Below are 277,735 nucleotides of genomic sequence, written 5' to 3'. Positions count from 1 at the left end.
TTTGAGACCTGATTTGTGACCCAGGATGTGATCTATTCTGGAGAATGTTCCATGTGCACTAGAGAAAAATGTGTATTCTGTTGCTTTGGGATGGAATGTTCTAAATATATCTGTGATGTCCATCTGGTCCAGTGTGTCATTTAAGGCCTTTATTTCCTTGTTGATCTTTTGCTTGAATGATCTGTCCATTTCAGTGAGGGGAATGGTAAAGTCCCCTACTATTATTGTATTATTGTCCATGTGTTTCTTGAATTTTGTTATTAATTTGTTTATATAGTTGGATGCTCCCATGTTGGGGCACAGATATTTAAAATTGTTAGATCTTCTTGTTGGACAGACCCTATCAGCATGATATAGTGTCCTTCCTCCTCTCTTATTATAGTCTTTGGCTTAAAATCTAATTAATCTGATATAAGGATTGCACCCAAGCTTTCTTTTGATGTCCATTAGCATGGTAAATTGTTTTCCACCCCCTTACTTTAAATCTGGAGGTGTCTTTGGTTCTAAAGTGAGTTTCTTGTAGACAGCATATTGATGGGTTTTGTTTTTTTATCCACTCTGATACCCTGTGTCTTTTGATTGGGGCATTTAGCCCATTTACATTCAGGGTAACTACTGAAAGAGATATGATACTTGAAAGATTTTGAAAGATACTGATTACTGTATACTGTATATTGTCTCTGTTCCTTTCTGGTCTACTACTTTTAGGCTCTCTCTTTGCTTAGAGGACACCTTTCAATATTTCCTGTAGGGCTGGTTTGGTGTGTACAAATTCTTTTAGTTTTTGTTTGTCCTGGAAGCTTTTTATCTCTCCTTCTACTTTCAATGATAGCCTAGCTGGATATAGTATCCTTGGCTGCATGTTTTTCTCATTTAGTGCTCTGAATATATCTTGCCAGTTCTTTCTGGCCTGCCAGGTCTCTGTGGATAAGTCTGATGCCAGTCTAATATTTTTACCATTGTATGTTACAGACTTCTTTTCCCTGGCTGCTTTCAGGATTTTCTCTTTGTCACTAAGACTTGTAAGTTTTACTATTAGACGATGGGGTGTGGACTTATTTTTATTGATTTTGAGGGGGGTTCTCTGTGTCTCTTGGATTTTGATGCTTGTTCCCTTTGCCATATCAGGGAAATTCCCTATAATAATTTGCTCCTGTATACCTTCTGCCCCCCTCTCTCTTTCTTCTTCTTCTGGAATTCCAATTATTCTAATATTGCTTTGTCTTATGGTATCACTTATCTTTTGAATTCTCCCCTCATGGTCCAGTAGCTGTTTATCTCTCTTTGGCTCAGCTTCTTTATTCTCCATCATTTGGTCTTCTCTATCACTAATTCTCTCTTCTGCTTCATTTATCCTAGCAGTAAGAGCCTTCATTTTTTATTGCAACTCATTAATAGCTTTTTTATTTCAGCTTGGTTAGATTTTAGTTCTTTTATTTCTCCAGAAAGGGCTTTTATTTCTCCAGGCAGGGTTTCTCTAACATCTTCCACGCCTTTTTCAAGCCCAGCTAGTGCCTTAAGAATCATCATTCTGAACTCTAGATCTAACATATTACCAATGTCTGTATTGATTAGGTCCCTAGCCTTCAGTTCTGCCTCTTGTTTGTGTGTGTGTGTGTGTGTGTGTGTGTGTGTGTGTGGTGAGTTTTTCTGCCTTGTCATTTTATCCAGATAAAAATATATAAATGAGAGAATAAAATACTAAAAGGGTGGCAAAGATCCCAGAAAAATGTACACTACCCAAATCAGAAGAGACCCCAAATCAGGGGAAGAAGAAAGGGGCATAAAAAGAATTTTTTTAAAAAAATTTTTAATTAAAAAAATATATATATATTAGACTGGTGAATAGAATAGAGCTACCCTCTTGATTTTGGGTGTATTTTGGTCTCTTAGAAGAAACTACATCCCAACATTTTAAAGAAAGAAAAACTTTTATATATACAAAAATAAGGGTAAATATGATGAAGGGATGGAATATGACTAAAGATGAGAATTTTTAAAAAAAAATCCTAAAAAAGGAATTGATATGATAAGTTGGTTGGAAAAAGAAAGAAAACGAAAGTGGAGAGAATTTACTCAGGCTGGAGACTAGAACAAAGCCCTGTGCTAGATTTAGGGTATATTTTGATCTGTTAGAAGAAATTGTATCCCAAAAATTTTTAGAAGAAAAAACCCTATATGTATACAAAAAATAAAGTTAGACACAGTGAAGAATAAAATACGACTATAATAATGAAGGTTTAAAAATTTTTTAAAAATTTTAATTTTTTAAAAATATTTTATTTATTCATTTGACAGAGAGAGAGAGAGATCACAAGTAGGCAGAGAGGCAAGAAGAGAGAGAGGGAGAAGCAGGCTCCCTGCCTGCTGAGCAGAGAGCCTGATGCGGGGCTTGATCCCGGGACCCCAAGACCATGACCAGAGCCGAAGGCAGAGGCTTAACTCACCAAGCCACCCAGGGGCCCCTAAAAAGATTTTTTAAAGAAAGGTATTGTTAAAATAAACTAGTTAAAAAGCTTTAAAATAGGAAAGAGGAAAAGTTTAAAAATTAGAATAAGAAAAAAATAAAATTTTAAAAATTTAATTAACTTAGTGAGACTAAAGAATCATGGGGAGAAAGCCATGAATTCCATGCTTTGCTTTCCCCTCCTCTGGAATTTCTCTCTTCCCTTGATCAATGAGCTTGGTCTTGGCTGGATGTTCTTGCTGATCTTCTGGGGGAGGGGCCTGTTGTAGTGATTCTCAAATGTCTTTGCCCAAGGTGTAATTGTAAGGCCCTTGCCAGGGGCTGGGCTAAGTAATCTGCTCGGGTTTGCTCTCAGGAGCTTTTTTTCCCTGAAGCTTTTGGTACTGCTTTGGAGGACGGGAATGAAAATGTCAACCTCCCAATCTCCAGCCTAGAGGAGCCAAGAGTTCAGGGCCCCACTCCTCAGTCCACCCTTGGAGAAAAGTGCTCAATTCCTCCTGTCTCCCTGGTCTCCTGCTGCGCTCTGAGCTCACCTGGCACACAGCCCTGTTTGGAGTCTCCAAACCCAGCAGATCCTGCATCCACAGGAGGAAGGTGAGTCTCCCTGGATTTGCCACTTGTGGGGTCCCTGTTCATAGAGCAGTGGTCTGAATGTGCCATGGATCACAGTTTAAGGTAACCCCAAGATGAGAGCTCACTCCTCATCTCTGTCTCTGTAGCTGGGTTCCCCACTCTGATACCTGTGAGCTCTGGTACACCCAGACACCCCTGATCCTCCTGTGACCCTATGGGACCTGATAACATACTGTCTGCATGAGGGCTCCACCCTCACTTAGCCTCTGGAGCAATGTCCCTCAGTGGAGCAGACTTTTAAAAGTTTGAATTTTGTGCTCCACCGCTTGATGGGAGTCGGCCCCTCCCCCCCGGTCTATCTTCCCATCTCTTTGGACTCACTTCTCCGCTCGTCCTACCTTTCAGAAAGTAGTAGATTTTCTGTTTCTAGAATTGCTGCTCTCCTTCTCTTCGATCATCTTTTGGAGTTGTAGGTGTTCAGAATGGCTTGATAACTATCTACATGAACTCCGGCGACCTGAAGTCATTTCAGTCTGCTATTCCTCCGCCATCTTGGCTCCTCCCCTGGTTCCCATTATTTCTGATGAGAAATCAGATTTATATCATTGTTCTCCTGTCACATGTACCTTTACTGTGGCTGCTAAGATTTTATCTTTGGATTCACCGATTTATGATGCATTTAGGTGTGGTTTTCTTTGTATTTATCCTTTTTGTGTCTTTAAGGCTTTTGGATCCATACATCAGTATAATTCATAAAATTTGGTAAGTTTGCAGCCACTATTTTTCTCCCCCATTCTCACTTATTCCAGGACTCCAATTTCACCTTTTTTTTTTTTTTTTGAAATTTGGAATTTTTTTTTGGAGAATTGGAATTTGACACTTTATTTTTCTTCATTTTTTTTCTCTGTTCCTCAGATTGTCAATTTCTATTAACTTATATTCAAGTTCAGTGACTCTTTTCCCCCCACTGCTTCCAATTTGCTATTAAGTCCAAACAGTGAATTTTTTATTTTATGTATTGTATTTTCAGTTCCAGAATTTCCATTTAGTTTTTTAAAGTGTTTTCTCTATCTTTGTTGAGATCCCATATCTGCTCATTGATTATGCATTTATCTGCTTTTCAGTCCTTATAAAAATTTATAATGGCTGTTTTAAAGTCCTTTTCTGATCATTACAACATCTGATATTTTGAGGTCAGTTTCTGTTGACTGCCTTTTTCTTTAATACAGAATATATTTTCCTATTTCTTCACATGTTCAGGTTTTTTTTGGTTGACTGTTGGACATTATGTTTGATACATTGTAGCAACTGTGGTCTCTGTTACATTCATCTGAAGAATGATTTTCAGGTCTGTCATCCATTTTTAAATCAGGTTGTTTGTTTTCTTATTTTTTAGTTGTAAGACTTTTTAAAAAAAAAGATTTATTTATTTTAGCGATCAAGAGAGAGAGTGCACAGGCAGGGAGAGGGGCAAAGAGAGAGGAAGAGAGAGAGAATCCTCAAGCAGACTCCCCAGAGTGAAGTGTTCCAAGCAGTGCTCAATCCCAGGATCCTGCGATCATGACCTGAGCAGAAACCAAGAACTGGCTGCTCAACCAGCTGAGACACCACACACTCCTTGTTGTAAGGCTTCTTTGTAAATTTTGGGTAACAGTCCTTTATCAGAAGTGTCATATGCAGATATTTCCTCCCCGTCTGTGGTTGTCTTCACTTTTTTTTTTAACGATGTCTTTGCAGAACAGAAGCTTTTCATTGTATTGAAGTATAGTTTATGAATTATTTCTTTCATGGATTGTGTTTTAGGTGTTGTATTGGAAAGTCATTGTCATACTTCAGTGGCACTTATTTTCTCCTGTTTTCTTCTATGAGTTTTATAGTTTTATGTTCTGCTCTTAGGTCTATATGACCTATTTTGAGTTAACTTTTGGGAATGGTGAAAGGTTTGTGTCTAGATTCACTTTTTTGGGGTGTGGATGTCCAGTTGTTCCAACATCATTTGTTGAAAAAACTATCTTTTTGCCATCGTGTTGCCTTTGTCCTATATCAAAGACCAGAAGACTCTATTTATGTGGGTCCATTTCTGGGCTCTCTGTTCTGTTCTGTTAATCTATTTCTCTCTGCTTTCACCAGTGCCAACTGTCTTGATTACTATATCTATATAGAAAGTCTTAAAGTTGGGTAGTGTCAGTCTTCTAACTTTGTTCTTCTCTTTCAATATTGTGCTGGCTATTCCAAAGTTTTTACCTCTTTATATAAACATTAAGATAAGTTTTTTGGTATCCACAAAATAACTTGCTGGGATTTTTTTAAAGATTTAATTAATTAATTTATTTGAAAGACAGAGAGAGAGCATGAATGTTGGGGGAGGGAGAGAGAGACAAGCAGACTCCCTGCTAGAATGGGGAGTCTGATGCAGAGCTTGATCCCAGACACTAAGATCATGACCTGAGCTTAAGTCAGATGCTTAACCAACTGAGCAGCCCAGGGACCCCAATTTGCTGGTATTTTAATTGGAATAGTGTTGAATCTATAGATCAGGCTGGGAAGAACTGACATTTTGACAATATTGAGACTTGCTACCACGAACATGTAATATCTTACCATTTATTTATTTATTTATTCATTTACTTATTTATCTATCTTATTTTATTTAAATTCAATTGGTTAACATAAGTGTATAATTAGTTTTAACATAGAGTTCAGTTATTCATCCAATTGGGTGTTATAACACCCAATGCTCATTAAATCACATGCCCTTCTTAATGCCCATAACCCAGTTACCTCATCCCCCTTCCACACCACTTGAAACCCTCAGTTTTTTTCCTATAGTTAAGAGTCTCTTATGGTTTGTCTCCTTTTCTAATTTTGTCTTATTTTCTTTTTCTCTCCCTTCCCTTACAGTCCTCCATTTTGTTTCTTAAATTCCACATATGAGTGAAACCATATGATAATTGTCCTCCTCTGATTGACTTATTTCTCTTAGCATAATACCCCCCAGTTCCACCCATGTCAATGTAAATGATAAGATTTCATCTTTTTTGATGGCTAAGTAATAGTCATATATATATATATATATATATGTGTATATATATATATATGACTATTACTATATATACTATATATATATATATATATAGTCCTATAGTAATAGGACTGAGTAATAGTCCTATAATATAGGATAGTATAGCATAGTATAGTATAGTCCTGAGTAATAGTTATATATGTGTGTGTGTGTGTGTGTGTGTGTGTGTGTGTGTGTATATATATATATATATATGCCACATCTTCTTTATCCATTCATCTATTGATGGACATCTGATCCGGGCTCTTTCTATAGTTTGGCTATTGTAGACATTATTGCTATAAACATTGGGGTGCAGGTGCCCCTTGGGATCACAACATTTGTGTCCTTTGGGTAAATACCTAGTCATGCAATTGCTGGGTCTTAGGGTAGCTCTATTTTTAACTTCTTGAGGAACCTCCATACTGTTTTCCAGAATGGCTACACCAACTGGCATTCCTACCAACAGTGTAGAAGTGTTCCCCTTTCTCTGTATCCTTGCCAACATTTGTTGTTTCCTGAATTGCTAATTTTAGCCATTCTTACCAGTGTGAGCAGGTATCTCATTGTGGTTTTGATTTGTATTTCCCTGATGCCAAGTGAAGTAGAGCATTTTTTCATGTCTCTTTTGGCCATTTGGATGTCTTCTTTGGAGAAATGTCTGTTCATATCTTCTTCCCATTTCTTGACTGGCTTTGAGGTGTTGAGTTTGGTAAGTTCTTTACAGATCTTGGATACTAGCCCTTTATCTGATAAGACATTTGCAGATGACTTCTCCCATTCTGTAGGTTGTCTTTTGTTTTTTTTTTTTTTTTTGACTTGTTTCCTTTGCTGCGCAGAAGCTTTTTATTTTGGTGAAGTCCCACTAGTTCATTTTTGCTTTTGTTTCCTTGTCTTTGGAGATGTGTCTAGCAAGAAGTTACTGTGGCTGAGGTCTAAGAGTTTGCTGCTTCTCTTCTCTAGGATCTTGAGGGACTCCTGTTTCACATTAAGGTATTTCATCCATTTTGAGTTTATCTTTGTGTATGGTAGTAGGAAAATGGTCCAGTTTCATTCTTCTGCATGTGGCTGTCCAATTTTCCCAATGCCATTTGTTGAAGAGACCTTTTTCCATTGGATATTATTGACTGCTTTGTCAAAGATTAGTTGACCATAGAGTTGAGGGTCCATTTCTGTGTTCTCTATTCTGTTCCATTGATCCATGGGTCTGTTTCTGTGCTGGTACCATACTGTCTTGATGATTATAGCTTTTTAATAGAGCTTGAAGTCCATAATTGTGATTCCTCCAGTTTTGGTTTTCTTTTTCAACATTCCTCTGGCTACTTAGGGTCTTTTCTGGTTCCATATAAATTTTAGAATTATTTATTACAGCTCTGTGGGAAAAATGTTTATGATATTTTGATAGGGATTGCATTGAAATTATAGATTGCTCTGGACAGCACAGACATTTTAACAATATTTGTTCTTCCAATACATGAGTATGGAACATTTTTCCATGTCTTTGTGGGTTCCTTAATTTCTTTCATAGGTGTTCTATGGTTTTCAGAGTACAGATCCTTTACCTCTTTGTTTAGGTTTATTCCTAGGTATCTTAGGGGTTTTGGTGCAATTGTAAATTATTTTTTCTGTCTCACTGTTAGTGTATAGAAATGCAACTCACTTCTACACATTGATTTTATATTCTGCCACTTGGCTGAATTCCTGAATGAGGTGTAGCAATTTTGGGGTGGAGTCTTTCAGGATTTCCACAAAAAGTATCACATCCTCTGCAAAGACTGAAAGTTTGACTTCTTTGCCAATTTGGCTGCCTTTTGTTTCTTTTTGTTGTCTGATTGCTGAGGCTAGGACTCCTAGCACTATGTTGAACAACAGTGGTAAGAATGGGCATCCCTGTCATGTTCCTGACCTTAGGAGAAAAGCTCTCAGTTTTTCTGCATTGAGAATGACATTCACTGTGGGCTTTTCATAGATGGCTTTTATGGTATTGAGGTATGTTCCCTCTATCCCTACACTGTGGAGGGTTTTAATCAAAAAAGGATGATGCATTTTGTCAAATGCTTTTTCTGCATCAGTTGAGAGAATCATGTGGTTCTTGTCCTTTATTTTATTAATGTAATGTATCAGATTGATTCATTTGCAGATGTTGAACCACCCTTGCAGCTCAGGAATAAATCTCACTTGGTCATGGAGAATAATCCTTTTAATGTGCTTTTGGATCCTATTGGCTAGTATTTTTCCATCCATGTTCATCAGAGTTATTGGTCTGTAATTCTCCTTTTTGGTGGGGTCTTTGGTTTTGGGCTCAAGGTAATGCTAGCCTCATAGAATGAGTTTGGATGTTTTCCTTCCATTTCTATTTTTTGAAACAGCTTCAGAAGAATAGGTATTAATTTTTCTTTAAATGGTTGGTAGACTTCCCCTGGGAAGCCATCTGGCCCTAGACTGTTGTTTGTTGGGAGTTTTTTGATTACTGCTTCAATTTCTTCACCAGCTATGGGACTGTTCAGGTTTTTTATTTCTTCCTGTTTCAGTTTTAGTGGTTTATAAATTTCTGGAAATGCATCCATTTCTTCCAGATTGCCTAATTTGTTGGCATAAAGTTGCTCATAATATGTTCTTATAGTTCATATTTCTTCCTATTGTTTGTGATCTTTCTTCTTTCATTTGTGATTTTATGTATTTGGGTCCTTTCTCTTTTCTTTTTGATACATCTGGCTTGGGGTTTATCAATTATCTAAGCAGAAGATCAGTAAAGAAACAAAGACTTTGAATGACACACTAGACTAGATGGACTTCACAGATATATTCAGAGTATGATATTGAAAATGAGTGGTGAGAGGGGACACCCTTTCCCTGTTCCTGATCTTTGTGGGAAAGCTTCTGTGAAATTCACAAGTGCTTCTCAATTCCCCTTCCTTAGGAGGGACAGGATGGCAGAGTGGGCTGGATTTGGCTATTTCTCTCCCCACAGGAAAGGTTGAACAGGCTGGAATTGAGTATTTTCTTTTCCCCAGATTGGTTAAGCTCCAATAAAACTCTAATAGTTTAGGTGTTGGTAAGATAGTTTCTCTTTAGGGAAGGCCTTGTTAAGAACAGAATTCTCTGGTGTGTTTCAAAATGGTTCCTTTTCTCCTCCTGCCAGAAGTGTAAGGGGACTTTTCTCTGATATTCACTGTGAAAACCTGGTCGACCTGCTGGAGGTAGAATTGACTAAAGTGTACGAACTTCCTAAGATTAGATACCCCCAGAGTTTGTAATCTCTTAGGCTTGTCCACACTGAACCTGCAACAATTCATCAATTACAACTCAGATTTACCTATGCTTATACTGGTTCCTGCAGGGATTTGTGCTCTAGTAGTTGTGATTCTTTGTATTTATCTTTCCATCTCTCCAGTTTTGGGAGCCACTGTTTGCCTTGTGATCTCATTTCTCTGATGAACCTAAAAAGAATTGTTGATTTTTCAGTTTGTTTAGCTTTCTACTTATTTTATAATGGAGTGACCACCTCTGAGCTCCTTACATGCCAGACTAGGATTAGAAGTCCACTCTTTCTTTAAGATTTTATTATTTACTTGACAGACAGAGATCACAAGCAGGCAAAGAGAGAGGAGGAAGCAGGCTCCCTGCTGAGCAGAGAGCCTGACATGGGGCTCAATCCCAGGACCCTGGGATCATGACCTGAGCAGAAGGCAGAGGCTTTAAGCCACTGAGCCACCAAGGTGCCCCACTCTTTCTTGTATTACCTGTCTTATTTTCAATCAATAAGCATTTCCTGAATCATTATTATATTCCAAGCACTGTGCTAGATATCGAGTATTACACAGCTGAATAAGATACGTCCTCACTCCTGAAGTTCACAGGCAAATTACAAAAGGAAATATAGACAGACAAATTATAATACTATGGATAAAGGTTATGAAAGAAGTAAGCACAAGGTGCTGCAGGAGCACAAAGTCTGGGACTGAGGGTTGAATTCAGAGAAGGCTTCCCCAAAAGTGTTAAATTAAAATGAATCTTGACTAATGTTAACTCAGATAAAGATAAATGGGAAGTGTGCTAGATACCATATGCAAGGTAGATACCATTTGCACCATGTGCAAAGGAAGGAATAAGGTAGGTTTAAGCAACTGCAAGAAAAATAAAGCTGTTTGGAATACAAGAGAACATGGAGGGAGAGAGTGAGCCTAAATGTCACTAGGCTTTCTACTTCATGAAAATAAGGACCATGTTCAGCAGGAAACAGATGGCTTGCTCAAACATGTTAATCTGGGGGAGTTAAGGGACTATTTATAAAGTCCTCTTTGAACTGAAAAGGATTTGGGGAAACTATCAGTGAAAAGTTACTACTACTCTTAAGCTTGATCATATAAGTGAAAGGAGCAGAATGGAAAAAGGTGGTTCTATGGAAAAGCCTGCCTGCAAGTAACTCTATTTTAGGTAAGAGAACACAGACAACCCTCAGTAATCTGGTAAGGACAGATCCAGTAAATAAACATACAGATCTCTGGACCTCTGATTTTCTGCCCATGATTGCCATTGGTTAAACCTAATCAGAAACTGGATGGCAAGGGAACCCATTGATATAGTCCATCATATCAGTCAGCCTCTGAACAAAGATGGGGAGTAGATCCAAAGGGACATATGAAAGATACCCAACACATCAATACACCCTCAGTACCTAAAATAACACCTGGCACAGAGGAGGTATTGAATGATTGAATGAAGCTGGATAGCAAACATAAACCTGACTTGCTGGGTTTAACTAATTCATGCTAACAAGTTAGGACCTTACCTCATAACAGTGGGGTCCAATCAAAGCATTTTAAGCACAGGAGAGACACACCAGAGTTGCATTTTAGAGACAACTTTGTCAAGAATAAACTGAAGTCTTGTAGCAGAGGTACCAGGTAAAAAGCTGTTATAGACAAGATGTTCTAAGGAAGAGGAAACAAATAAAAGATGGGCTTTAGAACATTAAAGGGTTGAAGTTGTCAGGAGATGCAGGACATATGGTGATTGAGTGACTGGTGGGAAATAAAGGGCACAAAAAGGGGGTGTAGGATGAAGAGTAAAGATATCTGCATTTCTCAATGACCTCTTGGGTGTGGTGTGTTTGTGAGAAACCTGGGTTTGGCACGCAGTTTGCTATAGGTGTCTGGAGCTCAAGAGACACCTGGATGGGAAAAATGGATTGAACCGGATCTGGCAAATGAGACAAAGACACTGTATACTTCCTGTTAGTTGTGTTTCCTGGGGTGGGGGAGGGGCAGGAAAATGTGTTAGGTCAGAGTGGGTTAGGTTCTATGGCAGTTGAGAAGAGCAGTGAGCCAGAGACTAGGATGGAAAGAAGGAAAGGACATACCATGGCCTTCCACAGTATTTACAGTTCCAGCATCCTGGGTTACCCAACATACAGGGTGAGGAAGCCTTTTGTAGTCTAGGTAGTGGTGGGGTCCTTTGGCATGAAGCAGTTTGTGTATGGCATAGGGGAAATGTTAGGGAGAAGAGGCAAAGGTCACTCCATCTTTTTTTTTTTTTAACTGGGAACAGGTTAAAAAGGAATATATTTTAAAGGTTGTGGGAGGCTCTGGGACGAGAGGAGAAAAAGACCCTGAAGTGTGGGGTGGGGAGGAGTTCCTGCTCAGTAGAGTACATATGGCTTGTCTTTTCTGTGAGTGGAGATGGAGATGCTTGAGATGACATTCCTTTCATGATGTCCTCCTCCCTTCCCCATCACAGCCAATTCTCCCCTACTGCATGCACCGCTTCTCTTCTCTGTCACCATACCAGCGACAGCTTCTGGAGAAGACCCAAAGCTACATTCGCATGTTCTGTGCTGGCCTCTTGGGCTTCATCTTTGTCCTGCTGCTGTCCTTGTCCTCTTTACATTGGGTGAAGTTCATGGTATTGAAAGACAAGAAGACACTCTATGCAGGGCTCTGGACGGTGTGTCACCATGATCTCTGCTGGAGCCATGTGCCAAAGGCACCCTGTGAGTGCCTTCCAAATCCTAGAGCCCCCTTCTTTGGTAGATTTGCTCAGATCCTCCATAGCTCCCCTTTCTGCCTTTCTCCTTCCCACAACCCTGCTCCTTCTTTTCTCTCCTCATTCACAAGCATGTGAGGACAACTCCTCCAAACAGGGCAAATTTACCCAGGTTTGTTTGGACTAGACTTCCCCAATGACTTAAAAACTACAACTCCTTAATTATTGGAAGCTAATGCCTAGCGACCTTGTGCTTTTTATTACCTTTGTACTCACAACTTCCTAGGAAAAAGAAAATTAGTTATTTGCACCTTAATATGAAAGTTACCTCATAATATGCCTCTCAAGGGTAGAGTTATAATTTCAACTTGTCACTCATTGTGGAATACATTTCTTTCCTTGTTAAAGGAATTCCACATGTCAATGAGGAGATGGAAAGAGGGTCCTTACTGGTGCCTGTGAAGCCACCCACTTGGGTGGCTCCTTGCTCTGACTACATTACATGTAAGACATACCCTAATTTTGTCCTCCTCTGTCCCTCAGTTCCTTTTCTAGAACCTATCTACCCTTATTTAAGGGCAGGTCACCTCTGCTCCAGCCAAACCTCTCCTTTTCCACTTTTTCTGGCAGACTACCTCCAATTCTCCAGGGCCTTCTTCCTCATCTCTGCCCTCATCATCCTCACTATTATTATATGGCTCAGCATCTCTCTCATCGAAGGGCCAGGAGACAAAACCTACATAGATCTGGGCATATCCATCTTCTCTTTCATCTCAGGTACACGGTGATGTTGGAAAAGTTTGTCCCCGGAGTCCTTGTATTTCTTCCCATTCTGTGCCATTTCCCCTTATTTTACAAAGTCTTTCCCTCCCTCAAATGAACACTGCTATCATAGGACAGTGTCTCTTCTCAAAGGGAAGAAAGCTTTCAATAAGCTTTTACTCCCCATGGGGCTATTACCTTTTAAGGAGGGGACCCTGAGGAGATTCTGTTTAACCCAATGGAAACATCTCTAGGAGTTGTTATCTGATGGACTAGTAGAGGGGATATCATAGGCTGGAGGCCTTTCTGGCACCCAGAAAATTACTAAGCAGCTAACTAGCTATCTGTTCTATTGGTCTTATCTACAGGCTCCACCTTGACAACCTTATTCTAGTCAAAGAAGAAGCCTTTGCTCTCCTATCTTGGTTAATTGCCAACTGGGTCTTCCCATAACCACTGCCATGGGTAATAGGCCTCCAACACATAACTGAGATGGTTTGGGTGACAAGGAAGTACAAAGAGAGGGAAGAGGGTGAAATGGGTGGGAGAGCAGAAGGAGAGTTATGATGGGTAGTGATAGCTTTCATTCTGATCCCAGGCACCTGCCTACTCCTCTGTCTCATTTTGTTCCTGATGCAAGTGAAATTGTACAGTAGGAATGTCTTGAAGCCCCATTTCCTATTAGTCTACCGCCTCAACTGGTGGAGCAGTATCTTCTACATGATAGCTGGTGAGTTAATGCTCCTGTAAACAGAGAAGACACCGAGAAGACATTTCTACATGGTTAGTCCCATCTCTCTCTCTTTTGCTTTCTTTTGGTTTGACACATTAGAATCTCATAATTTGGAAGGGCTCTAAAAGAGTTATTTCCATGTCAATGAATAATTCTTAAGAGCGAGTCCTTCCAATTTATCTAAAACATTTTTTTTTCTATAATGATGCCTGTCCCTACACAGATAGGAGCAAGATTCAGGAAGTAGAGAAAGAAGGCATAGACATTAACAGAGTTATTCATAGTTCTTCTGTCCTTCCAGAAGACGGTTCTAAAATCCTCCTCTCCTTTTATCATATCAAATAACCTCTCCACCTTTATGAATCTCCAAAATAAAGCTTCAACATATGACATATGTTCCTCTGTCATATTACCAATATAAAGCAGAGTGATAACATAGGAGTTTTGCCTTTATAACACTTCTCCTTTCATCCTTCTAAGCCATATACTTGTTTTTATTCATTCTTTAACAGTGGTCTCCAAACCATTGCATCACACACCCTATTAGTCAAACACTTCTCAGCAAGCATTCCAAAAGACATATGGTTATTTATAAAATATGTACATGTATTATATCATTAATATATCCATTACATTATAAAATACAATTTTAAATTCAAAAATAAAATTTAAAAATTTTTGAATTTAAATTATGTAAAAAATAAAATTTTTACAAAAATTTTAGAACTAAAAACAAAATTTGCTAAAAATACAAAAAGACACTACTATTTTCTTCCCATGCCCCAATGAACTGGCTTGTATACCCTTGGGAAATATTGTACTACAGAAAAGCTGGGATCAATGCTTTGAATCCCAGGTCCCTAAAGATAATGAAAAGGATATTCAGAAATGGATTGTAAGTCAAATTCTATTATAATTAAGCCATTGTATCAAGGATGTTTCATGACTTAAGATTTTATCTATTACTAATCCACAGTGCTGACCCTGACTTTTCTTTTTCTCTAGGGTTCCTCTCTGGACTCAATTATATAAGTTCCCGAGTTACCCCTCCAGATCAAAATCTCCTTGTTATCCCTATTTCAAGAACAAGGATAGGAAGTGTAGCCACAGAACAGCTGGGGCTGACTGAAACAAATGTAGGTGCTTCTACACAGATCAGTCAGGTACTAGAAAGACAGTCAGGTTCTGTGATACAATCAAAGGTCCATAGAACAGGGACTCAAACAGAGGTAGGGACCCAGACAGAGCCAGTGACAGAGACAAAGACAGTAGCCCAAAAAGTGCTAGGAACTCAGACCGAATCAGAGGTTCAGGCTGAGTCAAGGACCCAGACAGAGCCAGAGATAGGAAATGAATCAGTAATAAGAGATGCGTTGACAGAGTTCACTACTGAGATAGAATCAGTTGACGTAGTAGGGCCAAGGCCTAAGGTGGAGATATTTGGGAGTGTGACTGGTGATATGCTAAGCCATAGCCTTGAGGGTAATGAAAGCAGAATGACCCAAGTCAAGGATTGTGAGGACAGAGAGTCAGCTGAGAAAAATGAGGATAAGACAAAAAATTAATCTTCAATATAAGGTGGTGAGAGCAGAGATATTAAAAACAAAAAGTCTTCCCTTTAGGCTTAATGATATATTTGTTGGATCTGTAAGAAGTGTGGTAGGAGTATCAGAAGTAATTTTGGGTAAAAATAGAACCCTCTGTGAACCCCCCCCCCCCCCCCGGATTACACCTCCTTCACTGAGCAAGTTGATACTAGGGGTGGTTTAGGGAAAAGCCACCAATAATTTAAGGATCATAAGGACAGCAATGCAAAGCTTATTAAAGGAAGTTTCCATGTTAGTGTTGTTTGCTGTGACTGGGAGAGGCTGGCAAGAGATGACATGCCCAGGCCAACAAGCCTTTCCCGATTTCCATGACCCCACGATGGAACCTCTCAGCAGGTTTGAAAGCGCTTCCAACTTGGAAATTCAAACTCTTTTTTGGTCCTTATTTCCCTAACTCATTAGGCTGACTTTTGGCAAACATTTAACTTTCTTGGGCCCAACATTCTTCAGTAACCAGGTAGGCTCTGAGATTTCCTCTAGTGCTATCTATGGCCACGAATGATAAGCAGTGGAGAAGTTACTCCTGTTGGCTCAGACAACCCTGGATTATTTTATCAGGTAACTCTGTGTAGTCAGAGGAACTAAATTCAGTTATCTACCTCCAAGTCTACTTTTGGCAACTCACTTCTTATTTTTTTTTTTAGACATCTCATTTAAAAATACAGGTGAATCTCACTGTTTTCAATTGTTTAGAAGAAGTAGAAAGGAAGAGAAAAAATAAAGGCAAAAAAGCCCGACTCTCTGACAGGGAGTGTACCATATAGGCTGAAGGAATTTCATTGAGGCCTTAAACAGTTTCGCAGAAGGGACTGTGGCCTTTGAAACCGGAAGCTAGTTTTTGATTGGAAATATTAATAGTTCACCATGAGAACCCACTCTTAACTCCCTAAACAGTTCACTATTTTACTATTGCTGGCTGCCTGTGCCTCTAGCTTGTTAATCAAATTTTCTGACCCTTAACTTTGTCACCTTTAAAAGTGACTTCAATAAATGATATCATCTCCATTCCACATATTTGACTTTCTGGAACGTTAGATAAGGAACCAGAAGAGAGAAGATGATGGTCAGGGCAGGAAGCATTAAAAGATATTCCTCCCAGCAAATATGAATTAACAGATGTCTGCCTTAAAGTACAAATTCTTGAATGGGATAGTTAAGATTTTGGTCACACTTCAATTTGTATTACCTGCATCAGTCAGATAATTACATAACCAAATACAACTAAGCAGATGCTTTGATAAGTGAGAGAAGAGAAAGAAGAAACTTTGCAAAGTGAAGGTCTAACAGGAGGGAGAATTTTGAGATCTTTCAGTGAGGACAAAGGGGCTGACTACCTGGGAGGGCAGGTGTACTGAAAAAGTAAGAAGAAATGTGGGAGATTGATAAAGACAAACGTCACCTCCATTACAATTTTGTCTCAAACAATAAAAGTATCCGAAGTTTGGCTGCTCTGGAAAACCGTATCCTCCATTTTCTTGTATGTATACTTGTCTTCCTGTGCGTCATCCATCAAAAAATTGTGGAAGATTTATTGAACATTAACAGGGAGTTCCTTGCATAGAGGGGGATAGAGATAATAAGAGTAAAAGGTAAAAAAGAGATTTCAGGAATTCTAGTAGTCCACGAAAGAGACAGCCCAATTCAGTCTAGGGGCTTAATGGAAAGCTACTTGAATTGGTAAAACATGAATGAGCTCAGTCTTGAAAAAGAAAAATGATAATATAGGATTTCATCTAGGAGAAGAATCACTGAACCAATGCTTTAGTATGAGGCTGACTTTCTCAAAGATTCTGGAAACAGAATAACATTACAGCAACACAACAACTTTAAATTATATTTCAGTAAACTTGTTTTTTCAAATTTACATAAAAAGCAAAAACAACATTTAGCCATTTTTGCTCCTTGGACTGTAGCTTTTTGTCATAAATCCTTGGCTTTCCTTCCTCTCTTTCCTTTGTCCCCTTTCACTTTTTGCTGCCCTATTCTTTTTTGGAGCAATATCCATTTCTCCCCCCCCCCCATTTTCTTACACAGAAATTTCACCGCTCTTCAAACCTTATACCCAATATCACCTCTGGGTTTCATGATGGAGACCCAAGGGCTCAGCGAATTATTTGAAAGCACTGTGTTTAAAACTCTAGGTTTTAGAAAAGGCCCATCCCTTGTCCCCTCGTATTAGAGGAAGCGTTTATTTCATTCCCTCAGTTACAATTAAAAGAACTGCGTGTTTCAGATTGGACCACAAAACAAAATCTGACTGTTAAATACAAAATGCATCCCCCAAACAAAGGGATTCAGAGGATTTTAAAATAGGAGGATTGAACAATGAACATCTTGAAACCAAAATTCAGAAAATAATACCATTTATAGTTGCTCAAAGAAAAATGAAGTACTTTGGCATAAACCTAACAAAACAGATCTGTATGCTGAAAATTACAAGACACTGATAAAAAGAAATCAGTCAGAATCTAAACAAATGGGGAGACATACCACATTTGTAGATTAGGAAACAACATAGTAACTGTTCATTCTCCCCAGATTATTTGTAGATTTAAGGTAATTCCTATCAGAACCCAGGAGGGATTTTTGGTGACATAGATAAGCTTAGTCTAAAATTTATACAGAAAGTCACAGGGTTTAGAAAACCTAAAACCAGTAAAAAGAAAAAGTAGGAGGAATCACTGTATTAAGGTTTGTTTATAGACTGTGTAATAAAGACAATGTAGTATTCGTGGAGTAATAGATACAGAGATCAATGAAACAGAATAGAGATCACATAAATATACCCAACTGAAGCACAAAGACAATTCAATGGACAAAAGATAGCCTTTTCAAGAAATGGTGCTGGAGTAATTAGACATCCCATAGCTAAAAATATGAATGTCAACTTAAACCACAGACATTATCCAAAAATGAACTCAAAATAGATCAGGGACTTAAATGCAAACTGTAGAGTTCTTAGATATGATACCAAAAGCATCAGTAAAAGGGAAAAGTTGATAAATTGGATCCCAAGAAAGTTGAAAACTTTGGCTCTGTGAAAGACCCCATTAAGAAGAAAAACATGCAAGAAAAAAGAAAAACATGCTACAGAGGACTGGGAGAACATAGTTGCAAGCCATGTATCTGACAAAGGATCAGTATCTAGAATATAGAACTCTCAAAACTTGGGGTGCCTGGGTGGGTCAGTGGGTTAGGCCTCTGCCTTCTGCTCGGGTCATTATCTCAGGGTCCTGGAATCGAGCCCCGCATGGGGCTCTCTGCTCAGCAGGGAGCCTGCTTCCCCCATCTCTCTCTGCCTGCCTCTCTGCCTACTTGTGATTTCTCTCTGTCAAATAAACAAATAAAATCTTAAAAAAAAAAAACCAAACCTTTAAAACTCAACAACCAAAAAAGAAACCGCACAAATGAAACAATGCCATTAACAAATGGACAAGATATATGAACAGGCATTTTACCATACAGGATATGCAGGCAGCAAATAAACACATGAAAAGATTTTCAGCATTGGGGCACCTGGGTGGCTCAGACAGTTAAGCGTCCGCCTTCAGCTCAGGTCATGATCGCAGGGTCCTAGGATCCAGCCCTGCATCGGGCTCTCTGTTCAGTGGGGAGCCTGCTTCTCCCTCTCCCACTCCCCCTCCTTATGTTCCCTCTCCGAGTGTGTCTCTCTCTGTCAAATAAATAAGATCTTTAAAATAGAAAGATATTCAGCATCATTAGACATTAGAAAAAAGTTTAAAACCACAGTAATATATCACTGCACACCTGTGTAACATGGCTAAAATAAAACAGTAATATTCCCAAATGCTACTGAGAATGAAAGAAACCAGATCCCATATATATTGCTGGTGAGTAGGTAAAGTGGTACCACCATTCTGGAAAATAGTTTGGTAATTTCTTATAAAAATAAACATACAATTACCATATGATCTAGCAATTGTGATCTAAGACTCTTATCCTAAAGAAATGAAATCTTATATTCACACAAAAAACATGCACATGAGTGGTTGTAGCAGCTTTTGTTCATAATAGCCCCAAACTGGGAGAAATGCAAATGTAAACAGTTAAGCTGTAGTCTATAAATACCATGGACTATTACTCAGCAGTAAAAAGGAAAAAAAAACTATTGATTTGGATGGCTCTCAAGTGAATTATGAAAAAAAAAAAAAAACCTCGGAGGTAACATACTGCATGATTTCACTTACATAAAATTCTTGAAATGACAATGTTTTAGAGATGGGAAAAAAATTGGTGGTTGCCGCAGGTTAGGGATGAGTGGGGGGAGCAGGGTGAAAAGGTGTTGTGGTTGTTAGAAGACACAGAGGGGATCATTATGTTGATGGCACTGTTTTGTAAACTGACTGTGGTAATGAATACATGAACTAACCCCATGATAAAATTGAATAGAACTAAATACAATAAAGTTTCTGGAAGAAAACATAAAATAACATCCCTATGACATCAGAATAGGCAAAGATTTCTTAAACAGGAAACACACAAAAATATCACTAATCGTAAAAGAGAAGTGGATACACTGGATTTCTTTAAAATTAAGGACTCTGATTCATCAAAAAATATCCCTAAGAAGGTAAAAAGCCAAGGCAATTCAGGAATCATTTGGATTTCATTTTATGTGAGCCATCTGTAATTATATAGATTGTATTTTCACTTTCTTGGTGGTACTGTTTGCAGCACAAAAGTTGTTAATCTTGATTAATCCAACTTATTTTTCTCTTTTTAAAGATTATTTCTTTGAGAGAAAGAGAGTGCACACGTGAGTGGGGGGAGGGGCAGAGGGAGAGAGAGAGAATCCCAAGCAGACCCCACACCGAGTGTGGAGCCCAACGAGGGGCTCAATCCCATAACTCATGAGATCACGACCTGAGCCCAAACCAAGAGTCTCATGCCCAATTGCTTGAGCCACCCAGGCACCCCCAAGTTTATTTTCCCTCATATCACTTGTGGCTTTGGTGTCATATTAGAGAAACCATTACCTAACTCAAGATCTCAAAGAGTTACTCCTATGTTTTCTTATCAGTGGTTTATATGTTTATGTCTTACATTTAGGTCTATGATCCATTTTGAGTTAATTTTTTTGTATGGTATAAAGGTACAAGTTTATTTCTGATGAAACCCTGATAGTTTTTTTTAAGATTTTATTTATTTGACAGACAGAGATCACAAGCAGGCAGAGAGTCAGACTGGGGGCGGGGCGGGGGAAGCAGGCGCCCCGCTGAGCAGAAAGCCTGATGTGGGGCCTGGTCCCAGGACCCTGGGATCATGACCTGAGTCAAAGTCAGAGGCTTTAACCCACTGAGCCACCCAGGTACCCCGAAACCCTGATAGACTGACAGATATGTCTATCCTTCTGCCAATGTCACACTGTCTTGATTACTATAGCTTTGGAGTAAGATTTGAAATTCGAAACTGTGGGACTTTCATTTTGTTCTTCTTTTTCAAGGTGGTGTTGGCTGTTCTAGATACCCTATTTCTATATGAGTTTTAGAATTAATTTGTACATTTCTGCAAAAAAAGAAAACTGGCGTTTTTTTTGTCGTTGTTAAAGATTGCATTGAATCTGTAGATCAATTTGGCATAATTGCCATCTAAACCCATGAGTCTGGGATGTCCTTCCATTTACTTAGATTTTCTTAATTTCTTTCTTTTTATAGTTTTCAGCTTACAAGCATTGCACTTCTTTTGTTAAATTTAGACCTAAGTATTTTATTCTTTTTAATGCTATTTTAAATGGAATTATGTCCATTAATTTCATTTTGGAGCCCAAGATATATTGCTAAGAAGAACGAATAATTTGTTGCAGCGAATCTAGCACAAGTTTCTGGATGCATATTTAGTTATCTCTGGATCAGATTTTGTTTTTATAGATCAGTTTAAAAATACAAGTTAATATTCCATTACAGTGAAAAGGGCATTGCCCTTTAAGTTAGGCAATTGCAATTCTTGTGCCAACTCTGCTGTTGGTTACTTAGAGAAGAAGCAAGTCAATTTACTCTGTGGAGCTGCAGTTTCTCCTTTTATAAAATGAGGGACCGAGGGGCGCCTGGGTGGCTCAGTCGTTAGGTGTCTGCCTTCAGCTCAGTCATGATCCTAGGGTCCTAGGATTGAGCCCCCGCATCAGGCTCTCTGCTCAATGGGAAGCCTGCTTCTCCCTCTCCCACCCTCCCCCCGCTTGTGTTCCCTCTCTTGCTGTGTCTCTCTCTGTCAAAGAAATAAACAAAATCTTAAAAAAAAAATGAAATGAGGGACTGGGGTGCCTGGATGTCTTTGTTGGTTAAGTGTCTGCCTTCAGCTCAGGTCATGGTCCCAGGCTCCCTGCTCAGCGAGGAGTCTTTTTATCCCTCTCTCTCTGCCCCTCCCCCATTCGTGCTCACTCTTGCTCTCTCTCTGTCGCAGATAAATAAAATCTTTCTAAAAATTTTTACAATAACTAAAATGAGGGACTTCTTAAGTCCCTGGCAGTTCTAAACCTGGTCAGTTCTACTTGTTTGACCATTCCGGGGAGCCACGCACGTATTACAAAGATTCTAATTCCCAATTCTACCTCCTATTTAAGAGAGATTATGCATGTGACGCCTGTCATCTCAGAAGAAAAGTTCTAGAGAGGGTCCATAGAACTGGTGGGAGTGGTATCACTGTAATGGTAACTTTGACAAATTTCTCTGGAAAAAGTGGTGACAAAAGCCATAAACATATGGACAAAATCCCCTTTGTTTACCAAAGGTAAATGGGTGTGCCAACAGCTACCCCCAAAACTGCTTGGCTCTGACTCTACATTGGGTAGGATATTGCAAACCACATCACACTTAGGCCAGCTTTTTTTTCTTTTTCAAGATTTTATTTATTTGACAGACAGAGATCACAAGTAGGCAGAGAGGCAGGCAGGGGTTGGGGGGTGGGGGAAGCAGGCCCCCTGCTGAGCAGAGAGTTAGGCCAGCTTTTTAAGAGTATTAGGAATTACCTTTTTATAACTAATGGTTATGGACAATTCATCTTAGAGTGTTTCTTAGTTCTGTGGATTTACTGTCCAATATCTTGACCTCATTCCTTCCATGCAACGGCCAATCTCTCCTGTGCCTCAGTTTCCCAAAAGAAACCTAATACATCTTCCTAAACCCTTGCTATTTCTACTGACTTCCACTCAGCTATTTCCTTCAGTTATTCTGGGCAGACAAACATCTAACACTGGATTTTTCTCTCACTTGGCTCGGGCAACATGGTCTTGGAAGTTTACTCCTACCAATACCCAAAGGCTCACAATTCCACCACAGTCCAGATTTTCACAGAGATTTTGGTCCATTATTGGTTTAAAATTCCTGTACAATCCAGTTTTCTTCTGGTTATCTTTTTCTAATTAAGTCAGTCCTAGTGTATTTCCTAATCTGTAGTTTCTCTCTCCACCCCATACCTTTTTCTCTCCCGTCTCCACGCATACATAACAACTTCTTTGACCTCCTGTTCTACAATGTTTTAGTCACATTTCTGCCTATCATGTCACCATTTAAAAACTTTATTTACACTGAATAATAAACATCTACTGCTTATCAAGTGCTTACTATATGCCATTTTATAATAATAGATGTTATTAAGCATTTTGCGTATAATATCTCGATTTTAACACACCCTTCTGAAGAAAGTTCTATTAGTTCCTTCACTTTTTTTTAATTTAGATTCAATTAGCCAACATAGTATGACATTCGTTTTCTTTGTAGTGTTCAATGATTCATTTGTTGCGTGTAACAGCCAGTGCTCATTACATCACATGCTCTCCTCAATACCCATCGACCAGTTACCCCATCCCCCCACCCACCTCCCTTTCCACAACCCTGTTTGTTTCTGGAGTCCAGAGTCTCTCATGGTTTGTCTCCCTCTCTGATTTCTTCTCATTCAGTTTTCCCTCCCTTCCCCTATGATCCTCTGCTCTATTTCTTATATTGCCCATATGAGTGAAACCATATGACACTTGTCTTTCTCTGCTTGGCTTATTTCACTCAGTATAATCCCTTCCAGTTCCAGCAGTGTTGATGCAAATGCTGGGTATTCATCCTTTCTGATGGCTGAGTAATACTCCATTGTATATATGAACCACATCTTCTTTATCCATTCGTCTGTTGAAGAGCCTCTAGGCTCCTTCCACAGTTTGGCTATTGTGGACATCGCAGTCGATAGGTGAGAGTCAAAAAGATGAACCGGCTTACCAAAGATTACATAGCTAGTTAGGTGGTGATCCAGGATTTGAAACCACTTTTTAAAGAAATTTTAATTCCATATAATTAACATACAGTGTCATATTAGTTTCAGGTGTACAACATAGTGATTCAACACTCCATAGAGTACCCGGTGCTCATCATGACAAGTGCCCTCCTTAATCTGCATCACCTATGTCACCCATCCCTCCACCCACCTCCCCTCTGGGAACCATCAGTTTGTTCTCCAAACTGATTTGTTTGTTTGGTTTCTTTTTTCCTTTGTGAAACCAAGCGACTGATTCCAGAACCTTTACTATATTGCTTCCCATAAAAACAAAGCTTAAAATCAGAAGCAGTAGATTAAGAAGGGAGAGATGAGAGTTTTAAGTTTTTTTGATACTAAGCTAATAAGAACACTGCGGACAGATCATGATCTTTCTGATTTTCTCATTCGTAAAATAAAGAGATTGGAGTAGAGATAATTAGTATCTCATTTCATAAGAGTCTGTGATCCTGTTTTGTGAAAAAAGCATTTTTGGATTTTATTTTTTCCCTATGTTGCATTGAAAGGTTTTGGGATTTTACCCTGCTCTTTCGTATTTTCATATTTATTCCGGAAGTAATTTACATACTAACAGTGAAACACAGGTATGTGTTTTATTTCTGTAAAACAAAATGTCTTTGGGTAGGATAAAACTTCAGAAAATTTCAAATCTCATCCCTATTTATTTGGCATTTTAAGATCTGATCTCTCCATGGTGGCATTAGATGTTTAAAGGTAGAAAATTATTGTGGCTTTACCCATGAAATGAGTGTTTCTTTGGTATATATCATATAGTTTCCACAGCTATAAGAATTGGTTATTACATGTTGATTCTTGAAACATCAATCTATTCTGTTATCATTTTTTTCTGATTCCATATTCTTCCATGTTCCTATATATTTCTTGAATTCATTTTCCCTTATATTTATCAAGTTTAAGTCCAATTTACTTTTGAGAATTAAGATTGAATTAGGGGCTCCTGGGTGGCTCAGTCAGTAAAGCATGTGACTCTTGATATCCAGGTTGTGAGTTCAAGCCCCATGTAGGGCGTAGAGCTTACTTTAAAAAAAAAAGAAAGAAGGAAAAATCAGAAGAATTAAGATTGAATTAGAAATTTTAATGGCTCCAGACCAAAACGCCTTATTCCTTTAAGCTGAAATATGCTGAGAGGATCAGCAAGCTCAAGGAGAGAGGGCAGGTGGGGATAAAAGAGTAAAGCCCTTTTGCAAATAGGCACACTTACACAAACTGAAAGCAGGTCATCTTTCAATCTCCATGTGTCTTCAATCCCTCTATAAGAATTAAAGTGTATTTGCTCGCTTCCTTCTTCATTCTTTTGAAAATATTTTAACTACTATTATAATTATTTTGACATTTCGTATTTTGCCTCCTCTTTTTCCGGAGAAGTCAGTAGTAAAGTAGGAATTTAACTTTTAAAATGACCAGCTATATACACTAATTGCAGAAGTATTTTTAAAAAAAGGTAAATAAGAAAAATTCCTTTAACTGAAATGTGATGATTGCAAAACTCTGTAAACCTATTAAAAATAATTGAGCCAGGGTGCCTGGGTGGCTCAGTGGGTTAAAGCCTCTGCCTTCGGCTCAGGTCATGGTCCCAGGGTCCTAGGATCCAGCCCTGCATTGGGCTCTCTGCTCAGCGGGGAAGCCTGCTTCCTTCTCCCTCTCTGCCTGCCTCTCTGCCTACTTGTGATCTCTGTCTGTTAAATAAGTAAATAAAATTTTTTAAAAAAATTGAGTCATACACTTAAAATGGGTAAATTTTACGATATGTAAATGAAATTTTACAATATGTAAATTAAAAATCCTCTTAACTTGCTTTCTTTCTGCCCATCTATGCACCATGAGACCATCCTCTAATACTGTTTTTTTTTGAAGATTTTTAAATGGTTCATATTTATAATATAAATATATATATTGGTTTCTATTTATAATATAAATACAGTATTTGACAGAGAGACACAGCAAGAGGGAACACCAGCAAGGGGAGTGGGAGAGGGAGAAGCAGGCTTCCCACTGAGCAGGGAGCCAGAGGCCAAAGGCAAACGCTTAACAACTGAGCCACCCAGGCAACCCTCTTTAGCTTCCTTCCCCCCCCCCCCTTCATTTATCCAGATATCACCATCTTTACAGCTCAAATATTTTTCTATGGTATCATTTTAAATGGTTTTTTATTTTATATTATAATTTGTTTAACCAATTCATTCTCTGAACATTTTTGCAGCTAGATTTTTGTACAAATTGCCTTAGGTTAAGTTACCAGAAGAAAATGTTACTGGATCAAAAGATATGATCATTTTAAGGTTTTTCTTGTTAATAAACTGCCCTTTGGAAAAACTGTACTAATTTGTATTCTTACAAGTCATCATTCTGCTCCTATTTCTCTCCCATCAAAGCTCAGTATTAGAATTTTATAAAACTTTTACCATTTTGACAGATGAAAATTATGTATTGTTATTTCTATTTCATTTGCTAATAAAGTTGACCTTTTTTGGTTATTTATTGGACATTTTTATTTTAGTTTATGTCTCTGTCCATCCCCCCAAATGCACTAAGTAGGTATATATATATACCTTATTAATTCATGAGATTTTCATACTTTAAAGGTAAATAGCTCTCTGTCATACATGTGAAGATTTCCCCCATTTTGTCTGTCTTTTATTTATGATTTTTTTTTTACAGAAGCAAGCATCAAATTATGTAGTGGTATCTATTAATCTTTTGGTTTGTAGATTTGCCATTGGTACTATTGTTGATGAGTGATTTTCCTACTCCCCAGGTGATTAAATATTCACCAATGTTTCTTGTACTGATTTTATATTTCCTTTTCTTGTACTTTTCATATTTATCTGGATTTTATTTTGATATATGGCATAGGATTAGGATCTAACTTGGTAGAAGGAACAAATGGGAAAACAAGTTAGATCATTACCTTTTTTTTTTTTTAAGATTTTTAAAATTTATTTGACAGAGATCACAAGTAGGCAGAGAGGCAGGCAGAGAGAGAGGAGGAAGCAGGCTACCCACTGAGCAGAGAGACAGATGCAGGGCTCGATCCCAGGACCCTGGGATCATGAGCTGAGCCGAAGGCAGAGGCTTAACCAACCCACTGAGCCACCCAGGCACCCCAGATAATTACCTTCTTTATTATATGTCTTCTAAGTATGGAAAACTGTGTTGTGTATGTAGTCTCTAGTCATCAACATGGCAGGAATAGTCTCTGCCCTTACGTAACTAACCAATGTGGAGAAGACAGACATTATACAAGTTCGGTGAGTGCTACGAAGAAGCTAAATTCTATGGTTGTGTATAGTAGGTGGAATCTAATCAGTTATTCTCACACCTATTGAACAATTAAAAGGAGATCTTTTGGGGTTAAAGGAGAATTCAGTGAAAAAACACAGTCACAACAAATACTTATTATCTCAGAGTATCTGTAGGTCAGAATCTGGGTGTGGTTTAGCTGTCCTCTGTCTCAGGATCTCTCACGAGGATGAACCAAGGTGTTAGCCAGGCCTCCAGCTTCTCTGGAATGCTTGACTGCAGAAAGAATCACGTCCAAGCGTGCTTACGTGGTTGTTGGCAGAATTTAGCTCCTCGCCAGTACTTGTGAACCAAGGCTTTCAGTTCTTTGCTGAGGATTCAGGTCCTCACAGGCTGTTGGCTGAAGACCTCCCTCAGTTCCTTGACTTTTAAGGCCTGGAGAATTCAGTTTTGTCCTGGGGTAGGCACTTGAGCTTTGATGAACTGCTTTGTAAGGAGGTATCTACATAGGGTAAAAATTATTGGCATAGCATTTGTATTTCTAGTTCGGGACTGAGAGCTGAAATCACGGTGTGCACACTGGGAATTTTCTAGTTGGTATGCATTTGTGGTCTGTATATAAATTAATACGTGAGTGAATGAAGCATTCATCAAGAATGAATTACGTATTGAAGAGGACAAACACAGAATTCTGTACAGGATAGGAATATCAGGAAAAGTTTAAGATGATTAGAGCAGGGAGAAGTTGAAATGATTTATGAACTTGAGTTCCTCTTTCAACCACATCATGCTTAGAGCTTCAAATTATTTTTCATTCTCTCCCTCCATTCCCATCACACAGATCATATGGTGAATCTACTCCCCTAGAGTTGCAGGGTGGCAGCCCTGAACTCAGCCACACAGGCATGAATATATCCAATTATTTTTTTTATCTAATGCTGTGGGGTTTTTTTTTTAAAGATTTTATTTGTTTATTTGAGAGAGAGAAAGAGAGAACACGGAGGAAGAGGAAGAGAGAGAAGCAGACGCCCCTCTGAGCGTGGAGCCCGACGTGGAGCTCAATCCCAGGATCCCAAGATCATGACCTGAGCTGAAGACAGATGCTTAACCGACTGAGCCACCCAGGCGTCCCCGTGGGTTTTATTTTTAACTCGGGAAATTTAATTTTTAATTATATTTAATCTTAGTAGATATTTAAAGAATTTCTGAAACTGGAATTTGCCAGTCTTAGAGTTTGAAAGTGTTAGTGTTAGCCAAGTGCATACATCCTCAACACGGCCAATATTGACCCTAAGGGGGCAAAAATTGGTTCTGGGTGTGTTTGTGAAAAAAAAGTAATCTTTTTACGTATAAAGCACTGATATACATACAGTACACAGATATACAATCTATTTGTGGTAGTAAAATTTCATTGGGGGTAAGTTGAGAAATATTGCTCTTATGCTAAGTTTAAAAGACAGCTGGTAGATGAGCTGTTTTGCAATAGATTATTTCCTGTATCACTTCCTGTATTAGATTGTAAGTTTCTTAAGGATAGGAAGTGTAACCTGTTTTGTACTTTAAATAACACCTACAACAATGGTTTATGTTCAATTGCATTCAGCAAATGTATATTTAATTGAATTAATATGGAACCTATCTTATCCTCCTTGTACCTAATCTACTGCCCCACAGAACATAAAAACATAAATGTAATGATCAAAACTAGTTTAGTAAAAGCAAGCAACCTGACACAGTCTCCCTCACAAAAATCCCAGGAAAATAATGACAAACTTTATTAGAAGAGTGAAAAATCTTAGCATAGCAGGAGCAGCACAGACTATGGAAACAGAAACAGGATCAGGGCTTGATTTCTAGCTCTGCCATGAATGTTGTGAAATCTTTAGCCAAGATACCTGAGGAGGAAGGAGGAAGGAGGAAGGGGAAAGGAGGGAAAAGAAAGAGGATCAAAAAGCATGGGAGAAAGGAAAGAAATAGAGAAAGAATACAGAGAAGAGACAAGGATATTACTAAAAGTCTTCTATACACCCTAAATTTCAGGTACGTTGACCTACTAGCAGTTCCCCCAAACAGGTCATGACTCCAATATGTCATATTCTTTCACACTGATACATATTCCCTATTTACAGAACATTATTTTTCCACCAATATTCAGATCAAGCCACACCCTCCCTGAAGGGCCTCCATGACACCCTTATCTGCCTCCCACACTGAGATGCCTATCTTCTTGCTCGCCTAATATTCAGATCATACTTTATTATAGTGCTTATAATATTGTAATCTAAATAATGGTTTACATGTATGTTTCCCTCACTCGTCTGTGAGCATCTTGATAACTGAAATGGCTTTATCTTCTTATTCTCAACCTCTAGTGGAGCTTAACATACTTGGTGACTGAACAATGGGTTTGTTGAATCAACTAGTAAAAATACAGACATGCAAGAAGAGCACAGCCACATTTTTCAACAATTTGATAAATAAGGGCTTGTACTCTTCAAGGAACCATTGCTTTAAAATTGACTGAATAAATTCTACTTCTGAAACTAATATTGTATCCTTTGTTCACTAAAATTTAAATAAAAAAATAAAATTGGCTGAATAGTCATCTTTGTATACATCCTCAGGTCTAAAACAAAACATTGGGGGTGCCTGGGTGGCTCAGTGGGTTAAGCCTCTACCTTCGGCTCAGGTCATGATCTCAGAGTCCTGGGATCGAGCCCTGCATCAGGCTCTCTGCTCAGTGGGGAGCCTGCTTCCCCCTCTCTCTCTGCCTGCCTCTCGGCTTACATGTGATCTCTCTCCGTGTCAAATAATAAAATCTTTAAAAAAAAAAAACCCCAAACATTGTACATTTTCTCTGTCCAATAATGATAAGTGTAATGAGTCTTTCACACTGTCAGTTGTTACAATCCAGTGAAGAAAATCTATTGTTCTTCCTATTTTTTTTAGATGGGAAGACAGGCTCTTAAGTGGTTATGTAACTTGGCTAAGGTCATCTACTTAATAAGTGAGGCTTCTTGTTTTTGGACCCTATGGTGTGGTCACCCTATAGCGCCTCCCATGGTTAGCTAGGTGAGGCTATTAACTTGAATACAACATTCCTCTGTCTGACCCTCTCCACCTGCAGCCTCCTACACACACTCACCTAGAAGAAAACAAAGGTTCAAGATCATACTTGCAGTTCATTGTTGTTCAGCAAAAAAATGTGTCTGCATATACCCAGCTTTGCTTTATGTAAAAAAAATACCAATCAGTAACTATGAAATAACCCTTTGGGACTATTCCATTTTACTAACATTTAAGTAGAATGTAATGATTTTCATTATTTTATTGACCTTCCAAATTCTTTAAAATGGGAATTCTGCTCAGTGATTCAGCATTCTAGTGTGTTAAACCACACACGCAACATGTGAAATTACCTTTTCATGAAAGCAAAATGTGAAGCAGCTTATAAAGACTTCTGGATGAGCAGTCATGTACCACAGGCCCTCCATTACTACCTTACTGATGGTGTCTGTGAGGGTATAGTTGGAAAGACAGAATTGAAAAACCGGTTCCTGTCACATTGCAAAATAACCATAAGGAGTGGCGTCTGGTTCCTGGAGCTAGAAGAAGTGACTATGCCTTTTAAATCACAGTTATTGTCTCAAACAAAAGAGATGGAAAAAAAAAAAAAAAAACAACAAACCCCCTGGGCGCCTGGGTGGCTCAGTGGGTTAAAGCCTCTGCCTTCGGCTCAGGTCATGATCCCAGGGTCCTGGGATCGAGCCCCACATCGGGCTCTCTGCTCGGCGGGGAGCCTGCTTCCTCCTCTCTCTCTGCCTGCCTCTCTGCCTAGTTGTTATTTCTCTCTGTCAAATAAAAAAAAAAAAATTAAAAAAAAAAAAAAACCCAAACCAAGAGAGAAACCTCCCAAAAAGGAAATTTCTGAAAGCTTTGGGGCCAGGTGGGCCTGTCAGGTGCCGTTGTTCTGGGGTCCCCCCTCCAATCTTCAGGTCCTTGAGGCATTTCCCTTTGGCTACCTACTGTAGTCCTTTACCCATTCAGAACCTGGCTGCCTTGTATTAGTTACGTCCAGTCAAGCCTCTCTTGCTGTGAAGTGTGAGAAGCTGAGGTACCTCCGGGGGTGGTATTTGCCCTACAAAAAACCTAGATCGGGAGAGCTGTGGAGGACATGCACATCAGGCCCTCTCCTCCTCCTCCACACAATCTTCATGTTTTCATAGAGACCTAAGATTAACAGGTAAGAATACCAACAATGATATAATGTCGACAAGATTCAACACATTCGAGGTAAGAAGGCAATAAATGTCTATTGGCCTATAGCTTTTGGTTTATATTAATTTATTCCGACATTATAAAAAACTTGGAAGTTTGTTAGGAATGGGAGATACATAGACTACTCATGTTCTAGTCCTCAAGGTTCAGGTTTAGAATGGCTTGGAAAAACAGTAGTCTCTACGCCTGTGGGTTAGGTGCTCCTGGGAAGGAGGTCAGGAAGAGGGAACAGCAGATGCAAAGGCATAAAGGTATGAGAAATTCTGGCATACAATGCTTTCTTAGAACACCCCAGTCTAGTGACTTCTGCCTTCTTTAAACTCCTTTAGCATTCACCACCTGTAACATTATTCTGGGTTTGTGATCTCTCTCTGATGCACGGTTACCATTTTTATAGCTAACCTGTTCATTTAAGTCTCTCCCCCTTAAGTAATTTGATTTCTTAGGTGGCAGCCTTCTTTTTTTTTAATCTTTCCAGAATGCCATGGAAAGGTACTTTGCACTTGATAAATACTAATAAGTAACTATTGATTCATTGACCAAAAATATCATGACTTACATATTTTAAGTTTTCATTAAAAATGCTGATTGTATCTATAAGAATAAAGCAGAATTATGTAAATAGAGGATAACACATCTACTTATCTACTATTCTATTTTTATGACCTATTTCCAAGTAGGAACAAACATTGCATACAGTCAATGTTTACACTGCCAATCTGGACAACTGTAGGCTTGACAGCAATTACTCCATTACAACAAACACAAAAGCACGTTTTAGAACAGGAATAAGATCTTACTACAATTACTGAGAATTCCATGGTAAAAACAGTGGACATGAACTCTGAAAACGTGGATGTGAATCAAAGCCCTGTAACTGTTATGAATTTTATTTTTATTTTTTTCCATCTTTGAGTCTTTTTCCTTATCTATTAAATAAAGTTAAGAATTTCAACTTCACAAGATTGTAAGGACCAAATTAAAAACATACACACACCTGTGTGGCATAGAGACTCAATTATATATTTGTTCACTTCATGCCCATTATTTGTCCATTCATTCAAATATATCCATAAGGTGACACAACAAACTAGAAACACTGTATACCACAGAGAACATTCCTTTTGAAAACTTTTGTTATAAACCCACTTTTTGGGGGGCATCTGGGTGGCTCAGTTGGTTAAGCAACTGCCTTCGACTCAGATCCATGATTCCAGGATCCTGGGATTAAGTCTCGTAGGGCTCTGTACTCCATAGGGAGTCTGCTTCTCCCTTTTGCCCCTCCTCCCACTTTCTCTCAATCTCCCTCTCTCTCTCAAATAATATATAAATAAAATCTTTAAAATAAAAACCCACCTTTTCCTTCAAGTGGTTAAGTCATTAGGACAAACCTGTTTCCTTTTGGGGGGATGATCATTTGCTATTTTTTGCTGGAGTATAAGCACACATTAAGGCCAAATTAACGTGTCTTGAAATTACAGGGAACACAGATACTATGGTACATTTTGTACATTTGCCTAATTGCACGAGGGCATGTACTCTCCTTCTAGTTCCAGCATTATCTTACCACCTGTTGTAGATGACTACTTTCATAAAATCTTAAGTTCAATAATAGAGTCCTTAGACCCTATATTCCGGAAGAAAGATAAATTAGAATCATGACCTGAGCCTAAGGCAGGGCTTTAACCCACTGAGCCACCCAGGTGCCCCCAGACAGATGTTTTTAAAGAAATTTAAAGTACTCAATTAGTTTATCAGTATCTGTCTGCACTTTTGCTAAAATTTAATCTTAAATTTATATTAAAATTAAAATTTATTTTTTTACCTCCTGCCCAGTAAAGCACAAGAACTAAAACGTTTTTTAAGAAGGCAAAAAATGCTGCATTAAAACAAACTTTATAAACAACATGATAAAAAGTAATTTCTTGGGGCGCCTGGGTGGCTCAGTGGGTTAAAGCCTTGTCCTGTTGTTTACAGATTACTGTACTTCTAGCTGGTAAACACCACAGCTAGAAAGCAGTATACCGACAATACCTTTAAGATCAAGTCACTTAAAAAAACATTGTATGTGGGTCATCCCTTGGACAATTTGGGGCCACAGAGAAGTTGTTATACTGGTTTCCTTAAATAGCACTATAACATAACCTGATTCCAAGATAATTTCCAAAATATCAATGGAATGAGTGTTGCTGAAATTCTGGTTATGAAGGTTTATCCCTGAATAAGAGGCCCCAAGATTCAGAAGCCCTATGATGTTTCCCATGATACTGACCAAAGAAAAAGTTATGAGACTATGGAAAAGATTTCTGAGAAAAAAAGCAGATCAATATTCTTCCTCAGAAAATAAGGATGATTGAGGCCATGTGCATACTTGCATAATTCAAAAAAATATCAATTAAGAGATTATAAATCCAACTGGCTATAGTTTTTCCCAAAGGTGCAAGGTGACTTATGACACTTTTTAAGTTCTAATTTTGTGAGCACTTCTGCGTCGGGCACTATGTCAAGTGTTTTAAATATATTTTCATTTGATGCTCACAAATAATCTTATGAGAATAGGAATTATAATCCTCCAAAGTCAAGCTCAGAGAGGTTCAGTAATTTGGTCAAGGTTATAGATAGCAACTGGAGGAGCACAGGCAAATTCAGGTCTGTTTCCTCCAAAGCCTAAGCTCTTAACCTTTATCCTACGCTTCTCATCAACATTTTTTTTTACGATTTTATTTATTTGACAGAGAGAGATCACAAGTAGGCAGAGAGGCAGGCAGAGAGAGAGGAGGAAGCAGGCTCCGCACCGGACAGAGAGCCCAATGTGGGGCTTGATCCCAGGACTCTGGGATCATGACCTGAGCAGAAGGCAGAGGCTTTATCCCACTCAGGTACCCAGGTGCCCCTCATCAACATTTTTGAAATAAATTCAGAAACTTCTATCTTCAGCCCTACCTCCCCTGATCTTCTGTCTTGTACACTAGTAGATATAACTGTCTACTCAATATTCTACCTGGATGTCTAATAAGCACTTCAAATTTAACATGTTTCAGTAAATGGTACCTCCATTCACCCAGTTCCTCAAGCTCCAAATCTAATACCCATCCTTGATTCTTCCAGCAATCCCACAGTTAAGCCATCGGGAAAGCTACTGGCTTTACTTTCAAATTATACCTGAACAACTTCTCATCATCTCTACTATGACAACTCTGGCCCAAGCCATTATCATTATTCACCCAGACAGCTGAGAGCGCCTCATAATTGGTCTCTGCTTTCATAGCCCATTCTTCACAAAGCAGCCATAGTTCTTATTTATTTTTAGCCATAGTTTTTTTAAAAATGCATATTATATTATTTCATTCTTCTGCTTAAAACCTGTTAATGACTCCCTTTGCAATAATGTAAACTTCTTAAGATAGCCTATAAAGCTCTGCTGCCCCCCCTGCCTTGATAGGCCTTCTCTGACTTTATCCCTTAACACTCTCTTCTTTGCTCAGCAAGCTTGTCACATTGGACCTTATGATTTCAGATTTCTCTGTGATGTGAAGTTATCTACTCTGAGAGGATTTGGAAAGATGGCAGTGGGGGTTTGAGAAAACTGGTGAAGGTTTGTCTAGAGAGGGAGGACAATTCGAAAATTTTAACAGGATTGCTGGATGGTGTTGATGGTTCAGTTGTGCTTGATGACTGGAATTTAACAATAAAATGCATGCGATTATGCAAATTTCTCCAAATTGCTCTAGTACCAAAGGGGACAATAAGGATGGTAGGAATTATTCAAGGTAGGGGTAGGATGAAAAAAATGGGGCAAAGGAGTTATGGGTACTCCCAAGTGTAACTGAATTCCCCCCCACCCCCAAATGTATGTTACGATGGGGTAGAGAGAAAGGTTGCTAGTCTCCTCAGCTTACCTCAGCTGTGGCAACAACCTAGAATTGCTAAGTAGAAATAGAATCAAAGGACCAAGACCTACCAGCATTTCTGTTAAAAGCTTTAAATTACAAATCCAGATTATTTTGGGAAATTCTGATTATTTAAACATTTACAGAATTGACAAATGGGTAGAAGCTTGTTTACATTTTAAAGGCCTTTTTCAATTTTAAAAATCCATTTCCAAAGGGAATCTGTCATTTTAACAGTAAGATTTATCAGTAAATTAGGGATTCAGATTTTTAAAAATGTCTAATCTGGTCAATCCTTCAGGGTATCCGAAGAGGGTGCTTTCTTAGACCTCTTCCTCCTTCAGGACACTTCTCTGGTTCTCCTGTCTTACTTAGAAAGATTTAAGTCCATTCTTAGAATGGCATAAAATACTCTTACTGTCCTGACCCTTAACTTGCCCAATATTTTCCCATTTACCTTCTTTGCGCTATAAGCTGCTGAGACGTAAACTACTTTGCACCTACTGTGCTTTTGTTTCTGTTATTCTCAGGCTTGATCATCTTCCCTACCTTCTGTTACTCTCCCAGCCATCAATCAACACGTAGCACACAGTGAGCTCTAGGTAAGAGACAAGCACTGTCTTTCTGCTGTATTTGGTCCTTGTAGATATTCCTATAACTGCTTGTCTTGGGTTATATTACAATGCATTTTATATACTCTGTAGTACCTAATCCGTATTATGCATTATAAAGCATTTTTATGATTGATGTTTTAGGTGACCCAGCTGCTGAAACAGGGAGTGTTCTGTGTTCTTGATCAAGTCCCTTTCCCTTCGAGCCTCAGATACGCAATGGGTACTGTGGTTCCGTGAAGACGAGAGAACTTATGTAGAGCCCTTACACGGTGCCCCATTAATGAAAGCCGAGACCGTTTACATTGTTTAGGGCCCTGAATAGGTAGGTTCCTGCTGAGCTGAGTTCAGGAAACGCTTCTCTCTATGACGTCACTATAAGCGACTTAAAAACCACTGCACGTCTGTCCCGGAGTACAGAATCGGAACTAAAAACGAGGTTCACCTGTCCCTCAGTTCACAGGTTCCGCCTGAAAAGATTTCCATTTAGTAATTCGGGCAGTAGGAATGTGAGCTCAACAGCCAAGGACTTCCCCAAATTACTCCAGGGTGGGCAGGAAGTGTCTCCACCACCCGGTGGGAAGGCCACCTTCGCTGGATTCGGGGGGTAGGGGGTGCATCCCTATGGCCTGCGGCAAAAACCAGCGCCGGGTCCAGGAGCGCTTCTCTCGGTAACAAGGAGGCTGCACCCTCCTCACGAGCAGGATTCACTGGGGTCGGTCCACAGACGAACAGCAGCCGGAACCCAGAAGGCGATTCCCGCGGTGCCGCGCTCCCAGGGCCAGGCCAGGCCGTGGGGTCTCCCCGCTCTCCACGCAGGGGCGGCGGGGCGGGGCGCAGTGACGCCAAGAGGAGTGACGCGACGACGCAGCGCGACGCGGTGACGCACGCCCCTTTGTTGGCTCAGTAGCGGTAGCAGCGGCCGTGGAGGTGGCGCTGGGGACTGGTTTCTCTCGGAGGCCGGAGCGGAGCCGCGTCTGACTGAGGCGGGCGGCAAGCGGCCCCCTCGCTCCCTCCCTCCCTCCTCCGCGCCCTCCCCGCCGCCGCCGCCAGCCGCCAACCGCCAACCGCCGCGCCCGGGGAGGAGCCGCGGCCCGCGGGGCCGGAGCCAGGCCTGCGTCCGGACATCAGCCGGAGCCGGAGCGAGAGCCGGGGCCTCGGCGTCCCCGCCCTCTCCCCGCCTCAGGGCCAGCGTCCGCCGGGCCCTCGCGTGTCGCGCCATGGACTCGGACGAGGGCTACAACTACGAGTTCGACGAGGACGAAGAGTGCAGCGAGGAGGACAGCGGCGCCGAGGAGGAGGAAGACGAGGACGACGATGAGCCGGACGATGATAACCTCGATCTGGGCGAGGTGGAGCTGGTGGAGCCCGGGCTGGGCGTCGGCGGGGAGCGGGACGGACTGCTGTGCGGGGAGACGGGCGGCGGCGGCGGCAGCGCTCTGGGGCCCGGCGGTGGCGGTGGCGGTGGCGGCGGCGGCGGCGGGCCAGGGCACGAGCAGGAGGAGGATTACCGCTACGAGGTGCTCACGGCGGAGCAGATTCTGCAACACATGGTGGAATGTATCCGGGAGGTCAACGAGGTCATCCAGGTGAGGGTGGCCGCCGCGCTTGCTTGACCTGGCCGGACTGGGGAGCAGATTCGGCGGCCCGAGGGGCGGGCCTAGGCCTGGTACGCAACCCAGCCCGGTACCTCCCGGCCCTGTCTCTCCTCCGCTGCCTCTGCTGGGGATAGAGGGTGTCGAAAGCAGACATTCGCCGGTTAGCCGGGTGTGGGGAGGTGCGCTGGGGGCGGTGCTTTCCAGGTCCTGCTATGGCGGAGGCCTCCGGCCGCCGAACACTTCTCTTGCGGGCAATTCCTGCCTGTCCCTGGGCCCGGTGTCCTTCCTCTGGCCGGAGGAGCGCCTACAGGGGCGGGGCGGGGGGGGGGGGTGGAGAAGAGCAGGACGAACGCGGACCCTGAGTGGGTTACTCCGGCGTTCTTTCTCGCTTGAGCACTTTTGGAAGGGGTTGGAGTAGGCCTAAGAGCAGCTTGGTGTACGGTTGCCCCAAGTGGGCACCGGTTAATAAAGAAATGGATCTGCTTGGCAGTCTTAAGTGCCTTACTTAAAGGTGGGGGAAGGGAACTGTTTCTCGGAAGAGGTGCTGATGTGCCTTCTTTTCCGATGGTGAAGCTTCTGCTCTCATCTTTTTATGTCGTTGCTGGCTGTTTGGGACCTAATGCTACTTTTCATTGGTAGCCAATGACTGACTTCAAGCTGTAGGAATGGCTACTGCATATTGCATACCCAGCCTTGCAGCTAAAACAACAAAACGCAGTGTTACTGTCTAATATTAGACAAGACTCTATTTTGAGTTAGAAAGTAGGGGCTTTCTGTTTCTGGACCCTTTTCTCTGGTAATTTTTATTTCTTGGTGAGTTAGGCTTGGTTTAAATTGATAACTCTTTTGATCTTGTGGGTCAGATTTTGCATTTTTGAGCTTTAGGAAGTCCAAAGTTTACATTTGTTTGGAAAAAAAATTATGATGAGGGTCAGGGATACGATTGAAGAAGAAAAATGAAGTTTTGATTTAGTGTAACTTTTAGAAAACACTAGTTACGTATGAGGAGACTATATACAGGAGCAAATTACTATTGCTGCCTTCTACGTCAGTCATTACTCGCCCCCCCACCAAAATTAATTGGTTAACATTCACTGGGAAATTGGCAGTAGTACGTCATTGCTACTTGTTCAGTTTGCGTGAATAGCAGATTTTTACAATATTGTCTAGTAAGGAATACTTTCAATTGAACTGTCTATTTTGGCTCATTTGGAGACCCTGTTTTGAGTAATAGTAAAAAAAATCTGATATATAGTGGGACTACTAAACAGTGGACATCTCAAACTTCATAGGGATACTGCAGTCTGAGGAGGAAATTGAAGGTATATAGAAGGAAGATAAGTACTATTGCTCTTTTTCTGCTTCTAAAAATATGACAGTTCTTAGGCCACTAAGTTGAGACTTTTTTCTTTTTTTGAAAAAACTTTATTAAAAGAAGTTAGAGTGAAACCTTGAATTCAGTTTTCATTTATTTACCACTACAGTACATAAAATCCAATGTTTTCAAACTTACCTGTTTATTGACATGTTAGGCCTTTAAAAACTCATGAATAATGGATATTTATTATTTAACTTCTTTGTTTTCATGTAGTAAATCTCATCCAGCTTTTCTTAGCTCTTAGGTGTGTCTTAAGCACTGAGGCCAAACCTTAGAACTTCTTCATGTCACTTCTGGAACAGGGATGTAGCTAATGCATATGACATCATTCTTTCTTTGTTAGTTTAGGGGAGAGAGAATAAACAGATGAACTGAGCTAATAAGGACCACAAAATACTAGGTTTTTTTTGTTTGTTTTTAAGAGGTGTCCATGCCTGATTTTTGAAAACTGTCTTTTTCCTAGTTGACTTCATGGTAAGGTTGCTCTTAAATGGATGGCATTCCTGAATATATAAATATCAATTCCTTGTTAAGTTTATATTTCGAACTACCAGTAAAGGAAAGAATAGGGTTTATCCCAGGCCATCTTTTCTCCAAATGGTGTGCTTCCTAGATCTAAACTAGGCTTTGGTTGTCGTAATTGTTCTTTTATGTTAGATTTAAACTTAAAAAGTTACACTGGTCATACATGCACACTTTAAGAAAAAACTGGCTAGGCAAGGAAAAAAAAGACGAGATCTACACCAAGAGAGATACATAAAATTTGAGGTTAGTTATCTTTTCAGACCTCTGAGTGAGCTATACATATATTTAATAATGTCAGAGTCATATTATATATTCTCATTTTCAGTAGAAAAGAGCAGGTTATGGAAACAGAAGGAATCTCAACAGTTTTCTTAGTAACTGTTTACATTTTCAGTGTTTATATGATTATAAATCTAGACTAGTTTATTTAATCAGTCCATTATTATTGGCCTTCCTTTTTATTTTCTAGTCTGGCTCTTATTAACTTCATTGGGAATATCCTCATAGATAAATCTTTGAATGTTTTATTTTCTAGGATAGATTGAATTGCTGAGTCAAGTGATGTGATTATTTTCAAGGCATTTGATACATACTACCTACCACATTGCTTTAAGAAAGGTTATGTTAGGGCGCCTGGGTGGCTCAGTGGGTTAAGCCGCTGCCTTCGGCTCAGGTCATGATCTCAGGGTCCTGGGATCGAGTCCTGCATCGGGCTCTCTGCTCAGTGGCGAGCCTGCTTCCCTCTCTCTCTCTCTGCCTGCCTCTCTGTCTACTTGTGATCTCTCTCTGTCAAATAAATAAATAAAATCTTTAAAAAAAGAAAAAAAAAAAAAAAGGTTATGTTAGTTTCCCCCCACCAGTCCCTGCTTGATTAGGTTAAAATAGTCATCATTTTAAAAATTTGCTTTAAAAAAAAAAGGCGGAGAGAACTTTTAATATGTATCTTAGGACATTGGTATTTCTTTTGTAAATTGCCCTTTGCTTTTGCTCATTTTGAGCCTGTTTTGGGATTTTTATCTTTTATTGTTTTATAAAACCTCTTTATATTCATTGAGGTTTTTAAAGATCATTTGTCTAGGTTTTTCAGTTGAAAAAATTGTCTAATGTGGCAATAAGTTTTAAGTTTATCAAATTAAAACCCCTTGTTTTACTTCACATTAGAGAGCTTACTGTTAATTCTAAAAAATTTTAAATCCCCTGCTCCCCAGTGCTACTCTTCAGTATGAAATCAGGTATGTTATCAGTGAATTTGAAAATAAATTTGCAGGAGATAAAGATTGAAATGTGAAAAGATTGCCAGATTAATTTTTCCTTGGGAATCTTATTACTACTTTGGGGAGAATAGTTCTGGGCAACAATAGATAATAGTGTAATTTGTAGATATCTGCGGGTTACTTTTAGCTTTCATATGAGTTAACACTTTTTGTTTTAGAAGACTCTTGGTTTTCTAGCTTTCGTAACCCTCTTGTTATAATTCGTTTAGTTTGGCTTTGTTATATTTAAATCTTTGTGGCTACCTAGATTACCTTGTGAACTTTCAAGACTAGATCAGGGGTTTTGTTTAACCTATACCAATATTAAAGAAGTACTAAAGCCCCTTAATTTACCCAGCTATATTTACTTAACTAGTATTATTGAACAGTGGATTTCTAATGTAATTGCTTTAGCAGCTTGGTAATTTATTAAACACCACACAGTTCTGCGATTGAGAGGCCTTTAAACTTGCTATTTTGTGTTTCCACAACATTATTCAGCAAATGTTGGTTGTGCTTGTGTGTGTATACCAGTCACTGTGTTAACTAGATTAGAGGGCATGGTTCTTGCCTAAGGAGCGTATAAAGGTGGGGAACATAGAGGTCCTTGGGCTTCATTCCCAGAGATTGTTATTCATCAGTTAAGTCTGAGTTGGAGCCTAAGCATTTATATATTTTTAGCCACTCCAATGATAGTTCTTAACCACTGGGATAGTCATAGTTCATCTACTGTTATGATTTTGACTCAGGAAGAATGAGTAGAGTGAGAAGGTGGTAACCCTTAGGCATACCCCTTTTTAAAATTAATTAATTAATTTTTAAAAGATTTTATTCATTTATTTGAAAGAGAAGCGAGCACAGCAGGGAGAGCTGTGTAGGGAGAGGGAGAAGCAGGCTTCTCACTGAGTAGGAAGCCCCATGCGGGGCTCAATCCCAGGACCCAGAGATCATGACGCGAGCTTGAAGGCAGATGCTTAATTTACTGAGCTCCGGGAATACTACTTTTAAAGGATGTGCTGCAGAGGAGGAGCATGGACTGATGGCTATGAGTGGTCACAGAGGAGGCATAAAAAAATGGGTGAGTGTCTTGCTATTATAAGATTTATTATGCTAAATAGCCTATTTTAAAGACAACAGATATCTTTACAGGGGAAATTTTCTGGTGGCTGTTGAAGTTTTTAATTTTATTTCAGTTATTTATTTAATTAAAAGACTTAAAGAACTTCTAAGGTGAGGTTTCAAGCATAAATTGAGAGGCAGTGTATACCAGCATTATTGACTCAGAGTCAGTTCTAGCCCTGGCTTTTTCCTCCAAATGGCAAGTTTTGTTTACATCTCAGAACCTTCAGTTTTTGTTTTTGTTTTAATATGGGAAGTAGTTAAGAGAGTAGAACTACTAGATTGGCCTTTTTTTTCTTTTTACATTGATGTTTTGTTTATCTAACATCCTTTTATAACCTTGGTTAATTGGAGATGCTCATTGTTTCAAAGAAGTGAATTCAAGTGTGCAAATCAGGATGAACTTAAATTGGCTAACTTATTTGGGTGGGGAGTGGAAGAGGGAGAGGAAGGGGAAGAGAGTGTGTATCTTGAAGCTGTTAATTAAAAGTGTTCGGTATAGTTTATTCCTCTTGAATTTCTATCTTTTCCCACCTGACCTTGAACTTATTTGAGCCATAAGTTTTAAATTCTATTAATTCTTATTAAATCGCTTATGGCAGTAGTCCTGTGAATCAAACTCTGGGGGTCGTGTCCAGCCGTCTGTTTGTGAGCGTTCCAGGTGATGCTGATGCAAGCTCAAGTTTGAGAACCACTGATGCAGTTGAAATTTAACAGCGTTTCTCAGTGTGATAAATTATAACAGAGGTGAGTTAATGGTGGAAGACAAGTTGTTTAAGAAACTAATAAAAGGAAAATTTCAAAAGCTTGGACAGCGCTTGCTGGGCTAATAGAGTTGGAGGGGATTTGTCATTATTACTGTTATACTTCAGATAAAGTGGTCTTTAATTCAGTTATTTCAAACATGCAAACCAAACTAGTGGCACCTTACATTCTAGGTTGGAGCACTTGGTTTTCTTTCCACTTCTTTTTTTTTTTTTTTTTAAACACAAAAATATTTGAGTTTCTTTATTTAATATGTTGGAAAAAAATAAAAGGTTTTGGATACCGTAACTGCTCCAGCTCAGTACTGTAGTAAATAGTGAAGAGACTATGAGAAGACATTCTCAAGGAGTTGATGATCTCTTTGAATTTAGACACTCAGAGCTGTTGGATCAGAAAGTCTTTTCATCAGGTGCTAAGTGGATAGTAATAGGTATTCATGGAAGAGAAATCTGTGGGTTTTTTTTTTTTTAAAGATTTTATTTATTTATTTGGCAGACAGAGATCACAAGTAGGCAGAGAGACAGGCAGAGAGAGAGGAGGAAGCAGGCTCCCTGCTGAGCAGAGAGCCGGATGTGGGGCTGGATCCCAGGACCCTGAGATCATGACCTGAGACAAAGGCAGAGAGACAGGCAGAGAGAGAGGAGGAAGCAGGCTCCCTGCTGAGCAGAGAGCTGGATGTGGGGCTGGATCCCAGGACCCTGAGATCATGACCTGAGCCAAAGGCAGAGGCTTTAACCCCCTGAGCCACCCAGGTGCCCCAGAAATCTGTGGGTGTTAATCTGGCTAGGATTGGATGGCTAGGGTTTGGATAGATAGGAAAAATGGATAGAAAGCCATTTTAAGAAATTGAATGAAGTGAGAACAAGGAAAGTGTCTGAATAATGGTGAGGTTCACTAAGAACAGAGTTTGTAAATTGTGGGTGATAAGGTTGCAGAAACTGGAAGGTTTGATACTCTGAAGAAAGGCAGAAGCCATCAGATTAGATTCCTTTATTTTGGGTTTGACATGTGGTAGCTGTATGTATTATCTTCAACCCTACATTTCCTCAAAACTCAGTGGCTTAAAAACACTATCTTACAGTTTCTATGGGTCATGATTCTGGGTGCAGCTGAGTTAGGTTAGGTGCCTCTGGCTCAAGGTCTCATGTTAACTCCGTTAAGGTTGCAAGCAAGGTATCAGCTAAATTGCAGTTCTCAAGGCTTGAGGAGGGGAGATTCCCTTTCCATTGTCAGGCGTCAGATTTTCACTGGCTGGTTGTTGGCCAGAGACGCAAGTACCTTGCCATGTGGGCTTCTCCAGAAAGTGGCTTTCCCTCAGAAACAGTTTCTTTCCCTCAGAATGAAGAGTCTGAGAGCCCCCAAGATAGAAGACAGTCTTTTTATAATTTCATTTCAATTGACATCCCATCACTTTGTCTTGTTCTACTTGTTATAAGTGATTAACTGTATCCACACACTCAAGGGAAGGAGGTTACACAAGTGTGAAGAAGAGGTGGGGATCCTTGGGGCCATCTCAGAGGCTCTTCCATCATCTACATACCGTTTGGCTTTGTCAGGAGGTGAAGGACAACCATTGTATAATGCTTGTATCCATTTAATTTATATACAAATGAGAGGCATAGTAGTTTGGATTTTTTTACTTAGGATTAACTATAAATTATTTGTATCTGGCTTTAAATGATAAGCATTCTTAATTACTTTCCAATGGCTAAGATTAAAAGAATAGCTTGCAGTCTCTTAGTTAGAATTGGAAGACATTTGAGATTCTTCAGTCCACTAATTTTTTTCTTTTTTAACTGTAGCTACGTAGTGGAATCACCTGGGGATTTTTTTCACACTTTTAATTGCAGTTGTAAGAAACAGCAATAGCATAGCGATCCCACATACCCTTTGCTGATTTTTCTACGGTGATACCACCTTGCAGAAATATAGTATAATGTCACAACCAGTGAGTGTTTTGACATTAATGTGGTCTTGCTCAGATTTTTTTCCCTGAGATTTTTCTTTTAAAGGCAGGCAGTCAGACCCCACAGCAGACTAGGCAGTGGGTCTCTGGGAGTTTGGACCACGCATTGTCATTAAACAGAAATTTTCCCTGGATTATTTTAATACACACCCAGGGCTGAGAGCCCTTGTTACTGTTTGTTGTCTCTAAGAATCCTCTCAGTAACATTCCAATCTCTGCTTAACTACAGATAAATGACAGTGAACTATTTTGTGATGTAGCTCATTTCAAATTTAACTCTTGATTTTTTTAAATGTAATTAAAATCTGCTATTGTAACTTTCACCTATTGTTCCTAGGGTCACCCTTTTGATAAAGTTGTTTTTTAACATAATTGTTGTGTTGGAAGCTTTTCTTTCTGAAGTTGAGACCCTCTTCTTTCTTCATACAACAATGAACCTGTATTTTTGATAAAATGAATATTGACTGCTTTTCTATTTTCTACTAGACACTTTTCTCTTAATAGGCATAATATCACAGGCCATAACTTGGATAAGACTTCAACAATATACAGGTCATCTTTTGTATGTTATCATACTATTACTATGTAGCTTTGTTAAATAGCTTAATTATTCCTATTAAATGATGGGATAAATGTAAGAATGAGGATTTATTTGGCTGACATTTGATGATCACTTGTGAAAGAATGAACTATAATCAGAGGCTTCTGACCTGGGATGGTTATATCCTTTGGGGCCTATGGAGATAGTAGTGGCAGTTTTTACCCTTTTTCCCCCCAGCGTTAAAAAAAAACACTATTTAAAACAGAGCAAAACAGGGGCACCTGGGTGGCTCATTGGGTTAAAGCCTCTGCCTTTGGCTCGGGTCGTGATCTCAGGGTCCTGGCATCCAGCCCCGCGTTGGGTTCTCTGCTTGGCGGGGAGCCTGCTTTCCCCTCTCTATTTGCCTGCCTCTCTGCCGCCTTGTGATCTCTCTCTCGTCTCTCTCTCTCAAATAAATAAATAAAATCTTAAAAAAAAAAAAACAGAGCAAAACAAAACTGCCCAAGTGAGTTAAAATGTGGGCCATTGTTGGGTCTTCAGTTCTAAAAGAATAGCACGTTTTATAGAGTCATTAGATTTCCATAATCATGTAAGAATCCAAATTTTTGCTTTTTTCCTAAATTTTCATTTTAACAGTGATTGGAAGTCATCTGGGATTATCTTGAATAATGTCTCATTTCTTGATGTATCTTGGTGAATAGTTGATGTCCAGTTGGTATTTGGGTTAAACTGATGGGTAGTTAGTATCTCGGAAGGCAGTTTAAGAAGTTCTTACTGAAATAGCAGTGTTCTGGCAGATTAACTTTTTAGAGCTCTACTTTTTTCATTTTTAAAAATGAGAATGCTAGTATTAGGGTCGAAAGGGTGTGAGGATTTGAGTGAGAAATGCCAAATACTATACTGGAAGTTTTTCCATGTAATTTTTTTCTTAATGTAAATAACATTTTCAATAGCATTTTTCATTTTTGCTATGTTCCATTTAAAGGAAGTGTCAGAAGTGACCTGACACTTAATACATTTTGGCAAAAAGTACAGCAGATAATGAAGTATTAGGTAACATTTCCTTATTACTAAGACATTTGTTTGGACAAAGCTAAGAATAGCTATAATCCCAGACACTTCTCCCCAGGCTTACTTTGCAGTCTCCTTTGAAACTGTCATACTTCTAATTCAAATATTAACAGACTGCCGTTGCTTGGTAATATATCCTTTCTCTTAATCACAGTTGTACATTTTTAAGGGATTAAGTAGAAGCTAGAGACTAAGAAGTATTTTCTGATTCTTAGCAAGTATTTACAGGTAAAAACCTGTAAAGTGTGACATTTTGGACAGGTATTTCTCTGAAACCCACTTGAAACCCAGATTTACTGCACTGTCTCCTCAAGGCTCTTTTTTCTTTAAATTACCAGTTAACTGTTCATGGAATTTGAGAGTCACCCTTAATTTTTCCCCCCTGCATTTCCCATATCCAATTAGCCCTGATCAAGTTACCTCTGAAATTCGTTATTCCTGTTCTTTTTACAAACTAATCCTAATCTAAGGCCTCTTTTTATTTTACCTCATTGTCTCCAGGCTTCCAGTCTATGTCATACTACCAAATACAAATGTAGTAGTCATTTTCCTGCTAAAAAAAACTTCATTGTCCGCCCCTTCCCCCGCCCCTTACTATTATAAGTCTTGTCCAGATTCCTTTATATGGCATTCATGGCTTCCTCATCTTAGTGTCAGCGCATTTTTTTCAGTGTCAGCTGCTGCTGTTCCTGATTCTCCCATCTCCCCCAACTGCACCACTTATAATTTCTTTCCTTCTTTTTATTGCTCTATGTTGGGGTTATAATTTTCTAATATATAAAACACATTTGTGTTTTTTTAAATTTGCTCAAGCTCCTCCCTCTTGTGTTACTCTTTCTCCGCTCAACTGCCTGATGTACTTCTATTCAGACCCTGCTCAGATACTACCGTATCTCTTGCCAGGTCCCTCTTACCTTTTTCGTGCTTCCTTATCTTTGTTTGCATGGTGCTTCATGTAGATACTGGTATAGCCTGCATGAAGTTGAAATACAGCCATCCCAGTACCTAAGTCTCCACAGCCAGATGTGAGGGACTTGAGTATGAGAGCTGAATCTTCCTCATCCATAGCATATGGCACACTAACAGTCTTTGCCACAGTAGAAACTCAGTAAATACTTGAAGTTTGTCCTTGCCTAGTAAATGCTTACTTCCTCAGTTTCCTTATCATATACCAAGGGGAGCTAGGTAAGATTTTCTTCTGGTGATAATAAGTTATTTTATGATTTGTAGGTAATGCCACAGTCATAGTGTAAGAAACAAGAAAAAAAAAGTGTTTAAATTCCAAGAGGACAGTTTTTTTTTTTTTTTAATATTTTATTTATTTATTTCACAGACAGAGATTTCAAGTAGGTAAAGAGGCAGGCAGAGAGAGGAGGAAGCAGGCTCCCCGCCAAGCAGACAGGACCCTGGGATCATGACCTGAGCTGAAGGCAGAGGCCCTAACCCACTGAGCCACCCAGGCGCCCCGAGGACAAGCTTTTCAAGTGCTCGGAATATATAGTGACACTTTTTTTTTTTTTTTTTTAAAGATTTTATTTATTTGACAGCGAGAGAGAGAGAGATCACAAGTAGGCAGAGAGGCAGGCAGAGAGAAAGAGTAAGGGAAGCAGGCTCCTGCCAAGTAGAGAGCAGAGAGCCTGATGTGGGACTCGATCCCAGGACCCTGAGATCATGACCTGAGCCGAAGGCAGCGGCTTAACCCACTGAGCCACCCAGGCGCCCAATATAGTGACACTTTTAAAGCTTATCGTTTGCATGTAGTTCCCTGGCACTTATATGAATTGACAGTGATGTAAAAACAATTGAGTCACTAATGCTGTAGTTCTCAAAGTATGGTCTATGAAAGCACAACTATTGTATGATAATACTAAGACTTTTGCCTTTTTTAATGTGCTGATCTTTGTTCTAATGGTGCAGAATGCAGTGGGTAGGTAAAACAACAGGAATCCTAGCATGAATCACATCAGTGGCACCCAACTATACAAGTAGTCATCGTATTCTTCACCTCTACAGTACAGACAGTAACAAAATAACATTTTTCACTTGGTCTGGTTGAAGTAAAAGTTAACTAGTTTTATTATATCTTATCCCTTAAGTACACACCTAAAGTAGGTTTAGGTGGAGCTGTGTATGAAGCACTTGGGCATGCTAAAGTTACAGAGGTTGTCTTGAAGACAAACATCTGTGCAGTTTGATTTGTGAGCGGAACAAGCCACTTGTTTGATGGAATACCCATTTTTTCTTGAATGACTGACTGGCTGATTTTTTTTTTTTTAGACAAATGGCAAACATATGGTGAATGTTTCTCCAAATAAATGAAATACACCTGTTATTTCAAGGAAAAGTGCTAACACTATGTTGTTAATGATAATGTTTTTTAAGTTTTTGAGTGAAAATTAGAATTTTGGAAAACTTATGTTTGCTGCTGTGAGACTGCTTCCTAATATTTAAAAACTTCTGATGAAATATTGTGTAATAAAATATATCAATATTTGGAAGACCAGTTTAACTTAATGAACCCATATTTTCCAGATGACCAATTTTCCATTGACCAGTTTTGATACTTCACAGTCATGCATTGGTAAATGAACCATTCAGAGTACAAGATAGACCACCAAGAATATGAAAAGTTCTTTGACATGGTTTCAAATTCTACTTTGCAAACAGCCTTTAAGAAACAACCACTTTTTGCATTTTGGTGTAATTTCAAGAAGAATATTCATAATTAAGTGAAAAGCCTATGAAAGTGTTCCTCTTTGGGACGCCTGGGTGGCTCAGTTGGTTAAGCATCTGCCTTTGGCACAGGTCATGCTCCCAGGGTCCTGGGATGGAGTCCCACATATGGCTCCTTGTCAGCAGGGTGCCTGCTTCTCCCTCTGCCAGCTCTGCCTCTTCTGCCTGCAGCTCTCCATGCTTCTGCTCTCTCTGACAAATAAATAAATAAAATTTTTTTAAAAAGTGCTCATCTTCAAAAAAATATATATATTTAGATATATAATTTATACTAAATTAAGTTTATTAAATTTATATTAAATTAAAAATATATGTGTGTGTGTGTGTGTGTGTTTTAATGTAATCTCTATACCCAATGTGGGGCTTGAACTTAAAACCCTAAAATCAGGAGTTGCAGATTCTGTCCACTAAACCAGCCAGGAGCCCCAAGTGCTCCTCTTTTTTTCAAACTACTTATTTTTATGAAGCCACATGTCCTTTATTCTTCAGATAAAACAACATATCCAAGAGGGCGCCTGGGTGGTGCAGTGAGTTGACTCTTGGTTTCAGCTCAGGTCGTGAACTCCGGGTCTGCCTTGGGCTCAGCTCTTAGGACAGAGTTGGCTTGGGATTCTCCCTCCCTCCCTCTGCTCCTCCCGGTCATGCTCTCCAAAATAAAAAAAATAAAATAAAATAAATAAATTTAAAAAACCCCACAACACATCCAAGAGACTGAATCCAGAAGCAGCTATGAGAATCTAGCTATTCTCTACTTAGCCAGGTATTAAAGAGACTCTTCTTACCAGCTTTTTTGTTAGGATATAGTTTTTTTCATTAAAGTGTTTTTTTGTATTAATCTATAATGGGATCTATTACTGTTATCTTAATGAGGTAATATTTTAAAATTCTATTTTAGCAGCTAACATGATAAATATTGATAGTTATAACTCATGTAAACAAAGCTCTTTGGTGTCCTTAAATTTTAAGGTGGAAAGGAGGTCTGAGACCAAAAAGGTTGAATTGCTGCTCTGATATTCTGAAATATTTCTGAATCATTAAGAAAATGTCATGTAGGCTGGCAAAAAGAAGATAGGACTAACCACACTATTTGGATTTATTATAAATTAGCAATAGTTTACAAATTAAGTATTACTGATTAATCAGAAACTTCTTATTTATAAGCTATGTTAGATGCTCTGGGGGTTATTAACAGAAATACTAACCTCTATTGTTTAATAAAATCTAGGAAATGTGAATAATAAGGTATGACTAGTAGGGAAAAGATGTTGGGAATGGGATGGGAGGCTTAATTTTTTTTAAGGAGGAACTAGTAGAGATACCACTCAACATACTCTATTTGTTAATTTGTCTGTATTTTGATTTCTTACATTAGAATGAAGGCTGTGTGAGAGCAGGGCTTTATTTTATTCATTGCTGCAGTCCCAGTTCCCAGAACAGTACCTGGTACATACTGGATATTTAGTAAATCAATCTTTCTTTCTTTCTTTCTTTTTTTTTTTTTTTTTTAAGATTTTGTTTATTTATTTGACAGAGAGACAGAGAAAGAAGGAACACAAGCAGGGGGAGTGGGAGAGGAAGAAGCAGGCTTTCCACTGAGCAGGGATCCTGATGAGGGCCTCCATCCAGCACCCTCTGATCATGACCTGAGCCGAAGGCAGATGATTAACAAGTGAACCACCCAGGAGTTCTTAGTAAATATTTCTTATGTACTTTTATTTCAGTTCCATTTTTGAAGAATATGTTGCTGTGTTTATAATTTTAGGTTGTAGTTACTTTCTTTCAGTAACTTAAAGATTCTGCTGTTTTCTGGCTTCTGTTTGTGGTGAGAGGAAGCTTAATGAAGTCTTTAATCTGGATGTTTGTGAGATTTTTTTTACTGTGTGGTTTTTTTGTTTTTTTTTTTAATCTTTCAGTTTTCGGATCCTTTTGAGGCTGTGAGGGTGATGTCTTTTTATCAATTCTGGAAATTCTCAGGTCTGCCTTCATCCTCTTTTCCTTCTGAGACTCCAGTTACATACATAGTAGAGCTTTTTGTTATGTGCCAGATGTGTTCAGTGCTCTGTTTGTCTTACATTCTCTTCTGCTGCTTCAAATTGGATGATTTCTTTTGATTTATCTTCTGGGTCTCTAAATCTGTCTTTTTCCTTTGATCTGCTATTAAACACCTAATTAGTTCTTAATTTCCAATATTGTATTTTTTAATTCTAGAGTTTCCATTTGATGCTTTTTTGTAGATACTGGTTTTCAGGTGACTTCTTTTTCATCTGTTTTCTCCAGTGCAATAATCATTTATTCTTACAAGGTTTGTCACCTAATTCCAGTAATAACTGTTAGTCTCTTCATATATTTTTTCCCTTCCGGTTTTCAGTCATGTGTTCCTGTCATTTGACATACTTTTGATTGCATGCCGTATGTTGGTTATAAAGTATTTTAGAGATTCTGGATGATGATATATTTCTGTAGAGAGGATTTTCATTCTTCCTTCTGTTTGGTGGTTAGAGTGGTGAATGATGATCTTAATCCAGTCAGGCTGAGTTCTAGCTCTGTTTAAAGATTTTATTTATTTTACAGACAGATCACAAGTAGGCAGAGAGGCAGGCAGAGAGAGAGAGGGAGGAAGCAGTCTCCCGGCTGAGCAGAGAGCCTGATGCGGGGCTCGATCCCAGGACCCTGGGATCATGACCTGAGCCAAAGGGAGAGGCTTTAACCCATTGAGCCACCCAGGCACCCCTCTAGCTCTGTTTAGCTTCAGTCTCTGATCTGCCTCTGGACCTTTAGAATCTTCAACTTAGGGGGCGCCTGGGTGGCTCAGTGGGTTAAAGCTTCTGCCTTCAGCTCAAGTCATGATCTCAGGGTCCTGGGATCGAGCCCCGCATCGGGCTCTCTGCTCAACAGGAAGCCTGCTTCCCTTTCTCTCTCTGCCTACTTGTGATCTCCCTCTGTCAAATAAATAAAATCTTAAAAAAAAAAAAATCTTCAACTAAGAACCTGCTGTATTCTTAGCAGTTCCTTCCCTAGGGATCTCAAACTTTAATCATTGACTCCCAAGACTGCTGGAAGCACTACTTCTTATTTCAGAGACTTTTACCTTTAGATTTTTAGTTTTGCCCTGTTTTTAGCCCAGGGATTAAGCAGATATTCTGAGGAAAAGACCAACCATTCCCCCATTCTTGAGACACCCCTCAAATCTCAGTGTTAGTTTCCCTTTGGGGCTGTAATAACTTCCCACAAACTTAGTGACTTAACACATAAATTCATTATTTTATAGTTCTGAAAGTCAGAAATCCAAATTGATGGATCCAAATGAATCTTAGTGGGCTCTCACCCACTTTTTCACTTCTGCAGAGACTACCTGCATTCATCAGCTTGTGGCTCCTTTTGGCATCTTCAGAGCCAGCAGCATAGCATCTTTAAATCTCTCTCTGACTCTTCTGCTTTTGTCCCCTTCTTCCACTTTTAAAAATCTCACATGTGCTTCTTTCACTTTATCTTTTTATTTTATTTTTAAATTTTTATTTATTTTTAAGTAAGCTCTACTCCCAACATGGGGCTTGAACTCAGGACCGTAAGATCAAGAGTTGCATGCTCTACCAACTGAGCCAGTCAGGCACCCTGTACTTCTTTCTCTTTGAATGTGATTCTCTGATTTTACTGGGTTGACCTGGATAACCTAGGATAATCTCTTTAAGGTCAGCTGATCACCAGTTTTAGTTCCCATCTGCAGCATTAGTTAATTTCCCCTCACCATGCAATTTTAACATTCATAGGTTGCACGTATTAGGATGTGAACATCTTAGGGGGAAACACTACTCTTAGGGGGAAACACTACTCTCCTTGCTTCGAGAATTTATAAGCACTCTCAGGTAAAATCCCACCAAATTTGTAAAATCACTAGTTTTTTTTAGCTGTCTACTGCCTTCAGACAAATAGTCTCTCAACATTGTCTGGCTTTTCCAGTCCTGGATAGGAATGCTGGTTTACCTCCTAGCTACTCTATCCTACCTGGAAAGGAACAATAAATATACAAAAACTCAATGAATATATTCTTAGTCAATGAGATTTGTCTCGGGGATTTTTGAAGCCTGCATTCCATGGGAGCAAGCAACTACTTTGTGGACTGTGGAATGCACTTTTGAACTTGGATTCCAGCCAGAAAGTATGACATTTTAAAGATTAGAGTAAGGCCTCTGCCTAAAATGTGGGGAAATAATGGTATGGAGGGAAAAAAAGAACTGACTCATTAATTTTTATGTAAGGGGAGACTCACATGACAAAAGTGTTAATAGCTGACATTTGTGAATGTGTCAGGTATTTTCACATGTATTAATTTGTTATAAATTCCAGGGAAATAGCATTATTTCCATTATACAGATGAGTAATTGGAAGTTAGAGAAGCTGAGAAATGGCATTTCTCTCTCAGAGACTGGTGGAGGTCCTTGAAACTGGGTCTTCTTGACTTTTAAACTCTTTCTTTCTTAAGAACTTTTTGAAAGATTTTATTTATTTATTTGAGAGAGAGAGGGCAAGCATGTGTAAGTGGGAGGGCAGAGGGAGAGAGTGAGAGAATCCCAAGCTGACTCTGTGCTGAGCACAGAGCCCAGTGAAGGGCTCAACCTGGAGTTCTGAGGTCATGACGTGAGAGGAAACCAAGAGTCAGTCGCTCGCCCGATGGCACCATGCAGGCGCCCCACCTTTTAAGCTTTTCCTGCTATAGTAAACTTTTCAGATTTTAGTTGGACTATTTGAGCCAAATTCTTGTACTGTTTTCTTTGTATTTGTGTACAGGAACTTTTCAATACTAAAACGATTTTTCATTGTAGGTAATTTACTCTGATTTTAGATGAGTCACTTATATTAGTTACCTCTTGCTACACATCAAATTGCCCCAATGCTTAGTGGCTTAAAACAACAAACATTTATTGTTTGTTGTTTTGGTGATTGGTGGTGATTGTGATTGTGGTGATTGTGGCTCAGGGTCTCTAATGAGGTTGTAATTATCTTGTCAGCTGAGGTTGCAGACTTGGTTTGTGCTGAAGAAGTGCTTTCAGGATGGCTCACTCACTATCTGTTGGTACATGGGCCTCTCTGTAAGGATATTTTAATGTCCTCCCTCCTCCAGAACAAGTAATCAAAGAAAGCAAGACAGATGCTGTAATGTCTTCTGTGACCTAGCATTGGAACCCACTGTGGGAGGAGGGGTCTAAAACAAATACCAGGAGGGAAGGATCATACGGGGCATCTTGGAGGCTAGTTACACAGATACCATGTGGAAGGGAAGGGTAAAATACAGGGATATGGCTGTAAGGCTAGAGTTTAGTTCTGGGGATTATGAGATTTAAAAAGTAGATGCTATTCTTTTTTTTTTTTTAAGCTACATTTAATGAGTAACAAAAAGGGAACTTGAAAGCCCTCCAAACCTGGGTATAGAGCAGCCGGCCTCCTTGTGTATGATACATATTTTCCAAAATCAGTATCTAAAAACTTCTTCCGCATGTGAGACAAGTATTTCTAAAACTCTTAAGTACATAATAATCATTTTTAAAATTTATTTACTACAAATTTTAAAAAAGATTTTATTTACTTATTTCAGAGAGAGAGAGTGAGAGAGAGAGCGAGCGAGCATGAGAGGGTAGAAGGTCAGAGGGAGAAGCAGATTCTCCCCATGGAGCCGGGAGCCCAATGTGGGACTCGGTCCCAGGACCCCAGGATCATGACCCAAGCCGAAGGCAGTCGCTCAACCAGCTGAGCTACCCAAGGCGCCCCATTTTATCTATTTAATTCACCTTTTGTAAAACTCTTGAACCTTACAGTCTAGGACTAGAGTTTAGTCCTTCTATCTATATTACTGTGTGACCTTAGACTAAATCAGGTTCTGGTCTGAATCTGCCCTTACAATAGAAAAGATTTGGATTTGATGATTTCTGAAGTTCTTACCCGGTTATGAAATTCAAAAAGATAATTAGTGTGGATGCTTTCAAGGTAGGAAGCTAAAAAAAACCAAACCTCCTTTCTATCTGCTCTAATGCCACTATCTATCTTGAACTTGTTCCTTTTAGATTTTACTATTCCTGAGAGTACTATACATTTCCCAGTCAACATGTTCTGCCAAATTAGTACTTAACTTTTACATCTATATGCCTCTCCACAGTACCTATGCTTGGCTGTAGGTGGATAAAGATGAGCAGAGAACATTCCTTTCCAGGGCTCCTGATCTAGGAAGGGCAGACACGTAAATAAGTACTTGGTTATAGAGGCAATAACTCAGAACCCTTCATTCTCATTTTTATCCATCCGTATTCTGATCTCAATTATTTTCTGTTTCTGGACTTGCACTGGCCTGGTTTTCAAAGTTGAGGTTCTTAGTGTATTGCCATTACCCAGAAGTCCCACAACTTACCAGTTTGTCTTTTGAAGTATTATTTTTATACCTATGAACCCTGCTGTGTTTCACTGTGTTGTGAGTTGACCCACCTTTGCTGCTTGGTTAAGGAAAGCCCTGCCTTCCAAAGAGATATGTTGGTTTTTGGGAAAGAAGCAAAGTATTGACTTTTGTGTGGACAAGTAGAGTCTTCTTACAACTGTTAGAGGTTATTAGAAGCCTCTCTCAATGGCAAAATTAGAAAAAGCCAAAGAACATGAAAAGGGTGGGTTTTTTTCCTTTTCACTAAATGTGATGCTTTTATTTATTACTATTTTTTATTTTTATTTTTTTAAAGATTTTTATTTTATTTATTTGACAGAGATCACAGGTAGGCAGAGAGGCATGCAGAGAGAGAGGAGGAAGCAGGCTCTCTGCTGAGCAGAGAGCCCGATGCAGGGCTTGATCCCAGGACCCTGGGATCATGACCTGAGCCACCCAGCCGCCCCTATTTTTTATTATTTTTAATTAACGTATGTATTATTTGTTTCAGGGATGCAGGTCTGTGATTCATCAGTCTTAAACAATTCATAGCATTCGCCATAGCACATACTCTCCCCAATATCCATAACCCAATCACCCTCCCTCTCACCCCCCTCCCCTCCAGCCCCCCTCCCCTCCAGCAACCCTCAGTTTGTTTTCTGAGATTAAGAGTCTGTTATGGTTTGTCTCCCTCTCTGGTTTCATCTTTTTCATTTTTCCCTCCCTTCCCCTATGATCCTCTGTTGAAAAGGGGGATACTGATAGAAAGTGGGGCCTTGTGACAATATTAGGGTCACCACAGATTTGTCAGGAAATGCTGCATGTCCCCCCCCCCCCCCTTTTTTTTTACAGGTTGGTCATCCTTTTCAGTTTATGACAGTGTCAAAAAATTCATACTTGGCCTTAGTTTATAATCTGAGAAAATATACCAAATCTTTTCCGTTTATGATAAGCAGTGGGGTGGAAATGGGATAGGAAATCATGCTTAAGAGAAACCTTCTTAAGCTGAGGGGTTGCAATGACTAGGTTGCAAGAGGACACATAATACAGTGAGAGATTCCTTACCATGACAGATCCGGCTTTTCGTAGTTCCACCCCTGTGTGCCTTATCTGACATTTGTTCATACTTACGCTGGCATAACAAAGTAATGATGTGAAGCTTTTCCTTTTCGCCTTTGTAAGTCTTTTCCTTTGCTTTTGATGCTTCCCCCTGATAGATAAACTCTTTCATACTTTAAGACTCACCTTAAACATCATTTCTTCTTTGAATCCTTACCTGAGAGTGAGTCTCAAAATTTTGTACACACTTTTATTTAAAAATCTCTTATCTCTATTATTTATTCTTCTGCAAAATAGATTCTGCAGTCCTTAAGGGTAGGATCAGTGGATTAATTTTGGCATTCCCATTGACTGGCACAATTCCTGGAATGTAGATGTTAAACAAACATTGATTGAGTAGTCAAAATTAAATATGAATGAATTTCTTACTGATTTTATTATTGATAAAACTTAAAAAATTAGTCTTGATACTTCTCCTTTTTTTTTTTTTGGTCAGTTCACTTTCCTCTTGACTTCACCAAATTAACTCTTCACTCATTCTCTGATACGCTTTCCATTCTTTGTTCTTAACTGATTATTTAAGAGATTGTTAGTCATCACAACTGTTCTCTAAAGTAGATGATATTTTTACTATTTTATGGGTAAGGAAATTGAGACTTTAGAGGAATTGAGTAACTTAGCAAGGTTTTCATAGCTGGGGTTGGAACTTAGTATTTTATATGGTTAAATATAAAACATGTAAATGTAAAACATGTGAATGTTATTGTCTTGTGTGCTGGGTATTTTCTGTTTGTCTCTCTAGATCCACTGTGCTTTTCTCCATCCAGCTCTATGCTCCAGGAGACTGACTTGCATAGATTGAGTCCAATAGGCTCTGACTTGTGACATCATTGCTATGGCCTGTGAATCCAAATAAATAATAAACAAGAATGGAATAGAGTCAGAAGTCTACCACATGCCCTATTTAACTTTACAACCTGCATGGGTACCTCAGAATTTCAAGCCAAAATTGCTGTTACAACATTTACTATTTTATAGTTCAGTATAAGCATTTAAAAACACAGTTTTAACATTAAATAATTCAGCAACTTGACCTGTGTTACAGAATGCGTTTATACTATGCAAAATGTATCCATGATTTCATACGAAATTATAGACTAAGACCAGTGGTCTGCAAAGCCCAATAACATTCTTCTTGTGATAGAAGCACCAACAGATTTTGAAAGAATAACATTGTGAAATTGACACAGATGCACAAGGTAACAAGTGCTTGATATGTTTAAAGGGAGATTAGCTGACTTGACTCAAATTTTGCTCACTAATAAGATAGTTCCTTTTTGAAGTTCTCAGAGGCGCTTATTACTGATACTGTTTAAACTCATGTAGGGAAATGTCTGTCTTTTAATATGCTGTTCATCACTTCAGTTCTTACCTAGTGAAAACTTGAGTGGGCATCAGATTGTTACTTAATGTAGAAAGGAAGGTATGTATATAATTCTATTCACCAGTTTAACTGACTTTTTAAAAAAGTTTAGTTATTTTAGTGATCTCTACACCCATTGTGGGGCTCAATCCCACCACCCCGAGATTCAGTCATACGCTTCTCCCAGCTGAGCCAGCAGGTGCCCCTTAACTGATTTTTTAAAATGTAATAATTTCATTTCACTAGACCTAAATGTTTTACCTGTTTTTTGTTGTAGTCATCTCAAAGTATATTACATTACTGTAGTTAATAGCTGGGTCCTTGGAATATTTGGCAGTATCTCAAGATTGATTTATAATGTTACATTCCACCCTACTATAAAGCCTTAAGGGAGAAAGTAGGACTTTAAAATTCATGGAGATTTTCCAGTCATCCTTAGGAATGAAAGTATAACGAATAAACAATAGCTAAAGAATTCAGGGGGTCTCTGGGTGGCTCAGATGGTTAAGCATCCCAACTCATTTTTTTTTTTTAATTTTTTTAAAGACCCTATTTATGTATTTGACAGAGAGAGGCATAGTGAGAGAGGGAACACAGGCAGGGAGAGCAGGAGAGGGAGAAGCAGGCTCCCCGCTCAGCAGGGAGCCCGATGCTGGGCTCCATCCCAGGACCCTGGGACCGTGACCTGAGCCGAAGGCAGATGCTTAACGACTGAGCCACCCAGGCACCCAAAGCATCCCAACTCTTATTCTCATCTCAGGTCTTGATCTCAGGGTCGTGAGTTCAAGCCCTGCATTGGGGTCCATGTGTGGAGCTTATTTGAAACAAATAAAAAGAATTAAGGATGGCAGTAAACTTATCTCATCTTTGTCTTACAGAGTCAGCCCTGTTTTTGATTCACACAGAGTCAGATTAACAAGGATGAAAAGGGATCTTAAAGGTTGTTCTGACCATCCACTTACTAAGCACTAGCTTCCTGTTAAGTGGTCCCTCAGCCTATTCTTAGAGTGACTTAAACCCTCACAGCCACTTCTAGAAGTGAGTGCATTTCATATTTGAACACCTGTGATTTCAGTTTTCTCCATATGTTAATTGTCTCTCTGTTGCCTTTTTTTAAAAAATTAATTAATTTATTTTTTTCAGCGTAACAGTATTCATTATTTTTGCACAACACCCAGTGCTCCATGCAATACGTGCCCTCCCTATTACCCACCACCTGGTTCCCCCAACCTCCCACCCCGCCCCTTCAAAACCCTCAGGTTGTTTTTCAGAGTCCATAGTCTCTTATGGTTCACCTCCCCTTCCAATTTCCCTCAACTTCCTTCTCCTCTCCATCTCCCAGTGTCCTCCATGTCATTTGTTATACTCCACAAATAAGTGAAACCATATTGTTGCCTTTTTTTTTTTTTTTAAACTTGAACCTACCTGTTTCTAACCCTTCCTCCTGATAGCTTTTCTGTTATTTTAAAGGTTTATTTGACGTATCGGAGACTACCCGTGCATTAAAATATATCCAGACTAATATTTTTTTTTTTAAGATTTTATTTATTTATTTGACAGAGAGAAAGAGAGACCACATGTAGGCAGAGAAGCAGGCAGAGGGGGAGGGGGCCAGCGGAGCAGAGAGCCTGATGTGGGACTCAGTCCCAGGACTCTGGGATCATGAACTACTGAGCCACTCAGGTGCCCTCCTCACATGTACTTAAAAAAATTTTTTTTTGGTTAAGTTTCTTTTAATTTCAGTAGAGTTAACATACAGTGTTATATAACTTTTAGGTATACAGTATAGTGATTCAGCAGTTCTATACAGTAGTCAGTGCTCATCATGATAAGTGTACTCTTTAACCCCCTCACCTTTTTTTTTTTTTTTTTAAGATTTTATTTATTTATTTGACAAAGGGAGAGAGATCACAAGTAGGCAGACAGGCAGGCAGAGAGAGAGGGGGAAGCAGGCTCCCCACTGAGCAGAATGCCTGATGTGGGGCTCAATCCCAGGACCCTGAGATCATGACCTGAGCTGAAGGCAGAGGCTTAACCCACTGAGCCACTCAGGTGCCCCAGCCCCCTCACCTATTTTACCCAGTCCTCAACCCACCTGTTTTCTGGAACCATCAGTTTGCTCTCTGTAGTTCAGAGTCTCTTTCTTTCCTCTTTTTTTTCCTTTGCTTTTCCTTTTTTGTTTTGTTTCTTAAATTCCATACATGAGTGAAATCGTATGGTATTTGTCTTTCTCTGACTGGCTGTTTCACTTAACATAATACTCTTTAGCTCCATCCATGTTGCAGATGGCAAGAGTTCCTGCTTTGTTATGGCTGAATAACGTTCGTGTGCATGCATATGTGTGTGTGACATCTTCCTTATCCTTTCCGTGGACACTTGGCCTGTTTCCATAACTTGGCTATTGTAAATAATGCTGCAATAAACATAGGGGTGCATGTATCCCTTTGAGTGAGTGTTTTTGTATTTTGGGGGTATATATCCAGCAGTGTGACTACTGGATCGCAAGGTAGTTCTATTTTTAACTTTTTGAGGAAATTCCGTAGTGTTTTCCAGAGTGGCTGCACTAGTTTGCACTCCGCCAGTAGTGCCTCAGGGTTTCTGTTTCTCCACATCCTGTCCGGCACCTGTTGTTTCTTGTGTTTTTGATTTTAGCCACTCTGATAGGTGTGAGGTGATACGTTATTGTATTTTGATTTGTATTTCCCTGATCATGAGTGATGTTGAGCATCTTTTGTGTGTTTGTTGGCCATCTGTATTTCTTCCTTGGAGAAATGTCTGTTCATGTCTTCTGCCCATTTTTAATAGGATTTAATAGGGTAGTTTTGGGGTGTTGACTTATACAAGTTCTGTATATATTTTGGATATTAATCCTTCATAGGGTATGTCGTTTGCTGCTATCTTCTCCCATCTTTTAGTTTTGTTGTTTCCTTTGCTGTACAGCAGCTTTCTGTTTTGATGTAGTCCCAGTAGTTCAATTTTACTTTTGTTTCTCTTGCCTCAGGAGACATATCTAGAAAAAAGTTGCCAAGTGCAGTTTCAGAGAAATTACTGGCTGTGTTTCTTTTCTAGGATTTTTATGGTTTCAGGTCTCACATTTAGGGCTTTAATCCATTTTAAATTTATCTTTGTTGTGTATGGTGTAAGCCAGTGGTCATTATTTTGCATGTAGCCATCCAGTCTCCTAACCCCATTTGTTGAAGAGACTGTCTTTTTCTCATTGCATATTCTCTGAGGCTAATGGGATCTTAAACATAATACTTCACTTTAATTGGAAATATTAAATAAGTTGAGTACTTAATTTTTTGCCAACTAATATTTCTTTAGCTGCTACGCTATGCTGGGGGAATACAAATACTGGATAACTGTTTAAAAAGGCATGCATAAATAAGTTACAGTACAGTGATACGTACAACATATTGCTGACATACAAGGTCAGAGAAGGAATGTTTAATGGTTTTCTGGGAAGGACTGACAATTCCTGTGGAAATGGATCTCAAGCTAGGTTTTGAAAAATGAATAATCATAGCTCACTAGGCAGGTGGGATAGTAGAAGCCATCTAGCCAGAGGAAGAGAAGGAATAGAATGTACAAAGGCAGAAGCTGTTAATGGTCTGGTATGGGAAGTAGTGAGGTAGGAGTTGAGGCTAGACAGGCAGTTTATGAATGGTTTTAGGCAGTTTATGAATGGTTTTAATGTGGTACTAAATGAGATGCATTTATCCCCTAGGACATAGTGAAACAAATTATTGTGGAATTAGTGTTCAGAAAGACCACTCTGATAGCTATATGGGGAATAAATGAGAATAGGATGAAATTAGGAAGCAAAGAGAGTAGCGAGAAGTCTCCTACAATAATTTGAGCAAGAAATATTTGATGAGGTTAACAAGACTGGAATAGAGAGAAGGGAGAGGCATTCAGGCAATTAGGAGGTAGAATCAGTGAGAATTGGTGAATTTTATTGAGACAAAATAGCTTAGTGGTTAAGTCTTTGGCATCATAATATAGAACTAAATTCAGGTCCAGCTTTGCTTTTTATCAATTTTATGACTTTGGTCAGTTATTTAATTCTCTTATTAATAAATTCTCTCCTCATCTGTAAAATGAGTTGAAAAATAGTTGAAACTTTTTAGCAGCCCTCATTTAACTGACTTCCAGATTAATTGTTCCTCTCCATTCCCTCAGTAAAACAGATTTATTTGATGTCTGTCGCAAGCCCTCAGCTTGTTGACCTTCCTAGATAAGCAAAGTGGACAACAAAAGTAACCAGTCTCAGTAGGCCCCATACTTTATGATGCCCCCCTTTTTTCTTTTAAAGATTTTATTCATTTATTTGACAGAGAGAGATCACAAGTAGGCAGAGAGGCAGGCAGAGAGAGTGAGAGGGAAGCAGACTCCCCGCTGAGCAGAGAGCCCGATGCGGGACTCGATCCCAAGACCCTGAGACCACAACCCGAGCTGAAGGCAGCGGCCCAAACCACTGAGCCACCCAGGAGAGAGCGCTTGAGTAAGTAGGGGGAGAGGCAGAGAGAGAGAGAATCTCCAGCAGACTGCCCTAAGGGCAGAGCCCAACATGGGGCTCAACTACACGACCCTGAGATAATGACCTGAGCCCAAATCAAGAGTTGGTTGCTGGGGCGCCTGGGTGGATCAGTGGGTTAAAGCCTCTGCCTTCAGCTCAGGTCGTGATTTCGGGATCCTGGGATCAAGCTCCACATTGGGCTCTCTGCTCAGCAGGGAGCCTGCTTCCCTCCTCTCTTTGCCTGCCTCTCTGCCTACCTGTGCTCTCTGTCTGTCAAATAAATAAATAAATAATAAAAAATAAAAATCTTAAAAAAAAATAAAAATAAAAAAGAGTTGGTTGCTTAACTGACTGAGCCACCCAGCATCCCTGGGTTACTTTTATGAAATGTCCCAAATAGGTAAATCCACAGAGACAAAAAGAGTTTGTCAGAAACTGACTGGGGAAAGGGCTAATGGGTATAAGGTTCCTTTTGGGGCTGATGAAATGTTCTAAAATTAATGGTTGACAAAACTGTGTGTCAGAACTCTTAATATAATCAAAACTACTGAATTACATACTTTGAAAGTGAATTTTATGGTATGTGAATTATATTTGACTAAGTTATCATAGAAAATACTAACATATACATTCTATACTCACATTTTTGCAGTTGTCCGATAATGTCATTTTCTTCTTCCAGTTTAGGATTCCATCCAGGATCATCCATTCATTACATTTGATTATCATGTCTAATTACCTGCTCATGTTTTTGAGAAGTTATAAGAAATGAATAAATGGTTAGATCCCTTGGAGAAAAAGAGGAAATGTTTTTCCTCAGTCTTTTTTTTTTTTTTTTAAGATTTTTAAACTTTATTCATTTGACAGAGAGAAAGTGAGAGAGGGAACACAACACAAGCAGGGGAGTGAGAGAGGGAGAAGCAGGCCTCCCACTGAGCGGTAGCCCTATTCAGGGCTCCATCCTAGGACCCTGGGATCATAGCCTGAGCCTAAAACAGACACTTAACTGAGCCACCCAGGCGCCCCTTTCCTCAGTCTTTCTTAAACGTGGAGAAGGAATCTACATTATCTTAGATGCATGCAAAATAAAATGTTTGATTAAATTAAGATGACTTTTACACAGACCTAAGCTTTTAATCAAGCGTAAGCAAGCTAGCATTTTGAGATCTTAGGGTGTGTGTGTTTAAGATTTATTTATTTATTTATTTATTTGACAGAGAGATCACAAGTAGGCAGAGAGGTAGACGGAGAGAGAGCGGGAAGCAGGCTCCCTGCTGAGCAGAGAGCCTGATGTGGGGCTCAATTCCAGGACCCTGAGACCATGACCTGAGCTGAGGCTTAACTCACTGAGCCACCCAGGCATCCCGATATTAAGGTGTTTTAAAAATAACTCAGAAATTTCTTGAAATGTGAATACTTGTTTGAATGGATTTGAAGTAACAGGAGGGACTCTAAGTAGATTTTAAAGATACTGTTGGTAATTTTGTATATGTTTTACTGTATCTTGGTAATTGGCCTAAATGACATTAATACATTCTTTTAAGCCCCCAAAGTTATCTAGATGTGGTGCTAGCAACCATTTTTACATAGGGAAATGTAGAAAGGTAAAATGCTGAAATACTGCTTTTACTTTGTGATTCCAAATATACTTGAATCACATAGATGCTAGTATTATAGAAGTTTTCTGCGTGTAATAATTGCCTTATTAATTTTGTCACAGAAAGTCTTCGGATGTGGAAAAAATAATTTTGTATTAAAGAGTAACTACCTCTGAAGAAACTGTGTGGCATGGTTACAGAAATGTCTGTTCTGTAACTGTTGATGGTATTAAAAATACTGATTAGTTTGCCTATTGCAGTGGTACTGTTTCTACTTGAAAGAAGGGAATGATACGGAAATCAAAAATAGTTTACTTGGGTATGTGTATAGGAGGATTGTAGGCCTGAAGTTCAGATATTTTGCTTATAGAATATAGGTAGATATGTTCTCTTCTGGTTTCCCTTCCCTTTATATACCTTGATTTTAATTTTTATCAAGTCTGTCTGTCTGGCCTTTGCCGCTGTGGCCCATTGATCTGTCCATCTGTCTGTTACAGTGCATATTGGGTACTTCCAGAAGTATGAATTCAGTGATGCAAAGGACAGGCGGGCTGCAGCAGCAAAGGTAGGACAGAATCATTCCAAAGACAAGTCATTAAAGGACCATTAAACATACATATGTGAAAGCACATTTTGGCAGCAAGTACCTCATTATTTAAGGGCATACCGTTTATCCTGTAAATCTTGATGACAAGCCTGTTTTGACATGACAAACTTGATATATCTCCTTATAAAGGGCACAGTTTATTATTATTTTTTAAACCAGAAACTTTGGCACTTAGGCAACAAAGTAAATTGGTGTTTGCCACTATCTTAAAAAAAAAAAAAAGTGGTAAATAATAGAAGAAATGGTTAAATGGAGGGTGTTAATGTTATTTGCTTGATTCATGGACCTGGTTGGTTTGCAGAAACTATGATGACAGAGGACCCATTTGTAAAACTGGGGGAGAAAAAGGAGGAAAGCTAGATTGATATGGCCATGTATGTATATTTTCTATGTCTGAATCCAGAATATTTTGATGAAAATAATCTAAATTTCCCAGGTTGTTTAACTTCTATGAGGAAGTTAAGGATTTCCATTTAAGTATTTGTACCATTTGCTTAGATAGTTGCTTAGATTTTGTAATTGCAAAATGATAGCAATTATAATACCAATACCTGGCTTCTTTCCTTTTTAAAATGCTGTGTGAGAATGAGAGAGCAACAGCAGTTTTTATACTGAATTATAAGACTAAATCAGAGGCAAGCTTTAAGAGCTCAGGCAATACAATGCAAATGTTTGAAGAAAAAGAAATGGAAAGCTTACATGTAAGGTGAAGTATGAGGTTGCTTTTTTTTTTTAAGATTTTATTTATTTATTTGACAAATCACAAGTAGGCAGAGAGAGAGGGGGAAGCAGGCTCCCCGCTGAGCAGAGAGCCCGATGTGGGCTTGATCCCAGGATCCTGGGATCATGACCTGAGCCGAAGGCAGAGGCTTTAACCCATTGGGCCACCCAGGCGCTCTGAGGTTGCTTATTTTTATTATTCTAATATTGTCTGACAAAGTGAGATTCTAGGGATAGCTGAATGATATAGATATTTGCGTCATTTCTTGATGTGCTTCTGAAAGGAAGGGGCTGTGTTTTTCTAAAGAGGTTAATACGGTGCTTTTCAAGGCTTTCCAAATGAAAAGGCAGATATGGGTTTGTATTTGGTTTTCAGTGAAGATTGCTAGATTTTCAAAATGACTGTAAAACCCAAGATCTCAAGTAGCCACTGCTTAAATTCTGGCCCAGAAGGCTGAGGTTAGTAGTTAATACTGTAATAAACTGTGTACTACATTGAGGAGAACTAGTGTGTGTTCTTTTAATTTGGAAATATATTTTGGAGTTTCATTATACACCATAATAGAGTTTTTTTGAAACAATTGCGTTGAAACAAGCTTTGATGTTTGAGAGAGCCCTTTTTTGGGGGTCTTGGAAACCTTCTTGGTTAACTTTTTTACTTTCTATTTTCATATTTAGCCCCTTCTTCCAAATGTATTTTATGTATTTCATGGTCTAAATAAATTGTAAATCATTGTTTACCTTGTATAGTATGGCAGTATTAAAATGAGTATTTGTCACAAGTCTATAATTTCTATAAAATTGTTCAATCTAGATCAACATACAGCAAACAAATTCTGAATTTTAGAGACCTAAATTCCTCTAATCCTGACTCTGCCACTATTGACGTTTCAGAAACAACTTCTGCTTTTCAGTTTTTTTCCCTTTTAAAGTGGATGTTGGTTGATATCTTTACAAAATTTGGTTGATGTCTTTTTGAAAAGGGTTTCTTACTAAGGGTGTGAAGATGGGAACTGTTAACTGGATCTATCATTGCTCAAATTTGATTTTTTAAAAAAATAATGTTTAAGAACATCAATAAATGTCAGTCTACAATTGAAATATTTTAGAAGAAAAATAAATGGGTTATATTGGTGCTCTTTTCCGCTTCCTGCTCCAGTTCCAGTTTATTCTGCAAATCGCTATTTTTTTCCTTCAGTATTACTGTGGACTTAAAAATTGTTTGTACAGTATTTTCTGATATGAACATATCAGTTTGGCATTTTTTCCTCTCTGTATTTTGTGTCTCCTTCCTATTGTTCCCTTCCTTTTCCTTTCTTGACCTAATAACCTTGGAAGTGGGCTTGCTGGACTTTGGGTATAGACATTTACAGTGTTTTTTGTTTGTTTTTTTAAAGATTTTATTGATTTGACAGGCAGAGATCACAAGTAGGCAGACAGGCAGGCGGGGGGGTAGGGGGGTGGGATTGGGTGGGGGGGAAGCAGGCTCCCTGCTGAGCAGAGATCCCAACGCGGGGCTCCATCCCAAGACTCTGGGATCATGACCCGAGCCAAAGGCAGAGGCTTTAACCCACCGAGCCACCCAGATGCCCCAACATTTACAGTCTTTGTAAATAAGATGCAATGTTTTCAAGGGTTATTGAGTTTATGAACTGTCATTTTCTATGCACCTTTGCTGACACTATTAAGACTCTTAAAATTTTCATTAGCTCGATAAAATATTGCTTGGTTTAATCGAACATTTCTCTAAACCATCTTTTCATATCCTTACACCTTTTCTTAATGAGTTCTTAATGTATGATTATTACTGTACCTCTTTTCTCCAATTTAATTTGTTTTAAACATATATGTGGTAACAAATGAAAAAGTTAGTATCATTTCTAAATGATTACACTTATAACTTTAATATATCTCTTTCTTTTCCATTACCTTTTGACATTTTCCTCTTCCTTTCTTCTCTTACCTTTATAGGTGGCACAGAGTGGGTTATCATTTTAATGTTATCAAAGTCCTTTTGGTTTGTGATCATAGCCAAGTATTAATTTGCTCATAGCTTGATTTTTTTTTTTTTTTGAAGTGACGCTATTGAACAATTGTTTGTTGTTACATGATAGTTCAAGGCATATATTAGGATTATTACTTTCTTTTTTTTTTTTAAACAGGCTTAATGCCAAATGCTCTGGACCTTCCTGAGAACAGTGATTCTGGTATAAAGGTCATTTGGATTGTATTTACACTGTCCTGGAGCCCTCCATCCTGCTCTTCTTTTTTTTTTTTTTTTTTCCATCCTGCTCTTCTAATTAGGATGCCCTTCCCACTAAGCCTTTTACTGTACTCTTGAGTTGGAGCCTCTGTTTCTTAGATCTGTTTTTTCTTCTTGATTTAATCTCATTTGGTGGACTGCATCCTTAATTTAACTCCTATGTAACTTTTCTTAACGATATTCGCTGTGGCCCTGATGGTGTCTTTAATTTATCTTGAAATTTGGTTGCTGGATGGGCTAGCTGAGAAAGTCTAGATTGGAATGTTTATGAAAACTAATAAATCTAGTCCCAGTCTGGTTCTCGTTTCTTGTTGACTTTTTAAAGTTTCAGCCTTTTCTCTTTATCCTTTGTTGTCTGAAGAGATGTGTTAAATGTGAATCTTCTCATTGTGACACTTTAAGCTGGAAGACTTGTATCCTTCTAAAGCTTTGGGAAATGTATTTATAATACAGCTTTGGTAGTTTTCTTCTCTCTCCTGTCTGGAATTCCTGTTATGATTGTTAAAAACAATGGATAGTGGCTTAAATAATACCAGAAGAGAGTGGAAAAAGAATATAAAATGCTTGCCTCAGAGGATTGGAAATCATTAGTGACTGAGATGTGGCAGAGAGGATTGTTAAACCTTGAGGTTATAATTAACTTCTAAAACTGTGCACATACACTAAATTAAAAAATATTTAGACAGGGTGCCTGGGTGGCTCATTGGTTAAGTGTCTGCCTTCATCTTAGGTCGTGATCTTAGGATCCTGGGATCGAGTCCCAGTGTCTGGCTTCCTGCTCATTGCAGGGTCTGCTTATTCCTTCCCCTCTGACCCTCCTTCTGCTTATGCACACATGCACACACACTCAAATAAATAAAGTCTTTTTAAAAATATTTAAATGTTTAAACTGTCATCTTTCATCAGTCAGGAAAATTCTACCTTAGTTGATGTTCTCTGAACTCTCCGATACAGAAATATGGAACACTTCTGAATTCGCATGTCATCCTTGCACAGTGCTCGGTGTTGTTTCAGTTTTGTACCTGTGCTGCTGAAGTGAGCACATAGGATTTTTAAAAAAATCCTCTTAGCAAATATATGTAGAAGTGTTCTCAGTCCAGGTATTCATTATAAACCTCATGAAGGGAGGAAGTTTCTAGTTGTATCTGCCACGTGTTTCTTTTTTATGATTCTTAGTCACTGAGCCTGTGTATTTTGAGAATAATTGGCAGGAGAATGTATTGGAGACATATAGCTAGGTTATAAAACTTTATTTAAATGATACAACAGTATATTTGTGTCTATTTCAAGATCATTTGTCTTTATGGCTACTTCCTGAGCTTGAAAGAAATTTACAGTGGCTTTTTAATAGGGTCTTTCTGAGATACAAATTAAAACTTCTGTACTCCTTTAAATAAGCACAATGATTTTCAGAGTCTCACTATGTTTCTATATTACATATTTTAATATATAGAGTGTAAGTAAGAAATAGTGAATTGCTAATCAGAATCCTACCACTGATCAATGGATATTTTGATTTGCTGTGATGAGAAAGGAGGAAGTACTAGTTCAAATACTGTACTGTTAAAATTTGTTATTAAGAAATAGTTGGGGGGGCGCCTGGGTGGCTCAGTGGGTTAAGCCGCTGCCTTCGGCTCAGGTCATGATCTCGGGGTCCTGGGATCGAGTCCCGCATCGGGCTCTCTGCTTAGTGGGGAGCCTGCTTCCCTCTCTCTCTCTGCCTGCCTCTCTGCCTACTTGTGATCTGTGTCTGTCAAATAAATAAATAAAATCTTTAAAAAAAAAAAAAAAAAAAAAGAAATAGTTGGGAATTTGTATGCATCTGTTTTTTTAAAGTGCTTCCAGAAGAGGAGATAACTATTATACAACTCTTAATACTCATTTCACTTTGCAGAAATAATACAGTTTGGTATGCCATCTTTAGGTCGTTTGGCGATGGCTATGGTTGTGTTAAATGAAGTGCGGTACCTTGAGGTCATTCAAGTGTTTTGGTTGTGTTTGGGGCCTCATGTAATGGTAAATGTTTAAAACTAGGGTTATTTTTGTTGGAGGTGACTTGGCTCTTGATCAGTTAGATGCCGAACCATACATTGCTCTGTAAAGATGTCAGTTTGTTTTCTGATGTAAAATAGAAGTTTTACCTATCCTTCATATAAATGGATCCCTTTTATCACATGCCTTTGTTTGGTTTGCAGCTGAATTTTTACAGAATAAATCAAATAATTACACATAGTGATAGTATCCTTTCTTCTTTTTACAGAAACATTTTAATTATTAAATTCTGATTAAACTCTTGACATTCTTCTAGAGGTGAAATTTTGACTCTCCAAATTTGAGATGACATAGAAGGAAGGAATTGCCTTCATGAAATGCATGTACAAGGGCAAGTCAACAAAGCCAAATTTGAGATGTTATTGATGGTAGTTCACTAAATGGATTCAGTAACAAGTTTTGGTACGTCAGGATTACATTTGTAGTTCAAATGCATACCTTAGCACAATTTCATATATCATGGATCTACAGAATTCTCTTTGGTCAAAGCTTATCAGTGTTAAATTTTCATTTTAATTAATCTCCAAGGGTGGTGAATTAAACTGTGAAATTTTTGTTGAAGTAATCTTCCAAGAAGCATCTCCAGTGGGAAAGGCAAGTGGGAAAGCTGCTTAACTGACTGAGCCACACAGGCACCCCTATATTTATTTCAGTTTTTAGTGACTCTAAGTATAAAGTTCTCAACATACTTACATACCTTCAAGAGAAGAAAAATTCTATCTGAATTAGACATGATAATTTCTTAAAGAAATCATGTATTTAATTAAATCTAAGGAGAATTTGGAAATGAAACATTTTATGGTTAGTAAAGCTACTTTCTGTAGCTTGTGTCTGCTTGTCAATTTCACTGTGCATATACATCACCTCAGGAACTTTTGAGAGTCTGGTTGAAATGATACAGTAGATGTGGACCAGGACTTAGGATTCAGAATTTCTAACAGACTCAGGTGATTGTGATTTTGTGAACTACAGTTTTAAGAAGCAAGCAACCTTGAACTGTTTCCAGTTGATTGTTACAGAAGTAGTACTCTAAATTTCTATTCATATCATCATAAAGTGGGAAAAAAACCACATTTTTTCACCCCATTCCCTGACCAGTCCCCAGGGATGTTAACTCCAGAACAGCTTTAATATAAATACTTCTAAACATTTTATTACATGTTGAGTATATCATAGAACTTTACCACAGGTGCCAGGGTGGTTCAGTCTGTTAAGCATCTGCCTTCTACTCAGGTCATGATCTCAGGGTCCTGGGATGGAGACCCACATCGAGCTCCCTGCTCAGTGGGGAGTCTGCTTCTCCCTCTCCCTTTGCTCCTCCCTTCTCATATTTCTCTCTCAAATAACTAAAATCTTTTTTTTTTTTCTTTAAAGATTTTTAAAATTTATTTGACAGAGAGCAACACAGTGAGAGAGGGAACACAAGCAGGGGGTGTGGGAGAGGGAGAGGCAGACTTCCCCTGAGCAGGGAGCCCAACACAGGACTCAGTCCCAAGACCCTGGGACCACAACCCGAGCTGAAGGCAGACGCCCAATAACTGAGCCACCCAGGTGCCCCTCAAGTAAAAATTTTCAACAACAACAACAAAATGAACTTTGTTTTTGTAACTAGAAAATGGAATATTGTACGTTGCTTAGTAACCTTTTTTCACTCAGTGATGTCTCATGAATATCCTTCCATGTCAGTGCAAACAGATTTCTTTTTTATTGCATAATATTGTAAGTATGGATATGGCATAATTTATAGGCAATTTGCCTTTGGAAAAATGTAGGTTATCTTTGCTGTATTGCTTTTCCAAATAATGTGCATGTGAAATTTCTTACTCTTCCCCTTCTATACTTAACCTGTCTTTAAAAAGTATTTTATTTATTTGACAGAAAGCACAAGCAGGGGGAGTAGCAGTGGGAGAGGCAGGGAGAGATGGAGCCTGATGCCAGGTAGGACCCTGTGATTGTGACCTGAGCCGAAGGTAGATGGCCTACCTGACTGAGCCACCCAGGTGGCCCCCTTCTATTCATACATATTTCTGCAGAGTAGGTTTCTGGAAGTGAAATCTTTAGATCCTTCTTAGGTCATGTGCATTTTTAACTTTGATCCGTTCTGCCAAACCACTCTCAAAAGTTGCATTTCACTAACATGAAGTATTTCCCTTCCTTTGTCCCTGGATGTTATAAACTTTTAAGATCTTAGTCATTGTAGCAGATTTAAAAACACTTGTTGTAATTAAGGAGATTGAATATTTTCTTGTTTTTCAGCCAATTGTATTCTTAGAATTCATAAACCATTCATTTGTGTTGGATTGTTTTTTACAGACTTGTATGTTTGCTTATTTACTGTTTATTGTAGGTGTTGCAAATACTTCTTTCTATACAGAAGTTTTTATATTTTATGGCTTTTGGGTTTCTGATATTAAGGCATTACCAAGTAAGTGTCTATAAAATTTGGTGGATTATCAGCAGCTCTGAAGGAGCTTGTAGATTAAACTAGATGGAAAACCTACTATAAAAATGAGGTCATTCCTATCAAAAGAAATGAAATGTTGCCATTTGTGACGACGTGGATGGACCTGGAGGGTATTATGCTTAGCAAAATAAGTCATTCGGAGAGAGACAACTATCATATGATCTCCCTGATATGAGGAAGGGGAGATGCAAGGTGGGGAGTTTGGGGGTAGGAAATGAATAAATGAAACAAGATGGGATCAGGAGAAAGACAAACCATAAGAGACTCTTTTTTTTTTTTTTCAAAGATTTTATTTATTTGACAGAGAGAAATCACAGAGAGGCAGGCAGAGAAAGAGGAAGGGAAGCAGGCTCTCCGCTGAGCAGAGAGCCCAATGTGGGACTCGATCCCAGGACCCTGAGATCATGACCTGAGCCGAAGGCAGCGGCTTAACCCACTGAGCCACCCAGGTGCCCCCATAAGAGACTCTTAATCTCAACAGACAAACTGAGGGTTGCCAGGGGGAGGAGGGTAGGGAGAGGGTGGTGGGTTATGGACATTGGGGAAGGTATGTGCTGTAGTGAGTGCTGTGAAGTGTGTAAACCTGGCGATTCACAGACCTGCCCCTGGGGCTAATAATACATTATATGTTAATAAAAAAAAATTTAAAAAATTTTTTTAAAATGAGGCCATTCTTTTTTTTTAAGTTTTTATTTAATTTTTTAATTTTTATTTAATTTTTTAAAAGTTTTTATTTAATTAAAAAATTTAACTTATTTAATTAGTAGAGTTAACGTACAGTGTTACATTAGTTTCAGGTGTACAGTGTACTATTCAGTACTTAACATACATGACCTGGTGCTCATCACAATGAGTGCCCTCCTTAATCCCCATCACCTATGTCACCCATCCTCCCACCCCCTCCCCACGGAAAACCATCAGCTTGTTCTCCATAGTTAAGAGTCTTTTTCTTGGTTTGCCTCTCTCCCTGTTTATTTCTTTTGCTTGTTTGTTTTGTTTCTTAAATTCCACATATGAGTGAAGTCATACAGTATTTGTCTTTTTCTGACTGACGTTGCTTAGCATAGTACTATCTAGCTTCAGTCATGTCATTGCAAATGGCAGGATTTCATTCTTTTTTTTATGAGCCCATTTTTTTGTAGGAAATTTGTCAAACTGAGTGTTGAGATGGAATGTATAACCTGTTTAATTCCATTGCAGATCAAATTCTGAGATAAATGAAAAGCTAGGCTCTGAGGCCTTTCTGTGTATGTTCATTGGGTTAAAAAGTGGTTTTTTGCTGTTTCATCTTAGACTACGTTTTTATGAAACCTATTCATTTAATATTGAGCTTTCTCCTAAAATAAGAAAGTTGTGTATTGAGAACATTCAAAAATAGTTGCTTCCCCACAATACTAATCATAGGAGTGTCATTCAATAACTTGATTTATTTTACCAGGAGATCCTGTCACGTTCTTTTTATTTATTTACTTATTTTTGTCACACTCTTTTAAATGCGGACATCTGTATACATGTGTATATATGTGTATACATGTGAATACGTACATCTAGATATGTAGTTCTTCACTTTGGCTATGTAATGGAATTGCCAGGGAGCTTTCAAAATACTGGTAATGCCCAGGTTCTTTCCTCACTTGTCCTCTGATGTATTTAGTGTAGGGTGTGGCCTCCACATTGGGTTTTTTAAAGTTCCTTATATGATTCTAATGTGCTACCAAAGTTGAGAACTGCTTGATCAAAGAATGGAGGATGACAGTGCATTAATATTAAGGCATCAGCTGGGAGAGTTGGCATATTCACACCCCCTTTCTTTTTTCTTTTTTCTTTTTTTTTTTTAAGATTTTATTTATTTATTTGACGGAGAGAGAGAGAGAGAGATCACAAGTAAGCAAAGAGGCAGGTAGAGAGAGAGAGGGGGGAAGCAGGTTCTCCACTGAGCAGAGAACCTGATGTGTGGAGCTTGATCCCAGGACTGGGATCACGACCCGAGCTGAAGGCAGAGGCTTAACCCACTGAGCCACCCAGGCGCCCCTTCACACCCACTTTTTACAACAGAACTTTGTAGATACTTTCAAAGCATATACTGCTGCTATAACCTTAGAATGTAGTTTTCTTCAAATTACTACACTATTACACTGCTAGGTCATGACGAGTCTGCTTGAGATTCTCTTTCTCCCTCTGCCTCTACTCTTCCCTCCCAACCCCTGCACGTGTGTACTCTCTCCAAAATAAATACATCTTTTAAAAAAAACAGGGGCCCCTGTGTGGCTCAGTGGATCAAGCCTCTGCCTTCTGCTCAGGTCATGATCTCAGGGCCCTGGGATTAGGCCCTGCATTGGGCTCTCTGCTCAGCAAGGAGCCTGCTTCCCCCCACTTCTCTCTGCCTGCCTCTCTGCCTACTTGTGATCTCTCTCTCTCTCTCTCTCTCTCTGTCAAATAAATAAATAAATACATAATCTTTAAAAAAAAAAAAGTTGGCTTTCTAAAAAAACAAAAAAAAAAACAAAAAACAAAACCTTTCAATCAGAATTGCTATGGTGAAGTCCAAGTATTGGTATTTTTCAAGTTCCTCAGGAGATTTTAATATGTAGCCCAAATGAGGGACCGTAGTTTTAGAGTTTACCACTGGAGAATATGTGAGATTTTAGATTGTTTTATTGCCCTAAAAGTTAAATGCTGCTGCTAGTACTAATTTTCTAATTATATTGATTTTGCTTGTTAACTTTTTATATCTTTTTGTTTGTATCTTTAATAAATGAGAACCGCCAATAAAAGTAGGATGAAAAGTTATTTCAACCAAGAGCTTGAATTGACTTTCTACTCAACTAATCAAGAATTTTGGTAGCATGCATAGGTGATACCTCTCCCTTGATTGGGCCCCAGCCTAAAGCAGTTAAATCAGAATCTTTAAAGGTGGTGTTACAATATAAATTTTTAGGAAATTTTCCCACTATTCAGATTCTATTAATCTTATTTCATCATGGGTCAAATGACTTAATCTTTCTAACTTCATCTGTAAAATGTAAATAATGCCTACCTTGTATAAAGTGTTGCTGTGAAGATTAAATAAATGTGTTTAGAGTGCCTGCCACGGATAATTTCATGTCTGTGTTCTTTCTATTCAGCATCGTTCTTTTGACACTTACAGTTCTTTAAATAGAACTGCATTATAGATGCTCCAGTGTAGGTTAAATTGCTTTTATAACTTAGTATTTTAAATTTATATATTAATTTCTATGAAATTTATACTTTTGGGTGTACAGTTTCATTAATTTTGACCAGGGCCTGGTGTTCTGTATTTGCTACCACAGTCAACATACAGAACAGTTCCATAATGGCTGCCTTAAAAATTCCTGCTACTCCATTTGTTTAAACCCTCCCCTGGCAACCGGGAATTTATACACCATTCCTGTGGTTTTGTTTGGAATTGTACAATATGTAGCCTATTGAATCTGGCTTCTTTCACTAAGAATTTGCATTTGAGATTCATTCATATTTTATGTATCAATAGTTCTTTCTTTTGCTGAGTAGTATTCCATTGTGGATGTACCACAGTTTTTTTTTAATTCCTTTTTTAAAAATTAAAAAAAAATTTTTTTTAATTAACTTATAATGTATTATTAGCCCCAGGGGTACAGGTCTATGAATCGCCAGTTTTACACTTCACAGCACTCACCATAGCACATACCTTCCCCAATGTCCGTAACCCAACCACCCTCTCCCTACCCCTCTCCCCCTGGCAGCCCTCAGTTTGTTTTGTGAGATTGAGTCTTTTGTGGTTTGTCTCCCTCCCGATCCCATTTATTCCTTTCCGATCCCCAAAACCCCCATGTTGCCTCTCAACTTCCTCATATCAGGGAGATCATATGATAATTGTCTTTCTCCGATTGACTTATTTCGCTCAGCATAATACCCTCTAGTTCCATCCACATCATTGCAAATGGCAAGATTTCCTTTTCTTTTGATGGCTGCATAGTATTCCACTGTGTGTGTGTGTGTGTGTGTGTGTGTGTATATATATATGCATATATATATATACACACCACATCTTCTTTATCCATTCATCTGTTGATGGACATCTAGGTTCTTTCCATAGTTTGGCTCTTGTGGACATTGCTGCTATAAACATTTGGGTGCACGTGCCCCTTCGGATCACTACATTTGTATCTTTAGGGTAAATACCCGGTAGTGCGATTGCTGGGTCGTAGGGTAGCTCTGTTTTCAACTTTTTGAGGAACCTCCATGCTGTCTTCCAGAGTGGTTGCACCAGCTTGCATTCCCACCAACAGTGTAGGAGGGTTCCCCTTTCTCCACATCCTTTCCAGCATCTGTCATTCCCTGACTTGTCAATTTTAGCCATTCTGACTGGTGTGAGGTGGTATCTCATTGTGTACCACAGTTCCTTTAACCATTCCCCAGTTATGGAGTATTTGGGCTGTTTCCAGTTTTTGCCAGGTAGGAATAAAGCTGTTATAAACTTTGTTATATAGACTTTTTTGAATGAAGTTAAATTTTAGGGTAAATTTCTAATAATTAGATTTGGGGCCTGTAGTAAGTATATCTTTAACCTTTTAAGAAATCACTAAATTTTTTCCTGTTGGCTGTATTATTATACATTCCCACCAGCAGTGTATGAAAGTACCAGTTACACCACATATTCTGCTGCACATGGGTTTGTCTGATAGGTTTCCTCTTCCCCCACACACATTCTAGTAGGCTTTGTAGTGGTGACATTGTGACTTCAATTCCTGTGTTCAAATAACTAAGAATATTGAGCATCGTTTCTTGTTCTTTTTCATGCCTCTCTATAGATTTTCTTTGGTGAAGTGTCTGTTCAAAGCTTTTGTCTATTTTTAAAATTGGGTTTTTGTTTTTTTTTATTAGGTTTCAAGAGATTTTAAAAATATGTGTATTCTAAATACAAGTCCTTTGTAAGATATGACTTGAATATATTTTCTCCCAGTCTCTGGCTTTTCTTTCCATTTTCTTCAAGTGTCCCTTTCATTTTGTTGAATTCCAATGTATCAGTTTTTCTTATGGATGTGCTTTTGTCTTCCAAGAACTCTTTGCCCAAATAGAGGCCCCAAAGATTTTTCCTCTAGATATTTTATAGTCTTGTGTTTTACATTTAGGTCTGACCCATTATTAATTTTATATGATGTGTAAGGTTTAGCTTAAAGTTGGTATTTATTTATTTATTTAGATTTTATTTTTAATGAGAGCACGTGAGATAGCAGAGGGAGAGGAGGAAGCAGACTCCCCACTGACCAGGGAGCTGGATGTGGGCTCGATTTCAGGACCCTGAGATCATGACCTAAGCTGAAGACAGATACTTAACTGACTGAGCCACCCAGGCGCCCATTTTTTTTTTTTTTTAATACATAGATGTCTTGATAAATTACTTGACCACTGTTTTTAGAAAAAGCTGTTTTCCTCCCTTTGAATTGTAGCACCTTTGTAAAAAAAGTCATTTTGCTATGTTTGTGTTGATCTGTTTCTGGCTTCTGTTCCTTTGATTGGTATATCTATCCTTTTGCCAATACTGTAGCTTTATAATGTATTTTGATATCAGGTATTCTTTTCTTAATAATAACATTTTAATTTATTTATTTGTTTTCCAACTATTTAAATTCCAGTTAATTAAAATAGAGTGTAACGTTAGTTTCTGGTGTAGAATCTGGTGATTCATCACTTCCATACAACACCCAGTGCTCATCACAAGTGTACTCCTTAATACCCATCACCCATTTAACCCATGCCCCTACCTATCTCCCCTCCAGCAAACATCAGTTTGTTCTCTGTAGTTAAAAGTCTGTTTTTGGGTGCCTGGGTGGCTCAGTGGGTTAAGCTACTGCCTTCGGCTCAGGTCATGATCTCAGGGTCCTGGGATTGAGTCCCGCATCGGGCTCTCTGCTCAGCAGGGAGCCTCCCTCTCTCCCTCTCTCTCTCTCTCTCTCTCTGCCTGCCTCTCCATCTACTTGTGATCTCTCTCTGTCAAATAAATAAATAAAATCTTTAAAAAAAAAAAAGTCTGTTTTTGCTTTGCCTCTCTTTCTCCCCACCATGTCCATCTGTTTTTTCAGATTTGACATGCAAGGGAGATCATATGATACTAGTCTTTCTCTGGCGGACTTACTTCCTTTTAGCATAATACTTTTTTTATCTCCATTTAGGTGGTTACAAATGGTAAGATTTTATTCCTTTTTGAGGCTGAGTAATATTCCAGAGTGTGTGCCTGTGTGCACACACATACACATTTTCTTCATCCATTCATCATTTGGTAGATATTTGGACTCTTTCCGTAATTTGGCTATTATTAATAATATTGTATAAATATCAGGGTGCATGTGCCCTTTGAATCATTATTTTTGTATCCTTAAGGTAAATACCTAGAAGTACAGTTGTTGGATTGTAGGATAGTTCTAGTTTTAACTTTTTGAGGAATCTTTATACTCTTTTCCAGAGTGGCTGCATCAGTTTGCTTTCCTACCAACCCCACAAGAGTATTCCCCCTTTTCTGCATCCTCACCAAATCTTGTTTCCTGTGTTGTTAATTTTAGCTATTCTGACAGTTGTGAGGTGGTATCTCATTGTAGTTTTGATTTGTATTTACCTGACGATGAGTGATACGGAGCACGTTTTCATGTGTCTGTTAGCCATCTTTATGTCTCCTTTGGAAAAATATCTGTTCCTGTCTTCTGCCTAGTTTTTAAACTGGATTATTTGTTTTTTTGGGTGTGAGTTTGATATATATATACATATATATTTTTGATATGTTATTTGCAAATACCCTTTTCCACTCTGTAGGTTGCCTTTTAGCTTTGCTGATTGTTTCTTTTGCTGTGCAGAAGGGGTCTTTTTGTTTGTTTTGCCTTTTTTTTTTTTAAGAATTTATTTATTAGATATGGAGAGAGAGCACAAGCAGGGGGAGGGGCCGAGGGAGATGGAGGGAGAGAAGCAGGCTCCCCACCTAGCAGGGAGTCCAACAAGATCCCAAGACTCCGGGACCATGACGTGAGCTCAAGGCAGCTCCTCCTCAACCATCAGAGCCACCCAGGTGCCCCCAGAAGCTTTAAATCTTGATGAAGTCCCAGTAGTTCATTATTGCTTTTGTTTCCCTTGCCTCAGGAGACCTATCTAGTAAGAAGTTTCTGTGACTGGATGTCAAAGAGGTTGCTTACCTGTGTTCCCGAGGATTTTGATGGTTTCCTGTCTCACATTTAGGTTTTTTTACCTATCTTGATTTTATTTTTGTGTATGGTGTAAGAAGGTGGTTCAGTTTCATTCTTCTGCATATTGCTGTCTAGTTTTCCCAGCACCATTTGTTGGGGAGAGTATCTCTTTTTCTGTTCGACATTCTTTACTGCTTCACTGAAGACTAGTTAACCATATAGTTGTGGGTCTATTTCTGAGTTCTCTGTTCTGTTCCATTAATCTGTGTGTTTGTTTTCATAACAGTACCATACTGTCTTGATCAGTTGGTGTTCTTTTCAAAATTATTTTGGTTATTCTAGTTTCCTTGCTATTCCATATGAGCTTTAGAATCATTTTGTTGATACCTACCAAAAAATCTTACTGGGATTTTAATTGGTATTGTTTTTGTTTTGTTTTGTTTTGTTTTGTTTTTTTAAAGATTTTATTTATTTATTTGACAGACAGAGATCACAAGTAGGCAGAGAGGCAGGCAGAGAGAGAGAGAGAGGAGGAAGCAGGCTCCCCGCGGAGCAGAGAGCCTGATGCGGGGCTCGATCCCAGGACTCTGGGATCATGACCTGAGCCGAAGGCAGAGGCTTTAACCCACTGAGCCACCCAGGCGCCCCGGTATTGTTGAATCTGTAGATCAATTTGGGAAGAAATGATATTTTAATTATAATGAGTCTCCCAAACCCATGAAGATAGTGTATTTATCCATTTTATCTAGGTCTTTTTTATTTCCTTCATCAGTATTTTGCAGTTTTCAGCATACAGATTCTTTATACATATTGTTAAATGTATACCTAAATATTTCAAATTTGTGTGCTATTGTAAGTGGTTCTTTAAAAATTTTTTGATTTCTAGTTATTCATTGATTGCTCTAGGAATTATAATGTAACTATTTTAACTCTTCACATTCTACTTAGAATTAATATTCTATCACTCCAAGTAACACATACATATGTGAAGAAGTTTCACATCTATATAGATTACTTTTCTCTCAATCCCTTTATATGATAGTTGTCGTATGTGTTGCATTTTATACCTTTAACACTTTCCCCCACCATTACATGTTATAATTTTTGGTTTCAGTAATTTTATATGTTTTCAAGAACATAAGATTAGAAAATAGTCCATAATATTTACCTATTTACCATTTCTCTTGCTCTTTTCCCCCCAAATTTCCCTTGCTCCTAAAGAACTTAGCATTTCATTTAGAGCAGATCTGCTGGCAATAAGTTCTTGCAATTGTGGTTTTGTTTTGTTTTGGTTTGGTTTGGTTTTTGGTCCGAGAATATCTTTGTCTTCATTCCTGAACTATACTTTCACTGAATATAGAATTCTAGGCTGACAGCTTTTAGTATTACCCCACAGGGCCCTGAGAGGCTGGTGTGTTTTGTTTTGTTCTGTTTTTTTAAGGTTTTATTTATTTATTTGACAGAGAGAGTGAGAGCACAAGCAGGGGGAGCAGTAGAGGGAGTGGGAGAAGCAGGCTCTCCACTGAGCAGGGAGCCTGATGTGGGGCTCCATCCCAGGAACCTGGGATCATGACCTGAGCCAAAGGCAGACGTTTAACCCACTAAGCCACCCAGGCACCTCGAGAGACTGTTCTTTTTTTTTTTTTTTTTTTAAAGATTTTATTTATTTATTTGTCAGAGAGAGAGAGAGAGCACAGGCAGGCAGAGTGGGGGCAGGTAGAGGCAGAGGGAGAAAGCAGGCTCCCTGTGGAGAAAGGAGCCGTATGTGGGACTCAATCCCAGGACACTGGGATCATGACCTGAGCTGAAGGCAGCCGCTTAACCAACTGAGCCACCCAGGCACTGCAAGAGACTGTTCTTTTAAAAACAAAACAGAAAAGATAGTTTTTCTGTTAAGTTTGGGTGTGTTTTTTTGGCTATATCTTCAAGTTCAGTGTCTTCTTTGTTACCTCCTTTCTGCTGCTGAGCCTGTCCAGTAACCTTTGTGTTTTTTAGTTCTAAAATTTCCATTTGGTTCTTTTTTATAACTTCTTTTCATTTTAAGGTGTCCATTCTCACCTAATGGATCATGTTTTTAATAGTTGCTTTAAACTTTTGTACTTCTGATATCTAGGTCATCTTGGGGTCGGCATTCTATTAATTACCTTCTCCCTTGAGGATTGGTCGGATTTTTGTTGTTCTTGCAATATGTGTTAATTTTTGGATTCTGTCTTGGATGTTTTGAATATTGTGAGATTCTGCATCCTGTTAAATCCTTCAGAGGTGAGGATTTTTTGTTTCAGTAAACATGTCAATCCAGTTAGGTTATAACTGCATATTCTTTCTCACTTTATATAGGTGGTGGTTCCATTATCTGTTCAGTTTTCAAAGCCTTTGCTGTGTTGAGTTGCCCTTCCATTCCTTCCCACTTAGATTGATCTAGGACTTGGGCAGGGATTTATACTATAGCGGTAGTCTAAAAGCCTCTCCTGTACTTTAGCTGCGTTCCACATGTACATAGCTTGCAGGTGAACCCAGGTTCATAAGAAGAATTAGGGGTCTGCTCCTCCATCTTTCTTTTCTCAGCAGTTTCCCCTATACTCTCTGACTCCCAGAGACCCTTTTCTTCATTTCTCTAGCCAGAAGCATGGCTTAGTTTGTTACCTGTCATGCCTTGAGGTGAAGTGGCAAGAGAGAAAAGAACATGGATCCCCCCAACTTTTTTTCACAACAGGGGCCCTCTTCCTGATTCTTCTATTCAGAGCAATGGATTTTCTCTTGTCATTCTGCAGCAGTGTAGTTTTATGGCTATGGCAGGCCTCAGGCAAGACCTAGAGAAACAGGAGAGAAAGAAAAAAAAATAAGTATTTTCCTTACATTGTTAGGAGTCTTTTGCCATAATCCTCTAGGAGAAAAGACTCTCTCCTTTCAGTGTTAGCTGCTCATGCTTGCTGCAGCAGTTTCCCTATATGGCCCACTCCAAAGCCAGGAAATAAAAGATAAAAAACAGGATACCCACGATCACCTTATTTGTTGTTCTTCACTTCTCTCCCCAATCTGCCTGCTGTTGAAGAGTATTTTGTTCAGTTTTTACTTGTAATCAGTGAGAGAGTGAGCCACTGCAATGAGCTTATTTATTCTGTCTTGGCCAGGACCAGAAGTCAGTTTATTTTGTTTTTAGATAAATTAACATTATTGGTGTATAACTATATGACTGAATATATTCATTTTTAAGTGGATAGTTTGTTTTGAGAAGTGTTTTCCCTCATCTAACCAACTGTCAACGTTCAAGAAATAGTACATTCCCAGAAAGCTCCCTTGTGTTTCTTAGCTTTCTGCCATCCCTTCATCCTGTCTTGATTCACCCTTTACTACTAGTCATTAAACATATGACTGGTAGTAAAATGAGATCTTTAATATTTCTTTAGGTTCTACTACATGGAATAAATGAAAGAATACTAGATTCAGATTGTCATAGGCTAAAATTCACAACTTTTCCACTTAATTAACTGGATAATATTGGGTAATTTTTATAACCTCCAAAGAGTCTCATCATGGTTTTCTCATATTTAAAATGGCAGATAAGTGCTCTCTTACAGAGAGCTTTGAGTGGGGATATATAAAGTACCTTATATAGGTCTTGGCATACAGTAGATTCACAGTATGTGTTATTCTCCCATTACCTTTCCTTCTATGCAGTGCACATTAAGCCAGCTACACAGAAATAGTGACCCAGATAGAGTTATTTAGTTTGTATTGTGAAATATCTCTTGCCCCATAGCATAGACCCAGGCAGAATATAAGTATTTTGGCATTATCATGCCACTGTGGTTGAGATGAATTTTTTCAGTCTATCCTATTAGAAAAAACTTTTGAGCATCTACCTTTGATGTAATATGTACCTCAGGCACATAGACCTACACAGCAATTTTTGAAGGATGAGATAAAAAATAGAAAAATTGTCCTGTTTCTTCATCTGGGAGACTGCCGGTCTAATTTTCTGATCCCTTGCATCATGATCACATTTAGGAATACCCTACCCCACACCTATTAAGTAGAACCATATGTGGGGGTGGACCCTAGTAATCTGTGTTTTAACTGAACTTTCCATAATAATTTTTGATACTGGAACTCAAACACAGAAAAGACACTACAGCAACATCAAAGGGCATCAGAGAGCATTTGTCCTCTTCTCCCTTTTTTCTGTGTGCAAGCTGAGACTTCAGCAACTCCTGAAACATTTTCCCCAAGCACACTACTCTGTCTAGTGGTAGAAAACAGTGTTATTTGGGTGCCACAGAGTTATAGGCCACACAATTCTCATGGGCACTACTAATTGATAGGATTATTGCCTTTATTTTACATATGACTAAACCTAAATGAATAATTATTTCAATTGCAGGCAGATCCTGTTGTGAAAACCTGTTTCCAAACAGGGTTGGGTTGGGGCAGTTAGGGTGTTAATAAATTGTTGAATCATATTTTTGAGAAAGAGTTGGGCAAAACACTGTATATTCTGCACAAATAAACATAAAATAGGATCAGTTAATCGGGTTTTTGGGGGGGGTTGTTTTGTTTTACATATTAACTCTTGTAAAGTGATGATGTCTGTCGAATGCTTTGTTAAAGGAGAATTCCTAAGGGGGTCTGGGCCCAAGAAGCAAGGATAGCTAAATGGATTAGCAAAATGTGTCTAGAGTGGGTGAATGAAAGTTAACGTTATCTACCACTTTGGATTTTGGGGAGGGGTATTGAATGTAGGTGAATTTTTCTATGACAAATTGTATTGTTTCATGATATTTTTATGCAAGATAACTTTTTAATTAAATCAGTTGTTAACTAATACTGTGTTCTCACTATGGTGATACAGAAGTAGTTTTATGCAGAGATCTTTTTGAAATGTTATTTGATGTAATAAAATTATATGTGACCTACAAGTAAGCAGATTCAGGTTTGAGTTCCACCTCTGACAATTGTAACTAGCATTTTAGGTTAAAATTCTGTACCCAGATAGTAACCTGACTAGTTTGATGGGAAATGGAAATAAATATTAATAAAAATAAATGACAGCATTAAACAGTAGGACAGTCAGTTTTGGGTTTATTTCATGCTGTTAGCCTTTCCTTCTAGAACTGAAACGGTAGCTTCTGATTATACTCTCTAAATTATTACCCAATACAAATATTTTGTCTTTTTCATTAAATATCTCTGAAGGACCTTATGACTTATAAATGGTTTAGACTCATTTGAACTATTGAATACAATAAAGTATTAGAAATTTTATTAACAGAGTTACAGTATGCTAAATCTTAATTGTAAAAGAGTTCATTTAAATTAGTGCTTGATTTAATACAGCAGGTTTTCATTAGATTTCTTTTTGGCTTATTTAAAAAAACTTTTTATTATATTCAGTTGGCTGGCATATGGTACTACATCATTAGTTTTGATGTAGTATTCAGTGATTCATTGATTGCATATAACACCCAGTGCTCATCACTGCACGTGCCCACCCAGTTACCCCATCCTCCCACCCACCTTCCTTCTGTAACCCTCAGTTCGGTTCCCGGATTCTAGAGTCTCTCATGGTTTGTCTCCCTCTCTGATTTTTTTCCCATTCAGTTTTCCCTCCCTTCCCTTGTGGTCCTCTGCGCTATTCCTTATGTTTCACATATGAGTGAAACCATATGATAATTGTCTTTCTCTGCTTGACTTATTTACTTAGCATAATCCCCTCCAGTTCCACCGATGTCACTGCAAATGGTGGGTATTATCCTTTCTGATGACTGAGTAATATTCCATTGTATATATGAACCACATCTTCCTTATCCATTCTTTTTGGCTTATTTTGAATTCTGCTTTAGAATCCTCTATAAATCTCACAAATTAGTATGGCAAACTATTTTTAAATAGTCTTGATCTTACAACTAATTTTTGTTTTTTTCTTTGTAGAATAAAGAAATATCTTAGGAAAGGAAATTTGGGTGGGATGAAATTAAATTCAACCTAAAATTCACTAAATGTTAATGAAGTACTATTACCTTAAAATAACTTTTTTTCCCCCCTTCTTTAGAATCCAGCAACTATCACAAGAATACTCCTTAGCCACTTCAATTGGGATAAAGAGAAGCTAATGGAAAGGTAAGGAACTATATTGTCAGCTTTGTACTTACAAGTAACACAGGAAGCCTGTTGAACTGAATTTACAAGAAGCAAATAAGGAATTGATTTATAGACCGGTATGTGAAAAAAACCAGTGTGCAAGTAGTATGTGCTTTAATTTCTTGTATTCCTCATCTGTAAATTTTGCAATAAACTTAATGTTACGGGAACTCAAGCTTAGTGTTCCTTTTATTTTGGAGCTAAGTTGGGGGCTCTTCTTCAGTATCTTCAAAATTACATCACCTTGAGTACTGAGAACTAAAAATGTGTCTTGAAAAACTGGTCGAGGGGCACCTGGCTGGCTCAGTTGATGGAAAATGTAGCTCTTGATCTCAGGGTTCTGAGTTCAAGCCCCACGTTGGGTGTCGAGCCTACTTCAAAGAAGATAAAATACAGTTTAAAAAGCAATTCATATAGTCTTCAAACGTATGAATAATATCTTCCATTAATTACTTAAAATTTCTTGCCCATAAAACTTTAAGCATATTAATGACTTTTATTCAGTAAAAACAAGTTACTCAGGGTATCCTGACCATCAAAATAGCTGGTTGGACTTGTTCTCTGATTTCAAGCAAGATTATATTCCATTGAGTATTTTTAAATATTCCATTGAGTATTTTCTATTACATATTCCATTGAGTATTTTCTCTCTGAAAATGTTTCCAGATCTAAAAGGGAAGAAATTATAGGACTAGTGAAGGACAATATTAATGCAGTTCTTAACTTTTTTCTTCCTTAGATTGTGGTAGGGTGACAGCCTATATTTAAATTTATTCTACCAGCATATTCTTCAGTCTAAAATTAGCAGTCCTGATTTTAATAAAGAATTAACACTAGTTGGGAATTGAGAACCCAAATATTATGAGAAATAAATGGAAAATACTTCCCATTTGATTTTAAAGTTGAAAGAAGTTTGGAAAACATATATTAAATAATACCAAGAACATTGCTCAATTTATTTTTTAAAGATTTTATGTATTCATCAGAGAGAGAGAGATCACAAACAAGGGGAGCAGCAGGCAGAGGGAGAAGCAGGATCCGAGGGCTGTGGGATCATGACCTGAGCTGAAGGAAGACAATTAACCAGCTGAGCCACCCACATGTCCCCATTGCTCAGTTTCTCGCACATTGCACCCCAACTACAATTTAATAGTAACAAATAGTAGTTATCAGTTATGGAGCCCTTTCTTCCAGGCATTATTTCATTTTTTATGGAGTTAGAAACTATTATCTCCACTTAATTGATATGGAAAGTAAAGCTCTTAGGGATTAATATATTTAGCTCAGTTTTGTAACACAAATAGTTAGCATTCAAACTCAGGTCTGTTGGACCCTAAAGCTTATGTTCTTAAACATACATAGTTTTCCCAGGGTTCATGAAGAATAAAATATTCCTGAATGTGATTGCCCCTGCTGTCCCTCATGGATCTGACCACCTTTTTTGAAGTCAGTAGTATTTCTTATTTTTGGTAACATTTATTTTGTGGCTTATTTTACGACACTTTGGTTAGGAAAAGGATTTTTCATTATATCTGATTTTTTTTCTAGTGAACTTGACTTAACAGTTTTTTTCTTATTAATGTATTTCTCCAAAGAAAATTTTCTCCTGTAACACTGTTGACACTGCTGAAAGCATTTTTCGGTTAAATACTGTACTTAGTGGTAAGTATGAATTAAAAAGTAGGCAGCTCCTTGGAAACGTCTATGTGTGTGTGAACTTTTCAGTTTCTTTTTGTAATTTCAGTTTTTTATATATTCTGAGGGTATGTTATTGGGTACCGTTTAATCTTTAAGGTGTTTAAAACCAATATGCAATATCTTTTTGTCTCATTTAATGAGTTTCCCATTGTACTCCATGTTTAATATTAACAGTGCCACACTCAGTGATTACTAATATGTTTAGATTAAATTATTACCATTTTAAGTTGTTCTTTATATTTATTATGTTTTCTATTTGTTGTGGGGTTTTTTTTTTTGTTGGCTTGGTATCAATTTTTCTTCTCCCCTCCCCCCAATTTCAGAGTTACGTGTTTTATTTCAGTTTTTCTAGTGGTCACCTTTATAAGCATTTTTACTAGCTTATACTTAACTTTTTCTTTTTTTTTTTTCCTTTTGGCTAGTCTCTTGGCATCCCACTGTTTTCTCCAAATTTACCTTTTTCCCTCCAGAATATATCTTTAGTCATTTAAGTCATTTCATATGTATTAAAATTTTTAAGGGCTCTAACGGAAGTCCTTAATATTCTGAAATTTGGGGTAGTTTTGAAAGCACATCTAGTTGGGCCCTTTAAGTCTGAGAACTAATATTTTTGGTTTGGGGAAATTCTTAGCTATTATTCCTTCTCCTTTTCTTGATTCTCTTAATGCTTTCTGTAATCTGTGTTAGTCACATGTTGAAATTTCTGGATCTCTTTTGGAAGTTAATTTTAACTTTCTAAAAATGTTTTTTTCTGTACTTTTCATCTTTGTCTTTCTACTCTGGTCTGTGAAGTTCTTCAGGTTTATCTTTAATTCACTAACTTGTGTTTCTTTTTGCACCCATTTCTGCTATTTGGCCATCTTGAATTGTGTAGTTCAACAGTATCCATTTTATTTATTTTAATAACTTAATTCTTGTTTTGTGGATGCTCTTTTCCCCTTATCTGCCTTGACACATAATTCTTCTTATACTAATGTATTTTCTAGACTGTTTTTTAGTAAACAGAGAGGATTTAAAATATGTATCGGTATTTGGTACCTTTGAGAGTGTGTTGTTTTCAAATTGGTCAAATTTACACTATAATGAGTTCCAGTAAAAATCAATATGCATTCTATTTTCACACTTTCAAGTAACTTATTATCCCACAGTGATTATAACTAACTAAACAGGGACAATACAAATGTAGGATATGGCTGATGAGAACTGGGAATTTGCAGGTTTAGTATCTTTATAAGAAAAAGAAAAAGAGATAGAAAACAAAGCCTTTGAAACAGAACTTAGAAAAACACAAAATAAACCCAAAGACAGTAGGATAGATATTTAAGATAAAAGCAACATAAATGAAAGAGAACAAAAATATATAAAACAAAAACTTCTTTGAAAGGATTTTTTAAAAGGGAAATATCAAAAGAATGAGAAACAAGCCACGCACTTGGAGAAAATATTTGCAAAAGGTATCTGATAAAGACTGTTACCCAAAATAGATAAAGAACTCCTAAAACTCACTAATAAAAAAAACCCAGTGGGCAAAAATCTGAATAGACACTGCATTAAAGAAGATACGCAGATGTTAAATAAGTGTATGAAGAGATACTCAACAGCATATGTTATCAAGGCATTGCTAATTAAAACAAGATACCACTGCATACTTATTAGAATGGCTAAAATCCAAAACACTGACACTACCAAATACTGATGAGGATGCGGAGCAACAAGAACTCTTCTTGCTGGTGGGGATGCAAAATGGCGCAGCCAGTTTGCTTCCAGTTTGGCAGTTTCTTACAAAACTAAACATACTCTTAACCAGAGGATCTAGCACTCATACTTTTTGGTATTTACCCAAATGAGTTGAAAGCTTGTGTCCACACAAAACCCTGCACACATGAATATTCATAGCATTTTTATTCACAATTCTAAAATTTAGAAACAATCAAGATGTCCTCCAGTTGGTGGGTGGATGAATAAACTGTGATATGTCCAGACGCTTGAATATTATTTAGTGCTAAGAAGAAGTGAGGTATGAAGTCATGAAAAGACATGGATAAACTTTAAATGCATGTTACTAAGCAGAAGCTATATACTGTATGATTCCAACGATACGACATTTTGGAAAAGAAAAAACTACAGGTATAGTAAGATCAGTGGTTGCCAAGGATTAGGTGGAGGAAAGGATGAATATGTGGAGCAAAAAGGATTTTTAGGGCCGTGAAACTGTTCGGTATGAAACTGTTATGTTGCATATGTATCACAGTACATTTGTCCAAACCTATAAAATGTTTAACACAAAAGTGAACCTTAATGTAATCTGTGGACTTTGGATGATAATGATGTGTTGATGATTCTATCAGGTGTGCCGCTCTGGTATGAGTTGTTGATAGTGGGTCAGATTGGGGGTGGGGGCAAGGGGTAAATAGGAGTGGTCTCTACTTTCTGCTCAGTTTTGCTGTAAAAGCTTGTCAAAATGGGTGAGGAAATAAACCATTGGCAGATACGGATGTACGGAAGAAAGGCACAAATAAACAACATTGGGAATAATGCATAATTACAGATAGGAAAAAAATTTCAGAATTATAAATGAATACAGAGTACTACTTTTACCAATATATTTGAAAGCTTAGAATTGGAAATTCTAAGTAGAAAAATAACCATGGAAAAATGTAGTAGTATACTAAAAGATTCCTCTCCTCCAAAAACCACTAACTAGATGATTTTATGGTCAAGTTCTGTCTAATAAACCATCAAGAAACTGCAAGTTTCTATTGAAAATTATTTCAGAACATGGAAAAAGAGAAGACATCATTAATTCCTGTTAGTCAAATCAGAATAACCCTTGTTAATCTCGTTACAAAATTGGAGTATGGCTGCATAAGATAAAACCACCTTTATTATGAACATAGCTGTTGAATTAATAAGTAATATTTAATTAAATTGGAAGAATTAATGGTCTAGTAAGACTTCTCCTAGCATTTCTCCTAGGAATGTAAGAATAGGTCACGATTAGGAAAAAAATAATTTATCTATAGTACTTTACTACTTTTTAACAGGTTAGTGATACCCATGATTTAGGGGGGAAAAAAAACAATTTTTAGCAAACTAGGAAGGTAATTTCTCAGTTTCATGAAGGGTGTTAACTAATAATGTACAGCAGAATTACCCTTAATTTTGAAACATTGGAAGGATGTCCAATAAAATCAAACAGGGTACTGGCTGTCACCAGCATTTAAATGTACTAGAAGTTCTGATAAGTAAAATAATACATGGGAAATTAAATAAGTGGTATAAAATTGTTTGGCAGTGGGAGGTTATGGATTATATTTAGATTTTTCTTCATACTTTTATGTGTTCTGTGGACTTTCTTCACTAGAAGAGTGTTACAATAATACATTAGTTATGTAATTCAGAAAACAAGCACTCACTTGTAATGAAAGCTTTTATTTAAAAAAGAAAGAGAAATTTTTGTAGACCATATAATCATCTACCTAGGAAACTTCAAAGAATCGACTGATAAACTATTACGAACTTTAAAAAACAGCAGTGCTTAGGCCCCTTTCCATTCATTCTCCTTCCACCTCCCTTAATACCCTTGGAAAAAAGAATGTAAGGAGGCTTCGCTCAGTGACACTGTGCATCTTCCTGTCCTTGAGTATAAAAATGAAGGTGACTTGTATGACAGTCTTGTAACAATTTAGAATCCGAGGAATCATAAGAAAAGTTAGCATGGCCAATAATTTTGCTACATAGCTTTATGTATTTATTTACTTATTTATAGATTGATTTATTTGAGAGAGAGAGAGCACAAGCAGGGGGTGGAGGCAGAGGGAGAAGCAGGTTTCCCACTGAGCAAGGACCAGTTGAGGGAGTCATTCCCAAGATCCCGGGACCACAACCCGAGCTGAAGGGCAGACATTTAATCCACCGAGCCACCCAGGTGCCCCTAACATAGCATTTTTCAAAGAAATTGTACTTCCCAGTTGGTAACACAATATATTCAAGTATGATTTCTATTCATTTTGACATAATTAAAGAGAAATATTACCCTAGGAAAAATTGTGAAGTACTTCAAATTCTGTCCTTTCTTTCTACTGTCTTTCCTCATTTCCATATACCAGGCATATTAATTTCTTATTTATTTATTCATTAGGGAGCCCTAGTCCCTGCCATGGAGGGAGTCTAGTGAGAGCCATCGAAGTTTAAGTAGATTTCTTGCCAACAGTTCTTATTTGTCCCCAGACTTCTAGTCCATAGTTTAAACAAATTTATCCTGACCCCCAAAACAAGTAATTTATTCTTTTAAAGATACATTTTGGTGAAGGTGGTGAGGGGCTCATGGAGAAGGGACCATTTAAATTTTTTGGTGTCTTCTTTTCTCTCTGATAGCAACTCTCCAAACCTTTGCCATTTTCTTTCTTACCCAGCCTTTTGCATTTTTACTCTGTAGATTAACTTCTTTTTTGTTGTATAAATTAAACAGAATTTTCTCTCTTCACTGATTTCTTCCCATGCTCCTCCACATGAAGCAAAACAGAACAAATCAGAGAATTACAAGTGTGCCAACAGCTTTATCTGTCCTTCTACTTCTAAACTTTAAAGGCTAACCTTTCCATCTGGGATTTGATCTTATAATTTTTTTGTGGGGTGTTGCTTCCATTATTTCATCTGTCTTGTCTTGAGTCCTCTCCCTTTCCTGATAGATCAGTCAGGGTTTTTAGTTGTAAATATACTTGAAGAGAACAGGTGAAAAATGACATTAAAGATGGAGAATCAGCACCTGGGAGGCTCAATGGGTTAAGCCTCTGGTCATGATCTCAGGGTCCTGGGATCGAGCCCCACATTGGGCTCTCTGCTCGGTGGGGAGCATGCTTCCCCCTCTCTCTCTGCCTGCCTGACTACTTGTGATCTCTCTCTGTCCAAAAAAAAAAAGGAGATTCAGTGACTAAATAAAAGCTCTGCATCCAGCAAAAGTGCCCAAATCATAGTGTCAAACTGTTTCAGTAAATGCTGTTGCTATTGCCATTGGGCACAGGCATCACAGGTCATCATCAGTATTGGGCATGTGTCATCACAAGTGGTATTTCTGATGTTTTGGCCTCTGAAAGCTGGATGTATCCTACCCCTACGGCAGAATGAATTCCTCACAAATCTTCAAGTACCATGCTTTTCACAAACTATAGGTCAGGCCTGCTAGGCCTGAATCCTTTCAGCAGGAGAGATTGGGAAAGTGAGTTGTCCTTTTTTCCCCTTTCTTTTTTTTTATTTTTTTTTCTATTTTATTTATTTTTTCAGCGTAACAGTATTCATTCTTTTTGCACAACACCCAGTGCTCCATGCAAAACGTGCCCTCCCCATTACCCACCACCTGTTCCCCCAACCTCCCACCCCTGACCCTTCAAAACCCTCAGGTTGTTTTTCAGAGTCCATAGTCTCTTATGGTTCACCTTCCCCTTTCTTTTTATGACAAAACTTTTTTATTTTAGATTTTTTTATTATTACTGTTGAAATATAGTTGACATATAATGTTTGGTTTCAGGTGTACAGCATAATGATTCAGCAGTTGTTTGCATTACTCAGTGGTTAATGATAAATGTGGTTATCCTCTGTCACCATATAATGTTATTACAATATTACTGTCTATATTCCCTGTGCTCAACTTTATTTCTATGATTTAACTAGTTTTATAACTGGGAGTTAGTACCTATTTTGCCCATTCTTTCCACCCACCTCCCTTGACAAGACATTTACAAATCCAGCTTCTGGGGCACCTGGGTGGCTCAATTGGTTCAGCTTCTGACTCTTAATTTCAGTTCAGGTCATGATCTCAGGGTCATGTGATTGAGCCCCACTTTGGGCTCCTCGAACAGTGGGGAATCTGCTTCTCTCTTTGTCCCTTTCCCTCTGCCCCTCCCCCTGCTCGTGCACATTTTCTTTCTCTCGGTCTCTAAAACAAATAAATCTCTAAAAATTAAGCTTCTGTCTGCCATTCTATTATCTTTATTTCTGTTCTTATACTTTAGTAGTACACAACTTTTAAAATGTCACCAAATTCATTTTTGTGTTGACTCAACTTTGCAACTGTTTCCTTTGTCTGACATGGGGCTTCGGTGGATATCTGTGTAGGCTGTTAGCTACAAAGCCCAAGGGAGCCCTTTTGGACCTGTGCTGTCATTGGCCCATGCCTGGCATCCTTCCATATTGTGCCTTTTCCTAATTTATTTTTTTTTTAAAGGTTTTATGTATTTATTTGAAAGAGATCACAAGTAGGCAGAGAGGCAGGCAGAGAGAGGGAGGGAAGCAGGCTCCCTGCTGAGCAGAGAGCCCGATGTGGGGCTTAATCCCAGGACCCCAGGATCATGACCTGAGCTGAAGGTAGAGGCTTAACCCACTAAACCACCCAGGTGCCCCTCCTAATTGTTCTTTAAAACCCAACTTAAGGGGTGCCCAGGTGGCTCAGTCGTTACGTGTCTGCCTTCAGCTCAGGTCCTGATGCCTGTGTCCTGGGATCTAGCCCCATATCCGGCTCCCTGCTTGGTGGGGAGCCTGCTTCTCCCTCTTCCACTCTCCCTGCTTGTGTTCCCTCTTCCCCTGTATCTCTCTCTGTCAAATAAAATCTTTAAAAAAATTGTAGGAAAGGGGCGCCTGGGTGGCTCAGGTCATATCTCAGGGTCCTGGGATCGAGTCCCGCATCGGGCTCTCTGCTCAGCAGGGAGCCTGCTTCCCTCTCTCTCTCTCTCTGCCTGCCTCTCTGCCTACTTGTGATCTCTGTCTGTCAAATAAATAAATAAAATCTTAAAAAAAAAAATTGTAGGAAAAAAGAAAATAAAACCCAACTTAAGCTTTACTTCAAAGATGGCTATGCCTATTTCTCAAGACAGCTAATCACTTCTTCATTGGTCCTTTTATATGTGTTTAATGTATCAGCACTTCTTTTAGAGTTGTTTGTGCATAAGAACTATCTTATTCATCATTCATTGCTAATACATAACACAATTCCTAATATATAGTGTTTAGTAAATATTTTAGTTCAACCATTTCTAGGTTTTATTTTTTGTAATAGACACGTAATTTCTGTAAATTATGACAAGCATGTAAATCAGATTTCAATATATCAGGAACTAGAGAGAAAACCCCCCAAATCAAGCTTCTTTAGAATTGATAACAAGTAAAAAACAAACAAACAAAAAACCTGTATCTTCTCTATAAGGTGGGTGTTATTCAGTTAACTGGTGTGTGTGTGTGTGTGTGTGTACACACACACACACACACACACACACACCCAGGGGAAATATGTAGGTGGTTGATGACTTACTGCTTTTCATCAGTAGGTATAATCAAAGAATCTTGATTGATTGAAGATTGATTTCAATGCAGACTGTGTTGCAAATAGCTTTCTACTTTCCATTCTGAAGCTATAACACCATTTAGTGAATAATTACTAGAATCAGTGCTTGTATGTTATTATGATGGTATGGAAATTTTCTTAGCCACACCACTAATAATACATTGTTTCACAGTTAACTTCTAGGATGTGAGAGTAAATTTGGTTTGTCACAAACCAGGCTTTTACGATGGCATTCATCACTGTTCTATAGTGTAGTGGGTGTTTACTATTTAAACAGTTGAGGTGTTATCCGGGAGCATGTATGGAAAGTGGCAAATGTACCGTCTTATACTGTAGTGGTTAAGAACATAGGATATCTGCTCCACCACCTCCTAGTGTATGAACTCGGAGCAATTTTCTATTTTAGTTACTTCACCTGAAGTTATTCTGTTGGCCCTAGTCTCCCTGCTATCTTGCTACTTCATAAATTCCAAGAATGTTTTTTAATATCAGCTGCGTAAAAGACATTGACCAGAGGTGTGATGATGAAGAGGTACACAAAACCATGTATTATACACCATTTTACCCTTATAGGTAAAGTACCTAAAATAAGATAAAGTTTAAGGGAATACATAAATGGTTATTTCTGGCTCAGGTGGGAAAGGATTTGTTGATGAGATGGCATTTGATTGGGCTTGGGAGAGCAGGCAGAGTGGGAACCTGGGCACTTTCAGGAAACAAGTTGGGGGAAGGGGGTAGCTTAAGGAACATATGTTGAATGGTAATGAGATTTAGAGCAACTGGAGTACATGAAAGATAGAAGGAAAATGATGGGGCATGTTTAATAGGAAACACACTGTGGAGGACCTTGAATTCTAAGCAACTGAATTTGGCTTTTTTCCCTATTAACTGGGAAGGCTTTAAGGTTGTTTTGTGGAGAAATGTGATATAAGGGCATTATTACAGGGAAAAAATGTAGTGACAACATGAGCTGATTCTCCATCGGCAGGATGACCCATTGGAAAACTATTTTAATAACCCAGGTAAAAGAAAAATGTTGTTTTGACTTAGGAGAGTGATGGCTAATTGAAAGCAGAGTGTGGGTGGAAGAGATGTTAAGCTGGAGTTTGAACTGTGACAAAATATGAGACTCTGGGAAATTTCTGGTAATTTGGGCCATTCTATCCACTAAATATATATAGGAGAGAAATCTTTTTGATATTGGAACATCTTTTTTCTTTTTTCCTGAAGATTTTATTTACTTGAGAGCGGGATAGGGAGAGCACAGGCGGGGGAGCAGAAGAGGAAGAGGGAAAAGGGGCTCAATCCTAGGACCCTGGGATCATGACCTGAGCTGAAGGCAGATGCTTCACCCACTGAGCCACCCATGCGCTCCAATATTAGAAACATCCTGTAAAAATAAAGAATATCTGGGGTGTCTGGGTGGCTCAGTTGGTGGAGTGCCTGCCTTTGGCTCAGGTCATGATTTCAGGGTGCTGGGATTGAACCCTGCTTTGGGCTCCCTGCTCATTGGGGAGCCTCCTTCTCTCCCTCTGCCCCTCTCCCCCACTTGTGTTCTCTCGTTCTCACTCTATCTCAAATAAATAAAATGTTTTTAAAAAATCAAGAATATCAAAGTATTAGTAAAATAGGAATTAGAGGGTTAAGGCCTAAGAGAATATGGAAAACTAGGGAGATGAGCCAAGTATTCCAGTCTGCTTTGCACTGGAAATATATTCTGATCTAGGAGAAGTAGCTAAGAGTAGCAAAGGTGGCTGTGATTTTTCGTTTTAATTTTTAAATTAACATATAATGTATTATTTATTAGTCCCAGGGGTACAGGTCTGTGAATTGCCAGGTTTACATACAGGTGGCTGTGATTTTTATTGGCCGTTTGGTTGTGGGGGGGTGGGGTTGGAGTCTTAGACCCACCAAGAATGAGGGTCAGGTAAACCAGCTCTTCTAAAGATTAAAGGTAGTATTCATGTCATGTATGCCCCAGAAAATCTTAAGCCTTGAATGTGGATTAAGATGGTCCCAGACTGGGGTGCCTGGGTGGCTCAGTGGGCCTTTGCTTTTGGCTCAGGTCATGGTCTCGGGGTCCTGGGATCGAGCCCCGCATCGGGCTCTCTGCTTGGCGGGGAGCCTGCTTCCCCCCCTCTCTACCTGCCTCTCTGCCTACTTGTGATCTCTGTCTGTCAAATAAATAAATAAATCTTAAAAAAAAAAAAAAAAAAAAGATTGTCCCAGACTATTAATGTACCCAGGCACTTGACACGAACAAAAATGTCTTCTAGGGAAAGAACATTAAGGCCTCAAACTACTTCCCCAAATTATTTTTTTAAATTAAAACATAACAACTTGAGATTCCAGTTATTAGAATTGTCAGAACTGGATCAATAGGGTATACCATCAGCAAGAAACTAGAAAGCATGAACTGTCTTTTTTTTTTTTTTTTAAGATTTTATTTATTTATTTGACAGAGAGAGAGCAAGTAGGCAGAGAGTGGGGGGAAGTAGGCTCCCTGCCGAACAGAATGCCCAGTGCGAGGCTTGATCCTAGGACCCTGAGATCCTGGCCTGAGCTGAAGGCAGAGGCCAAACCCACTGAGCCACCCAGGTGCCCCAGTATGAGCTGTCTTAACCATATGAAAAAGGTTTTCTTATTTTTCTTTTATTATTGTTAATTTATTTTTACCTTATTGTGTTTTATGTACTCAATTCATAGTTCCATTTCTTTATGTACAGCTCATATAGGTATAGTACCAGTGTTAAACATTGAAAGCACCTGTTGAAATAAGTCAAGTGTAACTGTGAGACTGTTAAGCACGATCTGGTTCCAGCAAAGTTAGGAAAACGACTCAAAAAAGAATTTCTATAACTAAAGAAAGTAAGCAAAATTAATTCAGTGACTTATTTTAACAGCAGATTGGATAAAGCTAAGGAGAGGCTTAAGGTATTAAGAGATCAAACTAAACCACTATCTAAATTACACATACACTAAAAGATGGAAAGTACAAAAGAGAAGTTAAGAAATGTAGGGGATATAATGAGAAGATCTTACTGAGTTTTAGGAGAGAATGAGCCAAAGGTAGTATTTGAAGATATAATGGCTGATAATTTTCCAGATTGATGAAAGAAAAAAATGCCCAGAATTTAAGAAGCCTAACAGTTCCCATGCATAAAAACTACTATTTCACTGATTCTAAGATATTTTATTTTGGTTAAAAGTTGACTGCATCTTTCAATTGATGGCACCTTGCAGTCCAACAAGATTGAAATACTCACTTAAGTGAAAATTTTCCCATTTCACTTTCTGGTAAGATCATGAAATTTCAGTACCAAAGCATTTTAGATTTCATAAAATATATGGTAAAAAGAAACCCCCCCTTTTTTTCAATCCACATTTCAATCCACATTTTAAAACGTAGTAAACCTACAGAAACAACAGGAAAATAGTCATAAAAGCAAGATGCAAGGAAGATTATTTTCAAAGAGTAAAAATTTGTGTATATATTTTATGTAAATAGACAAAAAATATATAGAAAGTATATATATTCTTTTTAGAGAACAGCTGACTTAACAGCAGTAGTGGAAGTAATGGTAGGTAGATAGGTAGGTAGGTTGTCAGTAGGTTGAAAAACATGCCAATTTAGAATACGGTGTTCAGGGGCACCTTGGATGCCTCAGTGGGTTAAGCCTCTGCCTTCAGCTCATGTCATGGTCTCAGGGTCCTGGGATCAAGCCCCGCATTGGGCTCTCTCCTCAACAGGGACCCTGCTTTCCCCCCTCTCTCTGCCTGCTTGTGCTCTCTCTGTCCCAATAAATAAGATCTTAAAAAAAAAACAAAACTGTGTTCATGGAAAATGTTTTCATAAACAGTACCATCTCTTAATTACCATAAATGCCTTTATGTTGTAACTAACCTTTGTATTCTTTTAAGTCAACATTTTGAGTTATATCAGTGTTTCAAAGTTTCAAATATTCATTTTATTTAAGCAGCGATTTGAATATTAAGGGAGAAATTGTGGAATGTAGTCTAAGTTGTACGTAGGAAGTAGAGTTTATAACCTTAAATGCATTTTTTTTAAGGATTTTATTTATTTATTTATTTGAGAGAGAGAGAATGAGAGTGAACATGAGAGGAAGAAGCAGAGCCCCTGCTGAGCAGGGAGCACAGCCCCGGAGACTCGATTTGGGAACTCCAGAATATTTAAGGAAAGTAATGAACTAAGATTTCATTTTAAGTCTCAAATAATGAGCTAGACGTGTCACAATGGGAAACAAGCAACAAGAATAAATTCAGAGAAATTACAAGAGGAAATAACAGCAGAATTTAATAAAACAGCAAAGAAATGTATAGTGGAGAGGCTCACATAGCCAGAAGATTTTTTTTTTAAGACTGATTTAACATTGATACCCAGGTGAGATTAATCTGGAAAAAAGGCACAAATAACTAATATCAGGAACGAAAAAGAATGTCACTTTGAATCCTGCCCATACTTTAAAAAAACTTCTAAGGTATTGTGGATAATGTTGTCAAAACTCGAAATTTTACACGAAATGGATAAATTCTTAGAAATTTTGTGATTTACCGAAATTGACTTGAGAAATAAATAGAGAAACCTATATGAGCTATCACTGTAAAGTGAAATTTTCTGTAAAGAAAAGTCTAAGTCCAGATGTATATACTGGAGAGTTCTACCAACACTTAATGAGATACTAACTCCAACCTTATATTCTCTAACCTTAGATTCTTTTAGAAAACAAAACAAGGACCCCCCATCTTTCCAACTGAAACATTACTTGTCAGTTTCTCTCATTTACATAGGTGTTAAAAATAAAACCCACAATACTTGCAAATGAGTTCAACAATACATAAAAAGGAAAATAACCCAGACAATTCTGATTTATCCCAGGAATCGTAGGTTGGTTTAACATGAAACAATTCACTATGGTCACTTGAACAGATTTTTTTTTTTTTTTTTAAATATATTTATTTGACAGACAGAGATGGCAAGTAGGCAGAGAGGCAGGCAGAGAGAGGAAGAAGCAGGCCCCCCGCCAAGCAGAGAGCCGATGCGGGGCTCGATCCCAGGACCCTGGGACCATGAGCTGAAGGCAGAGGTTTTAACCCACTGAACCACCCAGGCACCCGACTTGAACGGATTTTAATGAGAAAAACATTTCAGTAGATTTAAGGGAGCAGTTCCTATCAGTCATCATTCATGATTTTAAAAAGGAGTCATTAGGAAAATAGGCATAAAAGGGAAGTTTATTAATCTAGTAAATGTATAAAAATACCTTTGGGAGATATTATAGTTCATGCTGAAATGTCGAAAAAATTTCCCTGTTAGATAGAGTTCAAAACATGGATATCCGTTTTCACTTCTGTTCAACATAATACTGAGGATGATCCTAGCCAGTGGTAAAAAGTATCATAGTGGTAAAGCAGATGATAAACAGTATTCACTGATGATATGTATTATGTACATAGGAAATCCAAAGGAGTCTATAAATTGAGTTAATTTAGGGAGACTTGTAAAAAAAAATTTTTTTTTTCCTGCCAGTATTTAGACACATATCTTTGACCCAGTAATTCCACTCCCAGGTGTATACCTAGTAGAAAGAAATATGCACATCTAAATTGAAAGTCCTAAGTGAGCTCATAGCAGCATTATTCATAATAGCTTCAACCTACAAACAACCCAAAGATCTATAAATAGGTGGATAATTATGGTGTATTTCTGTAATAACTTCAGCAAAAAAAAAAAAAGAGCTGCAGCTGACTACATAGATGAATCTTAAAAAGCATCGTATTGACTGAAAGGAAGACCTCTAAATACGTATGTCCTGTATGATTTTGTTTATATTCAATTCAAGAATAGGCAAAACTAAGCCGTATTGTTTAGCATGCATATTTAGGTGATAAAACTATAAAGAAATAGGATAGTGATTATGTCTCGGGGGAAGAGGAGTTCGTTACTGAGAAGGGATGTTTGGAGTTCTGCTTCGTGTTCTGGGTTGGTTATACACAGGTGTTTGTTTTATAACAATTTGTAAGCTGCCCATTGCTATTTATGCGCTTTTGTAGAATTGCCATTATATCACAACAAAAATAACTTTTTAAAACACATGCGTACATATAAGAAAAGGAACAACCTTGAAAGGGAAGGGCCGGTTTGTTTTCTCGGTTGTTTTAGGATTCATAGTACCTTTGGTTACCTACAAGTAAAGCAACATTTTGCCAAGACAGTTTCTTCACTGCCTTCCTGGGCATCATGTCATATCCGTCCTAAACTTTGACCATGTCAGCTCATTTTATCAGTCTGCGATACACCTTTCTGGTTCCTACCATGTCAAAGCTATACTGTCTGGCTTTTGAAAACCTTCCATAGTTTCACTCTATTCTGTATGTCTGTACTTACTCCTCTATACTCTGTCAGGATGCCCTTGACTATTCAGGCCCCAGTCTTCTCAGGAGCTATATTTTGTACACATTCAAAGCACATATTTCGTTCTGGGGTTATACTCACAGATGTAAACATCATGTACAGTTCCCTATCATATGCAACTCATCTGATGCCCCTAGGATCTCCTTAATCTCCGAATTCTTAACACATTTACTGTTAAGTCATTTTAACTTCTTGAAGTTACTTGCTATTTTCTATACTTAACTAGCATTCTTCTCCCACCTCTTGTATACTTAGCATGTCATATTGAAGTAGCTGTCCATCTCTTCATGGCCATTAACACAGCGACTGACCAACACAGTTCCCACATATAGTTAACTTAATATATGAGGGAACTATGTAAAAATGGATATTAAATATATAGTGTTTTGTATTTTGATTCCTTATTCTTAGTTTTAGCATAACTAGATTTTACCTGAGGACTCCCATTAAATATATTGAGACATCATTATCAAAATAATAAAATGATATCATTTTAAAATATTTTGTATGCATTTTTCATATTTCTCTCCCATTGGAATCAGATCCACTATTGCATGAAGCAAGTAGTTTGGTTCCTTTTATTTATTAAGTTGTGCTGCTCCTGTGTAGCAAGTGGAAAAGACCATTGAGCAGAGCAGAGGGTGTAGACATTTCCCTTGCATTCACATATTTGGACAGAGGGCACAGAAGCCACTGTGTTTTCTTTGAAGTAAAAAAATCATTTTAGAAAATAATACTGGTCCTTGTCATTTTGGGGGCCATAGTCTCTTTTGAGAGAATAATAAAAGCTTTGAAGCTTTTCCTCAGGTGCGGGGAAGTGTATGTGGAGAATGCACATGTATACATACGTTACGAAGTTCTGGATACTGTAATGTTCTTGAATATTCAGAGGCTTTAGGTTAGAAGAATTTGGTAAATTGAAATAATCCTGATCAAGCCAGGGAACATGGATAACTGCCTGTGAGGGGAATAGTCATTAGTTTCTTCTTAAAATGTCTGGCATAGTTTCAGATCTACCTTAAAAATTCGTATGGGAATAAAATTGTATTTCTCAGAAAAGCCTTTTGATTAGCAAAATGTTTATAATGGTTAAAGCTGGATGAAGGGTATGTGGGTGTTCAATTTACTGTTCTTTTGACTTTAGTATATTGAAATTTTTTAAAATGGGGTGGGAACCTTTTGGGAAGATGACATAGATTATTGTGTTTCTGTTACAATTGTGCTAATTCAGGCTTAGAAGGAGTTATCTTCCATCTGTATCACTGAGATTCTTTTCTTAATATACTTGCTTTCATCATGGCTCAGAACCAAAAAGTATAAAGTATGAAGGCAGAAAGTTTCTCAAAAATAATACCATATGATAAAAAAGAATGAAACCTTGCCATTTGCAACAACATGGGTAGAGCTAGAGAGTATAAGTCAGTCACAGAAAGATAACTACATAGGATTTCACTTAAGTTACACCTTCACTGTGTAGCTTAAGAAACAAAAGGAGCAAAGGAAAAAAGAGAAGCAAACCAAGAAACAGACTTTTAACTATAGAGAACAAACTGGTGGTTACCAGAGGGGAGGTGGCGGGATGGGTGATATAGGCAATGGGGACTAAGGAGTGTCTGTTATGATGAACACCTGGTTTGTATGAAAGTGTTAAATCACTGTATTGTACACCTTAAACTATATTACACTGTATGTTAACTGGAACTTAAATAAAAACTTTTTTTAAAAAATTACATAATAATGGGGAATCTGGCGGGCTCAGTCAGTAGAACATGTGACTCTGGATCTTGGGGTTGTGAGTTCAAGCTCCATGTTGGGTGTAGAGACTATGTAAAAATGGAATCTTTTTTTTTTTTTAAATATGCAGGGCGCGTGGGTGGCTCAGTCATTGGGCGTGTGCCTTCGGCTCAGGTCATGATCCTGGGGTCTTGGGATCGAGCCCCACATCAGGCTCCCTGCTCAGTGGGAGCCCTGCTTCTCCCTCTCCCACTTCCTCTGCTTGTGTTCCCTTTCTCACTGTCTCTGTCAGATAAATAAATAAAAATCTTTAAAAAATAAAAAAAAATTTTTTAAATGCAATAAAATTTTTGTGCTGCAACTTGTTTAGTAGCTTCTTTGTCAGGTGGTCTTTGCTCAGCAGTAATCAAGCTCAGGATCATGTGTGTTTTTTTGTTTTGTTTTATTTTGTTTGTTTGTTTTAATTAGGTTGATTTTCTCATAGGAGAAAAGTCTTAAAATCTCAAAAAGCATTTTTAAAAAATACATGACCAATAATATTTATTTAGCTGTAAACCACATATAATATACTAATATTAAAATGAGAACTAAACTTATTTTTTATATTAGCACAGAAAAACAACAAAACGTTTAAAACAGTTGTTTTTTTTTTTTAACATATAACATTATTAGCCCCAGGGGTACAGGTTTGTGTTAAAACAAGTTCTTATAGACGTGTGTGAGTCCTCATTAGATCTTTTTTCTTATGAGGGCCCAGTCTTCTTAGAAAAAAGATTTTCTAACCCTAAGTCCTTACTTTTCTATCCATAAGTTTTAGTTCTCTGGAATTCTGAACTTTACATGGTAGAGGTTCGTATGTGTACCAGTCATTTTACATTCTAACTTTAGTCCTTTTGAAAGAATACCATTAAAAACCACATTCTACTTGAAGAGCCCTTTTTAGATTTAAATTTTTACCGAAGTAACACAGTTTCTTAAAAGTCTAGTAGTTTTAAGGGTTTTAAATGAAAACTGTTGCTCCAGAATTTTAGTCGCATTCCCTGGAAGAGAAGAACTGTTGGCTTTACTATTTAATAGCATGCTTAACTGCTCTCCTATACTGCATCTGCTGGCTTCTTTCTATGAAATATAGGATTAAGCTTTGAAACTAATATTTACATGTGGGAAAGCCTTCTCTCCTGGTGTATTTTTTACTCTGTGGTTCAGTTGTACTGAACCTTTTCAGTAAGACTCCTTTTCATACCCTATTATTTTTGTTTTTCATAAATATAATTGCAGCTTTTATTCATCCATATGATTTAAACAAACTTAAACTGTTCCTTTGCTCCTTTGATATTTTTGCCCAAGTATACCTTTTCTAAAAGTAGAAAAATTACACCATTAGAAGCAGGTTAATAGGACCCAAAGAATAGTTGAAATCATAATTCCTCGTAGAGATGTTGGTGTCACAGACTTTTTTTAGTGCTTTATTAGAACTATAGTTAAGGTATACACAGTTAAGGACAATTGTGACTGTTCTGTTGCCTTTGAAATTAAAGTCTGGTATCCATAAAATGCCACACAAGAGTATTGAAACAAAAATGATTTGGCTATTTAGAAATAGAAATGTGTGTACATGCATATTATATATGGACAGACACAGTGTATTTGTATACATTTTCATATATTTGTGTTTTTGTTCCCTCTCAGACTACATACCATTAGATAATTGACTTGTTATAAATATATAATGGGAACATTAAAAATCTGTAAGGAGGGGCGCCTGGGTGGCTCAGTGGGTTAAAGCCTCTGCCTTCGGCGCAGGTCGTGATCCCAGGGTCCCTGGATCGAGCCCCACATCGGGCTCTCTGCTCAGCGGGGAGCCTGCTTCCTCCTCTCTCTGCCTGCCTCTTTGCCTACTTATGATCTCTGTATAAAATCTGTAAGGAGGCTTGAACTCTGAACAGCCTCGGAATATACAGTAGAGAAGCACACTGTATAACTTTAAATTAGCTTAATCTTTTTGCTTTTCTGATTCTGTTTTGAAAATGAGTACTTACTCAGCAGTGGTGTTTTTATGAAGTGTGAAGACATAGAGGCTTTTAAGATAAACTCCAAATGACAAAATTAAGTATTGAAGTGGCAAACAGTGATGCCACCGTCATTCAGAATTCAAAAAGAGACAGTAGCCATCTATGTACACTACCGGCCATGTCTCCTTTCCCCACAATCACACACCGTTCTTGGGCCATAACTGTTAGTGCCTTAAAATTTCATTAAAATTGTTTGGTATATTTCTGTCTAGAAGTCAAGTAAAATGAAAAATTAAGATCTAGATCTTCTGGAAAGTTGGCTAATTAAGTGCCAACTTGCTTAACTATGTTTTGGCAAACATGTTGAATGAACAGAAAACCCTAGAAAGAGAAGAAACCTCTCCAGTTGCCCTTCTAACAGTCGTAATCTAGAGAAGTCTAGGCCATGTGATAGATGAGGTGGGGTTTCTTTAATTCTACCCTTCCCTGACTGAGGAAAGACTGCACTGAAGGAAAAACCACACTGCTATTCTTATTTTTCTTTTCACTCCATTTTCATTTTCATCAAAGGAATGGTTTTCTCAAAAGAGTAGGTGGCAAGAATTGCAGGAAAGGAGGGAAGCAATGTCATACGATAAGCTTTGCAGCTGTTTGGTTAAGTTACTGAAGCACAGAGAAATAGGTCTTAACTGGTTAAACTAGATACCTGGACAGCAGTGCTTCACACTGAATTAGTCTCTTCATTTTGGCCTGCTTCACATGAGGGAGGATAAGTGAGTAGGTAAAGTATGGAAGTTAAGAATCCACACATATTCTTGAGCATAGTAGTCCTTAATAAAATTATCATAATTAGAAAGAAAAAACTTCTTTGTTCCCTTAAGGGAATTAAAATAAATGTAGACTGTGAGATGAGGCATCGAAGATGAATTGATAAAACAACATACAAGATAAAATAACGTACAAGATAAAAAGGAAGCTGATGAAACTAAGAAAAGGAAAAAGGGACAAGTAATAATCTCACACAGTTTAAAACCACGTTGGCAACAGCAAGAAACAGAGCAGATACTATGGAAAAGAGAGACACATAAGACAGGAAAAGGACAAAGAATTAGCAGATGGTAGACACGGAGGACAAGTTAACAAAGACTGAGTACAATTCCAGCAGGGCACAGTCTGAATGGCATTTTGAATGCTAAGATAAAGCCTACAGAACTACTAAATTTCAAGAAAGAAGAAAGAAAACAATTATATATATATATATGCCAATTGAAAAAGGATTTTAGTTATAAAATTAGAAAAATTATTTTGAGGGGCACCTGGGTGGCTCAGTGGGTTAAGTCTCTGCCTTCCGCTCAGGTCTTGATTTCAGGGTCCTGGGATCGAGCCCCGCATAAGGCGCTCTGCTCGTGCTCCCCCCCACTTTCTCTGTCTACTTGTGATCCCTCTCTGTAAAATAAATAAAATCTTTTAAAAAAATTATTTTGACCACAGACTTCAATAACAACAGGTACCAGAAGGAAATGGATGCTGTCAATATAAAGAATATTGGGGGAGGGGTGCCAGTGGCACATTTTGGCAAAAGCAAGCATTTGAGGGGCACTTGGGTGGCTCAGTGGGTTAAAGCCTCTGCCTTCAGCTCAGGTCATGATCCCAGGGTTCTGGGATCGAGCCCCACATCGGGCTCTCTGTTCAGTAGGGAGCCTGCTTCCTCTTCTCTCTCTCTCTGCCTGCCTCTCTGCCTACTTGTGATCTCTCTGTCAAATAAGTAAATAAATAAAGTATTTAAAAAAAAATAAAGTAAGCATTTGAGTTATGTCTGAGTATTTAGGTAATCAGGTTAAGAAACAACAAAAAACAGTTTTTACCATTCTTGAAAGGAAGGCTATATAATGTAAAAACAATATATGTAATTAGTGAAACAATTACATAAAATGATAACCAACTAGGATAAGTCAGACTTAAGTACTGACTTTATGTTTAGTGAAAATAAATTAGGTTTCAGTATTTCCAAATAACTATTACAGAGTCATGGTAGACCATGTAGGTAATAAAAACAAAATTTTAGAATGTTAAATTTCTTGTAAAATGGAACTTAAAAGGAAAAGATTTCTAGGCCCACTGTGCCCGACAATATGAGTGGATTCTTAAATTTCCTGTTCTCTTTACCTCTACAGTATTTGAAAGTTCTCCGTAGGCTTCTAGAGTAGCTAAAGTTGCTGATAACCCCATTATAGTCTGAAATATGCCTAAAGCAAATTTGTTTGTTTACAGATTTGTTACTATGGATTATTTTAAGAAGTTACTCTAAGTCAGTTACTCTTTAAAAATTTTTTTGAATTATAATAAGATTCTTCTAGACACGGGGGCTACAGCAATAATTAGGTCATCCTTTTGGGGTTTACACACCAACAGAGAAAACATAGATGATTACTGAGTTGGTTATGTGATTAAGTGTTGCGCAGGAGTACAGAGTACCACTAGGAGGTTATACAGGAAACCGTTACCTAATTTCGGGGCTGCAGTGGGGAGGAACTGAGGGTTAAGCTGAGACCTAAAGGTAGGAGGAAGTGTTTGGGGTAATTGAAACACCCTTCAGCAAATGGTTAGCCATTTAAATTAAAATGAAATGGAATTCCAGGACTCCTAAGTGAAGCCTATGTGAAGCCGTGAAGCCGCTGCCCTTGGCTTGGGTCTATTTTCCGGAGTCCTAGGGTTCTTCGGTCCCTCATCAGGCTCCTTTTCTTGATCAGTGGGGAATCTGCTTCTCCTTCTGCCTGCCGCTTGCTCTGCTTGTGCTCTCTCTCTAATAAATAAATAAAATCTTAAAAAAAAAAAATGAAAGGAATCCCAGCTTTATTCCTTATTTACACAAAAATAATTTCTTTGTGAATTCAGCAGTTTTAATGGAAACCGTTTAAGCCTAAATAAATCTTGGATGAATTTTTATAATCTTTATAGATATTGAGATCTTGTAACGCTTAATGTGAAATCCAGAAATCACAACAGGGTTGCATGATCAGTATGCCTACATGAAAATTAAAAGTGGCAGTTAAACATCATTAAACAAGGTTGAGGGCAAATTAGAAACTGGGGTGGCGGGGGGGGTGGGGGGGCGCCGAGAAATTAGTCCATGAGACAAAGAGTTACACTTTCTCTTGTCATACTGAACTCATAAAGTAATAGTAAGAACTTCACAGAAAAATGTATTGAGCCTCACTAACAAAGAAATGCAAATTAAGTCTAGATACTTTCCCCCAGTCAGATGGGCCTGGATTTTCATCTAGAATTATTTATGTGTGGCACATCTAAATGTCCCTTAGTGTAAGGCTTGGAAATACTGAAACCTAACTTATTTTCACTAAACATAAAGTCAGTACTTAAGTCTATAGTACATACCTACAGTGGGATATTATGCAATGATGAAAACTAATGTTCATTGACAAAAATATCTTAACATATTGTTTACTGGAAGTTATAAATCTGGAGTAAATACTATTTAGATGAAATTACAGACACATGTCTCTTTGGCTGTGTATGCATAGAATGGTGTCTAGAATGATCACCAAAGTATTAGGAGTTACTAATTTCATGTAGTCAAATTTGGATGGCAGAAGTTTGTCTCTTTTGAGCAAGAATATCTTTTCTAAAAACAAGGTCTTTAATTGCTTTGCCTGTTCATATTTAATGTTAGCTTAATATACTTTCTACTTTTTAAATAAAACGACATCTTAGCTTTTCTGAGGGATAATTAGGAGGAAAGCATTTGATTTTCTCTATATATTTTAATGAGCTGAGTCATCAATGACAACTTTATTTGCGTTCCCCTTTTATAATGTACTGACATTTTGATTAATGATTTGATCATTTCATTGAAACATTCTGTCATTATTTATAAAGAGATATTTATTAGTTTTGGGAGAGTGATGTGATTTTTTCTCATCTGAGTGATTTTCCTGTAGGTACAGTAAGTGCTTTGACACAAAACCTGAACAAGACCTGAATTAAAAATAATTGGAAATCCCCTTTGAGTATCACTTATTTTTTAACTTGAGAACCTCTTGTTTGTATGCAAAGAACATTGCAGTTATTGAAACCTAGGCTTTCTAGGCTAAAAAGTAATTGACCAGATTTTTCATTAATATTTTTGTTAGTTTACTGATTCACAGATTCAAAGTTTTTTTCTCTGTTGCTTTTCCCTTTATTCTAAATATTCTCTACATTCCCTCTGTTTTTTATATTCTATTATGATATTTTGGGAAGCCAGCAACCATGTCTCATCTGGATTAATGGGAAATACTGTGCTTAGTATTTGCCACTGTCAAGAAATTTGAAGTTCAGTTGAAACTCTATGGATAGTACGCAGCATACCATGCTCTTAATGTCTTAGTGAACTACTTCTGTACATTTAGAAACATTTTATGAAAAGCTAAGTATAGGGGCACCTGGGTGGCTCAGTGGGTTAAACCTACTCTGCCTTTAGAAGCTCAGGTCATGATCTCAGAGTCCTGGGATTGAGCCCCACGTCCTCGGGCTCTCTGCTCAGCAGGGAGCCTGCTTCCCCCTCCCCTCTCTGCCTGCCTCTCTGCCTACTTGTGATCTCTGTCAAATAAATAATCTTTTAAAAAAATTAAAAAGCTAAGTATATAGATTATTTGATATAAGAACATTTTAAGATACACTTTGTTTCCTCTTTCCTCCTCTTTGCTAGTAAATTAAAAATTATTTTTAAAAATGTTTAGAAATGAAATTTGTTTTGTAAAATGAGACACATGTAAGGTATTTGTAGGGTAAGAAATGCTTGTAGGTAGTTTACTTGCTAATATATTTAAGCTGGTATAACTAAAATTATTAATAAAATCATTTGTATAAAATATTAGCCTAGCCTTTTAAAATACCATTACCCTTCCTTAAGGTACCTGTAGAGATAGTACAACTTTCATTCTTAAGTTTTAGTTGTAGTACTGTTCAAATACTAATAGCTTAGCTTCTCAGGATAAAAACAAAGTAAAAAAATACCAAAATAGTAACAAAAAACTTAATCTGCTTTGACACACACACACACACACACACACACACACACCCTCTGTTTTGCTACAGTTTGTAGCCATACACCTCCTTTCTTCTGAGCCAAAAATGTTATGATCTGGGTTTATTTTAATACAGTTCATTGCTGTTCCCTATAGAAATCAGGTTTTTGGAGAGCTCTAACAGTGTGCTATTGCTGGGCTCTCATCCTTTCTGTTTAAATAATGCAGGTACTTTGATGGAAACCTGGAGAAGCTCTTTGCTGAGTGTCATGTAATTAATCCAAGTAAAAAGTCTCGAACACGCCAGATGAATACAAGGTCATCAGCACAGGATATGCCTTGTCAGATCTGCTACTTGAACTACCCTAACTCGGTGAGTATCTGGTAGTTTAAGGCTAGCACTGACTCTCTGTTTCAGAGGGTAAATCAATTTAAATTACTTAAACAAAGGAAGATCTGGGAGTCTGGGATTGTATTATAGTAAAACAGTAGCCTATCAGAATATTAAGGATAAAGGAAAGGAGGACAAAGAATAGAGCTTATTCTTTCCCCCTCCTCCCCTGATTGCTTTTTAAAGCAGCAGCTTGTCATTACACACCTAAATCTATTCTGAGTTTATTTTATTATCATGGGAGAATTGTTTAATAGGTAGGCAGTGAATAGAATTATTTTCCATCCAGAATAAGATAGATTTAAACTAACATTTTAAAATAAATATCCAAGCTTTGCGCAGTGGCAGTATCGTAGCCAATGAGGTTTATCCGAGGCGCGATTATTGCTAATTAAAATAAATATCCAAAACACTAATAAAATGTCTTTAACAGTATTTTGCTAGGGAGCTTTCAACATTTTTCATAACAGAAGAGTTTCACTTATAAAGATTTTAAATATAGCAAGTGGTGACAGCGTTGCAGGAGACGCTGGGACTAGTTAAGTGATTGAAAGTATCCCCCTTAAGCCCTATTGAATTTAGGCAATCTAGTAAAGAATTTTAGACTTAAACATAATCTTCCTATGAAGGCCTTACTTTATTAGTAACTATAAGAAAATACTATTTGTGACATAATGTGTTTAGTCACTTGGAATTCACCTCTTTAAGATGTTTTAAGATACCTAAGAAATAGCTTAATTCTATAATAGTAACTATCTTATTTATATTCTCTGCTTTAATAGTTAAGCACCTCTTTCTGGTAATTACTATATACAAAGTCTTTGTCACCAGTATTGTATATTTTAACACACTGAAGGTTTTTCATTGTTTTTCTTAGAAGTTTATATATATAGTATCTCTGTAGAGGCCCATTTGAAGGGAACTGACTTGTTCACGTGCTTGTCCAAGTGCTTAGAAAAGAGGTTTTCAAAGAAAGTTAATTAAGTACTCCTAGAGAAATAAAACAATGAATTAAAATAATTTTGTAGGTAAAGTGTTGAGTTGAATTTCCAAACTCTCAAATTTTGCTTATAGCCCTGATGCTATTTGTTTTTGTGTAATTATTAAATGTCACTGGGTCTGAATTATTTATATCTTTCAAATGAGTAAGATATTCTTTCATATGCCTCCTATGCTGAGAATTGTATAAGTTCCCTCCTTTAAATCAGTCTAGTAGTCTTAGGTTGAGTATTTAAAAAAAAAAAATCAGCATTTCTATTAAAAATAATTAAATTCATGTTTGACCATTTTATTGTCTGTCTTTAACAAATTCTTCTTGCCAGGTGATATTTCTGTAGTTCATTAAAGTTTCTGTGACGTAATACTGAGACCCAAAGAATTTTGTCCCAGATTATACCGGGTTTCCTTATTCCCTGTCATTTCTCTTCCTGCTCTATAACCAGCTCCTCCCTTGTTTAAATCTTAAATGTAATTTGAGTACTGAAGCTAGCTGCCTACAAATATCCCCTATAACTTTCTCAGTGCCCTTGGTTTTGTCTAACAGTTTTAACAAATTAAAATGAAAAATCATGACTGGAGATTTGCATTGTAAATTTTGCTTGCACTTTTAACTAATGATAGAGTACCTACTATTCATTTATTCGTTTATTCAATGCACCAGGCACTATTTAAGTGTTAGAAACACAAGGGAGAATAAAAACATATATGCCTGCTTCTGATAATTTACAGGTTAGTTGGGTAGATAAGAGATAAATAAAATGACATGTTCAGAAGGAAAGGTAAACACTTTGACAGGTCATGATACTGTGGGAACATGTTGGAGAGAGACATCTAACCCAGTTTTCGGCTGGGGGGAATCTCCCACAAAAACTGACTTGTGAAATAACCTCCGAAAGTGTGGCAGTTAGGTGAACCAGGAAAATAGAGCAGTGTAGAAACCAGAGGAAGAGAATGTACCTCCAAGAATGATAAAAACATTGCAAAAAAACTTCAAAGACTTGAAAAGTGAATTTGGAATTAACAACATGAAGATTACTGATGATATTGGAAAGTTAATTTAAGTAGTATGGTAAGATGAGAAACCATACTGTGTGGGCTGAAGAATCATTGACTTGAAGATGGGAAAGGAAATGGAGGCACTAAAGATGAACAAATTGCTCTTTAAAGGACGTTTGGCTATGTGAATGACAGGACAAGAAAGCAAACAGCAACATGGGTTGGAAAGTAAGTTAAAAGTTACGGAAACTGTGCCAAGCACTATGAAAAATACAGTGTGATAAAATTAGGACTTCTTTTCTCATGGTGTTTAGACTAATAGAGAAAGATAATTTTAAACTTCTCAGTTCTGCAAATAAATGTCATCTGAGACTCAAAGCTTTAATTGGATGAGTGATTTTTTTTTTAAACCTCTGTTGTACAGTTCCCATGTTTCAATTTCCACCATTCTCTTCAAACACTGATACTTGCCTTTTATTATGTATATCTCCAATACCTTTATGCTCCCAGAAAGCAGCTTTGGCTTTATACAGTGCCATATGCAAAAAAGTTTTTTAAATAAATGCTTTGATAGCTAGTTTGTAGCACTTCGAAATTAACTATTATGGGTGATCTCTTCTTTAAAAAACAATTTCCTGAGAATTTGGTGCACTTTTAAAGTTTATAAATTCCCACATACACACCCCCACATCCCTGTGTTGAGGCCAATTCAAGGGTTTCTTAGCCCTGGCAACAGTCATTCCTGTATAATAAGGTTGTTTTGAATTAAAGCATAAGATCTAGCATTGCTAACACCCCCACTTCACTAGGGAATATAGTTAGGGCTGTGATATCTCCCTTCTTATGAAGTAAATAATTTTGTATATTCTAATAATCAGACATGTTACATAAATGCAACTTTGAAGATTGTGAGGATAGTCCACCCTCCCATACCTCACCCCTTAGGCACCTCTGAATCGTTGTGCTGGGAATCTAAGTCCAACCCTGCTTAACTCATTCCATTTTATGGATGAGGGAACTGATGCCCTGGTTATTCAGTTTTTATAAACAAAATGGCTTTAACTTTAGGTATTATATGAGCAACTTCTGATGGAGGAGAGATATTTCTTAATGTTCTTACTGCTGTTTGATATTACAGGGATAAATGAACCCTGTAAGAGTGTTTATGCTTTCATTTCTATTTTAAAAGGACCATTAATTTCTGTTTTAAGTAATATTTCATGTATTTTTAGTATATTCTGTGTCAGATTTATTTATGAATAAGTATGTTGATTATAATCTTATCCCTTGAGTTAGGGACCCAAGTAGGTAAGCACAAACTAGTAAAGGAATAGGTATGTGAATGGAGGAGGATGGAAAGGGAAGTGGAACCAGATAGTGATACCTAGATAAGTCCATGATAATAATGCCACTCTTGAGCACAATGAATGTGTTTGTACCAGAGCTTAGTTTTTGATTTATCTTTAGACATGCATGTGTTATTTATTTTTCTAGTTTATCTTGTTTGGTAATGTTACCTAATTAGAATTATTGGAAAAGAGACCTTTAAAAAGCTTTGGTTTTTTTCTTATAATGATCACTGATCTAGAAGTTTCAAAGGTAGAGATGTTTCTTGCAATGCTCACTTGGTAACCATTGTGACCTCTAATCTCTCAATATCAAGTACTCATATTTGGAAAAAAACAAGCACATGAGGATGTATATGTGTTTTTAAGTTATGAATAAAACATTTTAGAATTGTTGATCTTTTACGCTGCTATAATTATCTTATACAGAATGCTCCTTCCCATTATATCCTTGAAAATCAGATGCTCTCCACTGGTGATCTGACAACAAGTTTGTGCCAGATCTCCTTTGCCAACTGGGGGTAATGAGAATAGATTCTTTTGTTTCCTAGTTTTGTTTGTTGTTGTTGTTGTTTTTAATGGAATATTGATTCCCAAAATACTCATCTTCACTTGTTCTATGAGTGAGTTAGAATCCTTGTCAATCTGACTAGCACCACATTTTAAACTGGGTAAATGTTTTCCATGTCATTTTGTTCATAAGACTAGTCTTAGGATTTGGATACATTTTTTTCCATGTCTGCTTCTGGGCATTCTTTATATAGTTGATGTGCTATAGTGTAGAATTTTGTATCCTTACTATTTGTATCTGAATGTCATAAGCAACATCAGAAATTTCATGAGCATTTTTCAAGTAACAGCTAGAAAATGGAATGGAATAAAAGTACCACTTAATATGAGCCACAAAAAGAATAAAAGAGCTAGAAATAAACTTGGCAAGAAGTGTGAAAGATCTATTATGAAGAAAACTTTAAATACTAAAGGAAATAAAAAGACAGCTTGAGTATTTGAAGAGGTAGAATAATAGTAAAATATTGAAAAAGAAAACTAGACTGATGAGAGTAAAGAGGAACTAGTCCTACCAAATACAAGAATAATCAGTGCAGTAGAATAAGATGGAGTCAGATATATGTGAGGGGAATTTGGTGTATTGTAGAAGAGGGCATTTCAAATAAAGTGAATTCAGTAAATGGTATTGGAACAACTTGGTTGCCATCTCGACTAGAATCTTAAATTCCTTCCTAAGTCTTTACATTAAAGTTAGTTAATTTAGATGCTGGAAATTTTAAAACTAATAGACTTTGCTACATAGAAGTAGAGAGCTTCTTCATGGCAACAAAATGTGAGCATTCAGATTGAAACAGAAAATATTTTCTGTGCTTATAAATGGCCAGTTTTCTAAATAGGTAAAAATCCCTGCCATTAAATCACTAAGGAAAAAAATAAACCCAATGGAAAAATGGGCAAAATAGATGAAAAGAGTGCTCAGAAAAAGAAATATATAGTCTTTAATCTTCTTTCAGATGTTTAAACTTCACCCATAAAATAAACTAAGATCAAAACTAATGGATTTAACTTCATTTTACCTGTTAGATTGGCAAAGATCAAGACGTTTGCTAATATACTATGTTGGCAGGGTTGTTGGGAAGCCAGGTTCTCTTGAACAGTATAAATTGCTACATCCTCTTTGAATGAACCTTGGTAATAATCAATTAAAGTGTAAATGTATGCCTGTTATAATATCACTTGTACCAGTTTGTCCCAAGATGCATTTGCATGATCACAATGATGTATATATAGCCAGTACAGTAGCATAGTAATGGTGGACTGTTTAGATAAATTATGGTACCTTCACACAGACTGTAAAAAGAGGTGGACCCATGTGTACTAATGTAGAACAATGTGAGAAATCTATTATATAATAATTAACCAAGGTGAGAATGTGTACTGCTCTTACTATGTGTGTGTAGCTGTGTATGTTAGAACATCTCTGGCAGAATATGTAAGATATTGAAATAGGGATTACTTCCCTGAAGTAGAGGACAAGGATGGGGATAAAGGAGACTTATTTTTCAGGGGTGCCTTGGTGGCTTGGTCGGTTAAGAGTCTACCTTTGGCTCACGTCATGATCCCAGAGACCTGACATCAAACCCCATGTCAGGCTCTGTGCTCAGCAGAGAACCTCCTTGTCCCTCTCCCTCTGCTGCTCCCACTGCTTGTGCACTCTCTCACTCTCTGTCAAATAAATAAAATCTTAAAAAAAATTTTTTTTTTGATGGGGTACCTGAGTGGCTCAGGTCCCAGGGTCCTGGGATCAAGCCCCACCTACGGCTCAGTAGGAAGCCTGCTTCTCCCTCTCCCACTCCCCTGCTCCTGTGCCCTCTCTCGCTTTGTGTGTCTCGGTCAAATAAATAAATTTAAAAAAAAATTTTTTTTTGAAAGGGAGACTTATTTTTTCAGTATAAACTCGTGCTATTTTTTTTTATATTTTATTTATTTATTTGATAGGCAGAGATCATAGGTAGGCAGAGAGGCAGGCAGAGAGAGAGGAAGGGAACCAGGCTCCCTGCTGAGCAGAAAGCCGGACTGAGGGCTCGATCAGGACCCTGGGATCATGACCCAAGCCGGAGGCAGAGGTTTTAACCCACTGAGCCACCTAGGCACCCTAAACTCATGATATTAAATAGTTGTTTTTAACCATGAGTCTGTATTACCTATTCATTTAAAAATAATTTAGAGTAAACATTGTAAAATATACTTAGTTGAAACTAGTGACTATTATTTGTATATTATAGAATATAATAGACTCCATTTAACTATCCATCAAATTAGTAGTATTTCATATCATGTAGGTAATACAAGATTAGACCAAATGTTACTATTATTCTTAGCTATCTGAATAAATCTTTTGGTTTCCATAAGATTTTATTGATTATCTAGGTAAGCTACATTTCATGCAACTCAGAAGTCTGTGTTTGTGTATCATTTTTAAACACAGCTTTGAGAGATAATTCACATATGATACGATTCACTTATTTAAAGTGTTTTTAGTATAGTCACAGAATTGTGCAATCATTACCATAGTAAATTTTAGAACATTTTCATAATCCCGAAAAGAAATCTCGTCTCCTATAGTCACTACCCCTTACCCATCCCCATCCCCCAAGCCACTCAACCCTAGGCAACCATAATTTACTTTCTCTATGAATTTGCCTGTTGGACCTTTCCTATAAGTGGAAATCAAACAATATGTAATCTTTTGTGGCTGGCTTCTTTCATTTAGCATAATGTTTTCAAGGCTCATCTGCATTATAGTATGTATCAATACTTCAGTCCTCTTTATGCCTGAATAATATTCTTTCATATGGATATTCCACATTTTGTTTATCCATTCGTCAGTCCGTGGACATTTAGGTTGTGTCTACTTTGGGGCTACTATGGATAATACTGCTATGAGTATTTGTATACAAGTTTTTGTTTGGAGCTATGTTTTCATTTCTTTTGAGCATATACCTAGGAGTGGAATTGCTAGATCATGAGTAACTCTATGTTTAATTATATGAGAAACTGCCACAGTGTTTTTCAAAGTACCTGTACTATTTTACATTCCTACCAGCAGTGTATGAGGGTTCTAATTTCTCCACATCCTTACCAACACTTGTTACTATCTTTTTGAATATAGTAGTCCTAGTGAGCGAAGTCCTGTCTTATTGTGGTTTTGATTTACATTTCTCTGATAGCTAACGATTTTGAGCATCTTTTCATATGCTTATTGGTACATGACATATTCTTATATTTAATACGAACTTGTCTGCCTTTCCTAAAAATTATAAATATCTACTGTAGATGTATTGCTCATTAATTAGGTTATTTTGTGTTAATTATATTTGCATGTCTAAGTTTCACCACCAAGAAGTTTATTTTAGGAGCCCAGCTAGTCTTGTCAGAATGAGAAATGTGACCTAATAGAGACTGAATCACTATGTATAGTGATTTTTCTGATAATGTCTTTTAAAAGTCCATGTATTATTTTTGTTGCAGTATTTCACTGGCCTTGAATGTGGACATAAGTTTTGTATGCAGTGCTGGAGCGAATATTTAACTACCAAAATAATGGAGGAAGGCATGGGACAGGTAAAGATGCCAATTTAATTTTTAGTTTTTGTTGTATTTCCTGCAGTGTTTAGACCCTTCAGAAATATAAACAGGTGAAGCATCCTTGATTATGAGTTGCATGGGGAACTTTTTTCTGTATAAGACTAAAAGATAACTAAGGCTTTTTTTTTTTTTTTTTTTTTTCTATTTACAATGTGGCAGTCCACTTAAAGATACAGTTCAGGTAATGTTTCTCAGCAGCATTAAGATGTGTGTATGTATCGGGCTAAATTTGTTGAGCAGTTCTGTCAGGTATCTTGCTTCTGCCTTTTAAGTTTTATATTGAAAAACCAATTATTCAGGTTAGCAGTTCTAGTTACCTTGTGATAAACACACATACCTATTTCCTTTAATAGAAAGGAGACGATTAAGATCCTATAAATGTTAAGGTATTCTCAACCTACTGAAGTGCCTGGCAATGGTAAGCATTCAGTAAATATTTGTTGAATGAAGACATAGTTTAAATTTCAATCTTTTTCAGACTATTTCGTGTCCTGCTCATGGTTGTGATATCTTAGTGGATGACAACACAGTTATGTAAGTATTTTTGATAGATTATGCATGTTGAATATTGGTTAGTTGGTTAAACCAAATTAATTTTTGCTCAAACCTCAGAAGAGGTAGAATTTTTAGTCTGAAGAAACTTTCTAATCTACACTCCTTTGTAGTATAAAAGCTTGTTTCTAACTTACTAATTAAATGCCCAGACACTATTCTTGTAAACATAGCGCAAAATACTGGGCAGTATATGGTGGCCAGATTTTAGTAGACCTTGGAAGTGGAGAGTAGGGTATATTGCTATGTCAGTTGAGGTCCTTTGAGAAGCAGATGCCAAGATAGAGGTAAAAGGGAAGAAGATTTGTTGTGGGATATCATCTGTGCAGCTTAACGAGAAAGGAGTAGACACACTATAATTCAGGTATGACACCTGTTAAAAGAGACAGAGAAGGAAGAAGGATTCAGTAAGAAGAGACTCCCAACTATGGGTCAGCTATGAGAGACTCTGGAAGCTCTGTGGGGAATTCCAGGCAACACAGGGAATTGACTGTAGATGAATGCCTCAGTAAGAAGAAATGGCTGGACCCTAATCCTGGAGCTACACAGGGGAAATATGGCCTCATCTGGAACACTATTTCCAAAGGCACTGCATCTGGAAGTTGTTGGCTAACTGCTCTTGTGAAAGGTTCTCTGAGGAAGGGAAAAAGAAACTTGAAGAAATAAGCATAGATTTTAGTGCTGAACCTGTGGTGATATCCTGGGTTAAGTCTTGAATCAGTGCGGTTTCATAGCCTCAGGCTACCTAATTGACTTCACTTTAGGAAGATAAACAGATTGAGGGCCTGAACTATCTGCAAACAAATTACGGAGTTAGTACTGGATAATTGCCTATACGGAAAGGTTTGTCTGTATTTAAGCACTGGGATTTGAAGGTAATAAAAGTAAAAACAGCCATGGACTTCAATGAGCAAATTTCCTATACTACCTATAAAGCCTTAAATTGACTTAATCAGTACAGTTTATAAAGCTCACAGATTCCCATTTATTAATCTCAACCTACTTTTGGTTTACTAAAACATACTTACTATTGCTTGTTGTTAGCTCTATGTTGTTAGCTCTATGTTAGCTCTATGTTAATACTGTTTCTTTCAGTGTTTTTTTCCGTTACTGTTTTAAGCTAGCAAAAATAAGTTATGTATCATCTTGATACATCCTTCCAGTTGTCTGTATCTTATCATCTGATACTTTGATTCCTTGTGTTCTTTCATCAATACATGAGTTTTATCAATACATTTAATCAGTATAGGTCACTGTATCTTTTTATCCATTACACAAACATTTACTTGGGAGCATTAAGATGTTTCCTTCTGCCAAGAGGTACATAATAGTAAAATGCAGAATTTAAGTTTTATATATAGAGGCATGTATAAAGTACAGTAGAAAGAAACAAGTTACTCCACCTGAAGAGGGTTTTTTTGTTTGTTTGTTTGTTTTAAGATTTTACTAGTTGAGAGAGAGAGGAACAGGGGGAGGGTCAGAGGCAGGAAGCCCAGTGCATCAGGCTCTGTCCCAGGATTCCAGCATCATGACTTGAGCCAAAGGCAGATGATTAACCAACTGAGCCACCTAGGCACTCCCCACCTGAAGAGTTTAAGGAGTATTATAAATGAGGTAAAAATTTAGATTGTGGGAGTAGAGGGTAACACTGCTTAAAGAAAGAATACCAGTTTTTTTTTAATATTTCATGAGCTTTTCTCTGTTAAGTGTTCTGTGGTGCCTACTATAGAGAGTGGCATTGTATTAGAGATGAGGCTAAAAGGACCTTGACAGTTTATCAGTTTCATCATAGAAGTTGTTTAGATACAATGTATTTGATAGGGGTTGGGGCACCAGTCTGGCTCAGTGAGAAGAGCCTGTGGCTCTTCATGGGGTCAAGCCCCATGTTGGGTATAGAGATTACTGAAAATAAATAAACCTTAAAAAAAAAATACAACTTTGGTAAAGTGGAGGATAGTTTAGAATGGGGAGGCATTTGGATAGGAAGATGTGGCTATGAGTTTATGAAAATTTATGACATTTTTTGAGGGGAAATGGAGTAAATATTTTCAACACATAAAATGAATGTGGTTAATATCGTAAGGTCTCTTACAAATCAAGAAGAAGATAATCCTATGGAAAGCAATTCACGGTGAAAGAAATTTGAGGGTACCAGGGTGGCTCAGTTGGTTATGTGTCTGCCTTTGGCTCAAGTTGTGATTCCAGGTTCTGGGATTGAGTCCCCCATCGGGCCCCTTGCTCAGCGGGGAGTCTGCTTCTCCCTCTCCCTCTGCTGCTGCTCCTGCTTGTGCAAATGCTGGCTTGTGCTCTCTCTCTCTCTGCCAAATAAGTACAATCTTTAAAATAAATTTTAAAAAAAATTTTGAATGCTAAGAAACATTATGTAAACATTTCCATAAGGTAAATCAGAATTTGATACTCCAGTTTTAAAAAATTGTGTTTTTTGTTTCTGCATTTTGGATTGGTAAGAATTAACAGTTTGGTAATATGTAATATGAGAATATAGTACAGTAGAGAATACAAATTGTTGCAACCTTTTTGTAATGCAGTTTGACAATTTCTACAAGTTTATATGCTCTTTGGACTTTCACGCACTAGTATCACTTTGAATATGTCATTCTACTGCGTTCATTGTTTCAGATAAGTTAGCTGTTAATCTTAATTGTTCCCTCTTTGCTACTTTTTAAGATTTGTTGTGTCTTTAGTTTAAGACAGTTCAACTGTGATATATCTAGATGTGGCTTTCTTTGTATGTTTCCTCTGGGGTTTCTTGTGATCTTTAGATAGGCAGCCTGGCACATTTACAGAAAACCTGGAGAATACTTATAAGAGCATTTCAATACTGATAACAGTCAATCAGCTAGGGCTTGGGGATTAGGAGGAGGGATTTTTATTTTTCACCTTATATAGTTGTATACTGTTGGTTTATGTCTTCCATTTTCTTCCTTATAAATAAATAATTTTGTTTTGAAGGGGCGGGGGGTGGGAGGTTGGGGAACCAGGTGGTGGGTAGTAGGGAGGGCACGTATTGCATGAAGCACTGGGCGTGGTGCAAAAACAATACTGTTACGCTGAAAAGAAATAAAAATAAAATAAAATGATTATGGTTTTTGAGTCAAAAATTATACACAATAACTTTTATGTAAATTTTAAGATTTGTGGAGAATATAGATGATTTATGGGAAAATAAATATGTAGCAAAAACAAAACAAAAAATAAATAATTTTAGAATTAAGAGTTTAGCTAGTTAAATGAGAATTTTTTTTAAGTGTTTAGTCTTAATAACTGAATATGCCTAACAGCTTTTTTCTTAGTATGAAAAAAATAGACTCCTTCACAGTTGTGGTATTATCATTTTTAAATTTTAAATTTGATAAGTTAAAAAATAGTTTCTTGTTTTAATTTTAATTCAGCTCACTTGGAACTTGAATTGAGTCTGAAACCACATTCTTACTTGAACACACATTCTCCTGTAATCTTGTCAAATTGAAACTAGTTTTTTTACCCCTGTATACCTTATGGTCAGGAGGCAGAGTTATTGTCTTAAGCCCTTAGTTTCTCTACTTCAGGTTAAAATCCATGTATATCCTTGAGTCTTGTGTTACCCAGCTATGCTGTAGGCATTTTTGCTTTTATTCGCTCGACTTCTTGGGTTACTCCCACTTAATTATAGTGTTAACACTTCACTCACTGTCTTTCTCCCAGGGTTTGCTGTCAGCCAGTGTGGTTTCAGTGTCCGCATGTATAGTCTGTTATTCTATACCATAACCCTGTGGTACTTAGAGTGTGATCCCCCTATCAGCAGCATCAGCATTACCTAGGAACTTGTTAAAAATGCACATTCTAGGCCCAGATCCAGACTTACTGAATCAGAAACTCTGGAGATGGTGTCCAGCAGTCTGAACAAGCTCTCCTGGTGTCATTCTGATGTAGGCTTACGTTTGAGAACCATTGTCATAGCCTTTCATTTTCCTGATGTATTCATTTCCAGTAAAATTCTCTTTACCCAGATCCCAACTCCCAAGGCCACCTCCCTAGGCCTATTCCAGATCTACTGCAGTTGACTTTGCCAAATCATCTTTTTCTGCATCTTCCTAAAATATTGCTCCTTGGGGTTCTAGGTTTCTTCTCACTTTAGACACTCTACTTAAAATCATACAGTGGATCCACATTTGTGTGTCTAGGTCAACTCTCTCTTCTGAGCTTGGAACCCTTATATCCCACTGCCTATCAGGCCTCTTCATACATACATTCCTCAGGCTTTGCCTTATCCATTTCTCCTACCACCACCACCAAATTCATTCTTCTGGCTGCTCAGTATTAAGAAATGGTACCACTGGGTGTTAAAGACTGTCTAAATTAGAAACCTGATGCTATCCCGGATTGATTTTTCTCCTACATTTCCCAGAGTGATCCATACACCACATTCTGTCATTTCCGCATCTAATTCATCCTAAATCCATCCATTTCCCTCAGTTCCTACTTCATTAACCTGATCCAGCCTTCAGCTTCTCTTAGCTAGCAGTCTGTGACTGATTCTTAAATGATTCCCTTAAGTTGTTTCATCACCTTTCAGTTCTTCATTTCCATTCTGTATTGCTTACCTGTGCAACTTCATCTCAACTTTTCTCACATTCTCTTTTCTAACAGTGTAAAACTTGGCTTCTTGAAAATACTATGCATTTTATTTGCATTTGATTTGGTTTGACTTTACTTTTTTTCTAAGGTCTCTTGACTTCACATGCAATACTCTCTTCATATTTTGCTGTTCAGTTTTGTTATCCTACTCATCCTCTTAGTCATTATTCAGGTCTTAGTGTAGATTTGCATTTTGGGGGCGCCTGGATGGCTCAGTTGGTTAAGTGACTGCCTTTGGCTTGAGTCATGATCCTGGAGTCCCAGGATTGAGCCCACATAGGGCTCCCAGCTCCATGGGGAGTCTACTTCTCCCTTTGACCTTTTCCTCTCTCATGCTCTCTCAGTCTTTCTCAAATAAATAAATAAAATCTTAAAAAAAAAAAAAAGATTTGCATTTTGGTTTGGGCAGAAATCCTATGCACTCCTTAACTCCCCTGTATTTCCTTTTCTATACATTTTTGTAATTGCCTGTATCTGTATCCGTTTTCATTCTTAGACCATACGCTGTATGACCCCAGGTCTCCTATTTATGTTCACTAAATGCTTATTTCCATTCAGGATGTGTGATCTTAAAATGCATAACATTAGTTATGTCATAGATTCATTTTTTTATTCCTTAGCATTGAGTATGTAATATGTGTGTATCCTTGAATAAGTAACTGGAAATATATTATTCTCTTCTGCTTTTATAAGCATGTTCATCATTGTATAACTTTAGTGATGGATATGTGCTATACCATCAAGGATGTTTGGCTGAGTGGGTCTCCTCTACATAGTGGTCTCATATAGTTATACTTCCACAGTTAGGAGGTTAACTGGATACTTTGAGAATTTTTCTTTATCCGAAGATTTGTCTTTGTTGTCTTCATGAGACTAATGAAAATCATTTCTCTATATTTATCACTTGAGACCAAATAAATATTCATCTATTTTTATTCATCTTACCACTTGGTTATTTTTTAAATATAGTTGTTTTAGGGTATAGATTTCTTCTATATATAATTTTTCTATTAATAAGGGGTGATAAAGGTAAACTTGTATCTATTAAGTCTTTAAATACCTTCAAGTAATACTATTTAGTCTCACTTTGACTAATCACACACATCTGGAATTAATAGTGTTCTCATTTCAGCATCCTCTGAGATATTGTTAAAAAATTTTATGATTTATTTTCATATATGGAGTTTTTAGAAACAGGCAGAGTTGATGACAGGAACTAATTGTTACTTCTAGCAAAATTACGCCAGATGCTTTTACTTTGAGCTTTAATGATACATAAAATTTTTAAAAAATGAATCTTAGGATCATGGTATAGGTAATACATAGCTCTACTAGCTAATTTCCCACCTGTCTGAAACAGGCAGAAATTTTTCTTTTGAAAAATAAATTGTTTTATTTTTATTTATTTACTTTTTAAGTTTTTTTCATAAACACTCTTTGATCCATCCTTATTACATAGGATGTGAGATACTTCTCTACATTCAGTACAAAGTAGATGTCACATCCATTCTCTGAAATGACTCTTCTCAAACCATTATTACTACTTTTAGTTTTAAATTCTCTTCTAAATGGCTTATAGAATGGATATTACATATGTGCAAAAGTTGTTTTAAATTAGATAATATAACTTAAATTGCTGTTTAATACTTATTTCCTGTTCTGTTAACTATAAGCAGTATATCTTATATACTGATATATATAGTGAAAGGTGAAGAAATTGATGCCTCTTTGTTGTCATTCATCTTTATCTCTTTCACCTCCTAATTTCTACTAGATATATAATTACTTTATGTTGCCAACTTCATAGTTACTTTTTTTCTATTCTGGAACAGATTCTTTCATGTTTTGTCAATAAGTTTATTCACTAAATTGTAAATCAGTAATTTTGTAATATTACAACTACGTAAATATGACATAAAGTACTTGAAGGGATCCAGAAAGAAGTAAACGTAGTCTTCTAAATCAGTGCTGCTCCAAGAAGAATATTCCTGATGTATTAATCATATGGTTATTTTTTCCTCTAACAGTATCTTAAAGGTCACAAATACAGTTATGAAGCTCCCTGGGCCCTTAAGTGAAGTCATAACAGTTTGTACCATTTGAGGCAAGAGACTGACTGAATTTGATATGTGTTAATCTCAGTACTGTAAGCATCTCCTCTTTTACAGAGGAAGATCCTCATTCTTAAGTAAAACAGGCTCAGTTTGCTGTATGTTGATTTTTATTTTACTTTTTTTTTTTTTAAGATTTTATTTATTTATTTGACAGACAGAGATCACACGTAGGCAGAGAGGCAGGCAGAGAGAGAGAGAGAAGCAGGCTCCCCACTGAGCAGAGAGCCCGATGCGGGGCTCGATCCCAGGACCCTGGGATCATGACCTGAGCTGAAGGCAGAGGCTTTAACCCACTGAGCCACCCAGGCGCCCCTTTATTTTACTTTTTTATTGCGTTCTAAAATATATTGACTAAAGTATGTAAAGTAAAGTAAGTTTAAAAGTATGTATGTTTTAAACTTACTTTACTTTACATACTTTAGTCAATATATTTTAGAACGCAATAAAAAAGTAAAATAAAGGGGCGCCTGGGTGGCTCAGTGGGTTAAAGCCTCTGCCTTCAGCTCAGGTCATGATCCCAGGGTCCTGGGATCGAGCCCCGCATCGGGCTCTCTGCTCAGTGGGGAGCCTGCTTCTCTCTCTCTCTCTGCCTGCCTCTCTGCCTACGTGTGATCTCTGTCTGTCAAATAAATAAATAAAATCTTTAAAAAAAAAAAAAATAAAAGTATGTATGTTTTACTAACCACCCATATCAAGGTGTAGAACTTTTTTAGTACCAGAATGTTCATCCTTATACCCCTTACCAGACAGTATCCATCTCACCCTTGTTCCCTGTCATGATTCTGTCACCATCAATTAGTTTTGCCTTTTCTTGAGCCTTGTTTAAGTGGGATCATGTAGCATATATTCTTCTTCTGAGTGTGTGTCTTCTTCAGTTAACATAATATCTCTGAGATATGTGCATGTATTAAATATATCTGTATGTTTTTAGGTTTGTTTGTTTTGTTGTTATGACTAATGTATTTTATTCTCCGGATAGTAGACATTTTGAGTTTTTTGGTTTGTTTTCTTGGTTTCGAGTACTATGAAAAAGCTACAGAGAGTATTCTTATATATGTCTTGGTAAACATGCACTGACTTCTTTTGAGTATATACTCAGGAGTGAGGGTTTAGCTTCAATAGATACTGCCGTGTCATTTTCCAAAGTAGTTGTGTGTGACTGCTTTACTCCTTGCTCATATTTATAATCACTAGTCTTTTAAATGTTATCCATTCTGGTGGGTATGTAAGGATATCTCTTACGGTTTTAACTTGCAGTTCCCTGATGGGTAATGATGTCAAACACCTTTCCATTAGCCTCTTGGATATCTTATTTTATTCCTTAAAAAAAAAAAAAAAAAAGATTTTATTTATTTGTTTGGGAGAGAGAGAGAGCACAAGCAGGGGAGAAGGGTAGAGGGAGAAGCAGACTTCTTGCTGAGCAGGGAGCCTGATGCGGGACTTGATCCCAGGACCTTGGGATCATGACCTGAGCTGAAGGCAGATGCCTAACTGACTGAGACACCAAGGTGCCCCTATTTTATTCTACTTCATCTATATTTTTCTAAATTTTCTTTGATAAACCTAATTTCTGATAATGAAAATAAAGGTCTTTTTAAAACCTTGTGTAATAATTTAATTGCCCCTCAATAAACGCCCCCAGTTTCCTGTGCTCTGAATAGTTTGTATTGTATCGTCAGGACTTCCTCATTATTTATCTCAGTGTCTGTCCATTACACACCCTCTCCTCCCCTCTATTCTGTACCCTCCGATATATTAAATCTTTAGAAATCCAAAGAGGGGTGCTTGAGTGGCTCAGTGGGTTGAGCCTCTGCCTTAGGCTCATGTCATGATCCTGGGGCCCTGGGATTAAGCCCCGCATTGGGCTCTCTGCTCAGCAGAGATTCTGCTTCCTCCTCTCTCTCTGCCTACTTGTGATCTGTCTGTCAAATTATAAATAAATAAAATCTTAAAAAAATTTTTTTAAAATTACATATCCAAGGTGCCTGGGTAGCACAGTCAGTCGGTTAAGCATCTGACTTGGTTTCAGCTCAGGTCATGATCTCAGGGTCGTGAGATTGACCCCTGCCTCAGGCTCTCCACTCTCAGCATAGAGTCTGCTTAAGACTCTCTCTCCCTTTCCTCTTGCCTGCCGGCCCACACACTTACTCCCTTTCTTTCTCTCAAATAAATGGAAATATATATATTTTTAAAAAATTAAATTATATACCCTGCATTTAACATTTTTATCATCTAGACCTTCCCCCCCCATAAAGAGGAAAAGGTCTAGATGATAAAAATGTTAAATCTTAAGTTGAAGCATAATATTGATTTACTCAGGGTGCTATATCAGCATAAGGTATGGTTTACTGCTTGCATACTAAATTCTTATATTTAAAGTCACGTGGTTTCAGTTCGTAACTCTCCAGTTACCTTATTTGTAAAAAACAGAATTATCCCCAAACTCAAGGGTACTTAAATGCATCTGGCACTGTGCTTATAATGTGTAGCAGGCGATCAGTAGAAGTCATTATGTTTACCTTCATAAAGAGCTGCCTTCTACCATGAGAGTTGGTGTAATAACTAGATGTAAGTGATGGCAATAGGTTTTTGTCGAGAGATGTAGTTCATCAGTACACAGGATGACACTTGTCTTCTTGAAAGTATTTATTCTTAAGGGTAAGAGATTGCTTTCTAATTCTTCGCTCTCACAAGATAAACTATGACGTAATAACTGAGACCTCATAACCTTGGTCTAGTAACTATGGCTAATCTTTGTTCTCACCAAGTCGTCTAGATCAGTTATAAGAAATCATTGGCTTTTGTCACATCAGAGAAGCATAATGAGTACTATAGAAATAAAAAGTGGGAAATCAGGGCATCTGACTTTGGGTTTTTTTTTTTTTTTTTTTTAAAGATTTTATTTGTTTACTTGACAGACAGAGATCACAAGTAACCAGAGAGGCAGGCAGAGAGAGAGGGGGAAGCTGGCTCCCTGCTGAGCAGAAAGCCCGATTCGGGACTCAATCCCAGGACCCTGAGATCAAGACCTGAGCTGAAGGCAGTGACTTAACCCACTGAGCCACCCAGGCGCCCCTTATTTATTTATTTATTTATTTATTTATTTATTTATTTATTTTTATGTAAGCTTCACGTAACATAATATGTACCATTTTAACTATCTAAAACTATATAGCTTAGTGGTTTTTCATCATGTTGTACAACCATCACCACTGTCTAATTCCAGAACATTGTCATCACCCCTAAAAGAATTCCCATATTCATTAAACAGTCACTTCCCGTTCCCTTCTTCCCACTGACCCTGACAATCTTGTATCCGTTTTCTGTCTATACAGATTTTCTTATTCTGAGCATTTCATTTAAATGTCGTATAGCATGTGATCTTTTGTGTCTGGCTTCTTGCACTTAACGTAATGTTTTCAAGGTTCATCCATGTTGTAGCGTGTGTCGGTACTTGATTCCTTTCTAGGGATAAATAATATTCCATATTTTGTTTCTTCATCAGTTCTTGGACATTTAGGTTGTTTCCACTTTTTGTGGAAATAGTTGTGTTTTTATTTGAATATATGTGTGCAAGTTTTTAATGTCTTGGATATACGTCTCTAGGAGTAGAATTGCTGGGTCATATGGTAATTCGGTGTTTAACCTTTTTTTTTTTTTAAGATTTGTTTATTTTAGAAAGAGAGAGTGCACTCCAGTGAGTGCACAGGGGTAGGCAGTAGTGCAGAGGGCAAGAAAAAGCCTTCAGCCGACTTCCTGCTGAGTATAGAGCTTGATACCACAACACTCAGATCATGACCCAAGCCAAAATCAAGTCAAACGTACCAACGGACTGAGCCACCAAGGCACCCCTGTGTTTAACCTTTTAAGGAATCACCAAGTACACTAATTATTTTTAGGCCCCCATTCCAGCATTCCTGAAATGTGGAGGTTTATCCATTTAAAAAATATTTACTGAGCACTTTCTACAGGCCAAGCAGTGTGTTAGATACAAGGGATCCTTTCGTGGAGCTTATTGTTTGGTTGGGGATAAAGGAACATGAAGGCAGATATTAAACAAATGATTACACAGATAATTAAAATTTTTTTTTAATTTAGGGGTGCCTGGGTGGCTCAGTCCATTGGGCAGCTGGGATCAAGCCCCACATTGGGCTCCCTACTCAGTCAGAGACTCTGCTTTTCTCTCTCCCTATGCACCCCCCCCACCTTGTTCTTTCTCTCTCAAATGAATAAATAATAAACCTTAAAAAATTTTTTTTTGTTTAAATTCAATTTACCTAACTTCTTATATTAGATTTAAAAACATATTGTTAATACTATACTGTATTATTAGTTTCAGGGGTAGAATTTAGTGATTCATCAGTTGCATAGAGCACCTAGTGCTCATCACATCAGAAGCCCTCTTTAAGGGGCGCCTGGGTGGCTCAGTGGGTTAAAGCCTCTGCCTTCGGCTCAGGTCATGATCCCGGGGTCCTGGGATAGAGCCCCACATGGGGATCTCTGCTCAGCAGGGAGCCTGCTTCCCTTCCTCTCTCTGCCTGCCTCTCTGCCTACTTGTACTCTCTGTCAAATAAATAAATAAAATATTTAAAAAAAAAAGAAGCCCTCCTTAATGCCCATCACCCAGTTACCCCAGCTCCCCTGCAACAACTCTGTTTGTTTCCTATAGTTAAGAGTCTTTTATGGTTTGCCGTTCTCTCTGATTTCATCCTATTTTATTTTTCCTTCCCTTCCTCTATGTTCACCTGTTCTGTTTCTTAAATTCCACATATAAGTGAAATCATATGGTATTTGTCTTTCTCTGATTAATTTCACTTAACATAATACCCTGTAGTTCCATACATGTTATTGCAAATGGCAAGATTTTCTTTCTTTCTTTCTTTCTTTTTTTTTTTTTGGATGGCTGGGTAATACTACACACACACACACACACACACACACACACACACACACACACACACACACCACGTCTTGTTTATCTGTTAGTGGACATTGGGGCTCTTTCCATAGTTTGGCTATTGTGGACATTGCTGCTATAAATATTGAGGTACAGGTGCCTCTTTGGATCACAACTCTTTGTGTCCTTTGGGTGAATACCTAGTAGTGCAATTGCTAGATGGTAGGGTAGTTCTATTTTTAACTTAAAAAAAAAAAAAAAAAGATTTTATATATTTATTTGACAGAGAGCACAAGCAGGGTGAGTGAGAGAGGGAGAAGCAGATCCCCACTGAACAAGGCACCTGATGAGAGGCCTTTTTTTTTTTTTTTTTAAGGTTTTATTCACTTATTTGACAGAGGAAGGGAGAGAGTACAAGCAGGGGGGAAGTAGCAGGGAGGTAAGGAGAAGCAGGCTCCCCTCTGAGCAGGGAGCCTCATGTGGGGCTCTGTCCCAGAATCCTGGGATCGTGACCTGGGCTGAAGGCAGACACTTAACCGACTGAGCCACCCAGGCGCCCCTATTTTTAACTTTTTGAGAAAGTTCCATACTGTTTTCCAGAGTGGCTCTACCAGTCTGCATTCCCACCCACAGCGTAAGAGGGTTCTTCCTTCCCTCATCCTCACCAACATCTGTTGTTTCCTGACTGGTTAATTTTGGCCATTCTTTCTGGTGTGAGCTGGCATCTCATTGTGGTTTTCATTTGTATTTCCCTGGTGCTGAGTGACGTTGAGCATTTTTTCGTGTGTCTGTTAGCCATTTGTATGTCTTCTTTAGAGAAATGTCTGTTCGTGTCTTCTGTCCATTTCTTGACTGGATTTTTGGGGGTTTTTTTGATTGTTGAGTTTGGTAAGTTCTTCATAGTTTTAGATGCCAGCCCTTTATCTGATAGGTCATTTGCAAATATTTTCTCTCATTCTGTCGGTTGCCTTATTTAGTTTTATCGACTATTTATTTTGTTGTACAAAAGCTTTTTATCCTGATGAAGTGCCAGTAATTCATTTTTGCTTTTGTTTCCCTTGCCTTTGGAGACTTATCTAACAAGAAGGTGCTGTGGCCAAAGTCAAAGAGGTTGCTGTTTGTGTTCTCTAGGATTTTGCTGGTTTCCTGTCTCACATTTAGGTCTTTCATCCATTTTGAGTTTATTTTTTTGTGTATAGTGTAAGGAAGTGGTCTAGTTTCATTCTTCTACCTGTGCCTGTCCAGTTTTCCTAACACCATTTCCTGAAGAGACTGTCTTTTTTCTGTTGGATATTCTTTGCTGCTTTGTTAAAGATTAGTTGACCATAGAGTTGAGGGTCCATTTCTGGGTTCTCTGTTCTGTTCCACTGATCTGTTTCTCTGTTTTTGTGCCTCTACCATACTGTCTTGATCACTACACCTTTGTAATACAGCCTGAAGCCTGAAATTGTGATGCCTCTAGCTTTGGTTTTCTTTTTCAACATTCCTTTGGCTATTTGGGGTCTTTTCTGGTTCCATACACATTTTAGGCTTGTTCCAGCTCAGATAAAATTATGACAGATTTTATGACAGAAAGATCTATAAGATGCTATGAGAATTGAGCAGGACTGATAGGGGTTATTGTCAGAAAAGGCTTCCTTTAGTTAGTAACTATGTATTAGCTGATTTAAAAAAGAATATAACAGCATCTAATATTTATTGAGTGTTTACTGTTTGCCAGGCACTATTCTAGTTCACAACTCTTATTTCTGCTATCCATTTTACAAATGACTAAACTGAAAAATGGAGAGGTCAAAGAACTTACCCTTACTTCATAGCTAGTAAGCGTGAATCCAGTATTCAGTAGGCTGTCCCATCTGAGCCCACCATGATATACTTCTCTTTCCTTTTCAAGAGAGGTAGCCCTATGCAAAAGCCTCTGAGGGAGGATGATCTCCACAATTCTGAAAAGAATACGAATGTGACAGGAGTACACCAAAAGTAGCACAGGACAGGATGGGTGTGGAAGGCAAGCAGTGCCATAAGAAGCTCAAGAATTCATTGGGGGCCAGATAATACAAAAATTTCTTGTCACATTAGATAGTTTTTACTGGTTTTGTCAGTGGTTAACTTTTTCTGCTGTAACACCATTTTCTTTAAACATTTACAGGAGTGTTTACCATTAAAGCTAGTAAAACTTAAGCTTCAGGATGCTTTACTTTTATGGGTTCCTATGAGTTCTAGAAATTGTAATGAATATATAGAGTGTTCTAGGGGGACAAGGGAAGCCAAGTTGCAGTCAGTAGACATTTTTATATATAGCAAAACCTGGATCCATTTCTTGATATTCCTGTCAACATCTCTTATCTTATCTCACACACTGATTTTTGGGAGAGTGTCTTAGGGAAGTTGGCTGCACATTGCTCTCTTAGGGCAGAGTAAGAAGACACTTTTGAAAGGGGCCTAAACGCCATAATAGTAAGTCATTAAACTATAATAACAAACTGGGTAAAAATGGAATATTTTATGTATAAAAAACTTGGGGATGGGGATTCTACCAAAATAAAACTATAGAAACTTTGTAGTTGTTATCTTGATTTCTAGAGTTATATTTGTTGATAGTCCATATGCATTTTAGCATTTTCAATTTAGGGTAGTTTTTAGAGCCAATACATTGAAATTTTATTTTATAAATGTGGAAAGATACTCTTGGCTGAGAACTTCCTAATAAACTACTTTTATTCTTGCTCTTAGGCGCCTGATCACAGATTCAAAAGTTAAATTAAAGTATCAGCATTTAATAACAAATAGCTTTGTAGAGGTAAGTGATTTCTCTTAAGTTTTCCTTTTTTAAATAAGAGGAATTGTTTATTAATAGATATAATTAGTTTTTCTTACATGAAACACTCTCGATAGTAAGACGTAAAGGGCTTGGATTATGACCATAAACTTGGATTATGAACTTTATTAATGAGGCATACGAAACACCTTTATTCTCAAAGGAATGTGACAAACCAGTGAGTAGGTGTCTCTTCAAAGATCTAGAACTTTGGTGATAAAATTAGTTTTACAGTATTCTTCCTTTATTGCTAGCAAAAAGTTGTAGCTGATTATTAATGACGTAATGTTTAATCATGCTTGGCAATTCAACCTTGCTCTATCTCTGCTTGTTTTAGCTTCCATTACCAGTAAACTTTGTTAATAAAGAGAGCTATGGTTATTTCTTTTTTTAAAGATTTTATTTATTTATTTATTTGAGAGCGTAATAGCACAGGCCAGGGAAGAGGTTAAAACAGGCTCCTCCCACCCCCCAAGCTGGGTGCCTGATGCAGGGCTTGATCCCAGCACCCTGGGATCATGACCTGAGCCGAAGGCGATGCTTAACTGACTAAGCCACCCAGGTGCCCCTATAGTTACTTGTTTTTAGCAAATGTCTTTTTTCTTTTTTTTTTTTTAATCAAATACAGAGGTCAACAGAGGTCATGAAACTCTGACCTGCCTGTTTTTATAAATATTTATTGGAACGTGCCATTTGTTGTACGATTTATTTTGTGCTACAGTGGCAGAGTTGAGTAATTGCTACAGAGGCCATTGTGCCCGTCAGAAACAAAAATCTTTACTATCTGGCTCTTTATGGAAGATGATGATATAAGATCATCAATGTAAATTGGTATTTTAACTCTACAAAGCCAATTTTTATTAAGAGATTAAACTGAAGGTCAGATCTTCTAGAAAACGTGTATTTTAGGAATCATGTATTCTTAAAATGGTCACTAAACTTGAATTCTGGTGCAGAGTGTTACTTGAGCCATGTTTTGTTTCATAACAAAAAATACTTCAAAGCTTTATTTATTTAAATTCGTTCGTTGGTTCATTCATTCATTCATTCATTCATTTTTAAGAACTAAAATGTGATTGTTTCCATGGTTTAGAAACTGACTTTTCTTCTTAGACACATTTTTACGGTCAAAGAGAGAAATTACCTGTATATTCTATAGGATCTAAACACTTTGCCTAAGTAGGAGGGTATATTGTTTTTTACATCTTTGAAAATTGCCCTGAGGTAGAACCATGCACAAATCAGTGCTTAATGATCACCAGTGGGTAATTATTTTAAAAGTTTGTCAGTAGGATTTTGATGGTAGAACCAAGAGACAGTTCACATGTTTATAAAACCAGGGATCAAGGGATCTGTAATCTTAGAAAAACAGTGCATTGGAAGGCAATACTTTAGAACTAGAGTACTAAATATTGGGGGCAAGTTTTATATGTTTGTGTCATCGTCTTTGTGTTTGGCCTTTGCACTGGGAAATATAAGTTAATTGCCTGTTGTACTAGGAAATCTTACATCATGATTTTAATTTGCTGTCATTTTTTATTTTCTAACTTGGGTTTTAGTGCAATCGACTGTTAAAGTGGTGTCCTGCCCCAGATTGCCACCACGTTGTTAAAGTCCAATATCCTGATGCTAAACCTGTTCGCTGCAAATGTGGGCGCCAGTTTTGGTAAGCAAGTGATTTCCCAAATTGAAACAGCACACATAGCTTTTCCGTTTATTTTTAGTAGTAAAATAGTAGAAAAAGAATTTTTTTCTTACCTCTAGTAGGGAGGTGGGTGATGTTGATTTAAAATAGTGTGTACTGGGGTGCCTGGGTGGCTCAGTGGGTTAAAGCCTCTGCCTTCGGCTCGGGTCATGATCTCAGGGTCCTGGGATCGAGCCCTGCATCAGGCTCTCTGCTCGGCAGCGAGCCTGCTTCCTCCTCTCTCCCTCTCTGCCTGCCTCTCTGCCTCTCTGCCTACTTGTGATCTCTGTTTGTCAAATAAATAAATAAAATCTTTAAGAATAAAATAAAATAAAATAGTGTGTATTTCTTTTAAATAAGAATTAGAGGGCACCTAGGTGGCTCAGTGGGTTGGGCATCTCAGGTCATGATCTCAGCATCCTGGGATCGAGCCCCGCATCGGGCTCTCTGCTCAGCAGGGAGTCTGCTTCCCCCCTCTCTCTCTGCCTGCCTCTCTGCCTACTTGTGTTCTCTGTCTGTCAAATAAATAAATAAATAACCTTTAAAGAAAATAAATAGAATTAGATTAAAAGGTCACATCTTAAATAATTTTTTCTCTTTCTTTGTTGCTATTTTTTCTTACGGGAAGAAAATGTAGCTATAATCACATTTTCTTGTGTGTTGCACTGGAACTAATATGGGAGCAAACTTAGAGATCTGGGACAAGAACTTAGTTCTCATTTCTGATGGACTGCTTATTTTGTCAGAGTGTGTTTGCTTCCTTTATGGTTCTTGCTCTGTTTTCAGGTTATCTCTTAGGAAATAAAATACACCGGATTATTTTTCCTTTGCTTTGACAAGTTTAATATTACTCCTAGAAAGAAAATTTGCAGATAAATTTGGAAAGATAAAACATGGTTTATTAGATATGCTTTTTAACCAGCACTTTCCCTGTGGCACCTCTGGCCGCAGCTTTCCTGGTTACCTCCGTTCTTGGAGTTTTATAACATGCTCAAACGTTTGAATTCTAAATTTGACTTAATAGAGAATTTTCAATACTGCATATTCTTATTAGAGAGTTAAGATGATTTTCCATTTTCCTTGTGGATCTTTTAGGAATAAGAAAACATTCAAAACAAGTAGATCCAAGATCTAGCAAAAGACATTATATTGGTATTCTGTACCATTCTCTTTTTTCTCCCCAAACAGCTATAGAATTAGACTTACACGTCATTAATACTAAATATTTCCAAAAGGAGCAGGTAAACTCACAAAGATTAAATATGTATGAAATACATGCTGTTTTGGTAAAGATTAAATACGCATTACTGTTTTAGAGTTTACCCTATAGACAGGTGGTGCAGTCTGATTATATACCTACCTTAAAACATAGTTTTAGTTGATACCAAAATATAGAAAATAACAGCAGTGAATACTTATGTAGCTCTTAACCCAGCTTACACAGTATTTTGTTTTTGTTAAGAAATAAAATATGACAGATTCATTTGAAGCTTCTGTTGTTCCCTTCTCCATCCAATTCCCCATCTTCTTTTCCAGAAGTAACCATTATCTTTGACTTCATTTAAATTGATAGCACTTTGTTCCTCTCCTTTGCAAAGGATTTTTGGCATTCCTGAATTACTTGACTAGCTGATCAACCTTCGTATTTATTCTTTTGTGTGTGTGTATGTTTATTCTTAATTCGTGCTTTCTTAAATGTATATATCATGTGTCTTGAATATAGCAAGGAGTTAACAATTAGTATATTCTTAGAAAATATTTAGTCACACTCTTTTGTTTTATGCCTTGGTTGGTACAGTTAATCTCTACAGGGTTGAAGTTCATTTGTTTGGATCATGCAAAGATGTGACCTGTTTATATCCCAATTATTGCTCACTACATTTGCATTAAATTATGCAATTACTCTACAAAGTCAGACTTTGTTATTCTTCATTTGGGGTGTTAAGAGGTTTAATATATGGTAATAAAGCACTGGTCAAAATATAAGTTCAAATTAGTGAAAATTGGTTTGAATTAAAGAATTTTTATGGCACAGAACTATACATATATAAAATGATCAGAAAAATACAGATGGGATTACACTGAATTTCTTGTCTTAAAAGATTGGTGGTTATTTAGAGTCCTTTCTTTTATAATCGTCATCAGAGCATGTCTTCATGCCTATAATCATTTCTTCATTTCTCATACACACCACAATGTATGCTCTTCTAACACTAAATTCTAAATAATCTATAGAATAATATAAACTTGGCTCATGTCCTTGTATTTGCCAGTCACTAAAAACTGATGAAACCACTGAGAAACTATAAAACGTGAAATTGTCTGTTTACTTACTTACTGTAGGTAGAACTTAATTCTTTTAACTCTTGTGTTACTTAACAGCTTTAACTGTGGAGAAAATTGGCACGATCCTGTTAAATGTAAGGTGAGTTTGTCTGGCATTTTCATTTTTAAATAATTTAATAGAACACTTCTGAGACTTGATGACTGAAAACCAGGGCCCACAATTTTGGATTGGATTGAATTTGTAGGTAGAAGATTGTGTTTTTCCTTTCTATTTCAGATGATCATCGCAAGTATTCATGAAGCATTCCTTAGGAATAAGTCTGCTCCTGATGATTATCAGGATAACAGTGGTTAAGGCACCTCCCTGGGCAGGCCTTGTAATTAGCTAAGGAGAATGACACATCTTGGAGCTGGGCTTCTCATCAGGCTCTAGGTTCCCCACTTGGCTTCAGCCAGAGAAAGTCTTCTTTGGTTGATACATGTACTGGATATGAGAACTAGAGGATTGCTTTGATATAAAAGGAAGTAAATCCAGTGATAATCTTGTCCTTTGCCTTTTACATTTATGCCTGACTACATTTTAATGTTGAAATAATTTGCTATCCTTTTTTAAAGTCTTTTGTTGTACCCTAACAGTTGTTGTTTCCAAACAGTGGTTAAAGAAGTGGATTAAAAAGTGTGATGATGATAGTGAAACTTCTAATTGGATTGCAGCCAACACAAAGGTTGGTATTTTTCTTCAGTAAACTCTTGGTAGTAGGTACATTAGCAAAATAAGTAGGTTTACCTAGGTAAGGACTTTGTTTTACCTTTTCTTCAGTTAAGATTTGGGGGTTTTGTGGTTGTTTTGGGGGCTTGGGGTTTTGGTAGGGTTTGTTTTTTGTTTTGTTTTTTCCCCAGAATGCCGATTTTTAAGTGTTCAAGTTTATTTTTTTGAGCACTACTGCAATATGTACAGTACTGTTCTTTAGAAGTTTTTGTTAGGAAAACGTTGGTTTCCTATAGAAGAAAAAGCTGACAGTTTTACTACCCAGGGGTTTGATAATGCTTTTTCATATTGTTTTACCTGCCTTTTAGTATACAGGTACAGAGTTTATTCCACCTACTTAGTTTTATTAGGCATATTCACATTTCTGCCTTTAAAAAATCTTCAAGCTTTGGGGCGCCTGGCTGGCTCAGTGGGAGAGCATGCGACTCTTGATCTCAGGGTTGTGAGTTTGAGCCCCACATTAGTGTAACTGTTTCCTTCTTTCTTTTTTCTTTCCTTGTCTTCACTTTGCTTTCCTTTTCCTATTTTCTTTTCTTTTCTTTCATCTCTGTACCCAGGGTATGGAGCCTCAACTCACAACCCTGAGATCAAGAGCTATACACTCTACCCACTGAGTCAGCTAGGGACCCCTCCTTAAGGAGTCAGTCTTTAGAGCAGTATGAGAGTAACTGAGTAACTTTTTATTATGTAACTGCACTGGGGTTAACATGTTTGACTTCTTTAACAGATTAAATTTCTAAAATACGATTTAAGAGACTTTATTCCTAAGAACTAGGAGTTTTAGAGATAACATAGATATCCCTTGTTCTTTTATTTTTATTTTTGAAGTACGTTCTTGCTCATGATACTAGTTTTAAGATTCAGTTGGAACATTTATTTAACCCTAGACAGATGTTTTGTTCTGCAAATGGATGTAGTCTTGAGCGCCCTTCTTTTCTGTTACCAAGTAATAGGCATATGTTTGAAGCCCAACTGTGTACCCAGCAATTTCGTAGTAGAAAATTGTTTAATTAACCAATCTCAATTTAATTCAACCTTATATACTGTCTATATTGGAAGTGACTAAGGTGGTGAATGGTAGTGTTATTCATGAACTATTCATTTTTGGTATTGCCTTTCACATGTGAAGATGATGTTTAAAGAATAGTGAGTTGTCTGACTAGCATTAGAGCTTTCCATCACCCAGTCACAGGACAGTGATAATAAGGAGTGTTTAAACGATGGAGGCCAAAACAATTTTAAACCATTAGTACCCTGTTGTACCCAAAAAGATTAAAACCTGAATATATTTGTATCTCCCAGAAAGCCTTGGTAATGAAATAGTCTTGTCACATAAAACAAATGCCTATGCCTTTGAGGAATGTATGGTTGAAACTAGTTTTTTTGTGCTCTCTAAAATTATGGTGAAGATAACTCATGTCATTTTAAAACTTTTCTGTGTTGTTAGGAAATGCTTGCTTTTGTTGAAAAAATTTCCTAGTCAGGCATACTTTCTTGAAATTTGATTTCCCATCAGACATGTTCATTGAAGTCTTAGAATCTTCTAATATGCTCTGTAAAACTAGTATTTAGAATAGGGCAGTGGTGTTTTCACTAAGTAGCTTGATGAAACTATAGCCCTCTTTCTGCATCTAGAGAAATCCCCCCAACACTCTAAACCACCAAGATGTTTAAAACTGGGAGTACAGGGTGCCTGGGTGGCTTAGTTCATTAAGCATCAGAATAATCGGACTCTCATTTTCGGCTCAGGCCATGACCCTCAGGGTCCTGGGTCAGAGCCCTGCCTTGCCTTGGGCTCCCAGCTAAGTGGGCAGTCTGCTGCTTCTCCCCTGCCCCCAACTACTCCTGCATACACTCTCTAAAATAAATAAATAAATCTTTAAAATAAGCAAATAAAATAGGGAGTACAGGCTTGAGTATGTTTGACTTTGTTTAGAAAGTAGATTATTAAGGAAGAATGGCAATTAATAACAAGGTCATCTGCTTAGTAGTTTTGAGAAAAATTGAAGAGTGTTTCTCTTGAGAGGTTTCAGAAGCTTTTATTATTGTTACTTGCCCCTTATCAATGGTATCCTAACATATTGAGAGCTTAATACTATGTGGTTAATTATAATATAGAAATACAGAATGACACAGATTATTTTAGACCTGGAACTTGCTTCTTTGGGAAAATGTAAAATGTGTTAATTGATTTCAAAGATTTGATTAGAAATGTCCAAATTTACCTATTTAAAATGACTATAGTTGGGGCATCTGGGTGGCTCAGTGGGTTAAAGCCTCTGCCTTCGGCTCAGGTCATGATCTCAGGGTCCTAGGATCGAGCTCCACATTGGGCTCTCTGCTCAGCGGCGAGCCTGCTTCCCCCTCCTCTCTCTGCTAGCCTCTCTGCCTACTTCTGATCTCTGTCAAATAAATAAATAAAATCTTAAAAAAAAAATAAAATGACTATAGTTTATGGGCCAGGGTAGTCTGTCTCACAAAGGCAGAATTGTATAAGTATTATAATGGGTGGTACTCCCTCCTTGTGGGAGTTACAGGCATCAGACAAATGCAGCAAAAATATTAGCTTTACATGTTATTCATAGTTTCATTAAAACAAATAAATTTGATTTTCTAGATTTTTCCAAAAGAAAAAGACAATAGACCTACTGTAGGGTAATAACTTTGACTCATTAGTAACCAAGAATACGACACAGACTTGGAAAAAGCCATGATCTCTGTAGCACAGTTGTAAATGGACCATAGTGAGAAAGATTTAAAACAAGGGTATTTGAGGTTGCCTGGCTGGCCCAGTTCGTAGAGAATGTGATTCTTGATCACGCGGAGTTGTGAGTTCAAGCCCTATGGCGAGGGTAGAGTTTACTTAAAAATTAGAACAATCAACAACAAAAATAAATAAAACAAGCATATTTGACAGAAGAAAGTTGCCACAAAAAGAATTTATCAGTCTTACAGTCCTACTTACCTGATTCTTAAGGCCAAGTTGTTTGGGCTTGAATCCTGACTCTACACCATTTGCTATACCTGTGTGATCTCAGACTGGTGCTATTATTATTTGTCTCTCTCCTGGTTTATTCATCTGACAAATGAAAATAGGATCACTATAGGGGCGCCTGGGTGGCTCAGTGGGTTAAAGCCTCTGCCTTTGGCTCGGGTCATGATCTCAGGGTCCTGGGATTGAGCCCTGCATTGGGCTCTCTGCTCTGCAGGGAGCCTGCTTCCTCCTCTCTCTCTGCCTGCCTCTCTGCCTAGTTGTGATTTCTCTCTGTCAAATAAATAAAATATTTAAAAAAAAAAATAGGATCACTATAAGGATTATGAGTTAAGGTTATTATAAAACGCCGAGAATAGTGTGTGGTATACAGGAAATGCTCAATAATTTGTTTCTAGAGGACACTGGATAATTAATAATACTTACATGAACAACATATTTTATCTCCTGTGAAACTTTCATTACTGCATTATGGTTAAAAGTACTTTTATGTTTTTGTCCCAAACCCTGCTAAAACAAATCTTTTAATTATTACAAATCTGAATGGCCAGTAATAATGATAATAGCTCGTTTCTAGTAGTACTAACTGTATTCCACGCTGCTTTACATGTATTAATAACAATAAATATGGCATTTAAAAATATAAATATTATTTAAAAAATTAATAACAATGTGTTATTAAAATTTTTTAATTAAAATTTTTTAAAAACAATAAATGCGGTATTAAAAAATTTGGTATTAAAACCAAATTTAGAACTGGCTTCTCTTCTGTGGTAGTAATACAACCTAGTGTAGCATTGACACCAACTTTATAGTTTCTCTTCATAGGAATGTCCCAAATGCCACGTTACAATTGAGAAGGATGGCGGTTGTAATCACATGGTCTGTCGTAACCAGAACTGTAAAGCAGAGTTTTGCTGGGTGTGTCTTGGCCCTTGGGAGCCACATGGATCTGCCTGGTAGGTTGGGGAAATGAAAGGGTGAAAGTGTTTACATAAGTATGTAATATATGCTGTGTATTAAAAGGTTTCTACCTCATGGAAGTCACCATCTAACTTTGGAGCTAGATAAATGAATATAGTGTATGATCATTGTTAAAAGTATATGCACGATGTCCAGAGAGAGGGATAAATTAGGCATATTTCACAGAGCATGTAACATTTAAGAAGAATTTTAAGAGGGATTAAGAGTTCGTTAGTTGAAGTGGCAGGAAAAATGTTTAGGGCAAAAAGGAGCCTCATGAACAAAGGTAGAATGATGTGAAAGTGCATGGCTTATTTAGGGAAGAGTTGCATTGTCTAATATGTCTGTCTAGGCAGTAGTTGAAATCTAAGCGATTATTGGCAAGACCCAACCAGCAGTTGTGTTTTATTTACCCTTGTGTGCCATTAGACAAAAATGTGTCCCAAACTGGAAAAATTGGAAAATTGCCCAGTGCAATCCAGACTTTTAGGCTTTCTTTGAAACATTGGAAAAAACCTACATTCCTGCTTGGCAACATTTGCCTGAAATTGATTAGTATCCCCTTACATGAGGTCTTTACTTTCCAGTTTGATTTATTTCCCAAGACTAAATCTTAAAGACACTTGCATGTATCATGATGGCACTATATTTAGAAGATGGCATCATTTTTAGAAGAGATAATATATCTCTGTTCTGTACATATTTCCTAGCAGTTTGGGAAAATGCAAGTTAGATTCGTGATGCCTTGAGTTTTGAGAAAAAGGGAGCCAGCACATCTCCTGGTAAAAACGAAAGTATTTTTGAGTGTTATAATACACAAATGACCCATCTCACTAATTTGTGTTACCTGCCTATTGGCACTTTGGTTTGTGGCCCTCCTAAGTTGTGGGGCGTAGGAAAAGAGTTAGAACGTAGACTGGCACTTAAAGTAGTTTGGACATTATCAGAAGGATTTTAAGTGGGGAGTGACCTGATTAGATCCGTAATTTAGGTGAGACAGCTCTATATTATGTGCTTTACATACATTACCTCAGAATTGTGGCTGCTTTGTAGAGAGTGAAATGCAAAGGGGAAATTGTAGGGGCAGGACAGAAGGAGGCTCTCACCTTAAGACAATGGCAAGTCTTTTCTTTTAGTTTCGTTGGAACTTTTATTAGTTTCATTAGAGGAATAGTGAGAGGGATTACTTGCCCGAAATTAATTCTGAATTAGGTAAAACTGATTGGTTGTGTGGAGTAAAGAAAGTGATTTTGCCACTGTCAAAGCCAAGGAGAAGAGTCTTGGGGGTTGTTAGCCTGGCAGACAGGTACTCTAGATTTTAAGAAGCAAACTGGGGGATTAGACGATTCCTAGAAACTAAATTCACTCTAGTATATTTAAACCAATAAGTGTAATGAATGGGGAAGAAGAGTTACTAAAAGATACAAATTCTTGTTAAAGATACATTTTTTAATTTATTTGTCAGAGAGAGAGAGCACAAGCAGGGGAAGGGGTACGCAGAGGCAGAAGCAAGCTCCTCGTTGAGCAAGGAACCCAATGGTGTACTCGATACCAGGACACTGAGATCATGACTTGAGCCAAAGTAGCTGGTCGACCAACTGAGCCACTCACGCGTCCCAAAGATAAATTTGTTTGTATGTAAGGAAATCTCTGAACATAACTCAAATTTTAAAGAAGTTGTATTGAAAACTGAGCAAAGGGGCACCTGGGTGGCTCAGTCAGTTAAGTGTCTACCTTCAGCTCAGGTCATGATCCCAGGGTCCTGGGATTGAGCCCTATGTTGGGCTCGCTGCTCAGTGAGAAGCCTGCTTCTCCCTTACCTGCTACCTCTGCTTGTGCTGTCTTTGTCAAATGAATAAATAAAATCTTTAAAAAGAAAAGGAAAGAAAACTGAACAAAAACAAAACAAATGATGGATACAGGAGAATGAAGAACGACCCAGACCAGGGTTGTCAGTAATGTTTCCTGTGTCTTGCCTTTACCCATAGCTAACACTGCAAAATGAATCATGCTATGGTTCCTTATTTAAATCTGAAAATGCCTCAGAATCCTCAAAATAGCATTCTGAGTAGCACTATCCATCATCTGAATTAGAAGTATAGATGAATTCTCCTTGCTTTCCTGGCCTTCAGTTCCTTAATAATTTTGGCTGAGTAGAATCCAGAATGAGTTGAAGTTATAAATATCTTAAAAATACCAAAGGAGAGTTTTTAAGGATATATTAGGTAGGAAGAGCAGGTATTAATAGTTGACTAGTAGAAGGCAAGGAGAGCCAATCTTTGGGCTGAATTGAGTAAAGTAATTTTTGGTAAGAGAAGATGATAACCCAGGCTGGGGGAAAATTAATAAATCTCCTGACATCAGTGAATTGTGGTCTGGGTTACTTTAAAAACTGAAAGATGAGATCAATAAGCCATTATTGGTTATTTTACTGAGTAGTTAAGTAAAGCAGAAAGCTACCAAAAACTGAAAGCAGACAAAATGGAATCCCAAATTTCTAAAATTTGTGATTGGTTCCACAAACTACATATGAACCACTTAACTTTACTCTTACGTCAAATCCCTGAATCAAAGGATGATGGATTAGGGAGTTTCAGTGTGAGCTGAGAAGTTTGTGGCCTAGGCTATGAATACACATAGGGATATTTGGGATTAATTGAATGTCTATTTCTTGGAGTTACAGGTAGTGGATTTGAGTCTTCCTAATGAAATACTTCCAAGGTTTGCTGAAAGGTTTTGTCCTTATCTTTTTTATTCATGTAAACTGTGTACTGCTTTTCTGATCACTTTTACTGATGACTTTCTTGCACCAATTAGAGAATCTTCCATACATTTTGGGGTAACATCATAGAAGGATATTAAATATAATATAGACCATTAAAATCCTGGGAAACTTGACAAGCTGAAACAGTGAGTCCTATTTAACAAGATTTAAATTAAATTCAAAATTCTTCTTTTAGGTCTAAAACAATTACTGGTAAAAAGATTCTGAAGACATGAGTACAGCATGTGAACAGTATATATAGTCCATAATAAGGGGTGGCCCTCAGTTGGGAGACAGGCATGTTTAATGCTTAGCTCTGAATCCCTAGTTATATGACCTTAAGTATGTTACTTATTTTTTCAAAACTTCATTCTTTGTCTGCTCAGTGAGGATGAGGAGGATAATAATGCACATTTCATAAGGTGGTTCAGGGAATTGAATGTGATAGTACATTTAAAGGCTTTAGTAGTAAATGGGTGATATGTAGTAAGCACTCAAGTATCAGCTGCTCCCATAATGTAGACTCCCAGAAAAGCAGAGGTAGAGTCAATCAAAACAAGGGAATTGCCAGTCTTGTTCATCTCCACTCTGAGCTGACTTCTGGGCACGTTTCCCCTGCTTCTCATTTTGTGTGTCATTCAGTTCTCAGCGACTCTTGTAAACTGTAATAGCATGTAAAGCATATAGCATAGGAACTGTTACAGAGTAGTCCATCAACTGTACGTTCTTTTTGGTTTATAAAGATAAGAAGGTAACTGGAAAAATTGGAAATATTTGACATAAATAACAGAAAGCATAGGAAATAAGACCTCTTTCTTCAAAAACTGAGTTAGGAGTTCAAACTGCAGGGGCACCTGAGTGGCTCTGTCATTTAAGAGTCTGCCTTCAGCTCAGGTCATGATCTCAGGGTCTTGGGATTGAGCCCTGTGGCAGGCTTCCTGCTCAGCAGGGAATCTGCTTCTCTCTCCCTCCCTCTACTGCTCCCCACTACTTGTTCTCTCTCTCTCTTTCTCTCTCTCACATTAATAAATAAAATCTTAAAAAAAAAAAAAAGGCTCAAACTGCAGTCAGGAATGGAAGTTCTAGAATGACAGTGTTTTCTAATGATTACAAGTGAGCTGATTTGGAGTGAACTACTTCAGGAGGTGGGGAATCCAATACTTGGAATTCCTTTCAGTCTTGTAATTCTGTTACAATGGTAGAACCCTGGGCATTTTAAATACCTCAGTTTACCTGTATAAAGAAGAATATTGCTTCTAGATATTTCTGAATCCAGGCTAAAATTCTGTGGTTTTGTTCCTTTTTCATTGATTTTTGGCCTTACAGAATCCTCTTAATTTACTTTAAGGTACAACTGTAACCGCTATAATGAGGATGACGCAAAGGCAGCAAGAGATGCACAGGAGGTAAGTACCTTTATTTTGAGGCGATAGTTGAACAAGAATGCGCTTCAGTGTTTATTAGGGGACAATTCAGCAGAAGTTTTCAATTCTGAAAATGTTGTGGAAAGGCACTCCAGTAAATACTGGGTATCTGTGTATGTTTACGAAAGGAATCTTACCCGAGATGTCTATCAGTAGCACTCCTGTTTATAGGTTTGCTTGCTTGCTTTTAATTAATCTAGTCATGTAGCACAGTTCTGGATTTTAGTAGTTTTGATGACAAGATTTTCTCACCCCAGCAAGGAGTCTAGAGAACAGTATTTCTTAAATAGTTTTGCTGCTGTTCATATGCATTTTTCTTCTTCTTCTTCTTTTTAAACCTCATTATTCATCAGCAAGTGGTAAGGATTATAGATGAGCTGATTTAGAATGGACTACCTCAGGAAGGGAGAGTTCCTTATTACTGGTTAGGGATATAACTCCCTGTTGCAGAAGGATTCAAACACTAGGTGTGAATTACCCTCCTCAGCACTTTGAGTTCCTTTCAGCCTGGTAATTCTGTCCTAATTGTAGAATCTTGGAATTTAGTTATTCCTTACATTCATCTATTCCATACTGAAATTCCCTAGTTGTCCCAAAAATATTCTTTTCGAATGGTTTTCCTTACTAGGATGTCATTCAAAACATCGGTTGCTTATTTTTTTTACTTTTTAAATGTTCCTTGGGGCGCCTGGGTGGGTCACTTGTTAAGCATCTGCCTTCGGCTCAGGTTACGATCCCAGAGTCCTGGGATCAAATCCCACATCCCTGCTCAGAAGGAAGCCTGCTTCTCCCTCTCCCACTACCCCTGCTTGTGTTCCCTCTCTCGCTGTCTCTCTCTCTCAAATAAATAAAACCTTAAAAAAAAATTAAATGTTCCTTTAAAATTTATTTCTAATTAAAAATACCATAAGTACAAAAGAATATATATAGTCTCATCTATCATATTGTTAGAAGTGAGAGTTCTGTGTTTCACTTTTTTAAAAAGCTAGACAAAATGATGAGTGGTGTTTCACAGATTCTCAAAAATATCTGTGATCCTTTTTTTTTTCTTTAAGATTTTATTTATTTATTTGACAGAGGGAGATCACAAGTAGGCAGAGAGGCAGGCAGAGAGAGAGAGAGAGAGAGGAGGAAGCCGGCTCCCTGCCAAGCAGAGAGCCTGACGTGGGGCTCAATCCCAGGACCCTGGGATCATGACCTGAGCTGAAGGCAGAGGCTTTAACCCACTGAGCCACCCAGATGCCCCATCTGTGATCCTTTTAAAGGAAAAAAAATGCCCACAAATTCCAGTGTTAATTTAAGTTATATTCATTATGATATTACTTTAATGTTTCAACATAAAACCAGCTATAAACTCTTAGCTCTTATACAACTATACAACCAAACCAAGAAAACTGCAAAACCTATGAGACTCAAGTTAAAATTAATTTGACAGGTAAATTGTTGAAATTAAGTTACTATTGATAAACTGTTGATGGCCCAAGTTTTTTGTTTTATTTTTCTTTTAAGATTTTACTTATTTTATTTGTCTCAGAGAGAGAGAGAGCACAAACAGGAGGAGCATCAGGTAGAAGGAGAAGCAGGCTCCCTGCTGAGCAGGGAGTCTCATGTGGGATTTGATCCCAGGACCCTGGGATCATGACCTGAGTGGAAAGCAGATGCTTAACAGACTGAGCCACCCAGGAATCCCAGCCCAAGTTTTTTTTAAATTGAATGTTACTATGCTACTAAGTGCCATGTGGCAACTTGTTTTCCCACCAACTTTCTAGATCTCATTTACTGCAAATCTTTATTCCTATTGTGCATCTGATTTGGTTTGATCAGAATTTATCATTGATGTATTCTCTGTCACTTGTTTTCCTTATTAGCTTAGTGCAGTTAAAGTTAATATTGCTGGGGCATCTGGGTGGCTCCGTGGGTTAAGCCTCTGCCTTCGGCTTGGGTCCTGGGATCGAGCCGCACATTGGGCTCTCTGCTCAGCAGGGAGCCTGCTTCCCCGCGCCCCCCCCACCCCACCTGCTGCTCTGCCTACTTGTGATCTCTCTCTGTTAAATAAATAAATCTTAAAAAGAAAAAAAAGTTAATGTTGCTTAATGCCAGGTTTAGCCATTTCACAAATGTAAGACCTGAAATAAAACTTTGGTTCTTAATTATAAATTTATTGAAATGATCCCAGAGTGTTTGTGTTTTCTTTAGGTTGTCATCAGATTTTAAAATACTTTCTTCCAAAGTATTTTCAGGTCATCACTCAGTGCATTTCTCAATCCAGGTTCTGGAATTTGATTTAAAAGTTGGTCTTATTTGCAGTGGTGGAATGGGTTCATGTTGAATTTTAGAGGTATTTTAGTGAGAAGCTTTTAGAATTACTGAATCATGAAATCAGTTACTAAATCAAGTCCACTAATATCATATACTTTAATTTGGTAGTTTGGTTTTTTCCATTTAATCTTGGAAATTTGACAGGCTTGAGAATATTAATGCTTTGGGGAGAGATAAAATGCCAAGCAGATTATTTTCTACATATTAAATTTTAGACATAATTTGCATTAATTTTTCAATTAACACGTATTTTAATAATATTAATATTTCAATTTTCCAGTGTATAAGCATTGATTTGATACCTCTCTGATTCCTGAGTAGTAATAATAGGTTTTTTTAGATGTTTCAGTGTTGCATGATACTGGATCATGTGTAGTATTTCTAAATAGGAACCCAACCATAGGGCCTGGTAGCTCTGTGCTATTTGTAGTCTCTGAGGCATAAGGAGAGGAAAAGGAAATGAGAGTAAAAAAGAAATACATAGGGGCACCTCGGTGGCTCAGTTGGTTAAGCGTCTGCCTTCTCAGGTCATGACCCCATAGTCCTGGAATCGAGTCCCACATCAAGCTTCTGGTTCAGTAAGAAGTCTACTTCTCCGTCTTTCCCTTACCCTGCTCATACTCTCTCTTTCCCTCTCTCTCCCTCTCAAATAAATAAAATCTTTAAAAAAAAAAAAAAAGAAATACATGTGTGGTAAGAAACCCTTTCATAGTGGGTGTATTTAACAAACATTTTATTAATTTCTGCATATTAGGCACTAGAGATAACAATATTACTTTGCTTGGTTTTCTTTTTTTAAATAATACTACTTTTTTTAAAAGTCTGTCTCTAGAGACTTACAGTATACTGTGAGAGACCACGGTGAATTCTTTTTGCAGTCTGTTAAATAATATGAAACAGATCTAGACCAGGTATCATAATGTTTCTTTGGTAATACTTTATATATCATTAAATATACTTTTAAAGTATATTTTCCATACTCTTTTACTATGACTTTTACTATAACTGCAATACCATTTTTATCTTTGTGTATATATATGTTCTTAAAGCAATACTTTGTTAATATCATTAACTATCCAATGTTCAAGTGTCCCCATTTATCTCATAAATTTTCTTTTATAGTTGGTTCAAATCAGGATCCACACAGGCCCACAAATTGGATTTGATATATTTTGAGTATTCTCTAATCTATAGGTCTAGTGTTCCTTTTTTTACCCCCTCCATGTTGCTGTTAATTTGTTGAGGAGACTAACTCATTCCTTTAAATTTTTCACATGCTGGATTTTGCTGATTATAACTCCCTGGTATCATTTAGTAGGTTCTTTTATTCCTGTATTTCCTGAAACCAGTGGCTAATTCTAGATATTCAAATTCAGACTCAGTTGGGGAGTGAGAGGGGCACCTATCTGTTGATACTGTAGCCTTACTTTGGTATTATATGAGGAGTTAGATGATGTCTGGCTGCCTCTTTGTTGTTTTCTACTTTAAAATATTGAAGCTTCTTAACTTGTTTGCTTATTGCATACTGCAGAACAGTGCTATCCTGTAGAACTTTCTATGAGGAAATGTTCTTTATGGCCACTGACCACAAGTGGCTATTGAGCACTGGGAAACTGAATTTTTTAGTTTAAATAGCCACAGGTGGCCAATGGCTGCCATATTGGGAAATAACAGGTATAGGGTATTCATAGAAGTATTAAATAACAAAAGGTGGCAAGAGATATCTGTTTATTCCCAATTTTACCCTAAATTCCTATATTGTTTCACCTGTAAATATATCAGCTTTTGTGTGTATTTGATATATTTGTTATAATTACATGTCCATAATTTTTCTTAATGGGACAGCGATCTAGGGCAGCCCTGCAGAGGTACCTGTTCTACTGTAATCGCTATATGAACCACATGCAGAGTCTACGCTTTGAGCACAAACTCTATGCTCAGGTGAAGCAGAAAATGGAGGAGATGCAACAGCACAACATGTCCTGGATTGAGGTGCAATTCCTGAAGAAAGCAGTTGATGTCCTCTGCCAGTGTCGTGCCACACTCATGTACACTTATGTCTTCGCTTTCTACCTCAAAAAGAATAACCAGTCCATTATCTTTGAGGTAGGAATAGTTACTGAGTGGGGGGAAAAAAATCCCTGTGTCATAGGACTACTTGGTCTTTCATAGATAAGATATATACGAGTTTTTTAAAGATTCCCGTTTGCTCAGAATTTAGATTTCTTGTCCTAAACTGCATTCAAATTGACGTGGTTTAACCAGCTAGTGATTAAGTGTGCAGCCTCTGGAGTCAGCCTTGAATTTAAAACCGGACTTCAGCACTTTCTCTCTCTTGTGACTTGGCGCAAATTACTTAATGTTGTCTAAATCTTATTTTAAAATGGAAATAAATACTTCTCAAGGAAGTTAACAAGGTTTAAGTGAGACGATACATATATATTGCTTATATAGCACCTGGCAAATTATAAGTTCTCAGTAAAAGTCTTTATTCAGGCAAAACTAATATCTGGTATTAGAAGTTAATATGGTGGTCACCTTTGGTGGAAAAGTAGTGACTAATAGGCGCTTTTAGGAGTAAAGTTTTTTCAACTAGAGACGCTCATTTAAAAATTGATGGAAAGGGGCACCTGGGTGGCTCAGTTGGTTAAGCATGTGACTTTGGCTCAGATCATGATCCCAGGGTTCTGGGATCGAACCCTGCATTGGGCTCGCTGCTCAGTGGGGAGCCTGATCTCAGTCCCTCTGCTGGCCTGCTCTCTCTCTCACATAGATAAATCTTTTTAAAAAAATAATATTGATGTATAGTAAAAAAGAATGAGATCTTGCCATTTGCAGCAACATGGATGGACCTAGGGAGTATAATTCTAAGTAAATTGATTTCACTCATATGGAATTTAAGAAATAAAACAAATGATCAAACAAACAAATCCACTCTTAAATACAGAGAACAAACCTGTGGTTACCTGAGGAAAGGTGGTTGGATGGATGGGTGAAATAGGTGATGGTGATTAAGAGGTATAGACTCCACTCACAAAATAAATTAATCAAGAGATGAAAAAGTATAGGATGAGAATTATAGTCAGTAAGATGGTATTGACATTTTTTTGGTGACAGATGGTGACTATACTTCTCGTGATGAACATTGAGTAAAGAACTGTTGAATCACTATATTGTACACCTGAAACTAACATAAACTGCATGTTAAAAATTGATGCATAAAACATTGATACTCGGGGCACCTGGATGGCTCAGAGGGTTAAAGCCTCTGCCTTCAGCTCAGGTCATGACCCTAGGGTCCTGGGATCGAGCCCCGCATCGGGCTCTCTGCTTAGCTGGGAGCCTGCTTCCTTCTCTCTCTCTCTGCCTGCCTCTCTGCCTACTTGTAATCTCTATCTCTATCTGTCAAATAAATCTTTAAAAAAAAAAAAAAAAAAAAAAAACCATTGATACTCATAGGTGACTAGACAATAACCCTGACCAGCAGATGGGATTTAAATGGGTAAATGTACAGAACTAGCCATAGTAGTAAAGGGTAACAATTTTAATCTTCCATGTATTGTTCTAGGTGCAGCCAGCTGTAACCAGGGATGGGTTTATATTTTTCCCTCAAGTTTCCGCTCTTTTTGAGTTTCAGCAGATAGCAGTTTGCAGAGCTGGAATATTCCAAAAGACTTCTCCTAATCCTTTTCAAGACTTTTTCTTGATATTCTTCCAGTGGTAATGGGTAGATCTTTCTAAAAATATAAAAAATTATCCTGGAAAAAAAGAGAACAAGTTGTTAGAGGTGAAAGTTACAAAGAGCTTACAGGTGCAGAAACCACCTGTGAAAAGTCAGTGTTGAGAATAGTCTGTAGGAAAAGCAGCAGCTAGGATGGTGTATCTTTTAGCTTTCATCTAAGCCCTACTTTACTATGTATTTTTCCTCCTCTCTTGCAGAATAACCAAGCAGATCTAGAGAACGCCACAGAGGTGCTTTCGGGCTACCTCGAACGAGATATTTCCCAAGATTCTCTGCAGGATATAAAGCAGAAAGTACAAGATAAGTACAGGTGGGATTTCTTTACCAGTTGTTGAGCGGAAGTTCCTGGCCCTGTGCGTTGGTGACCAAGTTAGATGATAGTGGAACTTGGATTTAGCATATTCAGTAACTATGTTGCTGCCATGTTTCCCACAGATTGCTTCTGTCTTTCAGGCAACAAATTGCAGATAGTAGTGCTAGTCAGGCATTTATCCCACTGGCTGGTTCTGCTTCTTCCATTCAGCTTTCTCTACTTAGTTGCCACATTGTGAGGAAGAAAGAACCTAAGAAAGGGCAAATGGTTATTAGGAGGATGGGTGAGATTAGGATGTTGGCTCTGTCTCGTCTGGGGATTCTGGGAATCATGGCTATCAACAGGTGAGCTAACCAAGCTCTTTTAGAGTTTTTCTTAGATTTGTTTTTCCTAAGGAGAGGATTACTTTGTCTTAGGGTTAGAAGATACTTCCAAATTTGCTGCCTCTTAAGCTAATAAAGTTGCAAAATATTTGCTTTCTCAATATGGAGCTGTTTCCACCAAAGTTGTTTCCTGACAGATACTAATATCTTTTTCATAGTAGTAGAAACCTTTGGGCATTTGGAAGACTTGGAGATTCAGTTCCAAGTAATATTTTCACTTCCCTTAGTCAACTATAGCTATTACATTGTGTTCATAGTCACTTTCACAACAAAGATTTTATAGCAGTGAATCAGTAACCCTGTACTTCTTTCTGAAACTATTACTTATCCATGAAACTATTACTTATCCGTAGAATGACAGAATTGTATCAAATGCTTTCTAAGGGCCTTAGGAATTTCTAACATTTTATTACTCTTAAATTAATTCTCAAAACCAGGGATCACAGCTTTTGAAGAATACCTTTTTAAAATTAGAAAATGGTTTGTTGTGTACAGCTAGACTTGAAAATGCGCCTATTAAAAAAAATGCTTGTTACAAATCTGGTTAAACTGTAGGAGTGCCTTTAAAAAATAAGTAAATGCCTCTTTTTATTATTGGAGGCTGACAAGTGTTTTTTTTTCTTCTTCTTCTTTGATTGCAGATACTGTGAGAGTCGACGAAGGGTTTTGTTACAACATGTGCATGAAGGCTATGAAAAAGATCTGTGGGAGTACATTGAGGACTGAGAATGGCCCTGCATAAAATGAACTCTGAAAACTTTACCATCTAGAGTGCTCATGCAATTAAAACAAAACAAAACAAACACAAACACGGAGGCACTAAGCCTGTTCTGACACCTCTGGTCTGTAGTACCAGAATTCTGTTTTGTTAACGGAAAGTTTAAGTAAATTATATTGTAATAAAAAAAAAAGGTAGATAAACCATTGTACAACAGTATTCTAGGCCGCCAAAAAAGTGTGACAGACACACTAAAAGCCCTCCAACTTAACTTGTAACGTAGCTTCATTCTCAAAGCTGACTTTTTTTCTTTTTTCTTTTTCCTGAGTATAGTACAGTTAAAATTTAAAACAGCTCCTTGACACTGCTTTTCATGTCCAAACCAGCCATTTTGTTGTACTTTGGTAAAGGCCCTCCTCCCCTTCCTCCCTACACATACAGATACACCTACACACACAGACTGACTCTCTTTCTCTCATACCCCAAGGTCATGAGTGAATTAGTGAATTAGTTCCTTGTAAAGAAAATTCTTGGGGCTGGGACGGGGGTAGGCAGCAAGCGGAATTAAACAAAAAAACAAAAAAACTTTGTATATGACTTTTAAAACAAGACAACACAGTATTTTTCAAAATTGTATATAGCGCATATGCATGGACAAAGCAAGCGTGGCACGTGTTTGCATAATGTTTAATTACAAAAAATATTTATTCTTTAAAAATCTTCAAGATTATGTCTATTTGCTGTGCATTTTCTTTCAGTTTGCTTTATCTTTCCAGGGTTGAGGGTTGGGATAAAGGTGTGTTGGTTTAGCACCTCTGGAAGACCTAACTAGAGCTCTTTGATTTTCCTTTCCTGAGATTACTTTGCCCTTTCTCGTTCTGATATGTCCGTTGCTGGCCATGGGCCTCATGCCTTGAATTCCAGCTCTTGATCAGGGACAGGGAGGTCAAGCTCTGACTAAATGCCATGGCCTGAATAAAGGCTACAACAGGGAGCTTTTTGCTGTCGTTAAGAATGACCCAGTCCCCAACCTCCTCCTCGCTCCATGGCCTCATTCATCTACCTAATAAGCCTTTGTGTGCCTGTGTCATGCACACAGCTGAAGGCTTCCTATGCTCCCTATCACATCCAGAGGAAACATTTCACTTTTTTCCTTTTTTTTTTCTTCCTTAATTGCTGCTTTTGAGCCTTTTAAGATTTTAGTTATGGCTCTTCTCTCACCCCTTCTTTACATTAGGGTGTCAAATAGAATGTTTTTGCTTTAAATATAAATATAAATAAATAGCCATTCACTTAGTTTCAGATTGTGAATTTAAAATGGCAGATACTGAAATTGCTTGTGTGTGTTGCTGTGGGTTCAGTTTGAAGGCAAACATCCCTAGAACATAATATACCCATCTAGTGCATTTAAATAGAAATCACTGAGTTTGCTTCTTTTCTATTGTCAGCAGATAGGAGAATTAATAATGCATTTTAGCTGTGATGTCCATTTTTATGAAATTTCTACTAAGAGCTATGTTAAAAGTAAAGGATGGTGGTGGTTTTATTAACTGTATACCTGTTTAGGCCATTCTGGCTGTGGTATTTTTCAACAGGTCAGCATCCCTAAATCTGTCAGTTTTATACAAGAGTGCAGAGTGAACTAGGCAACTAGATCAAGAGGTCTTAATATTAAATACCAGTTTTCATGACCTCTTTGTCTTCCTCTAAATGACTTGCGCCTAGGGAGTGTTTACCATTTGTGAGGCAGCTTTGTCTGCTCTTGCACTGTACATCTTATTACTCCATTGGGAAGTAGGTTCACTTTCCTCTGGCCTTTTGCCTAAGTTAGGCTTTGCTGAATCAACCCTACTTTTCCTTTTAGAAAAAGGTTGTTACATGAGATGTACTTGCAACTGTTCTTTTCCCATCAAAAATCAGTGAATGTTTGCTGAGTATATTATGCTGCTTCCTTAAACCACTTGTCGCTTTAGGATCAACTTCACCCATACCTTTTATCCTCTCCTCCCTTGCCACCTCAGGTGCAAATCTGAACTCAGTGTCTGCTTCTTCCATAGTCTCTTCTCTCCTCTCCCCCATCATTCATTTGACTTTATTTTAAATGAGTGCATCAATCTTAAAAGACATTTATCAAAACTAAGGAGATTTTTTTTTTTTTTTTTAACAGAAAGCTTGAACGAGTTCCTTTCCCTGGTAACTTTGAAAAGCAGCCAGAGTTGCTATCTAGATATATGTGGCTCCCTTAAAATGTTTTGTGTATGTGTGGTGTTTTTTAAAAATCTTATTAACTGCAGTATCTAGGTTTCAGTGTCATAAATCCTCTCTACATGCTCGCCTTGCAACAAGTATCCAAACACGGTGTACTTCATAATATCAGCCCCACCTATGGAGGAAGAGTGCTTTTTTAGAAATGCTTTTTAGTTTCAGTGTTGGCATATTACCTAAGGGTATTGCAGTTGTGGGTGCATTCCGTAATTTGTATGGATCAAGGTGAACTGGCCTTTTCTGAACTTTCAAGCTTTTAACAGCTATCTCCATATTTGACAGAATTCCCTGAGTCTATTGCTTTCATTGTTAGTAGCTTCAGTGACCCCAGCTGGGATAGGCAAGCCATATTGTATGACAGCTTCCCTATTTCACCTACCTAAGTCTTTTTGTCAGAGGGCTCTATTCACGGTAAGCACCAGGGTCTCCTTGTCGTCTTGAGGGCAGTTACCTTGTCTTGAAAGTGCATGCTTCATTTGAACAATTCATTGAGCAGTAGATGGACTGATTTTCAATAAAATTTTGATCCAAAGCTCAGGATACACACAGTGGTAAAATTGAGTAGCATATAATATCATCAAACTCTAAATTGTGTAATTTGCTGCGACCCAGATTGTATGTGTTTTATGTGTGTTTAAATAAATATATTAAATACACATGTGTATACATACACACATATATAACAGATCCAAGACTGACTGACTTGATTTGAAATGGTTGAATCTGCAGTGTAAAATGTGGTTCAGCCATGATTAGGAACTGAAATTTAGTACAAGAGAGAAAAGGACTTGATGTAACAAAATCTTTTAGCTACAAATCCCGGTATAGAGCACTTGGGGGATGGGAGGGGGCGGGTTGGTGAGACAATCAGATCGGTAAATTGATTAAATGCTCCTAACCCTGTAATTTTGTGCATAGAGCACCCTGTGCTGTGGAAATAACTGTTCTTAGATTTTCATTGTAACTGGACTGTTCAGGTTGCCCAGAGGGAAAGAACATTCCTAATTCTAATAAAATAAACTTTTATTTTGTTATTCCATTAGTTACTTATGTTTATTTTTATAGTTAAAAAAAAGATATATTGGTGGCCCAAGTCACCTGTATTATTACGTGCCTTATTCACTGTTCCTACTTAATATAAAATGACAAGATTTGTTTCCGTTTCTTTCAGGGAACTGTGAATGAGACCATCCCCAACAATTAACTTGGTTAATGAAGCTTTCAGAGCATTTTCTTGAAAGCTTTCCAATTTCTGTCTTGAACATTGAATTTAAATTGCTCTTTGTGTTGTAACAGTGATATTAGATGCTCAGATTTTTTGTCAGTTTTTTAAACGTAAAATGTTTTAAGTCATTTAAACTCCCTTACATTGCTTCCATTTAGTTCACTCTTAAAAGTTACTGGAGTGTCTCCTATAGGGGTGGAGGGAGAGTTTTTCTTAGAGAAGGTCCCCATAAGTCGGAGATCTCCATCATTGATATTCTAGCCAAATCCATGTTTTAAGACAATTAAATTTGGTTTTATTTGGATCTCTACTTATGAGAGTTCATGTATCACTTTTATCTTTAAAGCACTTTACCTTCTGTTACTGTCTATGGAGGTGTAGAAATTGCTGTGTTTTACAAAAGAAGAAAATAAGGCTCAATGAGGCTAAGTAACTTGCCCAAGTTTCTTCTATCTGGGACTCAATCAACGTTGTACTACCTCTTTGTATATTAATTTGGTCTCAGAATGACCTAGCATTCAATACCAGGAAAGGTAGCTCTTAACTATAGCATTGTGCTTTTAAACCACATAAAAGACTATATAAATGCCTGCCTGTCACTGCTACTGTTTGAGGAATGTTACGTACTGTCTCTGATCTTTGATTTGTTGATGCAGTTTCAACTAATGTGGCTCTGTGTTTTGCCCAATCAAATGAAACCAGCCATGAAAGAATAGCCATTGCCACCTTACTGATTAGGACTGTCCTCATGGGAAGACCATCACTTGTGATAGCTGAGAGTAAAGGGTTCAGCATTCTTTGATACAGTGGCCAAGCAATTTGCAGTTAATTGGTCTAGTTATTTGTTCAAGTGAGTTTTTAATATAAAGAATTTTGGATAGCCTGCTGGAACTTGTTAATAGAATTTGTTTTATAAGTGATAACTGAAAATGTGCAAAACAGCCAAAATTTGCTTGTTCTCAGCATTTCTTGGAACTGGATGGCATATGGGGCTTTAAGAAGAAAAGTAGTGAGTATTATGGGGAAATCTTGGCTCCTTCAGGAACAGGAAAAAGTGTAGGCCCCTCAGATTTTGTCAGGTTTCTTTGGGGATAAAGTTGATGTATTTCTGGTTCGTTTTAAGGATTTTGCTTCTTAATCTCCCAAGATGAAATCGCTAATTTGGAAATGCTCAACTGGAAATAAATAGTGCCTATTATAGGAGTAAACAGACAACTTCTGAGTTTTAATTTGTTGCTTATTATGGAATTAAATCAGTTTTTAAGGCAATGGTTGGCCTTTCTCTAGGCAGTAGCAGGTTGGGAAAAATGAGAATTTTTTTGAAAAGCAGTTTTCAGACTAAATCTGAAACTACAGATATGCTTGTTTAGGGCCATTTTCAGAGTAGGAACCAATTAGTATATAGACCAATCACACACATTGATATATAGCAGCTCTGGCAATACCAAAAGCACAACTTTATTAAAGTAATCCTGGGGTGTCAGGTAAGACAGGCATCTCAAAATCATATCTCCAATAGCCAGGTAAATATTTTAATAGACTACTGTGGGCTAAGTGGGCTCTGAGAGGAGCATCTGAAATACACATTATGTGAATTCTCAATTTTGAGATGTTGGTAATTCACAATATTCTTAAATGTAGGTCAAAGAAAAAACTTGGGCCATACTGTTTTCCAATTTGTGTTAATCTTGTGTTTGCCACTGGAATCACTTAAAAGGCAGAACAGAAATGCCTAGGTTGCACCCCATAGCAATTATCATTTAATCATTTTGGTTGTGTCCTGGGCATCAGTATTTTTAAAAGTCCTATCCTTACCCCATTCCTGATGATTATGCAACACAGTTTGACACATGCAGACAAGGTTGGGACAGTTAATCTAGATGTGTATAGTTTCAAGGAGGGAGTATAGGTGAGCACTCTAGGCCATAAAGGACAACGATCCTGTGGCAAATTCACAAGCTCAGGAAAGGGCTATACTGTAGGCTCTCACTGGGTTTTGTGGTTTGCTGTCTTCCAAGGGTCTAGTGCAAAGTGCCCAATTTGTTTTTTGTCAGTTTTCTGGTATGTAGTCCACCTTGGAAAACGTAATTCATTTCACAAAACCAAAAGAATAGAACTGATGAGCAGAGCAGAAAGTTCACATAAGCTGGCAATATATTCTCTTTCCAAGGGAGAGAAATCTATCTGGGGAGTAAATTAGAGTCTGAGCAAAGGTAGTTGAATGGTTATAAGCAAAGCTGTCATTAAGCTATTTGTGCCAAGTCAATGTACAATTCCATTTAATCACAGAGTTAAATTCAGAGCCCTTGAATCTCAAGTTTCTCACTGTTGCTTTCATTCTTGTGTGTTAAAACAGTGGATTTTCCTGTTTTTATTCCCCGTGTGGTGTGGTGGAAAAAATATTAACTCTCTCAGCCATCGTTTTTTATGGACTTTTCTTTTGTAAAATCGGGATACTAATAGGAGCTATAACTTGCTGAGTGCTTCTTGCCAGATGCCTTTTTTAAATCTATATCTTATAAGCAGCCCTAAAACAAAGTAGATATTGCTATTCTATTTTATAAATGAGAAAACAGGTTCATAGATGATTAATTCACTCAAAAATTAGTTTATGGCAGGGTCCTGCTTGTCTAAATCCATGTGTTCATTCCATCATGCTCTATTGTCTGTTTTATGGGGTTATTTTGAGAATCAAAGAAAATTAGTTGGAAAAGGAAGCCTAGTTACAAATAGTAAGCATGCTAGTACTAATTTAGGCCAAAAAAAACCCAAACAAACAAACAAACAAAAAACCCAGAGCTGTCTTGTAGACTCCCAAAGGCAGGATGGGATTGGATCCAGGAACTAAATTGGCATTGTATATCATCTGTACATCACATCATTCTAACAGCTTCTGCTTTTCCTGTCAGCCACCCTGTAGCTCTAGGTGTCACACATTAACTGTGCCAGACAAATCAGAGAACCCAACAGCCAGCATCATGTCTACAAATGTGGTTCTTGAGAGCTTACCCCTCTGGGTTGGGAGGCAGATTTGGGGGTCATGGTTTGCTAGCTGCATGTCACAAAAGTTGTCTTTGACAAAACCAAAATGCCCTGAAATTTTTCTTTTAAAAATAAATATAAAGTATTAATATATCATAGACAATTATGGCTAACTTACTTAGTGTTTACTGCTTCAGGTCCTGTGTTTTTTAAACTCACAACCCGGGCTGACTCAGTTGGAAGAGCATGTGACTCTTAATCTCAGGGTTGTGAGTGTGAGCCCCACATTGGGTGTGGTATAGATTAAATAAATAAAAATCTTACAGACGTTACCATATCCATTTTATAAGTAAGAAAACAGAAGCTCAAGAAAGGTAATTTTCCTGAGGTATTCCTTTTGTATATGGCTGAATGTAAATTCAAACCTAAAATCCTTCAGTGAATACCCACGGTATCAGGCACTGTTTGCTGGAGGTCCGGCAGTGAACAAAGAAGTCTCCTGGTTTGCGGGAAGCTATTAACCCTGATTCAACATAAAGACTCAATGGATTGCCCAAGGTTCCCCAGACAGTGGCAGCCTGGAAGCACATTTTGACTGCTACAGTATTTGATCACACTAGCTGCTTCAGACAGCCTGGCCAAAAGTATCGGCTAAAATTATATACACTGGCTAAGGGATTTCCAGCCTTAGATTGCCCTGGAGACTCAATGACCAGTTGTTCTTTTTGGCTCTTCTTCATTCAAAGTGTTTCTTTTGTTGTTAACCTCAGATACTCTACTAAGAAGGACCCATAGTATGCCTTTTTCTGCCTCACATTTGAGATCCACCCTAGTGTTTTAATGAGAGTTAAGAAGCAAGCTTCATATTCTCAAACCCTCTTCAGAAGGCCAGTCTTACCTATTGTGAGCTGATGACTTGATTTCCTATGCAAAGAGTAACATTTCTTGGCTTGGTGTCTTCTTTGGCACTTCTATAAAAGTTTGGTATTTGGTTTTCAAGCTGTCTTCTTTTGTCATAGGGTATTCAAGTTACTTTCAGGTTAGGAGTTTTGAAGGTGATTGTAGGAATACAAAATTAACTCTGTATAGTAGACAGTTAATTCTTCAGAGAGCTCTCTAGGCTGAACACTTGCTTTGTAGATTTTAGCTTGCTTTCTGATGGCTGAAGTTGGTTTCTGTATGTAGAAGAACAAAGCTATGCCCTAGAAGCCACTGAAGTGTGCGTTAAATCGCTGTTTCTTAGAATTGTGACTCTAGGGGTTGTACGGTGAGGATTTGGTTCTCTGGAATCAGTGTGCCATGGTGGGATTCCTGAGGACTGAGCAAACATGCAAAGTAGGATTTCATCCTAAATTTTCAATCTTGTTGAACAATCTTGTTTTTGGATTATAAAAACACTCAATTTCCCAGCTTACTCTCACAGGGAGGTTCCCTGTGTGTCCTCTCCCTCTGCAGGTCACATCATTTGCTCAGAGGGAGTACGGCATAAAACGATAGCCAGCATTTATGGAGCACCTCTTGTGGGCCTACTTGGGCAGTAGACATTCTGATGGAATGCTCTAAAATTGTAAGTTCTTGCATATGCTCATTTATAACCTAATTGCTGGTCTTCCTGGTATGAACAAAGTTGTTTGCTCATTAATAAATTCCTACCATATAACCCTGCCTTGTGGTTCATTTCTACAGAACTAGAGCAAATACTAAAGCATTTTCTAGTAAAGAAGGAAACATAACTGAGTGTCTGACAGCTTTGGGGAAAGATGCCTTTTTTGGATAGGAAATGAGTTTGTATCCAAAAATCCTGCAACTGTTCTGAAACTTTGTGAAGATCATGGCTGCAAATACCAAAGAATGGGCTTAATGAAGAGTGATAGTGTTCTACATGCCTTTGAAGAATTAATTTTTACTTTTTTAAATAGCTTGCAATAGAGTAGGTTGATTATTTATACCATCCGTTTACGTTGAAGTCATATTAGTACAAGTCAGTGCCTTAACGATGGTCAAATGGTTGCCCACTAACCAATGGAAATAAACTATTGTTTCAACAAAATTGCTTCATAGATTCTAAATGCTATTTATTTGGGACACTCAGTTGTGTGTTCTTTAAGATAAATTCTATAATTAGAGGCCTAGCCTTGAACAGACACTGAGGAGAACAAATCAGATAGGTCAGTAATGGTTTGGAAACAGATGTTCCTGGAATAGGAATCCTCCACTCATATTTTTAAATTGATACATAGAAATCAATATATCATAAAATGTACACATCTTACATGCTGAGTTTGATGTTTTGACAATGTATACACCTGTGTGATAACAGATACAAAACATTACCATTAACCCATGCAGTTCTCTTGTGCATCTTCCAAATAATCTTTCTCCCATTCCTACTCTAATTTTTAGCATTAAAGAATTTTTTTGCCGGCTTTTGGACTTCCTGTAAGTGGAATCATACAATATGTCCTCTTTTGCATCTCATTCTTCTTTGACTTAAAATGCTTTAAAGATTCAACAATATTCTATGTTTTGGTAAATTATTCTTAATTGCTAAGTAGTATTTCATTCTATAAACATACCACCATTTGTTTGTCCATTCTCCTATTGATGAACTTTTAGGTTGTTTCCAGATTGGAGCAATTATGAATAAGGCTGCTATGTATATTATTATATAAATTTAAAATTTTGTTTTGTGGACACATGTTTTAATTTCTTGGATAAATGCCCAAGAGCAGAAGATTATTGAGTCACATGGTAAGTGTATGTTTAACTTTTTAAGAAACTGCCTTCCTGTTTTTCAAAGTGGCTTACCACTTTGTATTCCCATCAGTGGTATATGAGATTTCTAGTTGCTCCATATCTTTGTCAGCATTTACTGTTGCTAGTGTTTATTAGCCATTTTAGTCGGTATGAAATAACCTGTGATTTTAATTTACATTATATTTCCCTGATAATTAATGATGTTGAGCACTTTTCATATGCTTATCTTACATTTGTATATCTTTCGTGACGTATCTTTCATGTCTTTTCCCATTGAATTGTCATCTTACGATGATTAGTCTGCGAATTCTGGATACAAGTCCTATAATGGATATATGTGCTGTGATTTTTGGTGTTGTTTGGTTGTAGACAATGGGTTATCTGTTCTCTTATGGGGATATTTTGATTAGCAGGATTTTTATTTTGATAGTCTGTCTTACTGATTTTTTCTTTTATAGTTTTATGACTCCAGGTCACAACATAGTTCCTTCTAAAAGTTTTGTGGTTTGGGGTTTTATGTTGAGGTGGATCACGGATAGCATATGATCCACCTCAGTGGTTTTAGGCTTTACATCTTTGGTTTGGAGTTTTACATTTAGATATATAATCTATCTCAAATTAATTTTATTTCAACATGGATATCCAGTTTCAGCAACATTTGTTTTAAAAGATTTTTTTTTCACCCACTAGATTGACTTGGCATTTTGGTTGAAAATCAATTGACTGTGGTTATTTCTAGACTCTCTATTCTTTAATCTGAAAGACTTTTTTGGGGGCATTTCTTTTCTTGTAGTTTCTCTGGAGATGAATTATCTCAGCTTTTTCTCAGGATTTTCTTTTTAAGATTTTATTTGTTTGACAGAGATCACAAGTAGGCAGAGAAGCAGGCAGAGAGAGGGAGAAGCAGGCTCCCTGCTGAGCAGAGAGCCCAATGTGGGGCTCTATCCCAGGACTCTGGGATCATGGAGCTGAAGGCAGAGCCACCCAGGTGCTCCCATGGGATATTTTTATTTTACTTTTGTCTTTGAGTGGTATTTTAGTTGGATATAGAATTCTATGTTTTTTTTTTTTAAAGATTTTATTTATTTGGCTGACAAATCACAAGTAGGCAGAGGGGCAGGCGGGGGGGGGGGGGGGCGGAGCAGGATCCCTGCTGAGCAGAGAGCCTGATGCGGGGCTCAATCCCAGGACCCTGAGATCATGACCTGAGCCAAAGGCAGAGGCTTAACCCACTGAGCCACCCAGGCGCCCCTAGAATTCCATGTTGACCTTTCCTTCTTTTTTCAGTACTTTAAAGTTTATTTATTTATTTTCAGGTCTCATTTGTTTCTGGTCAGAAGTCATCCTTTATTATTTATCTGTGTGTAATGTATGTTCATTCCCCCCGCCCCCCCCCCCCATGATTACATTGGCTCTTTATCTTTGATCATCAGCAGGTTGACTTGAAATGTTTCTCCTTGTATAGAGTTTACCTAATCTCTTGGATCTGTGTTGATGTTTTTCACTAATATTGAGTATTTCTTGTCCATTATCTCTTCAAATATTTCTCTTGCTCCATACTGTCTCATCTCTCTTCTCCTTCTGGGACTCCAACTACACGTATATTAGATGATTTGATATTATCCTACAGATCTCAACATTCTTTTTTCTTGTTGTTCTCGGTTTGGATATTCTCCATTTAGCTGTCCTCAAGTTTCCTGAATGCTTTCCTGTTAACTCCATCTAAAGAATTATTTCTGATATTGTATTTTCCTTTTTCTTTTTTAAATAAACTTTTTTTTAAGTAAACTCTACATCCAGTGTGAGGCTTGAACTCACAATCCTGAGATCAAGAGTCACAGGCTTCATTGACTGAGCCAGCCAGGCACTCTGATATTGTATTTTTAATTTCTAGCACTTCATTATATTTGTGTAGTTAACATGTGTCTGCTAAATTTTCCCCTTTCTTCATGAAGATTGTCCACATTTCCACTAGATTTTTTAAAGCATTTTCATCATCACTATTTTCAAAACCCTATCTTATCTATTGATTCCAGTATTTGGCCTCCACCAGATTTTTTAACATTCTAACCAGAGTTATTTTAAAGATCCTGATCTTTAGGTTGTCTCTAATTCTGCTTCTGTTGAACCTTTCCTCGATTACCATAGATCTTATTTTCTTGCTTTTGCACATGCCTTTGGTTTGATTGTATGCTGGACATTTTGCATAAAAAATAGAAATTGGAGGGAAATATTACTTATCTTCAAAATGGGGCATGCCCATTTTTTCTTTCAACCAACTTGAGTAGTGGCTCTGTTAATCTAGGTCTGGGCTTAATTGTGGCTTTAGTTTAATTCAATTCACCATTAGTTTTAAATGTTTTGAAGGCAGAATCAGCACTTCCCCTTCAGTAAGTCCTGGGTTTGGGATGTTGGCAAGATTCCAGACATCTGACTTAGCTTCTCAGCAAAGTCATCAGTCTTTGGAAAGGTGAGAAGTTTCAATGTGAACAAACCGACCTAGCCACCAAGTTTTTTTGGTCACTGGAATGGGGTATGGAAGGTATTTTTCTCTGTTCCTGTATGTGCCCTACACTAGCCTTTAAGGAATAATACCCACAATGCTTTGGGGATGGGTCTCTCAGCTCTCCTGCCCCACTCTTAACCTTCAAGAGTGCCTCTGATGGATTTCTTAGTGTTCCTCCTTTGTGCCCTCATTTTAAAAGGGTCTCTTGCACTTGCGAGAGGCTCCACTTAACCTCTTGGGGGTACTATCTGTCGCAACTCTTCTATTATCTACCCCACTCCCACTTTTCATCTATTATCTTCCCATACCTGGTTAAGATCCAAGGGATAAGATTGGTGAATGGGTGCAGGCTTTTTCTGTGGATTTGGGTCCTCCTGTTGCAAATGTCATGCCAGTCTATATGGACCTGTTAAAATTTTGTTAAATTTCAGGTTTCTCATTATTCCCCTATGGTGGATTCCTCTTCCCAGCATAGTTCAGCCAGGAGTATGAACAGCCATGGGTCTTTCTCTCCTGTAAGGACTTAGCACTTTTCTGGAGGTGGGTTCATTTATGTTTCTTTGTGTCCTTATCTTTCTGATAGGTTTTAAAAGATTTTTGATTTTGTAGCTGATCTGTCCTTTTCTTTGTTTGCTAGGATCGGAGCTATATCCTCTTGTGATTTTCAAGATCCAAATCAGAAGCAAATTCTAGGAATGAGAATTTTCAAAGTGTTTTCATTTACATATTTTATTAACTAGATTATAAAAATAAATAAGTCAAATTTTATTCAGTGGTAAGCAATGAAAAATAAGTCATCTTCCCATTCTATTTCCCATAGCCCTCTTTACTCCCTGTATGGAGACAAACATCAGTTTCTTGCAATTTCTTCTCAATTCTATTTACAAAATGTGAATATCCCCCTACCTTATTTTTTTAAGAAACAGAAGCATACCATATTTTTTTACTTTACTTTTTTTCATATAATCATTTCACCATCTTGAAGTATTTTACTGGCTATAATGTGTGTTAGTATGGATGTACTTTGGTTTATATAAATAATCCCCGGTGATTTGAGTTGTTGCCAGTATTTTTTCTCACAATGCAATGTATAGTCCTTTGCCCACATTCACTGTTGAGTAGATCTGTAGTATCAGGAATGGGTATATTTAAAATGTTCCATGAAGGTCCTTGGAGCTTCTTGTTATTTTATAGTGTTTCCCTAGGTGTTGGCTGACCCTTAGGAGTTGGTGGTATGAATTTGGGAGGCCCAGTACCACACAAGAGGCATAAGGTGCTGTGCTAGAGAGTTGCCTAGCAGGTGGCATCAGAACAAAGCTGGCTGTTAGACCCTATTAGCACAAACCCTTCCCCCTTCCTCCCTCCTTTCCTCTTTTCTTTTCTTTTTGGGGGGTGTAGCTCTTTTCTTTCCCCTGCTTCCTTAAGCCCTACCATGGGAGAGAAAAAGACGAATGTCATTTTGTTTGGGATGCCTTAACCAGCTGTATGACTGAAATGATCCTGATAAGCAAAATTACATTCAGGGAAGATTTCTAAGGGAAATGAAGACCCATTTATTATATAAGAATCATGTCTACGTAATTCTGGGATCTCCCTGTGAAGATGCTATGTTTTTTTGAGGAATTTGTTTCTAATTACCTATCCAATTAAAGCACATTAAACTTAGTTATTAATTTGAGAAGTCAACATACTTTCTTACAAAAAAGGCCCTTGCACAAAAAGTGCTCCATCTCTTTCCTAAGATCTGGGATCCAAGGAGAGATATATAAACATACAATAGTAACAATATATATTTATTTAATAACACAGGCATTAAGAATGTCATGTAGTCCTCACAGGACCCCTTTCAGGGAGATTTTATACATTGGGAAGTGTGCTTATGAGCTTTCCACCAACATCTTCCCTAAGACTTCCCATCTCAGTAATTGACTGTACTATTTTTCATCCAGTTGCTTTTACAGTTAGAAACCTGGTCATTTCCTGTGATACCTATCCCTCCTCTTATTCTCCCATATCCAATTCTACAGCACAGGAAATTTGTTTTACCTTCTAACATCCTTGAGAATCCATTCACTCTAGTCAAATGAACTATCTCATTGTTTGCACTATCTTGTGTTTGCACTATCATGTAGTCTCCTAGATTATCAATCCTTATCCCTCTCGATTCATTAGCTAACATGAACTTTATTTTTACTAAGTTTATTTTTTTTTTTTTAGTGTTTCTATGCTCAATGTGGGGCTCGATGACCCCAAGAACAAGAGTCACATGCTCTTCTGAGCCAGCCGGATGCACCTAACATGAACTCTTTAAGTCTGACCATGTCACTCTTTGCTCAGAACTCTCTAGTGCCTTTCCAGTGCCCTTAGAATAAAATCCCTCACATGAGCTCTGTGGATCTGCACCACTAGTCTTTCCTACCTCTCCACCTCTTGCAACGAACTCCCTTCCCCTTTCTTCTTTCCAGCCACACTGGTCTTTTTGTGCTGCAAACTGGCCAAACTTCTTCCATCCTCAGGGCCTTTGCACAAATTCTTCCTTTGCCTTAGGATTCTCCCCAGGGCTGCCTACTTCCTCATCCCTTGTTCTCCAAGCTAATGCCTTATCCCCTAGATTTCATTAAAAAAAAAATCTCTTATCCAGGGAAACTTCTCTGTCCAAACAAGTCTATATTGCATCTCCCTGTAATTTGCTCTTTCTACTCCACATTTCTCATTAGCATTTACCAACCTTCTAATTATATAGTTATGTAGTTCTTTCCATTGAATTTTATTTTCTCTGATTGGAATAGGTAATATATCCACTTCGTAAAAAAAATTCAAATTGTACACAAGGTATAGAGTAAAAAGTCTCTTCTTTGTTCCTCTACTATCCAGTTGTTCTCCTTACTAGTAATCACTTTCAGCATTTGGATATCTAACAGAGATATTTTCTGAGTAGACAAGCAATTATGTACATAATATTCCTCATTTTTTGCCTCCTTTTAACACAGATACTATATACATTTTTCTGCACCTTGTTTTTAATCAGTTAATAATGTATCTTGACAATTCTATGTCAATATGTAAATAGTTGCCTCTTTTCACATACTAGATAGTATGGACTTACCATAAATTTTTAATTATTCAATTATTCAATTATTAGGCATTGGGTTGTTTTCAGGCTTTGGTTATTACAAACAATGCTTCATTGAATAACTCTGTATGTAAAGTCATTTCCTGCAAAAATACCTACAGAATAAGTTCTTAGAATTGAAATAAGGGCATTAAAGGTTATATGCATTTTAAATTTTGGTAGTTATTGCCAAACTGCTCTTAACGGACGTTGTATGAATCATATTCCCACTAGCCACAAATGAAAAATGCATGTTTCCTCAAACTATGTTAGTGAAAATTTTTTTCTTTGCCATGTAAGAGGTGGAAAGTATCTCTTGGAAACTTTAATTTGCATGTTTTTTCTTCCTTGCAAAGTTACACTTTCATGTTTAACAGCCATTTGTATCTCTTATTTAGTGTACTGTTTCTTCATAAATTTTGCTTATGTTATTAATGTCTGATTTCCTCTCTCTAAGGTCGGTGCTGTGGGTGCAGGGATTTTGTTAGTTTTGTTCACTACCTGGTTAGTTCCAGGTAGGAGAATGAATGCTCAAGAAATGACTGGCTCATGTCATGCTGTAGTCAAGTTCAAAACTCATGTTTGACTCCAAAGCCCACCTATATCTCCAGATCACACCCGGGAAAATCCAAGCTTTTAACTCACCACACCAGGGGCCAGATGGGTAGTAAAACGGCTTAAGTGTGTCAGGAAGTGGATTGTGGCAAAATGGCGAACCTATAGACAGTCCAAGCGTTTTTTCACATGTTTTACTGACGTTTGGGAATGGAAGTCCATTATATCTTTACATGCTCCGAGGCCGGATTTCTGGCTTTCTTGTGAAATCTCCTGGTTTTTAAGTATTTCCAATAAAAACATCACATGCAGCCCACCCGCAGCGGATTTGCAAATTCTGGCGTAGAGATTGGGAGCCTGATGAGGCGAAGACCTCAGTTAGGGAAAGCTAAGAAACGAGCTTTTTGTGAAAGTCGAGAATGGGGTTCTCTACCCTAGGGTCTGGGGATCAGGACTCCCGGAAGGATTGAAATAAACGCAAAGTGGCGGGAGGATTGCGCGGCCTTCCCAGCTATGTCTGGCCATTCCAGCCAGCGCGGTCCCGAGCTTCTCTAGCAGTGCCCAGGGCGGTCAGGGATTGCCCTAGAGGAAGAGAACTGCCTCTGTATTCCCTCACCCGGCCCAATAGCGTCAAGCGGTCGGTGAAGCAGCACCCTACTCTGTCCAGGTTTCCCGAAAACCCTCCCAGGTGAAACGTCCTGCCAGACGACCGCTTTAGTTCCCCGCTCAGACCCCTCCCAGGTTCCCCAGCTCCACGACTTCCGTTTGCCAGGTCGTCTGGGAAACGGCCAACTTCCGGCCGCGAAGCGGTGGGGCGGAGCCAAGATGGCTGAGGAGAGACGTGTGATGGTGAGCGCGGAGATTCTCCTTAGTGTCCCGGCCGCCAGGGCGGAGCGGAGAGGCGAGGCAGGCTGGCGGGCGGGCGGTTGTCCCGTGGGGAATGCGGAGCGGGCTCGAGCCGCTCGGGGTGAGCGGGGCGATACGGCCGCGCTCCTGGGAGCTGGTCCTCCTGCGTAAGGCGGACTTCTTTGCAGCGCTGGGCCTGTGCTGGGCTTGTGGTCCCTCTTGGGGCGCGCTGGTCGAAAAAGGGAGATTTCATCAGAAATGGATCTTTTCCTAGTCCTGTCTTTTCCTTCTCACGAGTTTTGGAAAGGAAGCACTACCGTTTGTGCAGAGACAGTTTGTGTTAATCCCCTGGATTAGGAGTTGACTATGACAAAGCCTGGCAACTTTTGAGCGTCACTGCCTTCTGCCGGTGGGTCGGGACCATGTTTTCTCTGTTGTAATTTAGTTTGGGAAAGTGCTGTTTGAGGATTTAGCTGAAGCTTGAGTTAGGCCTTAATTAGACTCCACAGAGCTGCTAATACAAAGTAGTCCAGATATGTTCGGGATAACCCAGTGGTAGTTATTTATGAAGTGTGTATTTATAATTGGATCTAATTTCTGTAAAGTTGTAAGTGTGAAAACGTGTCTACTTTGCTTTAGTGTTGGGTTTCAGAGCATGTTCTACTCATTTGTTAGAATGACTTTATTAGGGGCACCTGGGTGGTTCAGTGGATTGGGCCTCTACCTTCGGCTCCAGTCATGATCCCAGGTTCTTGGGATCGAGCCTCCCCGCCCCTCCCCCATCCCCTCCCTCCGCCCCTCCCCTCCTCCCCCCCGCCCCCCCCCCCGCCCCCGCATCGGGCTCTCTGCTCAGCGGGGAGCCTGCTTCCCCCTCAACCCCCCCGCCTGCCTCTCTGCCTACTTGTGATCTGTCAAAAAAAAAAAATCTTAAGAAAAAAGAATGACTTTATTAGTTATTTATTTGGAACGTATTGCTTTGAAAAACACCCTGGAAAATACAGGAGACAAAATAGCAGTTTTGGGCTGACGGTTTTACAACTTAGTTTTGGCCGTTAAGGAGCAAGGCCAATACTATCAGTGGGTTTTGTTTTCTATTCTCTTTTCATGTCCAGAGAAGTCAAATTATTTTTGGTGTAATCATACAATTCTGAATACAGGGAAGGAGGCCCAAAGCAAAGACTTTTAAGCTGTAAATTAAAAAAATTAAATAGCGTGATTAGTGTTACTGGGTTTTAGATATTAGAAACATATGAAAGAAAATACTTCACCTACAGAAATACAAGTTATACTGTTAACTACTGTGTTGTAAATAGAGCTTATTCTCTAATGCTCATTGCAGGTATGATCATAAATAGACTATGAACTTGATTTCTGTGATGGCAGAATTGTCCAGTACTTTTGAATCTAATAGTGTTCTAAAGGGAGTGGCTGTTTTGTTTCAGTATGACTGTAGCACTTGAACCTGAAGTTAGCTGTTCATTTTAATTATTGTCAAGTTTATTGCTGGCAGTGTTATATTTGTGGTAATTTCAGCTTTTCACATTACTGCTGCAGGGAGATTTGAATTTCTGCCCTTTTTGGAAGCGATCTGGTATCTTGTAATAAAATTAAAATTAGGCCTAACAGTCTCAGTCAATCAACAGACCAGTATCCCACTGAAATAAAAGCAGAATATAGGCATGTAGTGCAAGGTATTCATTGCAATATTGTTTATAATGACAAAATGCCAGAGACAAGGTGAATACCTGTTAATAGGGTAATAGATAACTTCTGATACTTCCATTCTGAGAATTATTATATAGCTATAAAAAAGTGTTATTAGAACTGGGGGTGCCTGCTTGCTTAGTCGTTGTCTGCCTTCAGTTCATGTCATGATCCCAGGGTCCTGGGATCGAGCCCCACATTGGGCTCCCTGCTCAGTGGGGAGCCTGCTTTTCCCTCCTCTACTCCCCCTACTTGTGTTCCCTCTCTCACTCTCTCTCTGCTAAATAAATAAATTTTAAAAATCTTAAAAAAAAAAAAGTGTTGGCACTATATATGTTGATGGGGATGGTATACATTTTAAAAAAGCTAGATATGGAGTGGAGTGTTAAAATTTAACTGAATAGACTTTAAAGATCTTATTGGCTTTATTCAGTGATTAATGATTAATCAATTAGTGACTTAATGAATAATGATTACAGCATTCATTCTGTACAAGATGGAAAGCTTTCATAGGCAGAAAGGAGTGGAACAGGGAAGTTATATTAGACAGTTTGGTTATTGCAAGATCACTTTCCTTTAGATGATGGCAGGGGTCTGTCAGGCATGTTACCTCGCTAATACTTATTGGGTGATTTTTTTTTTTTATTAAAGATTTTATTTATTTATTTGACAGAGACACAGTGAGAGAGGGAACGGAAGCAGGGACAGAGGGAGAGGGAGAAGCAGGCCTCCCGCTGAGCAGGGAACCCCATGCAGGGCTCGGTCCCAGGGCTCTGGGATCATGACCCAAGCCGAAGGCAGATGCCCAACGACTGAGCCACCCAGGTGCCCCTGATTTTTTTTTTAATTGAGACTTTTATAAAAAAAGTTTTTATTTCTTTATTTGACAGAGAGAGTGCGAGCAGAGGGGCAGTGGCAGGCAGAGGGAGAGGGAGAAGCAGGTTCCCAGCTGAACACAGCTTGATCCCAGGACACTGGGATCCTGACCTGAGCTGAAGGCAGTCACTTAACCAACTGAGCCACCCAGTCGTCCCAAGTTTTAATGTTATTTTAACTGACATTTACCTGATTATTAATGAGGTGGAGGCAGTAGTAGTTGCCCCTTTTCCTTTTTTGTTCAATGCCTGGTTCATATGTTTTGCTGCTTTTTCTTTCTTCTTCTTTTTCTTTTTAAAAGAATTTTTACTTGTTTATTTGAGAGAGCAGAGCTAGTGAGGGAGAACAGGAGGGGTGGGGGAGTGACAGAAGAAGAGGGAGGAGCAGGCTCCCAGTTGAGCAGGAAGCCTGCTGTGGGGCTCCATCCCAGGACCCTGGGATCCTGACTTGAGTCTAAGGCAGACACTTAACTGACTGAGCCACCCAGGAGCCCCATGTTTTGCTTATTTTTCTACTTCGATGTTTTTCTTATTTTCTTTTTATTGTTTGTTTTGTAGTTATAGTTTCTGGCTGTTAATCCTTTTTTTTTTTTGTTTTGTTTTGTATTGCAAATATCTGCTCTTAGTTTTCTGTCTTCCCTTCCTTTTTGGAACAGAAATTCTTAATTTTAATGTAGTTGAGTATTTAGATCTTTTCTCAGTTGGTTTGTGCTTTTATATCTTCCTGAAGTAATCTTTCCCTAGCCTATATTTTCTCTAGAGGTTTTTTTTAAATTTGCCTTGTTCATTTTAGTCTTCTATCTTAATTCATTTTAACTTCCCTTATAAAGCTTTTTCTCTTGAAGTCTGTTTTGTTTAATGTTAATATTGCTACTTTAGTTTTCTTTTTGTTTCTGTTTTCCTGGTGTAAATTTTTCTATCGTTTACTTTGCTTTTCTGTTTTAGATGTGTCTTTGTATAAATAGCATACATCTAGATTTTTAAAAACATCTATCCTGATAATTTAACTGGAAAATTTGATGTTTTTCTCCTTCTTTTCTTGCCGCCTTTTTTTCTTTTTTGCTGAGTTTCTTTTTTCTCTCTCCTCTCCTCATGTAATTAGTTGTAAGTTATATACAATTTTTAAATACTGCATAGTCAACTGAAAGTTGGGTCGGTAATGTAGGGATTATCAAATGCTTTATTACCCATTGCCTTCTGCCAGTCAACTGGTCATAGTCAACTGAAAGTTGGGTCGGTAATGTAGGGATTATCAAATGCTTTATTACCCATTGCCTTCTGCCAGTTCATGCAACTATTGTTCAGTTTTGTAGTTTTTGTGTTTCTCAACACCACAAATTACAGTTTTGTTTTATTTAGTCAGTGGATGTTTAGAATACTTCCATATTTTACTAATTCCTTTGCTCATTCCACTCCTTCATTCTGGGGTTCTTCTTCTTCTTCTTCTTTTTTTTTTTTTTTTTAAAGATTTTATTTATTTTTCTGACAGACACAGTGAGAGAGGGAACACAGAAAGGGGGAGTGGGTGGGAGAGGGAGAACAGGCTTCCCGTGGAGCAGGGAGCCTGATGCTGGGATTGATCCCAGGACCTTGGGATCATGACCTGAAACACACCTAAGGACTGAGCCAACCAGGCGCCCCTGGGGTTCTTTTCCTTTTTTGTAATGTGTCTCCTTTAAAAAGTTTATTTAAACAACATTCTTTTAAAGTTTTTTTTTTTTTTCTTTCTTTAAGTAATCTCTACACCCAGCATGGGGCTCAGACTTAAAACACTGAGATCAAGAGTCACATTCTCTTCCAACGGAGCCAGCCAGGTGCCATGAAAGTTAGTTTTGATAGATGTTAAGAGTTTAGATCCGAGGTTGGCAAACTATTTTTTTTTTTTTAAAGATTTTATTTATTTATTTGATAGATAGAGATCACAAGTAGGCAGAGAGGCAGGCAGAGAGGAGGAGGAAGCAGGCTCCCTGCTGAGCAGAGAGCCCGATGTGGGGCTGGATCCCAGGACCCTAGGACCATGACCTGAGCCGAAAGCAGAGGCTTTAACCCACTGAGCCACCCAGGCGCCCCTTGGCAAACTATTTTTAAAAAGGGCCAGTAATAAATATTTTGGGCTTTGTGAGCCAGTCCCTGTCGCAAGTAACTCAGCTATGCAGTTGTAGTGTGGAAACAACCATAGACAACCATAGACACACATGTGACGGTGTTCTGATAAACTTTTATTTTAGACACTTAAATTTGAATTTTATACAATTTTCAGGAGTTAAAAAATATTAAAAAATGTAAAAACCATTAGAAATGTAAAAACATGGATGCCTCAGTAGCCCTATTGTTTGAGTGTCTGACTCTTGGTTTTTTGTTTTTTTTTTTAAAGATTTTATTTATTTATTTGACAGAGAGAGATCACAAGTAGATGGAGAGGCAGGCAGAGAGAGAGAGAGAGAGAGGGAAGCAGGCTCCCTGCTGAGCAGAGAGCCCGATGCGGGACTCGATCCCAGGACCCTGAGATCATGACCTGAGCCGAAGGCAGCGGCTTAACTCACTGAGCCACCCAGGCACCCTGACTCTTGGTTTTGACTCAGGTCATGATCTCATGCTTGTGGGATTGAGCCCTGCATCAGGCTCCCTGGTCTACTTCAGATTCTTTCCCCCTGTGCCCTTGCCTGCTCACATAAGCATGCTGTGCTCACTCGCTCACTCGCTCTCTCTCTAAATAAATAAGTAAATAAGTAAGTAAATAAATAAAATCTTTTTTAAAAAAATATAGAAGACATTCTTAGTTTGTTGGCCATATAAAAATGGGCTGAATTTGTTTGACCTGCAGGCCATAGTTTGCTGACCTTGAGTTTAAATTAACATTCATTTTACTTAGCACCTGAGACATGGGAGTGATTTTTCTTATCATGGCTTTTAAGAACTTTTGTCTCTGGTGCAGGTCCTTGTGATATATGCAAATGTGGGTTTATTTTCACTTAATCTGGTTAGGATTGGTTGAGCATTCTGAATCTAAAGATTAGTGTCTCTCATTACTTCTGGAAATTTTCAACCATTAATTTTGCTTATATCTTACCATATCATATATAACATAGGAAGTAGTTATAAGAAAAATCCATTTGAAGATTTCCTGCAGAATTAGAGCATAAGATAGTACTTACTATATTCAATAATGTCCCTTTAAAAAAAACTCCCTCTTAGGGGTGCTGAGTGACTAATTTGGTTAAGCAGCCAACTCTGATTTCAGCTCAGGTCATGATCTCAGGGTCCTGGGATCAATCCCTACATCAGGCTACATCCTCAGCAGGGAGTCTGCTTGAGGATTCACTGTTCCTCTCCCTTTGCCCCTCCCCCTTGCTTATACTTGCTCTCTCCCTCTCTGAATTAAGTAAATCTTAAAAAACAAACAAAAACCCAACTCCTTGAGTTGAGTGCTAGGTAATTTCTGTATAGATGACCTCATAAACTTCTTTTTATCAAAGTTACTACTTTTTTGGTTTGGTTGTTAAGATGTATAGCACTAAGTATAATGCTAATATGCAGTGTCTAAGAACTTAGTACATTTATTTGTGCACATTTTATGCATTACAATTATATATTACACAGGGTGTCTAGGTGACTCAGTTGGTTAAATGTCTGACTCTTGGTTTCTGCTTGGGTCATGAGCTTGGGATCATGGGATCAAGCCCCACATCAGTCTCCTCACTCTGTCTAGAGTTTGCTTGAGATTCCCTTACTTCTCCCTCCTCCCGCTCATGCTCTCTCTCAAATAAATAAATAAAACCTTAAAAATATGTATAATTATATATTACACTTAAGTATATATTATAGATATGCATTACACATTAATATTTTGGATAGCAAATGTATGACTTGACATTTGTTTTTTAAGCCATATTAAAAATGATTTTTAATTTTTCTTTGTGCCTGTATGTAGTTAATGGATTAATTGCATAATTGGAGAGCTACTGATTATGGTTGTTTGGATGTTTTTTTAAGTTAGCAAGATTTATGGTGATGGTAACATAGACTTCTCTGTTTTCAGAAAACTGCCTTTCCTGCATCTGCTGAATCTCAGAAACCCCGGCTGAAAAAAGGTTGGTATGCAATTTCATTGTATGTGTCTATTTGCACAGAATTTCTGTTGATTCTATGTTGTGTATGCATTAGAGCTTTTAAAAATGTGACTTTGGAGAAAAGCAGTAATCGCCTAAATATTCCTCCACACCACGCTCTTATTTTGTGGAGTTGTTAGATATTTTGAGATTGATTTTGCCTGTAAATATGTTTAAATGGGCCTTTATTATTATGTAAGTATGTATTTTCTTCTTGTGGAAAAAAACACTGAAGTTCCCATGGTACATATCAGACCTCATATAATCTCATGTCTATGTTAAGTAAGTATGAGGTTTTATGAAAATTGAGTCTGTGAAGAGTAGGTAAGGGCATATACTATGAAGAACTGCATTTAAAAATCTGATAGAGGGGCGCCTGGGTGGCTCAGTGGTTTAAAGCCTCTGCATTCGGCTCAGGTCATGATCCCAGGGTCTTGGGATCGAGCCCCGCCTCGGGCTCTCTGCTCAGCTAGGAGCCTGCTTCCTCCTCTATCTCTGCCTGCCTCTCTGCCTACTTGTGATCTCGGTCTGTCAAATAAATGAATAAAATAAATCTTAAAAAAAAAAATCTGATAGAGATATGTTCTATCTTATTTAGAGGAATAGGATTCCTTAATTTGTTAACGTATAGTAAAGTCTTAGAAAGGCTTGTATCAGATTGCAGTGTACTATATTGGATATTCTGTCAATGTCTAATAAGCATGTCTAATGCCTAACAAACTTAGAAGATACCCACACTTTTTATTTAGCAGACGGGACCATCTATTTTATTATTTACGCATGTATTTATTATTTTCTAGATGAGGAAACCAAGGCTGAGGGAAGGGGCATGACTTATCCAGGGTCATGGGTGTAGTTCTTATCTGCATTATGAGTTATGTTTAACAGGCAATATGTCCTTTTGCAGCATGTGTTTTCCTGTAGCCTGCTAAGATTTTTAAATTTCATTTGCCAGTAAATTGTTTAGCTTACTTGGGGAATTTCTGTTCCTCTGAAATTATAATACAAGTTGTTGGAACGTATGATTGTCTTTTGGACAAAACAAATTGGAATTTGTTTTCAGAGTTTTTCAGGAATACCTCTTTCATTGAAAGAGCATTACATCTATAATTTAGATTATTTGTGAAACTTAGGTGTTTCTTCTAATATCTAACATAGTTGCTAATATTTTTTACATCATTTCTGGACATGAGAACATCTTGCTGTGATGTTTCTCACTTGGTTTAAATGCTGATGTATTTGGCTAGTTAGGTAGCTAGGGGCTAGTGGGTATTAGGATTGTTTCTCCAGTGTTCTTTCCATCTTCCTCCAGAGTCAGACTCCATGGTTTGACTGACTCCCAGTCCAGGAGAGCTCTAATTAGTATATGCCAGTAAAAAATTGGCCTGTCCCCAATTCAGGCTAATGAGATACAAAGCTGATAGCTATGGGGTAAAGGGTCACATTTGAACGTTATGCTATAAGAGGTAATAGTGCTAGTTGAGAGGCAATGTGGAGGGCTTGCGGGGTAGGAAAAGAATAAATGAAACAAAATGGGATTGGGAGGGAGACAAACCATAAGAGACTCTTAATCTCACAAAACAAACTGAGGGTTGCTGGGGGGGAAGGGGTGGGAGAGAGGGTGGTTGGGTTATGGACATTGGGGAAGGTATGTACTATGGTGAGGGCTGTGAAGTATGTAACCCTGGCAGTTCACAGACCTGTACCCCTGGGGCTAATAATACATTATATGTTAATTAAAAAAATTATTAAAAAAAAGAAGTAACAGTGCTATAGTGCCCCATCTAATCCTTTCTTCCTACTTTCTGATTTCTGTGATTAAAATTTGGTTTTTCCTGTTCTCGAATCCTTCATACATGAGTACTTGCCAGTTCCAGGACCAGTGATAGGTATCGGGAATACAAAGATAAATAGGGCATGGTCTCTGCCCTCAGGGATAAGCAAATGATTGAAGTGTAGTGTATGCCTTCCAGTTTTTTCAACTCTTTTTGTATGAAATGTCTAGAACTCTTTCCCATTATTGCTTTGGTTCTCTGGTGAAATTCACTGTTCCCCCTGGAAGTATAAAGGTCAGGACTTAACAGAATATTTTAGGTGTGAACAAGGCCAAGTGGAAAGTCTGGAAGGTAAAAATATCTTCATCTGGATCTTTTATTTCTTTTAGTCCAGCACAAAGTCTAATTGCCTTTTGGTCAACCGTTTTACACATTTGCAATACCACTACATTTTACAGTTTGAGGGGTATCATTCATGTAGAATACCATGACTACAGTGTAAATGATACCTTTGGAGTTGTGCAGAGTAGTGTCACAGGCACCTAAAACATCGAGGGTATACCCCTTAACCTGCCTTAATTTCTGGGTTCCATAGCCCAAGATTTTATCTGTCAGTATGGTGAATTCCATTGACTCTTTGGAATGTTGTGCTAGCTTTTGAATTCCTGGGGTAAACCCTACATGGTCATGATGTATTAACCTTTTTACATGTTACTAGATTCAGTTTGCTAATTTTTGTTAAGGACTTTGGCTCTGTTCATGAGGGCTGTTGGTCTTTGTTATTATTGTTCTTTTTTTTTTTTTTTTTTTTTGCAATGCTTTTGTCTTTTTTGGTATCAGGGTTATGCTGGCCTCAAAACAGGTTGGGAGCTATTTCCTCTTCTCTTTCCTGGAAGACTTTGTATAGAATTGGTGTTGTGTCTTAAATGTTTGCTAGAGCGTGACAGTGAAGCAGTCTATGTCTGGATTTTTCTTTGTTGGAACGCATTTAAGTACAAACTCAGTTTCTTTAATAGATATGGGGCTATTCAGATTGTATGTATTTTTTTTTAAGATTTTATTTATTTATTTGACAGACAGAGATCACAAATAGGTAGAGAGGCAGGCAGAGAGAGAGGAAGGGAAGCAGATTCCCTGCTGAGCAGAGAGCCCAATGCAGGGCTGGATCCCAGGACCCCGAGACCATGACCTAAGCCAAAGGCAGAGGCTTAACCCACTGAACTACCCAGATGCCCCAGATTATATGTATTTCTTTAGGGAGAGCTTTGGTAATGTTTTTCTTTCAAAGAAATTTTGTCCATTTCATCTCAGTTATCAAATTTATTGGCATAAAGGTCATGATACTCCTGTATTTTTCTTTTAATGTCTTTTTAGACCTTCCTTTTAGGATGCGTTGTGGTAGTCCCTCTGTTCCTGATTTTGATGTTTATGTCTACTGTCTTTTTTTTCTTGGTCAGCTTGGCTAGAGGTTTATCCACCTCACTGATCTTTTCAAACAACCAACTTTTGATTTTATTTTTTCTTTTCTCTTTTCTGTTTCAATTTCATTGATGTCTGCTCTTATCTAATACTGTGTTTAATTTGCAGTTTCTTTTTTCTTTCTGCAGTTTCTTAAGGTAGAAACTTATTATTGGTTTGAAGTCTTTTCTGTTGTAAGCACTTAGTGCTTTACATTTCCTTCTAAACACTGTTTAACTGTTTAACTGGTTCATATACATTTCAAATGTTATGTTTTGACTTTTATAAACTTCTAAATATTTTAAAATTTGCTTTGTGTTCCCCTTTAACCCATGTACAATTAAGAAAAGTATTGATTAATTTCCCTAAATATGGGGTTTTTCCAGATATTTTTTGTTGTTGTTACTGGTTTCTAGTTTAATTCTAGTTATGGTTAGAAAACATACTTTATATGATTTGTTTTATGGCCCAGAATGTGGTCTGTGTTGGTGAATATTCCATGTGCTTTGAAAAAAAGGTATATTGTTCTGTTGGATGGAGTAATCTATAAATGTCAGTTAGGTCAAGTTGTTTGATAATATTCTTCATCTTTGTACTTATTGATACAGATACTAATATCCTTATCGAGAAGATACTGATAACCCTTAATGAGAGAAGTGTTGAAGTAGGCACATGTAATTATGGGTTTGTCTGTTTCTACTTAAAGATCTATCAATTTCTGGGACACCTGGGTAGCTCAGTTGGTTAAGGGGCTGCCTTTGGCTCAGATCATGATCCCAGCGTCCTAGCATCGAGTCCCATATCAGGCTCCTTGCTCAGCAGGGAGCCTACTTCTCCCTCCGCCTCTGCTTGCCTCTCTGTCTGCCTGTGCTCACTCTCTCTGACAAATAAACAAATAAAATCTTAAAAAAAAATCTATCAATTTTTACTTTGTGCATTTTGAAGATCAAAAACATTTAGGGTTGAGTTCTTGGTGAATTGGCTCTTTTGTCATTATGTAATGTCTCTCTTCCATTCCTGATAATATTCCTTACTTGAAGTCAGCTTTGTCCGATGATAATAGAGCTGTTCCAGTTTTGCTTTGATTAGTGTTTGTATGGTAGTGCGTAATTTACATAGAGTCAAATTCACCTTTTTTTTTTTTTTAAAACAAAGTTCTGGGAGTTTTGACAAGTGAAAATAGTCATGTGACTACCACCACCACCTCAATCAAGGTATGGAACAGCTTGATCACTCTCAAAAATTCGCCTTGACTTTGTAGTAAACCACTTCTTCCACTTCCAGTTGCTGGCAGTCACTGATTTTTTTCTACCTATAGTTTTGTCTCTTTGAGAATATCATTTATTTATATATTTTTAAGATTTTATTTATTTGAGAAAGAGCAGGAGCAGACTCAGAAGCAGGGGAAGTGGCAGGCAGAGGGAGAGGGAGAACCGGCTCCCTGAGGAGCCAGGAACTGGATACAGGGTTCGATCCAGAACCCTGAGATCATGACCTGAGTCTAAGGCAGATGCTTATTAACCAACTGAGCCACTCAAGTGCCCCGAGAATATCATTTAAATGAAGCATACATGATGTAACCTTTTGAGTGGTTTTTTCACCTAGTGTAATATTTTTGAGATTTATCCATATTGTGTTTGAGTTTTTTTTTTTTAATTTTATTTATTTATTTATTTATTTGACAGCCAGAGATCACAAGTAGGCAGAGAGAGAGGGGGAAGCAGGCTCCCCACTGAGCAGAATGTCCGATCCCAGGACCCTGAGATCATGACCTGAGCCGAAGGCAGAGGCTTAACCCACTGAGCCACCCAGGCGCCCCTTGAGTTTCTTTTTATTGATGAGTAGTAGTCAGTTGTGTGTATACTGCAGTTCATTCATCCATCCATTCACCAAAAGACATTTGGGTTTTTGGCTATTACAAATACAGCTGCTATAGAAATATTTGCCTAGAGGGTTTTGTGTGAACATATTTTTATTTCATTTGTGAAGTGTCTTGGAACGGGATTGCTGGATGGTATTTTGAGTATCTGTTTAGTTTTATTGGAAATTGCCAACCTGTTTTCCAAAACAGTTAAACTGTTTTGTATTTCCTTTTGCAAATTATGTGTTCCTTATACCTCATAAATGATTTGGAAACAGTCTCTATTTAATTTTTTGGAAGTTTGTGGAGAATGGACTAATTTCATCCTTAAGTATTTGTTGTAATGTTTCTGTGAAGCCATTTGGGCCTGGTGTTTTCTTTGTAGAAATGTTTTCAACAACAAATTCAACTTACTTAATAGAGATAAGGCTAAACAGGTTACTTAATTCTTCTTAATTGAGCTTTGGTAGTTTTTGTCTTTCAAGGAATTTTTTTTCACTTCATCTAAATTGTCTAATTTATTGTCATGAATTCACAATTTTCCCTAACAGATATTAAAAATACTGTGAAGCCTTTATAATTAAAACAGTATATTACTGGTATACAATTAGAGGATAAACCAGTGTGGGTGGGTGGGCACCTGGGTGGCACAGTCAGTTGAGTGACTGACTCTTGATTTCAGCTCAGGTCCTGATCTTAGAGTCATGAGATCCAGTACCAAGTGGGCTTCATGCTTAGTGCAAGACTGTGCTTGTCCTCCCTCTGCCCCTCCACCCTGCTCATGTACACACACTCTCTCTCTCAAATAAATAAATAAATCTTTTTGAAATATAAATCTTAAAAAAAGAGAGAGAAAGAAAAGCAGCCAGTGGAAAAAAAAAGAAAGGTCAGAAATAGACTCAAATACATTTGGCAATTTCTTTATTTATTATTTTTTTTAAAATTTTATTTATTTGAGAGAGAGCACAAGCAAGTGGGGAGACATAGAGGAAGAAGGGGAGAGGGAGAAACAGGCTCCTAGCTACGCAGGGAGCCTCACGTGGGGCTTGATCTCAGAACCCTGAGATCATGACCTGAGCCCTGAGCCGAAGGCAGGTACTTAATGACTAAGCCACCCAGGCGCCCCTACATTTGGCAATTTAGTATATGATAAAGTATATGGTGTCTCAAATTACTGGAGTACAGGTGTATTTTTTTAAAAATTGTGCTGGGACAACTGGATAGCCATTTTTATAAAGAAAAAATTAGATTTATACTTGATACCATACATAAGAATAAACTCCAGATGGGTCAGAGATCTAATCTAAATGTAAAGTACATAACCATGCAAGCACTAAAAGAAGGTATTGCCAGAGGTAATACAAGATTGATAAATGTTCCCTCATAAAAATATTACCATATATATATATATATATGTATTTTTTCTTTTGCTTGGCAAAAGGCACAATAAGGAAAGACAAAGCAAAATAATATAGTGAATTAATATATTGGCAACATATATCACATATAATGTCTGATATCCCTAATGTCTAAAGAACTCTTAAAAACTTGGGTGGGGGGGCGCCTGGGTGGCTCAGTGGATTGAGCCGCTGCCTTCGGCTCAGGTCACGATCTCAGGGTCCCCGGATCGAGTCCTGCATGGGGCTCCCTGCTCCGCGGGGAGCCTGCTTCCTCCTCTCTCTGCCTGCCTCTCTGCCTACTTGTGATCTCTCTCTCTGTCAAATAAATAAAATCTTAAAAAAAAAAAAAAAACTTGGGTGGGGGAAAAAAGACAAATAGTAGAAAAATGGATAAAACACAATCACAATTTACGCATGGATGTGTGTGCACACACACACCACACTATAAGAATGACCTTTGGGTGCATGAAAAATATGTTCAACCTGATTCAGATAAGAGAAATTAAAATTAAATCCATACTGAGTTACCATTTCTCACCTATCAGGTTAACTAAAATTAAGAAATGTGAGTACTTACTCAATTTGTGAGGCTGTGGGAAACAGGCATTGTCTTACATTGCTGGTGAGAATCTCAATTGTTATGGCTATTATGGAAGAGAATTTGGCAAAATCTAATAAAACTCTATGATCACATTTCTAGGACTTTACTCTGAAGATAGTATCTCTGACAATAAAGGGTTTTTAACTATTATTAGTTGCATTGCTGTGATTGTTAAATATTGGAAACTTAAACGGCTGTACATAAAGAGTGTTTGAATAAACTGTAGTATATATAGCCTATTACATAATAGAGTACTATGCCACTTTAAAAGAGTGAGATTAATATGATTTGATAGTGATTTCCAAGATAAATTGTCTTTATTTTTATTTTTTTTAAAGATTTTATTTTTATTTATTTGACAGAGATCACAAGTAGGCAGAGAGGCAGGTCGGGGTGGGGGAAGGCACGGGGAAGCAGGCTCCCTGCGAAGCAGAGAGCCCGATGTGGGGCTCGATCCCAGGACTCTGAGATCATGACCTGAACTGAAGGCAGAGGCTTTAACCCACTGAGTCACCCAGGTGCCCCAAGATAAATTGTCTTAAAAAGTTGCAGTAAAAGAAAGAAGGGGAGGGGCACCTGGGTGGCTCAGTGGGTTAAGCCTCTGTCTTTGACTCAGGTCCTGACCTCAGGGTCCTGGGATCGAGCCCCACATCAGGCTCTCTGCTCAGCAGGGAGCCTGCTTTCCCCTCTCTATCTCTGCCTGCCTCTTTACCTATTTGTGATCTCTGTCTGTCAAATAAATAAAATCTTAAAGAAAAAGAAAGGGGAAATAAAAAATATGTATGTGCTTATTTTCACGAAAAAAATCACCAGAAAGCTGTATCAGAAGCAAATGAGATTGGCTATCTACAGGGCTTTGTGTAGAAATGCCGTGGAAAGGATGGGGGATATGAAACTTCTTTAGGTATGTCTTTCTGTGTAGTTCCAATTTTTGGTATCGTGTATTGTTTCAGTAAAAATTGGAAAAACAAAAATCTTCCCTTTTTTAAAAGATTTTAACGGTGACAGATCACAAGTAGGCAGAGAGGCAGGCAGAGAGAGAGGAGGAAGCAGGCTCCCCGCCGAGCAGAGAGCCCGAGCGGGACTCGATCCCAGGACCCTGAGATCGTGACCCGAGCCAAAGGCAGAGGCTTTAACCCACTGAGCCACCCAGGTGCCCCTGACCTTTTTTAAGCATACAGTCCAGTCCAGTGGCTGCCGCTTCCAGTCCGCGACGACGGGAGAATTAGGCACAAACAAGTCAGCTTCAAGAGATTGGGAGCAGGGGGCAACAGTGGAAAAGACTGCGGCCAAGAGCAACTCCACAGTCTCACTTTTATTAGATAGAAACAATAGCCAACAGAAGAATCGATGAAGGTCAAACGCTAGTCATGTGTCTTGTGGACAACAAGCAAGGAGGAGGATAAAGTTTATAGTTAACCAAGCACATTCAAAGGGCTCATCTAAAAGACAACGGGCACTTCTGGGAAGAGAAAGGAGCGATAACGGAAAAGGGAAGCAGGTGGTATTTCGTTCCACCCTGAGCAGACCTGGTGTTCTTGGGTGCTCCGCTTCCCTGAAGCAGCCGGTGTTCCCCCCTGGGCGGGCCAGGCGTTCCCGGCTGCCCGGCTTCTGTGAAGGGGCAAGCAGCATTCCGCCCTGAGCGAGCCGGGCATCCCCAGCTGCCCAGCTTCCCGGTCGTATATCGTCCTTCTCCCCAAAGACCTGTTGCCAGTATATGTTTTTCTTAAGGCCATATCTAAATGTGCTTGGCAACTAGTAAAATCCTCCAAGGGCTATCGTTTAAGCAACAAATTGTTCCGAGGGGGCAGTAGCAAGTGGCATTAGTTACATTTACGGTATTGTGCAACCATCACCACTATTTCCAAAACTTTCATCCAAACAGAAACTTTGTGCCCATTAAGCAGTAATTTTCTGTTGTACTTTCCCCCCAGTTCCTAGTAACCTCTACTTTCTATCTCTCTGAAATTTACCTACCTCTTCTAGATACTTGGTATACTCAGAATCGTACAATATTTGTCCTTTTGTGTCTGGCTTATTACATTTAGCATAATGTTTTAAAGGTTCATCTATGCTGCAACAGGTTATACAGAATTCATTCTTTTTTAAGGCTGAATGATAATCCATTGTATGTGTATCTCACATTTTTTTTAATCCTTTTTTTTTTAATGAACATGGTTGGTTTTCAGCTTTAGGTTGTTGTGAATAATGCTGCAGTGAACATTGGTGCACAAACTTCTGTTTGAGATGCTGCTCTCATTCCTTTTGGGTGTGTATCTAGGAATGGAATTGCTGGATCCTACAGTAATTCTATGTTTAGTTTTTTGAGGAAATGCCAGATTGTCTTCTACAGCAGCTGCATGTGCAAAGGCTCTAATTTCTCCACATCCTTGCCAACTCTGTTTTTTCTGCTGCTTTTTTTTTTTTTAACATAGTTATCCTAGTAGGTGTAAAGTAGTATCTCATTGTGGTTACCATTTACATTTCCATAATGATGAAAGATATTGGGCGTCTCTTCTCATGTTCTCATTGGCCATTTGGATTTGCTCTTTGTAGAGCTGTCGATCAAATGCTTTACCCATTTCTACAGTGGGTTGTCTTTTTGTTGTTGAGGTTAGACTTATTTTATTAGTGATTGATTCATGTCTTTTTTTCTTTTAAGATATTTGCTTCAGTTATCTCAGGATTTTATTTAAAAATTTGATTCTAAGAACCTTATACAGTACCATTTTTTTATTATGTTAGGTTAATTGCCATACGGTACATCATTAGTTTTTGATGTAGTGTTCCATGATTCATTGTTTGCATATTAACACCCAGTGCTCCATGCAGTCCGTGCCCTCCTTAATACCCTTCACCGGACTAACCCATCCCCCCATCCTCCTCCCCTCTAAAACCCTCAGTTTGTTTCTCGGAGTCCATAGTCTCTCATGTTTCATTTCCCCCTCTGAATCCCCCCCTTATTTTCCCCTTCCTTCTAATGTCCTCCATGCTATTACTTATGTTCCTCAAATAACTGAAACCATACGATGATTGACTTTCTCTGCTTGACTTATTTCATTTAGCATAATCTCCAGTCCCATCCATGTTATTACAAAAGTTGGGTATTCATCCTTCCTGAGGGCTGAGTAGTATTCCATTGTATATATGGACCACATCTTTATCCTTTCGTCTGTTGAAGAGCATCTCTGGTCTTTCCACAGTTTCGCTATTGTGGCCATTGTTGCTATGAACATTGGGGTGCACATGGCCCTTTTCACTGCATCTGTATCTTTGGGGTAGATACCCAGTAGAGCGATTGCTGGGTCATAGGGTAGTTCTATTTTTAATTTTTTTTGAGAAACTGCCACACTGTTTTCCAGAGTGGCTGCACCACCTTGCATCTCCACCAACAGTGTAAGAGGGATCCCCTTTCTTTACAGCCTCTCCAACATTTATTGTTTCTTGCTTTGTCAATTTTTGCCATTCTAACTGGTGTGAGGTGGTATCTCAATGTGTGGTTTTTTTTTAAAGATTTTATTTATTTATTTGAGAGAGATAATGAGAGAGAGAGAGCTTGAGAAGAGGGAGGGTCAGAGGGAGAAGCAGACTCCCTGCCAAGCAGGAAGCCTGATGTAGGACTAGATCCCAGGACTCCAGGATCATGACCTGAGCTGAAGGCAATCACTTAACCAACTGAGCCACCCAGGTGCCCTCAGTGTGTTTTTTTTTTTTTTTTTTTTTTAAGATTTTACTTATTTATTTATTTGACAGACAGAGATCACAAGTAGGCAGAGAGGCAGGCAGAGAGAGAGAAGGGGGAAGCAGGCTTCTTGCCGAGCAGAGAGCCTGATGCAGGGCTCGATCACGACCTGAGCAGAAGGCAGAGGCTTAACCCACTGAGCCACCCAGGCGCCCCCTCAGTGTGGTTTTGATTTAAATTTCCCTGATGGCTAATGATGATGAACATTTTTTCATGTGTCTGTTAGCCATTTATACAGTACCATTTAGTTTAAAAAAGCCAACATTTTTTTCTCTCTTCAGTCTGAAAAGAAAGACAGATTTAAAGGAATTGAAAGTCTAGTCTTGATTTAATTTTGGAGGTCAAGGTTTAGCTAAGCATTGTCCTCTTTTTCCTTTTTAGTATCATGTAGAACTGGAGTGATGAGTAAGTTTTTTATATTTAAAAATTATCAAGGCACCTCTTGTGTGCAGAGAAATATGTGTGAATTGACATAATACTTCTGAGTAAAAGTTTGTCAGTAAGTATCAGGAACTGTAAAAGTTCGTATTATTTAACTTAGTACTTCCTGTTCTAAGAATCTATCCTAATAAAGTATCCTCAACACATATGTGATTTTTTTCTTAAGCAAAGATATTCATTACAGAATTATTGATAATAGTGATTTATTGGAAACAATCTACATATTCACCAATAAAACAAGCTAAGTGATTATTCATTCATGCAAATAAATACTAAGTAGCTATTTAAAATAATGTTTATTTAATTTTTAAAAAATGTATCTTTTTTTTTTTAAAGATTTTACTTATTTATTTGTCAGAGAGAGAGAGGGAGAGAGAGCGAGCAAGCACAGGCAGACAGAGTGGCAGGCAGAGACAGAGGGAGAAGCAGGCTCCCTGCCAAGCAAGGAGCCCGCTGTGGGACTCAATCCCAGGACGCTGGGATCATGACCTGAGCTGAAGGCAGCCGCTTAACCAACTGAGCCACCCAGGCGTCCCAATAATGTTTATTTTTTAAAAGGATTTGGAATTGTCTACAGACAAATATTTTTTTAAAATGCACATGTAAAAGGATTAGGAAGAAATATGATAAATTGATAACCATGATTATGATTATCTGTGAGTAGTGTGAACATGTGAGGTTTTAATTTTTTTGTTGTTGTTCCTTTCTATATTTTAAGTAGTAAATAACAGAAAATCCATCTCAAAGTGACTGAAATAATAAGAAATTTTTTCAGCTAATAGGAAGTCCAGAATTAGAATGGGCTCTAGCATTGGTCACACATTTCAATGATATATAAAGCCCTGAGTTCTTTCTGCTTTTCCACTCTGCTATGCGATGCCTGCTTTTTCCTGAATTAAAGCTGCCATTAGCATTAGGCATCTCTTGTTCCGATGCCAGAGATATGGTCTGGCTTCCCATGGTTCTCTTTTAAAAATAAGAAAGGCCCTTTTCCCCCAGAACCTCTTAGGAATACTCTTTTCTTTGGGTCAGATTGATAGGCCTGCCAGTCTTGGGCAAGGGAGATAGGATTACCATGATTAGTTTAATTTAATCAATTGATAAGGAGTGAATTTTGAGGAGTCAGGGTAATCATTGCTGACTGCAGAGCACAGACAGATACGTAAGTGGTATATGGATATACAAATGAGGCTGCAGGGGAGGCTGTCGGACTGTCCTCCCTCTGGCACAGTGTTTTAGGAGTCACTAGTGCTGAGCTTACTTCTCTTTCCGTTATCTGTGCCATCTCTATTTTTCTCTTTTCTGTTTATTCTGTCTCTTTGCTTGTAGTGCTGCTGTACTGATTACTTCTCTTTTCCTTTCCTTTGCCTTTTATGACAAAAACATTTTAAATAGTGTAAATATCTGAATCACACATTTTAATATTGTACAGGTTTGTAAAATGATTGACTCTGAAAAACAGAATATCAGAAAATAGTTTGTTTTGTATAAAACTTGCTTTAGGGGCACCTGGGTGGCTCAGTGGGTTAAGGCCTCTGCCTTCAGCTCAGGTCATGATCGCAGGGTCATGGGCTTTGGGCTCTCTGCTCAGCGGGGAGCCTGCTTCCCCCCACCCTCTCTCTCTAGGCAGAGAGATCTGCCTACTTGTGATCTCTGTCGGTCAAATAAATAAATAAAATCTTTAAAAGAAAGGGGGGGGCACCTGGGTGGCCCTCTGCTCAGCGGGGAGTCTGCTTCCCCCCACCCTCTCTCTCTAGACAGAGAGATCTGCCTACTTTTGATCTCTGTCGGTCAAATAAATAAATAAAATCTTTAAAAAAGGGGGGGCACCTGGGTGGCTCAGTAGGTTAAAGCCTCTGCTTTCGGCGGCTCAGGTCATGATCCCAGGGTCCTGGGATGCAGCCCCACATCAGGCTCTCTGCTCAGCAGGGAGCCTGCTTCCTCCTCTCTCCCTGCCTGCCTCTCTGACTACTTGTAATCTCTATCAAATAAATAAATAAAGTCTTAAAAAAAAAAACTTGCTTTACTATTACTCAGTAATTTCTCTTGAATTCTGATATGAAATTGGGCTTCCAGTTAAGATGGTGCAGTAAACTCAAGTTTTGGTCACTCCTACTCCAGATACAGAGCAATAGAGAATAAAATGTGAGTAGAAAAAATATACAGTGCCAACCTGCAGAAATGTCTTTAGGCAAATAGACTATTAACAGAAAAAGGAAAGGATAATGGTTTTTATTTTATTTATTTTGTTTTAAAATAAAATCAGAAAAATCAACTAAGTTCATCATAGAAATTTGGAAAATATAAGGAATATAAAGAAAACAGGATAAATATCAGCCTTAAGAACTAATGAACTTTAGTTGAAAAAGATTAAAGTAGTATTTTGCACAAAAAGCTTTTACATTTCACTGTGAAATCCTTGGGTATCTTATTAACCTGTAGTTCAGATTTTCTCAACCTTGACAGTATTGACACTTTGGGCACAATAATTCTTTATGGTGGGAGATTAACCTCTATGTCGTAGGATGTTAACATCACTAGCCTCTACCTAGTACAAGTTAGTAGTGCCCAGCTGTGACAACCAAACATCTCCAGATATTACCATATGTCTCTCCGGTCCAAAATTATTCCGAGTTGAGAACCACTGCTCTGTTTAAACAGTACGACACTTGAAGGTAGAAGGAAGGAAGCTGATAAATTTAACATGAAGAGTTCACACAGAAGTTGAATTAGCAAGCAGAAAGACTTCATCTGAACAAGGAATAGTTGAGGGCATTTTGACTGAGCATCTCTGAGTCTGGACTTGGATGTTGTCTCCCAAAGACATCCCACCCTTCAGTCTGAGAGGCTTGTAATCCCTCATTTGACTCTGGTCTTGAGGATAGTGACTGCCAACTGTGGAAGGGGTAAATGACTTTCCATTTGGGATTTTTGTCCAAATATATCTGGACTTTTTCATGAACAAGGAACTTCTTATTTGGAATTGTTTACCAGAATTACTTGATGGTTCTGAGACAATAATATCCTACATGGGGCTACTTAAGTCCTCTTATTTTTCCCTATGGTATGACCTCAGGTGACTTTCTTCTGGCTTTCAGTTGAGGACCCTATCCATCATTGAGGTGAGTGAATTGATTTACTTCATGGGTATATTTCCTTTGTTTAAGGAGTTTCCACTGGACACCTTTTCCATTTGGGGGTGGCTATAGCCCAGGATGAGTTTTGTCTACAACCTGAGATAATGTATTTACTTGTGAGAAACTTGGTCTCAGCTTGAGGTTTGCTTTCAGGGTATTTTTTCAATAGAAGACATTTTTTTTATTGAGGCAAAATATATGTCACATAGAATTTACCTCTTTAAACATTTTTAGATGTACAATTTAGTGGCATTAACTACATTCACTGTGTTGTACAACCCATAACCACTATCTATTTCAGAACCTATTTCATCACCATATACAAACACTGTGTACCCATTAAATAATAACTCTCCATTTCTTCCTCACCTCTAAGCCCTGATAACCTCTGTTCTACTTTGTTTCTCTGAATTTGCCTCTTCTAGTTATTTCATATAAGCAAAATCATATAATATTTGCCTTTTTGTGTCTTGCTTTTATTCCACTTAGCATAATGTTTTCAAGGTTTATCTGTGTTGGAGCATGTTGTACAGAATTCCATTCCCTTTTAAGGCTGAATAATATTCCATTGTATGTATATACTATGTTTTGTTTATCAGTTTGTTTGTTGATGGACATTTGGGTTGCTTCCATAGAGATTTTTTCTTTTGAATTAAAAAAAATTTTAATTTTAGGTAGGCTCCCCACCCAATGTGGGGCTTAAAATCACCGCCCTGAGATTAAGAGTGACAGGCTTTACTGACTGTCTAGCCAGCTGCCCCTCCATAGACTATTTTTAATGTGTCAGGGTTTTTTTAAAGGTTTATTTATTTATTTTAGAGCGGGGAGAGGGGCAGAGGAAGAGAGAATCCCAAGCAGACTTCCTGCTGAGACCAGAGCCTGATGTGGAGCTCGAACCCATGACTCCGAGGTCAGACCCCAGTCAAAACCAATGCCCACGGGTGCCTGGGTGGCTCAGTGGGTTAAAGCCTCTGCCTTCGGCTCAGGTCATGATCCTGGGGTCCTGGGATGGAGCCCTGCATCGGGCTCCCTGCTCAGCGGGGAGCCTGCTTCCTCCTCTCTCTCTGCCTACGTCTCTGCCTACTTCAGATCTCTGTCTGCCAAATAAATAAATAAAATCTTGGAAAAAAAAACAAACCAATGCCCAATCCACTGTGCTACCCAGGCGCCCCATAGTGTGTCAGTATTAAAGAATGTAAAGTTTGTGGAGGTTGGGAATGTTACAGATATTCTGGAAATATGTCATTTTCTATGCTGTGTATAACAATTTCTTCTGCAAAGTAATTACTATCTGTTTTTTGGTTTCCAGTACTGATTTTATAGATACATGCTTTTGACTTCATTAATACTGTTCCCTTTTCCTCTGTTTCCGTTCTTGCGTACACAGAATTGTAGAGTCAGAAGGTAATTTAGTTGTTATCTAATTCAGTTTACAATTCACAGGAGATTGCTCTCACAGCATCTTTGATAAACAGTTAGCTCACTTCAGTGTTTCCGCTGTAACAGTGAATGACTTTTATTGATTTGCTTTTTGAAGAGATAGTTAATCTTAATTGTCTCCATATCTTCAGCTCTGTTTTCTTAGTCTATTGTAATTTGGCTTTTGCCCTACCACTTCACTGATTAAATTGAGCTGAGCATTGACATTTTTTTTATTGTGGTAAAATATACAGAACATGAAATTTATCATTTTAGCCATTTTAAGTGTATAGTTTTGTGGCATTAAGTACATTCACATTGTTTAGCCGCTGTTACCACCATCCATGTCCAAACTTTTCCATTTTCTCAAACTGAATCTTTTTTTTGTTTTCTAAATTTTATTTTAAAATTATACAAAATATTCCAGATAAATGAGTTCTAATCCTTATCTTCCTCCTCTTCCTCATCTTGGTTAATCTGGAAGTAATGTAATTCATAACTCTCCTTGCTGTTAGCGACAGCGTGCAGCCAGTCATGGAGATTGTTCTTCTTCAGGTGTGTTTTGGTGAGATATTTCAAATACCTTTTAGAAGTTACGGTCAACTTGCTTTTGTTCCTTTCAATTGTTATCACCCCTCCACAGAGATTTCCAGCTTTTCCATTCACTTTGGTTCTCTCTTGAAGAAAACTGCTCAAAATTGGCAGCATCCATGATACCATCTTCTATGGGGTGAGTGCAGTCAAGGGTAAACTTCAGAACTTGCTTCTTTTTTGCCCCCCCCCCCCCCCCCCCGCCTCGCCACAAACTCTTTCACGGGTGCCATGGCAGCAGGAGAGGCAGAAAGGGCTCAGACTGAATCTTTGTACCCATTAAATAATAACTCCGCATTACTCCCTTCCCCCAGCACCTGGGACTCAACCATTCTACTTTCTTTTTCCTTTTTCTCTTTTTCTTTTTTTTCCCAGTTTTATTGAGATATAATTGACATGATATGATATTACACAATGATGATTTGAAAGTGTGTATATTACAAAATGATTACTGCAGTAAGTTTAGTTAACATCCTCATATAATTTCACAATTTCTGTGTGTGTGTGTGTGTGTGTGTGTGATGAGAACTTTTAAAATCTCTTAGTACTTTCAGATATATAGTTACCGTATTGTTTACATTAGTCACTGTGCTGTACTTTACATCCCAGAACTTATTTATCTTATAACTGGAAGTTTATACCTTTTGATTCCCCTCATGCTTTTGTCCACCCTCCACCCCCACCACTGGCAACCACCAGTCTGTTCTCTATGAATTTGATTTTTCTCCTTTTAGCTTCTGCATATCAGTGAGATCATACAGTTTATCTTTCTCTGTGACTTTACTTATCATAATGTCCTCAAGGCCCATCCATGTCATGAAAAAAAGAAATATTCTTTTTTTTGTAGTTGAATAGTATTCCTGTGTGTCTGTGTGTATCACATTTTCTTTATCAATAATATTCTACTTTCTGTGTCTGTGAATTTGATTAGTCCAGATTTATGTCATATGAGTGGAATCATACAGTATTCATCCTTTGTTTCTGGCTTATTGTAGTTAGCAGTAATATCTTCAGGGTTCATCCATGTTGTACATGTGTTGGAATTTAATTCCTCTTTAAGGCTGAGTAATATTCCATTCCGTATTCCATAATATACCACATTTTATTTATCCATTCAGTCATTGATTGACATTTGAGTTGATTCACCTTCTATTGTCAGTAACACTGCTATGAACATTGGTGTACAAGTGTCTAAATCCCTGTTTTTCTTTTTTCCTCTCTTTCATTCATTTTTTTTTTTTTTTTTTTAGAGTTCAGCTTTTTATTGAACTTGTTATAAAAGAGGTTTCGTCAAATAGACCAAAGTGCATGCTCTCAGCCTCCTCAGGTTCTTCTTTCTGTGGTTCACTTTCTTTCCTCAGCTGAGGCCACAGTGGTGAAGGGGGCAGGTCCGCCACCCTTTGCAGATGAGACTCCCGTGTAGAAAATGGCCAGAGTCTTTGCACACAAGCCTGGTCAGAGAGGTTCAGCATTTACTTTGGCTGTGTTGATGAGAGCATTGATTGTAACCTCTGTAACTGTCACCTCCTCATTGTGCAGGAGGAGGGCCCAGGAGATGCCGGTGAAAGTGTTGGGCTGGCAGCTGCCAGGCTATTCACAGGATGAAGTGGGGGCTTTACCCCAACATGTCCTTAGCTTCTTTGGAAGGGCTACTTTAGCAGCAAATGTAGAAATGGCTCCCTGCTTTCATTTCTTTGGGGTGTGCACTCAATGGTGGAATTACTGGATCATGTGGTAATTCTGTTTTTTTTTTTTTAAAGGAACAGTGCTGACTTTTCATTTAAATGGAAGTGCTAATAAGATCTATAGATCCTAAGTGCCCAAATCTTTTTTTTTTTTTTTTGAAGATTTTATTTATTTATTTGTCAGAGATGGAGAGGGATGGGGAGAGAGAGAGAGAACACAAGCAGGGAGAGCAGCAGGCAGAGGGAGAAGCAGACTCCCTGCTAAGCAGGGAGCCTGATGTGAGACTTAATCCCAGGACCCTGGGATCATGACCTGAGCAAAAGGCAGACCTTTAACCCACTGAGTCACCCAGGTGTCCCTCTTTTTTTTTTTTTTTAGATAGAGAAGGCATGCATGAGTGTGGGGCAGAGGGAGAGGAAGAGAGAGAATCTCAAGCAAACTCTCCACTGAGTGTAGAGCCTGAGGTGGGGCTCGCTCTCACAACCCTGAGATCATGACCTGAGCCAAAATCAGGAGTTGGATGCCTAACTGACTGAGCCACCCTGGTGTCTCTTAAGTGCCCGACTCTTGAATTTTGACAAACACATGTACTCATGTAATCATTACTCAGGACAAATTAAACGTCTTTGTCATCCAGAAAGTTTCCTCATACCCCTTTCCAAGCAGTCCTCCCTTTGGTTCTCTAGGAGGAGCCACTCAGATTTCTGTCCCTATAAATTAATTTTGTCTGTGCTTGAAGTTCTTACAGGGGGAATGAAGAATACATACTATTTAGCTTTAGTTACCTTTTTCTCCATTTTTGATATTCATCCATGTTGCTGTAATGTATCAGTAGTTTTTTAGTTTTTAATTTTTTTAAAAGTGCTAATATTCCATTGTATGACTTAATATACCAGAGTTTATCCATTCTCTTATTGATGAACATTTGTGTTGTTTCCAGTTTTTGACTGTTATGTAAAAGCTTCTGTGAACGTTCATTTATGTATCTTTGTGTGTGTGGGTGACATATGTTTTAATCTCTCAACAGTAAGTACCTAGGGAATGAAATTGCTGGGTCATATATAAACTGTATGTTTTAACTTTAAATGAGCCTGCCAGACTAGTTGCTATAAATTCTTTGGTACTGTCAGTCTTTTTCATATTAGACATGCTGGTAAATATGTTGTAGTATCTTATTGTGACTTTAATTTGCTTTAAATTTATGACAGGTGATGTTGAACACTTTTTCAACAATACTTACTGATCATTTCTTTTGTGAGAGAAATATTCAAGGCTTTTGCCTATTTTTAAATTGGATTATTTGTTTTCTTATTGATTTGTAAGAATTCTGTACTGGGGGATTATTGTAGAAATTAATTCTTTTTGTGAAGGAGGTATTTACTTTGATTATGACACTTTTTAAAAATCAGTACTAGCATACATAATAAAAAGTACATAAATCATAATTGTATATAGCTCAATAAATTTTCACAAGGTGGATGTATTCATATATCCACTTTGATTAAGATATGGAACCTCATCAGCATCCCAGAGTCCCTCCGGATCATGCTCCCTACTAGTCATTAACTACTCCCAAATGTGGTTACTTACGTCTGACTTAAAGTCTGTAGATCAGTTTTGCTGTGCTTTTGAACTTAATATAAACAATCATTTAGTATGTACTTTAAAAATATCTTTTTGTATCTTTTTCATTTGTTATATAGTATTCCACTGTGAGGCTATACCCTGGTTTATTCAGTTTACTCTTTATTTGTTTGTTTGTTTATTTTTAAGGGTTTATTTATTTATGAGAGAGCGAGTGAGCACCAGGGGAGGGGTAGTGGGAGAAGGGAGAAGCAGACTCCCTGCTGAGCAGAGAGCCTAATGCGGGGCTTGATCCTAGGACCCTGGGTTCACGACCTGAGCTGAAGGCAGATGCTTAACCGACTGAGCTACCCAGGTACCCTTGTTCAGTTTACTCTTGATGAACATTTGGAATACTTCGATTTTAAGGTGTTGTGCTTAATGCTACCATGAAGTTATTTGGGTATACACGTGTACTTAGGAGTAGGATTGCTTGGTCAGTGGAAGGATAGATTTAGGTTCAGTAGATATAAGCAGACAGTTTCCAGATATGTATAATCTCTTTTGTATGCATGTACACATGTGCATTTGTCCCCATACATTTCTATAGGCATAGAAATTCCTTAAAAATAAAAAGTTCTCTTCCACTTTTCCTATCATAGAAAAACTTTTAAATCTAATTTAATTTTGTGTTGCTAATTTGCATCTAGTTGACAGCACAAACACATTTTTAAATTGGAAAATCTTTAATGGTTGGGCAGAAACTTGGTGTAGTTTAATGAGTAACCATGAAGATTTGGGTTATAGCCCTGCCTCATTCATTAATTAGCTGGTGAAAGTGAGCAAATCACGTAGTCTCTGGAGTCTTAATTTCCTCATGTGCAGTGTTGGAATAGTCCATGAGTTATAGAACTTGCTAGCCTCAAAGGACCATTCAGTGGACTAGTAGGGGAGGAAAACACTTTGATGTAGATATATATGAAATATATATAAATAAATTATATATTCTAATATATTCTGTATACTTACAGAATATAAGTAATTCATATGAATCAATATATAGTAATAAAAATTTATTAATATAAATGGGAGGATACATACATACCCATGCATCCCTAAAAAGGAGAAATGTAATTGTTAAATTTGGATTTGAGTAAGTAAAATAGGATATGTAGTAAAACCATAATTGATTTTTTTTGGTCATAATTGATCTTTTTATATGACTTTTTCTTTCTTCCTCATCTATTTTAAGCTCACAAGAAGCAAACAAATTGGATAGGAAATAATTTAAGAATAATAACTTTTTAAAAGCCAGCTTCTGGCATTTATATGGGGTGAGTACTGACTTGGTCCAGTGTCCTCTTCCTTCTCCATCATCATTTATGAACAGAGTCAGTGTTTCTGCTGATCCTGGGCCTGTTTGCCCTCAGATCCATTCCTCACCCTTCCCTTCCTTGCTGTGTCTTGTGAAGAGCTGACCCTTGCAGACTTCTTTCCTTAACAGGCCTCTGTGTCAGCAGTTTCTGTCTGGGTTAGCAAATGAGAGGAACGGGAAAGAGATTAGAGGGCAGGAGGAAGAAGAACCCAGCGTTTTCCTCTGTTTTTGCTTGGGGAAGTTGGAGGAGTGGGTGGTCTCTGGAAGCATCTCTTCTGTTGATTCTGCCAGTTAGGCCATCTTGTTTTTTGTTTCTTCTGGTAACTTCAGCCTTGGATACTGGTGTAACACATTTCCTCCCCTTTTTTCTTCCAGTGGTAGATTTTTTTTGCTCCCAGCTAACTTCTGATTTGCCCCACCATTCCCTGGTGGGCCTCTCATTTCTTTCATCACCTCTTCACTGCATTGAAGTCACTCTGCTTTAAATTCTCAAGTGGTTTTCATGTTCCCTTGTTAGACCCTGACTGATATAAAGCTCAGATTGATAGTAATAAAAATGTCTTACATTTACATTTGTTTCCAGATTTGTCCTCTTTCTAAAAATTCTGGTATAGTTAACATACAGTGTTATATCATTTTCGAGTGTGCAGTATAGTAATTCAGCAGTTCCATATATTACTCAGTGCTCATCAAGGTAAGTGTATTCTTAATCCCTTTACTTTTTCCCCCCGCCCTGGCATGGTCGGTTTGCTCTCTTTAGTTAAGAGTCTGTCTGTGTTTTGTCTGTTTTTCCCCCTTTGTTCATTTTGAGTCTTTTTTTTTTTTTTTAAGATTTTATTTATTTATTCGACAGACAGAGATCACAAGTAGGCAGAGAGGCAGGCAGAGAGAGGGGAAGGGAAGCAGGCTCCCTGCTGAGCAGAGAACCCAATGTGGGACTCAATCCCAGGACCCTGGGATCATGACCTGAGGTGGAGGCAGAGGCTTTAACTCACTGAGCCACCCAGGCGCCCCTGTTCGTTTTGATTCTTAAATTCTTCATATGAGTGAAATCATATGGTATTTGTCTTTTTCTGACTGACTTATTTCACTTAACATTATACTTTTTAGATCCATCCGTGTTGCCGCAAATGGCAAGATTTCATTCTTTTTTATGGCTGAGTAATATTCCATGCACACATGTGTGTACACACACACACACACACACACCCCCCACATCTTCTTTATCCATCCGTCTGTCGATGGACACTTGGGCTGCTTCCATAATCTGGCTATTTTATTTTTTTATTTTTTGAAGATTTTTTTATTTATTTGACAGAGATCACAAGTAGGCAGACAGGCAGGCAGAGAGAGAGAGAGAGAGGAGGAAGCAGGCTTCCTGCTAAGCAGAGAGCCCGATGCGGGGCGCGATCCCAGGACCCTGGGATCATGACCCGAGCCGAAGGCAGAGGTTTTAACCCACTGAGCCACCCAAGTGCCCCAATCTGGCTATTTTGAATACTGCAATAAACACAGGAGTGCATGTATTTTTTTGAATTAGTGTTTCAGTGTTTGCGGGGTCAATACCTAGTAGTGGAATTATTAGATCATATGGTAATTCTGTTTTTAACTTTTTTGATGAATCTCCATACTGTCTTCCACAGTGGCTGCACCAGTTTGCATTCCCACCAACAGCTCACAAGGGTTCCTTTTTCTTCACATCCTGACCAACACTTGTTACTTCTTGTGTTGTTGATTCTGACAGGTGTCAAGTGATAGCTCATTGTGGTTTTGATTTGCATTTACCTGATGATGAGTGGGGTTAAGCATCTTTTCATGTATCTATATGTCATCTATACGTCTTTGGAAAAATGTTCATGTCTTCTGCCCATTTTTTTTTTCTTCTTCCCATTTTTAAATTGGATTACTTTTGGGGTGTTAAGTTGTGTAAGGTCTTTATGTATTTGGATACTAACCCCTTACCAGATATGTCATTTACAAATATCTTCTCCCATTCAGTAGGTTGTCTTGTCTTCTAGTTTTGTTGGTTTCCTTTGCTGTCCAGAAGCTTTTTATTTTGATGTAGTCCCAATAGTTTATTTTATTTTGTTTTTATTTTATTTTATTTAAAAATAAAATAGTTTTATTTTTATTTTATTTTGTTTTCCTTGCCTCAGAAGATTTGTCATATCTTCCAATGTCCCAAATAATATATGGAGATAGAAAAGTATTATTAGTCCTGTTATAACATGAGGAAATTAGCATTTATTGAATGGCCACTTCCAGATTTTTCATAATTTCCCACTGAAAATTATTATTATTTTTAAAGATTTTATTTATTTATTTGACAGAGATCACAAGTAGGCTGAGAGGCAGGCGGGGGGGTGGGGGGGGTGGGGAGCAGGCTCCAGAGCAGAGAGCCCGATGTGGGGCTCAATCCCAGGACCCTGGGATCATGACCTGAGCTGAAGGCAGAGGCTTTAGCCCACTGAGCCACCAAGGCATCCCTGAAAATTATTTTTTAAACATTTTACTTACTTATTTGAGACAGAGATATCACAGTCAGTGGGGATGGGTAGAGGGAGAAGTAGACTCCTCACTGAGCAGGGAGCCTGATGTAGGACTTGATCCCAGAACCCTGGCATCATGACCTAAGCTGAGGCAGATGCTTAACAGACTGAGCAAGCCAGGCGCCCTCCATTGAAAGTTACTGAGGGAAAAATGGAGTCCCAGAGAAGTTAAATAATTCGCTGTAGATCCCAAGAAGGCTGGTACTGAATTAGGATGGGAATTCTACATAAAAAAAACATGTGCTATGTCTACTCATCCTGGAAGAGATCCTTTATTAAAGAAGGCTTCATTTATGATGTACTTACGAAAGTGTTAGTTGTTTTAGAAAATTTTTCAACTGAAAGTTCAAAGTACAATAACTTTCTGCTCAGCCTTCATATATCCAGGATGTTATTTCCTAGCATTAATCAAAGTGTAATATAACATTTGAGTTAGGGCCATTACTGAGAGAATTTGGCATCTAGGGCAAATTACAAGGGAGAAGGATTCTTACAGTTTCCACATTTATTTGGTTATGTAGTTGTTTCACATAGAAGTTTAGTGCACCCTTAGAGGGGGAAGGAAAGAGGAGGGATGTCACAAAAGAGTGGAATGGGGTCAGGAGAAGAGAAGGGCCAAGGCAGTATGGTTGCCAGGTTGCCAGCCTTCCACCCACACTGCCTTGGTGATGGCGGAAGGGCAGTGTGGGAACTGGAGATAACGGACGAGGTTTTTGTACAATAGCTGAAAGACATCACCTTGTCTTTGTCTCATTAGCTGGCCCCCTGATCTCTGTGGTAATAGAGGCTCCTGAAGTATAGCATCAGAGATGACCACCATTCTCCACGGTAAAATAGAGGAGGTTCGACTTTTTCTTTATTGTGCCTGTCTTTTTTTTAGAGGATCTTTTGTGTAGGTAATTCTCATAATACTTGTGAAAACATGTAGAAACCAGAACTCCTCTTTGTAGGGAATTGGAGTGGGCAATGATTTGGAATACAAGAAATTCAATTCACACATTTACAGGTAAATTCTGACTATAGATTCAAGATTTATAGACTCTTTCTGAGGCATCCAGAATTCCCTCATCTTTGAAAAATAACTAATAATACAGATAATAAAAATAGAAACAACAGTTAACACTTGTAGGACTTATTGTGTGCCAGAAATTGAACCTCTATATATTGTCATTAAATCTTCCCAACTCTGTGAGGGTATTTTATTCCTTGACCCTCCTACTTAAAAGGTAACCCCTTCCTCTATACTTTTTGTCCCCCTTCTCTGCTTTTTTTCCATAGAGAAATATCACTCATATATAACTTATTTTATTATCATCTATCCCTTCTGCTAGCACTCTCTGACATCCCCCCAACTCTGTCCCCACCGATTTAAGGCAGGAGGTCAGTTTTGTTCTTTTGTATCCCCAGTGCCTAGAACAGTACCTGGCACATGGTAGATACTCAGTGAATATTTGTTGAATGAATGAATGACTCTGTTTTATAGATGAGTTAACTGTATATTTCCCAAGATCATACAATAATAGGACAGTAATGGGGCACTTAAATGATTTCTAAAGTCTCTGATGAAGGTAAAATTCTCTTAGCATTTAGACAAACTATGTCTCGAGGAGTGTGAAATGACCATTAAGCCTTTGGATTTGATGATGCCTTCCCTTCTTCTAATCTCTAGGTCTTCCTTTCATAAGCCTTTGGGCTCTTAAGCTGCCCTGCAAATTGAATATTTTTTCTCCATTTTTCATCCGGGAAACGGAGAAAATTACTCATCTTTCATTGTGAGATTTTAATAGTAGCAAAACTCAGATTTGCTTTTTATGAATTTTTTCTACAGCTCAAAGCTGTAGAAGCAGTGATACTTCATGATATTTTGAACTCAGAGATTTCAGTGTCTCCTTCTACTCTTGCCCTTCAGAGGGTAGGTGACAGAGTGGTAGGCTGTACAAATGAAACTTAGCCCTAGATGACTCACTGAGCCACTAATCCCAGAACTACAACAGTGTAGCTCTCTACCCACTTTACATGCATGCACGTGTGCACACACACCCCTCCACCCATACCCACCTCTAAGCTTAGTGATTTGTATGGCCTTTAATAGGAAATTTAATTCCAGAAGTGGTCAGGTGGAATGTAAATGGCTTAAGATCTGTTGACTGATGGGGCTTGAGGAAAGAGAAGGAAGGAAACAAAAGTCATCAAAGAACCTCAGATAGGCCCTTGCTGACTAGAAGAAGGGTGGTCCCACCCTGAGTATGGGTTACTGGAAGATGAGTCCGCTGCTTAACATTTTACCTTTTTTTCCTTCCTTCTGGCATAGAAAACCATATCTGTACTTTCTTGTCATAATTTTATCTTATAAATTCCATTGATATTCCCTACTGTGTTCTGGCTCCACTGACTCTGGGTCATAGTAAGGCTTTTTTTCCCTTCCTGTCATTTTATGAACCTATAAGTCTTAGGTTTTCCGTTAATGTATCTCCTAAGGTTATGAAACAAATGATTGCAAATAATTAGAAATCATTTCCATCTTGTTTCCTGCTGTATTCTTTCTTTTACATTTTTAAGAGAGAATATTTCAAATGCATATTAAAGTGCATAGAAAAATACGAACTTCTGTGTACTCACTGGCCAGATTTAATAAATAAAAACATTTAGTCATGTATCCTTTAGCGATTTTTATTTTTTTGAGAAATTAAAGCATTAAAGAACTAAAGTCTCCCCCCACCCCTTTTTAAAGAGTGGGTTGTGGAGGGGCAGAGGGAGAGAGAGACTTTTCTTTCTTTCTTTTTTTTTTTTTTTTAAAGATTTTACTTACTTGACAGAGAGAGAGTGAGTGAGAGAGGGAACACAAGCTGGGAGATCGGCAGAGGCAGAGGGAGAGGGAGAAGTAGACTCCCTATGGAGGAAAGAGCCCAATGCGGGGCTTGATCCTAGGACCCTGGGACCATGACCTGAGCTGAAGGCAGATGCTAAACAACTGAGCCACCCAGGTGCCCTGAGAGAGACTCTTAAGCAGGTTCCACTCCTGGTGTGGAGCTGGATGTGGGGCTGCATCCCATGACCCTGAGATCATGACCTTAGCCAAAATCAAGAGTCGGATGCTTAACCAGCTGAGCCATGCAGGTGCCCCTGGAGTCTGCTTTTTAAAACTTTCCTCCCTCCGCATTCCTCACCACTGTTCTGAGTTTGGTGTGAACCCTTCTCTCTCTCTCTCTTTTTCTCCACAGAAAAATAATTTCTTAATAAATTTTTTTAAAAAGATTTTATTTATATATTTATATATAGAGAGAGAGCACAACTAGAGTGGCAGGCAGAGGGAGAGGGAGAAGCAGGCTCCCTGCTCAGCAGGGAGCCTAATGTGGGTCTCGATCCCAGGACACTGAGATCATGACCCGAGCCGAAAAAGAGCTGCTTAACTGACTGAGCCACCCCAGGCGCCCCTCTTAATGAATTTTTACCCATATTTTTAAACTTCTGAATTCAAAGGAATAGTAACTTATTTTATGGTTTATCATAAATCATTTTCAGTGACTCCAATAGATTTTTTGTCATTGTTGCCTTCTTATTCCTGGGCAGCAGTATATAATATTTTACCTTCCTATTGCTAGGACTGTGTTTAACTATTTTTGGTCCTCTGATCTGTCAGATGGGACATTAGATGTTGGTAATATTCCTGAAATACCCTTCAGAGAGTCATCTTATTCACCTTCAATAACCAGGGAGAGAGAAAGAGAGAAGAGACAAAGGATGATTTTATTTTTTTCAGGCCAAGTTATGATCTGAGAAACTGATGTCAAGCCACAAAAACTGAGGAGAAGCATATATTCAATGTGTAATAGTAGGACAAGTATCTCGTAGTTTAAAAATCTGCACATTTAGATGTGTATCTTTAGATGATATTCTTGTGGGCAGCAGCATGAAGGATTTAGTGTGATGCTGCAGTATGTCTGTAGTTACATGTGAGCACAGTGGTTAAGGGGAAAAATCTAATAACGATTCTGTTGTTTGTTTTGTTAAAATGTGCTGCCCAGGTCAAGAGTTTCCGATTTTGGAGAAGCAGAACTGGTTAATACATCTGCACTATATCCGGAAGGATTATGAGGCATGCAAGGTGAGTGAGTGTAACGATAGAGACCGTGAGAGGCAGGCAGAACTAGCAATGTTTAGTACCAGCATGAATCTTAAAAGGTTTCTTTCTTTCATTCTGTGATACGTCCCTTTATTGTTTCCCTTCTCCTTTTTCCATTTCCTATTTTTGGCTTCTCTTCCCCCTTTATTTCTTAAGAGCTGGGATGTTCCTAGGTCCCATCCTGACCCCTTTTTCTGCGCATTTCATACATTTGCTCTTGGTCTTCAGACCAAGCTGATACCTACTGGTGCTTCACAGGCGTTTCAGGTTTAGCTTTTCTGTAGCTGAATTAATCTGCTTTCCTCCAGACCTGTTCCTTCTCTTGTACGCTGTTGCAGGGATAGGTACCATCATTCATCCATCTGTCTGTGTCAGAATCCCCTGACCCATTTTCCTTAATGTATTATAAATAATCATTACATTCTGGAGATCCTTGTCTATTGTCTCTTGAAATTGTCCACTTTCTTCTCTCTCTAGGCCTTAGTTAATTTCCATCGTTTTCTGTTTAAATTACTTTAAGAATCCTTGTACTAATCTTGCCTCCTTTCCATCTGTTTTCAGCAGTGCTCCAAAAATGATTTTTCTATAAATCAAGTAGAATCAGATTACTTCCTGCTTAAAACTTACAAGATTCTCCCATTGCTCTCAACGTTTTTAGCATGGCATTTGAAGCTTTTTTCTCCCTGACACTCTTAGCCACCCAGCCTCTCCTCCGATCCCTGCCAACACAGGATTTTAAAACTGTTGACTCCAGAAGGCTTTCCTTGATTCTCTTAAGTTAGACTCAGGAGTTCTCTGAACTCCTAGCTCATCCTGAGCTTAGCCTGTCACAGAAGGAAGAGAGAGCCTATATTTTGATATCAGACAGCCCCTGGCATCTACAGTGATGCCTGGAACTCTTTTCATATTTTCTTTAGCTTGCCTAGATTCTACATGAGGGTTGGCAAGCTTTTCTGTAAGGAGCCAGATGGTAAATATTTTGGGCTTTGTAGGCCACAGTCTCTGTTTCATATTCTTCATCTTCTCTTCTTTTTTTTTTTTTTATAACCCTTTAAAAATATGCCAACTACTCTTAGTTTGAGAGCTTTACAAAAACAGACTGTGTGGCCTAGATTTGGCCTGTGGGCCATAGTTTGCTGACCCCTGTTCTATAATAAGTAACCACAAGAGAGTTGAGATTTAAAAAAATTCCAGATGAACATTATTAATAATTTGTATTCTATAGATTTCTTGCGTATCTCCTTGTCATGTCTACTTTTTTTTTTTTTTTAATTTTTAATTTAAATTCAGTTTAGTTAACATATACTGTATTATTAGTTTCAGGGGTAGAATTTAGTGATTCATCAGTTGCATATAACACTCAGTGCTCATTATATCAAGTGCCCTCCTTAATTCCCATCACCCAGTTATCCCATCCTCCCACCCAGCTCTTCTCCAGCAAACCCTAGTTTTTTTCCTACAGTTAAGAGTCTTATGGTTTGCCTCCCTCTCTGTTTTCGTCTTACTTTTTCTTCCTTTCCCCTGTGTTCATCTGTTTTCTTTCTTTTTTTTTTTTTTAAGATTTTATTTATTTATTTGAGAGAGAGAGAGAGCACAAGAGGTGGGGAGGGGCAGAGGGAGAGGAAGAAGCAGACTCCCCACTGAGCAGGAAGCCCAATGCGGAGCTTGATCCCAGGACACTGGATGATGACCTGAGCTGAAGGCAAACATCCAACTGACTGAGCCACCCAGGTGCCTCATCTGTTTTGTTTCTTAAATTCTACATATAACTGAAATCATATGGTATTTGTCTTTCTTTGACTTATTTTGCTTAGCATAATACCCTGTAGTTCTATCCACATCATTGCAAATGGCAAGATTTCATTCTTTTTGATGATGGAGTAATATTCCATTGTGTATATACCCCACATCTTTTTTATTCATTCATCTGTCAGGGGACATCAGGGCTCTTTCCATAGTTTGGCTGTTGTGGACATTGCTGCTATAAACAGTGGGGTGCAGGTGTCCCTTGGAATGATGTTCTGTATCCTTTGGATAGATACCTAGTAGTGCAATTGCTGGGTGGTAGGATAGTTCTATTTTTAACTCTTTGAGGAACCTCCATATTGTCTTCCACAGTGGCTGCATCAGTTTGCATTCCCAACAGTGTAAGAGGGCTCCCCTTTCTCCGCATGCTCACCAACCCCTATTGTTTACTGACTTGTTGATTTTAGCCATTCTGTCTGGTGTGAGCTGGTATCTCATTGTGGTTTTGATTTGTATTTCTCTGATGCCCATTGAGGTAGAGCATCTTTTCATGTGTCCGTTGACCATTCAGATGTCTTCTTTGGAGAAATGTCTGTTCATGTCTTCTGCCCATTTCTTGACAGGACTTTTTGTGTTTTGGGTATTGAGTTTGATAAGTTCTTAATAGATTTTGGATACCAGCCCTTTATCTGATATTTGCAAATGTCTTCTCCCATTCTATGGGTTGCCTTTTAATTTTGTCAACCGTTTGATTTGCTGTGCAAAAGCTTTTTATCCTAATGAAGTCCCCGTAGTTCATTTTTGCTTTTGTTTCCCTTGCCTTTGGAGGCGTGTCTACCAAGAAGTTGCTGTGGCTGAGGTCAAAGAGGTTGCTGCCTCTGTTCTCCTCTAGGATTTTGATAGATTCCTGTCTCACAGCCTATACCTATCTTTTCTTAAAAACAACTTAAGACACTGAACTACTACTCAGAAGTATTTTTCTTCCTCTTTCAGGCTGTTATCAAAGAGCAGCTTCAGGAGACTCAGGGCTTATGTGAATATGCTATCTATGTCCAAGGTAAGACATATATTTCTTCTCTTCTTGATAGAGAAATGCATACTTTGCCTAGGTTCTGAAAGAAGAGCAAACTACCTATGAACACTTCAAAGTCAAATGTTCTACAAAGGTCTTATTCAGTATTATGTTGTTTGAAATCAGAACATAATTCTTATGTGGGATTTGACCTCAGAAATGACTGTTTTTTTTTTTGTTGTTGTTGTTGTTTGTTTTTTTGCTGCTGTCCTTCCCCCCATTCTCTAATGTCCAGCTAGTGTTTTCAGAGTGGGTGTTAGGGTCCCTGCCTTAGGCAGCAGCTTCAAGTCCAGAAGGGGCTTCTGGAAGTCCTCCTTATGGTCAGGCTAAAAAATGAGGTAGAAATGCTGAGGAAAAAATTATGAGGAAAGGCTTGAGGATTTTTTATAAGGGTCTTAGGATGAAGGGGAAAAGCCTAGAGGTATAGAGGGTAAAGCAGAGAATAGATGAAATTTATCAGAAACTGAATATAGCAACCACTGACTGAAATTTTACTCTATAGCATCTTTAGTTTTCCTGGGAACTCCGCTTTTGATTCTTTGGTGTGATGAATGATTTTGTTTACCACTCACTGGATTGGTAGCATTCAGATTAACATACAGTTTTCTGATGTAATTGGTAAGATTGACACATCTAGGACATCATGGCAAAAAAAACCCAAAAACAAACTCTTTTATTTCCAGTATTACAAGTTCCAGACTCTCAGCACCTCATAATACTTACACATGTAAATTCTTCCAAAAATTTAAGCCTGGGAAAAATTACTGATTCAGAGTGGTTGCTGTGCTGAAACCAAGTCCAACATACTAGTGCATTCGCAGCCAGAATCTCCCTGATTGCTCTTGCCCTGTTTGGTATACTCTGGAAATTGATAGACGGAAGTCTGAATTATCATGATAAATAGAGTGTTTGATGCAGAAGCCCAGGAATGTCCTTATTATGAAGAACTTGTAGGATAATTTGTAAGGCACCTCATTATCTGCATGGTGGATACTGGGAATGGAGGAGTAGGTAGGTTTGAGATATCTTATTTAAAAAAAGTTTTAGATTGTCAACCACTTTGCTATTTGTTTCGGCCTACCTGAGGGCATAGGGTTTATTTAGGCCTATCTGATTGTGTTAAAGATATAGTTATCCAAAGGATTTCTTTGGTATGATTTTTTAATTCCTTCTTCTCCAGTTTTTCTGATACCAGACTCTTTTCTCCCCAGGATATGATGTTTTTTTTTTTCTGTGTTTTCTGTCTCTTGGCAGCATTAATATTTCGCCTGGAAGGAAACATCCAAGAATCCCTAGAACTCTTTCAGACGTGTGCTGTTCTCAGCCCTCAGTGTGCCGATAACCTCAAGCAGGTGGCCAGGTCTTTGTGAGTATTTGCTGCCAGCAAGTCCCGGCACACTCACAGAGAACACTGTAGAGTGCGTTCTCAGGCGGGGCTGCTTCTGGCCGCCTGAGCAGCTTGATGCAGAGAGGAAGAATTGCTCAATAGGGAGACTGGGATCCAATTTGAAGAGTGGATTGATTTTGAAATTTGAGAAGATGAGTTAACAATGCGTATTTCAAACATTATATGGTGTAGTGTATGGGGGAAGACTGATACTGTTTATCGTATAAGTGGTGACATCTTGTTCCCTCAGTCCCCTTATGCTGCTGGCATCTGTAGCATTTTTTGCACCTGCTGTTCCAACACAGTAGTGTTGCATGGTATACAACATTATTATATACAGTATTTATTATGTATATTATTATACAGTAGTATAATACTTGACATAGTGTTTGTGAGTGGATGCCCTGACAGCTCCTGGATGCAAGCAACCTCCAGTCTTCATAAGCTGTTAGGTATACTGGTAGTTTTTCAGTTCTGAAGCCACAAGGTGTCCCATGCGGTTTCCACCCCCACTTTCTTACCTACTGTCATTCATACTTGCACTGTCTTTGCATAGAGGCCCAGATTGCCTTTTCCTCTCTTCAGAATTGTGATCAATATCAAGGCAAGAGATTTAGTCTTGGAAGGGAAGGGGATGTCCCTTAAGTAGATGGTGGTGATGAATGCTGGCAGTCCTTGCTTAACTGGTATATAAACTTTAGCTTGTTTCTTTTTTGTTCTATATTGGTGGTACATTACAGAAAGTAAATTACAGAAGACTTTCACTAAAATTGGTGTAGAGACCAAGAGCCTGGGACAGCAGGCAGTGCAGCTTCTACCAAAAGAGCTTCTATTATTGACATATGCCAACCTCATTGGCCAGAATAGCACAGCCAGCTAAAAGGGAAGAGGCTTGCAGAATTCTCTCCTGGCTGGAATATAAGTCAAATGAGGGACTAGTGGAGTTAGTCCTGTAAAAGCTTCGAGTTAATTCCAGAAAATGTATCTCTTCCACAGATTTCTTTTGGGAAAACATAAAGCTGCCACTGAAGTATATAATGAAGCAGCTAAACTTAACCAGAAAGATTGGGTAAGTGGAGAACTTGAAGTTCTTTGTCATTAGTGATATGCTAATGGTTCCGTTTGTCATATGGCTGTCTTTTGTTACTGCTACTAAATACCTACATGCCCACAATATCTTTATTTTATCCTCACACTTGACTGATGGTTTAACTAAACGTAAGATCGAAAATCATGTTGCCTCATAACTTAGCAGACATTGCTACTTGATTTTATGGCAGTCTCTTACCAGTCTGATTCTTTTTTTTTTTTTTTCCTTTTTTTTTTTAAGATTTTATTTATTTATTTGACAGAGAGAGAGATCACAAGTAGGCAGAGAGGCAGGCAGAGAGAGAGGAGGAAGCAGGCTCCCTGCGGAGCAGAGAGCCCGACGTGGGGCTCGATCCCAGGACCCTGAGATCATGACCTGAGCCGAAGGCAGCGGCTTAATCCACTGAGCCACCCAGGCGCCCACCAGTCTGATTCTTGTTGATAACTCCACTTTCCTCTCTAGAAGCTTCAAGGATTTTCTCTTTATCACTGGAGTTCTGAAATACCAGTCAGAGTTTTCTAGAAGTGTTTCTTTTCTTTTTTTCCCCTTATCTGTGGACCCAGTTGGCTTTTCTCTAGGATCCTTGCCCCCTTTGGAGTCAGGGAAATTTTCTTTGAGTAGTGCTTTGATTTTTTTTCCCTTCTCCTCCATTATCTATCTCTTTGTATCAGCAATAAAAATTTTGACTAATCATTGGCTTTACCAGTTAGGGGTTTATTTTTTCTCATGAAACAGATCCAGGTGAGTAGTTGCTTGGTGGTCCAAGGATGTCAGGGCTGAAGCTTTTTCTTCATGGTCACAAGGTGTCTGCTGCAGCTCTAAGATCACATCATCATTCCAGGCAGGGAGAAAAAGGAAGCAACAAAGAGACAAAGACATGGCCTATATTAGGAAAGTACAGCTTTCCCAGAATTCCCCAACAGACTGCCACTTGTGTGACGTCAACCACCCTTACCCCTTTAAGGGGGGCTGGAAAGTGTAGTTTTTACATTGGACACATTGACACTCTTAACAAAGTTCAGGTATTATAGGAAGGACAGCAGGGAGAGTGCATATTAAGCATTGGCAGGTGCCACACCCTTTTCCTCTGTATTCAGCGTGTTCTGTACTTGTTCCCTGTGGCTCTTCACTTGCATCGCACGTATTCTCCCTCATTGTCTTTTTGCTGTACATTCAGGGACAGAGCCTCTCCATGTGTCTGACTCTTGAGGTTTTGTTCTGTCTTCCAGAATTCTTTTCCTTCCTCTCTTTGTTTTGGTTCTTCTTTCTCTCAGGCTGTTGGTTGTTTTTTTTTTGTTGTTTTTTTTCCAAGTAGCTGAGGACTCTTGGAAAGACCTATCTGTGTGTGAAGGATTTGATTGGTTAATACGGAGAGCGAGCTTGGAGTTCCCTGCAGTTCTTAACGGCACTATTGCTTTCAAGAAGTTTCAGTTTGTTGGTCACTTCTGTAGGTCTGAAGACAGAGAAGCCACCAAGTACTTTATGGCTAAAGGCCAAAGTGAAACCACAGATTCACAGATTCATTTACTCTTCCATGCATTTAGTCATTCTTCCAACAAATGAGCGTCTGCTACATGATAGCCACTGGGCTATGCCTTAGAGATGCAAAGATGGATTGGTGGATTATGGGACAATCACCTAGAACAGGAAATACAGGAAGGAAGAGAAGGCAGTTTTGGGAGAGGAGGATGATAGCCAGTCAGAGCTAAATCCTGTCTTTAAGATTATGGACATGAGGAGTGTTAGTGTCTGGTAGGATATCTAAATTGAGATGTGTCCAGTGCATGCCTGGATACAGAATCTGAAACTCAAGTGTTCCGGGCTAGAGATGCACATTTTGGAGTCAGCAATATCAAGGTGATGACTGGGGTGCCTGGGAGGCTCAGTTGTTATGCTTCTGCCTTTGGCTCAGGTCATGATCCCTGGGTCGTGGGACTGAGCCCTGAATCGGGCTCTGTCCCTGCAACGATCCAATCCATATTCCCATCTACCCCACTTCACAAAATACCAGCAGAACATCCACAAACAGAGTGATGAATCCATCGTGATTCTGTCTACATTTATATATAGTTGAAATTCTCCTGAAGATGTAGACCTAAAAAAGGACAAAGTATCCTAGTACTGACACCTTACTTTGTCTTAAGTTAGGCAAACTACTTAACTTCTCTGACCTTCAATTTTCTTACCTCTCAAATCAGAATCATTATACCTGTGTTTCAGGTTTGCTGGGGAAATTAAAATAATAATATATGAAAACCATCTGGCACAGAGCCTGATGTGAAGTAGGTACTCCATCAGTGATCCCTATTTTGTTATTTTAGGGGACTTAGAACACATTGTAAACCATTTGTCTCTGATCCCTGGGGTCTGTGTTTCTTCCGACAGGGACACTTCTGGGTCTAAATGTGCTTCCACATCTCTCCACTACTACTAAGAAGTCCTCACTGCTTCCTCCTTTCCTCACCTTGCTTCCCTCTTTCTCTGAAGCTACTGCAGATAAAGGGAGATTCAATACGAGGGAACTTGAGAGACTCTGTATAACTCAAGGTCAGGACATGCAGGCTCGTCTTACAGGGAACTGGACCTGGATAGCTGTCAGTCACCAGCTACTCTGCATTTCTTTTTTTTTTTTTTAAAGATTTTATTTATTTATTTGACAGACAGAGGTCCCAAGCAGGCAGAGAGGAGGCAGAGAGAGAGAGGAGGAAGCAGGCTCCCTGCTAAGCAGAGAGTCTGATGTGGGGCTCGATTCCAGGACCCTGGGATCATGACCCGAGCCGAAGGCAGAGGCTTTAACCCACTGAGCCACCCAGGCGCCCCTACTCTGCATTTCTGCTTCAGTTTTTCTTTCTGTAGGTCATCGCCTGGCAGACTTTCTGTAAAGGGCCTAGTGAATATTTTAAGCATTGTGGCTTCATACAGTCTCTAATGCAGCTACTTAACTCTAAAGTCCTAGCGTGAAAGTTCTGTAGGCAATGTGTAACAAACAAGTGGTTGTGGCTGTGCTCCAGTAAAACTTCATTTACGAGAAAAGCAGAGGATGGATTTGGCCTGTGGGCCAGCATTTGTAGACTTCAGCAGACTGGCTCCAATGACATGCATTCTGCCTCAGCGGCCTCCAGAGGTGGTGTTGGTTCCGGAGTCCACATCCCCTCGTGAAGTCCTAGGAGAAGGAATCTGGTTGGCACACGGATGTGCGCATGTGCGCACCTGCTCACATGCTCACACACACACACACACACCCACCCGTCAGGGGTGGGAGTAGGAGCTGTGGGCAGTCTCTTCGGAGAAGAGGGCGGGGGCAGCTCTTAGAGAAGAAAGGCCTTGGGCTGCGTATGTATCTCTAGGATCCAGGAAGATCACCTGCTTATTCTGCTTTTATCTCTTAATAAGCTGAGTTTTTAATATTAACTCATTTTGTAGAATTAAATGTATTTAAGTATGAAATCTAGTAAAAGAACTACCTATAGTGCCATTTAAAATGTCAACTTTGCTGGACAGTAACAGTCCTAGATGCCTGTTGGGTCATTCTGTTAGTGACTGTGGAGTTTACACCTGTGCTGTTTTACTTTCTTTTGTGTGTAGGAGATCTGTCACAATCTGGGAGTCTGCTACATTTATCTGAAACAGTTCAGTAAGGTACTGTGTGGGAATGGTGGTGGCGGTTGAGCGCCGGGCTGGGGCGCCCACCAAGGGGCTGCCTGTTGCAGGGGCGCCATCGCGCGTGGTGTAGTATTCCTGAGAAGTGCTTGTAGAGATTTTGGCAACCAAAATTGAAAGTGTCATACGTTTATCCCCGTATTTATTCTCATTTTTCATCTATCTGTTTTCCAGCTTTTTTTTATTTCTGATTTTAGCAAGAAAATGACAAACTCTAGAAATATTTTGAGGGAATGGCAATCGAATTACTTCTCTCCCCTCTTTTCTTCCATCCCTAGTGTGATTTTCCAGTATAGAAACAAATGTTCAGTAAAACTTACATATCAGAAGTGAACCTTTAGGTCTTAAAAATGTAATCATGATTGTGTGAGCTATCTTACTTTCTGACAGCAAATGATTTCAGTTTTTAAGATTACTGGAAATGAATTTAAGTTTTAAGTGGATTTGATTTCTGACAGTTAGCGTTTTTTTTTTTTTTTAAAGATTTTATTTATTTATTTGACAGACAGAGATCACAAGTAGGCAGAGGGGCAGGCAGAGAGAGAGAGGAGGAAGCAGGCTCCCCGCAGAGCAGAGAGCCTGATGTGGGGCTCGATCCCAGGACCCTGGGATCATGACCTGAGCCGAAGGCAGCGGCTTAATCCACTGAGCCACCCAGGCGCCCCTAAGAACTTGTATTTTTAGTGGGTCTCCTTGTTTCCTGGGCAGATCCACAGTGTTACATGCTTGCTTAGGAGCGTTTTCTCCTCAGAGAATATTCCAAGCAAGTACATTTCTATTCATAGGATTATTCTGAGCCAGGGGAGAGGTGGGATTGGTCTTTGGTCAGACCTGTACTGATTAGGAGAATTATATTTAGATTTTACTGTAAAGCTGACAGAGTAAATATAATACTTGACATTGATGTAAATACTTGTTGAATCAATTAATGACTTAAATTCTTTTGGTCATCGATTAGGATAAAGCTCTTCCAGAGCAAGGGGTTTGTTTTGTTAGCTCTGGTATCCCTAGTACCTAGAATAGGTACTCAGTGGATACATGTTGAGTGAATAAATGAGAACAGTCCGTTCATTCATTTATCCAAATACTGGTGAGGAAAATGAGGTCCACCGGGGGAAGGTTGTGGAGTTGGTCAGCGGTGCAGCAGGGATGGAGTTCGGGGCAGTGCTCTATTCTCCTCTCACACTCCTTTGAATTAGGAAGTATGAGTCATGGGTGTGGGTATCAAGAAGCAGAAGACACTCAGAAAGGTTAGTCATCTTGTATGAAAAACTCTGCCACATGGCTCCAGAGGCAGACAACTCATGTTGCCAGCTGTCCTGTCAGCAAGCGGTTTTGGATGTTTTAGGGGTTTTGGGTAGTGGGAGCTGTTTGCTGAGATGTCATGTTCCTGCCTGAGTACAGGGGGAGCTCTTTCTGATAGCCACACCAAGCCATTGTCCTTTTGTGGTAGTGATTTGGTTCTCTTTACTCCCATCAATCTTGTCAGGCACAAGAGCAGCTGCACAACGCCCTCCATCTTAACAGGCACGATCTGACTTACATAATGCTGGGGAGGATCCACTTGCTAGAGGGGGACTTGGACAAGGCCATCGAAATCTACAAGAAGGCAGTAGAGTAAGTGTGTCTGTTTTCTTTAAGGCAATGAGAAAATCAGTGGGAGCAGACATAGGAACCCCCAAGCTTAAGACTGAGTATGGATTACTGTGATGGATTCCTAGTTATGTAACTCAGAGTAAAACTCAAACTAAGGTTCGAAGCTCCCAGAGGCTTGCTTACATAAAGAAGACGTGTGTTTCTCACCTGTCAGTCTGGCTAGTCTGCCTAGCTGGACAGCTTTGCTCCACGAGATCAGTCCGGGATCCACCATTCCTCCAGTTTTTGCCTTCACCTGCATGGTTGAAGCTACTTAAGGTAGATCCGTGGTCCAGGCTGTGGTGAGGGGCGGTGATAGAGGAAACCACTGAGTTAGCAGCTCAGAGTATCTTAATGGTTCAGAAGTTGCACACCTCATTCTTGCTCATATCCCATGGTTCATGAGGTGAGGTGGCCACTAGCTGCAAGGGAGGTGGGTACACATGTGCTTGGGAGGAAGGAGCGGGTGGATTTTGCAGTCAGCTGTAGTCTGCCTTTGTGGTTTTAAACTTTGTAGCAGATCTTGTTTCCAGAGACACTGGGTCAGAAATCTCTTGATTCACTAATAAACGTGTGGCCTTTATTAGCATGAGACCAATATCTTGTTTTGTTTTTTTTTTAAGATTTTATTTATTTGACAGACAGAGATCACAAGTAGGCAGAGGCAAGCAAAGAGAGAGAGGAAGAGAAACAGGCTCCCCATCAAGCAGAGAGCCGGATGCGGGGCTCGATCCCAGGAATCTGGGATCATGACCTGAGCCGAAGGCAGTGGCTTTGACCCACTGAGCCACCCAGGCGCCCCCCCCCCTTTTTTTTTAAACATCATGAGGGTAGGCCAAACCCCTGTTGATAATGGAATGGACTCCTTTTCCAGGATGGTGTTCAATGTTTCTTCTCTAGGGACACATACTGTCTTTTCTTTTTTGTATAGGGTCTTGTTTGTTTTGTCACTTAACAGGATGTGTGGCCTCAGTGTGTAATTCCTGATAATTAGTCTCTGAACTAAACTTAGAATTCTGTTAATTACCTTTGTTTTCTACCATAGCAGTCACTTTTCTAATCATATCAGTCGCAGCACTCTTCTGAATTTTTTTCAACCACATTTTGTGTCTAAAAAGATACAAAAATCCCTTGGTTTGTGTGTGTGGCTCAGTTGGTTAACTCGTGATTTCGGCTCAGGTCATGATCTCAGGGTTGTGAGATGAAGCCTCTCGTTGGGCTCCCCACTCAGCAGGCAGCCTGCTTGAGAGTCTCTCTCTTCCTCTGTCCCTCCCCACTTCGTGCTCTCTCTTTCTCTCCTCTCTAACAAAGATTGTCAGCAAGAGGCTAAGTTTACAGGGACAAGTAGGAAGGAGCTCCTGTAGCATATTTTAAGCTTCTGTGGTGCTGGGTGGAAGCCTTGATCCCCAACTTCTGCCTTTTAAAGTTGTCTCTTTGAGATTAGCTCACAGAAATCTGGAGGGTGACATTCTTTCAGGGGCTCATCAAGGACTTAAGTCAATAAAATTCCCAGTGGAAAAAGGGGACAGCTGAACATCTGGAACCTCGCTGAGAATGGAGACCATTGTTGATGACGCATTGCTTTGGAGATGGTAGTCACATTTTGGTGGGGACCAAGGGGGCTGCCACCAAAATCAAAGAAGTTACATAATTGGTTTGTGGGAGGGAGGTGATCAAAGTGGATATTTGCTATGGCAGAAAGTGAAGGGCAGATACTCTGTTGAACTGAGTAAGCTCTGGCCAGCTCAGGTGCCCACTGGCTGGGGCTTTGGCCCCTCTGGTCTGATATCCCCCTAGGTAACCAGTGCCCCACTCATTCCTTAGAAGCAGGAGGCGCTGCTCCTTGCCTTTTGGCATTTTCACTGTTGAAACTGCTGATGGTCCTACAAACAGAACAGCTCAGCTCAGTGTGGCTTGGGTTTTATGACAAAGGCAAGGATCAGTGAGGGACTGGGGAAGCAAATCATCTTTTACTTAAGTCAGTGTTTACTCCCCAAAGCCAAAGGCTAATTTTTTCCTCCAGCTGCTTTGTATCTTCCTTTGTTTTTTAGTTTGGTTGTTTAGTATGACTTTTTGTTTAATGTGGAGAGCAGAGCATTAGGGCCACTGGGATGTTAAACACACAGGAAAATGCTGGCATTGTCAGTACAGTGAGGCCAGAAAAACAAAATAGCAACCGCCACCCCCAAGCCTACGAGAGGGAACTGGCTACAACTGTGTTTCAGACGGACTTGATTCATGGAGTGTCAGTCTTGAATTGTGTCAGTATAATCAGGACAGTCACAGCGAATATTCCATAGGTGGTTCTTAGGACTTTGGCCCTAAGGAAGGGCCCTGACAAAGGAGTCTGGATTCTAAGTCCCATTTCTTTCTTGCTGAGCAGTCGGTCTTGTAGCTGGGGTTGAGAGGACCGTCTTTTGAAGGAAATTCCCAAATCAGCTTCAGGAATTTTCATGGGGAGCAGGAGGCGCCAGGGTGTTTCCAGGTGCGACGTGAGGGCGCGTCATCGGGCGGGGGTCTCGGTGTGTCATCCGCATCTTGTTTCCTTCTGAGCACTCTGTGTGGGTCCGTGTGTTGCAGGTTCTCACCAGAAAATACGGAACTTCTCACAACTTTAGGACTACTCTATTTGCAGGTAATGAGAACTCTATTTATGCACTGATGTTAGAAATGCTTTTGGATTTGTATGGATTGTGGCATCCCTGCACCTTGATTTTACTTGAACACTTAAACATTCTGCTGAAGGTTGTAGAAGCACAGGAACCTCGGTCTCCGCATTTGATATACTTTTTTTGCTAAAGGAATCACTTTTCTGCATTGGAATCAGGCAGATAAGTTTGTTGGAGGCTACTGCCATTGTAATTCTTACCCATGTAAGGAAAGGGCAGAGCAGAGAACTGGTGGGGGGTGGGGAGCTGGCATCGTGGGAGAAGCTGGGAGGCAGGTGAACACCTGCAGGGCTGGGGCTGGAGGCCACTTACCTTGCTGCCTCTGCCCAGCCAGGTCCTCTGGGAAAGAGGTGGCGAGCATTGTCTAGAATAAGAAATCTCTCCCCTCCACATTTCCCCACATGTGAATGGCTTTTTTTTAGTGCCTCCACTTCTCTGTACCAGCCTGCAGGCCTGGCGGGACCCCTGACACCCTGTCCTGCCCCCCTCCAAGCTCCTCCAGTTCTCTGCTCAGCTCCGCCCGCCCCTGCTCTGCCTCTGGGGTGGCCTTTCCATCTTTTGTTTTTCTTGAAAGGGAATCAGGAGCTTAACCCTGGACATTCCTGGCTTTGGCTTGGAGGCTGCTGCCCCCCCCCCGCCCCTCCCAACGGATTGAGGCTCACCAGCCCATTTCCTGCCAGGGAAGCATTGTTGTGGAACACCAGAAGGGGCTCTGTCACATAGATACTTTTTTTTTTTTTTTAAAGATTTTATTTATTTATTTGACAGACAGAGATCACAAGTAGGTGGAAGGCAGGCAGAGAGAGGAAGGGAAGCAGGCTCCCTGCTGAGCAGAGAGCCCGATGTGGGGCTCGATCCCAGGATCCTGGGATCATGACCTGAGCCGAAGGCAGCGGCTTAATCCACTGAGCCACCCAGGCGCCCCTCACATAGATACTTTGACCTTCAGGGGACAAATCAACAAATACGGGGGTGTTTAGTTTTTTTTTTTTTTAAGCTGGTATCTGTAGCTCTTTTTTTTTTTTGCCATGACAACCAAAAAGCCTGGGTATCGATTGGGGTGTGGTTGGCCAGACTGCTATCTCCCCCCAATGTAATTCTCTGGTTTGCTTTTTCTCCAAGCTCGGCATTTACCAGAAGGCATTTGAACACCTTGGAAATGCACTGACTTACGACCCTACCAACTACAAGGTATTGTAGGCTGTCCAACCCCGCACCTGGAGCCTTCACACAGCTGCTCCCACTGCTGCCAGAGGTGATCTGGCCCTAGAAAGCATTTTGGATACCTGAGAAATACCTGTTTCTGGGAAAAATTACAAATAGATATGGCCCTTCTTGATGAACATATGGTAACACATGGTAAAGTTCGTGCTCTGCTTATTTTCTGTGAGCGCATGTTTGCTGTCACAGGCCTGTCATGCAGACAGTGAAACTGTCACGCTGGTGAAGGTCCTTGTGTTACTCAGGAAATGAGCAGAGTCTCCACACTGCTGTCCGAAGAGACTCTGGGGAAGTGACTTCTGGATTCTTAATGAATTTGTGAGGACAACTCTTGCCCAGATAGGACTTTGGGGCTGAGATCATGTAGTGGATGAACGTCGTGGAGGGAGATGCAGCAAAACAGGCCTTGAAGAAGGGTGCAGACCTGGCCCTCTCTCTTCCATCATGGGAGGCGTGGTAGGCTGAATCTGCCAGCGCCTGCCTGGACCTTTCCTCCGAGAAATGAGAAGGCGGGGCTGCGGAGGCCTCCAGCTGACCCCCCTGGGTGGTGGCAGAGGAGCTGGACCTTAAGTGGCCAGATGGCAGTTTCTGGGTTGTCTGGAGCATTTGGTGTACCAAGTAGGGGCCGTGGGGAACAGATGAAAGTCTGTTTTCACTGGAAGGGCCTTGACTCTGAAATACTGACTTCCTGGACTAGAAGTAGGAACAAATGAGCCAGGGCAAGTTACTGACATTTTTTTTTTTCCTTTGTCTTTACTGTGCCAAAGAAAGCCAGGGGCACAGGGACATTCCTCCCAAACATCTGTCCCAAGAGCCTGAATATATTTTCTATGTCCTGGAAGAAGTGTGGAGTCCTGTCCTTGCTGACGGGCCTGCTGAGTACACCCAGAACCACCGCTTCACTGTGAAAGGCTTTGGGGAATGGCTCAATTACCAGCTTTTCATGTCCTTTGTTTTCAGGCCATCTTGGCGGCAGGCAGCATGATGCAGACCCATGGGGACTTTGATGTTGCCCTCACGAAATACAGAGTTGTAGCTTGTGCTGTACCAGAAAGTCCCCCACTCTGGAATAACATTGGGATGTGTTTCTTTGGCAAGAAGAAATATGTGGCAGTGAGTGTCTCCCCATCTTCCTTGCATAGAGGCAGTTCCTGGGGCTGCCAGGGTTGTCCCAGCTGCTCATCGAGTACCCCCTCTCCCTGCAGGCTATCAGCTGCCTGAAGCGAGCCAACTACTTGGCTCCCTTCGATTGGAAGATTCTATATAATTTGGGCCTCGTCCACCTGACCATGCAGCAGTATGCGTCGGCTTTCCATTTCCTCAGCGCAGCCATCAACCTCCAGCCAAAGATGGGGGAGCTCTACATGCTCTTGGCTGGTAAGAGACATTTGTGGGGAGAGCCCCCTGTAGTCTGTGATGACGGAAAATGATCTAGAATCATATGAGGCCAGTGGTTAAATGTCCCGTAGAAGCCATTACCTCACAGATCCCATTGGAGCCTAGTTGAGTGCCCTGGAGCTTGAAAAAAGAAATATCTGGTTTCTTCTAGCTTGGAGGTGTTTCACTCAGAGACCAACAGGTTAAATCAAGATCATTCCTAGTTCATCTTTTACCAGTTGTTTTCCCTGACTTGACAGTTTATTTATAAATAGAATGAGAGAGAGAGAGAGAGAGAGAGAAACATAGAGTCCAACTAAGTTCCAGATACCACTGAGTGTTAACATCTTGGGCTTTAGGAAGGGTCCTCCTTCCACTATGTACTGGTTAGAACTCACAGTAGAGAGGGAGGATTACATAAATAACCAATGAATATTAAGTATTGGTTTTATTATCATTACTTAATTGGTCTATTGTTATTAAAGTACTAATACTCTTTCTGGGGGTATTTCTCCACATACGAGACTTACTAAATGTAAGCCCAAAAGCACTTTCCATATTCTCACTGACAGTGTGGTCTTCTGGTGATTTTTTTTTTTTAAGATTTTTATTTATTTATTTGACAGATCACAAGCAGGCAGAGAGGCAGGCGGCGGGGTGGAGGCAGCAGGCTCCCTGCTGAGCACAGAGCCTGATGAGGGGCTTGATCCCAGCACCTGGGATAATGACCTGAGCAGAAGGCAGAGGCTTTAACCCACTGAGACACCCAGGCGCCCCCTGGTGGGTTTTTAAAGATCATTATTGTGGGGTTTCCTCTTTTTTTTTTTTATAAGAGGAAGGTTGCCAAAGCAAATTGAATGGTTCACTGTGGGTTGTCTGAATACGAAGCGAGCTCCATTCTGATGGGGATGCAGGAATGGGAACAGACAGCCCTACTGTAAGGCATGAGCAACATTTCTGACTTCACAAAGTAGAATTCTCTGGCACAGTGTGGCCGAGGAGCCAGGAGCAAGTCGTGCAGCCCAGAATGGCAGCGTGGGCGCAACAGGGGTGTGTGGAGTGCAGTGAGGGGGTGGTCAGGAGAGATGGTCTGGGGCCACATCACAGACGGCATGAGTGGAATGCCTTTGGATAAAGGACTTTAGCCTTTATTCTAGAGGCTGAGGTTTTCCAGCTGCATTCCTAGTCCTCTTGTGTGTTCCGTGGAAGGGAATGATGGCTGGTGAGGAGGTGGAGTGGGCCTGCCTTCCAGACAGCTCTGTTTCCTTTGTTTTATTGAACAGGCTTCCAGATAATACTGATTAAAAAGGAGATTGTGTTCTTTTGCTAAACAAAAGTTAAAGATCATGGTTATGGGTGATGGCAAACCAGTGAGGATTCTTGTCAGATGGTGACATGGGCAGCTTTGGGGCTGGTGGAGACACTGCTGTGGGGACAGAATGGCAAGCCTGAAACAACTTGCGCCTTAACAAGGGCGGTGTCAGAAAAGAAAGCGCAACAAAGAGGATTCGGAGGTCTCAGCCACTGCTGACTTGGGGAGGGGTCGTTGAAGCCGAGGACACAGGGGCATCCAGGCCAAGTGACTGCTAGTGGTGACCCTAGGAGCTGAGAGGGCAAAGCGGGGGGGAATGAATGAACAGTGGTCTTGAAACATTCCTTGTGTTTTCTTTGCTGGGCTCTCTAGCCACGGTGCCCACTTTCTCTGTTGCAGTGGCTCTGACCAACCTGGAAGATCCGGAGAATGCCAAGAGAGCCTACGCAGAAGCCGTCCGCCTGGACAAGTAAGCTGCTCTGTCGGGAGTGGTCATGGGGGTGGGCTGGACTCTCCGAAACCACCAGGTGGCGCCACAGCCCCGGTGTTGCTCTTGCTGCCTAGCTGCAGAAGAAGGACGTGGGCCCTCAGCATGCTACGGTGGCTCTGCTGGAACAGACACGGCCTCCAGCCCCAGGTCAGCAGTCAGGAGCCAGAGACGGCGCTGGTAGTGGGGTTGGGCTGCTGACAGCCACGGGCTGGCTGGAATAGCAGATGAGGCCCTGAGCTTAGTTTGAGATAAACAACTCTCCCGGGATTCATTCCACTGGCATCTGCCGGGCAGCAGGCTTGGGAATCCCCTTTTCAAGCCTGCCCTGGTGGCCCTATTGAGGGCTGGGACGTCAGACTTGCTGCTCCCACTACCTCCTGCTTGGCTGGCTGGGCAGTTACTTCCTCGATGCTTCTCCAGAGGCCCCCACACACGTGTTCTCACCTTGCAGTAGAAGGGGGAAGTCTCTACTTAACCACTTTTGTCTGTTTTTTTGTACAATGAGAAGGATCTCTGAATGAGCACGGGTTGCAGATCCCAAGCCTCACAGAATCCCTGTTTGGCACAGGTGTAACCCCTTAGTAAACCTGAACTATGCTGTGCTGCTGTACAACCAAGGCGAGAAGAAGGGGGCCCTGGCCCAGTACCAGGAGATGGAGAAGAAAGTCAATCTGCTCAAGGACAGCAGCTCTCTGGAGTTTGACTCTGAGGTGTGTCTTTTATTAGCTCCAAGGCTGTCTGAGGACTTTTGAGTCAAGCCCAAATAATCCAGATACAAGGTGTTCTAAAGGTTCATACCTCTTTTGGCTTTGATGTTTCTGGCAGCATGAAATCTTCAATTAGTCACAGCCTGAGGAATAACCTTCCCTGAAGAAAATAGTAGGGGAAATTAGGCTAGTTGTGTTATTGATCGAATACAACTGAGTTGAGGTCTGTGTCTCTTTGCAGCTTCTTCCCACTTCCCCTCATTGGGAAAGGCATGAATTAGGCCCTGTAACGCACTGACCTTGAATCGTTGGGTTCTGAGATCCTGTATGCCTTCCCGTGCCGCCCACTAAAGGGGATCTGTATTCTCCGCTGTTGGAGAATGATTTCCGTGCAATAAATACTGCCTCTCTCAAACCCTAGTATTGGCAGACATGATTTCAGCTGAATACTCCCAAGTGGAAGGCCTCTGGGAAGCAGTAGGTAGGCTTGACTCTGCCAGTGATATCTGTGACTCTTTTTTTTCTTCCCACATGGGCACAAGATGGTAGAAATGGCCCAGAAACTGGGAGCTGCCCTCCAGGTTGGGGAGGCACTAGTCTGGACGAAACCAGTTAAAGATACCAAGTCAAAGCACCGAACCACTTCAGCCAGCAAAGCTGGTGCTTTCCAGCAGCCTCTGGGCTCTAACCAAGCTCTGGGCCAGGCAATGTCTTCAGCAGCTGCACACAGGAAGCTCCCCTCAGGTAGGAGGTGCCACACAGCTCATGGAGTCCTTGGGGGTTCAAGCTGCATGTGCCAGCAGAGAGATGACAGCTGTAAGTGAGGCTTACACTTTTCAGACTGAGAACACGTCTAAGTTGTGTTTCCTGAAGTGGAAAAAAGCCATATGCTGACCAAACTGACACTTGCTTTCTTAAGGCAAGTTGTGCAGTAGGGAACAGCGACTGGCAGGCTCAGGTGAGTGGTTAAAACACTGGGGCTTTACACTATTCAGGGTTAGCAACGCATGACAGTACTTTCTGTTACGGTAAAGCAGGGAAAATTCCAGCAAGACTGCATCAGTCGGCATGGGTCAGGTAACTGAAGATGTATCTCAGTGAGTCACTGAAGGCAAACTGGACTGTTGCTGTAATTCTTGGCTATGGCCTAACTTCCCAGCTGCAAAGATATGCCACAGTCCCACTGCTCCTAGAAGATACAGGGTTTCTTCTTGAAATTTGACAATAAAAATCATGATTTCCTCCCAAATTGTGCAACTGGGAACTCAAGCTGCCTGTTCTGTTACCAGGTGCAGGAGGAGTCTCCCAGCTCCCAAAGCCACCATCTCTGTCTCTGGAGCCAGAGCCCACTACGGAAGCACATCCAACGGAAGCGTCAGCACAGATAAGAGAAAAATAGGAGCAGGATGACTCCAGAGTAGGGGTTTCTTTGGTGAGGATGTAGCAGATTAGGAAAGCTCACGTGACACCGGCAGCAAGGAGGCCAGCGTGTTCCCTGGGTACCAGGGGACGCAGGATGTGTGACGATGATCGCAGGGGGCCTGCAGCCGATATGGCCTCCTGTTCGCCCCATCAGTCTGGAAAGAGAATGGAGCCCAGACAGGTCCTTTAAGAATTAAATGCAAGGCTCATGGCTCTGTGTAGCTCCAAATGCCAACAGGGCACATGATGCTGTTACCTTCTGAAATGACTTGGGCCTCCTGGATGACTGACCCCATCCTCTGTGGAGGGAGAGTCTTGAGGCAGACCCATGCTCAGGAACCCGGTTATGGCGAAGCCCTGGCTTAGCCGAGGTGATCCTCAGCTGTGGGGCTTGGTAGCCCTGAAGGCAAACACAAATCCTGGATTAGTAATCCAGATCTAACAGTCTGAGGGGAAAAAATGATAACAAACCTCTGTAAGTTGAGGCCCAGCCTATTGGCTCTCCGAGCTGCACCTGTCCAAGGGAATCCCGAACAAGTCCCTGTGTCTTGTTCTTGAGAGAAGTCAGTGTGTGCAGAGAGCCAGATCATGTCGGTACAAGCAGCAGGAGTGAAGGGCTGGGCTGGTATCAGCACCAAGGATGCAAAGGGAAAAAAGAGCTTAATTTTGATTTAGAACAATCAATGATACCCCTGTCCAGATGGTATCAATACATCATCTATACATCCTTTTTAGAATAAAGATTATGTATTATCATTCCTTTAGGGGAAAGTTGTTACTTAGGTGTAAAAAGAAGAAATCACAATAAAACCTTTTTAAGAGAACCTGTGATTACAAGTCTCCTCTTCCCTGCTTCCAAAAGTAGTTTGAAACGAGAGAAGGTACCTCACGGCCAAGTTCGTGCTTAGTGCCAGCATAGCTTCTGCTGCCGCCCTGAGGGATGGTGGGCCAGCAGTTTGCGTGAGGCCCAGTCCCCATTTTGCACTTAAGATGGCCTAATATCACCAAAATTTGAAGGTGAGGACAGACCTGCTGCCAAACCGAACTAAGGAGTTTTTTCTATTACGACTGGGTCTGTTTCGACATTGAAGCAGTAGCTGCAAGAGCAGAAAACCCTGTGGTTCTTGGGTCTCAGAGATCCAGGGCAGCATAGCGGCGGCAAGGGCCCCTCGGCAAGTGTGTGGCAGACCCGTGGTCTATGTCTGTGCCACTGAGAAGGCTCACCTCTGGCTCGATGTGGAGTCCGGTGTCCCTGTGACCGGAAGGTCTTGGTGAGAAGTAACAGGGTATAAACTAAGAGGAGAGGGGACTCTGGGAGAGATTTGGGAGGTCAACAAGAATTGGGGGCTGGATGTAGCAGGTGAGAACAGACCATCACGAGGGCACCTGCTGCTGGGGAGAGTTACACAGACCAGAGAAGAACATCGGGGGGACTCAGGTGCAGGGTTGTGGAGTCTAGTTGTAGACATGTTTGCCTTCACGACATCCAGAAGGTGACAATCAGATACTGGGACAACTAGATTTCAGGTGTGAAATCTGGCTTGAAGGAAAAGATGCAGGAGTAACTTGATTCGGTGATCGCTGAAACCATACATTTCAAAGGAGTCCCCCAGAAGAAAGCTAGGAACAAGATGGGGCAAGGGGGCGGACCAAAAACGGGAAACCAGTATTTAAAGGGAGAAGCAGAAGAGCTCACAAAGGAGATAGAAGCAAGTGACAGTGACCGAAGAGACAAACCTAGGACAGTTGTGTTCAGGGAGGCAGGAAAGGATGGGCTCAGGAAGGGATTGGTCTCCCTGACCGCTCCCAAAAGAGCGACACTATTATCCCCAATCCGTAAAGGAGGAGGAGGAGGAGGTTGGGAGAGGTAAAAGGAGTTTTCCAAGGAAAATGGCGGATCAGGATTTGAACCCAGGTCTGGATGCAGAGCTCTTGCTCTTACCTGTTATCCATGCATTCATGATATACCTTTTTCTTAAAAAAAAAACTTTTTTAGGGGCGCCTGGGTGGCTCAGTGGTTTAAGCCTCTGCCTTCGGCTCAGGTCATGATCTCAGGGTCCTGGGATCGAGCCCCGCATCGGGCTCTCTGCTCAGCAGGGAGCCTGCTTCCCCCTCTCTCTCTGCCTGCCTCTCTGCCTACTTGTGACCTCTCTGTCAAATAAATAAATAAAATTAAAAAAAAAAAACTTTTTTATATTTCTGAGCTACATGGTTCATCTGAATTTTTTCAAATTGTCCCAGATCTCCAAAAAATCTTCCAATGCATTTACTGAAGAAAGTCCACATATAAGCGGGCCTGCACAGCTCAAGCCCACATTGTCTGCGGCTCAGCTGTACTAGGTCGCACTGCCTGGTCTTTTGGGCATGTGGATTCGCAGCTTCTTGTTCACTCTGGTGAGAAAGGAGCTATTCTAATTTCTAATATGGGCGTTGCTCGTGTCATCACAATTTTTCACAGAATTAGGAAAATGAGGCAAACTACGTCATCACGGCACACGTGGTTTTAGATGGCTTGAACTGAGGCAGGAAAGTGCAAGTATGAACTAGCGTATGGGAAAAGTGCCCTTTTAACGAAGTAATGTTAGTATAAAACTGCATCCCAAAGACAGTAAAGCTTCAGGATGTATGATTATAATCATTTTGTTTTCGAGAAGGGGGGAGGGGCAGAGGGAGAGACAGAATCTTAAGCAGCAACACCTAGCATGGAGCCAGATGAGGCCAGATCTCAAGGCTTGATCTCAACGCTGAGACCATGACCTGAGCTGAAATCAAGATTGGATGCTTAACCCGCCTGAGCCACCCAGGCATCCCTAAGATTTTATTTTTTATTTATTTATTTATTTATTTATTTATTAAAAGACTATTTCAGAAGGAAAGGGAGAGAGAGTTTTTTTTTTTTAAAGGGTTTATTTATTTGACAGAGATCACAAGTAGGCAGAGAGGCAGACAAAGAGGAGGAAGCAGGCTCCCCGCCGAGCAGAGAGCCCGATGTGAGGCTCGATCCCAGGACCCTGGGATCATGACCTGAGCCGAAGGCAGAGGCTTCAACCCACTGAGCCACCCAGGTGCCCCAAGATTCTATTTTTTAAAGCAATCTCTATACCCAACATGGGGCTCAAACTCATGACCCTGAGATTAAGAGTTGCACACACTTCCGATTAAGCCAGTCAGGTGCCTCTGAAAATTAAAATTCTAAAAAATTTCAATTAGTACCCACCTCCCCTAAAGGGCAGGAAGGGAAGAACCAAGGAACAACAACAAAAAAGGATGGGAGAAAGACAAAATAAGAAATAAAATGTTAATGTGAATCCAATCAAGTCCGTAATTACATTAAAACGTTATTAGACTAAAAAGTAATTGGGGCGCCTGGGTGGCTCAGTGGGTTAAGCCTCTGCCTTCGGCTCAGGTCATGATCTCAGGGTCCTGGGATTGAGCCCTGCATTGGGCTCTCTGCTCAGCAGGGAGCCTGCTTTCCCCCACTCACTCTGCCTGCCTCTCTGCCTGCTTATGGTCTCTGTCAAATAAAATCATAAAAAAAAAATTTGGGGGGGGGGGGCGCCTGGGTGGCTCAGTGGGTTAAAGCCTCTTCCTTCGGCTCAGGTCATGATCTCAGGGTCCTGGGATCGAGCCCCACGTCGGGCTCTCTGCTCCGCGGGGAGCCTGCTTCCTTCTCTCTCTCTGCCTGCCTCTCTGCCTAGTTGTGATTTCTGTCAAATTAAAAAATTAAAAAAAAAAATTTGGACTGTACATTCCAATTAACAAGTCACTGAAAGCAGAAAGATGGAAAAAGTAGTACCATTCAAGCTACAGGTCTAAGTCTGGAGAGCTGTATTAATGTCTGCTAAAGAAGACTTCAAAACAAGGAGCATTACCAGAAATAAAGAGGGACATTTTTAAAGTTCAGTTCAGTAGAAGAAACATAACAAATATGTATGCACCTAATAGCATTACTTCCAAATACTTGAAGCAAAAATTGATAGTCAGATCCACAATCTTGGTTGGCTATGTTAGCACTCCCTCTTTCAGCAGTTGTTAGAATTAGACAGTAAGTATAAAAAGGACATACAAGCCACCTTGACTGAATGGACATTTACAGAACACTACAGCCAACAGCTACAGACTATATACATTCTCCACAAGTGCTCCTAGAACGTGCAGCAGGACAGACCACGACTGGGCCATGCCATTGGCCTCAAAGTGAAAAGACTGAAATTTACACAATCTGTTCCCTGACCACAATGAAATTCTATTAGAAACTGATAACAATTGTATGTTTTCTTTGGAGAAGTGTCCGTTGTCTTCTGCCCATTTGTTAACTGGCTTATTTGTTTTTTGGGGTGTTGAGTTGGAGAAGTTCTTTATAGATCTTGGATACCAGCCCTTTATCTATAATGTCATTTGCATGTATCTTCTCCCTAAACCAATCATCTAGTCAGTAAATGAACATAAGACATGAGCACTCACTTCTCCAGAGAAGACATACAAATGGCTAACAGACACATGAAAAAATGTTCAACATCACTCGGCATCAGGGAAATTCAAATCAAAACCACAATGAGATACCACCTCACACCAGTCAGAATAGCCAAAATTAACAAGACAGGAAACGACAGATCTCGGTGAGGAAGTGGAGAAAGGGGATCCTCCTCACACTGTTGGTGGGAATGCAAGCTGGTGCAGCCACTCTGGAAAACTGGAGGTTCCTCAAGATGTTAAAATTAGAGCTACCCTACGACCCAGCAATTGCGCTAGTAGGTATTCACAGCAAAGATACAGATGTAGTGAAAAGAAAGGCACCTGCACCCCAGTGTTCATAGTAGCAATAGCCACAATAGTCAAACTGGAAAGAGCCGAGATGCCCTTCAACAGATGAAGGGATAAAGAAAATGTGGTCCATATACACAATGGAACATTACTCAGCCGTCAGAAAGGATGAATACCCAACTTTTGCATCAACATGGATGGAACTGGAGGTGACTATGCTGAGTGAAATAAGTCAAGCAGAGAAAGACAATTATCATATGGTTTCACTCATATGTGGAACATAAGGAATAGCACAGAGGACCACAAGGGAAGGGAGGGAAAACTGCAAAGAAATCAGAGAGGGAGACAAACCATGAGAGACTCTCGACTCTGGGAACCAAACTGAAGGTTACAGAAGGGAGGGGGATGGGGGAGGGGGTAACCGGGTGATGGGTATTACGGTGGGCTTGTGTGGTGACGAGCACTGGGTGTTAACACGCAACTAATGAATCGTTGAACACTTACGTCAAAAGCTAATGATGTACTGTATGTTGGCTAACTGAATATAGTAAGAAAAAGAAGAAATTGTTAACAAGACATGTAGAAAACCCCTAAGTATTTAGACACTAAACACATACTTGTAGTAACTCATAAGTCAAGAAAGAAACCAAAAGAGAAAATATTTTGAATAATGAAAACAAATTACAATTTGTAGGACTCAGCTAAAAGCAGTGCTTACAGGAAACTTATGGCTATAAATGCTTCTATTAGAACATAAGAAAGGCAGAAAACCAGTGATAGAGGTTCCTACCTTAAACTAGAAAAAGAGCAAAATAAACCCTACAGTAACTACAGAGCAGACAAATATTGAAGATCTAAAAAGCTAGAAGTTCTATGGAAAAAAAAAAAAAATCCCCAGCTAAACTGATGAAGGAAAAAGACAAATCAGGATATAAAGTAACAGGAATGAAGAAGGGAACAGCATTATACATCCTACAGAAATAAGAAAGAACTAGGAACATTATGAACCATTTATAATCTGAAGCAATCTCTTGGCCCAGATGATTTAGCTGGCAAATTTTATTAAATTCAACTTTACAAAAATTTTTAGAAAATAGGAACAAAAGCTTCCCAACTTGTTTGTATGAGGCCAGCATAATCCTGATACCAAAACTGGACAAAGACATTACCGAATAAGGAAATGATACCCATTATTCTGCATGACCATGGGTATAAAAATTCTTAATATATTAGCAAATTAATATTAGCACATAAAATCTAGCAGAATATAAAAAGGTTACTACATACATCATGACTGAGTTGGGGTTATTCCAGAATAATTTTAAATTTAATTAACTCTTGGTTTACTGTTTGAAAATCAAAGGACTTTCATATGTTAACAAAATAAAGGAGAAAGTCCTATGACTTTAGTAGGATACAGAAAAAGCAATTTTTAAAAAGCTGTCATAAAACACGGCTAATCAGGCATAGGAAGGAACAACTACTTAACAAAAGGCGTCTATGGAAAAGGGGTGCAGTGACTATCACATTTACTTATAAAACACTCACCACCCCGCCGCTAAGATCAGGACCAAGGCAAGGTTGTCCACTTGTAAGTTTTGTTCAACGTTATGCTAGAAGTTCTAGTCAGTGCTACAAAGGCAAGAAATAAAAAGGTATAGACAGAAAATTTCACAAAGGACATGGTCACTTATGTAGGAAAACCCAAGGAATCCTAAAAATAAGTAAATAACAAGGGATAACTGGATCTGACAAAAATCCATGAGACTGTTACATACCACCAAGGGAGAGTTTGAAAAAGAAATTCAAAAAAATCCATTTATAAAACTGTCAAGAACTATTGATGTGAAATACTTAAAACACGTACCCTGAAAACTACAAAGCGTTACCGTGAAAAAGACCAAAAGGGAAAGCTAGGCCATGTTGACATGCTAGAAAACTAACTCTTGTTGAGGTAAAAATTCTTTCCAAATAGATCTATGGATCCCTATCACGAGCTCAACAAGATTTGGGGTAGAAAGTGCCAAGCTGGTTCTAAAATGTGAGGAAGGCGGGGTGCCTGGGTGGCTCAGTTGTTAAGTGTCTGCCTTTGGCTCAGATCATGGTTCTGGGATCCGTGGATCGAGCCCCACATTGGGCTCCCTGCTGAGCAGAAAGCCTGCTTCTCCCTCTCTCACTCCCTTGCTTATGTTCCCTCTCTCGCTGTGTCTCTGTCAAATAAATAAATATAATCTTAAAAGAAGGGGCGCCTGGGTGGCTTGTTGGGTTAAGCCTCTGCCTTCGGCTCGGGTCATAATCCCGGGGTCCTGGGATCGAGCCACACATTGGGCTCCTACTCATCGGGGAGCCTGCTTCCTCCTCTCTCTCTCTCTGCCTACTTGTGATCTCTGTCAAATAAATAAATATATTTTTTTAAAAATCTTAAAAGTGTGAGGAAGATACAAAGGACTTGGTGCATCCAAGGTGATCTTGAACAAGGCTGAAGGCCTTACACTCACTACCTCACTTCAGGGCTTGGCCAGAATAGCAATTATGTGACACTGGCATCAGGAGAGACCAATACAGCCGTAAACAGACCCACACTTAGCCAGTCACTGGTGATAAAGGCCTGAAAGCAATGCAGTGGGGGAAGGGAAGTCAGAGCCAGACCAACCAGACAGCTGTGTAGAAAACAGTGAATCTGATTCCAACCGAACACCATCCACAAAAAGTCACTCAAAATGGATTATAGACTGAAGTGTAAAACCTAAAACTGCGAAGCTCCTAGAAGGCATGACAGGAAGAGTTCAAGGCTTCAGACCCGTGAGCCAGGAAGAAAATGAGCATCTGTCTACAGACTGGGAACATATAAAGAACTCCTACAGCTCAGTAATAAAACTTACCACCCAAACAACAATGTATACAAAACACCCAGCTGGGGGAAAAAAGGAGTAGGCAGATTTGGACACTTCACAAAGATACATGAATGGCCAATAATCATGTAAAAAACACGATTCCCCATCAGGAAGATGCAAAGTTAGACTACAGTGAAATAGCATGACTTACCTTCAAGATGGCTCCCATTAAACACGGACACCGAATCCTGGTGCCAACGAGAGGCCACCAGAACTGTCACACATCATTAGTTGGAGTAAAACGGTTCAGTCACTTTGGAGGGACGGGAACATTCTGTACCTGGATAGGCATTTGGGTTAGACAGGTGTACACGTTTGTCAAAACCACCAAATGATACACTTAACATCTGTGTAGCTCCACTGTATGAAAATTTTTACCGACGACAAGACCCCAGAGTCCTTGTGGTAGCTTTTCAAGGTTTTAAAGTAGTACTAAAGAGACCCAGAAAATTGCCAGTTCGGTTTGGGAATTGTAACTGACAATGACTAAGCTTTGAAATACGTGCCGTGTACTGTACTATCTTGCACAGCACTCTCCTTTACACGTATACTAAGATCCCCGAGGGGCCACCGTGCACCCACTTCCTCGATGAGCAAAGTGAGGCTCAGGAGGATCATACGCCGTCATACGACACCGCCGTCCCAACACCCTGCACAGAATGTGAGTTTCCTCCGATGAGCTCCCCTTCCCACTAGCCAGAATAAAAATGCAAACTGAGTCTGCATGATGGGGGGCACTGATCTGGGGCCAAACTGTCCTCTCAACAGTGTGGCGTGGCTGGCGCTTTCCTCAGGGCATTAAACCATTTCAAGCAAGTATGAGTGAGTGTTAATAGCATCGGTAGGAAGGCTCATTTCTCATCAGGCCCCCTCTTCTAGTCCAGTCGATTTCCCAACCTCCGACCAAGTCCCACGCGGAAAGCTCTGTACCACACAGCTCCGGGCGCAGGGTGGAGGCCCGAGGCCGTACCTGCTGCTTATCCTGGCGGCTCACTTCTGCAAAGCCTCTCCCAAGTGCGGGAGTCCCAGCTTCCTGCTGAAGCTTAGCTGCCTTCTCGAAAAGGTGGGATGTTCAGGGGGGGCTCTGTGCGCATTCCTGACTCCGTGCAGCTCATTCAGGCACAAGTAAAGCTTCTCAAGATGGGAAGGAATACTTGCCCTGTACGCACCATGCACTGGGATACTTTGTGTTAACCACCAAACTGACTATAAATACTTCAAGACCCAGCTTTTGAAAAATAGTGCTCTAAGGTATGTGCTGATTACATGTTCCTGACATTCCCCATGCAAACCAGGGGACCATATACACTAAGGGGAGGGGGAGCAGACAGCTCGGAGCCGGACTAAGAAAAAGCCCCGTGGGAAACACCTCAGTATGCTCACAGTTGTCTTGGGTTTATGTAACAGAAGTGAGGAGTTATTCCAGCTCTTCTTGGAAAAACAAAGCTCTTCCCACTTCAGCCTTTCTAATACAAATAGGCTAGGAGCTTGGTGTTTAATTATTTTTAATGGAGCCTGGAGGCAGAGACTGATGAGGTAGCAGCCAGAAATACCCCTAATAAGCGACTTCCTTTGAATTTCAAGCTCTAGGTTTAAATTCTCTTTGAAGGAGTGATCAAGCCTTTCCTTCTTACCCACAGCGGGCGGGGGAGGCCATACATGAGAACCCGAGGTAGTTTTGCGGTTCCAGAAGCTGCTAAGAGCCAGGTATGAACTGATTACCCCTGACCCAAGTCAGCCTGCCAGCAGCTGCCGCGTTCACCGCTCTTTGAACAACTGAGAAGGCCCACTGCGCTCTTCCAAACGGCTGTTCCACAGTGGCTTGGCTACTCTGTCTTGGTACTACTGTCTTGTCACCTCAAACCAACAGACGACAGACCTATAGCTCGGGCCCAGCGATGGGGAAAAGATAAATACCTCAGGAGCAGAGCAACATAGAACTCACGTCCTAGTCAAGATCAGAAATGATTTTACTTTTCCGGCTCCAGAGTGGGGCTGGGAGAGAGAGACTCAATCACAAGCAGACTTAGGATTCCTGAAATGTAAATTGTTTTTTAATATATTTAAAAGCACACAGAAGTCTCCTTGACTTATAAAAAAATAAATACATAACAAGACAGATTTATTCATGATTCTGGGGCTCTGATGAGGTAAAACTTTTTAATGGATGTGGTGTGTCATGTAACACAGACATGATCTGTTACACACGCAGAAGCATATTCCAGTTGTAAAAGCAAATTCCTTCAAGGATCAGAACGAACAAAGATCAGTCTTCCACTGTGGAAAGTGTATCCAGAGCCGGGGGGTGAGACTGGGCCCAGGCACGGTGGGCTCTGACCAGTCTACAACCCCGGGAGGCAGTGGGGGCAGAAGGCAGAGCCTGGCAGTCCCCAAGGCCACCCCACAGGCGAGCCAGGCTTCTGAGTAAAGGCAGAAAATGAAGGCCTTCCTCAAAGGCGGCACGGAGCCTCAGCTGCAACTATGAAGCCACAGAAACGACTGTTCTGTCCTGACTTCGGGCTCTGTCTGCACTTTGAGAGCAGAAGACTAAGAAGGTGTGCTCATTAAGTATTTTCGTTGTAACACTGAATGGAAATCGTGATCCTGCCCATGAGCACGGAGCGGAAAGAGAACACGAGACCCTTGTGCTGGGCTTCACAGGGGCTGGGAGCCCAGGAGAGCAAGTGCACGCTTCCGCGCTGGGCCCCGGGGGAAGTGCTTTCTTCAGCAGATACGCTCTCCACGAGTCTGGCCTGAAATACTTGACAATGCTGCACAAAATGAGGAATGGCAATCAAGTTTTACCCCTGTAACACACAACATAAACCCCCCCAAATCCAGTCTCGTTAGTAGATAGCTAAATTCTGATTAAAACCTGAAATGTTTCTGTGTAATCGTCAACAGGCTGGAATGTATCTGATACAGTTGAATCTGTTGTTTCTTTGGCTATCTATCCTTCAATTAGATCTAGAAACTGTTTGGACACCCCTCCATCCTATGTTTCCTGTAATTTAAACTGGGTAGCTCTCCTTCGGAAAAATTACCCACAGCCACTTTCCTAGGAGTGAGGGCGGACTTCTGAGTAGAAGAGGCCTTCGGCGGAAATGGCATCTCCAAGGCCCACTGTTCGAATGGGATCTTTACACACCAGTACTGGTGTGAAGTGGAAGGATATGCCCTCCCTGTGCCACTTGGCTACTGGCTCGTTGGGGTTTATTATGATCCTCGAGCCCGCCTCCGAATGGGAGGTCATGAACTCACGGGGTGCCCGCAGGGACACTCGACTGGCATCGATGGTGTCTGTCGCACAGGCCTGTGTCCCAGCCACGCGAGCGCCTGCGGCCACAGCTGCCAGCTGATTGACCCAGTGTCCGTCCACAGTCGCCAGGATGTGGTAGACTAGCGTGTGGAAATGGATCCTGGTGAGGTCCGAGGCTCTGCTTTTACTCCTCCCGTGTTCCTTCAAGATCCAAAAGAGGATGTCACTGACCATGCCCACGTCGGGGATTCCATTCCAGGAAGAGAGAGAGGAGTGAGGGCCAGATGCCGCCTGGCTGAGGAACAGCAGCTCCTGTTCGTTCAGGCCCAGAGAAGTCACCGCAGGAAATACCTGCTAACAGAAACACAACGGAGGTCTCTTTCTGATGGACACCTCGTTCCCAAGAGACCCGAGGACACAGCCAGTGACTGTAGTCACTGTAGGGAAGGCAGGGAAGGCAGGCCGAACGGTGTTGTTCTTCCTTCCCATGAGACTCCCTGCCCCAGAAGTGATGGTCACAGGTACTGCTTTGGCCATGACACCTCTAACCGTCCCTTCATTATCCCTTGGGATAAATCCGGAAAGCGCAGTGACACCGCCGTGGACTGGGTCTTCTGCTTTACTCACTCAAAGGGCTGAGAGGCACCTGCTTCCTATTTCTGTCCATGGCACCTCGCTTGAGACTTTGCACACACAGCAGACCCTTGCCTACAGGTGGGACATGCTTCCGAACGCCGGCAGGCACCGGGCCAGCGGAGCAGAGAAGGCCCTGGCAGCATACAGGCTCACGTGGTTCCGTGTACATGCCAAGAAGCAGGGAGAAAGGTCTCCTGTTAGAGCTAAGATTTTAGGCAGGCGTGGGTTAGGGAAGGCTGTGTCCAGTGCTGGCGGGCGCATGCGGTACTGCACTGGAGCCGCTGAGCCGGTTTCAGCCTTAAGGGGAACTGCCATGTCCACGGCCTCCTGCTCTCTGACCTGGCGCTCCTCTCCTCGGAGCCAGAGCACTGCACACACGGGGAAGCGAAGGGCTATGTGTGGGTGCGTGCGGCTTTGCTAGCGTAAGAGCTCTTCCACTTAGGGCATGCACCGTGCCAGGCCCTGAGCGGGTGGCTTTTGCTCATTCCATTCTTACCATAACCCCCAGAGCAGGAGGAATCGCCTCCATTTACCAGCTATGGGGACCGAGGCTCAGAAAGGTTAAATAGATACACAGAAAATGAAGTAAGCACGGCTTTTTTAAAAAGTGGAAAGGTAACCTTAAAGGGGAAATGCAAATTAAAACCTCTACCGAGAGAGACCAAGCGTGAACCCTGACATAAACGGCTGAGTGTGGGCGGTGACCCCGTGTGTGAGTGAGGGGCAGGCACGCACGGCGGTGACACTGCGGGTGACCTGCCTGTGGCGGGGGAGGCGGTGGCTGTGCGTGGTGGCGGTTTGGGAACTCACCACATGCTACTCACTTTTGCTACGAACGAAACTGCCCTAAAAGGTAAAGTCTATTAAAACAACCAAAAACTATTCTCAAATATTTTTCACCTGTCAGACTGGTCAAAGAATGCGTGTTTCTAATCACATCCTGGTGCCAAAGATACGAGGAAACGAGCACTTGTAAAGGGTTCTAGTGGAGTGAATGGGGACAGCTCTCGCGGAGGGCATCCTGGCAGCAATAAAGTTACAAAGGCCTTCTTGGCTGCCCCTGGCAGTCGTACTCCTGCGAATTCATCGGACATATGTACCTGCTCAGGGGAAATGAAAGTCACGTACGAAGTTCTCTGCTGCACCACCGCCTGGGATAGCAAAGGTCAGAAACCAAGACGCCCACCAAGACGGTGCAGGGTGAATAACCCAGGGACCCCTGTAATCCCTTTCATCACCTGGTTGTGAAACGGCAGGATGTTTCCCCGTGATGATGGAGAAAAGCCCTCCAAATTCAGTCAGAGAAAAAAAGCCAAGTGCAGAACAGTCTATATTCTGAACACTGTGCTACCTTTTGGGGTAAAAAGGAACCAAACATTAAGGCTACATTCCCATGTTTGCTTCTATCTGTGCAGACACTCTGGAGGCATAAGGATGAAACCAAGAAGATTCCGAACAGTGCGTACAGGTGGTGGGAGACTTCACTGTGTATCTTAGTATTATTGGGGTTTGAACCATATGAATAACCTTTTAACCCATTAAAAAGGTTAAATAATAAAAAAAAAAAAAGGTTACATAACTGGTTGAAGTTCAGAAAGCTAGAGAATGGCAAAGCTGGCACTCTAACCCCAGCTCCTGAAGCCTGTGTCCGCATGCGCCGTACTCCCGGGTCTGATGGCGCCAGCCTTCCAGAGGCGAACACCTTAGTGGCCTGGTGGTGAGGGAGTGAAGCTCCCCTGAAGTTGCTCTCCTCTGAGCTTCTGGAACTTCAACTGAAAGCAGCTGAGCTGGGCTTTCTGTTTTCTCCTTTGGGTTCTACTACAAAAACCATTCACTCCAACTTCTCCATTCCAGGAGAAACAGGACCCACAGATCCATTGGCGATGCTGCCACATTTCTAACCTTGTAGGAGATCCTGGTCCACAACGGCTCTGGCTCCTCCTCTGGATCTCCGTGGAACCAGGTCTGAGTGACAGAACATCCCTACCTCAGGGAGCCGGCCCCTGAGCCCCAAGAGCTGGCCCCACTGGACAAGGGCACTTCCCCGGGAGGCCCCTTGAGGGTGAGGGCCACAGAAGGCTGCACACGCTGCCCCCTGTGCTTACCTGATGCACAATGTTCCTCATGAGCTCCTTGTTGGTCATACTGGCCAGCTCGAGGTGCACGGGAATACCAGTAGGGATGTCAGAAATGGAGCTCACGACCTGCCAAGAGAAGAGCACAGTGGTGCCGTCAGAAGCAGAATTCCCCACCAAGAGGGAAGAAAGGCTCACGGCCTTTTCTGTGTCATGATGAAAGCCTAAGCCCCGGGCGTCACCACTCGGCCTCCGGATGAGGGATGCTCTTGATGACAGGGAGGAGCCAGGGTCACAAACTCCGGGCACCAAGAACTGCCCCTGTGCACTCAGGGAGCAGCCTATTCCCGGGGCCTACCCCGAGGAACCGCAACACAGCTGATGTGAGCAGATGACACACAGGACACAGAGGACGCAGACCACACACACCGTGGCTGGAGCCACGTTCAGCGTAGTGTAGGGCACAGAGGCTCAGGCAAGAGGAGGTTCTGCCCTGTCCTACTCGAGCTGCCGCCGCAGCCAAAGGAGCACTGGGAACCACCTCCCTGTGGCAGCCGCCATGAATCATCACGGGGGGCCAGGACCGAGGCCCAGGCAGCTCGAGCTGCAGAGGTCTAGAACAGCAGGAACCTGAGGAAAAATGCTAGCCGAGATCTGGGAAATTCTGTGACAGTGCTATTACCTCCAAGAGCCTCTTCCTCTGGAGCTCCTTGCTTTGTCCCTCCATCATGTGCAATCCAGAGAGGACCACCAGGTCTGGCTGAAACTCCTCCAGGCTAGACACAAACACCTCCAGCATATTCATGGCCCCGTTGGAGAGGTCGTGGGAGAAGATGAATCGGTTGGCATGGGGAGCTTTTAACCGGCCCCACTCCTCCCCTAGAGAAGCCCAGTCAACACAATGGGAAGAAAAGGAAGAGGCTTTAAGTCTCCTAGCTGAGGGGGCTGGAGGGGGCCTCCCTGGAGCCCGGGCCCTGAGCAGGCTGGCTTCTGGCTGACTGGAGCCTGGCTATGATGGCCTAGCCATGCATGGCACTTCAGCCAAGAGGACCGTGTTCAGTTAAGAAACAAATGAAGAGGACTGGACCCCAACCCAACCCAACAAAACAACCAACACAGCGCGGGTGCACTACGCCTTTTTCAGGGGCTGCCAGCTGGTCCCAGGGAAGTTCTACTGCCCACTGAGCTTTCACACAGGATGCCTGGGTCCCTTCCCCGCTAGAGAGCGGCACACAACCTCCAGATAACAGCACCCAGTGCGCACCGTGCACATGGGACACACGACCTTTCTCAAAGCACTTCCCACCTCACAGCTGGGCCCCACGGAGCCTGGAATTCCACAAGTCAAGCTGACCGCGGCCCCTCCTCCCTGCTGCCCACTGGTGGTTTCCTGGCACTTGATCCAGAAGGTAGCGTCTGGCTGCTCTAGCCTCCTCTGAGCGAGCTGCTTTGGAATAATGCCTGCTCAAGACCAAGTTCAAGGGCTACCTTCTCCCTAGGTGACTGCTGACTGCTCCAACCCGAGGTGCACTTTCACTGCTTTGAACATCCTTAGAGGCTTCCCTTCATATGGTTTGGGGAATATCATTTTGCTTTGAACTACCTCTTCTACAGTTCTGAATGAGTACTCAAACTTAGACCATTACTTAACTTCCCACACATCTGTGCCCCAGCTCCCCACACAGAATGCCAGCTCCTTGAAGGGAACACTGTCAGTCTCGGATTCTCTAAGCACTTGTCCCAGGCCCTGTAGAGAGGGCCCACTCAGCATCTGCTCAATGGATCCAAGCCGAGGGAGGCTAGAGCCACTCGTGGGTGGGTCTTCTGGTGGGGGGAGCAGTTTGGGATCTGTGCCCACCACAGGAATGGCTCTCCCCACAAGCCCCACATCAGTCAGAATCTCCTGGGAGCTGAGTTTTAAATGTGCACGTGCATGGAGAACTACCCCACAGACCCCACAGCGGCCAAGCATTTGAGAGGTGTGCGCTATGGCGGGTGTCCTAAAGCAGGGCAAGTGACAGAGGCCTTCCCGGGGTTCACTTGGAGAAGCCTCACCACTCATTCTTCTGCCAAGACTCAGCAGCAAATCTTGAAACTCAGTCAGCGCAAGGGCCACCTAGACTCTGCACCTACTTCAGGCAATTCCCAAATGAGCCCCCTGGCCCCCAGCCAGCATGGGGGCTTTTCCAGAGACTGAGGGGGCAAGACTTAGGAGCTGGGTTTCTAGAGCTTTCCCTCCAAGTAAAGAATTAATCTCATTTACAAAATTAGAGTTCATACACTGAAAGCTCGTTTTTCACTGGTTTCTATCATAGTTACTGGACACTCCTTCAGAAAGTCTTTCCTTAAGGCAGACAAACGGCAGCAGAGGGTTTCCTCACACTGCAGGCTGATGTGTTGTCATCAGCAAACCGCTTCCTCCTTCCTACAATGGGCCTCTCTGCATAGAAGCCTTGCCTCTCCAAGGGGAGTGTGTGTGTGTGTGCAGGGCTTACTCTGGAGCGAGGGTCAAGGCTTGCAGGGCCCAGCTTCCCTTTACTGTGAGTTCACCTTTACTGAATCCATTCCTCTGAAAAACATTTTATATGTGGGTCATTCATATAAAAATCTTTGAAAGCAGAAAACAGCATTTCCTACTTACAACCCCCAACACAATGGTTATGTCAGTTAAAATGCCACAGTCCTTTAATTCCTGGTCCACACCTTATCATTTGTCCACAGAAATCATCCAATAATGGTCCACACAGCTGAGTGCAACACTCTGAACCCATTTTATCTCCAAACACCCAAAGCAAGGGCGGCCTCCACTGCAAAGCCTCTACTAATTTCATAGCCTCACCCCTGTGAAATTAGGTCACAGGTCACAGGACCTAATTTCACATTCCTAAATGTGAAATTAGAAATTTCACATTTCCTAACTCTGCCAACCCCACCAGACGCAGCTGCTTCCTCCACTGGGCCACTGCTGATGCCTCTTAAGGATGGGGCACATGCTTTTGTCATCGTCTGCTCAAGAGCCCATGCCCCGCCGTGAGCTGAGCGCAGGGCCCACGCCTTCCGTCACCAGCTCATCCTGCCTCACACGGTCCCTGCATGCAGCGTGTGAACGAATGAATGGGCAAAGGAACAAGCGAACGAGAGGAAAGACTGAGGACTTCGATGGCCTGTGACAACAAAGAATATGGGTATGACTCCAAATTCAACATCTCCCCCACTGACAAGACTCTGCACAAGGGGAGAAATCCACATCAGAGTCCTCCCGAGGGCAGGACCTGGGACTGTCCCCTCTGGAGTGAGCTGCTGGGAAGCACTGCCTAATGCACCCAGGAGAGCCTCATGGCACTTGAAGTAAATGAATTTCCTCAGGGCAAAAGTGAGAGAAGCAAAATAAATACGCCTCTGCAAGGCAAAGATGAGGAGGGAAGTAGAGAGCTGCTCCCTGACTGTTCCCACAGGACACAGGACTGACAGAGCAGCTTGAGAGGTGAACCGACTAGAATGCAGACAGGACGAGTCTCGAACCTCAAAGCCCCCTTCTTCTCAAAGAGCTCAGAATGTGTTTCTCTGAGTGATCCCTTCTCCTGCCCTTTGGCCACTATGTGTGACTCAGTAGGTCCCCAGCCCAAAGCCTGAAAACAAGCTTCTCTGGGCAAGTCTGGCAGGGGAAAAGGAGGAAATGATTGGTGACAAATCCTCTTTTTATTCATCTAAATTCGAGAGAAGCTGGGGATGGATTTCTGTGAAGACAAGTGATCCGAGGGCTTCTGCCACCAGACTAGGTTCCCTCCAGAGGTCAGTGAAAATGTAATTTCACATAAAGTTTAATGGGAGGCCCCGCTTTGTACTAACAAAATAAGGCACAGAGAAGAAAAACTAAAGTGTGGGGTTCATAAATCCAAGGATGGAGACGGTCTCCTTTCAAGATTAGCTGTGCTGTCTGCCTACCTCCACACAAGGCACAGCTGTCAAATCCAACAGCAAAATCTGGCTAAGAGAGCAGTCTCTCCACCCTGCAGTCACTAGAGAAGATGACAGAAACCAGGAACCAGGAAGGTCCCTGGGTCAGGAGGGGAGCACCAGCAGGGTGCAAGGGAGAGGAATCTGGAACTGGCAGCAGCCCCTCCAAGGCACATCTTTAGCTCTTCCAGACCCTTCCTGTCAACAGTCGGGTTCATGCCTCTCATTGAAGGAGCGCACAGTACCTCTGGACCCTTGCCACAGTCTTTGGCAGTAAGAGCTATCATTCTGAGTTTCTGAGAAACTCCAAACTTGCACACAATGAAATGTGAACTGCCTACTGCAACGGTCTGTCCATAACGTTCAGACCTAGCCCTTCCCAACTCCCTGATCCAATAAACACCCCGAAGAGAACCAGAGACAATTTTTTTTATGCACATGGGAAAAAGTATAATTTTCAAGGAGCACTCTATTTCCTGTCTCACATGAATTACTCTAGCAGGTGAGCTTCTCTTAATCAGCTTGGAAGCAGCTCACTGAAGCCTATTAAAGCAGTACTTTAAGGGACCAATTAGTCTGTTTAGATGTTTGAGTCTTTGAGTTAATAAAGTGTTGAATCAGACATTCAAGAGTCTGAGTTCTAAGCAGAGAAAAGAGACAACAGCAAATACGCAGAATTAAAGAGTTAAAATGTGTTCAGGTATTTAGGATTCTCTAAGAATCAGAACTGTAGTCTCTGTGACAAAAAATCCTACTGGGAGTGATGCTGGGTGGGCTGGATTTGGACTGATGAGTGCCGGAACATTATATAATGGAAAATAATGTAAGTGTTGCTAAATACAAACACTTCACTTCCACACCCCAGGGAAAATAAAATCCTTCAAAGGAAGTTTGCCAGAGGCCTGGAATCAATCCCAAACGGCTTGGAACAGTTGGCCAGAAAAGCCTAGGGCAGAATCCGGCATAGTGCTGAACAGATGTTACTTGCCCTTCTCTTTCCTTAGTAATAAAGAAAAACTTCCTATGTGTGTGTTTAACACATTCTCACTTTTATTCAAGATGCCGGTTTTCCTAGAGCCGAACTTCTCTTGGGTTCAGATCAGTTTCGTCTGTAGATCTGGGAATTTTCTTCAATGTTTACACTACTCTCTATTCTAAGACAATGGCCAGTTTCAGCTCAGCAGAACCAAGAGGTCAGGAAACTCGTAAGGCAAGAAAGGGTCCTGTCAACTTACAAAGATCAATTTCTAGGACAGTCACTCCCCAAACTGACAACACACAGTCCCCTGTCCAGTCTCACACCATTACGTACTCATTTCTCTTACCTGCTTGGTATTCTAAAATAAGGTGGAACTCATCCACTTCCTGCAATGACTCTGGTGGAACAAATACATTATCATCAAGAAGTTCATGCAGCTTTGGACCAACTGGACCGCAAAGAAGAACCTGGAGACAAGACACAGGAAATCCATCAGGAGACCTGTCCCTGTTCCCACTGAATCTATACAGTGACCAAAAAGGTATATTCAGGACGCTTCTATTCATTTCAACCAAAAACTGGAATCCAAATCTAATTTTAAATGCTGTGGTTTGGCGGTATGTAGTAGAGGAGCTATTACTATCACATATATCCCTATGGAGGGAATGGCCACCAAAAACGAGGGGCTGACAAGAGACCTGAATCATACCTGTTAGACATATACCTCTGTAGCTGTGGAATCTCATACGCTCTGCAAGGGACTGAATATTTTTGTCCTCCTCAAAGTCCTATATTGAAGCCTAACTGCTGATGTGACAGTATTTGGAGACAGGACGTTCAGGAGGCAACTAAGGTCCAATGAGGTCATACAGGTGGGGTCCTAATCCAGGAGGATTGGTGGCCTCATAAGAAAAGGAAAAGTGAGAGCTAGATCTCTCTCTTTCCAACTTACCCACCGAAGAAAGGCCATGTGAGGACACACCAGAAGGTGGCTGCAAGCCAGGAAAGATGCCCTCACCAGAAACTGGAATGTTGATCTTGGAATTTCCAGCCTCAAAATTGTGACAAAATAAATTTCTGTTGTTGAAGCCACCCAGCCGATGGCATTTTGTTATTACGGCTAAGACACACCCCACTCTCCCCTTCTTTTCTTTACTCACTCATCCTATGTAGGCAAAGAGAGATGGCAAGGTGTCTGCTCAGAGCTGCGTGATGAGGACAATTATGTTTGAATCTTACAGAGTTTAGAAAAGAACCTCAGGATCACAATATGGCCCCCAATTACAGGACCTAATTTGTGGGATCAGGCCCCTATTATACTTGGCTGTTATGTGAACAGGATAGCCTTCCAGAGATGGGAGTTAAAGAGCACCTCAATTCAGCAAGTGTGGGGGGGGAGGTGCTCTGAAACTTTTCCTAAACCTTTTCAATTCCAACCTGGGCCTCTCCCTGGCTATTCCTTCTAGAAGTCATTTCACAACTACTGATGTTTCTCACAAGTTGCTGCTCCTGCCACACCAGCTCTGGACCCCACTACAGCCAGGCCAACCTGCTCATTATCACCAAACAATGAGGCTTGGACAGGGATGTAAAGGAAAGTTCCCAGAGATGATCAACACGATTTCGGATTTAATGTGCCCCACCCAGAGAGAGGCTTCAAAAGGCATTTTACTTGATAATTAACTGCTTGCTTGTACAGCTGCCACTTTACTTCTTTTCTCTAATTCCTGGTCAATACTTCAGGCTTCAAGATGAGAGAACACAGGCCAAATTTTCCCTCCGTTCCCAAAAGAACAACAAAAACAGAAAAAATATATGAAACAATGATTTTTACAACACTTGGATACAACAACAAAGGACAGTGATTCCTAACAGGAAAAAAACGAACTGAGAAAGACCTACAAATGCCGCATAAAATTACCTTAAAGGAGTTTCCAGATAGACAAAATCTGAAAGAGTTCATCATCAGTGGACCTGCACTATAAGAAATGTTAAAGGAAATCCTTCAGGCAGAAGTCAAACGATACCAGATGGAAATAAAGATCTAAACAATGGAATGAGGAGCACCAGAAATGGTAACTCTGGATAAGTACCTAAGATCTTTTTCTTACTACTGATATCTCTTTAAAAGATAATCAACTGTTCAAAGAGCAGTATTAACAATACAGGATGAGGTTTATAACATACACAGAAGTAAACCATATGACAACAACACTATAAAGACCAGAGAAGAGAAATGGAAGCACTTGTTTATTATAAAGTCCTCAGATTATACATGAAGTATGACATCACTGACCACAGATCGTGATGGCTAAAAATGTACACTATAAATCTTAAAGCAACCACTAAAATAACAAAGAATTATAGCTAATAAGCCAGAAGATAATATGAAAGTGTAGAAAATAATTCAATAGAGAGCAGAAAAAGAAGAAAAAGGGAAGATAAAGAGGTGGGACAAACAGAAAACAATGAGCAAGATGTCAGACTTAAACCCAATCTAATTTATTAACAAACACATTAAGTGTAAATGGCCTAAACAGCCCAATTAAAGGAGACTGTCAAAGTGGATTAAAAAGCAAGCCCCAAATATATGCTGCCTACAAGAAATATTTATTAATTATGAAATCTAAGTCACCATTTTATTTACTTTGCAACAGACTAGTATGTTGTTTTTATCTGGACACAATACTACTGTCTTCTCATTTTAATTTGTTTTTAATTGATGTATAGTTGACACAAAATGTTACATTAGTTTCAAGTGTACAATATAGTGATGCAACCAATCTATATGTTATGCTATGCTCATCACAGGTGTAGTTACCATCTGTCACCAACACTGTAACAATAGCACTGTTACATAACAACACCAATCAATTGTTATATAACAATACCAACACCACAACAATACCATTGACTAGAATTCCCTGTGCTGTACCTTTCATCTCCATAGCTTTTTCATTCCATAACTGGTGGCCTATACCTCCCCCTACCCTTCATCCATTTTGCTCATCCTCCCACTGCCCAAGAAATACACTTAAATGTAGATACCAATAGGTTAAAACACAAAAATGGAAAAAGTTAAGTCACACTAATGCTAATCAAAAGAAAGCTACAAAGGCAATTTTAATCAAAACAGATTTCAGAGCAAATACTTTGAAATGATTTTCCTTATCCCTGGCAATGATAGAAAGGTCAATTCATAAAGACGATACAGCAATCAGAAATAGTTAGATATACACTTAATGACAGGCCTTAAAAATACACGAAGCACAAAGTTATAGAACTGTAAGGGAAATAGATGAGAATGTTAACTATAGATAAGAATGTTAATACTTGCTTCTCAATAATTGATAAAAGAAATAGACACAAAATCAGTAAGAATATAGACCTAACAATACTACCCACCAACTTGGCCTGACATTTCTATCCATCCAACAACAGAATATACTTCTCCTCTTCCTCCACCCCTCACCCCCATTCTCCCTGGCACACATGCTCTATCAAATAAAATCTTAAAAAAGAAAAAAAAAAGAACACTTCTAAGATAGACCACATTCTAGGTCATAAAAAAAGTCTCAGTAAATTTAACAGATCAAGAGAAGTATATTCTCCGACCACAATGTAATTAAAATAGGAATCATTAGCAGAGGGTGCCTGGGTGGCTCAGCCGATTAAGCATCTGCCTTTGGCTCAGGTCAAGATCACGGGGTTCTGGGATTGAATCCGTCATCAGGCTCTCTGCTCTGCAGGCAGTCTGCTTTCCTCTGCCCCTCCTCCCACTCGTTCTCTCAAACTCTCTTTCAAATAAATAAACACAAATCTTTTTTAAAATAAAAAGAAAGAAATCATTAGTAGAAAGGTATCTGGAAGTATTTAGCTACCCCCAAATACTTAGAAATGAGATCACACACTTATAAATAGTTCAAGAAATCATAGGGTTATTAGAAAGTACTTTGAATTCAATGAAAACTACAATTATCAAAATCTGTGGGATGCAGCTAAAGAAGTACTTAAGGGGAAATTTATATCACTAAACATCTATTTCAGAAAATAGTCTCAAATCAGACCTCAGCTTCTACCTTAAACTAGAAAAAGAAGAGCAAGTTAAAAATGAACAAGACTAATGAAACACAAAAGAGAAAAATCAACGAAACCTAATGTTCATTGTTTATTGCAAAGATCAGTAAAATTGATAAAACTCTAAGCAATCTGATAGAGAGAAAAAAAAAAAAAGATCACAAGGGGAAACTGCAGAAAGATCCTGAGCTCGTCTCCTCCCAAAGACACAATGAGCCTGCAACAATACACAGAGCAACTCTCTCTGAGAACAACTGCAGATTAGCAGAACAACTCTTCCACATTAAAGACAGAAAGAAAAAGACATACTGAGAAGGGTAGAAGGGACAGAGACACAGTTTGGCTAGGATCCAAACCCCTGGTGTCCTGACCCACAAGTGGGAGGGAGAGCACAGGTGTGGAGGTCCTCCCTGAGGAGTGAGGGGTTCAAACCCTACACTGGGCACCCCCTGCCCTAGGATCTGCACTGGAAGGAGGAGCCTCTATAATGTTGGGCTCTGAAAATCAGTGGGGCTTAACTCTACAGGAACAACAGGGATACAGTAGAATGACACTTTGCTACCGACAGGTGTACACAGAATCTCACTCATGCCAAGACCCAGGGCAGGGCAGCAGTTTGAAAAGCACCTGGACCATGGAAGAGATCTGACTAATTTTAGGATGTGTGCTGGAGGGGAAGGGATCTAGAGGAACTTTCTCTGTGAATACAAGCATTAGCAGGTACCATTTTTTGTTCTCCTTCAGCCTAGCTGGCCTGACACTAGGGAACAAAAGTTCTAACACTTTCTATCTACTTCACTACTAATGCTCACCCTGTTCCTGCTATCCCCCTGCAGACCTGCCCACCCTGGCAGGTACCCCCTCCAAAGTGGCTCTTGCCCCACCACACCTGGTGGGCAGCCTCATCTGGGATCTGCAGCAAAGCTACTCCTGCCCCGGGAAGGGGAGGCCAGCCCTAACCACCAGGGCCCCTGCACCAGCCATAGCCTCTGAGCTAGCCAGGCAAAACCCAACCACTAGTGTGCCTACACAGCACTTGAAGCCCAGGACAAGAGATGTGTATGTGCAGCCCCACACAGGCAATACTCCAGAGTGACTCTGCTGGACTAGTGGTGAGTGGGCCCCAAAGGATACCTTCTACACAAGGCCACCACCTTCAAGACCAGGAGATGTGAATGAACTACAAAATACATAGGAACAAACAGAGAGACAGACAAAATGAGACAGAGAAATATGTTCAGAAGAAAGACCTCAGAAAAAAGAACTAAATAAAACAGAAAAAAGCAATCGAGCTGATAGAGTTCAATGTAATTAATGGTTATAAAGACGTTCACTGAACTTGGGAGTGGACGAACTCAGTGTAACTTCAACAAAGAGATAGAAAATATAAAAAGAACTAATCAGAGCTAAGCAGTAACTGCAATGAAAAATACACCAGAGGAAATCAACAGCAGATTGGAGACTGCAGAGATTGGGTCAGTGCTCTGGAAGGCAGGTAGTAGAAACCACCCAAGCTGAACAGCAAAAAGAAAGAATTAAAAAAAAAAAAAAGGACAGATTAAGGGACCTCTGGGAAAATATCAAGGGACATAACATCAGCATTATAGGGGTCTCAGAAGAAGAGACTAAGGGATAGAAAACTTACTTGAAGACCTAACAGCTGAAAACTTCTCTTCTCCAACCTGGGGGAGGAAACAGCCAGCCAGGTCCAGAAAGCACAGACAGCCCCAAGCAAGATGAAGCCAAGGAGTCCAACCAAGACACATAATAATTAAAATGTCAAAAATTAAAGAGAAAATCTTAAAAGCAACAGGAGAAAGGTAACTGGTTGCTTATAGGAAGACCTATAAGACTACTGGCTGATTTTTGAGCAGAAACTATGCAGGCCAAAAAAGAGTCCTATGACATATTCAAAGAGCTGAAAGGAAACCACCTATGACCAAAGATACTAAGGATACGGTACCCTGGAGAACTTTTACTACGATACCCTGCAGAACTGTCATTCAGAATTTAAGGAGTGATATTTCCCAGACAAACAAAAGTTAAAAGGTGTTCACTACCACTAAACTAATCTTATAAGAAATGTTGACTTTTTAAAGCAGAAACTAGAAGAAAATTATGAAAGGAAAAAATCTCACTGGTAAAGGAGGGAGACAAACCATAAGAGACTTTAATCTCAGGAAACAAACTAAGGATTTCTCAGGGGTTGGGGGGGGAGAGGGAGAGGGTGGCTGGATTATGGACATTGGGGAGGGCATGTGCTATGGTGAGTGCTGTGAATTGTGTAAGCCTGATGATTCACAGACCTATACCCCTGGGGCAAATAATACATTATATGTTAATAAAAAATATTTTTAAAAAGTTAAAAAAAAAAAAAGAAAACATATAGTAAAGGTAGTAGATTAGTCACTTATAAAGTTAGTGTGAAGGTTAAAAGACGGTAAGAGTAAAATCAGGGGCGCCTGGGTGGCTCAGTGGATTAAAGCCTCTGCCTTCAGCTCAGGTGATGATCTTGGGGTCCTGGAATTGAGCCCCACATCGGGCTCTCTGCTCAGCAGGGAGCCTGCTTCTCCACCCCACCCCCACCTGCCTCTGTGCCTACTTGTGATCTGTCAAAGAAATAAATAAACTCTTAAAAAAAAAAAAAAGTGGGGCGCCTGGGTGGCTCATTGGGTTAAAGCCTCTGCTTTTGGCTCAGGTCATGATCCCAGGGTCCTGGGATCGAGGCCCACTTCAGGCTCTCAGCTCAGCGGGGAGCCTGCTCCCTCCTCTGTCTCTCTGCCTGCTTCTCTGCCTACTTGTGATCTCCCTCTGTCAAATAAATAAATAAAATCTTAAAAAAAAAAAAGAGTAAAATCAACTAGATCTATAATAAATAGTTAAGAGACACACAGAATTTTTTAAAAATGTAAAATATGGTTCTTATGTATTTGCATAAAACATGGGGTGGGGGGGGTAAAATGTAGTGCTTTTAAAATGTGTCCAACCATCAACTTAAAATAGAATGCTATATATATGGGATGTTATATACAAACCTCACGGTAACCACAAAACAAAAACCTACAAGAGATACACACAAAAGAAATAAAGGAATCCAAGTGGAACACTAAAGAAAGCCATCAAGTCACAAGGGAAGAGAGCAAAAGAACAGAGAGTAACAACAAAACAACCAGAAAACAAGAACAAAATGGCAATAAGTACACACCTATCAATAATTACTTCAAATGTAAATGCACTAAATGCTCCAAGCAAAAGACACAGGGTGCCTGGATGAAAACACCAGAACCATCAATACACTGCCTATAAGAGACTCACTTCAGACCTGAAGATAAATACAAACTGAAAGTGAAGGGAAGAAAAAAGATTTCCATGCAAAGGGAAATAAAAAAGCTGGAGTAGCAATACTAAATGAGACAAAACAGATTTTTAAACAAAGACTATCACAAGACAAAGACAAATAAAACATTATTACATAATGATAAAGGGGCCAATCTCACAAGAGGATGTAACAGTTGTAAATATCTATGCATCCAACATAGGAAACCTATATATGTAGATATATAAAGCAAAGATTAACAGACATAAAGGGAGAAATTGATGGTAACACAGTAACAGTAGGGGATTTTAACACCCCATTTACATCAACAGATAGACCATCTAGACCAAAAGTCAATAAGGAAAAGTGGTTTTGAATGACAAATTAGACCAGGTGGACTTAACAGACACACACAGAACATTCCACCTAAAAATAGCAGAATACACATTCTTTTCAAGTGCATATGGAACATTCTTCAGGCTAATTAATGTTAGGCCACGAAACAAGTCTCAATATATTTAAGACCAAAATCATATCATCTTTTAAGACTATAATGGTATGGTAACTGGAAATCCATTCCAAGAAAAAAAGTGGAAAAAAACTATGTAGAAGCCAAACAACATAGTACTAAACAACCAATGGGTCAACAAAGAAATCAGGGGAAATTAAAAAAAATACCTTGAGACGAATGAAAATGGAAACACAGTATTTTTAAAATCTTTGGGGCACAGCAAAAGCGGTTCTAAGAAGGAAATTTATAGCAATCCAGCCTACATCAAAAAATAAGAAAAACTCAATTTTTTTAAAAGATTTTATTTATTTATTTTACAAAGAGAGAGGGAACACAAGCAGGGGGAGTGGGAGAGGGAGAAGCAGACTCCCCAGTGAGCTGGGAGCCTGATGCAGGGCTCGATCCCAGGACGCTGGCATCATGACCTGAGGTGAAGGCAGAGGCTTAATGACTGAGCCACCCACTCAGCCCTCAAATAAACAATTTAACCTTGACCGAAAGAAACTAGAAAAAGGGTAACAATAAAAACCCAAAGCAGAAGGAAGGAAATGATACCAAAGAGCAGAGTAGAAATAAATGAAATAGAGACTGAGAGAATAGAAAAGATCAATGAAACTAAGGGTTAGTTCTCTGAAAACACAAAAGTGATAAACCTTTAGCCAGAGTCATTAAGAAAAAAAAAGGGGACTGCTGACAAACTAGAAGAAATGGACAAATTCCTAGAAACCATCTTCTAAGAGTGCAACAGGAAGAAATAGCCCGAACAGACCAATTATTAGTAATGAAACTAAATCAGTAATCAAAAAACTTCCAAAAAACAAAAGTCCAGGATCAGATGAATTCACAGGTGAATTCTACCAAACATTTAAAGAATAGTTACAACCTCTTTCTCAAACTATTAAAAAAAGACAGAGAGAAAGGAACATGTCCAAATTAATTCTATCAGGCCAACACTACCCTGAAACCAAAACCAGACAAAAACACTACAAAAACAGAAAATTACAGGCCAGTATCACTGATGAACATAGGTGAAAAAATCCTCAACAAAATATTAAACTGCATTTCAAGTACATTAAAAAGATCATTCAGACCTAGCCTCAGCAATCAGACAACAAAAAGAAATAAAAGGCAGAAGTCAAACTGTTGTTTGCTAGGGGAAGGTGGCACGGGGATGGGCTAAATAGGTGACAAGTATTGGGAGGGCATTTGTGAGGAGCACTGGGTGTTGTATGGAAGTGATGACTCACAAAGTTCTACTAGTGAAACTAGTATTACCCTATACATTAACTAACTGGAATTTAAATAAAAACTTAAAAAGAAAAACAACTAAGAATGATGGGTAAAACAAAATGAAGAAAAGAAAACAGTAACAATAAGTTCAAATGTGCATGTTCTGGCAAGATAGATAGAAATCCTGACTCAAAAAAATAAAGCAAGAATCTAGATATTGGGGAAAAAAAAACTTTCACCAGAACCAAGTGAGATTTATTCCAGGAATGCAAGAATAGTTTAATTTCTGCAAACCAATCAATGTAATATACCACATTAACAAAATGAAGGCTAAAAATCATGTGATCATCAACACATGCAAAAAAAGCATTTGACAAAATATAAAAACTTTTAACAAAATGGGTATAGAGGAAACAACTCATCATAATTAAGGCCATCATATATGACAAACCCACAGTTAACATCATACTCAACAGATCAGGAATAAGACAAGATCAGGAACAAGACAAGGATGCACCTCTCGCAACTTTTATTCAACACAGTGCTGGAAGTTCTAGCCACAGCAATCAGAGAAGAAAAAGAAATAGAAGGCATCTAGACTGTCAAGGAAAAACTAAAACAGTCACTATTTGCAGATGACATAATGCTATATTTAGAAAACACCAGACTCCACCAAAAAAACTGTGGGATCTAATTCAGCAAAGTCACAGTACACAAAATATACAGAAATCTGTTGCATTCTATATGGTAACAAACTAGCAGAAAAAAAATTAAGAAAAAAATACCGCTTACAATTGCATTAAAAAGAATAAAATGGGGAGGAGTCAAGATGGCGGAGAAGTAGCAGGCTGAGACTACATCAAGTAGCAGGGGATCAGCTAGATAGCTTATCAAACCATTGCGAACCTAAAAATCCAACAGGAGGTCGAAGAGAAGAAGAGCAACAATTCTAGAAACAGAAAATCGACCACTTTCTGAAAGGTAGGGCTGGCGGTGAAATGAATCCAAAGCGACAGGAAGACAGACCGCGGGGGGAGGCGCCGGCTCCAGGCAAGCGGCAGAGCAACGGAGCACAAAATCAGGACTTTTAAAAGTCTGCTCCAGGGGCACCTGGGTGGCTCAGTGGGTTAAAGCCTCTGCCTTCAGCTCAGGTCATGATCTCAGGGTCCTGGGATCGAGCCCCGCATCGGGCTCTCTGCTCGGCAGGGAGCCTGCTTCCCTCTCGCTCTGCATACTTATCATCTCAGCCTGTCAAAGGAATAAATAAAATCTTAAAAAAAAAAAAAAAGTCTGCTCCACTGAGGGACATCGCTCCAGAGGCTAAACCGGGGTGAAGCCCATGCAGGGTCAGCATGGCCCCAGGTCCCGCGGGGTCACAGAAGGATCAGGGGTGTCTGAGTGTTGCAGAGATCGCAGGTATTAGAGCAGGGAAACCGGCTACAGAGACAAAGCTGAGGAGTGAGCTCTCAACTCAGGGTTACCTTGAACCAGTCACAGGCGGGATGAGCTCGGAGCACCGCTGGAGGCCAGGGAGACGGGAGTGATTGAGCGCTTTTCTCTGAGGGCGCACTGAAGAGTGGGGCCCCGAGCTCTTGGCTCCTCCAGACTGGAGATTGGGAAGCTGCCATTATCATTCCCGTCCTCTGGAACTCTATGGAAAGTGTTCAGGGAACAAAAGCTCCCAAAAGCGAACCCGAGGGGATTAGTCTGGCCCCTGGTAAGGGCGGGGCAAAGACACTTGAGAATCACTACAACAGGCCCCTCCCCCAGAAGATCAACAAGAAATCCAGCCAAGACCAAGTTCACTTACCAAGGAGAAGAGCGGAATTCCAGAGGAGGAGAAAGCAAAGCAAGGAATTCATGGCTTTCTCCCTATGATTCTTTAGTCTTGCAGTTAATTTTTTTTTCTTCTGCTAAACTTTTTTAAAAAATTTTTATCCTTTCCCTTTTTAACATTTTTTAAACTAGTTTATCTTAACAATACCTTTCAAAAAAAAATAATCTTTTTTGAACCTTCATTAGTATAGTCATATTTTATCCCTCATTGTATCTAACTATATTTCTTGTATACACATAGGATTTTTTCCTCTAAAAAATTTGGGTTACAACCTCTCCTAATAGATCAAAATATACCCTAAATCTAGCTCGGGGCTTGTTCTAGTCTCCAGCCTGAGCAAATTCTCTCCACTTTCTTTTTCTTTATTCTCCCAACCAACTTACTTTATCAACTCCTTTTTTAGAAATTAAAAAAAATTTTTTTCTCATCTTTACAGGCATATTTCATCCCTTCATTATGTCTACCCTTATATACATTTTTCATTCTTTAAAATTTTGGGAGGTAGTGTCTTCTAAGAGACCAAAATACTCCCAAAATTAAGTCGGTGGCCCTGTTCTAGTCACCAGTCTAATATATACATGTATACATTTTCTTCTTATTTTTTCTATATTCGTTTTCTTTTTTTAACTTTTTTTTTCTGAACTTCTTTTTATCCCCTTTCTCCCTCCCATGATTTGGGGTCTCTTCTGATTTGGTTAAAGCACATTTTCCTGGGGTCTTTGCCACCCTTTTAGTATTTTATTTGCTCCTTCATATATTCTTATCTGGACAAAATGACAAGGCGGAAAAACTCACCACAGAAAAAAGAATAAGAGGCAGTACTGAAGGCTAGGGACCTAATCAATATGGACATTGGTAATATGTCAGATCTAGTTCAGAATGACAATTCTCAAGTTTCTAGCCAGGCTCGAAAAAGGCATGGAGATATTAGAGAAACCCTCTCCGGAGAGATAAAAGCTCTTTCTGGAGAAATAAAAGAACTAAAACCTAACCAAGTTGAATCAAAAAAGCTATTAATGAGGTGCAATAAAAAATGGAGGCTCTTACTGCTAGGATAAATGAGACAGAAGAAAGAATTAGTGATATAGAAGATGAAATGACAGAATAAAGAAGCTGAGCAAAAGAGAGACAAACAAATACTAGACCACGAGGAGAGAATTCGAGAGATAAGTGACACCATAAGATGAAACAATAGAATAATTGGGATTCCAGAAGAAGAAGAAAGAGAGAGGGGAGCAGAAAGTATATTGGAGAGAATTACTGTAGAGAATTTCCCGAATATGGCAAAGGGAACAAGCATCAAAATCCAGGAGATGCAGAGAACCCCCCTCAAAATCAATAAAAATAGGTCCACACCCTGTCACTTATAGTAAAATTTACAAGTCTTAGCAGCAAAGAGAAAAACCTAAAAGCATCCCAGGAAAAGAAGTCTGTAACATACAATGGTAAAAACATTAGATTGGCAGTAGACTTATCCACAAAGACCTGGCAGGCCAGAAAGAACTGGCATGATATATTCAGAGCACTAAACGAGAAAAACATGCAGCCAAGAATACTATATCCAGCTAGGCTATCACGAAAATAGGAGGTGAGATAAAAAGCTTCCAGGACAAACAAAAACTGAAAGAATTTGCAAACACCAAGCCAGCTCTACAGGAAATATTGAAAGGGGGCCTCTAAGCAAAGAGAGACACTAAAAAGTAGTAGATCAGAAAGGAACAGAGACAATATACAGTAACAGTCACTTTACAGGACATACAATGGCACTAAATTCATATCTCTCAATAGTTGGGGCTAAATGCCCCAATCAAAAGACACAGGGTATCAGAATGGATAAAAAAACAAAACCCATCAATATGCTGCCTACAAGAAACTCATTTTAGACCCGAAGAAACCTCCAGACTTAAAGTGAGGGGGTGGAAAACAATTTACCATGCTAATGGACATCCAAAGAAAGCTGGGGTGGCAATCCTTATATCAGATCAATTAGATTTTAAACCAAAGACTATAATAAGAGATGAGGAAGGACACTATATCCTACTCAAAGGGTCTGTCCAACAAGAAGATCTAACAATTTTAAATATCTATGCCCCTAACATGGGAGCAGCCAACTATATAAACCAATTAATAACAAAATCAAAGAAACACATCGACAATAATACAATAATAGTAGGGGACTTTACCATTCCCCTCACTGAAATGGACAGATCATCCAAGCAAAAGATCAACAAGGAAATAAAGGCCTTAAATGAAACACTGGACCAGATGGACATCACAGATATATTCAGAACATTTCATCCCAAAGCAACAGAATACACATTCTTCTCTAGTGCACATGGAACAGTCTCCAGAATAGATCACATCCTGGGTCCTAAATCAGGTCTCAACCGGTATCAAAAGATTGGGATCATTCCCTGCATATTTTCAGACCACAATGCTCTGAAGCTAGAACTCAATCACAAGAGGAAATTTGGAAAGAACCCAAGTACATGGAGACTAAACAGCATCCTTCTAAAGAATGAATGGGTCAACCAGGAAATTAAAGAAGAACTGAAAAAATTCACGGAAACAAATGATAATGAAAACACAATGGTTCAAAATCTGTGGGAAATGGAAAGGCAGTCCTGAGAGGAAAATATATAGCAAAACAAGCTTTTCTCAAGAAACAAAAAGGTCTCAAATACACAACCTAACCCTACAGCTAAAGGAGCTGGAGAAAGAACAACAAAGAACACCTAAACCCAGCAGGAGAAGAGAAATCATAAAGATCAGAGCAGAAATCAATGAAATAGAAACTAAAAAAAAAACCAATAAAACAAATCAACGAAACTAGGAGCTGGTTCTTTGAAAGAATTAGTAAGATTGATAAACCCCTGGCCAGACTTATCAAAAAGAAAAGAGAAAGGACCCAAATAAATAAAATCATGATTGAAAGAGGAGAGATCACAACCAACACCAAAGAAATACAATTATAAGAACATACCATGAGCAACTCTACGCCAACAAATTTGACAATTTGGAAGAAATGGATACATTCCTAGAGACATAAACTACCACAACTGAACCAGGAAGAAATAGATAACCTGAACACACCCCTAACCAGTAAGGAGATTGAAACAGTCATCAAAAATCTCCAAACAAAAGCCCAGGGCCAGATGGCTTCTCAGGGGAAGTCTACCAAACATTTAAAGAAGAATTAATTCCTATTCTCCTGAAACTGTTCCAAAAAATAGAAATGGAAGGAAAACTTCCAAACTCATTTTATGAGGCGAGCATTACCTTGATCCCAAAACCAGACAAGGATCCCATCAAAAAAGAGAATTACAGACCACTATCCTTGATGAACACAGATGCGAAAATTCTCACCAAAATACTAGCCAATAGGATCCAACAGCACATTAAAAGGATTATTCACCACGACCAAGTGGGATTTATTCCAGGGGCTGCAAGGTTGGCTCAACATCCGCAAATCAATAAATGTGATACAATACATTAATAAAAGAAAGAACAAGAACCATATGATACTCTCAATAGATGCTGAAAAAGCATTTGACAAAGTATAACATCCCTTCCTGATTAAAACTCTTCAAAGTGCAGGGATAGAGGGCACATACCTCAATATTATCAAAGCCATCTATGAAAAACCCACTGCAAATATCATTCTCAATGGAGAAAAACTGAAAGCTTTTCCGCTAAGGTCAGGAACACGGCAGGGATGTCCATTATCACCACTGCTATTCAACATAGTACTAGAAGTCTTAGCCTCAGCAATCAGACAACAAAAAGAAATTAAAGGCATCCAAATCGGCAAAGAAGTCAAACTATCACTCTTTGCAGATAATATGATACTATATGTGGAAATCCAAAAGGCTCCACTCCAAAACTGCTAGAACTTGTACAGGAATTCAGTAAAGTGTCAGGATATAAAATCAATGTACAGAAATCAGTTGCATTTCTTTACACCAACAACAAAACAGAAGAAAGAGAAATTAAGGAGTCAATCCCATTTACAGTTGCACCCAAAACCAGAAGATACCTAGGAATAAACCTAAGCAAAGAGGTAAACAATCTATACTCAGAAAACTATAAAGTACTCATGAAAGAAATTGAGGAAGACACAAAGAAATGGAAAAATGTTCCATGCTCATGGATTGGAAGAACAAATACTGTGAAAATGTCTATGCTACCTAAAGCAATCTACACATTTAATGCAATCCCTATCAAAATCCCATCCATTTTTTTTCAAAGAAATGGAACAAATAATCCTAAAATTTATATGGAATCAGAAAAGACCTCAAATAGCCAAAGGAATATTGAAAAAGAAAGCCAAAGTTGGTGGCATCACAATTCCAGACTTCCGGTTCTATTACAAAGCTGTCATCATCAAGACAGTATGGTACTGGCACAAAAACAGACACATAGATCAATGGAACAGAATAGAGAGCCCAGAAAAAGACCCTCAACTCTATGGTCAACTAATCTTTGACAAAGCGGGAAAGAATGTCCAATGGAAAAAAGCCTCTTCAACAAATGGTGTTGGGAAAATTGGACAGCCACATTCAGAAAAATGAAATTGGACCATTTCCTTACACCACACACACAAATAGATTCAAAATGGATGAACGACCTCAATGTGAGAAAGGAATCCATCAAAATCCTTGAGGAGAACACAGGCAGCAACCTCTTCGACCTCTGCCACAGCAACTTCTTCCTAGGAACATCGCCAAAGGCAAGGGAAGTAAGGGCGAAAATGAACTATTGGGATTTCATCAAGATCGAAAGCTTTTGCACAGCAAAGGAAACAGTTAACAAAACCAAAAGACAACTGACAGAACGGGAGAAAATATTTGCAAACGACATATCAGACAAAGGGCTAGTATCCAAAATCTATAAAGGGCTCAGCAAACAACACCGAAAGAACAAACAATCCAATCAAGAAATGGGCAGAGGACATGAACAGACATTTCTGCAAAGAAGACATCCAGATGGCCAACAGACACATGAAAAAATGTTCCACATCACTCGGCATCAGGGAAATACAAATCAAAACTACAATGAGATACAAGCTCACATCAGTCAGAATGACTAAAATTAACAAGTGAGGAAATGACAGATGCTGGCGAGGATGCGGAGAAAGGGGAACCCTCCTACACTGTTGGTGGGAATGCAAGCTGGTGCAACCACTCTGGAAAACAGCATGGAAGTGCCTCAAAAAGCTAAAAATAGAGCTACCCTATGACCCAGCAACTGCACTACTGGGAATATACCCTAAAGATACAAACGTAGTGATCCAAAGGGGCACGTGCACCCGAATATTTATAGCAACAATGTTCACAATAGCCAAACTATGGAAAGAACCTAGATGTACACCAACAGATGAATGGATAAAGAAGATGTGGTATATATATACAATGGAATACTATGCAGCCATCAAAAGAAATGAAATCTTGCCATTTGTGACGACATGGATGGAACTAGAGGGTATTATGCTTAACGAAATAAGTCAATCAGAGAAAGACAACTATCATATGATCTCCCTGATATGAGGAAGTAGAGATGCAACATAGGGGGTTTTGGGGGGTAGCAAAAGAATAAATGAAACAAGATGGGATCAGTAGGGAGACAAACCATGGGTGACTCTTAATCTCACAAAACAAACTGAGGGTTGCTGGGGGGAGGGGGGTTAGAAGGTGGGGGGGTATGGACACTGGGGAGGGTATGTGCTATGGTGAGTGCTGTGAGGTGTGTAACCCTGGCAATTCACAGACCTGTACCCCTGGGGCTAAAAATACATTATATATTTATAAAAAAATTAAAAAAAAAAAAATGTTAGGATACCTGGGTAGCTCAGCTGGTTAAGCCTCTGGCTTTGGCCCAGGTCCTGGGATTGAGATGAGTCCTACATCAGGCTTCCTGCTCAGGGGGGAGCCTACTTCTCCCTCTGCCTGCTGCTCCCCCTGCTTGTGCTCTTTCTCTCTCTCTCTCTCTCACAATAAATAGATTAATAAAATGTTAAAAAATGTTTTAAAAAAGTTTAAAAAAAAAGTGAATCATTAAAAAGAATAAAATGTCTTGGAATCAATTTAACCAAGGAGGTGATGAACCTGTACTCTGAAAACCATAAGACACTGATGAAAGGAATCAAAGAAGACACAAGTAAATGCAAAGATATACCATGCTCTCAGCCTGGAAAAATTAATATCGTTAGAATGTCCATACTACCCAAAGCAATCTACAGATTCAGTGTGATCCCTACTGAAGTACCAATAACATGTTTTCACAGAATTAAGAACAAATAATACTAAAATTTATATGGTATCAGAAAAGACCCTGAATAGCTAAAGCAATCTCAAGAAAGAATAACAAAGCTGGAGGCTCATACTCCCAGATTTCAGGCTACATTACACAATACTATAGTAATTGAAACAGTATGGTACTGGCATAAAAGACCAATGGAACAAAGTAGAAAGCCCAGAAATAAGCCCCTGCTTATATGCCAATCAATGACAAAGGAGGCAAGAATATACAACGGAGAAAAAACAGTTTCTTCAATAAATTAGTTAAGAGAACTGGACATCTACCTGCAAAAGAATGGAACTGGGCCACGTTCTTCCATCATATCCAAAAGGAAACTCAAAATGGGTTACATTTAGGTCTTCTAAATCTAAGTTCTGAAACCATAAAACTCCTAAAACAGTAAGTTCTTGGACATCGTCTCAGCAATATTTTTTTGATTTGTCTCCTCAGTCAAGGGCAACAAAAGCAGAAATAAACAAGTGGGACTACATGAATCTAAAGTTTTGAATCGGGGCACCTGGGTGGCTCAGTAGGTTAAAGCCTCTGCCTGTGGCTCAGGTCATGATCTCAGGGTCCTGGGATGGAGCCTCGCATAGGGCTCTCTGCCCCCGCCTCCCCGCCTACTTGTGATCTCTGTCTGTCAAATAAATAAACTAAAAAAAAAAAAAAAAAACCTTTAAAAAGTTTTGCATAGCAAACAAATCATCAACAGAATGAAAAGACAACACAATGAATGGGAGGTACCTACAAATGAAGTATCTGAATCAAGGATTAATAATGAAAATACGCGAGAAACTCATCTATCTTACACCAAAAAAAAATCTGACTTTTAAAAAAATGCGTAGAGGACTGGAAGAGACATTTTTCCAAAGAAGACATACAGATGCCCAACAGACACACTGAAAGATGCTCAACATCACTCATCACGAGGGACATGCAACACAAATCGAAACCACAGTGAGAGATAACCTCATGCTTTTCAGAATGGCCAGTATCAAAAAGATAAGAAACAGCAGATGTTGAGGATAAAGGAACCGCTGTGCACCATTGACAGGAATGTAACAGTCTGGTGCAACCACTCTGGCAAACAGTACAGAGATTCTTCAAAAAATTAAAAATACAAATACTGTATGATCTAGCACATCTACTCCTGGGTATTTACCCAAAGAAAATGAAAACACTAATTCTAAAAGATATAGTTATGGGATGCCTGGGTGGCTCGGATGGTTAAGTATCCAACTCTTGATTTCAGTTCAGGTCTTGATCTCAGGGTCATGAGTTCAAGTCCTGTGTTGGGTTCCATGCTAGGAATGGAGCCTACCTAAACAAACAAACAAACAAACAAACCTACCCCTATGTTCACTGCAGCATTATTTACTTTAGCCAAGATATGGAAGCAGCCTAAATATCCCGAACAGATGAATGGTTAAAGAAGATTTGGAATATATATATATATATATTGTGATATTACTCAACCATAAAAAAAAAAGAACGAAACCTTGCCATCTAAAACAACATGGATGGGCCTACAGGATATTCTGCTAAGTGAATTTGATTTTACTTCAATGTGGAATCTGAAAAACAAAACATAAGAACAAACAAAACGAAATTCCTAAACACACAGAACGAACTCATGGCTGCCAGAGGGAAAAGTGGTGGAGGGATGGGCAAACAAGGTAAAGGGAATAGGGTACAAACTTCCACTTAAAAATAAGTCATGGCGGGGGGGGGGCGCCTGGGTGGCTCAGTGGGTTAAAGCCTCTGCCTTCGGCTCAGGTCATGATCCCAGGATCCCGGGATCGAGCCCTGCATCGGGCTCTGCTCAGCAGGGAGCCTGCTTCCTCCTCTCTCTCTGCCTGCCTCTCTGCCTAGTTGTGATTTCTCTCTGTCAAATAAATAAAATAATAATAAAAAAAATAAGTCATGGGGGGGGCCTGGGTGGCTCAGTTGGCTAAGCAGCTGTCTTCAGCTCAGGTCATGATCCCAGGATCCTGGAATTGAGTCCCATATCAGGCTCCCTGCTCAACAGAGAGCCTGCTTCTCCCTCTCCCTGCCGCTCTGCCTACTTGTGCTATCTCTTTGTCAAATAAATAAATAAAATCTTAAAAAAAAAAAGTCACAGGGATGGGGAGCATAGGAAATATAGTAGAAAATATAATATCTTTGTATGGTGACATGATAATTATACTTATCATGGCATTTTGTAACATATGTAAATATCAAATTACTATGTTGTACACCTAAAAGTAATATTGTGTCAACTGTACTTCAAGAAAAGGATGATCTTCCCAGAAAAAAAAAGACAACATAAGTTACCAATATCAAGAACAAGAGATATCACTATAGATTCTATAGATCTTAAAAGGATAAGAGAATACTACAATTAATTTTATGCCAACAAATTCACCAAATTAGAGGATATGGACAAATTCCTTGAAACAAAATCTGAATTTCTCCATATCTACTAAAGAAATCACATTTGTTGTTAAAAACCTTTCCACATCAAAAACTCCAGGCCTAAAGGATTTCACTGGTGAATTCTACAAACAATTAAGGAAATATTTCTCAACTCTTTTTTTTTTTTTTGGTTAAAGATTTTTGTTTATTTATGACTGAGAGAGATAGCTAGAGAGGGAACACAAGCACAGAGGAGCTAGAGAGGAAGAAGCAGGCTCCCCACCGAGTAGGAAGCCTGCTATGGGGCTCGATCCCAGGATGCTGGAATCGTGACCTGAGCTAAAGGCAGACATTTAACAACTGAGCCATCCAGGCTCAGTTCCCAACTCATTCTATAAGTTCAGTAGTACCCCGATACCAAAACCAGGCAGACATACAAGGAAAGTACAGACCTCATAGAAATTGATGCCAGTTTTACTTTTTTTTTAGATTTTATTTATTTCTTTGAGAGAGGGAGAGCTCCACGAGGAGAGCTGTGAGCCCAACGCGGGCCTTGATCCCAGGACTCCAGAATCATGACCTGAGCCAAAGGCAGTTGCCTAACCAACTTAGCCACCCAGGTGCCTGATGCAAATTTTTAAAGCAAAATTTTGTAAACTGAATCCATCAATATGAAAAATGAAAATACATCTGAGCCAGGTGAGGTTTATCTTAAGGATGCAGGTCGGTTTAATACCTGGAAACAAATGTAATTACCACATATCAAACTGAAAAGCAAAAACCATTCAATCATCTCTGAAGATGCAAAAACAGTATTTGATGAAATACAAAATCTATTCCTAATTCTTGGCTAAACAACATAAATACATTCTAAAGGCCCTCTCTACCTGCACAGTTTCCATTCTACCATTCCACTAAATTTGCCTTTGCTATACTCACCAAGGTCTGCTTCTGAGACACAATACAGCATGGCCATTAAGACTGTGAACTCTGGGGATGCCTGGGTGGCTCAGTTGGTTAAGCCGCTGCCTTCGGCTAGGGGCATGATCCCAGGGTCCTGGGATCAAGTTCCTCATCGGCTCCTTGCTCAGCAGGGAACCTGCTTCTCTCGCTGCCTCTGCCTGCCTTTCTGCCTGCTTGTGTGTACTCTCTCTCTGTGGCAAATAAAATCTTAAAAAAAAAGGGGGGGGGGGGCATGAACTCTGGAGCTGTAATACCTGGGTTCAAATCCCAGCTCTTAAATCTTAAGATTTACCCCTTACTGGGTGTGCAAACTTGAATAGTTACAACTTCTTCATGCCTCATTTTTCCAATCTACAAAGTGAGGATAATAATAAGACTTCTCTTATAGGGCATCATAAAGTTAAATGAATTCATATATATACAAAGCACTAAAAACAGTGCCTGACATATAATAAGAACTACGTAAGCGTTAACTATTATTTTTATTATTACCTTTGGAAAATACCTAGCCCTTAACCTCTGGTTGATCTCAGATGATCACTTTGTTGAGAAGCATTTCAGCAGGTTAAACTAAATCCGAGAGATTAGTACAGAGTCGTTAAGGTCATGGAGAGCCAGAGTTTGAATCCTGGCTCAGTTAATTCCAGGCTGGGTGTCCTGGGGCTCATTACTTAACCTCTTTTCTCATGCTCAAAAGGGTCTTTTTTTTTTTTTTTTAAAGATTTTATTTATTTATTTGACAGACAGAGATCACAAGTAGGCAGAGAGGCAGGCAGAGAGAGAGGGAAGCAGGCTCCCCACTGAGCAGAGAGCCCGACGCGGGGCTCGATCCCAGGACCCTGAGATCATGACCTGAGCCGAAAGCAGAGGCTTAACCCACTGAGCCACCCAGGCGCCCCTCAAAAGGGTCTTAATACCTTACTTCTTCAGACTGTTATGAGGGCTGTATTGAAAATCCCTTTTCTCAATCTCCCACCGAAGCCAGACTTACTTTACCAGGATGTCTTCCAATTGGAATGGTCCTAGGCCTGGCTTTTCCAGAAACCAAGAGCAAATGCTGGCCTCTGAAGAGGTCGATACTGAAAGGTCAATCTTGTATTCACCCAGAACTTTTGGGGTGTTGTCCTCTCAGAGGCCAGAATTACTTCTCAGGGTCATGAGAATGCCTTTTGCGGACCAGGATTCTGATGGGAAGAACCTGGCTCTAACGAGCTTATAACTGGTCTTCTCTTCTATCAGCTGGTGGTATTTCTGAAAGTCAGTCCTAGAACTTCCAGTTTATTAGTACCTTAAAGACAGTAGTTGCAAAAGAAATCTGTATTTCCAATCTTAATGTTTTATAAGAACTTTAATTCTTATTAAAATGCCACTGCTCACACTTTAACATGCTCTCCACATCTATCTCGTGGTGTACAATGTGGCTCCAGATGCATTTTTCCTCTTCAAATAGCTGATTATCTGTATTTCTGGGTATCTCTGGGGTTTTGATTCTGTGCCCCTGACCTATATTTCTATTTTCAGGTCAGGTCCCACAAACTTGAGGACTACTCATGATTCCCCACTGTCATCAGTAGTCACATCTATTCTGCACTTCTCAAGTTTGTTTACTCTGGAATCATCTTTGTCAAATCTATCTTCTTTGTCCTCATGTATGGTCTAGAATCAAGTGATTCTACCTTATTTCATTTTTTTCTTTTTTTTTTGAGAGCACACACGCAAACACAAGTACACAGTGGGAGCAGGGCAGAGGGAGAGGGAAAGAATCTCAAGCAGGCTCCACACCCCGTATGGAGCCCAACATGGGGCTCCATCCCATGACCCTGATATCATGACCTGAGCAGAAGGCTAGAGTCAGACACTCAGCTGACTGAGCCAACCAGGCACCCCTCAAGTGATTCCATTTTTAGTAGGCTTTAGACACCTCTATTTCTCCCCTTCTGGCCGCTCAAATTCAAATCTTAATCATTTTACAATACTACAAGAGCAAAAACCTCCTTGCTGGCCTCCCCCTATTCAACTCATAGCAGAGAACCTTCCTACTCACATGTTATTTTGAATATAGCAATAATTTTTAATTCTGTTTAAACCAAATGGTTTAAGATCTGAAGACACCCTCCCCTACTGACCTCCATCTAAAGGCCTTCATTTCCCAACACTCTGGATCCAGGCTCATCAATACAGCCAACTATGTTTTTCTCTCATCAGTGTGTGCCCTAATCCTAGGTACTGATTCCACAGCCCAAATCCTCTCAACTGTCATGTGATATAATATTTAAGAATATGGGGGCTAGGGTTCTAGGTTAGAAAAGCTCCATTTCTGATTAGCTATGACCCTCTTTATGCCTCAAGCTTCATGTGGAAAGCAAGACAATTACAATCCCAACAACAGCACCAACTGGCCTCAGATGTGGGTCAGACTAACAGAGCTTTTCTATGCAAAGCACCGTCCTCACACAGTAAGCACTGAGGAAGCACTAGCTATTACTACTGTCCCACTAGTACCGTTCTGCCTCCTAACAAGAGACCTAGGGCCTGGCACATACTAGGTGGTCCATAAGATGAGTATTTATTCTTGCTCCCAAAATTATTCAAATACTAGTGAAAGGTACAGATTTTAATCTGGGAATTTGACCTACCTTTAAATCTGAGTTGGCTGCAAATTTCTGTCCAATTAAAGCTGCATTTCCTCCTACATAGTGCTGTAAGACAGTTTCAAAGTTATTAGACAGTATTTTAGCAACCCATGTTACCCAAGCTTAGTAATTTTTTTAATTTGTTATAGTCCTTTTTCCCCACCAAAATTTTGAGGCTACTTTACAACAATAACACACAGATGAGGTTTTAATAAAATTATTAACCTCCTAGGTTCACAGACAATGAATTATAAGCAAAGGCTAAAAAAACCAAATATGTTTACCATGAAAATTAGTATAACTGCCTTAACTGTAGATTAGATCTGGCCTTGAGCTTTCAGGAAGCTAGAAGAGATAAAGGAAACATGAAAAATGTGGACAGATCTTATCTTCTGTGCCACAGTCCTACTGAAATGAGTGTATGACTGTGTTACTCTCCTTCTAAAAATGATTCAATAGATACTGCAATGAACTAAACTCCACTTGTAAGTGAGGCACACAGGCCTTTCTTTACCTGCCCCCCACCCCGTGCCATCTTTTCTACCCGCCTCTCCTGTGCTTCCCTCCCACACTATGCCTACAGCTCTCTGAGCCTGTCTTCCTCGGTCTTTGTTCTTTTAACACACGCTATTCCTCTCTCCTGGATGCCCAGCCCTTCTCATGCACTGGGAAATCCCCACTTCCTTCTCAAGAATCACCTGCACGCACCTCTTCTGCCATGCCTGCTGTCCCTCTTTCCCCACTGCTACTTCAGCCTCCACAGTCGCCCTCCCAGACAGGATTAGAGATCCCTTGCTATCCCTATACTCGAACTCCACTAAAGCCCTTGTCCACTTGGGCTACTGTCATCTGGGTACATGACTAGCTCCCTCAAGGCAGGACTGGCTCTCTTCTTACTATAGTTAAGTGCTCAGTAAATGTTTGTTGCTAAATTTCAAGAAAGTTGTGTTAGAAAATATAAAGGCTTTCCTAGGAGCAAGTCTAAGGGTAATGGGTCCTAACATAGAACTATGTCTCCTAAACACCACTCCTTTCAGCTGCAGACCTGGTGCTGGAGAGGCAGATGACTCAAGGCTGGTATTCCATGTTGCTGACTAAGGATGGATCCACATGCTTTGGACACCTGACAAATAGGATAAGGCTGATGCTCCATTATGAAAACTGAGAAGCCTAATCAATATTCTTGCTCAGATGGAATGCCACTATCTCACCTGCTAGCCCTTGATCACATGCAGAGGCACAGACTAAACAATTCAATTCTAGATTCTAGACACCACTTTCATCCTAAGCTTCCTGTTAACCAATCTCCAGATTCAGGTAAACAATAACTGCTTCCTGTAGGTAAATTTAAAGCTTTCTGTGAGATACAGGCTAAAATTTGGTCTTTTACATTTTAGCATGAATTTTTATTTGACTATTATGGCCAGATGAGTTTACTAAAAATCTTGGGGAAAATATTAAGATTTTATGAAGAGGATTTTAGATTTTTCATGTAATAGTTATTAACTGCTGTTTTATCAATCTGCTTATAGTTTAAGGGAGTTTGAAAAGATATCAAATGAAGTGTTGCCCTCACGGAAGGTCAGGAGAGCATTTTAGATCTCATACTTTTAAGAAATAACTTGGATAATCAAAAAGTTATCTTTATAGAAAAAACTTTTATTTGGCATCATGAAACAAAAGGCAGGATCAAGGCAGAAGAGAACAGAAATTGAATTAGTGGTTCAAATACAATGATAATAAAGACTTTCAGCAGCAGACTTGTCATCATGTTAGAACTACTGAGATACTTTCATAAAAGATCAGAATCTCACTAGTGAGCTCAGCTATAAAAATGATTGCAGCCGACATTTTAAGAGCTTGCTGTCTGCTTTACAAACTCGGCTGGGTAACGCCCATGCCCACTTTAATGTTCAAATGGGAGGCTTCAAAAGCAAAAAGAACTTTAAAACCTTGAAAGTTCTCAAAATAAAAGTGGTCATAAAGAATGGCCCATGAAAAGTACCAATGAAAAATGGCATTAAGGAGCTCCCCTAGTGAGAAGCACATCTAGACTGATGTGACTAGCCAAGGCAAGATTTTAGGTGAGTAGGAAGAACCGGGGGCGGGGGGTGGGGGGTAGACAGACGCTGAAATAAACAATCAAAATTCAGTCTCAAGAGGTGTGAGGGCACGTGTAGCTGCAGGTATGCTGGGGTTAAGGGCCTGGGATCTCCAGGCCCAGCACTGCCTCTTACTCCATGTGAACCTTAAGAAAGTATCAGAACCATGTGGGCCCTAAGGCTGTATTTATAATCACTGTGTGGGCTTGGGGACCCCTAGGTCTGACAGGTCCTATCCTGTAGACCAGGGGTTCTCAAAACAAGGTCCTCAGAACAAGAGCATCAGTGCACCCAGGAAACTTCCCAGTAGGGAAGTAAGTTCTTGAGTCCCATCCTACATCTACTGAATCAGAAACTCTGGGAGTAAGGCCCAGGAATCTGTTTCATTAACTGCCCCCCACAAGTGATTCTGTGTTTTAGGTCTGAGAACGACTGATCTAGACCAGTGCTTCTCAACCAATGTGATTTTGCTTCCCTCCTCTCCCCAGCCTGGAAACAACTGAGCATGACTTTTTAACTGTCACAGCTAGGGAAGGAAGAGAGTGCTATTATCTGTCATCTAGTGGGTAGATGGGAGAGATGCTGCTGAACATCTCACCTATGCAGGACAGCACCTACCACAAAGAATGATCCAACCCAAAGCATGGGTATTGCTGAGGTAAGCAACCTGGCTCTGGGCCACCAGAGCAGAGGTGAGGATCCAGGACTCCCTTGCCCATGTACAAGCTCCAACTAGCGCTCTGTGTGTTTGGCCTTATTCTCCTGCTCAGGAAGGACTCAGCCATATTATGATTATTCCACATTATCAGCCACAAACAAGAGTGGGCATCTTTACTACCTTCAACTTGGGTAATATGAAAAAAGAGCAATTTGATAGATGAACTAGGACCAAAATTTTGGTAACTATGCTTCCTAAATGTTGGCTGAATTGAATTGACTAAAAACACTGGAGTTAATGAAAAGTTCAGATACACAGTTTGACAGAAAGGGAAAATACTACGGAACTGGATTCCTAACAATCACCCTCCAGAGAGACTGAGGAAAAGTTGCTTGGTTGTTTCTAAGAACCTTATACAAAAAGCTATCTTTCCCCACCTTATCTTAATTTACTGCTGGTGAACCAAACAGACCTGGGATCCTGGGAGCTCTGATGCAATCTGGGCAATGTCATGGAAAGCTTCCTTATCACTGAAGAAGCGCTCAGCGGCGGCTCCCTTCCCCATGAAGTGAACAAAAGCTTCTTCCAGATCATTCCTTGAATGCAGAATGGTGTGATCTTTTCCATTCCCAGGACTCCGGCCAAGTGCCTGCAAGAGCTTCACCCCTGAGAGCACTACATCCACACATGCATTGACTCTGGAAGGAAGGAGGAAAGAGGCAGTGTGAAAGAAAAGAGAAGCAGCACCATGGAAGCTACTTTGCATTTAACAACAGAGAAATGTTTCCAGGAACTGTATCCAAACAGAAAACCCAAGGAAGTGGATAGAAAGCTGGACAGGGAAATAAATAGCCTACGGCAGGAGGAAGATTCCTTTATCTGGACAATCGTCTTAGGATTGGAACACAGGAATCTTTCCAACAGGATGGCAAACTTTTTTTTTCTTTAAAGATTTTATTTATTTGTGAGAAAGAGAGAGACACTAAGCAAGGAGGCCAACGTAGGACTCGATTCCAGGACTCTGGGATGATGACCTGAGCTAAAGGCAGACACTTAACCGAGACACCCAGGAATCCCCAGTGTGGCAAACTTTTACGCTAGCTACAAAGAGAAAACAGGTGCTCAGCATTTGAGAACAAAGTTATCATAATACAAACAGAGCATTTCTGAGAAAATGTTGGCAGAGACATACTTTCTGGATTCCTACTGGCTTTGTGACTTGGGCAAGTCACTTTAATTTCTCAACTTCCTCATTTATGGTGTAATGTGGGTGTTAGATTCATATAGCTGTATTGAAGATTAAGTTAATATATGCTTAGGAACACTGCTTGGTGCAAAGTAAGCAAAATGTGTTTTGATCAAAGGCCAAATATCAGATACCTTCCCTTCAAAGACACATTAGGATGGTGGTAAGACTCACTAAATACTTAATGTCTAAATACTCCTAGCTGAAATTCTTCAATAGTTAAGTGGTGCCTTAAAGACTGAGGCACATCTGAAGCCTGGTAACAATTCATCACTTGGCAGGTGTTCACTGGACGAATCCAAAACCTTTAAAGGGCCTGCGAGAAGCCAGTGCTGCACTACCAAGTTGTCTCTATGGAAACAAATTATAAGGCAGTACGGTTGTCTGGCATGGCCTGTCTATAAAAATATAAACCAGAAAAGTTCTGGTTTATGTTTTTAGTGTTACTTTGCTAAAAGTCATCCCTTAGAAGAGAACGATCAAATAATTTGGGTACCTAGAAAAGGACTTCCTGTCCCCCACTCCACAGTCACCTTGATTCCTGCCTCTGCCTACTGGGGATGTCATTTTTGCCAGGGGGCTAGATGACCACACAGGCAGCTGGAAGCTCCTGAGAAGGCCAAAGCTCACAGCAGGCCAACAAACAGCTTCTGGTGATAAGGATGGATGGGCTTCCAAGGGTAATTCTGAGCAGCTTCGAAAGCAGAAACTATATTCATCCATAAGAAAGGCCCAAACGATTGGATTCTAGTGTAGACTAAAGCTATGTTTCCCATCTAGTCTCTTAACAAAAACAAACTCTTGATCTAGAAATTAACACATGAATTCATTAATGGTGGTAGACTCTAAGAGGAATGAGATTGGGTAAGGGCGAGGAATTTTATTTTTCGCTAGATGTATTTCTGATTTTTATAAGCATGCATTACTTTTATAATTAAAAAACAATTATCATATGATCTCACTGATTTGAGGAATTTGAGAAACAAGACAGAGGATCATAGGGGAAGGGAGGGAAAAATGAAACAAGATGAAACCAGAGAGGGAGACAAACCATAAGAGACTCTTAATCTCAGGAAACAAACTGAGGGCTGCTGGGGGTTTGGGGGTGGGAGGGATGTGGCGGCTGGGTGAGGGACACTGGGGAGGATATGTGCTATGGTGAGTGCTATGAATTGTGTAAGACTGATAAATCACAGACCTGTACCTCTGAAACAAATAATACATGTTAATTAAAAATATGTAATTTTTAAAAGGTTCATATGGAGGCTAGTCATCAGTGACATCACTCAAGCAAGGTTTACAAGGGCAAGAAAGAGACACATCTCTCTTAATGACACAAACTCACTGCACCCACAAAAGGATTCTTTAATTTTTCCCCTGTGGATCCCATGCTTGTAAAAAGATTTCTGCCCACCAAACAGAATTTAAATACTCAAATTTTCTTATTCTTTTTTAAAACACTTTTTAAACTTTTTTAAAAAAGATTTTATTTATTTGACAGAGAGAGAGAGAGATCACAAGTAGGCAGAGAGGCAGGGGGAAGCAGGCTCCCCGCTGAGCAGAGAGCCTGATGCAGGGCTCGAACCCAAGACCCTGAGATCATGACCCAAGCCGAAGGCAGTGGCTTAACCCACTGAGCCACCCGGGTGCCCCTTCTTATTCTTTTAAAACAAAGATACATACTCGGTCAATTGGAAAGGCATAATCTAAGAGTTACTATGCTTTTCTGTGCATAAAACACATTGACATTCATATGGCAGGTGCTTAATGATAAGTTTAAAATACGTTCCTTTCACAGCCCTACTGATCATAAACCAAGCATACCTTATAAACTGGTCTCAATTCCATGCCATATAGGAAAACCCATATAGGGTGTTCTTCGTTCTTTACTTCTACTGGATGTAACATTAGATGTTTAAAGGTTAGACTTTAAAAGCAATATTTATTTATTTGGCAGAGAAAGAGAGCACGCATAGCACAAGCAGGAAGGCCCGCTTACCCTGCTTACCCTCCTGAATAAGGCCTACCCTTACTCAGAAGGGTAAGGAGCCAGATGTGGGGCTTGATCCCAGGACTCCTGGAATCATGACGGGAGCCGAAGGCAGATGCCTAAGGGACTAAGTCACGCAGGAGCCCCAAGGGTGGACTCTTAAATAGGAGTGCTTTCCCTGGCTCTCAGATGCAAGTAGGTTCCTGAGTTTCAGATAGTACAAATTTTGATAGTGAGAGACACTATTTCTACCCAACAGCCCATATAGAAAATGTTTTCCAATGGATTTGGGTCCTGAGTCTGGAAAGCAAAAGTTCAGACACTGAGGGATGCCCACATCTGAAAACAGCAGCTTGCACAAACACATCACCTTCATTCCCAGTGATACGCTAAGACCTTGAACAGGGTCTGGTTCTTTAAAGATGAGAATGGAGGAAGTCTACAAAAGTTACAAAACAAGGGGTGTCTGGGGGGCTCAGTCGGTTAAGTGTCTGCCTTCAGATCAGGTCATGATCCCAGAGTCCTGGGATCGAGCCCCGCATCGGGCTCCCTGCTCGTCAGGAAACCTTCTCCCTCTCCCTCTACTTGTGTTCCCTCTCTCACTGTGTCTCTCTGTGTCAAATAAATAAAATCTTAAAAAAAAAAAAAAAAAAAAAAAGGTTACAAAACAACCCCCCCCCTTAACACAAAGGAACAATGTTCAACATATTTTGCAACACAAGACAAAACCCAGCAGAACCAATTTTGAGTTAAAAATATGTACCTACCATAGGAATATTTTCTACCGCCCCCCCACTTCATCATGTCATGAATACTAAGGGAAAAAAACACTTAGAAAGGAAAAAATTTTATTCAGTAGCTTCTCATAATAAAAAGAGCACTGAACATCTACATACCAGATACCAAACTAATATGTTTTCTAGTTATACTTTAATCAGAGCAAGAATCTCCCTCTGCTCTTCCCTTAATTCAACAGCATCCAAGAATGTAATAAGCACATCACTTATGGTGCTTTATTCTCAGGGGAATTAAAGGGAGGAAGGGAGCAAAAGAACCAGAAGAGAAAATTATGCTCATGTGACTTTAGGCAGAATTTCACAGTTGAGTAAGAAATGCGTTAAGATTATAGTGTGAGTTTGGAGAAAACAAAACCAGATGAAAGAACTGGAAAACAAAGCAAGACAACAGATGCTGAATGCCCAAACAAGAGGAAAGGCTAGAAGGTTAGGGGAGCCTGGGCTTCCAGGCCTACTGCCAGAGACTCTTGGGGGGTGAGAGAAGGGGGCTCAGTGCTCCCTCTAGACCGCAAGTTCTTTAGAGGCAAGAATGGTTGTTTTCATTACCTCCCTGCTGCTTCATTATCTGCAAGTTGTTTCTTTAGGTTCTTCCTAGCTTTTTAACACTATCCCTGAGATACTGCAATAGGTAATCATAATCACTGGAAGATGCAGAACTGCAGAGAAGAAAAACTCAAAGGGGAAGGGCAGTGGTCCCTGGGCTGAAGTCTGGATGGCGCTCTGGACAGAGAAAGCAGCCTGGTATTTAGGAAGCACTGAAAGCAAGACAGGCATTTTCAAATAGACCACACCAATTGCAAAACGAGGTAAGACAGGGAAGTAGTCACAGTGCTTTCAGCTGAGAAGAACTGAAGCTGGGGTTGACTACCATTCCAAAGGCCACAAATGGAAGAGCCTAAATTCTGATACTGAAGCCCTCACAGGGAGCCTGCACAAGCAAAGATGCAGATGAAGGGATTAACTGTGTCTGGATAGAGTAAGAATGTTGATCTAGTTAGTGTTCATTCCCCGTACCTCGCTTCATTCTGACTTTTGAAACCTATCTTACTCCACTCCTCTGTTGATCCATTAGTAGATCTAACTAGATGGAGGATTAGTAATCCGTTGGGACACAAAGGCAGCCTTTTTTTTTTTTTTAAACCGTGAGTCCCGAAAGCACTTTCCAAAATTGTCATTGACAGCACTGTGTACCCCTGTCCCCCATCAATTCATATGTTGAAGCCCTAACCACAAATGTGAATGTTTTTGGAGATAGAGCCTATTTAAAGAGGTAACTAAGGTTAAATGAGGCCGTAATCCCAGAGGACTAATCTCCACATAACAAGAAGAGACACCAGGAATGCGCATGCACAGAGGAAAGTCCATACAGGTAAGTGGTGGGAAGAAGGCCATCTGCTAGTCAGGATCTCATTCTGAGACTACCAACCTCTAGAATCACAAGACAATTCCTGTTGTTTAAGTCACCCAGTCTGTGGTATTCTGTCATGTCAGGCTGAACACTAATAATGAATATATCTGTTTTCAACAAATGAGGTGGGGACCTTGTCTTCACCCATTTTTGCATCCTCAGAGCCTAGCACAAACCTGACACATACCATATAGTTGCTGATATTTGCTGAATATCCATAAAGCCAGGGAGGACACTTAAGAAACTGATAAGGAGGAACACCTGGATGGCTCAGTTCATTAAGCATCCGACTCCTGATTTCAGCTCAGGTCATGACCTCAGGGTCATGAGATGGAGCCCCATGCTGGGCTCTGCACTCAGCACCGAGTCGGCTTGAGATTCTCTATCTCTATTCGACCCCCCCCCACTTGCACCTGTGCATTTTCTCTCAAAATAAAATCTTTAAAACCAACCACCAAACAAAAAAACCCAATAGAAACTCATAAGGAAGTAGGTGAAAGGGCCTGAACTTGAGAGAAGAAAGGAAATATTATCTGAAGAAACTATATGTTGGTTAAAAAAAAAGAGTACTATGGGGTACCTGGTTAGCTCAGTATATGAAGCATGCAACTCTTGATCGCAGGGTTAAGTATGAGCCCCACAATGAGTGTAGAGGTGACTCAAAATAAATATTAAAAAAAATACTAACATTTGTGTGCTCTTTACAGAAGACACCATGCAAGATTACACAATTATTTCGTTTAATCTTCAGGATAACTTTGCTCTACCTTATCCTTGCCTCAAGCACTCACAAAAACTAGCAGAGTACTTCATAGAAGGTCTGCTTTTGTATTATGCTTCTGAGGTGATGGCAAGATATTTAAATCGAAATGAGACAGGGTTTAAAGTTAGTGTGAAGGGAACAATGAGGAATACAAAGAAAGGAGGCCCTGTGAGTTGGGAGAACAGTAAATATGCAATGTCACTGAAGTCAAGGGAAGAAAAGTTTCAAGGAGAAAGGCATGTTCCGCGCGTGGAAGACTGCACGGGGTTGACAACGAAGACTAAAAAAGGGCAGCTGGATTGGAAAATCAACAAATCACCAGTGAGCTTTGAGAGAGCAGTTTCAATAGCGGCGGTCTCCCAGACTACGGTATTAAGGAAGGAGAAACAAGGGAGATAAAGTCGGTAGCTAAAGGTAGTGAACCACACCACTCACTCAAGACGTTCAGAAGAGGGCGAGTGTCTTCAAAGTGCTAAGACCTAAGTGTCTTTGCCGCAAAAAGGCAGTCGCCAAAAGAGCTGAAACAGAATTGAAGGAGACTGGCACAGGAGGGTGTCAGGCTGCGCGGGATTTGCAGAGGCTATTAGGTCCTACCGAGATGACAGGGGCGCAGAGACCAGGCAAGAGGAAAAAGCAGTCTGTTGAGTCCCTGCAGCAGTGACGAACAGGGCTGGTCCCAGACATCGGACGCTTCTCGCCAAGGAGGCAGCGTGGACACCAGCGCCGAGAAGCCTTCCGGGGAACGTCTGGGAAGCCCTATTTCCGCGCGGTTCTACCTCCCAGTTCCCCAGCCGCCCGAACTCCTCCAAGGCGGCCCTAGGAGGCCCGAAGCACCCGCACTTCCTGGAAAGACCCAGAGACGCAGGCCCCGCAGGCACTCACCCCACGGCCACGCGGCGCCAGCGCCGGGCCGGCCGTACGATGAGCGCGTCCCAGGCGGCCGCCAAGCGGCCCTCAGGGGAGCCGGGTCCCGGGGGCGCGGGCGCCAGCTGCAGCGAGCTCCACAGAGAGCGAAGCGCCGAGCCGGGCAGCTGCGGCTCCAGCAGGAGGACACAGCCCACCGCCAGCGCCAGGAAGCCGGCATACGCAGAGCCGCGCCACAGCGCCATGGGGACCGAGGCGCCGCAGCCGCCGGCCCGCGCCTCTTCCGTCTCGGCGTGCGCCGCCGTAGACATGCGCCACGTCACGCAGGCGCGCCACGGCCCCCGAGGGGCGGGCTGGGGGCGGGGCTCTGCGCCGTACCCCAGGTGCCCCGGGCTGGCGCTGGGGGGCGCGGTTGCACGGCCCAGAGGCGGGAACGCGGAACCGGGCTCGGGCGCTTTCCCGGGGCTCCAGCCGGACCCCACCAGAGGGGCGAGGGTGCGTTTGTCCGGAGGGACACCAGTCACAGTCCCCCACTTTTAATTCGAGTGTGTCCATCCTCCATCGCTGGCTTAACTCTTCCTTTTTCTCTCTGGGGCAATTAGCTCAGACGGCACCCGCGCTGCAGGGAACCCCAAGGGCAGGCGAGGAGGGAGGGATTCCACTCCTTTCGAGGGCGGCCGAGACTTTCAGCCGCTGGAGGCCTATGCCAAGACGGGAGATCCCGCAGTGATCCCTCTCGCGGGACGACCGGAATCAGGCCTTCAAATAACCCTCTTGGGGGCGCTGTTCCCTTTAGCAATATCGGAAAAACGCACAAATGCACTCAATCTTGTGTTACGGAGATTATGGATTTGGGTTAAGAAACACTGGTTTCTCCTCTTTTCCGCGGGGATAGGGCTTCAGCCCAGGCAGGCTCCGTCTTCCTCATTGTGACCCTTCTGTGTATGAGTGTACATTATGAGAAGTGAAGCTGGGCTTGTTGCCAGCTCCTCAGCAGCCACCTTGTATCGCCTAGGCTTCTTCCCTGCCCTGTTCAATTTTTTTTTTTTTTCTAGTTCTGACTCCTGACCTTGGCTTTGTGTCCGATTTTCCACTGCCCCTGACCTTTGGACTTGGCAATGAAACTTTATTTCCCTAGCTTTGATCTTGGGCAATTGAGTTCGCCCCTCCACCCCCACCCCGCCCCACATCACACACTTCCCCATCCTGGTCCCCTACCTTCCCCTAGCTCACCCCAACCAGCCTACCTGATGATAGCCGTCCTTTCAAAGATGTTCACACAGGAAGAGCTCTGGGCTGCCACGAAAAGGAAGGAAGCCAAGGAGCCAATGAGATTTATGTGGAGCCTTGAACCGGTCTTGCCCTTCCCTTCTCTTTCCTCAGGTAGACATGTCAAATCAGTTCCTAGAGAAACTGATTTCTCTCTCATGGCCCTGAGTGGACATGTTTCCCTACCATCCTAGAGACAACTGCACCAGCACCTAACTCAAAAGCAGGGAATCAATCCACTGTTGTCAGAGACCATTTCTTAATAAGCAATAATTGTGCCTTGGATAACCCTCATTGGCTACGATACTGCCAATGCACAAAACTCAAGAGACTACTTCTGTCTACTGAGAATTTGGACCAAGAGTCAGGAGTCTGTAGCTAGTTTTTCATTTTTTGTTTGTTTTCTGTTTTTCGTTTTTCCTGGACCCACAAGGTCACATAGGCTTGATGGTCAGATAGAGTTAGTTAAACATATTTGCAAGGTGAAGTTTTGGAGGAGCTCAGGAAGCTGGACTCTGGGAGGTCTATGGGGGCAGACAAGACTAGAGAAACAGGGGAATGCTCCACACCAGAGCGATGTGGAGAGAAAGCTGCCTGGACCCTTCCCTTCTGGCTCCAGAGATAACTGCTGAACTGGCAGCACTTTCTTTGAAGTTAATTCTTCTGCTTCTTTCCCAGTTGGCCAGAACTGCCCCCTGCCACTCCCTCAGATTTATTAAGATATCATTGACTCTCGATTAGCACATGAGTTATGACACTGTAAAGTTGAAGGTGTCCGACATGATGACGTGATACATGTATACATTGAACCACGATTACCACAGTAAGTTAGTGTCACTACCTCACAGAGTGACGAATTTTTTTCTTGTGATGAGAAATTTAAGATCTACTCTCTTAGCACCTTTAAAATATACGATATTAGAACTTTTGATGTAGCCACAGAGACAAGACAACAGCAGCTGGAACAAAATGGAAGTTTATTTCTCATGTGAAAGTCTGAAGTGGGTGCTGGCACTTCAGCAGCAAGCATGGACCCATCTGCTCATTATTGAGGCTGCTCTGGGGCGCGTGCTGGTTGGTGGCTCAGTGTAGCTTTCTGCTGTGGGTGGTGGCAGGGGTGGACATAGGGCCCAAAGTCTGGATCTCAGTTCCAACTGAGAACAACAGGGGCTATAGGAAGAATATCAGCCACACCTGCCAGTCGTGGAAGAATCTGATGTGACTTCTGGTCACATATACAATCCCAGGGGTCTTAATTTCTTCTAACTCCTCATCAGGGGCTCAGGGGCAAGCAGTCAGCTCTTTGGGTACTACAAACACTCTTGAAATACTTTCTTTGAAAAACAGTCATTTCTGATCATTATCTGTTTAGGGAGTCTGGAATGTGTTGCAAGCTAACTTTTTCTAGAAGTCAGGTTTCTGGGGGCACATAAGAGCCCTGAGTGGGCAGCCCATGGCTCCATTCCCTAGGCTGAACAAAGTGAAAAGATCCGGGCAAGCCTTAAGACACCCCTTCCCCCACTCAAATTGCTTCCAGACATGACCTTTGCTGTTGGTTCTCTCTCCTAGGACCTTGAAATGAGAGAAAAAAGCAATCTGGTTCCAGAAAATTCAGAGGCAAATGGAGGCTCCAGATGTCTATCCAAGACCCTGACCTGGAAGGCCAAGATGCAGATCCTGTATTTATGTAAGGAATTAGCAGAGTCCTATCAGTTCCCAAATTAGCCTGAGGCTTTGGCTTTGACATAAGCACAAGTCCACACCACTCCTGTGATCTGAAGGGTTTTAAGGAACACGTTTGTTCCCACACTGGAACAGAAACTAAAGGGGTACCAAATAGTCCTTATGTAAGCTGGACTAGCCCATATTTCCACAGTTTCAGGCCTCTGGGGTTTCATCCAAGCTGCTCTCCAAAGTCCACACTGTGTCAAGGCCTTTGCTGATGCCTGGGACACAGCACATCAAGGCCACACCCAAAGGCCAGAATCAGTGCAGT

At 39.7% G+C, this 277,735-nt stretch overlaps 3 protein-coding genes, 1 non-coding gene and 1 pseudogene across 7 annotated transcripts; 3 read left to right on the top strand and 2 right to left on the bottom strand.

Moving 5' to 3' along the window:
• Positions 1–36,722: 36,722 nt before the first annotated feature.
• Positions 36,723–158,660, top strand: ARIH1 (ariadne RBR E3 ubiquitin protein ligase 1). Of its 2 annotated transcripts, XM_046008161.1 has the most exons (14): positions 36,723–37,091; positions 84,778–84,845; positions 109,335–109,479; positions 116,880–116,972; positions 117,475–117,530; positions 131,931–131,997; positions 133,575–133,681; positions 136,082–136,124; positions 136,639–136,710; positions 140,575–140,705; positions 144,822–144,879; positions 149,062–149,322; positions 151,156–151,268; positions 152,296–158,660. In XM_046008161.1, exons 1-14 carry the CDS (start codon positions 36,723–36,725, stop codon positions 152,378–152,380), a joined length of 1,668 nt encoding a protein of 555 aa, XP_045864117.1. In that variant the 3' UTR covers positions 152,381–158,660. The 2 variants fall into 2 exon arrangements, with proteins under 2 accessions (XP_045864117.1, XP_045864119.1); XM_046008163.1 differs by lacking the exon at positions 84,778–84,845.
• Positions 109,828–109,974, top strand: LOC123945251. Its single transcript, XR_006819135.1, has one exon. It is a non-coding gene; the product is annotated as a U4 spliceosomal RNA (small nuclear RNA).
• A 9,927-nt stretch (positions 158,661–168,587) lies between the features above and the next one.
• On the top strand, positions 168,588–223,644 carry BBS4 (Bardet-Biedl syndrome 4). Of its 2 annotated transcripts, none has more exons than XM_046009186.1 (16): positions 168,588–168,623; positions 175,239–175,290; positions 202,932–203,011; positions 205,769–205,832; positions 207,102–207,213; positions 208,231–208,303; positions 211,910–211,963; positions 213,474–213,601; positions 216,200–216,254; positions 217,411–217,479; positions 218,470–218,622; positions 218,715–218,886; positions 220,571–220,667; positions 221,257–221,398; positions 221,938–222,139; positions 222,685–223,644. In XM_046009186.1, exons 1-16 carry the CDS (start codon positions 168,600–168,602, stop codon positions 222,792–222,794), a joined length of 1,587 nt encoding a protein of 528 aa, XP_045865142.1. In that variant the 5' UTR covers positions 168,588–168,599; the 3' UTR covers positions 222,795–223,644. The 2 variants fall into 2 exon arrangements, with proteins under 2 accessions (XP_045865142.1, XP_045865143.1); XM_046009187.1 differs by having other exon boundaries at positions 168,589–168,623; positions 220,598–220,667.
• Positions 191,537–191,966, bottom strand: LOC123944252 (annotated as a pseudogene).
• Positions 223,645–232,621: 8,977 nt separating the features above from the next.
• ADPGK (ADP dependent glucokinase) lies at positions 232,622–274,765 on the bottom strand. Of its 2 annotated transcripts, none has more exons than XM_046009915.1 (7): positions 274,489–274,765; positions 267,875–268,100; positions 264,646–264,708; positions 241,728–241,848; positions 237,128–237,324; positions 236,476–236,574; positions 232,622–234,088 (listed from the first exon to the last, which is right to left on the bottom strand). In XM_046009915.1, the coding sequence occupies exons 1-7, from the start codon at positions 274,713–274,715 to the stop codon at positions 233,534–233,536; spliced, it is 1,488 nt and encodes a 495-aa protein (XP_045865871.1). In that variant the 5' UTR covers positions 274,716–274,765; the 3' UTR covers positions 232,622–233,533. The 2 variants fall into 2 exon arrangements, with proteins under 2 accessions (XP_045865871.1, XP_045865872.1); XM_046009916.1 differs by having other exon boundaries at positions 232,622–234,085.
• Positions 274,766–277,735: the final 2,970 nt, after the last annotated feature.

This window comes from Meles meles, chromosome 6 (assembly GCF_922984935.1).
Source record: "Meles meles chromosome 6, mMelMel3.1 paternal haplotype, whole genome shotgun sequence".
Classification (NCBI taxonomy): domain Eukaryota; kingdom Metazoa; phylum Chordata; class Mammalia; order Carnivora; family Mustelidae; genus Meles; species Meles meles.
Note: the sequence above shows the minus strand (reverse complement) of the source record. Positions and strands in the feature narration are given on the sequence as shown.

Coding starts and splice junctions, on each gene's coding strand:
- ARIH1 (XM_046008161.1), top strand. CDS start 36,723: ATGGACTCGGACGAGGGCTACAACTACGAGTTCGACGAGGACGAAGAG. Junction 133,682..136,081: donor AAATGTGGGCGCCAGTTTTG/GTAAGCAAGTGA, acceptor GTTACTTAACAG/CTTTAACTGTGGAGAAAATT. Junction 144,880..149,061: donor CAGCAAGAGATGCACAGGAG/GTAAGTACCTTT, acceptor TTAATGGGACAG/CGATCTAGGGCAGCCCTGCA.
- BBS4 (XM_046009186.1), top strand. CDS start 168,600: ATGGCTGAGGAGAGACGTGTGATG. Junction 175,291..202,931: donor GAAACCCCGGCTGAAAAAAG/GTTGGTATGCAA, acceptor TGTGCTGCCCAG/GTCAAGAGTTTCCGATTTTG. Junction 221,399..221,937: donor CTCTGGAGTTTGACTCTGAG/GTGTGTCTTTTA, acceptor CATGGGCACAAG/ATGGTAGAAATGGCCCAGAA.
- ADPGK (XM_046009915.1), bottom strand. CDS start 274,715: ATGGCGCTGTGGCGCGGCTCTGCGTATGCCGGCTTCCTGGCGCTGGCG. Junction 264,709..267,874: donor CAGAGCTCCCAGGATCCCAG/GTCTGTTTGGTT, acceptor ACTGTCTTACAG/CACTATGTAGGAGGAAATGC. Junction 236,575..237,127: donor AGAGGAAGAGGCTCTTGGAG/GTAATAGCACTG, acceptor TTCTCTTGGCAG/GTCGTGAGCTCCATTTCTGA.